This window comes from Oncorhynchus mykiss, chromosome 18 (genome assembly GCF_013265735.2).
Source record: "Oncorhynchus mykiss isolate Arlee chromosome 18, USDA_OmykA_1.1, whole genome shotgun sequence".
NCBI lineage: Eukaryota > Metazoa > Chordata > Actinopteri > Salmoniformes > Salmonidae > Oncorhynchus > Oncorhynchus mykiss.
This window is the reverse complement of record NC_048582.1, coordinates 58,574,782-58,813,646: the sequence shown is the minus strand read 5'-3', so window position 1 is coordinate 58,813,646 and position 238,865 is coordinate 58,574,782. Positions and strand designations below refer to the sequence as shown.

The 238,865-nt window shown below is 43.4% G+C and overlaps 9 protein-coding genes across 27 annotated transcripts; 8 read left to right on the top strand and 1 right to left on the bottom strand.

The window, feature by feature from the left end:
* The first annotated feature begins 5,074 nt into the window (after positions 1-5,074).
* On the top strand, positions 5,075-20,348 carry rbm24a (RNA binding motif protein 24a). Its single transcript, XM_036953381.1, has 4 exons — positions 5,075-5,567; positions 6,537-6,660; positions 7,089-7,143; positions 16,755-20,348. Exons 1-4 carry the CDS (start codon positions 5,400-5,402, stop codon positions 17,107-17,109), a joined length of 702 nt encoding a protein of 233 aa, XP_036809276.1. The 5' UTR covers positions 5,075-5,399; the 3' UTR covers positions 17,110-20,348.
* Positions 20,349-24,632: 4,284 nt separating this feature from the next.
* On the top strand, positions 24,633-73,308 carry LOC110496609 (adenylyl cyclase-associated protein 2). 2 transcript variants are annotated; one of them, XM_036953360.1, is made up of 14 exons: positions 24,633-24,889; positions 25,046-25,074; positions 39,485-39,609; positions 39,823-39,923; positions 43,191-43,268; positions 54,795-54,938; positions 55,089-55,174; positions 55,368-55,473; positions 69,729-69,909; positions 70,345-70,526; positions 70,806-70,929; positions 71,134-71,216; positions 71,495-71,635; positions 71,801-73,308. In XM_036953360.1, exons 3-14 carry the CDS (start codon positions 39,495-39,497, stop codon positions 71,882-71,884), a joined length of 1,425 nt encoding a protein of 474 aa, XP_036809255.1. In that variant the 5' UTR covers positions 24,633-24,889; positions 25,046-25,074; positions 39,485-39,494; the 3' UTR covers positions 71,885-73,308. The 2 variants fall into 2 exon arrangements, with proteins under 2 accessions (XP_036809255.1, XP_021428278.2); XM_021572603.2 differs by lacking the exon at positions 25,046-25,074 and having other exon boundaries at positions 24,634-24,889.
* Positions 73,309-74,079: 771 nt separating this feature from the next.
* On the bottom strand, positions 74,080-76,298 carry LOC110496610 (aurora kinase A and ninein-interacting protein). Its single transcript, XM_021572605.2, has 4 exons — positions 76,143-76,298; positions 75,798-75,966; positions 75,449-75,605; positions 74,080-75,295 (listed from the first exon to the last, which is right to left on the bottom strand). Exons 2-4 carry the CDS (start codon positions 75,888-75,890, stop codon positions 74,316-74,318), a joined length of 1,230 nt encoding a protein of 409 aa, XP_021428280.2. The 5' UTR covers positions 75,891-75,966; positions 76,143-76,298; the 3' UTR covers positions 74,080-74,315.
* Positions 76,299-76,378: 80 nt separating this feature from the next.
* Positions 76,379-88,184, top strand: LOC110496611 (vacuolar protein sorting-associated protein 28 homolog). Its single transcript, XM_021572607.2, has 10 exons — positions 76,379-76,455; positions 76,959-77,026; positions 77,313-77,341; positions 77,481-77,518; positions 77,614-77,703; positions 85,103-85,208; positions 85,414-85,515; positions 86,159-86,212; positions 86,511-86,602; positions 86,842-88,184. Exons 2-10 carry the CDS (start codon positions 76,987-76,989, stop codon positions 86,960-86,962), a joined length of 672 nt encoding a protein of 223 aa, XP_021428282.1. The 5' UTR covers positions 76,379-76,455; positions 76,959-76,986; the 3' UTR covers positions 86,963-88,184.
* A 1,704-nt stretch (positions 88,185-89,888) lies between these two features.
* LOC110496607 (mitogen-activated protein kinase 15) lies at positions 89,889-105,401 on the top strand. Of its 3 annotated transcripts, XM_036953354.1 has the most exons (15): positions 89,900-90,197; positions 90,519-90,675; positions 92,260-92,358; positions 92,661-92,690; positions 93,634-93,724; positions 96,099-96,229; positions 96,412-96,575; positions 97,953-98,092; positions 98,243-98,300; positions 98,423-98,560; positions 99,123-99,228; positions 102,975-103,320; positions 103,514-103,647; positions 104,178-104,330; positions 104,626-105,401. In XM_036953354.1, the coding sequence occupies exons 2-15, from the start codon at positions 90,607-90,609 to the stop codon at positions 104,818-104,820; spliced, it is 1,854 nt and encodes a 617-aa protein (XP_036809249.1). In that variant the 5' UTR covers positions 89,900-90,197; positions 90,519-90,606; the 3' UTR covers positions 104,821-105,401. The 3 variants fall into 3 exon arrangements, with proteins under 3 accessions (XP_036809250.1, XP_036809249.1, XP_021428273.1); XM_036953355.1 differs by having other exon boundaries at positions 89,889-90,675; positions 104,587-104,927; XM_021572598.2 differs by having other exon boundaries at positions 89,900-90,675.
* Positions 105,402-105,627: 226 nt separating this feature from the next.
* LOC110496608 (protein lifeguard 1) lies at positions 105,628-137,430 on the top strand. 3 transcript variants are annotated; one of them, XM_036953372.1, is made up of 7 exons: positions 105,628-105,815; positions 128,433-128,840; positions 129,395-129,507; positions 130,079-130,279; positions 130,620-130,748; positions 133,091-133,234; positions 135,064-137,427. In XM_036953372.1, exons 2-7 carry the CDS (start codon positions 128,456-128,458, stop codon positions 135,211-135,213), a joined length of 1,122 nt encoding a protein of 373 aa, XP_036809267.1. In that variant the 5' UTR covers positions 105,628-105,815; positions 128,433-128,455; the 3' UTR covers positions 135,214-137,427. The 3 variants fall into 3 exon arrangements, with proteins under 3 accessions (XP_036809267.1, XP_036809268.1, XP_036809269.1); XM_036953373.1 differs by having other exon boundaries at positions 105,683-105,812; positions 128,431-128,840; XM_036953374.1 differs by lacking the exon at positions 105,628-105,815 and adding an exon at positions 122,501-122,520 and having other exon boundaries at positions 135,064-137,430.
* Positions 137,431-152,180: 14,750 nt separating this feature from the next.
* LOC110496605 (regulation of nuclear pre-mRNA domain-containing protein 1A) lies at positions 152,181-172,614 on the top strand. 3 transcript variants are annotated; one of them, XM_021572597.2, is made up of 7 exons: positions 152,181-152,577; positions 160,134-160,263; positions 160,549-160,655; positions 164,049-164,140; positions 164,448-164,574; positions 168,518-168,693; positions 170,980-172,614. In XM_021572597.2, exons 1-7 carry the CDS (start codon positions 152,427-152,429, stop codon positions 171,133-171,135), a joined length of 939 nt encoding a protein of 312 aa, XP_021428272.2. In that variant the 5' UTR covers positions 152,181-152,426; the 3' UTR covers positions 171,136-172,614. The 3 variants fall into 3 exon arrangements, with proteins under 3 accessions (XP_021428272.2, XP_036809271.1, XP_021428271.2); XM_036953376.1 differs by lacking the exon at positions 170,980-172,614 and adding an exon at positions 169,261-169,334 and having other exon boundaries at positions 152,183-152,577; XM_021572596.2 differs by lacking the exon at positions 170,980-172,614 and having other exon boundaries at positions 152,185-152,577; positions 168,518-169,345.
* Positions 172,615-172,834: 220 nt separating this feature from the next.
* si:ch211-13c6.2 lies at positions 172,835-184,331 on the top strand. Of its 2 annotated transcripts, XM_021572594.2 has the most exons (13): positions 172,835-173,156; positions 173,290-173,358; positions 175,813-175,837; positions 179,748-179,834; positions 180,006-180,151; positions 180,295-180,414; positions 180,753-180,798; positions 180,976-182,173; positions 182,306-182,354; positions 182,776-182,853; positions 183,003-183,116; positions 183,286-183,526; positions 183,653-184,331. In XM_021572594.2, exons 1-13 carry the CDS (start codon positions 173,097-173,099, stop codon positions 183,901-183,903), a joined length of 2,484 nt encoding a protein of 827 aa, XP_021428269.2. In that variant the 5' UTR covers positions 172,835-173,096; the 3' UTR covers positions 183,904-184,331. The 2 variants fall into 2 exon arrangements, with proteins under 2 accessions (XP_021428269.2, XP_021428270.2); XM_021572595.2 differs by lacking the exon at positions 175,813-175,837.
* A 19,638-nt stretch (positions 184,332-203,969) lies between these two features.
* On the top strand, positions 203,970-224,552 carry LOC110496603 (nuclear transcription factor Y subunit gamma). 11 transcript variants are annotated; one of them, XM_036953364.1, is made up of 12 exons: positions 203,980-206,103; positions 210,097-210,200; positions 210,380-210,451; positions 212,555-212,668; positions 215,847-215,942; positions 217,528-217,686; positions 219,986-220,057; positions 221,880-222,032; positions 222,308-222,412; positions 222,754-222,807; positions 222,906-223,010; positions 223,347-224,552. In XM_036953364.1, the coding sequence occupies exons 1-12, from the start codon at positions 205,779-205,781 to the stop codon at positions 223,371-223,373; spliced, it is 1,386 nt and encodes a 461-aa protein (XP_036809259.1). In that variant the 5' UTR covers positions 203,980-205,778; the 3' UTR covers positions 223,374-224,552. The 11 variants fall into 11 exon arrangements, with proteins under 11 accessions (XP_021428266.2, XP_021428268.2, XP_036809259.1 ...); XM_036953362.1 differs by having other exon boundaries at positions 203,990-206,103; positions 222,308-222,418; XM_036953363.1 differs by having other exon boundaries at positions 204,350-206,103; positions 210,383-210,451; positions 222,308-222,418.
* Positions 224,553-238,865: the final 14,313 nt, after the last annotated feature.

Here is a 238,865-nt window from a genome sequence, read left to right as displayed (position 1 = left end):
TACAATGTAGAAAATAGTAAAAATAAAGAAAAACCCTTGAATGAGTAGGTGTTCTAAAACTTTTGACCGGCAGTGAATGTAAGAGTGTATTGGTGTTTCCAGTATAGTGTCTAAAAAGTCGGAGTCATTACTTTTAATGCTCATTATGAGACAGTCACTGTAAATTGGCATGTAAGGTGTGGTGGTACAATGCATCAGGCAGTCATATTCAATGTTTAAATTGTATCTGTTCTTATGTAAATAAAAATGTTGTAATATGTTGTGTGTCAATTTGAATTTCAAGTCCCCCCCCCCCCCCTCTTTCTTGCTCTCTCTAAGACTGTATATATGAGAGAGACCGAAAGAGAGAGAGAGAAATAGGTGTTTGATTGAGGACAACCGTGGTTTGACTGTGTGTAGAATTCAGCTATTCTCAAATGACCCATGACCTTTGGGCTTTATATACTTGACAGGTGTGCTGTGTTTTTCAACAGGTGAAAAATAATTTGTGTTAATTCAATTTTTATTTAACTAGGCAAGTCTGTTAAGAACAAATTCTTATTTACACTGACAGCCTAGGAACAGTGGGTTAACTGCCTTGTTCGGGGGCAGAACGACAGATTTTTACCTTGTCAGCTTGGGGATTTGATCAAGCAACCTTTCGGTTACTGGCCCAACGAGGCTCCCTGCCGCGTTAAGATCATCTTAATTCCATTGAAACTAAATTGACGAAAGATGATCTTAGTGCTACGATGCTTTTGTGAAACCCAGCCTACTGTAATCAGTTACGTTACCAGCAGAAAATATTGTAATCATTACGGATACATTTGATTAAGTAAATTATTACTTCTTGAATCACTTTTCAATTTAGAAAGGATGTTTGCGAAATAATACATTTGGACAACTTTCTGTTTTCTCAATGACATTCAATTCAGCATTGAAAAAAGACTAAAGTTGAAGTTTGTTCCACCTGAGCGAGTTTGACCAGAAGTCAGAGACAACTATGATAACATTAAATTTGTTTGATGGTTCTTTTTTCTCTTCTTCCAATGCCTCTTAAGGGGAAAGTAATCAGATTACTTTAATGAGTTTGGGTAATCCAAAAGTTACATTACTGATTACAATTTTGTACAGGTAACTGTAACAGCTTACATTGAAAAAGTAACCTACCCAACCCTGCACAGCAGGTTAAGTATTTAACAGTTTTCTAATGTTACTTTTCAATTTTCCAAACATGACCAATGACCATCCCCATAGCGCTTAATCAAGTGGGTTGCCCATCATGATGCTGCACTTTAAGTAGAATGCTGAATACAATTTGTAATGGAATTCCCAAATGTTATTTATACTGAAGAAAAATGTAAACACAACATGTAAAGTGGTGGTCCCATGTTTCATGAGCTGAAATAAAAGATCCCAGAAATGTTCCATACGCAAAGAAAGCATATTTCTCTCAAATGTGCATAAATGTGTTTACACCCCTGTTAGTGAGCATTTCTCCTTTGCCAAGATAATCCATCCACCTGACAGATGTGGCATATCAAGAAGCTGATTAAACAGCATGATTTTGAAGTCCACTCTTAAATGTGCAGTTTTGTCACACAACACAATGCTACAGATGTCTCGAGTTTTGAGGGAGCCACCAGAGCTGTTCCCAGATAATTTCATGTTAATTTCTCTACCATAAACTGCTTTCCAATGCCGTTTTAGATAATTTGGCAGTGCTTACAACCAGCCACACAACTGCAGACCACTTGTAACAACGCCAGCACAGGACCTCCACAACCGGCTTCTTAACCTGCGGGATTGTTTGAGACCAACTGTGGGTGTGGGTTTGCATAACCAAAGAATTTCTGCGTTAACTGTCACAAATCATCTCAGGGAAGTTCATCTGTGTGCTCGTCATCCTCACCAGGTTCTTGGCCTGGCTGCAGTTCGACTTCCTAACTGACTTCAGTGGGCAAATGCTCACCTTCGATGGCCACTGGCACGCTGGAGAAGTGTGCTCTTCACAAATTAATCTGTTCAAATTGTACTGTGTGTGTATGACGTTGTGTGGGCAAGCGCTTTGCTGATGTCAACGTTGTGAAGAGTGCCCCATGGTGGTGGTGGGGTTATGGTATGGGCAGGAGTAAACTACTGACAACAAACACAATTGCATTTTTATCAATGGCAATTTGAATGCACAGAGATACTGTGATGAGATTCTGAGGCCCATTGTCGTGCCATTCATCTGCCCCCATCACCTCATGTTTCATGTCGCACGGATCTGTAAACAATTCCTGGAAGCTGAAAATGTCCCAGTTCTTCCATGGCCTGCATACTCATCAGACAAGTAATCCATTGAGAATATTTGGGATGCTCTGGATCGATATGTACGATAGAGTGTTCCAGTTCCTGCCAATATCCAGCAATTTTGCACAGCTATTGAAGTTAGCTGTTGTTGGGCAACATTCCACAGTCAACAGCCTGATCAACTCTATGCGAAGGAGATGTGTCACACTGCATGAGGCAAATGGTTTTCTCATCCACGCCCCTACCCTTTACCTTTTTTAAGGTATCTGTTAAGGTATTTCCAGTTGTAAAATCCATAGATTAGGACCTAATGAATGTATTTTATTGACTGATTTCCTTATTAACTGTAACTCACAAATCTTTGAAATTGTTGCATGTTGCGTTTATATAGTTTTTCAGTTTAAGCTACATAAACTTCTACATCCATCATTCATAATAGGACCTGTATCTACACTGAGTGTACAAAACATTAGGAACACCTACTCTTTCAATGACAGACTGACCAGGTGAATCCAGGTAAACACTATAATCCCTTATTGATGTCACCTGTTAAATTAGATAAAGGGGAGGACACAGGTTAATGAAGGATTTTTAAGCCTTGAGTCAACTGAGAGACAGATTGTGTGTGTGCCATGTAGAGGGTGAATGAGCAAGACAAAATATTTAAGTGCCTTTGAATGGGGTATGGTAGTAGGTGCCAGGCGCACTGGTTTGGGTGTGTCAAGAACTGCAACGCTGCTGAGTTTTTCACACTCAACAGTTTTCCGTGTGTTCAAGAATGGTCCACCACCCAAAGGATATCCAGCCGTGGGAAGCGTTGGAGTCAACATGGGCCAAAATTCCTGTTGAACGCTTTCGACACCTTCTAGAGTCCATGCCCCAACGAACTGATGCTCTTCTGAGGGCACAAGGGGGTGCAACTCAATATTAGGAAGGTGTTTCTAATGTTTTGTACACTCGGTGTATGTAGGCTTATGTATTACATTTTTCTGGGTCTATTTGGCACACTCCCAAACGTATAGCCTAGGTTTATGATATAGGCCTATAAACACAGAGATGTGCACATAAGGGATTAAGGACAACCTATTGATGAGGATTTACCAGAGACCCTGTACGTTTTCTTAGTCAACATGTAAGGGGATTCTGATCAGTCAGCATGCTGCACAGAACGGAGACAAAAAGGGGACTCAACAGATAGCGTCTCCATTGTGTGGCCGCTGAAACCCGAAACTGACCCTACGGCGGCTCCGCTCCAGGCTGTAAAGGGCGTGTGGGCATAAATTAATAAAATAGTGAGTGATCCACACAGAGACACCGCAAAGTCGCTCTATCAGGTTGGTGCCCGTAATAGTGACCAAGGAGATGGCTATGGTATTTTTGGGACTGGAGAGTTCATTGGCAATTCACGCTATTACGTTCAGGTAGTGGAGGAGGTGACAAGTCCGAGAACAAAATGACAGCTGGCCAGTCACATCACATTTGGCAACTTATCATATTACAGTACAAGCAACCGGACACATACCGGTATTAGGGCCTATGTAGGCCGCGTGTCTCCATGTCTGACTTAGTCCATGAAGGTGGAACCATATAAATGATTTAGACAGAATTCCGTATCAGATGTCTCCGTATAAATTACAGGAAAAAAAACTATCCGTCTTAGACCAGTTGTTGTGGAAAGCAGGAGAGGCTCATAATTGTATATATTCAGTCATGAAAAACTGATTGAAATACAGAAGTCTGCTCCATGATTTCCGACCGAGATAAAAATCACCAGTTTACGTCTTATTATCCTTGTCATTATCATTAGGCCTATCGTTAGGCTATGTTGTATTTACAAGCCCTTCAAGACCCACAAGTGGACTTTCATCTGACCTCAAGGCACTCCGGTACTAAAATATACAATGTAAAAATTTTGTATGATTTATAACCACACGCTTAAGCATTAAACGTTTTTTCTGAATATATGATCTTGAATGGACAGTGCAAAGCGTGCGCAACTGCTTCGGCCGCGTCTTTACGCACGCACAGATCTTCCATGAAAGTCACATATAAAGGTTATCATAAACAGCCTAAGATCCATCAACACTCGGTTGTATTCACTCCTAAACGCGTTTTACCATAGTTCAGTCATCAGTATCCTCATATGAGACATCAGGGGACCGGAAAACTGTAAATTGCTGTCCCGACCCATTGTCCTATATGCCTACATAGTCTTGGTATAGCAGTGTCCCGTGTTTGATAGTCCCAAACCAAACTAAACACGACGGTACTGCATTATTCTATAAAGAAACTCAATCTAATTGGCATTTTGGGGCCCAGAGATTACACCTGTCTTCATTGGTCACGCTGCACTGCTGTTGCCACTTAAACACATGCGTCCCTGGGCTGGCCACTGATCCTCTCCGGGCATAATGGGCGGTTCGGGCCGACCACCTGCTGGAAGGTATCCCTTGGGACAGGGAGAGAACCAATATGTTCATTTTTAAGTCATACCTTTATTGAGTATAATTGGGTATTGTCTGTGAGACTGTGGGTTAATGCCAAAAATGTACCCAACCATCCTCCCTCTGAGCTATACAGTTGGTGTAAGACCAGGTCATTTTAGGGTTATGAAGAAAAACATGATGACCATAACCGTCATGTTGGTTAAATATGTGGTAATATAGCCTATTCTTCCTCATCACATTGCAGGAATGGATATTTTTCATTCTGCGCGCTTCCCAGCTGTTTGCTGGAGCGTGTAGCGGAGCATGTGGGCGGGCAGCAATGCACGCGCTGTACCGCCCTTGTGCTTGGAACGGGGTGGAGTTATGGGCAGCGCTTTTAGGAATGGGTCCGAAACATATTTAGTTAGTCAAGACAGTTACGGAGAAGAGTTGAAAACACCTGATGATCTCTTGGACAATCCGCTCCATATCTCATTTAAGTGTTAAAAGATAATCTACCTCGAATCTTGATTTTTGTTGAGTTTTGTGTTATTTCTCTGAAGCCTCTCCAGTTGTAAATCTCATATTGCTAATTTTTATAGAAATACTTAAAAATAACGTAACTAGGTGATAAGGAAACATTGCACTATATTTTTAATTGTTTGTATTCTACTATTTTGCACTAAAATATTGGTGAAGATGCACACCACGCAGAAGGACACGACCTACACGAAGATTTTTGTCGGGGGTCTTCCGTATCACACAACGGATTCCAGTCTCAGGAAATATTTTGAAGTGTTCGGAGAAATTGAAGAAGCTGTCGTGATTACCGATCGACAGACCGGCAAATCCAGGGGGTATGGATTTGTAAGTATCAATATAGTATTTATTTGTCATAACTTTACGACACTTGCACTGTCTGTCAAATGCCTGCAATCTTTCAAATGGCAGCAAATCACATGTCATCGTTAAAGTGGGTGTTGGTTAGGCTAGGGAATTTCATAATATTTAATAGACATTGAAAAGTGTAAGTGTTTTATTGTTCATAAGTAGGCCTGTGTTTTCAGTTTGGAGCGTTCTATCATTGAAGATAACCGATAGGCTACATTACAACTTGTTGCGCCCTGGTATGTTCAGAATATGACTCTTGGGAAGACGATGTGCATGACGTCATCATTATGTCAACGATAAGAGCATTGATGAGAGAACGATAGGCTATACTATACAACTGTTTTAGGACCATGGTCCCCCCCTCTTTGATGCCATTTAGTTTGAAACACATTTATGTAAAAAATGATCCTGTAGAATCTGAGTTGAAAAGTTTTCCTTGGGTTTCTGGGTCAACTTATTTGAGAAAGACCTACCGCAGCCCCAAAAGCTCTTACATAGAGTAATTACTCTCAAATAGCATTCTTATAGTCATCAGCTCAGAAGCAGTTACGATCTTAATAAAGTAAGCTTGTCCTCAGCCAAGTACAGTGAAAAACTATGTACTGACATCGAGGTTAAATTATATAGAGTAAATAAATATCTGTGGATACAGAAGTCTTCTATCCAGTATCTCTTCTGGAAAACAAAGAAATAACTCAGCAGGGCCTAAGATCTCAACTTACTATAAAGAATGACGGTTACCTATATTTTATAAATATTGAGTGACAGTTGGGCCGAAATGTAATGTCCATATTTTCTCAAATGTTTTCCCCTTTGCTAATGAATGTGATCATTGGTGAATACTGATAGTTTTGATCATACTTTAACCATCCCCCTCACACTTCTTCTTCACCACCTTAACCTGCTTCTTCCCTATGCACTCTCCCTCTCTGTGTGTCCATACAGGTGACGATGGCTGACCGCTCGGCTGCAGACAGGGCCTGTAAAGATCCGAACCCCATCATCGACGGCAGGAAAGCCAACGTCAACCTGGCGTACCTGGGGGCCAAGCCACGGGTGATGCAGCCAGGTAAAAAATACCCCCGCCCCCGCCCACACACACACAGTACTTTATCAGCCACATGTCCAGTATCTTAATGTTCTGAGGACATTGAGGCTGTGTCCTAAAGAACATGCATCATGTCTGGTTCAGAATACCATCACGATGAGCTAAATGTTTATTTTAATCTGTCTGTCGCATAATTTTGGACAATTAATGTGTTCATTCAATACATGATTCAGGATGTTATTCAAATAACTTGTGTCTAGAATGTTCTGCATATCTGCGTCCCAAATGGCACCCCCTTTTCTCTATATAGTGCACTTCTATTTGTCCTGATGAAAAGTAGTGCACTAAAATGTAGCGTACTAAAATGGGCAATAGGGTGCCATTTGGGACACACTCAATGACATGAATAAGATCATCTTTCATTTTGACCATTCCACATCTCCATCCAGGTTTCACCTTTGGTGTTCCACAAATTCATCCTGCCTTTATCCAAAGGCCTTATGGGTAAGTACTGCAGCATCTTTGTGTTGAGGGGATGGTTGGGTGTTGATGAGAATACATTACAAATGACCTCATCATCATTGAGCTACTGTATATGAAACCTCACTGGTGTAACTACACAACATCTAAAGACCCAATGTTCCTCATTTGGCTAAAGTCTAGCGTTGTTAGACATGTTCATACAATGACATGTATGTTTATATAATCTGTTTATTTAATTGTTTTGTGCTTACTCTGATTTTTCTCCATACTTGCATGATAATTATGTTGAAACAAAACATTTCACAAATCCTCTTTCTTTTTATCACTGACTACAGTTGACCAAAATGTACATTTAAGGTTTGTGTGAGTGAAAGAGAAAGTGTGCGTTCACAGTATGAGTGTGTGTGTGTGTGTGTGTGTGTGTGTGTGTGTGTGTGTGTGTTATTTGTTGAATACAACTGATGGAAAGTTACAGCCTCAATGACTCAATGTTATCTATCTCTCTGGTCCGACAGGCTCGATATGGGTTAAGATAACTGGTGGTTTCAGGATTAGTGCTGTGAGCATGTCACAGATCAGACCAGGGGAATTACCTGTAATCTCAAACACACACAAACAAGCTCAAATGGTGATTATAGATGCATGTATGTTGATTTTAAATTTTGGTTTTGAGTTTAAATTTGTTATTTTGAATAGCAATTAGAGCTTTGTGTGCTGTTTTACTGTTATGAAGTGGTGTTGATAGCTAAACCGTGTGTTTTCTATTTAATGAAAAAAACATGAATTTAAGATTTTTGGGGGTGTTCTTTTCCATTTTTCTGGAAGAATGTGGACGTCAGTAGGGAGAAAGTTTTAAAAGTTTTTTTTACATTTCTTTATTTGATTTGATGCTTTCGTGCTGTAGCTTGTTGTTGACCTTTTCTTTGGTAACAGGATGTTCTTTATATGTTTTTGGATGTCTTGTTGGAGTGAGTGATGATTTGCAGTGTGATTTAAAAAAAAAAACTTCCCACCACTCACCCCTACTCCAAACTGACCCCACCAAAACCCATCAACTCATTGCTTGCATGTGTCTTTTTTAATAATTCTAGCATTAACACCTAAACTCTCAAACTCACCCTCTCTGTCTCTCTGTCTTTCTCTCTCATTCTCGTATTCACTCTCTCATTCTTGTATTCTCTCTCTCTCTTTTCTCTCTTTCTCTCTCTCTCTCTCTCTCATTCTCATATTCACTCTCTCTCTCTCTTTCTCTCTCATTCTCTTATTCACTCTCTCGCTCTCTCTCTCTCTCTCTCTCTCTCTCGCTCTGTCTTTCTCATTCTCGTATTCTCTCTCTCTCTCTCTCTCTCTCTCATTCTCATTCTCATATTCTCTCTCTCCCTTTCTCTCTCTCTCTCTCTCTCTCTCTCTCTCTTTCTCTCTCTCTCATTCTCATATTCACAATCTCTCTCATTCTCATATTCTCCCTCTCTCTCTCTCTCTCTCGCTCTCTCATTCTCATATTCTCTCTCTCTCTCTCTCATTCTCATATTCACTTTCTCTCTCTCTCTCATTCTCATATTCTCTCTCTCTCTCTCTCTCTCTCTCTCTCTCGCTCTCTGTCTTTCTCATTCTCATATTCACTCTCTCTCTCTCTCTCATTCTCATATTCTCTCTCTCTCTCTCTCTCTCCCTCTCATTCTCATATTCTCTCTCTCTCTCTCTCTCTCTCGCTCTCTGTCTTTCTCATTCTCATATTCACTCTCTCTCTCTCTCTCTCATTCTCATATTCACTCTCTCTCTCTCTCTCTCTTGCTCTCTGTCTTTCTCATTCTCATATTCTCTCTCGCACTCTCTCTCTATCCCTCTCTCACTCTCTCATTATTTCTCTCTCCCTCCATCTATCTATCCCTATATGGTATACTTCAGGCCCTTACGACTCTCAGGAGAGCTGCTGTGTCTCATTCAGAGATAATGATGTCTGTTCACAGGAAAGTAATCTTTGGAAAAATGACTACCAAGGCACATGGGATGAGTACATATACAGTGCCTTCGGAAAGTATTCATACCCCTTGACTTTTTCCACATTTTGTTAGGTTACAGCCTTATTATAAAATTGATTACATTTCCTCATCAATCTACACACAAACCCCATAATGACAAAGCAAAAACAGGTTTTTAAATTTTTTTTCCAAATGTATATTGCAATATATACTGCAATATAGACAAGTTATATATATATACATACAAAATAATAATAATAATATCACATTTACATATGTATTCAGACCCTTTACTCAGTACTTTGTTGAAGTACCTTTGGCAGAGATTCCAGCCTCAAGTCTTCTTGGGTAACATGTTACAAGCTTGGCACACCTGTATTTTGGGAGTTTCTCCCATTCTTCTCTGCAGATCCTCTCAAGCTCTGTCAGGTTGGATGGGGAGCGTTGCTGCACAGCTATTTTCAGGTCTCTCCAGAGATGTTTCGATGGGGTTCAAGTCTCGGTTCTGGCTGGGCCACTCAAGGACATTCAGAGACTTGTCCTGAAGCCACTCCTGCGTTGTCTTGGCTGTGTGCTTGGGGTCATTGTCCTGTTGGAAGGTGAACCTTCGCCCCAGTCTGAGGTCCTGAGCGCTCTCGAGCAGGTTTTCATCAAGGATCTCTCTGTACTTTGCTCTGTTAATCTTTGCCTCGATCCTGACTAGTCTCCAAGTCCCTACCACTGAAAACATCCCCACAGCATGATGCTGCCACCATGCTTCACTGTAGGGAATGTGACAGGTTTCTTCCAGATGTGATGCTTGTCATTCAGGTCAAAGAGTTCAAACTTGGTTTCATCAGACCAGAGAATCTTGTTTCTCAGGGTCTGAGAGTCTTTAGGTGCCTTTTGGCAAACTCCAAGTGGGCCGTCTTTTGCATTTTACCGAGGAGTGGCTTCCGTCTGGCCACTCTACCATAAAGGCCTGATTGGTGGAATGCTGCAGAGATGGTTGTCTTTCTGGAAGGTTCTCCCATCTCCACAGAGGAACTCTAGAGCTCTGTCAAAGTGACCATCAGGTTCTTGGTCACCTCCCTGACCAAGGCCCTTCTCCCCCAATTGTTCAGTTTTCAATTTAAGAATGATGGAGGCCACTGTGTTCTTGGGGACCTTCAAAGTTGCAGACATTTTTTGGTACCCTTTCCCAGATCTGTGCCTCGACACAATCCTGTCTCAGCTATATGGACAATTCCTTCGACCTCATGGCTTGGTTTTTGCTCTGACATGCACTGTCAACTGTGGGACCTTATGTGTGGTGTGTGCCTTTCCAAATCATGTCCAATCAATTGAATTTTCCACAAGTGGACTCCAATCAAGTTGTAGAAACATCTCAAGGATGATCAATGGGAACAGGATGCACCTGAGCTCAATTTCGAGTCTCATAGCAAAGGGTCTGAATAGTTATGTAAATAAGGTGTTTCTGTTTTTATTTTTAATCCATTTGCAAACATTTCTAAAAACCTGTTTTTGCTTTGTCGTTATGGGGTATTGTGATGTCATTATGGGGTATTGTGATGTCGTTATGGGGTATTGTGATGTCATTATGGGGCATTGTGATGTCATTATGGGGTATTGTGATGTCGTTATGGGGTATTGTGATGTCATTATGGGGTATTGTGATGTCATTATGGGGTATTGTGATGTCGTTATGGGGTATTGTGTGTAGATTGCTGAGAAAAAAACATATTTAATCCATTTTAGAATGATGCTGTAACGTAACAAAATGTGGAAAAAGTCAAGGGGTCTGAAGTCGTTCCGAAGGCTCTGTATCTCCACACTGAAGGATATATTTTTACTAGTTTAGTTGATGCAAAACACCTTACTATCGTGTGTTTGTGTAAGTATGTGTGTGTCCTGTTGTGTGTAGTCCAGTGCAGTGGTACAGCAGTGCCCCACAGTCTCTACTGTGACACAAACAAATGTCTGGATGCCACAGCCTCTGAAAAAGCTTTCGTCACATGGGCTGCAGCGTTAAGGAAAACAAGCTTCTCCATTGTGCCACACAAAGGCTGGAGTGCTGACGGCGCAGTCGTATGAAGTGTGCGCTGGGGAGCAGGGGGCTAGGGCTCTCTCTGTCATGTCAAAATCGTCCGCTCTTTAAAAACAGCCCAACAGATGCTGGCTAGAGGCCCCGGGGTGGTTTGAAGGGCCACAGGCATACATAGATACAGCTGTGGTAGGTCAACCACTTCTATACATTATAGCCCAAGGCCAGAGACATAGGGTATGTCCCAATGCTACCATTTTCCCTATATAGAGCACTACTTTTGACCAGTGCCCTAATGAAACATAGTGCACTATGAAGAGAATTGGGTGCCATATGGGACACAGCCATAGAAACAGCTGTGAGAGGGCAGCAACCAGCTCCTTGGCTATCACCACACTATAGCATGTAACAGCACCAACCCGGTCCATAATTGTTATTATAGCACCATGCTACCCCTCTACACTTCTCACATTTAGTTAAGGCCTGGCTCCTCAGATAGCAGAACGGTTTTAATGGGGCAGAGAACAACAGGTGTGTACCCCCCCCCCCCCCCCCCCCCCCCAATCGATGATGTCACCCACATGGTATGTGATGGGAACAGACCTTTATTTAGCCTGAACTTTACCAACCACTGATCGGCAGGACTGCAACGGTCCAAACACAGGAAGATAATATATTTACATAGAGCATTGAGAAACATAGTAACCTTAGTATTTTTTTACCTCACTTGTATCCATAGGGAAACTAGGTCATTTTAATGGGAGTCAGAGGGTAGACAGTGCTTCCCATGCTCAACAGTGATACAAACATGATTTTGTGTGTGTGTGTGTGTGTGTGTGTGTGTGTGTGTGTGTGTGTTTGAGTGTTAGGTGACACAGCATTTGCCAACATAGAAGAGGTTTATGCTGTTGGAGATGGAGAAACAGGTTGTGGTCGTCTAATGTTGAATGGGAGAGATAAATAGTAGGAACGAAGGAGGGAGAGAGAGAGAGGATGGGATAGATAGAAAGAGAAAGTGAATAAAGGTAGGGTGGGATTTAATCCCAGATTACTTCTAGGGATGGGAACATTCCACAGTAAGATGTATGTAGGATGATAGGCAAGCAGAAAATAGCTGGGGCCCAGCCTCCAGTCTCTCCTGTCAATCATAAATGAGGCCAGGCAACAAAGAGCATGTCTGAGACCAGATCCACATTAAAGGAAAGGCTTCCTGCAGTTACATGACTACTTATGGAAACATACTAGTTTGTACCTTGCCTATACTGGACTATGATATATTTCTAAAAAACAAACAGGGATGATTCTCTCTTGGGCAGAATGATCACTTCTAACAGTCCAATTTAGGCTTACGAGCATGGGCCATTTTAGCGTCTGTGTCTTCTTCAATCTTTGTATGTGCCCAAATTGCACCATATTCCCTATATATTACACTACTGTTGGGCCCCGGTCAAAAGTAGTGCACTTTAATGGGAATATCGTGCCATTTGAGATGCAAGCTTTATATCCAACACCAGCATGTTTCACCACCATTGAAACATACAAATTGAATGCTGTTGAATGCTCATTCTCTACAATTGTGAATGTGCTACTACAGAACACCTGAATGTGTGTTGTAGCTCTGCATAACATGTAGGGTGTCCACCCTTTCTGCACAGAGTGGGTGAAAACCCGTTTTGGTGATGAAATTTCACCCATTATGTTATAAAATACATTTTACCCAGACAAATATGATTATTCATGCTCTGAATCGTTCAGTCTTTATCTAACATTTCATAGGATTTAACATGTTGTGGCATGTCTGCAAAGTTGTTTCCGTGGGTCGCAAAAAGCAGAATTAGCATAACACGAGCTAAATTAAATTTAAAAGTCTCTGAAAATAAAAAGCTTGCGGTAATCTCAGTGCTCCGTTAACATTTCACAGAGATACGCTTGTTTTTGTGAGAAATAATCGAAAAATAACAGCAATTTCGCATTTATATGAGAAGTTTATACTAAAAGATTAAAATACTACGTAATATCTCAAAATCAATATCTATCTTACCTCTATATTGTTTAATGCCCTGCCGATTCGATAATCAATCAAATTCAATCAAATTTGATTTATAAAGCCCTTTTTACATCAGCCGATGTCATAAAGTTCTAATCCAGAAACCCAGCCTAAAACCCCAAACAGCAAGCAATGCAGGTGTAGAAGCACGGTGGCTAGGAAAAACTCCCTAGAAAGGCAGGAACCTAGGAAGAAACCTAGAGAGAAACCAGGCTATGAGGGCTGGCCAGTCCTCTTCTGGCTGTGACGGTTGGAGATTATAACAGAACATGGCCAAGATGTTCAAACGTTCATAGATGACCAGCAGGGTCAGATAATAATAATCACAGTGGTTGTAGACGGTGCAACAGTTCAGCACCTCAGGAGTAAATGTCAGTTGGCTTTTCATAGCCGATCATTTAGTTAGACAGCAGGTGGGGTAGAAAGAGAGTCAAAAACAGCAGGTCTGGGACAGGTAGCACGTCCGGTGAACAGGTCAGGGTTCCATAGCCGCAGGCAGAACAGTTGAAACTGGAGCAGCAGCACGACCAGGTGAACTGGGGACAGCAAGGAGTCATCAGGCCAGGTAGTCCAGAGTCATGGTCCTTGGGCTCAGGTCCTCTGAGAGAAGAGAGAGAGAATTAGAGGGAGCATTCTTAAATTCACACAGGACACTGGATAAGACATGAGAAATACTCCAGATATAACAGACTGACCCTAGCCCCCCGACACATAAACTATTGCAGCATAAATACTGGAGGCTGAGACAGGAGGGGTTGAGTTCAACGGGAAAGTGAGCCTGTCAGGTAGCCTTCATTCTTGCACAGCATCCAGCCTAGCTGAGGCGAAAACATCTTCCTTATTTGTTACCACTTAGTATCTCTGGCCTCCATTGATTTACTCAACATCATTTTGGCCATCCCACAAGGGTAAAACCTCTAACGTTTGAACGGATTGTGATAGAGACATGAGGTTTGCACTATTGGTTTTCTTAGAGGATTATCTACACAATACGCAACACATTGGTCAAAATATGCCTTTTTGATTTGATAGCCTATAACATGTTTCATATGTGGTGTGAAAGAGCTTCTTTTTGTGTAAGTTTTCTCCATACTGTAAAATATAATAGTGTCGAAAATAGCATTATGAAATACCTGTTTGACCCCACGGGAGAACATGACTGGGTAGCACTCTATTCCCTATATAGTGCACTACTTTTAACACGAACCCTATGGGAATGCATCCCATGTCTTAATGTAGCTGTTAATGGGGAGGCACAACAATATCTACTTAACTACGGAGGCCAAGGGTGTTAGTTGAGGAATTTACCAAAGTGTCTGAATGTGTTTAAATTCTTCTCTCTGCGGTTTAGAATGGGTAAGGCAGTCTGGGTGTTTGTGTTGTCTTGCGGTGGATACCGCATTTTATATTTTGTTGTGTCACCATCCTTTGCGTGCCTGTTTGTGTGTGAGAGTTTTTCTTTGTAATCGCCCTTGTGTCTCATGTTGTGTGAGTTTGTTGTGGTCTGTGTACATCCACTGTGTGTGTGTTTGTTGTGTTGTTTTGTGTCGTCCAGCCTGTGTGTGTGTGTGTGTGTGTGTGTGTGTGTGTGTGTGTGTGTGTGTGTGTGTGTGTGTGTGGTGTGTGTGTGTGTGTGCACGTGTGTGTGTGTGACTCCAGCCTGTGTTGTGACTGTAACACTGTGCTGAGACAGAAGCGTGCTAGCAGGCCAGGCCGAGGCATCTGCCAAGGATGTGATGTCATAGGAGCACCTCTAACCTCTGACCCCGTTTAGTTTATTTCCTTTTTGTTTCTTTCAGTGAGTGGTTGTGGTTGTGGTGTGTTGGTGATCTATGTGGACTGTGTTGACATTTCTTTTTTTTGACGCCTGTGTTTGTAGACTTGCTGTTGTTTTTTCCTGCTTCCTCTTTGGGGCTAGTGTTTTGCGATGTGATTGGTTGGGTAATGGAGTCCTGACAATAGGGTTGCCACGATAGATCTTGTCTTTCATTTCTCTTTTCTCCTCCTTCCATCCAGATTTCAAACTGAATGACAGTAAAAAAAAAGCTTCATCTCGCCATCTTGTTTCTTATTGGCTTAATTAATGTCAGTATATTTTAGGTCCAATCAAATGTTAGGTTGTTTCTCAAAAGATTTTAATGAGCTGTTGATGCACAATATTCCAGACTGTCAAAAATCCACACCAGACCAGAACTCATCTAAATCCAACATTCACAATTGATTAAATGGTGATAAGCCAATTCTAAAGTGATTGTGTCACTCATGATGTCATAACACTGATTGTTACTCATTCCTTTGAATCATGAATCATGAACTTGACTCCAGTTTAGTTTTGTCTAGTATTTTGAGGAATTTGATTCTTGATTTCCCCATCCAGGTCAACAACTTGAGTTTCCAATCAAATCAAATCAAATCAAATTTTATTTGTCACATACACATGGTTAGCAGATGTTAATGCGAGTGTAGCGAAATGCTTGTGCTTCTAGTTCCGACAATGCAGTAATAACAAGTAATCTAACTAACAATTCCAAAACTACTGTCTTGTACACAGTGTAAGGGGATAAAGAATATGTACATAAGGATATATGAATGAGTGATGGTACAGAGCAGCATAGGCAAGATACAGTAGATGGTATCGGGTACAGTATGTACAAATGAGATGAGTATGTAAACAAAGTTTCCTCCACCAAAACAATAATATAACTTTCCCATCATCATGCTAGCTGATAGCGCGAGAGAGAGCCTAGGGAGCCGAGCCTCACGGTCAGGATATGTCATGAAAGGCAGAATGTGCTCATTGTTCCTGATTGCTTATTTAATCAAAAGGTCCCCCTGAGTGCAGCTAGCCTAGCACCCCGCCCGGGGCTCTTTGTCTCAGCACAGAAGTGGAAACAGCCAGCAGTGTACTTTTTGAAAGCTGTCCAGCTGTCAAAATGACAGTGACATTTTCACAATGCCCCCCTCATCTCATAGACCTCCCTCCCTCCCTCCCTCCCTCCCTCTTTACCCCATCCCCTCCCTCCCCCTTTACCCTATCCTCCCCTCCCCCCTCCGCCCTCCCTTACTCTATCCCCTCCTAAATAGTAATGGCACCAAGGTCAAATCGACATGACAAATCATGTTCTCTTCTCTCTCCATCAACCAAACTCAATCCTGTAAAGTCAGCTAAGCTTAGTGTACATGGATTGTCTCTCCAAGATGGCGTTAATGCTACCAAACACTTCCTTTGCCTAAATCTCTTACAACATGTGATAGGCAGGCAAGGTCATTGAAAACCCAAAATGTCTTTATATCCCTTATCAGAGAACACAACCCCTCTGAGCTTTGAACACCTCACCATTTTTCCACAGAGATATCTCTATTTTGGCAACCCTATATCTCTATTAGCTACTAGCAGGTGTCTCCGTTGTGTTGCCGACTGGTGTTTTGATGTATTGGGGGGCTCTTGGCCGCAGTGTGGTTGGGTTGGCTGTGGTTGGTTCTGCTGTCAGGCTGGGGGGTTGTTGCTGTCTGTCGGTGGCTGTGTAAGGCCAGGTCTGGGATCTCTACCTCTAACTCCCTGTCTGTCTCTGTCCTGCAGGATCCCTGCTCACTATGTGTACCCTCAGGCCTTCATGCAGCCAAGCACCATGGTCATCCCTCACGGCATGCAGCCCAGTGCCGCCTCTGCCTCCACCGCCTCCTCCCCGTACATCGACTACACTGGAGCAGCCTACGCTCAGTACTCTGCCGCCGCGGCTAGCGCTGCTGCCGCCGCAGCCTACGAGCAGTATCCCTACGCCGCCTCCCCTGCGGCGGCCGGGTACCTAACCGCAGCCGGATATGGCTATGTTCAGCAGCCCCTGGCTACGGCCGCACCGGGTTCAGCCGTCGCTGCGGCCGCAGCCTTCGGTCAGTACCAGCCTCAGCAGCTGCAAGCAGACCGCATGCAATAGCAGCCACTGCAGCCATTGGACACAATGGGATGGGAGGCCCGCGGCCGGCCTCGGCTGATTGGCTGTGAAGAGGAGAGGACGATGAAGAGGAAGAGAGAGGGGCCGTGTCGGTAAGAGGGTGAAGATGATGATGATGATGGTGAGGTGGGAACTCCATACAGTAGCTTTCCAACTTGCTGTGTTTAAACCAAAAACTTTATAAATTCACAAAACTAAGTAAGGAAGGTGGATTTATCCTTATGATTATTATTGTTGTTATTAATATAAATATTACTATCATTATAATTGTAGTAGAGTATTTATTTCTAGAGGAGAAATGCAACAACTAATCACAGTGGTTGTAGCTTGGTGTAAAACATGACTTTATGTTCCATTGCTGTCATTAACATAGGAGAGAGAGAGCGTTCTCTTTATGGGACACTTAGACGTGTCCCGAAGTGCCCTTGCAACCTATATTTACTATCACATTTCGAGGGCTCTTGTCCTTCTGTCTTTTCAAGTGCATTGAAGTAAATTGTCTGATAATCAGGGAAATGTATCAGTTTCCAGTGTGTTAGTAAAGACAACCTCTGCATGTCAGGGAGTAGTTGAAATAACTGTGGAGAAAAGGAGAAGATTTGTAGCTCGTGTCACACGTTAAGAACTACCTTTTTAACTTCCTGATGCTGAATGTCCCTTTTTTGACTCTGTATCTTGACCTCTTGACCTATGCAAAGCAAACAATTTACCAGGAGACAAAAAAACTGCAGGAATAACCGAAAATGTCGTCAACTCTTCAAAGGGCATCACTAACAATATGAAGGCAACTCACAGAGAGAGAAAGAAAAGCATGTTTTCAGACAATGAGAAGCACCAAATCAGTTAGTCTCAAACACATGGCTGCATGCAAACACACGCACACACACACACGCATACACAGTTGCGTACATAGTGGTAAAGGTCAATGGGACCGGTCGTGCTCTCTGCCTCTGTGCAATGGGATCTAGTCAGAGAGAAAGAGAGAGGGAGGGAGAGGGAGAGAGAGAGGGAGCAGCTGGGGAGGGGGCTGGCACAGTTCGCCCAGCGCCACACAGACGGATCACTCTGGAAATAACGCATCACTTGTCCTCATTTGTTGAGCTGTCACATTTTAATCCCAGGGCCCATTTGGGAACTGTCTCTTCTCTGTCCTGCCTGCCTGGCCCTGTCAGCACTTCCACCTCTGTCCTCTATCCTCTGTCCTCTGTCCTAGAGCCGACCGGCTGGGCTGGTGTCAGGTACACACACACTTCCCTCCTATGCTAACCCTCACCAACCCCCTGGCCCTGTACCCACTCCTCACAGCCTCACCAATCCCCTGGCCCTGTACCCTGGCCCTGTACCCACTCCTCACAGCCTCACCAACCCCCTGACCCTGTACCCACTCCTCACAGCCTCACCAACCCCCTGGCCCTGTACCCACTCCTCACAGCCTCACCAATCCCCTGGCCCTGTACCCTGGCCCTGTACCCACTCCTCACAGCCTCACCAACCCCCTGACCCTGTACCCACTCCTCACAGCCTCACCAACCCCCTGGCCCTGTACCCACTCCTCACAGCCTCACCAATCCCCTGGCCCTGTACCCTGGCCCTGTACCCACTCATCACAGCCTCACCAATCCCCTGGCCCTGTACCCACTCCTCACAGCCTCACCAACCCCCTGACCCTGTACCCTGGCCCTGTACCCACTCATCACAGCCTCACCAATCCCCTGGCCCTGTACCCACTCCTCACAGCCTCACCAATCCCCTGGCCCTGTACCCACTCCTCACAGCCTCACCAATCCCCTGGCCCTGTACCCTGGCCCTGTACCCACTCCTCACAGCCTCACCAATCCCCTGGCCCTGTACCCACTCCTCACAGCCTCACCAACCCCCTGGCCCTGTACCCTGGCCCTGTACCCACATTTCTCACAGCCTCACCAATCCCCTGGCCCTGTACCCACTCCTCACAGCCTCACCAACCCCCTGGCCCTGTACCCACTCCTCACAGCCTCACCAACCCCCTGGCCCTGTACCCACTCCTCACAGCCTCACCAATCCCCTGGCCCTGTACCCACTCCTCACAGCCTCACCAACCCCCTGGCCCTGTACCCTGGGGTGGTGATGGGGGATGTAGAGAAGGGGGGGGGGGGGGGGCTGCAGGCGCTTGACATATGAATCTATGGGTTCTTAGTGTGCCTTACATTTGTATTGCTATTTAAGAGAGTAAGAAAGGAGATCTACTATTTAAGAGAGTAAGAAAGGAGATCTACTATTTAAGAGAGTAAGAAAGGAGATCTACTATTTAAGAGAGTAAGAAAGGAGATCTACTATTTAAAATATTTATTTTCAGATTGGACTATGTTCTATGCGCTCTAAGGACAGAGAATTAGTGGTGGTACTGTATTCATTTTATTATGTATTCATCTCAAGGTATATAAGTTATTGGGTAGATTTAGTTGTATTATAATTATTATTAACATACTCAACCAAAAATGTTAATGTAGGATTTATACAAGATACAATTCTGTATGTGCACTGTACAATTATACTTTTTGCCTTTTGAAATCTTAGAATAAATATTGGTTAGTTGAATGCCTTTTCTATGAAACCTTATTTAAATGCAGGCCTGTTTGCGTGCAGACTGTTACTCTTTTGTGTTTAGAACGGTTGGAAAAGACAAACAAAATCCTGACAAAAATGAGCTAATTGCTGCTTTATACATTAGAATGTATAGTTATTGTCATGGTTCGGATAGTTGTGCTTCTATTGCTTTTAATATACATCAGATGAGCTATTTTACACTGTTGGGAATTTTTATACTTGAACTATTTCTTACAAGGGAAAATATGAAAAATAAATGACAAAAAAAAACATTTTAAGGAAGCTTTTTATTGTCACTGGATTAAGGCATGTACAGTGTTATTTACTATATTTAAATGCAAAGGTCCTGTTGGTAGTAAAACTGTATTTCAGAATTTCAACACTATTTACTCTAAATTGAAATAAAAGGTTCTATATTTAAAAACAATACTGTTGTTTTTTTTAAGATGGATGTTGAATTGATGTTAAGTTGATGTCAAATTGATGTTAAATTGATGTTGAATTGATGTTGTCTTCAGGTTGGGTGTCTTTTTGTGGGCCTTAGTATGGAGGCCTGAGACAATTGATAGTCTGCAGAGCAAATTAGGTATGAAGCTGCCAAAGCTGTTGATGTCTATTAAACACCTATAAACAGACTTGCTGTTTTTTTGTGCAAACATAAACATAAAGCATAACCAAAGTTGTTAATATGGTTGTAAAACCTTTTGGGGGACTGGTGTTTAAAAACAATGTTCTTAGTTTAGTTGGTTTAGATAGCTGAGTACATTTCACTGTGTGGGTGGTTGTGCGTGCGAGTGACCACAGAGCGGCCAGTAGGTAGTCAGGAGCCTTATGGGATTACACACAAAATGTCCGCCGGGTGTCCGCTGCCTGGTGTGTTGCTGCTCTTCATTGTCTAACACTGTCACCCAAGGCCTCTCCACCATTTTAGCCGGGCCGTCGATGACATGGGACAAGCATTGACCTCACACTCAAACAAACCTGTCTGGAAGCAGAGAGTTAGAGAATGGAGTCCTCTGGGAAAGCAAATGAATCATTCAGAGGCTTTCTAATCAATAAAAGATGCCAAGAGACCTGGATGCTGGCTGCCAAGCCTCCCTACCCTCTCCTCCCCTAACCTAGCATGGAGGCAGCATGGGCTGTGTCCCATTGGGCCCTGACCAAAGTAGTGCACTGCATAGGGAACAGGCTGCCATTTGGAACACAAATGGTCTATTTCAGCCTGCAGTGTAACTAGATGCTGGCCAGACAGCCAGGCCCAGGCAGCTGCCATGACACAGCAGAGATAGGCCTTTCGCATGACATCACTACGGCTTCCATGGAATCTGACGTCCGCCATGATGGAATTCAGAGGCAGGTTGTGAATTGGGATATGACAGTCAGGGAGTAGAAGGAGCCGTTAACATGATCAGGGTCACGGTGAATTGCCCTGTTGAAATTTCCTTCTCACTTTTATTTTGGTTAATGTGAACTAATGGTGTGGCTGTTGAACAAGTTGAGGAGACTAAATTACTTGGCGTTACCTTAGATTGTAAACTGTCATGGTCAAAACATATAGATTCAATGGTTGTAAAGATGGGGAGAAGTCTGTCTGTAATAAAGAGATGCTCTGCTTTTTTAACACCACACCAAAAAGCAAGTTCAGAAGGCTCTGGTTTTGTCTAAACTTGATTATCGTCGTGGGTCCAGTGCTGCAAGGAAAGACCTAGTTAAGCTGCAGCTGACCCAGAACAGAGTGGCATGTCTTGCTATTCATTGTAATCAGAGGGCTGATATAAATACTATGCATGCCAGTCTCTCTTGGCTAAGAGTTGAGGAGAGACTGACTGCACCACTTCTTTTAATAAGAAACATTAATGTTTTGAAAATTCCAAATAGTTTGCATAGTCAATTTACACACAGCTCTGACACACACAATTACCCCACCAAACATACCACCAAGGGTCTTTTCACAGTTCCCAAATCCAGAACAAATTCAATAAAGAGTACAGTCTTATATAGAGACGTTATTGCATGGAACTCTGTTCCATCTCATATTACTCGAATAAAAAGCAAACCTGGTTTTAAAAAACAGATAAGGCAACACCTCACAACGCCTCTCCTCTATTTGACCTAGATGGTTTGTGTGTATGTATTGATATGTAGGCTACATGTGCCTTTAAAAAAATGTATGTAGGTCTGTCCTTGAGCTGTTGTTGTTTATTAATGTTCTGTTCTATGTGATTGTTTCATGTTTTGTGTGGACCCCAGGAAGCTTTTGCTACAGCTAATGGGGATCCTAATAAAATAACAAATACCAAACTAGCTATAACCATTGATTATATCAGTGCAGAATGATCCCCGGCCTTATGATTTTGGAGGCGATGATGATGGTGGTGGTAATGATGATAGTAGTAGTGGTGGTTGTGGTGATGATGTTGTCGGTGGTGGTTGTGGTGATGATGATGTTGTCGGTGGTGGTTGTGGTGATGATGATGTGTCGGTGGTGGTTGTGGTGATGATGATGATGTCGGTGGTGGTTGTGGTGATGATGATGTGTCGGTGGTGGTTGTGGTGGTGATGATGATAGTAATGGTGGTGGTGATGATGATGTTGTCGGTGGTGGTTGTGGTGATGATGATGATGTCGGTGGTGGTTGTGGTGATGATGATGATGTCGGTGGTGGTTGTGGTGGTGATGATAATGTGTCGGTGGTGGTTGTGGTGATGATGATGATGTCGGTGGTGGTTGTGGTGATGATGATGTGTCGGTGGTGGTTGTGGTGATGATGATGTGTCGGTGGTGGTTGTGGTGGTGATGATGATGTCGGTGGTGGTTGTGGTGATGATGATGTGTCGGTGGTGGTTGTGGTGGTGATGATGATAGTAATGGTGGTGGTGATGATAATGTGTCGGTGGTGGTTGTGGTGATGATGATGATGTCGGTGGTGGTTGTGGTGATGATGATGTGTCGGTGGTGGTTGTGGTGGTGATGATGATAGTAATGGTGGTGGTGATGATAATGTGTCGGTGGTGGTTGTGGTGATGATGATGATGATAGTAGTGGTGGTGGTGATGATGATGTCGGTGGTGTTTGTGGTGATGATGATGTGTCGGTGGTGGTTGTGGTGATGATGATGTCGGTGGTGGTGGTGGTGATGATGATGATGTCGGTGGTGTTTGTGGTGGTGATGATGTTGTCGGTGGTGGTTGTGGTGGTGATGATGATAGTAGTGGTGGTGGTGATGATGATGTGTCGGTGGTGGTTGTGGTGATGATGATAGTAGTGGTGGTGGTGATGATGATGTCGGTGGTGGTTGTGGTGATGATGATGTGTCGGTGGTGGTTGTGGTGATGATGATAGTAGTGGTGGTGGTGATGATGATGTGGTGGTTGTGGTGGTGATGATGATAGTAGTGGTGGTGGTGATGATGATGTGGTGGTTGTGGTGGTGATGATGATAGTAGTGGTGGTGGTGATGATGATGTGTCGGTGGTGGTTGTGGTGGTGATGATGATAGTAGTGGTGGTGGTGATGATGATGTGTCGGTGGTGGTTGTGGTGGTCATTATGATGATGTTGTCGGTGGTGGTGATGATGATGATGTCGGTGGTGGTTGTGGTGATGATGATGATGTTGTCGGTGGTGGTGGTGGTGATGATGATGATGTCGGTGGTGGTTGTGGTGATGATGATGATGTTGTCGGTGGTGGTTGTGGTGATGATGATGATGATAGTAGTGGTGGTGGTGATGATGATGATGTCGGTGGTGGTTGTGGTGATGATGATGATGTTGTCGGTGGTGGTGGTGGTGATGATGATGATGTCGGTGGTGGTTGTGGTGATGATGATGATGTTGTCGGTGGTGGTGGTGGTGATGATGATGTTGTCGGTTGTGGTGGTGGTGATGATGATGTGTCGTGGTGGTGGTGGTGATGATGATGATGTCGGTGGTGGTTGTGGTGATGATGATGATGTTGTCGGTGGTGGTGGTGGTGATGATGATGTTGTCGGTTGTGGTGGTGGTGATGATGATGTGTCGTGGTGGTTGTGGTGATGATGATGTGTCGGTGGTGGTGGTGGTGATGATGATGTTGTCGGTGGTGGTGGTGGTGATGATGATGATGTCGGTGGTGGTTGTGGTGATGATGATGTGTCGGTGGTGGTTGTGGTGGTGATGATGATAGTAGTGGTGGTGGTGATGATGATGTGTCGGTGGTGGTTGTGGTGATGATGATGTTGTCGGTGGTGGTTGTGGTGATAATGATGATGGTGTCGGTGGTGGTTGTGGTGGTGATGATGATGATGTTGTCGGTGGTGGTTGTGGTGATGATGATGATGGTGGTGTCGGTGGTGGATATGGTGATGATGATAGTAGTGGTGGTGGTGATGATTATGATAGTAGTGGTGGTGGTGATGATGATGGTGTCGGTGGTGGTTGTTGTGGTGTTGATGATGTCAGTTGGGGTTGTGGTGATGATGAGGGTGTCAGTTGGGGTTGTGGTGGTGATGATGATGGTGGTGGTGGTGGATGTGGTGATGATGATAGTAGTGGTGGTGCTAATGATGATTATAGTAGTGGTGGTGGTTGTGGTGATGATGACGATGGTAGTGGGGGTGGTGATGGTTGTGGTGATGATGATGATGATGTGTTGGTGGTGGTTGTGGTGATGATGATGACGATGGTAGTGGTGGTGGTGTCGGTGGTGGTTGTGGTGATAATGATGATGGCGTCGGTGGTGGTTGTGGTGATGATGATGGTAGTGGTGGTGGTGATGATGATGACAAGCTTTTAGAATTTGATTGTCCACCCAGCACTATGGAGAAACTAGGCTATAGTGCTTTCTCCCTTGAGTCATGGGCAAGTCCATTGTTAGCCTGCCTACACAACATTAGACTTCAATTAGACATTCCATATTTAGGTGTCTGGGGCTCCCATTACTGCTTCTCAAGACCGGGCAGTGGGGCAGGGAAAGATTGGTGTCACCAACTGGTACTTTGCCATTGGTCCACTTAATCCACTGTTTTCTCAGGTTCACCAATGTTACTTAATTTGGAAGTCCCGGAAACTCAAGAGTTAGCTGCGCGATTGACTGACAGGGAGGCTGGGTACAGCGGAATACCCAGGGACAAATCTTGCCGGGATATTACAAAAGCGAAAGAAAACACTACGCCAGGATCTGATAGGGACTAGTCGAAGGTAAATATGTCACTTTGTTGGTTAGTTTGTTTTCAACCGACTGTAATGTTTTTGACGAGATGGGAACGGGAGGGAGGTGGGGGCCAGGGCAGTACGTTTGTAGCTGGCTCAGCCTCATTGAAACGCGTGCGGTTATTCTATTCGCTGTGTTGGCAGGAGAAAAGAAGACACCGATAACCACAAAGGTCTGAACAATCGCCCTTTTCATATTCTTTGTGTGCGGTCTGTGTGTCTTGTGTTTGTGTTTTTTTATGGCTAGTTACATCATTGCGTATTCGCGGCGTTTCAGTGTTTTCCAGAAAACCGGTGAGGTGTCAAATAGGCTACCGTTACTGTTAAGACTATAATAATTTCTAACTTTATTTCATAAATGTTTGTCGATGTCATTGCAATTGGTGTATGTGATGACAACGGTAGCTTATACAATGTAGCATGCCAATGACGCAGGATGAAACTGGAAAGATGACATATCAACATAGTTGTATTATTATTATGGTGTAATGTGTGGCGCCGAGTCCATAATCGCTTTTAGTATGCCTATGTTAGGTGATGCTAATGTCATACCTACTTTCTATGTGATGTGAGGACACATAAACACACCATACTATATTTCTCACACAGAATCAGTGCACCTGTGTCACACCAACAACCTTGAATGAACCTTTTCGGGAACACAATGAATGTTGACACAGTTTAATGCTGTCCAAAACAGTATGAGCTTCACAAAGATTGATGTCTAGAAATATTATTTCACTGATTGACCATTTTTCAATTCTCACATGTAAGCCTTTCTGATTATTTTCATATTCTCACATGTACTATTCATAAGCCCTATAACTATACGAGTTTCCAGATCTCCAGGTAGAAGGCCCATCATCATGTCTAAGAAATAGATGGTCCTTATCCCAGAGACCTTTGGGGCCTATCAAGCACCAACCATAGAACCTTCAGACTTAGAATAGATGACAGTATATCACCACCACTCACTTGAAGCAGGGGCCCAATATAGCTCTGAGATCAGATATGCAGGGCATAGAGTTATGAGACCCCATGGGGATCTGGAAGTAAAATGCCATTCTCATTTCAGTAGAATAATAACACATCCCCAATGTCTGCTTTCACAGCTGTTGGGTCTAAATCCCACCCCATTGGTCAGACAATTGTTAGGTGCTTTGTTTGCTATGAAAACAATATTCCTTACGGTGCCTCCAGTATATAATTCTATAAATCTCTAACCTCAGGGTTGCGGGTTCAAATTCTGTGCTGGCTCTCCTCCCTCAATCACTGTATACAAATAACATATTGTAACACTGTATAGCTGGAGTCCAACAGCGAAAGAGCTAAACATGTCATTCCCATGCAATTTCGATCGCCATGGATTCTTTAGCCAACTCACAGTGGTGAAGAGATGCTAATCAAGTCATACTGTGCCAGATTCTAGCTGTTGCTTTCACTCAATTTTCAATTTGAATGTTTTCAACATATCTTCCAGGGAAAACTAATTATGAATAGGGCTTGGGAAAAGAGTGTCAGACTGTACTCTGTTCAATAGCACGTTGCAAGGCTTGTCAAATGTTTTTATTTAAAACAAAGCACATCTTGATATTTTGGAATAAATAGGATTTTAATTTGATCACCATGTTGTTGCAAGAAGTGCAAACTTGTAGTGTTTTTAAGCTTTAAAAAAAAGTATAACTTAATTTGCTCTAACAATAAACGTGTCAACCCCTAAACAAATATCCATAATTCACATTTCCTGTTGCTGAAGGATTATTTTCCTGATGTGAGAAAATGGTCCATTAAATTAAGAGCTTACATCTGTACACTCTTTGATCAGTGTTATGTATGCCAGTGAGCACTGGTCTAAGATCAGCTTTCCCTACATTTGACCTTATCTCACCCATTGGAACACAAGCACAACAACAGACTCAAGATCAGTACTTAGAACATCTCCACCTATCAGTCATTACCCTACACAGTCCATATATATACACAGTTGAAGTCGGAAGTTTACATACACCTTAGCTAAATACATTTAAACTCAGGTTCACAATTCCTGACATTTAATCTTGGTAAAAATTCCCTGTCTAGGTCAGTTAAGATCCACACTTTATTTTAAGAATGTGAAATGTCAGAATAATAGGAGAGAGAGTGATTTATTTCAGCTTTTATTTATTTCATCACATTCCCAGTGGGTCAGAAGTTTACATACACTCAATTAATATTTGGTAGCATTGCCTTCAAATTGTTTAACTTGGGTCAAACGTTTTGGGTAGCCTTCCACAAGCTTCCCACAATAAGTTGGGTGAATTTTGGCCCATATCTCCTGAGAGCTGGTATAACTGAGTCAGGTTTGTAGGCCTCCTTTCTCGCACACGCTTTTTAAGTTCTGCCCACAAATTTTCTATAGGTTTGAGGTCAGGGCTTTGTGATGGCCACTCCAATACCTTGACTTTGATGACCTTAAGCCATTTTGCCACAACTTTGGAAGTTTGCTTTGGGTCATTGTCCATTTGGAAGACCCATTTGTGACCAAGCTTTAACTGACTGATGTCTTGAGATGTTGCTTCAATATATCCACATAATTTTTATTACACATGATGCCAGCTATTTTGTGAAGTGCACCAGTCCCTCCGGCAGCAAAGCACCCCCACAACATGATGCTGCCACCCTGTGCTTCACATTTGGGATGGTGTTTTTTGGCTTGCAAGCCTCCCCCTTTTTCCTCCAAACATAACAATAGTCATTATGGCCAAACAGTTCAGACCAGAGGAAATTTCTCCAAAAAGTACGATCTTTGTCCCCATGTCCCCAGTTGCAAACCACAGTCTGGCTATTTTTATGGCGGTTTTGGAGCAGTGGCTTCTTCCTTGCTGAGCGGCCTTTCAGGTTATGTCGATATAGGACTCATTTTACTGTGGATATAGATACCTTTGTACCCGTTTCCTCCAGCATCTTCACGAGGTCCTTTGCTGTTGTTCTGGGATTGATTTGCACTTTTCTCACCAAAGTACGTTCATCTCTAGGAGACAGAATGTGTCTCCTTCCTGAGCGGTATGAGGCCTGCGTGGTCCCATGGTGTTTATACTTGCGTACTATTGTTTGTACAGATGAACGTGGTACCTTCAGGTGTTTGGAAATTGCTCCCAAGGATGAACCAGACTTGTGGAGGTATACAAGTTTTTTTCTGAGGTCTTGGCTGATTTCTTTTGATTTTCCCATGATGTCAAGCAAAGAGGCACTGAGTTTGAAGGTAGGCCTTGAAATACATCCACAGATACACGTCCAATTGACTCAAACAATGTCAATTAGCCGGTCAGAAGCTTATAAAGGCATGACATCATTCTCTGACATTTTCCAAGCTGTTTAAAGGCACAGTCAACTTATTGTATGTAAACCTCTGACCCACTGGAATTGTGACACAGTGAATTATAAGTGAAATAATCTGTCTGTAAACAATTTTTGGAAAAATTACTTGTGTCGTGCACAAAGTAGATGACCTAACCGACTTGCCAAAACTATAGTTTGTTAACAAGAAATGTGTGGAGTGGTTGAAAAACAAGTTTTAATGACTCCAACCTAAGTGTATGTAAACTTCCGACTTCAACTGTATATTTTAAGGAGTCACTTTGATGAAGGTACATTGCCATAACACATTTGTTTTTAACAAATATATATAGTTATATATATATATATATTTGTTAAAAAACGAATGTGTCCCCCTTTGCTGCTATAACAACAGATTAACAACAGATTATTTCATATATATATATCTTTCAATTTACACTGTCTTCCAAGGGTGTATGAATATCTCTCAAACATCCAGTTTGAAGACCTCAAACCAAATCTTAAACAGACTCTTTTGGGCCCTGTACTGTCTGGCAGCCCACATAAATATACAGTGAAGCCCATGTCAGACATTTGGCACTGCTGAGAGAATTCTCTAGTGTAATTAACAGATTACGCCCAGGCTGCACCTCCCATCCACCACCAATGAGTTCGTGAACTCACAGGACTGCCGGTTTGAGTCCTGCTGCAGGCTCACTGATAGGGCGGCAGCGTAGCCTAGTGGTTAGAGCGTTGGACTATCAGTAAACGAAAGGTTGCAAGTTCAAATCTCCAAGCTGACAATACAGGTGTATAAAATCAAGCACACGCATCTGTCACTCTGCCCCTGACTAAGGCACTGTTCCTAGGCTGTCATTGAAAATAAGAATTTGTTCTTAACTGACTTTCCTAGATACTTTCCTTGCGAAAGTATTCGGCCCCCTTGAACTTTGCAACCTTTTGCCACATTTCAGGCTTCAAACATAAAGATATAAAACTGTATTTTTTTGTGAAAAATCAACAACAAGTGGGACACAATCATGAAGTGGAACAACATTTATTGGATATTTCAAACTTTTTTAACAAATCAAAAACTGAAAAATTGGGCGTGCAAAATTAAGTAAATGTAAATAAAGGTAAAAGAAACTGATGAACGCTAGGTCCTACTGTAGCAGATGTCCTAATATTTCTTTATTTTACTTTTAAATTTGTGTGTATCGTTGTGTATTGTTAGATATTACTGTACTGTTGGAGCTAGGACCGCAAGCATTTTGCTACACCCGCAAGAGCATCTGCTCAACATGTATGTGACCAATACGATTTGATTTTAGCTAGGAGGAAGGCCGAGGCTATGGTCTAAAACCCTGTTCTGCTTCTTATTTAAGTACCGGTGAGGGATGTTAATATGTTGAAGTGCAGGTGATGTCGGGAGACACAGCACAGCTCCTTCTTTGCTCATCTGGACTGAACTTGACTGTCCTGTGACAAGTGTCGAAGTGTGAGTGTTTGTGTGTCTGTCATTCTGTTGTGTGTGCATTGACCATTTTTGCACAAACTCTTTTGACTCATCACATACACTGCTGCTACAATTTATTATCTATCCTGTTGCCTAGTCAGTCACTTTATCCTATATGTACATGCTCTATATAAACAAAAGTGTGTGAACACCCCATAATTAGTGGATTCGGCTATTTCAGCCACACCTGTTGCTGACAGGTGTATAAAATCGAGCACACAGCCATGCAATCTCCATAGACAAACATTGGCAGTAGAATGGCCTTACTGAAGTGCTCAGTGACTTTTAACGTGGCACCGTCATAGGATGCCACCTTTCCAAACAGTAAGTTTGTCAAATATCTGCCCTGCTAGAGCTGCCCCGGTCAACTGTAAGTGCTGTTATTGTGAAGTGGAAACATCTAGGAGCAACAACGCTCAGCCATGAAGTAGTAGGCCACACAAGCTCACAGAAAGGGACCGCCAAGTGCTGAAGCGCATAAAAATCATATGTCCTCGGTTGCAACACTCACACAAGCCTAAGTTCACCATGCGCAATGCCAAGCGTTGCCTGGAGTGGTGTAAAGACTATGGAGCAGTGGAAACGCTCCATAGTCACCATCTGGCAGTCCGACGGACAAATTGGGGTTTGGCGTAATCCAGGAGAACGCTACTTGCCCCAATCCATAGTGCCAACTGTAAAATTTGGTGGAGGAGGAATAATGGTCTGGGGCTGTTTTTCATGGTTCGGGCTAGGCCCCTTAGTTCCAGTGAAGGAAAAGCTTGATGCTACAGCATAGAATGACATTCTAAACGATTCTGTGCTTCCAACTTTGTGACAACAGTTTGGGGAAGGGCCTTTCCTGTTTCAGCCTGACAATGTCCCAGTGCACAAAGCGAGGTCCATACAGAAATGGTTTGTCGAGATCGGTGTGGAAGAACTTGACTGGCCTGCAAAGAGCACTGACCTCATCCCCACCGAACACCTTTGGGATGAATTGGAATGCTGACTGCGAGCCAGGCCTAATCACAATCAATGCCCGACCTCACTAATGCTCTTGTGGCTGAATGGAGCATATCACCGCAGGAATGTTCCAAAATCTAGTGGAAAGCCTTCCCTGAAGAGTGGAGGCTGTTACAGCAGCAAAGTGGGGACCAACTCCATATTAATGCCCATGATCTATCAGGTGTCCACATACTTTTGGTCATGTGGTGTATCTACCTCAATTACCTCATACCCCTGCACATCAACACTGTACTGGTACCTCGTGTATATAGCCAAGTTATCATCAACTCAGTACTGGTGCCTCGTGTATACAGCCAAGTTATCATCAACTCAGTACTGGTGCCTCTTGTGTATACAGCCAAGTTATCATCAACTCAGTACTGGTGCCTCGTGTATACAGCCAAGTTATCATCAACTCAGTACTGGTGCCTCTTGTGTATATAGCCAAGTTATCGTTACTCATTGTGTAGTTATTCTTTGTGTTATTCTTTTTCTATTATTTATATTATTTTTCTCTCTGCATTGTTGGGAAGGGCCCATAAGTAAGCATTTCACTGTTAGTCTACCCCTCTTGTTTATGAAGCATGTGATAAATAACATTTGGATTTGAAATGTGTGTATTTGCAATTGTCTTTGTTCATGTGCTCGTGCATGTGTCCTTCCATTCGTGTCCCTGTGTGTCTGTGTGTGTGTTAGAAGGGCTAATAATCCAGTCTGTGTGACAGTGACATCACTGGTGCAGATCCCTGCATGGGGATGGCTTCCTACCGCAGTCAGGCGAATGGCCTGGCCAGTGAGGTCAATCTACACCGATAACAACCAGATCAGGTGACCAATTTGATAATGTTTCTCCCCGACCAAGAGAGGGAAGAACTTCTATGAGTCCCAAATGGCACCCTATCCCCAGACCCCTGTATAGTGCACTACTTTTGACCATAGAGTTCTGGTCAAAAATAGTGCACTATATACATCTAGCATAGACCCCACTACTACCCCACTACGGTAGGCTACACAAACTATTAAAAGCTGTGTGTGCTGTTATATTCTGTTTATTTCAGCCTCACTGCTTTACGTAATAGATTGAGAACGCTTGAAATGCACCCTTCTTTCCTTATATCCTTCTTTCCTTCTAACCTTCCTTGATCACTGGTGTTTGAAGCCTGAATGAATGAAAGTAGAGAAGGAAATGAAAGATGAAGTAATGTGTACCGTAGTTTTTACTTCCCCTGTTCATCCAGAAAACTGATACAGCGGAGAAGTAAATTGGACAGGGCTGGCTGAACAATTCTATCAAGTCACAGATCCATCTTCTACACTTGGCCTCCTGTCAATCTCCCTCTACCTTATCTTTGTCTGTGTCCCAAATGGTTCCCTACTACCTGTATAATGCACTACTTTTGACCAGGTTACCATTTAGGACAAGGCTCGTATATTTGTAATGTACACAATGTTCAGATAGATGGCTACATCCTTAGAATAAAGTAAACCCTTACCCTAGCTCTCCACTAAAACCTGACCCCAAACACTCTTCTGTATCTGTACAAATCATATGTTTCTGTGAGCATTATATCATTCTGATGAATAATGACGTGGATGGAGTCAACTGCACTAGAAATAGCTTTTGATGTATTCAATCGATTACGTAAAGCAGTGAGGCTGAAACAGACAGAACAGAACAGCACACACAGCTTTTAATACTGTCCTTTGTGTGTAGCCTATTGTAGTGGGGTCAATGCCTGATTTATAACATCTTGAGTCTTGGAGAATGACACAAGTTTGGAATAAAACACCTCGAGTGGAATGGGATTCTCATTTCTTCAGAACCCCTAACAGATATCTTAGCGCTGCCTTTGTTCCTGTCCCTGAATAATCTAATAGCTAGTGACATTCCAGTAGATGGAGCAGCATCCAGCTGAAGGTGTGGCTCTGTGGCTGGGGGCCTGACAACTGAACTGACCCTCCTTCAGACCTGGGTGCAAATTCTGTTCGAAATCTTTCAAATACTTTTGAGAGTTTGTTGCTCTAGCCTGCCTGGAGTACCGGATAGGTGGAGTTTACGGGCTACTATTATATTGGTTCATTAACTCAGGCATACTCAATCAACATGATTCAGCCATGACTCATGACCCATGTCATGATCAGTGGTGTAAAGTACTTAAGTAAAAATACTCTAAAGTACGACTATGTAGTTTTTGGGGTATCTGTACTTTACTTTACTATTTATATTTTTGACAACGTTTACTTTTACTTCACTACATTCCTAAATAAAATAATGTACTTTTTACTCCATACATTTTCCCTGACACCCAAAAGTACTCGTTACATTTTGAATGCTTAGCAGGACAGGAAAATGGTCCATGTCAAGCACTTATCAAGAGAAAATCCCTGGTCATCCCTACTGCCTCTGATCTGGCAGACTCACTAATGCTTTAAAAATATTTTTATTTTTTTATTTTTTTGTAATTATAACTTTCTTATATTTCTTTATTTGAAACAAATATATATTTATTTTTTAGGGGGTGCTTTGTTTGTAATTTATGTCTTGAGTGTTGGAGAGTACATCTGTCAATTTAAAAAAACAAGAAAATTGTGTTGTCTGGTTTGCTTAATATAAGGAATTTGAAATGAAGTTTTTTTAAACTTTTACTCAAGTATGACAATTGGGTACGTTTTCCACCATTGGTCATGATACACCTATTGTCATGTACTGTCATGTTGTGTCTTGTCTCTGTCCTTTCCCTTCACCCTGTCTCCCTCTGCTGGTCGTTGTTAGGTTACCTTTTCTCCCCCTCTTTCCCCCAGCTGTGCCTTGTCTCCTCCTAACCACCTCGTCACCCCTTTTCCCACCTGTTCCCTTTTTCCCTCTGATTAGGTCCCTATATCTCTCTCTGTTTCTGCTCCTGTCCTTGTCGGATTCTTGTTTGTTGTGTTTCATGCCTGAACCAGACTGTCGTCATGTTTGCTGTAACCTTGTCCTGTCGGAATCTGCCGGTCCGTCTGAGCCTACTTATGTTTGGTAATTAAAGAAGCTCTGTTTAAGTTAATTCGCTTTTGGGTCCTCATTCACGCACCGTAACACCTATGGTATGGTATGCATGATGTGATATGATTGATGGGTAGCAGAATTTGAAGTCCAAGATAAACTCTGACTACATCCCAAATGGTTCTCAATTTATTTCCTTTATAAGGCTCATTGAAAGGACCAGGCCTGGCTACAGCTCCAGTGCTGAATTTATCAAGGATCATTGACAGGACCAGGCCTGGCTACAGCTCCAGTGCTGAATTTATCAAGGATCATTGACAGGACCAGGCCTGGCTACAGCTCCAGTGCTGAATTTATCAAGGATCATTGACAGGACCAGGCCTGGCTACAGCTCCAGTGCTGGACACATCAAGGATCATTGACAGGACCAGGCCTGGCTACAGCTCCAGTGCTGGACACATCAAGGCTCATTGACAGGACCAGGCCTGGCTACAGCTCCAGTGCTGGACACATCAAGGATCATTGACAGGACCAGGCCTGGCTACAGCTTCAGTGCTGGACACATCAAGGATCATTGACAGGACCAGGCCTGGCTACAGCTCCAGTGCTGGACACATCAAGGATCATTGACAGGACCAGGCCTGGCTACAGCTCCAGTGCTGGACACATCAAGGATCATTGACAGGACCAGGCCTGGCTACAGCTCCAGTGCTGGACATATCAAGGATCATTGACAGGACCAGGCCTGGCTACAGCTCCAGTGCTGAATTTATCAAGGATCATTGACAGGACCAGGCCTGGCTACAGCTCCAGTGCTGGACACATCAAGGCTCATTGACAGGACCAGGCCTGGCAACAGCTCCAGTGCTGGACACATCAAGGATCATTGACAGGACCAGGCCTGGCTACAGCTCCAGTGCTGAATTGATCAAGGCTCATTGACAGGACCAACGTCAACAAGGCAAAGGAGCTGATCGTGCACTACAGGAAACGGAGAGCCAAGCATGCCCCATTCACATCGACGGGCTTTAAGTTCCTCGATGTCCACATCACTAAGGATCTATCATGGTTCAAACACACCAACACAGTCGTGAAGAGGGCACGCCAATGCCTCATCCCCAGCAGGTGGCTGAAAAGATTAGTCATGGGCCCTCAGATCCTCAAAGTTCTACAGCTGCACCATTGACTGGCTGCATCACCGCTTGGTATGTCAACTGCTTGGTATCCGACCACAAGGTGCTACAGAGGGTAGTGCGTAAGGCCCAGTACATCACTGGGGCCAAGCTCCCTGCCATCCAGGACCTCCATACCAGGTGGTGTTAGAGGAAGGCCCTAAAAATAGTAAAAAGCTCCAGCGACCCAAGTCATAGACTGTTTTCTCTGCTACTACACGGCAAGCCGATACACCAAGTCTGGAACCAACAGGACCCTTCAGCTTCTAACCCCAAGCCATAAGACTGCTAAATAGTTAGTTAGTTAAATAGTCCGGGTAGCTATTTGGTTATTTGCATTGACCCTTTTTGTACTAACTTTTTTGACTCATCACATACGCTGCTTTAACTGTTTTTAGTATCTATCCTCTTGCCTAGTCACTTTATTCCTAGTTATATATAAATATCTACCTCAATTTCCACGTACCCCTGCACATCAACTCGGTACTGATACCCCATGTACACTACCGGTCAACAGTTTTAGAACACCTACTCATTCAAGGGTATTTCTTTATTTTTACTATTTTCTACATTGTAGAATAATAGTGAAGACATCAAAACTATGAAATAACATTGAATCATGTAGTAACCAAAAAAAGTGTATAAAATATATTTTATATTTGAGATTCTTCAAATAACCTTTTGCATTGTTGACAGCTTCGCACACTCTTTGTATTCTCTCAACCAGCTTCACCTGGAATGCTTTTCCAATAGTCTTGAAGGAGTTTCCACATATGCTGAGCACTTGTTGGCTGCATTTCCTTCACTCTGCGGTCCGACTCATCCTAAATCATCTCAATTGGGTTGAGTTTGGGGGATTGTGGAGGCCAGGTTGTCTGATGCAGCACTCCATCACTCTCCTTATTTGTCAAATAGCCCTTACACAGCCTGGAGGTGTGTTGTGTCATTGTCCTGTTGAAAAACAAGTGATGGGATGGTGTATCGCTGCAGAATGCTGTGGTAGCCATGCTGGTTAAGTGTGCCTTGAATTTTAAATAAATCACAGACAGTATCATCAGAGCCACCCCCCCCCCCCCCACACACACACACCGTAACACCTCCTCCATGCTTTGCGGTGGGAAATACACATGCAGAGGTCATCCGTTCACCCACACCTCGTCTCACAAAGACACAACAGTTTGAACCAAAAATCTCAAATTTGGACTCCAGACCAAAGGACAGATTTCCACTGGTCTAATGCCCCAAGCAAGTCTCTTCTTATTATTGTTGTCCTTTAGTAGTGGTGTTAGTGGTATCTTTGCAGCAATTTGACCATGAAGGCCTGATTCACACAGTCTCATCTGAACAGTTGATGTTGAGATGTGTCTCTTACTTGAACTCTGTGAAGCATTTATTTGGGCTGCAATTTCTGAGGCTGGTAACTCTAATGAACTTATCCTCTGCAGCAGAGATACCTCTGGGTCTTCCATTCCTGTGGCGGTCCTCATGAGAGCCAGTTTCATCCTAGTGCTTGATGGTTTTTGTGACTGCACTTGAAGAAACTTTCAAAGTTCTTGAAATTTTGCGTATTGACTGACCTTCATGTCTTAAAGTAATGGACTGTTTCTCTTTGATTATTTGACCTGTTCTTGACTAAATATAGACTTGGACTTTTACCAAATAGGGTTATCTTCTGTATACCAACCCTACCTTGTCACAACACAACTGATTGGCTCAAACACATTAAGAAGGAAAGAAATTCCACAAATGTACTTTTAACAAGGCACACCTGTTTAATTGAAAAGCATTCCAGGTGATTACCTCCATGAAGCTGGTTGAGAGAATGCCAAGACTGTGCAAAGCTGGCATCAAGGTGGCTATTTTGAAGGATCTCAAATATAACACATATTTTGACTTGTTTATCAATGTTTTGGTTACTACATGATTCTAGATGTGTTATTTCATAGTTTTGTTGTCTCCACTATTATTCTACAATATAGAAACCCTTGAATGAGTAGGTGTTCTAAACCGTTTGACCGGTAGTGTGTATATAGCCATGTTATCGTTACTCATTGTGTATTTATTATTATTTTATTAATTTGTGTTTTACTTTTCAATTATTTCAATTATTTTTCTCTCTGCATTGTTGGGAAGGGCCAATAAGTAAGCCTTTCACTCTTGTTCTAAACCTGGTGTTTACGAAGCAAATAAAATGTTGTTGATTTGATTGATTGATTGACCAGGCCTGTCTACAGGCCCACTGATGGACATATTAACGCTCTTTGACAGGACCAGCCATGGCTACAGCCCCAGGCTCTTTGATTGGACCAGCCATGGTTACAGCCCCAGGCTCTTTGATTGGACCTGCCATGGTTACAGCCCCAGGCTCTTTGACAGGATCAGCCATGGCTACAGCCCCAGGCTCTTTGATTGGACCAGCCATGGTTACAGCCCCAGGCTCTTTGACAGGATCAGCCATGGTTACAGCCCCAGGCTCTTTGATTGGACCAGCCATGGTTACAGCCCCAGGCTCTTTGATTGGACCAGCCATGGTTACAGCCCCAGGCTCTTTGATTGGACCAGCCATGGTTACAGCCCAAGGGTCTTTGATTGGACCAGCCATGGTTACAGCCCCAGGCTCTTTGATTGAACCATCCATGGTTACAGCCCCAGGCTCTTTGACAGGATCAGCCATGGTTACAGCCCCAGGCTAGTTGGACCAGCCATGGTTACAGCCCCAGGCTCTTTGATTGGACCAGCCATGGTTACAGCCCCAGGCTCTTTGATTGGATCAGCCATGGTTACAGCCCCAGGCTCTTTGACAGGATCAGCCATGGCTACAGCCCCAGGCTCTTTGACAGGATTAGCCATGGTTACAGCCCCAGGCTCTTTGATTGGATCAGCCATGGTTACAGCCCCAGGCTCTTTGACAGGATCAGCCATGGTTACAGCCCCAGGCTCTTTGACAGGATCAGCCATGGTTACAGCCCCAGGCTCTTTGATTGGATCAGCCATGGTTACAGCCCCAGGCTCTTTGACAGGATCAGCCATGGTTACAGCCCCAGGCTCTTTGACAGGATCAGCCATGGTTACAGCCCCAGGCTCTTTGACAGGATCAGCCATGGTTACAGCCCCAGGCTCTTTGACAGGATCAGCCATGGTTACAGCCCCAGGCTCTTTGATTGGACCAGCCATGGTTACAGCCCCAGGCTCTTTGACAGGATCAGCCATGGTTCCAGCCCCAGGCTCTTTGACAGGATCAGCCATGGTTACAGCCCCAGGCTCTTTGACAGGATCAGCCATGGTTATAGCCCCAGGCTCTTTGATTGGACCAGCCATGGTTACAGCCCCAGGCTCTTTGACAGAACCAGCCATGGTTACAGCCCCAGGCTCTTTGATTGGATCAGCCATGGTTACAGCCCCAGGCTCTTTGACAGGATCAGCCATGGCTACAGCCCCAGGCTCTTTGACAGGATTAGCCATGGTTACAGCCCCAGGCTCTTTGACAGAACCAGCCATGGTTACAGCCCCAGGCTCTTTGATTGGAGAAGCCATGGTTACAGCCCCAGGCTCTTTGACAGAACCAGCCATGGTTACAGCCCCAGGCTCTTTGATTGGAGAAGCCATGGTTACAGCCCCAGGCTCTTTGACAGGATCAGCCATGGCTACAGCCCCAGGCTCTTTGACAGGATCAGCCATGGTTCCAGCCCCAGGCTCTTTGACAGGATTAGCCATGGTTACAGCCCCAGGCTCTTTGACAGGATTAGCCATGGTTACAGCCCCAGGCTCTTTGATTGGACCAGCCATGGTTACAGCCCCAGGCTCTTTGACAGGATTAGCCATGGTTACAGCCCCAGGCTCTTTGATTGGACCAGCCATGGTTACAGCCCCAGGCTCTTTGATTGGATCAGCCATGGTTACAGCCCCAGGCTCTTTGACAGGATCAGCCATGGTTACAGCCCCAGGCTCTTTGACAGGATCAGCCATGGTTACAGCCCCAGGCTCTTTGACAGGATCAGCCATGGTTACAGCCCCAGGCTAGTTGGACCAGCCATGGTTACAGCCCCAGGCTCTTTGATTGGACCAGCCATGGTTACAGCCCCAGGCTCTTTGATTGGATCAGCCATGGTTACAGCCCCAGGCTCTTTGACAGGATCAGCCATGGTTACAGCCCCAGGCTCTTTGACAGGATCAGCCATGGTTACAGCCCCAGGCTCTTTGACAGGATCAGCCATGGTTACAGCCCCAGGCTCTTTGATTGGAGAAGCCATGGTTACAGCCCCAGGCTCTTTGACAGAACCAGCCATGGTTACAGCCCCAGGCTCTTTGATTGGAGAAGCCATGGTTACAGCCCCAGGCTCTTTGACAGGATCAGCCATGGTTACAGCCCCAGGCTCTTTGACAGGATCAGCCATGGTTACAGCCCCAGGTTCTTTGACAGAACCAGCCATGGTTACAGCTCAAGTCTCTTTGATTGGACCAGCCATGGTTACAGCTCAAGTCTCTTTGATTGGACCAGCCATGGTTACAGCTCAAGTCTCTTTGATTGGACCAACCATGGTTACAGCTCAAGTCTCTTTGATTGGACCAGCCATGGTTACAGCCCCAGACTGACTTTCTCCACTTCCTTCTAGGGCCGCCACCATGGAAAAATTAGTTCAGAGGCTGGAGCAGGCCGTGATTCGCTTAGAGCAGGTGTCCGTCAACATGCAGGTGTCCAATGGCATGGCCAACGGGGACTGTAACGGGATCAACGGAGGTGAGTAGTAGAATTCTCATGGTCCAGGTTACGACAGCGGTGTTTAGCATTGGCTAGTGAGGCAAAGTAACCAGGAGGTTCAATGTTTAAGGTTCTAGGTTCAACTGGGAACTACTTTATGCAATGAACATTTCTGAACATATAATACTGTATGTAAAAGTAGAGTATAGTCATTGTTTTATCCTGCTTCTTCCTCTCCTCCTGTCTCTACAGGTCTGTCCCAGTGTATGGATGCCTTTGACCTGCTGCTGTTGGGGCCAGTGTCAGAGTACCTGAAGAATAGCAGAGCCATAGGAAACGATGTGGAGAACCATGTGAGTGGTGTGTACGTGCGCGCGTGTGTGTGCGTGTGACTGATTCTCCTTAAGTGTATTTGAGTGGCGTCTTGCAAAGGCTGCAAATGAGAAATGGCTCTGCGCCATTAAGAGCACAAAGTCTTCTCCTCAATCCCCAAATCCCTCAAACGTTCTCACTTACACAAACACACTCACACACACCAGCTGTCTCAGACAGGGGGCTGTCCGCAGCTGCTGTCTTGGTTAACACACTGGTGTTATATTTGGGCTTTATCTGAAAATGTTAGTCTAGAGTAAGTGAAACGAAGCAGTCCCTTTCCCTTTACTAGAATATGTGGACAACTACAAATACCTGGGTGTCTGTCTAGACTGTAAACTCTCCTTCCAGACTCACATTAAGCGTCTCCAATCTAAAAATTAAATCTAGAATCGGCTTCCTATTTCGCAACAAAGCCTCCTTCACTCATGTTGCCAAACATACCCCCGTAAAACGGACTATCCTGCCGATCCTTGACTTCGGCGATGTCATTTACAAAATAGCCTCCAACACTCTACTCAGCAAACTGGATGCAGTCTATCACAGTGCCATCTGTTTTGTCACAAACGCCCCATATACTACCCACCACTGAGACCTGTATGCTCTCGTTGGCTGGCCCTCACTACATATCCATTGCCAAACCCACTGGCTCCAGGTCATCTACAAGTCTTTGCTAGGTAAAGCTCCACCTTATCTCAGCTCACTGGTCACCATAGCAACACCCACCGGTAGCACGCTCCCCAGCAGATATATTTCACTGGTCACCCCCAAAGCCAACACTTCCTTTGGCTGCCTTTCCTTCCAATTCTCTGCTGCCAATGACTGGAACGAATTGCAAAAATCTCTAAGGCTGAAGCCTTGTATCTCCCTCTCTAAGTTTAATCTGTCAGAGCAGCTTACTGTACCTGTACACAGCCGATGTGTAAATAGCACACCCTACCTCATCCCCATATTATTACTTGCTCTTGCTCTTGCTCTTTTGCACGCCAGTGTCTCTACTTGCACATCATCATCTGCACATCTATCACTCCAGTATTAATGATCAATTATTTTGCCTCTATGGCCTATTTGTTACCTACATCTCCCGACTCTTCTACATTTGCACACACTGTACATATATTTTTCTATTTTTCTTTTCTATTGTGTTATTGACTGCACGTTTGTTTATGTGTAACTCTGTGTTGTTGTTTTTGTCACACTGCTTTGCTTTATCTTGGCCAGGTTGCAGTTGTAAATGAGAACTTGTTCTCAACTGGTCTGCCTGGTTAAATAAAGGTAAAATAAAAATAAAACGGACAGAAACTCAAAGTATGTGATATTTGTAACAGAGTAGGCGCTGAGAATACACAAAAAAGATCATTAGGATTTGAATTGAGTTGAGTTTTATTTAAGGTACTATGGCAGCTACAAGCTGAACAGCATTAGCACATTCCATAGCACATACCAGGAAACACAGTTAAACACAGTTAAATCAATAAACTGAGAGACAAGAACATCTAAAAGTAAAGAAAGGGAGTTGAAGGAAAGAACGGATCACCACAGAATGATATAAATAAATAAATATGAAACTAAGAAAGTCACCTACCCTGTTCTCACAGGCTACTATTCTACTTCTACTCTGTTCTCACACTCTACTATTCTACTTCTACTCTGTTCTCACAGGATGCTATTCTACTTATACTCTGTTCTCACAGGCTACTATTCTACTTCTACTCTCTCTGTTCTCACACTCTACTATTCTACATCTACTCTGTTCTCACACTCTACTATTCTACTTCTACTCTGTTCTCACAGGCTACTATTCTACTTCTACTCTGTTCTCACACTCTACTATTCTACTTCTACTCTGTTCTCACAGGCTGCTATTCTACTTCTACTCTGTTCTCACAGGCTACTATTCTACTTCTACTCTGTTCTCACAGGCTACTATTCTACTTCCATTGAGAGAAACTCTGTGTGTAACTTTAATTCATGATACTGTATATCAGGGTTCCACGGGTGATTTTATTTGCCCTCCCAAGTTTTCTGAGCAAAATGTTATTGTTGGACATAAAAGACTGTAAAAACACCATCAAATCTGTTTCAAAGTATATACCCACGTATAATAGAGAGACATGTGATCGAATCCAAATGTAAGCTAGGTTTAAAATATTATATATGTTCTTGTTGTGGTCAATTTGAAGTCTACAGATTATTTGTCATTATGTACCGGTCCCCTGACCATCCGCTCAAGAAAAAATTGTCCCGCGGCGGAATCTAGTTGATGATCCCTGATGTATATGTTGTCACCCAGCCAACTCTAACGTCACTAACATGTAATAGTAATTTCTCTCTAACACAGTGAGATTCTCTCTAGATCTACCAGTGACCATAGGGATGGATGAATGTTGAGCACTTAGTGACCACTTCACTTCCCTGCCAGCTGTCTGTTATTGGGACTAGTTTTATAAAAAGACATGGAGGATTCCCCTTGTTTTATCTCTTATAGGTCTGCCTGGCTTGGGAGCTGGCCAGGGAAAACCACCAGAGCTGGGAAGAGGAAGAGTGATTTAAATGACAGTCTGTTTCCTGTTCCCTACAAAGCCAATGGCGGGAGTGTGTTTGAACTTTAACCCTGAGTTCCAATATTAAACTGCAACACAAGCACCTTTTCCTCCCTGATGTCAGGCCGTTTTCCACAAAGAGATGGGGCGTAGTTTGTGGCTAGTAATCATGTTGGCAACCACTTTGATGAATTCTCTTTTGACTCCCAAAATAGAGCACACATGTTTTTTTTACCTTTATTCATACCAGGCACTGACAGGATGTCCAATTTGAAAAAATCCCTTTCTCAAGGGAGACATGATTACCAATGGGAATGAAATAACTGAGTACGTGTTAAAGCAGAATGACAGAGAAATAGACCCAATCTGTGGTGAAAATGGGACTGGGGGACAGGGCGAGGATATTCCTTCACAGGTCTTTCCCTCGTAAGACAACATTCACTGAATCTCCTTCTCCCATCACAGTGAAGGAGGGAAGAGGAGGAGGGGGTATTTGGGTTAGAGGTAGGGGTTTTTATGTTAGGAAAGCTCCTTTTATGGGTTCCTCTGGAGGTCTTTTCTCAAACATGGGACATGCCTCATGGGACCTGACTAATGCAGAGTTTTATATCAGCATGATGCAGTGCAGGTTTCGTTAGAGAGGGAAATGTGGCTTATAATGCCCTCAGATTTGGCCTTTTAACCTTTTCCCGCTGTGCTTGACAGGCGGAGATGGTGAACAACGCTCTACAGCTTCAGAGAAGCTTCCTCAAAATGGCCACCACACACCAGGAGCCTGCTCAGGTAAGGATGATATGTGCAATGGCTTGGAGGACTGTTCTGAATGCAAATACTCAAATCAAATCAAATTTTATTCTTCACAAACACATGGTTAGCAGATGTTAATGCGAGTGTATCGAAATGCTTGTGCTTCTAGTTCTGACAGTGCAGTAATATCTAACAAGTTATCTAGGAATTCCACAACAACTACCTTATACACGCAATGTAAAGGGATGGACTAAGAATATGTACATAAAAATATATTATTGAGCGATGGCCGAGCAGCATTGGCAAGATGCAATAGATGGTACAGTATATACATATGAGATGAGTATGTAAGATATGTAAACATTATTAAAGTGGCATTATTTAAAGTGACTAGTCATCCATTTATTAAAGTGGCCAATGATTGAGTCTGTATGTAGACAGCAGCCTCTCTGTGTTGGTGATGGCTGTTTAACAGTAAAATGGCCTTGAGATAGAAGCTGTTTTTCAGTCTCTCGGTCTCAGCTTTGATGCATCTGTACTGACCTCGCCTTCTGGATGGTAGCGATGTGAACAGGCAGTGGCTCGGGTGGTTGTTGTCCTTGATGATCTTTTTGGCCTTCCTGTGACATTGGGTGCTGCAGGTGTCCTGGAGGGCAGGTAGATTGCCCCTGCTGATATATTGTGTAGACCGCACCACCCTCTGGAGAGCCTTGCGGTTTCTGGCGGTGCAGTTGCCGTACCAGGCGGTGATACAGCCCGACAGGATGCTCTCAATTTTTGTGCATCTGTAAAAGTTTGAGGGTTTTAGGTGACAAGCCACATTTATTCAACCTCCTGACAGTGCAATAATATCTAACAAGTAATCTAACAATTCCCCAACAACTACCTAATACACACAAATCTAAAGGGGTGAATGAGAATATGTAAGTATATGGATGAGCAATGGCCGAGGGGCATAGGCAAGGTGCAATAGATGGTATAAAATACAGTATATAGATGTGATATGAGTAATGTAAGATATGTCAACATTTATTAAAGTGGCAGTATTTAGAGTGCATTGTATAAAGTGACTAGTGATCCATTTATTAAAACCTCTTACTGCTACCCCCCTACTGTTTTTCAATTTCCGCCTGAAGACATACCCAAATCTAACTGCCTGTAGCTCAGGCCCAGGACCAAGGATATGCAGAATATAACACAATAGATCTGGTTTAGATAATACAATGAAAAAACCATAAGTTTTTTCATTTTTATTGTTGGATCATCATCTTTAAAATGAACAAGACAAAACAAACATTCAGATAGGATGATGGGGACAATTTCAGTGAAAAACATAATAGAGCAACAGTACTTGTGCAAAGTTTCAGAATGATAACTTCCAAAATGAGTGTGCTACATGACATTTATCATGAAGTCACCCAGGTGTCCCACAGAAGTAGCCCAAATGTACCCAAGTGGCCAAATTGGTGAAGTTATAAATTTTGAATGGAATCATTTTGAATTTTGAATTCAACACCATAGTATCGCCCATTTCAGTATTGCCCATTTCAGTATCGCCCATTTCAGTATCACTCATTTCAGTATTGCCCTTTTCAGTATCGGCCATTTCAGGAACACCTTTTCCAGAGTTCTAGTGGCAGACCTTTCCTCTCTGTGTTTCCCTGTGCTGCTGGGCCAGTGGGCAGCCATGCGGTGCCCCGGAGCTCTGTTCACATAGGATTACCCCTTTTAAAAAAGAACGCTAATACAACACATTCCCAATGCATTCATGTATGGGGAAGGGAGGGGGGAAAAGGGGGGGGGTATGGAGAGGAAGAGGGGTTAACCTGTTATCATCCCGTCAGCCTTCAGTTTGTATTGAACCAGGCGGGAGCTCAGAGCTGTACAGGAAGTGTTTAACTCCTATCTCGCAGGTCATTGGTCAAGTGGCAGTGAGAGAGAATTCACCAATTGTCTGATAAACAAACAAGGAAGAAGGGTTTAAACGGAGGGAGGGAAGGGAGAGTAAGGGAATAAGAGATAGTGGAGGAAGAGAGGAAAGAAGGGGAGGGGAGAGGAATGACATGTCCTGTATCTTTACTGTAGCCTGTAGAGACTGTAGGCTGTGGAGAGACTGTAGGCTGTGGAGAGACTGTAGGCTGTAGAGAGCCTGTAGCCTGGAGAGACTGTAGCCTGTAGAGACTGTAGCCTGTAGAGACTGTAGCCTGTAGAGAGCCTGTAGAGACTATAGCCTGTAGAGACTGTAGCCTGTAGAGAGCCTGTAGAGCAGGGGTGTCAAAGTCAAATGGACGGAGGGCCAAATAAAAAAATCAGCTACAAGACGAGGGCCGGACTGTTCGAATGTTCATTGAAAAATTTTTAAATGACGCATATAGTCTAGTGAACCTAATTGAACCTACTGAAAACCTAACAAATATATTACAATATGATCAGATAAATAAAGCAATATTTTCTTATGGCTCTGTCAGTAATCTTTAATTTTCAACAGACACAAAAGACAAATTTCCTTTATATAAATATCCCCATAACATGAACATTAAATGAAAGAAACCGGTATTCAAGGCACCATCAGTAGACTATATTTTCTATTTTAGCAAAAGTGGGCTAAATTTACTTCAAAGAAAAAACAATAATAGCAATTTTCTATCATCCACTCAACTGAAATATTTTTAAAATATAATTGGATTGAAATACAAAAAAATAAAGTGCAAAAATCTATTAATCAAAAACAACACTTTGTTTAAGGAGAAGTAACATGCAGTGAAAACAAATATTAAATTTTAACTTTTAAACTTGAACTGAGTAAAAACTCTAAATATGTGATTGCACAGTAATGTTCACTTGTTTGAGGTTGAGGGTGATACTTGGTGGTGTCCCATCTTTTCCACAAGTTCATCAATGTTCGGGGTAAGGCTCTGAGCTGAAGAAATCCTCAGAATTGAGTGGAGGTGTTCAGCAGTAAGTCGACTTCTGTGTGATGTTTTGTTCAGGTTCATCAAAGAAAACAGTTGTTCACACAGGTATGTGCTGCCAAACATAGACAACGTTTGAGCAGCCTGGATGCGCAGCTGGGGCATTGTGCCGGGGAGGAAACGGGCGAACTCCGCAGCACCCACTGCCGCATATTTTGCCCTCAGTGCATCATTGCATTGGAGGTCAATCAACTCCATTTGGAGGTTTGGTGGTGAGCTTTCCACGTCAACAGCAAATGGGTTACCGAGCAGTTCCAACCTGCTTTTTTGTGCTTCAAAGTCAGCAAATCGGCGTCGAAAGTCAGCGGCAAGCATACCTATTTTATCAGCCAACTGTGTGCTCGGGAACGCACTGGTAGAGAGCTTCTCTTTCATGGTCTGGCAGCTGGGAAAGTGGCTCAAATTTTCTTTCCGCATCTGCGTCTCCCACAGAGTCAGTTTGGTTTTAAATGCCTTCACTGTACTGTACATATCAGAGATGACACGATCCCGACCCTGCAGCTGCAAGTTTATTGCATTCAGATGACTCGTAATGTCACACAGAAAAGCCATTTCACACAAACATTTCGTCTCGGAGTTGTGTTGTGTCTTTCCCTTTGCTGTCCAAGAACAGACAAATCTCCTCACGAAGCTCGAAACATCTTTGAAGCACCTTTCCCTGGCTTAGCCATCGCACCTCTGTGTGATAAGGCAAATCACCATGCTCCGTTTCTAACTCCGTCAGAAATGCCTTGAACTGGCGGTGATTCAAACCTTTGGCTCTGATAAAGTTAACTGTGCGCGTGATGATGCTCATTACATGCTCCATTTTCAAGGCTTTACCGCACAACGCTTCCTGGTGTATGATACAATGATAAGCTGTCAGCTCACCTGTCGCGTTTTCCTCTTGCATCTTTTCCCGTATCTTCGCCACCAGTCCGCTCCTGTGTCCACACATCGCAGGTGCTCCGTCGGTTGTCAAACCCACAAGTTTTTCCCAAGGCAGCTCCATCTCATTTACACATCTTGACACCTCTTCATACAAATCATGCCCCGTAGTTGTGCCATGCATAGGACGTAAAGCCAAAAACTCCTCTGTCACGCTTAGGTTGGAGTCCACTCCGCGGATGAAAATTGACAACTGGGCAATGTCAGAAATGTCGGTGCTCTCATCCACAGCCAAGGAATATGCAATAAAATCTTTTCCCTTTTTCACAAGCTGCTCTTTTAGATTGATGGACAACTGGTCTACTCTCTCGGCAATGGTGTTTCTGCTCAGACTCACATTTAAAAAGAGTTGCCTTTTTTCTGGGCAAACTTCGTCACAAACTTTAATCATGCAGTTTTTGATGAAATCCCCCTCCGTAAATGGCCGGGCTGATTTAGCGATCTCTTCTGCCAAAATAAAACTGGCCTTGACAGTTGCGTCCGCGTGTGTGTCCGCGTGTTTCGTTTCATAATGTCGTCTCAGATTATACTCTTTCAGTACCGCCACACTTTCTCCACACAGAAGACACACAGGTTTTCCAGCTACCTTCGTGAACATATACTCCGACTCCCACCTTGTTTGAAACCCCCGGTTCTCAGTATCCACCTTCCGTTTTGCCATTTTTGATGGGTATCTGAAAGTTAATTTTACTGTGATGCTGACGACTGCTGTGCCAATAAATATTGAAATGAAGCAGCCTACTGCTCGGTGCGTCACCTTTGCATTGTGGGAAATGTAGTATTGGTGCGTGTAAAAGATCTGCGGGCTGCCGGCTTGCTGCGGGCCGGTTCTAATAATAAATCAAGATCATCCCAGGGGCCGTAAAAAACCTTCTTGCGGGCCGGATGTGGCCCGCGGGCCTTGACTCTGACATATGTGCTGTAGAGAGTCTGTAGCCTGTAGAGACTGTAGCCTGTAGAGACTGTAGCCTGCAGAGACTGTAGCCTGTAGAGAGCCTGTAGAGAGACTGTAGCCTGTAGAGACTTTAGCATGTAGAGGCTGTAGCCTGTAGAGAGCCTGTAGCCTGTAGAGAGCCTGTAGCCTGTAGAGAGACTGTAGCCTGTAGAGAGACTGTAGCCTGTAGAGACTGTAGCCTGTAGAGACTGTAGCCTGTAGAGAGTGTAGCCTGTAGAGAGACTGTAGCCTGTAGAGAGACTGTAGCCTGTAGAGAGACTGTAGCCTGTAGAGAGACTGTAGCCTGTAGAGAGACTGTAGCCTGTAGAGAGACTGTAGCCTGTAGAGAGACTGTAGCCTGTAGAGAGACTGTTGCCTGTAGAGAGACTGTAGCCTGTAGAGAGACTGTAGCCTGTAGAGAGACTGTAGCCTGTAGAGAGACTGTAGCCTGTAGAGAGACTGTAGCCTGTAGAGAGACTGTAGCCTGGAGAGAGACTGTAGCCTGTAGAGAGCCTGTAGCCTGTAAGTAGCCTGTAGAGAGCCTGTAGCCTGTAGAGAGCCTGTAGCCTGGAGAGAGCCTGTAGCCTGTTGCCTGTAGAGACTGTAGCCTGTAGAGAGCCTGTTGCCTGTAGAGACTGTAGCCTGTAGAGAGCCTGTAGCCTGTAGAGACTGTATCCTGTAGAGCCTGTAGCCTGTAGAGCCTGTAGACTGTAGCCTGTAGAGAGCCTGTAGCCTGTAGAGAGCCTGTAGCCTGTAGAGAGCCGGTAGAGATCCTGTAGATACACTGTAGCCTGTTGAGATGTTGGATGGGGCGTTCCTGCACAGTTATTTTTAGGTCTCTCCAGAGATGTTCGATGGGGTTCAAGTCTGGGCTCTGGCTGGACCACTCAAGGACATTCAGAGACTTGTCCCGAAGCCACTCCTGCGTTGTCTTGGCTGTGTGCTTAGGGTCGTTGTCCTGTTGGAAGGTGAACCTTCGCCTCAATCTGAGGTCCTGAGCGATCTGGAGCAGGTTTTCATCAAGGATCTCTCTGTAGTTTCCTCCGTTCATCTTTGCCTCGATCCTGACTCGTCTCCCAGTCCCTGCCGCTGAAAAACATCCCTGCAGCATGATGCTGCCACCACCATGCTTTACCGTAGGGATGGTGCCAGGTTTCCTCCAGACGTGACACGTGGCATTCAGGCCAACGAGTTCAATCTTGGTTTCATCAGAACAGATCATCTGGTTTCTCAGGGTCTGAGAGTCCTTTTGGTGCCTTTTTGCAAACTCCAAGTGGGCTGTCATGGGCGTTTTACTGAGGAGTGGCTTCCGTCTGGCCACTCTACCATAAAGGCCTGATTGGTGGAGTGCTGCGGAGATGGTTGTCTTTCTGGAAGGTTCTCCCATCTCCACAGAGGAACTCTAGAGCTCTGTCAGAGTGACCATCAAGTTCTTGTTCACCTCCCTGACCAAGGTCCTTCTCCACCGATTGCTCAGTTTGGCCAGGCGGGCAGCTCTAGGAAGAGTCTTGGTGGTTCCAAACTTCTTCCATTTAAGAATGATGGAGGCCACTGTGTTCTTGTGAACCTTCAATACTGCAGACATATTTTGGTACCCTTCCCCAGATCTGTGCCTCGACACAATCCTGTCTCAGAGCTCTACGGACAATTCCTTCGACCTCGTGGCTTGGTTTTTGCTCTGACACTGTCAACTGTGGGACCTTATATATACAGGTGTGTGCCTTTCCAAATCATGTCAAATCAATTTTCCACAAGTGGACTCCAATCAAGTTGTAGAAACATCTCAAGGATGGTCAATGGGAACAGGATGCACCTGAGCTCAATTTCGAGTCACCTAGCAAAGGGTCTGAATACTTATGTAAAAAAGGTATTTCAGTTTTTTTTAAATAAATGTGCAAACATTTCTAAAAACCTGTTTTCACTTTGTCGTTATGGGGTATTGTGTGTAGATTGCTGAGAATAATGTTTTATTTAATCAATTTTAGAATAAGGCTGTAACGTAACAAAATGTTGAAAAAGTCAAGGGGTCAGAATAGTTTCTGAAGGCACAGTAGTTTTATAAGTAGTTTTATATTAACCTCAATCATGGCCTTTGTCTTCCATTTGGAGCAGCCTTTGGTGGAACAGGGATTGTGACCCTGTACATCTCTCCCATAGGGACCCCAGAGCCGCCGGTAAACCTCTGGCTTTTCTCTCCGCCGCTCCGGCCCGGAGTTGTGCTCTGTGGCTTTTTATGGGCATGTTCTATATTTGAGCTGCTCCTGCTCCTCTGTGTGTGTGTGTGTGTGTGTGTGTGTGTGTGTGTGTGTGTGTGTGCGTGCGTGTGTGTGTGAAGCTGGGCTCACGTGAGGCTTTTCACTCTGTGTCTGTGTGTGTGTGTCTCACGCTATAGCTGTCTCGCCTCGACAGCCCTCTGCGCTTCTGTGAGGCTTTACACTGTAGAATCACACTGTTGGTTTCTCCTTGGTCACTTTCCACTGGGAGCTTTGATCTCATGTTTTGCATTATAACTCATAGCCTGGTCGTTATAGCTCATAGTCTGGTCATTATAGCTCAGACGTGGCCAGTCAGTGAATATCAACATAGTGGACGCCAAGCCATGGTATCAGATAGTGTGCTTGTACGGTACAGATCAAATAACTTGATGCTGCTCTTTGTTCCTTTTTTTCTCTTCTACTTTCTCTCTCCCTCTCTCTCTACCGTCTCTCTCCCTGTCTTTGTCTAACTCTCTCTACCATCTCTCTCCCTGTCTTTGTCTAACTCTCTCTACCGTCTCTCTCCCTGTCTTTGTCTAACTCTCTCTACCGTCTTTCTGTCTAACTCTCTCTACCATCTCTCTCCCTGTCTTTGTCTAACTCTCTCTACCGTCTCTCTGTCTAACACTCTCTACCATCTCTCTCCCTGTCTTTCTGTCTAACTCTCTCTACCGTCTCTCTGTCTAACTCTCTCTACCATCTTTCTCCATGTCTTTGTCTAACTCTCTCTACCGTCTCTCTCCATGTCTTTGTCTAACTCTCTCTACCATCTCTCTCCCTGTCTTTCTGTCTCTCTCTACCGTCTCTCTCCGTCTTTGTCTAACTCTCTCTACCATCTCTCTCCCTGTCTTTCTGTCTAACTCTCTCTACCGTCTCTCTGTCTAACTCTCTCTACCGTCTCTCTCCCTGTCTTTCTGTCTAACTCTCTCTACCGTCTCTCTCCCTGTCTTTCTGTCTAACTCTCTCTACCGTCTCTCTCCCTGTCTTTCTGTCTAACTCTCTGTCTCTCTCCCTGTCTTTCTGTCTAACTCTCTCTACCGTCTCTCTCCCTGTCTTTCTGTCTAACTCTCTCTACCGTCTCTCTCCCTGTCTTTGTCTAACTCTCTCTACCGTCTCTCTGTCTTTCTGTCTAACTCTCTCTACCGTCTCTCTCCCTCTCTTTCTAACTCTCTACTGTCTCTCTCCCTCTCTTTCTAACTCTCTCTACCGTCTCTCTACCGTCTCTCTCTCATTACACATTCTTTCTCAGTGAATGGTGTGTAATGTAGGCCCCTGACCCACTCATAGCCTGGAGATATCCTGGCTATTTATGTCTCTCTTCATTGGAAGTGGAGGATGATTGAGAGGGGGGTATTTGGGGCTCCTGTCTTACCAATGTGGCTGAAATAAAAGATTTGGGCCATCAGATACCCCTGGTACAGTAACTGAAAGAGTTGAGGGGAGGGAGGGAGGAAGATCTTTAGCCTGAAAGATATGTACAACTCACAGATTAATCGTCACTAGGCCCAGGAGATCATCATCACAGATAAATTGGTCATAGCATCACTTTATCTCAGTGGGTATTTCCTCCATTTCATGGAGAAGTTGTTTTCTTTTAAGGATGCTCTAGCAGGCGAATTATTTTCGATGGGATCTGGAGAGAGTGAAAGTAAGACAGTCGAGGTTGGTCCTCCCTATGAAAGGACTGTCTATCTCATGTTATGAAAATCATGTGCATCTGATTTGGGCAAGAATTTGCTAAAAAAAAAATAGTTATCTCTTTCTGTCTCTCCCTCTGACACACAAGGAGAAACTGTAGTATGTAAATTGCAGCAAACTATGTCGGAGTGTATAAGATTCTTATTCAAATCAAACCGATACACTTAGGAATAGAGCTGTATAGTACTTCTGACCATTTCATCCTCTCCACACCTGTAAACATTTTCTAGGAGAGGCTCTCTTTGAGGATTTAAGCCACTGATTGGATGACCTAAGAAAGTAGTTCCCAACTCCAGACCTTGAGTACCCCCAACAGTACGCATTTTTATTGTAGTCACAGACAAGCACACCTGATTCAACTTGTCAATTAATAATCAGGCCCTCAATGAGTTGAATCAAGCATGATTGTCCGGGGATACAACAAAAATGTGTGCTGTTCAAGTCCAGGCTCTAGCTGGGCCACTCAAGGACATTCAGAGACTTGTCCCAAAGCCACTCCTGCGTTGTCTTGGCTGTGTGCTTAGGGTCATTATCCTGTTGGAAGGTGAACCTTCGCGCTAGTCTGAAGTCCTGAGCGCTCTGGAGCTTGTTTTCATCAAGGATCTCTCTGTACTTTGCTCCGTTCATCTTTCTCTCTCCTGATTAGTCTCCCAGTCCCTGCCACTGAAAAACATCCACACAGCATGATGCTGCCACCACCACCATGCTTCATTCTAGGGAATGTGCCAGGGTTCCTTCAGATGTGATGCTTGGCATTCAGGCCAAAGAGTTCAATATTGGTTTCATCAGACCAGAGAATCATGTTTCTCATAATTTGACAGTCCTTAACGGTGCTTTTTGGCAAATTCCAAGCGGGCTGTTGTGCCTTTTACTGAGGAGTGGCTTCCATCTGGCCACTCTACCATAAAGGCCTGATTGATAGAGTGCTGCAGAGATTGCTGTTCTTCTTGAAGGTTCTCCCATCTCCACAGAGGAACTCTGGAGCTCTGTCAGAGTGACCATTGGGTTCTTGGTCACCTCTTTGACCAAGGCCCTTCTCCCCCGATTGCTCAGTTTGGCCGGGCGGCCAGCTCTAGGAAGAGTCTTGGTGCTTCTTAACTTCTTCCATTTAAGAATGATGGAGGCCACTGTGTTCTTGGGGACCTTCAATGCTGCAGACATTTTTTGGTACCCTTTCCCAGATTTGTGCCTTGACACAATCCTGTTTCTACGGACAATTCCTTTGATCTCATGACTTGGTTTTTGCTCTGACATGCACTGTCAACTTTGGGACCTTATATTGACAGGTGTGTGCCTTTCCAAATCATGTCCAATTAATTGAATTTACCACAGTTGGACTCCAACAAAGTTGTAGTATCATAACTCAAGGCGAGACCCAGATGCAGATGGTTGGAGTCTTAGATGTTTAATAATCCAAAGGAGTAGGCAAGAGAATGGTCGTGGACAGGCAAAAGGTCAAAACCAGATCAGAGTCCAGGAGGTACAGAGTGGCAGACAGGCTCGTGATCAGGCAGGCGGGTACACAGTCCAGAAACAGGAAAGGGTCAAAACCAGGAGGACTAGAGAAAGGAGAAATTCAAAAGCAGGAGAACGGGAAAAAAACGCTGGTTGACTTGAACATACAAGCACAGGGATAAATACACTGTGGAAAACGAGCAACACCTGGAGGGGGTGGAGACCATAACAAGGACAGGTGAAACAGATCAGGGTGTGACATGTAGACACATCTCAAGGATGATCAATGGAAACAGGTTGCACCTGAGCTAAATTTTTAGTCTCATAGCAAAGGGTCTGAAAACTTATGTATTCAGACCCTTTGGTATTTCTGTTTTTTATTTTTAATGCATTTGCAAAAATGTCTAAAACATGGTTTTGCTTTGTCATTATGGGGTATTGAGGAACATTTTTTATTTAATACATTTTAGAATAAGGCTGTAATGTAACAAAATGTGTAAAAAGTCCGGGGGTGATTACTTTCCGAATGCACTGTATTTAACCCATAATGCAATTAAATCAGTTGCCATAGCAATGGAAGAATAATCACATCCTTTCTCAAAATAAAGCTAAATAAATAAACAGAAATTATTATATTTATTTATCTTTCCCACAGCATATCGACACTGCGATATTTAGTTAAAATGTCATAGCAACATCGGCTTAGGTACAGGTCAAAATAAGAGAACTGTACTACAGTGTCACTAGGGAAACAATGTGTTCCTTTACCCAGTTGTGTGAAGGTAAACTGTAAACATTAGACCTGCTCAGTGCCTTACAAGGCCAGAGGGATCTCCCAATGAACAGAGGAATGCTGGGAGGAGAGGGAGGAGGGAGGGAAAGAGGGATGGAAGCTAGCAGGGATCTGGAAGTTCCAATGGAAAATGGATCCTTCTAATAAAATTCCAGTTGGCCAGTTATAAAATCACAGTGCCTTCGACTAGCTGGCATGCATGGCAGAGTTGCTTGTGGGCAAGGCAGTAAGTGAAACTGCTATATAACGGGTAGCATGAGGTAACTGGCCCATTGAGACTGGTGCTCTCACTCAGGTTCTGGAGAGCACTGTGAGAGCTGCTCAGAGCACTATTACAGATGAATGTATGGGTGTTGAGTTATACTTAAGTCATTGATAAATGCTATTTGCATATTGTCGGTCATATAGAAAAGACACTACCTGTGAGATTGTTCAGTTTTTGTTGACAAGCATTCTCTCTCTCTCACTATCTTTCTCTCTCTTTCATTTTCCCTCTCTTTCTCTCCTCCCCCTGTCTCTCCCTCCCAGATGGAGCTGTCTGACCTGCTGAAGCCTATCTCAGAGAAAATCCAGGAGATTCAGAACTTTCGGGAATGTAACCGTGGCAGCAGCCAATTCAACCACCTATCAGCTGTCAGCGAGAGCATCCCAGCACTGGGCTGGGTCGCCGTGGTGAGGAGACATCACTCGCTCATTCACATCTTCTTCACTGTGTTTCTGTGAATGCAGAGCAGAGATGTCTAAATTCATACATAGGGTCAGCTTTGTTTAACTACCTCTCTCTCTCTTTTTTCTATTTTTCTCGCTCCTTCTCTCTTCCAGAGCCAGAAACCAGTTCCCTATGTGAAGGAGATGAATGATGCTGCCATTTTCTACACTAACAGAGTTCTGAAAGACTATAAAGACTTGTGAGTATGACTGCTAGTGTATTACATCAACTTTAGCTTATTAGATACTTTGCAGATTATTATTGGTATGTAAAAATAACTGTCTGTGTCTTTTTCTCTCTCTGTGTATTCGTCCTAATCCATCCCCCTTTTTCCTTGTCACCCTCTCTCTCTCCCCTTCTCTCCGTCTGTCTGTTGATCTCTTTCTCTATAGAGACAAGCGTCATGTGGAGTGGGTGGGGTCCTACCTATCCATCTGGACTGAGCTTCAGGCCTTCATCAAACAGCATCACACAACAGGCCTAGTCTGGAGCAAGATTGTGAGTAGCAGCGACACTTAAGATTTACAAAAATAATCACCCAGTCCAGCAGAGGCTCCTCAGAGGAGAAGGGGGAGGGCCATCCTCCTCTGTGAATTTCATATTTTTTTAAATGTTTAAACATGAAAAAAGTTATCCTTTTTAGATGAAACCATACTAAATATAATCACGTCACCCCAAAACGTCACCCCTATTTTGCAATGAAGGTCTACAGTAGCCTCAGCAGCGCTCTGTAGGGTAGCACAATGGTGTAGCCGGAGGACAGCTCGCTTCCGTCCTCCTCTGTCCTCCTCTGGGTACATTGACTTCAATACAAAACCTAGTGAGCTCATGGTTCTCACCCCCTTCCACAGACCTACACAGTAATTATGACAACTTCCGGAGGGCGTCATCCAACCTATCAGATATCTTGCAGCATGAACTGACGTTGTCCACCCAATCAAAGGATCAGAGAGTGAATCTAGTACTGAAAGCATAAGCATAAGCTAGCTAGCACAAAATGTAGTGAGTAGTTGACTCGAAGAGAGAGAGAAAGACTAGTTGAACAGTTTTGAATAAATTCATTTCTTCCAAAATGAAGGAGAAGTAAGAGATTTCGTTTAAAAAAATAACTTTCAGTTTTGCTTACTTAGCTAGCAAATGCAGCTAGCTAGTTTAGCCTGCTCAAATAGAGGGATGCTATGTTAGCTAGCTGGCTATGTCTATCCAACACAACACTGGAACTCTTCCAAGTCAAGGCAAGCTTTTGGTTTGACTAATTTATTTCAACCGGGGCCCGCTGGGTTAAGTGCCAAACTGTTTACTGACTGTACACTGTAATGTTACTGCATGATAATGGCGGATTTACTAACGCGTTAGTTCTATTTGCTATGTTGACTATGATGTTACTTTGTCCAATACGATGACAACGATGTAGGCCGTGTGTAGCGGTTTGGCTTGGAAAGGTTTTTTCGCCTGGTCACATACAGCTGATGTGTTGTGCATTGAAGTCCACAAGCGAAGGGAAAAGGTGAGAGGAGAAGAGCGCATAAATGCGAGAAGGAATACAATGTGCTATGAAAATGAACTGTGTTTATGCGTGATCAGGGGTGTATTCATTCTGCCGATTCTGTTGAAAAACTTTTCTTAAACGGAAGTAAATGGAACAAAACAACAAAAATTTGGAAATTATATTATTTTATACTAATACAATTGCTCAGAGAAATACATTTTGTTTAACAAGTAATACATTTTTTTTAAAGGTATGGTTCAAATGATTGACACCCCTCTTTTCAATACCTCACATTAGGATAATAACAGATAACACTGAGACTTTTTCTACAATGTTTTATGAGGATTTTAGACCATTCCTCCATACAGAATCCTTCCAGATCTTTGGTTCAAACCACAGGTTTTCAATAGGGTTCAAGTCTGGAGACTGAGATGGCCATTGCAAAAATATTTGTATGATGTATTTTATACAGTCATTTTGCTCATCTGTATTAAGGGTATCAATCATTTCGGACTCCACTGTATACCATCATCATGTTGTAGCTGTCCTGTAAAACAGTTACATGAGACATATAATGGATATTTAATGTCTTATACTACAGCACTTCAGCAGCACTCCGGTCCTCTAGCTAGCTAACGTCCAGTGGGGCATTCCCTCCACATTCTATTATCCATGTGTTACAGCAGCAAAACCTGATCCAACCTCCTCAACACTGCCCTGAACACTGCTCCTCCCTGAGCCAGGAGTTTTTCATGACTCTGTGACCTGAGAAGGAACAACTTGGGTCCCACTGCCTGACTTCTCAGGACTTTCATCTGAGGTTGGATAAATAGGCCCAGAATTCATGGCTTTTTCCGTGATCAGGTCACACGGTCAGGAAACGCTCCTGGCCCTATGGATGAACTATAACCTTGCTTGCCATGCAGGTTTGAACAGGCAGGAACAAGACTGAATGAATTACAGCTCGCCTCGAGAAATAATTGTCTCTGACTCTGTTGGAGTCAGTTGTTTTCATCTGCAGCAGAGCCTCAGATGTTGTTTTCTGTTTCCTTATTTTTTACAGTGGTACAGGGCTGCTGTCCAAATGGCACCATATTACTTACATGGAGCCCATAGGGTCTGGCCAAACGTAGTGCACTATATAGGGAATATGGTGCCAGTTGGGATGTCGTTCTCATGTTAATTACCCCACAGTGTATATTTTTATGTGTAGTTATGCAGGCAGGCAGCTGGTTGCTTAAGGACCAGCTTGTATGAATGACTTGGTCCCTGGTGTACTGGTGGCTGCTTTGTGGTTCTCAATTGAGCAATTGTAGAGTTTGCTGGGAATTCATGCTCTTCTTCTATCGTCTGCTTTCTGTTTTCTTCCTCTACTACTCTTTGTCCTTTTCTCTTCCCCCCTTCTCCTTCTCTCTTCCTCCCTTCTCCCTCTCTCTCCCTTCCCCCCTTCTCCTTCTCCCTTCCCCCTTCTCATTCTCTCTTCCCCCCTTCTCCCTCTCCCTTCCCCCCTTCTCCCTCTCCCTTCCCCCCTTCTCCCTCTCTCTTCCCCCTTCTCCTTCTCTCTTCCCCCTTCTCCTTCTCTCTTCCCCCTTCTCCTTCTCCCTTCCCCTCTTCTCCCTCTCTCTTCCCCTCTTCTCCCTCTCTCTCCCTTCCCCCCTTCTCTCTCTCTCTTCCCCCCTTCTCCCTCTCTCTTCCCCCTTCTCCCTCTCTCTTCCCCCCTTCTCCCTCTCTCTTCCCCCTTCTCCTTCTCTCTTCCCCCTTCTCCCTCTCTCTTCCCCCCTTCTCCATCTCTCTTCCCCCCTTCTCCATCTCTCTTCCCCCCTTCTCCTTCTCTCTTCCCCCCTTCTCCCTCTCTCTTCCCCCCTTCTCCTTCTCTCTTCCCCCCTTCTCCCTCTCTCTTCCCCCCTTCTCCCTCTCTCTTCCCCCATTCTCCCTCTCTCTTCCCCCCTTCTCCCTCTCTCTTCCCCCCTTCTCCCTCTCTCTTCCCCCCTTCTCCCTCTCTCTTCCCCCCTTCTCCCTCTCTTCCCCCCTTCTCCCTCTCTTCCCCCCTTCTCCCTCTCTCTTCCCCCCTTCTCCCTCTCTCTTCCCCCCTTCTCCCTCTCTCTTCCCCCCTTCTCCCTCTCTCTTCCCCCCTTCTCCTTCTCTCTTCCCCCCTTCTCCCTCTCTCTTCCCCCCTTCTCCCTCTCTCTTCCCCCCTTCTCCCTCTCTCTTCCCCCCTTCTCCTTCTCTCTTCCCCCTTCTCCTCTCTTCCCCCCTTCTCCTCTCTTCCCCCCTTCTCCTCTCTTCCCCCCTTCTCCTCTCTTCCCCCCTTCTCCTCTCTTCCCCCCTTCTCCCTCTCTCTTCCCCCTTCTCCTTCTCTCTTCCCCCTTCTCCCTCTCTCTTCCCCCCTTCTCCATCTCTCTTCCCCCCTTCTCCATCTCTCTTCCCCCCTTCTCCTTCTCTCTTCCCCCCTTCTCCCTCTCTCTTCCCCCCTTCTCCTTCTCTCTTCCCCCCTTCTCCCTCTCTCTTCCCCCCTTCTCCTTCTCTCTTCCCCCCTTCTCCCTCTCTCTTCCCCCCTTCTCCCTCTCTCTTCCCCCCTTCTCCCTCTCTCTTCCCCCCTTCTCCCTCTCTCTTCCCCCCTTCTCCTTCTCTCTTCCCCCTTCTCCTCTCTTCCCCCCTTCTCCTCTCTTCCCCCCTTCTCCTCTCTTCCCCCCTTCTCCTCTCTTCCCCCCTTCTCCTCTCTTCCCCCCTTCTCCTCTCTTCCCCCCTTCTCCCTCTCTCTTCCCCCCTTCTCCCTCTCTCTTCCCCCCTTCTCCCTCTCTCTTCCCCCCTTCTCCCTCTCTCATTCCCCCCTTCTCCCTCTCTCATTCCCCCCTTCTCTTTCTCTCATTCCCCCTTCCCCCCTTCTCATTCCCCCTTCCCCCCTTCTCCCTCTCCCTTCCCCCCTTCCCCCTCTCTCTCACTTCCCCCCTTCTCCCTCTCTCATTCCCCCTTCTCCTTCTCTCATTCCCCCTTCTCCTTCTCCCTTCCTCTCTTCTCCCTCTCTCTCCCTTCCCCCTTCTCCCTCTCTCTCCCTTCCCCCTTCTCCCTCTCTCTCCCTTCCCCCCTTCTCCCTCCCTCTCTCTTCCCCCCTTCTCCCTCTCTCTTCCCCCCTTCTCCCTCTCTCTTCCCTCCTTCTCCCTCTCTCTTCCCCCCTTCTCCCTCTCTCTTCCCCCCTTCTCCCTCTCTCTTCCCCCCTTCTCCCTCTCTCTTTCCCCCCTTCTCCCTCTCTCTTTCCCCCCTTCTCCCTCTCTCATTCCCCCCTTCTCTTTCTCTCATTCCCCCTTCCCCCCTTCTCCCTCTCTCATTCCCCCCTTCTCCCTCTCTCATTCCCCCCTTCTCCTTCTCTCATTCCCCCTTCTCCTTCTCCCTTCCTCTCTTCTCCCTCTCTCTCCCTTCCCCCTTCTCCCTCTCTCTCCCTTCCCCCTTCTCCCTCTCTCTCCCTTCCCCCCTTCTCCCTCTCTCTCCCTTCCCCCCTTCTCCCTCTCTCTCCCTTCCCCCCTTCTCCCTCTCTCTCCCTTCCCCCCTTCTCCCTCTCTCTCCCTTCCCCCCTTCTCCCTCTCTCTCCCTTCCCCCCTTCTCCCTCTCTCTCCCTTCCCCCTTCTCCCTCTCTCTCCCTTCCCCCCTTCTCCCTCTCTCTCCCTTCCCCCCTTCTCCCTCTCTCTCCCTTCCCCCCTTCTCCCTCTCTCTCCCTTCCCCCCTTCTCCCTCTCTCTCCCTTCCCCCTTCTCCCTCTCTCTCCCTTTCCCCCTTCTCCCTCTCTCTCCCTTTCCCCCTTCTCCCTCTCTCTCCCTTTCCCCCTTCTCCCTCTCTCTCCCTTTCCCCCTTCTCCCTCTCTCTCCCTTCCCCCCTTCTCCCTCTCTCTCCCTTCTCCCTCTCTCATTCCCCCCTTCTCCTTCTCCCTTTCCCCTTCTCCCTCTCTCTCTCTCTCTCTCGCCCCCCCCTTCTCCTTCTCTCATTCCCCCCTTCTCCTTCCCCCTTCTCCCTCTCTCTCCCTTCCCCCCTTTCCCCCTTCTCCCTCTCTCTCCCTTCCCCCCTTCTCCCTTCCCCCTTCTCACTCTCTCTCCTTCCCCCTTCTCCCTCTCTCTCCCTTCCCCCCTTTCCCCCTTCTCCCTCTCTCTCCCTTCCCCCCTTTCCCCCTTCTCCCTCTCTCTCCCTTCCCCCCTTCTCCCTTCCCCCTTCTCACTCTCTCTCCTTCCCCCCTTCTCCCTCTCTCTCCCTTCTCCCTTCCCCCTTCACCCTCTCAGTTCAATTCAAGGGCTTTATTGGCATGGGAAACATTTGTTAACATTGCCAAAGCAAGTGAAATAGATAATAAACAAAAGTGAAATAAACAATAAAAATGAACAGTAAACATTACATTCAAAATAATGAATATATTTAAAATGTCTATATACAGTGTTGTCGCGATATGCAAATAGTTAAAGTACAAAAGGGAAAATAAATAAACTAAAATATGGGTTGTATTTACAATGGTGTTTGTTCTTCACTGGTTGCCCTTTTCTTATAGCAACAGGTCACACATCTAGCTGCTGTGATGGCACACTGACGTATTTCACCAATTTATCGAATTTATCGAAATTGGTTTTGTTTTCGAATTCTTTGTGGATCAGTGTAATCTGAGGGAAATATGTGTCTCTAATATGGTCATACATTTGTCAGGAGGTTAGGAAGTGCACTTTAGTTTCCACCTCATTTTGTGGGCAGTGTGCACATTGCCTGTCTTCTCTCTCTTCCACCCTTCTCGCTTCCACCCTTCTCGCTTTTACCCTTTCCACCTTCTCCCTCTCCCTTCCCCCCTTCTCATTCTCCCTTACCCCCTTCTCCCTCTCCCTTCCCCCTTCTCCCTCTCCCTTCCCCCCTTCTCCCTCTCCCTTCCCCCCTTCTCATTCTCCCTTACCCCCTTCTCCCTCTCCCTTCCCCCTTCTCCCTCTCCCTTCCCCCCTTCTCCCTCTCCCTTCCCCCCTTCTCCCTCTCTCTTCCCCCCTTCGCCCTCTCCCTTCCCCCCTTCGCCTTCCCCCCTTCGCCCTCTCCCTTCCCCCCCTTCGCCCTCTCCCTTCCCCCCTTCGCCCTCTCCCTTCCCCCCTTCGCCCTCTCCCTTCCCCCCTTCTCCCTCTCCCTTCCCCCCTTCTCCCTCTCCCTTCCCCCCTTCTCCCTCTCCCTTCCCCCTTCGCCCTCTCCCTTCCCCCCTTCTCATTCTCCCTTCCCCCCTTCTCATTCTGTCTTCCCCCTTCTCATTCTCCCTTCCCCCTTCTCATTCTCCCTTCCCCCCTTCTCATTCTCCCTTCCCCCCTTCTCCCTCTCCCTTCCCTCCCTCTCCCTTCCCCCCTTCTCATTCTCCCTTTCTCCCTTTCTCCCTTTCTCCCTTCTCCCTCTCCCTTCGACCCTTCGACCCTTCTCCCTTCGACCCTTCTCCCTTCGACCCTCTCCCTTCGACCCTTCTCCCTTCCCCCCTTCTCCCTTCTCCCTTCCCCCCTTCTCATTCTCCCTTCCCCCCTTCTCTCTCTCCCTTCCCCCCTTCTCCCTTCTCCCTCTCCCTTCCCCCCTTCTCATTCTCCCTTCCCCCTTCTTCCTTCCCCCCTTCTCATTCTCCCTTCCCCCCTTCTCATTCTCCCTTCCCCCCTTCTCATTCTCCCTTCCCCTTCTCATTCTCCCTTCCCCCTTCTCATTCTCCCTTCCCCCTTCTCATTCTCCCTTCCCCCCTTCTCCCTTCTCCCTCCCCCTTCTCCCTTCTCATTCTCCCTTCCCCCTTCTCATTCTCCCTTCCCCCTTCTCATTCTCCCTTCCCCCCTTCTCCCTTCTCCCTCCCCCTTCTCCCTTCTCATTCTCCCTTCCCCCTTCTTCCTTCCCCCTTCTCATTCTCCCTTCCCCCCTTCTCATTCTCCCATCCCCCCTTCTCATTCTCCCTTCCCCCTTCTCCCTTTCCTTTCTCCCCTTCTCATTCTCCCTTCCCCCCTTCTCCCTCTCCCTTCCCCCCTTCTCATTCTCCCTTCCCCCTTCTCATTCTCCCTTTCTCCCTTCTCCCTCTCCCTTCCCCCTCTCCCTTCCCCCCTTCTCCCTCTCCCTTCCCCCTCTCCCTTCCCCCCTTCTCATTCTCCCTTCCCCCCTTCTCCCTCTCCCTTCCCTCCCTCTCCCTTCCCTCCCTCTCCCTTCCCCCCTTCTCCCTTCCCCCCTTCTCCCTTCCCCCCTTCTCCCTTCTCCCTCTCCCTTCCCCCCTTCTCATTCTCCCTTCCCCCCTTCTCATTCTCCCTTCCCCCCTTCTCCCTCTCCCTTCCCCCCTTCTCCCTCTCCCTTCCCCCCTTCTCTCTCTCCTTTCCCCCCTTCTCTCTCTCCTTTCCCCCCTTCTCCCTTCTCCCTTCCCCCCCTTCTCATTCTCCCTTCCCCCTTCTCATTCTCCCTTCCCCCTTCTCATTCTCCCTTCCCCCCTTCTCATTCTCCCATCCCCCCTTCTCATTCTCCCTTTCCCTTCCCCCCTTCTCATTCTCCCTTCCCCCCTTCTCATTCTCCCTTCCCCCCTTCTCCCTCTCCCTTCCCCCCTTCTCATTATCCCTTCCCCCTTCTCATTCTCCCTTCCCCCTTCTTATTCTCCCTTCTCCCTTCCCTCCCTCTCCCTTCCCCCTTCTCATTCTCCCTTCTCCCTCTCCCTTCCCCCCTTCTCCCTCTCCCTTCCCTCCCTCTCCCTCTCCCTTCCCCCCTTCTCCCTTCCCCCCGTCTCCCTTCTCCCTCTCCCTTCCCCCCTTCTCATTCTCCCTTCCCCCCTTCTCCCTCTCCCTTCCCCCCTTCTCCCTCTCCCTTCCCCCCTTCTCCCTCTCCCTTCCCCCCTTCTCCCTCTCCCTTCCCCCCTTCTCACTCTCCCTTCCCCCCTTCTCCCTCTCCCTTCCCCCCTTCTCATTCTCCCTTCCCCCCTTCTCCCTTCTCCCTCTCCCTTCCCCCCTTCTCATTCTCCCTTCCCCCCTTCTCATTCTCCCTTCCCCCCTTCTCATTCTCCCTTCCCCCCTTCTCATTCTCCCTTCCCCCCTTCTCATTCTCCCTTCCCCCTTCTCCCTTCTTCCTCTCCCTTCCCCCCTTCTCATTCTCCCTTCCCCCCTTCTCATTCTCCCTTCCCCCCTTCTCATTCTCCCTTTCTCCCTCTCCCTTCCCCCCTTCTCCCTCACCCTTCCCCCCTTCTCCCTCACCCTTCCCCCCTTCTCCCTCTCCCTTCCCTCCCTCTCCCTTCCCCCTTCTCATTCTCCCTTTCTCCCTTCTCCCTTCTCATTCTCCCTTTCTCCCTTCTCCCTTCTCCCTTCCCCCTTCTCATTCTCCCTTTCTCCCTTCTCCCTTCTCCCTTCTCCCTTCTCCCTTCCCCCCTTCTCCCTTCTCCCTTCCCCCCTTCTCATTCTCCCTTCCCCCTTCTCATTCTCCCTTCCCCCCTTCTCATTCTCCCTTCCCCCCTTCTCATTCTCCCTTCCCCCTTCTCTCTCTCCCTTCCCCCTTCTCTCTCTCCCTTCCCCCCTTCTCCCTTCTCCCTCTCCCTTCCCCCCCTTCTCCCTCTCCCTTCCCCCCTCTCCCTTCTCCCTTCTCCCTTCCCCCCTTCTCATTCTCCCTTCCCCCTTCTTCCTTCCCCCTTCTCATTCTCCCTTCCCCCCTTCTCATTCTCCCTTCCCCCTTCTCTCTCTCCCTTCCCCCCTTCTCCCTTCTCCCTCTCCCTTCCCCCCTTCTCCCTCTCCCTTCCCCCCTCTCCCTTCTCCCTTCCCCCCTCTCCCTTCTCCCTTCCCCCCTTCTCATTCTCCCTTCCCCCTTCTTCCTTCCCCCTTCTCATTCTCCCTTCCCCCCTTCTCATTCTCCCTTCCCCCCTTCTCCCTTCTCCCTCTCCCTTCCCCCCCTTCTCCCTCTCCCTTCCCCCCCTTCTCCCTCTCCCTTCCCCCCTCTCCCTTCTCCCTTCTCCCTTCCCCCCTTCTCATTCTCCCTTCCCCCTTCTTCCTTCCCCCTTCTCATTCTCCCTTCCCCCCTTCTCATTCTCCCTTCCCCCTTCTCTCTCTCCCTTCCCCCCTTCTCCCTTCTCCCTCTCCCTTCCCCCCTTCTCCCTCTCCCTTCCCCCCTCTCCCTTCTCCCTTCTCCCTTCCCCCCTTCTCATTCTCCCTTCCCCCTTCTTCCTTCCCCCTTCTCATTCTCCCTTCCCCCCTTCTCATTCTCCCTTCCCCCCTTCTCATTCTCCCTTCCCCCCTTCTCCCTTCTCCCTTCTCCCTTCCCCCCTTCTCATTCTCCCTTCCCCCTTCTTCCTTCCCCCTTCTCATTCTCCCTTCCCCCCTTCTCCCTTCTCCCTCTCCCTTCCCCCCTTCTCATTCTCCCTTCCCTCCCTCTCCCTTCCCCCTTCTCTCTCTCCCTCCCCCCTTCTCTCTCTCCCTTCCCCCCTTCTCCCTTCTCCCTCTCCCTTTCCCTTTCCCTTTCCCCCTTCTCATTCTCCCTTTCCCCCTTCTCTCTCTCCCTTCCCCCCTTCTCCCTTCTCCCTCTCCCTTCCCCCTTCTCTCTCTCCCTCCCCCCTTCTCCCTCTCCCTTCCCCCCTTCTCATTCTCCCTTCCCCCCTTCTCATTCTCCCTTCCCCCCTTCTCCCTTCTCCCTCTCCCTTCCCCCCTTCTCATTCTCCCTTCTCCCTTCTTCCTTCCCCCCTTCTCATTCTCCCTTCCCCCTTCTCATTCTCCCTTCCCCCTTCTCATTCTCCCTTCCCCCTTCTCATTCTCCCTTCCCCCCTTCTCCCTTTCCCTTCCCCCCTTCTCATTCTCCCTTCCCCCTTCTCCCTTCTTCCTCTCCCTTCCCCCCTTTTCCTCTCCCTTCCCCCCTTCTCATTCTCCCTTCCCCCCTTCTCATTCTCCCTTCCCCCCTTCTCCCTTCCCTCCCTCTCCCTTCCCTCCCTCTCCCTTCCCTCCCTCTCCCTTCCCCCCTTCTCATTCTCCCTTTCTCCCTTCCCCCCTTCTCCCTTCCCCCCTTCCCCCTTCTCCCTTCCCCCCTTCTCATTCTCCCTTTCCCCCTTCTCCCTTCCCCCCTTCTCATTCTCCCTTCCCCCCTTCTCATTCTCCCTTCCCCCCTTCTCATTCTCCCTTCCCCCCTTCTCCCTTCTCCCTCTCCCTTCCCCCCTTCTCATTCTCCCTTCCCCCCTTCTCCCTCTCCCTTCCCCCTTCTCATTCTCCCTTTCTCTCTGGCAGGTTTCCAATCAGAAATCATATTCCTGCATCCAGTGGAAGTGATACGTTTATTTGTTTATCTTTTTACATGACAATATAACTGAAAGTAAAACTCCTTAGACTTCACGTTTCTCTAAAGAGTGTTGAACTCAGTTCAAGGCCACTGTCTGTTTCAGTGATCTTCCAGAATCCTCTGTGTGGTCCTTTGAGGCATATAGACTGTCACACAATTTGGTGGACTGAAGGTGTGTGCTCGTGTGTGTGCACATGCGAGAGTGTGTGTCCCTCCTGCCGTTAGGTGTCAGGGTTTTGTGTGTGTGTTTGTGTGTGTGTGAGTTAAGGAGTGTGTGGCTTGGACAGGTGGTCCTCAGGGTGGACTTGAATGGAGGTTTTCTTCACCAAAGAAAGCCGCAACAAAGCCCTGTGAAGTTCAGGCCCTACACACCTGCTCCAACACACCCCACAACCTACTTTAAATTACCAGGCTTTTCTCTCATCTAATCTGTCTGCTTCTGTTCAGAGGGGCAGGGACACACTGTCACACATGCAGACACACACACGTTGTGTATTCACACAAACTACACACACACAGCTCTGGATTCAGTCCGTATCCCAGAAGTATCACGGAAAATCTGCGTTATAGCTCGATTAAAATGTAAAGGCAATGTTCGTGGAGACTGCGTTCCCACGTTCGCGGTATACGCTGCATATGTAGGCTCAATCGGAAATTACCTTTCAATTTTTATGCGGATCTTTCATGATATGGAGTGAATCCAGCCCTTAATTTCATTGCACTCAGCTTTAATCATTGGGCATTTGCTAAACTGACAACTAATACAACTGTGTTGTTTTGTAATGATATGTACCACACGTGTCACAGGTCAGAGGTTGAGTACTGTCAGCTGGACCTCATAGACTGCTAAACCCCCAATGAACTGCAACACCAATCACCAGTACATCAGTCTCACACTGGCTGCAGCGGTACTTGCGTGGTGTGTGTGTGCGTGTGCGTTCGTGCGTGTGCCTGCGTGTGTGTGGAGGGAGGGGAGGGGGTGGGGGTTGTACAGTTGCTGTGGCATGTTTGAGTGTAGAAGGGGGACCATGGGTAACTGTCCTTGGCAGCTGTGTCGTCAGAGTCAGTCAGACAGACAGACAGACTCTCTCTCTCTCTCTCTCTGTCTGTCTTTTCTGGAGTTGGCGTGCATGGGGCTCTACATTCATCTGCTCATTAGCTTGGTAAGTAAGGCTCTCAGTGAGAAAAAATGCATTTAGAGTAAAGGTTGACCAGAGTCCCTGTCGCAGCAGGACTTAGGCCGGGATTCAATCCAATCTGCCTTAGATCCGTGTTATAGCATGCTTGACATTAAAGGTAATTTCTGATTGACCCCACATATGCAGCGTTTACCATGAATGATCAATGCGGAAACATTGCCTTTAAAAGCTGCATTGTCACAACATACAGTCGGATTGAATCCCTGCCTTAGGTCTCCACTTTTCACCATATGCATATATAAATGTCAAGAACAGCACACAGTGGTAGTTAAGGATCCTATTTGCCAAGGGTGGACCACTCTGGTCCTGGAGAGCTGGAGGGATAGTGTTTGCAGGCGTTTGTTCCAACCCAGCTTTGACGTTGGCCACATCTGCTACAAGAAACCAGTTGAATATGAAGACCCTCAACTATTTGTCCTATACTCCACCTGCCGGCCAACAACTGTATTTTATTTGATTTAACCTTTATTTAACTAGGTAAGTCAGTGAAGAACAAATTATTATTTACAATGATGGCCTACCAAAAGGCAAAAGGCCTCCTGCGGGGCTGGGATGAAACATTTTTAAATGTTTAAGTACACACATCACGACAAGAGAGACAACACTACATAGAGACCTAAGACAACAATATAGCAAGGCAGCAACACATGACAACACAGCATGACAACAACATGGTAGCAGCACAAAACATGCTACAAACATTATTGGGCACAGTCAACAGCACAAAGGGCAAGAAGGTAGAGACAACAATACATCACACAGAGCAGCCACAACTGTCTGTAAGAGTGTCCATGATTGAGTCTTTGAGTGAAGAGATTGCGATAAAACAGTCCAGTTTGAGTGTTTGTTGCAGCTTGTTCCAGTCGCTAGCCACAGTGAACTGAAAAGAGGAGCGACCCAGGGATGTGCGTGCTTTGATGACCTTTAACAGAATGTGACTCGCAGAATGGGTGTTGTATGTGGAGGATGAGGGCTGCAGTAGATATCTCAGATAGGGGGGAGTGAGGCCTAAGAGGGTTTTATAAATAAGCATCAACCAGTGGGTCTTGTGACGGGTTTACAGAGATGACCAGTTTACAGAGGAGTATAGAGTGCAGTGATGTGTCCAAAAAGGAGTGCAGTGATATGTCCTGCCAATCTCTAAATTATGTCTCCGTAATCTAGCATGGGTATGATGGTCATCTGAATCAGGGTTAGTTTGGCAGCTGGGGTGAAAGAGGACCGATTACGATAGTGGAAACCAAGTCTAGATTTAACTTTAGCCTGCAGCTTTGATATGTGCTGAGAGAAGGACAGTGTACTGTCTAGCCATACTCCCAAGGACTTGTATGAGGTGACTTACCTCAAGCTCTAAACCCTCAGCGGTAGTAATCACACCTGAGGGGAGAGGGGCATTCTTCTTACCACACTACATGACATTTGTTTTGGAGGTGATCAGAACAAGGTTAAGGGCAGAGAAAGCTTGTTGGATACTATGAAAGCGTTGTTGTAGAGCATTTAACACAAAATCCGGGGAGGGTCAGCTGAGTATAAGACTGTATAATCTGCATATAAATGGATGAGAGAGCTTCCTACTGCCTGCCTGAGCTTTGTTAATGTAAATTGAGAAGAGTGTGGTGCCTAGGATCGAGCCTTGACAGGCAGTGGCTGAGACAGCAGATGTTCTGACTTTATACACTGCACTCTTTGAGAGAGGTAGTTAGCAAACCAGGCCAAAGACCCCTCAGAGACACCAATACTCCTTAGCCGGCCCACAAGAATGGAATGGTCGACCATATCAAAAGCTTTGGCCAAGTCAATAAAAATAGCACAATATTGCTTAGAATCAAGGGCGTGTCAGTGACACATCCATAACCTGAGCGGAAACCAGATTGCATACCAGAGAGAATACTATAGACATCCTGAAAGCCAGTCGGTTGATTTTTTGACAAGTTTTTCCAACACTTTTGATAAACAGGGAAAAATAGAAATAGGTCTGTAACAGTTCGGAAAAGCTTGAACGAACCGTGGCTGCCTTCCAAGCAATGGGAAACTACCCAGAAAGGAGAGACAGGCTTGGCGTTGATAGGGGCAGCAACCTTAAAGAAGAAAGGGTCTAAACCATCTGACCCAGATGTTTTTTGGGGGTCAAGTTCCAGGAGCTCCTTTAGGACCTCAGACTCAGTGACTGCCTGTAGGGAGAAACTTTGTTGCGGGGCGGGGGAAAAAGAGGGAGAAGCATCGGGAATAGTCATTAGAAGGGGTGGGAGATGAGGAAATGTTGGACAGGCAAGGAGGCATGGCTGAGTGAAATAGGAATCCTGACTTAATGAAGTGGTGATTTAAAGAGCTCAACCATGTGCTTATTGTCAGTAACAACCATACCAACAACATTAAGGGACATGGGCAGCTGTGAGGAGGAGGGTTTATTCTTCAGGTTTTTAACCATTTTCCAGAACTTCTTAGCGTTAGACCCACAGAGAGAGAACTGCTCCTTAAAGTAACTAACTTTGGCCTTCCAGATAGCCTGAGTGCACTTATTTCTCATTTGCCTAACCGAGTGCCAGTCAGCCTGAGTATGCGTGTGCCGAGCCTTTTGCCAAATGCAATTCTTGAGGTGGAGGAACTCAGCAAGATCATGGTCGAACCAGGGGCTCAACCTGTTTTTAGCTCTCATTTTCTTTTTGGGGGCGTGTCTGTTAACAATACCACTGAAAATATATAAAAAAGAAGGTCCAAGCATCTTCGACAGAGGGGGACTGTAGTTCCAGACTTCTTCACCATCATCTAGTCTTGATTCACAGAGAGTAACACTCCTCTCTCTATCTCTCAACACAAGGTCCCATTGCTCCTCCCTCTCTGTTCGCTCCTGCCCCTGGCGGTCCCAGCCCCCTTCCACCAACCCCACCCCCTGGACCCCCACCAGTCTTCACAGGCAAACTGCCACAGGCCGACAGCACCACGGCCCAGCACTCGGCTCTCTTCGCCCAGTTGAACCAAGGAGAAGCAATCACTAAAGGTAGCCAAGCCACCGTCACCCAGGGGTTGAAGAGCTCTGATCCAACTGCAGGGGGGGAGGGAGGGAGGGAGGGAAAAGAAGTAGAAACAGGAGAAGAAAGGGAGCGAGAAGGAGCGACAGTTACAGAGTTCTGAAAGCACCACTGCCCAGCACTCAGCCTTGTTTGCCCAGCTGAACCAGGGATCCAAAGGTAGCCAAGACAGGAGAGAAGACGAGGAAGGAGGGGGAGAAACAGAAGGAGAAAGTGAGGGAGAATTGATGAGTTGCTGTGTTGAGGACATAGAAATAGTCATTATATTTCTATGCTGTGTTTATTAAACAACAGTTAGGGTCAAAGTTTCTCAAATTGAGATTTTTTGATAGTTCATTTTTTTATACATTTTTGTACTAAAACAACAACTTATTACAATGAAGTATCCTCTCTCTGTTCACTAGCATTAAAGCACGTCTCAAAGGACCAGATGACCCATAAGAATCCCGCCCTTCGCTCCCAGGGAGGTGAGAATCACGCCTCCCCATCCAAGAGCCGGAACCCCGGCGGCTCCTCCAACCTAGCGCTTCCCCAGAAACGACCCCCACTGCTGGAGCTGGAGCTGGAGGGGAAGAAATGGAGGGTGGTACGTTACCTAGTGTCTTGCCTTGCCTGCCAGGCTTCTAAGTTTTGCTATTATCAAAATGGAGGACATGGAGGAGCTTAAAGAATGTCTAGTGAGTCAGGAACATTTTGGTGCTTCTCACATATTCAATGACCAAGACTGCTGTTAGTGTGTGACAGTACACTTTCGGAGGCGATGGTGATGTCTGGTGCTGCACCCAATGAGGTCATACAAAGGTGAAGGGTCAAACCGGAGAGGGGTCAGACGGTCACAGGTCTTGTTTGTTGTTTCTCCCCACAGGAGTACTTTGACCAGGCTCATGACCTGGTTATCAAGGAGACAGAGCTGAGACAGGTGGCCTATGTCTTCTGCTGCAGCAACTCTACTCTACATATAGAGGGAAAGATCAACTCCATCATTGTGGGTGAGTTCAGCCATCTGTTGTATTACTTCTGAGTTGATCATACTGTATTTCTGTTATTAAGGTTTGATCATTTATACTGCGACGTCATTTACAAAGGAGTGGCAATACACAGTGGACAATTTCTTTGTCATCTTTGACAGCATCGTTCCCGTATCTCTCTCACTCACGTATTTCATGCTTTCCTATGACGTTCACCTCTGACAGATAACTGTAAGAAGCTTGGTCTGGTGTTTGACAACATCGTTGGCATTGTGGAAATAATCAACTCAAAGGACATTCAGTTACAGGTCAGCTCAAATTTCATACATGTTCAAGCAGATAACATACATTATGCGTTCTCTTTCCTCTCGGCATCTGAAGTTCAGCTTCAATGTACCTGCAATAACCCTATCATAGATGTATAGTACTGGCACATTTAGTTGTATATGTTATGTTGGGCCATGAGTTAGGTGCCTCTGAGTTAGGGCCATGAGTTTTTTTTGTACTTTTCAGGTTACGCGGACATGAAAAATGACTGTCCCTAGACTAGTTATAAGATGGAAGTATCTGCCCCACTTTTGTCCAGGTGATGGGTAGAGTTCCTACCATCTCCATCAACAAGACAGAGGGATGCCAAGTCTACCTGAGTAAGGACGCTCTGGACTGTGAGATCGTCAGCGCCAAGAGCTCTGAGATGAACATCCTGGTACCACAGGATGACGACTATGTGAGTGTGTGTTAAAGTGTGTGTTGAGGGCTTGCATTTCCAACGTGCCTGCCTGTCTGCCTGTCTGTCTGGCTGCCTGTCTGTCTGTGAGAGAGAGTGTAAGGATAAGACTTAGTGAGAGTATGTCTGAGTGTGGTTTTGTTTTTAACATTGTCTGTTTAACAGAGGGAGTTCCCAGTTCCTGAGCAGTTCAAGACCGTTTGGGACGGGTCCAAACTGGTGACAGAACCCACAGAGATCGCTGGCTGATTGCTGATACTTCCTCCTCATCGAGATGATCTCTTATCACCCCCATTTATTCCTCATCTATTTTCCCTCTCCGTCAGAGGTTTCACAAACCTTATAGGCTGGTAATAAAAGGGATCCTGTACCACACAAACCAGACAGTGTAACTGACTGGCTAGTAGTGCTGTAGGTCAGTTGATTGTACGCCTGATTGTATGCATTAAGATTACATTATATTGTTTCCTCTGCACTTTGAAATTGTAGATTGTCCTTGAACTGTTTGTTCAGCTTATTTGTTGCAGAGCACTCTCCTTCACAAAACTACTGTACTATCCACAGAGTTATGGTAAGCTTACTATTTAAACATGCAGTATTTTTGTCAGGTTTCTTCGTGTAGAACTTCTGTGTTTGGCAAATAAAGTTGCATTAAAATGAGGAATAGTGAGGAAGTGTAGCCTTTATGTTAATCTGTTAAATCTGTTTATGCAAAATAAGGTAAAGACTCTCAAACAAGTATCTGGCACTTACTTGTGTGTGCCATAACATAAAAGGTGTTTATGCAAGTAGGCTATGTGTACAACATAATTACTTCTTTACAAGTTAACAGCTGAAAGACCTACCCTGATAAGGCAAACCTTGTATTAGGATATATTATGGATGTGTCTTTTGATTGAAGAGAACCTTCAGATTCCATACTGGCATTGTAATGTTGTTGTTTTATGCTTTATGCTTTGTTGTGACTTGATTTGAGAGGCAGAAAGTATTGAAGAATGAGGTCGAGTTGACTTTTGATTTGTATGATATGTAGGATGAAGAGAATGTTCCACGGATAAAATTGAATGGCCAGTTTGAAACTATATGGTCAGTTGAGAGGGAGTTGTAGAGTATGTTCCACAAGATGCTGAAGCATATACTGTTTTGGTTTGCTTTAATACTCTGCGATACTAAACTATTCACATCTAGCTGTTCAGTTAACAGTTGTATCATGTTTATACTGCATGCTAGTGTTCTCCCAGCTAGCACATTTGGTTCCTTGGAAGTTGTGGGAGCGTATGTTTTTGATTCCACATTTCTGGGAAGGAAGCCATAAGTTTCCTGACCAGTAGAACTGATTTTTTTTTTGTAACATTCTGTGAACGGAAGTAAAAATGTTGCCTGTTCTGGGAACTTACATTTTTAGGTTGCAGTGAGGTTCTGAGAACATTTTACTATGGTTCCCTGAAAGTTTTCCTGGAAAGGTTTTATTAATGTTCTGAGAATGGTAATGTAATTTGAAGGTAATTAAATAATGTTCTGAGAACATGTTTCAATAAGACTTCTAATAACACCGCTAGCTTAGTTTAACTGGTTTGAACTCCAAACACAGAACAAATTCAAATGTATTTGCTTCGGCATTAATCATACAATTGTATTTTTTTATTGTGGTATGGCGTCAGTGAAATTCAAAACTATTATCTTCTCTTCTTTATCCATGGAATTATTCCACTACGCCACCAGGATGGAGCTGAAAGTACTACATTTCCCACCACAGAAACATATAGCTCTCAAAAAATGTGTGAGCTGGGTATCCTGCTCCATTCCTAGAAGGTTGTATGCAAAATAACCGTAGGGCAACAACACTCCAAGTGTTTAAAGCCAAGCTTTAACAAACTAATGGTTCTCAGAACTTTGTGCTAGCTGGGGTAGCACTGAATTGGGAGTGGAGTGGGTTTTTAAAAACACGTTTAAATATATATATATACTAGCCTATAGTGCATTGACAGCAGACTTAATTGACAAAGTGAAAGATAATAGCAAGACCTTACTTGCATTTGATAAGCAAGATATATCTTAAACTAGTTATCTTATTACTTTTCCTAACCCAAATATATGGTTGTAGCATCACCAATAGATTGCTGTCACCAGCACTGCATAAGCCTTAATATGCTTAGATACAAATCAAGATAGAGAAATGTTTTTCATAATGTTCAATGTCTACTGAACTATTGTCAATATGCATACCTGTTAGTCTGAATACACCACTGTAACCTTAAATTAAGCATTTTGTATTGGGACACAAATGCATCAGCATTTAGATGGGGTTAATACTGTTAGTGCTTTTCACATGTCTTTATTCATACACAGCAGTAAATTGAGTGTACATAAATGTATCGTTTTTCAAAATAAAATCTAAACTTTAGTGCTTGTGTGATGCCTTGACATTAATTTGGACTTGAGAATCTCTTATTTGTGTTACATTTTATTCAGTGCCATAAAGATGGAAAAGAGAAATGTTCAGAAACTGGATACATCAGATACATTTTCAATCCAGGTACTGTAAGTGTTCAAGTAAAGATCATAAGTGGTTTTCAAACAAGTGATTAGAAACCTTAACCTGCAATACAATTTACAACACACAAAACATCTAAAATGTTCTTAATTTCATTCATTAGTTTTCACCATTATACATACATTGTCAGTGTTTGATAACCTTGTTTCCCTGAGAGTCTTGGGTGAAGAGCAACTCCTCTCCTAGCAGCGTTTTATCAGCAGCAAATATACTGTCTCTACCACTAGCTAATACATTAGTCTGGTCTTTTATTGGGCTTCTTGATACCAGAGCACGGTGTGCAATCACCCTGAAGCCCTCAGAGTCCTGTGTGAACAGCATGGCAAGAGTGTCTCCCTCACACTCTCTCAATGGTTGTTCTAGAACATGTATCTGTGGTGATGGAAGATGTGGTTTTGTCCATCTGTGAGTGGAAACAGGGCTGAGAGGAGGAGACATCTTGTTTGGGGATGGCGAAGACATTGATCGTGGTAAGTCGTTCTCTTTCCCTTCTACCTGCTGTGATATCAAATGAGAAGGGACAGCCCTTTTCTGGGTGGAGGTTCTATCCTGTGCACCCAGCCAAGCCCTGAATCCACCCTCACTCTGCAGGCTCTCTGGGAAAGCAGTGCCTGAGTCACTGGCCTGTCTTACTCCATCAAAGAGTTCCTGGTGTGTCAGAACACACTGCCCCTCAGAATCTGGCTCACTTAGATCTTCACTATACCGTGGGCTGCTACAGGCACTCCATTGGTCCTGACTGCACTCCTCCTCGTGAGTATCAGTCTCTACTGGGGGAGAGGAATTCACCGAGAGCCTTCTCTTTTTGTCTGGTTCCTCCATCTCATCCGACTGACGGTCCATTTTAAGATGGGGCATATGGGAAACCTCCCAATATGCTCTTTCCCTGAAGCTCTGCCTGTCCCACTCATAGCCTGTAGCATTCTCTCCCTCTGGGCTCATCTGTAGGGTGGTGGGTTGAGCTCCTGTACTCTGTGCCCCTGACTCTAAACGTGCTGCACATTTCCGTTTGGTTCCGCTCCCAATGTTAACACGCCTGAGTGAAGTTGAGGCACATCTGGTGGAGGGTGTACTTGGCTCTGGAGACGCAGGTGCCTTTTGGGCCACTGTAAGAGAGTGACATGGGGAGCCTCTAAAACATTATTGGGATATTACACTAACAACACATGAATTACTGTAAATAACAATTGCTGACATGATTACATTTGTTGAAGTACAGCTTAATCCCGAGGCAGCATTTCCTCTGCACCTGAGCTTACCTTTGCGCTGCGGGGTAAAGAATGAGGATATAGAGCTCTGTTTGTTTACAGGAATCTGGATTTTTGTTTGTGTAAAATTCAGCGCCACTGCTAAGCTGTAACCTCCAGACCGAGCCAGAGGATTCAGTTGTTTTGAGATGGGTCGCAATGGCCTTCTCTGGAATGAGAAATTAACAGTTTAAAAAAATGACAATTAGGGAATGTATTCAGTCATTGTCTCCACAAGTTCAGAGCAAGGAAAACATATAGCATATTATGATAAAGAATCATAGTAGTGGACCATCTTGTTTTCATGACAAACTCAGCTGGGTCAGAACCAATGAGTCAGACATTTTCCAAAGCACAGTACCTGTTTAGCCTTTTCTTTGAGGTCTACAGTGTCCAGCCAAACCCCACACTCCTCCTGTGTTGAAGCCTGAGATGGCGCTTTGGAAGTTTTCATGGTAATGTAGGACAGGCTTGCGAATGATACGTTTGGAAATTAGCCTCCTTCGATTTACATTGAAACCCCCCGGTTGCTTTGGATGACAAAACAATTACCGTCATGTAACAAGCTGAGCTTCAACCACGCCATTTGTCAAAACATAAACCTGCTTTAGTTAGTATATCAGATATATTTTGTAGCGGTACTAGGTGAGAGCTTTTTCATATTTGAGCTAAAACACAAGCTATCTAATTCGATTTTCAGTCTTACCATATAGCCAAGCGATGTTGTGTCTTTTTTGAGTCTCGCGCGCCAGAAAATAATTTGGCTTCCACTTGCCAGATATTGCACATGAAACTCCACTCACTTTATAAAAGTATCAGTACGAAATATAATTCAAATATACATTTCCTCGTGTGGTAACACGTTTCTAAATAGTATTTTTTGTATTTTCACATTTATTTAGAATTTTGCTTATTTTAAGTGAGGCACAGAAGGGCACCTTATGTTTTGCGACGTCTGTGGGTCCTTTGGTTCCGCGAGGGGTGTGTTTACACTGACGTCACTTCAGTTTGCCAAGGGGGTGAGTTAAATATTTCCAGAACATTTTGATTTATTATTGAAGTATTGGTCGAATAACATGTGTATATTATTTCAATTTACGTAATAGTAGTGTATTGTGAAGTGGCCTAACTTATCCAGCCAATATATTGTGCCAAATGGGTGATTGTTTTGGTTAGATAAATCACAAAGGAAATGCTAGCTAGCTAACTAGCTTATTTTTCATAAAATATCTACAGTAGCTAATGTCATCATCTTTGAATGTTGTTGTTGACATCTATTTATAAAATAATTTCCCATACCAACCTTTGTAATTAGTTAAACGAGTGGTGAATTCATAAAAGTGTAGCTAGCTAGATAAGCTACATTTCGTACTTGCTAGCCAATTGAGGACTTCCTGCTTGTATTTTCTCTTTGCTAGCTAACTAACGTGACAGATCGCCACAGTTTACAGTCAATTAATTAACTTTGATGTTATAGCTAAAATATTTGAAAGGCATCTGTAACATGTATTACTTTTAATAGATAAAGTTGTGAAACGGCAGCAGTCACCATGTTTCACGGAATACCTGTCGCAGGAGGTATGGGAGGAGGTAAGTTTTACCTGACAGTCACAAATGTACTCAAGTTTCAAGTTTTAATGTCACGTGCTCAAGTACAGTGAAATGCCTATCTTTCAAGCTCCAAACTAACAATGCAGCAATCAATATCAATGAAGCACCAGGTAGAACAAAAAACACACGAGAAATAGAAATAAGAAGAATACAAGAAAGTAAGAAGACCCAGGCTTTTTTCGAGAACTCTTATAGACGTGATCATCAAAGAGATGTGGTCTTATAAAGCATCTCTGTTATGCCTTTATACTTCTCTTCATTATAGCTCCTGTCAATAAACCTGAATTGTATGAGGTAAGTGGGGTTTTGTAGGGTTTGCATAATTTAATGGCATATTTATGGCATATTTGGTGGAGCTCTGGCTTTGAGTTTCCCACATTGTTACCAGGTTTTAAAAAATCCAAAATAAGAAATAATGCAGTTTGTTTTTTAGGAAGTAAAATTGTACAAGAATGCCAGAGAGAGAGAGAAGTAAGTGAACATTGACTGTAAATTCATGATAAACGCTATTCACAAACCATGTAGGTGAGATGTTAACATTGAGTGTTGTGCTTGTATTTATCAAGGTTTGACAACATGGCAGAGCTGTTTGCTGTGGTGAAGACCCTTCAGGCCCTGGAGAAAGCTTACATCAAAGACTGTGTGACTCCTAATGAGTGAGTTTATATACTCTGACTGGTTGTGTGTGTGTGTACTAAAAATCTTGACTGAATATTTTTGTATTTTATTTAACCTTTATTTAACTAGGCATGTGAGTTAAGAACAAATTCTTATTTACAATGACGACCTACCAAAAGGCAAAAGGCCTCCTGCGGGGACGGGGGCTGGGATTAAAATAATAAATACAATATAAATATAAGACAAAACACACATCACAATGAGAGACAACACTACATAAAGAGAGACCTAAGACAACAACATAGCAAGGCAGCAACACATGACAACACAGCATGGTAGCAACACAACATAACAACATGGTAGCAACACAACATGGTAGCAGCACAAACATGGTACAAACATTATTGGGCACAGTCAACAGCACAAAGGGCAAGAAGGTAGAGACAACAATACATCGCACAAAGCAGCCACAACTGTCAGTAAGAGTGTCCATGATTGAGTCTTTGAATGAAGAGATTGAGATAAAACAGTCCACTTTGAGTGTTTGTTGCAGCTTGTTCCAGTCGCTAGCTGCAGCGAACTGAAAAGAGGAGAGACCCAGGGATGTGTATGCTTTGGGGACCAGAATGTGACTGGCAGAACGGGTGTTGTATGTGGAGGATGAGGGCTGCAGTAGATATCTCAGATAGGGGGGGGGTGGGTGAGGCCTAAGAGGGTTTTATAAATAAGCATCAACCAGTGTGTCTTCTGACGGGTATATAGAGATGACCAGTTTACAGAGGAGTATAGAGTGCAGTGATGTGTCCTATAAGGAGCATTGGTGGAAAATCTGATGGCCAAAGGGTAAAGAACATTTAGCCCGCTCGAGAGCACCCTTACCTGCCAATCTCTAAATTACGTCTCTGTAATCTAGCATGGGTAGGATGGTCATCTGAATCAGGCTTAGTTTGGCAGCTGAGGTGAAAGAGGAACAATTATGAGACCAAGTCTAGATTTAACTTTAGCCTGCAGCTTTGATATGTGCTGAGAGAAGGACAGTGTACCGTCTAGTACTACATACTAGCAAATACTTGTATGAGGTGACTACCTCAAGCTCTAAACCATCAGAGGTAGTAATCGCACATGTGGGGAGAGCGGCATTCTTCTTACCAACCCACATTTATTTACAAAAATATATATTTTTAACCTTTATTCAACTAGGCAAGTCAATTAAGAACAAATTCTTATTTACAATGACGGCCTACACCGGCCAAACTAACGACGCTGGGCCAATTGGGACTCCCAATCCCGGCAGGTTGTGATACAGTCTGGATTTGAACCAGGTTGTCTGTAGTGTAGTGTCTTAGACCCCTGCGCCACTTGGAAGCCCCGTGATATGACCTTTGTTTTGGAGGTGTTCAGAACAAGGTTAACGGCAGAGAAAGCTTGTTGGACACTTAGAAAGCATTGTTGTAGAGCATTTAACACAATATCCGGGCAGGGGCCAGCTGAGTATAAGACTGTATTCTCTGCATATGAATGGATAAGAGAGCTTCCTACTGCCTGAGCTATGTTGTTGATGTAAATTGAGAAGAGCGTGAGGCCTAGGATCGAGCCTTGGGGTACTCACTTGGTGACAGGCAGTGGCTGAGACAGCAGCTTTTCTGACTTTATACACTGCACTCTTTGAGAGAGGTAGTTAGCAAACCAGGCCAAAGACCCCGCAGACGCCAATACTCCTTAGCCGGCCCACAAGAATGGAATGGTCTACCGTATCAAAAGCTTTGGCCAAGTCAATAAAAATAGCATTTCCCTTCCAAGCAATGGGAAACTCCCCAGAAAGGAGAGACTGGCTTGGCGATGAAAGGGGCAACAACCTTAAAGAAGAAAGGGTCTAAACCATCTGACCCAGATGTTTTTTTTGGGGGTCAAGTTTAAGGACCTCCTTTAGCACCTCAGGCTCAGTGACTGCCTGCAGGGAGAAACTTTGTTGCGGGGCATGGGAAAAAGAGGGAGAAGTATCGGGGTCGCATTAGAAGGGGTGGGAGAAAATATTGGATGGGCAAGGAGGCATGGCTGAGGCAGATAGGAATCCTGACTTAATGAAGTGGTGATTTAAAGAGCTCAGCCATGCTCAGCCCCCCGAACCAGGGGCTGAACCTGTTTTAATTCTCATTTTCTTTATGGGGAAGTGTTTGTTAACAATACCACTGAAAATATCAAAAAAGAAGGTCCAAGCGTCTTCGACAGAGGTGATCAAGCTGATTCTATACCGTTTTACAGAGGCCAGTTCATGATGGATGGCTTGATCATTAAAGTTTTTCAGCAAGCATCTATGACAAATCAGGACAGGTCGTTTCACTGAGCAGCCATTAAGAACACAGGCTGTAAAACAGTGATCACTAAGGTCATTACAGAAAACACCAGACTGATACCTACCAGGATTATTTGTGAGGATAACATTGAGGCGAGTAGCCTTTTCTGGGTGTTTGGAGTCATACCTTATGGGATTGGGGATAATCTGAGAAAGGTTTAGGGAATTCCATTGCTTTAGGACGTGGTCAGGTGGTTTAAGCATGTTCCAATTTAGGTCACCTAGCAGGACAAATTCAGACTTAGTGTAAGGGGCCAGGAGAGCGCTTAAGGCAGGTAGGGTACAGGCCGGTGCTGATGAAGGACGATAGCACCCAACAACAGACAACAAAGAGCTATTTGAAAGTTTAATGCTTAAAACCAGCAAATTGTTTGGGGACAGACTTGGTGGAGACAACCGAGCACTGAGGGTGATCCTAGGTAAAGATTGCCACTCCTCCAACTTTGGAAGATCTGTCTTGCTGAGAAAGGTTAACATTAGTATTCTAAACACTCTTTCTTAACCACGTCTCAGTAATGACCAACACATCTGGATTGGAGCTGTGAACCCACACTTTCAATTGATCCATTTTTAGGTAATAAGCTTCTCGTGTTAACGTGCAGAAAACCCTGGCTTTTAAGAGAGCAGAAATCAGTGATGCAGATATCAGAGCACAAGTCAGGATTGGGGCTAGCAACTGTAGATGATGGGCCAGGGTGTACATGCACATTTCCAGATATCATCAACAGTAATACACAGTAATACAATCAAAGCACGGTATAGTACAGGGAGAGCTTTGCAGTGCTGATTTATGACATCTGAATGTGCATCAGGTGGCAACAAGATCATATTGTACAGCAATTTCATCAGGTAACATGAATGGTGAGAGGTGGATGGAATAGGATGGGAGGCCAAAAGTCTGTGTCACCAATAGAGAGTCAAAGTCCCGAGTGTGGGAACAAACAGCCTGTCCCACGGTTGGGTAAAGAAAGTTTGTAGTCAACAAAGTATGCCGGAGTCATGAGGCAAATTGCACAAGAAAAATATTAAATATATAACTACTTGGGGCTAGCCATTGTAAGTTCAGAGTCACTCGACCCAACAGTGTGTGTGTGCTGGAGGCAAGCGAAAGCTCGGGAGAGAGGGGTGAGTGTGGTGGAGGAGGTACTTGTAGCAGACAGGGGGAGACCGGCCAGGGCAGACAGTGAACAGAGAGGGGTGAGTGTGGTGGAGGAGGTACCTGTAGCAGACAGGGGGAGACAGGCCAGGGCAGACAGTGAACAGAGAGGGGGGAGTGTGGTGGAGGTACCTGTAGCAGACAGGGGGAGACAGGCCAGGGCAGACAGTGAACAGAGAGGGGTGAGTGTGGTGGTGGAGGTACTTGTAGCAGACAGGGGGAGACAGGCCAGGGCAGACAGTGAACAGAGAGGGGTGAGTGTGGTGGAGGTACCTGTAGCAGACAGGGGGAGACAGGCCAGGGCAGACATTGAACAGAGAGGGGGGAGTGTGGTGGAGGTACCTGTAGCAGACAGGCCAGGGCAGACGGTGAACGGAGAGGTGAGTGTGGTGGAGGAGGTACCTGTAGCAGACAGGGGGAGACAGGCCAGGGCAGACAGTGAACGGAGAGGTGAGTGTGGTGGAGGTACCTGTAGCAGACAGGGGGACACAGGCCAGGGCAGACAGTAAACAGAGAGGGGGGAGTGTGGTGGAGGTACCTGTAGCAGACAGGCCAGGGCAGACGGTGAACAGATCACCAGGTGGAATCCAAGCAGCAGTGCAGCAGGCAACAGGAGTAGGTGTCACACCCACTTGGTAGAAGCTTTTATTTCTGGAGGAAGATTTCTTGTAGAAAATGCCAGGGAATGGTCTTTGAACAGCAGGAGGGGGCTTCAGAGGACGCTTCAAAGACTCCCGACACTTGTTGGGCCAAAGGCCTTTTACTTCACACCTTAGTGTTAATTGAATCTGGCTCAGTTCCAGGTTGGAATGCTGTCCTCAGGTCTCTGCTGTTTGTTTGCTACAGCACCCTCTGTATAGCTTGGGAAAATAATACCTTGGAAGCAGTAATCTCTCTGGTTTTTGTCAGAATTAAGTTGTAGGTTTGGAGTTTTGATCTGGAGAAAAGGCCATGCTGTGGAGGGTAGCATCCTGCATATGTACCTGCTCAAAAATCCAAGTTTATGTAACTCCAAATCTATCCTTTTGTAAAAATAAAAAACATGTCGAATTTTTTAAAACTTTTTAACCTTTATTTAACTAGGCAAGTCAGTTAATAACAAATTCTTATTTTCAATGACGGCCTAGGAACAGTGGGTTTAACTGCCTGTTCAGGGGCAGAATGTCAGATTTGTACCTTGTCAGCTTGGGGATTTTAACTTGCAACCTTGCGGTTACTAGTCCAACGCTCTAACCACTAGGCTACCTGGCCTTGTGTTTTAGGTTATTGTCCTGCTGAAAGGTGAATTTGTGTCCCAGTGTCTGTTGGAAAGCAGACTGATCCAGGGTTTCCTCAAGGATTTTGCCTTTAATTAGATCGATGTTTATTTTTATCTTAAAAATCTCCCTAATCTGCCAATGATAAACATACCCATAACATGATGCAGCCACCACCATGCTTGACAATATGAAGAGTTGATTCTCAGTCATGTGTTGGATTTTCCCCAAACATAACACTTTCTATTCAGGACATGAAGTAGATTTATTTTACTTTACTGCCTTATTGCAAACGGGATGCATGTTTTGTAATATTTTTATTCTGTACAGGCTTCCTTATTTTCACTCTGTCATTTAGGTTAGTGTTGCGGTATAACTAGAATGTTGTTGACCCATCCTCAGTTTTCTCCCATCACAGCCATTAAACTGTACATTTTTTAAAGTCACCATTGGCCTCATGGTGAAATCCCTGAGTGATTTACTTCCTCTCAAGCAACTGAGTTAGGAAGCACGCCTGTGTCTTTGTAGTGACTGAGTGAATTAATACACCATCCAAAGTGTAATGAATATTCAATGTCTGCTTTTTAAAATATTTGTTTTATCTCACTTTGCAAGGAATTGGGAAAACCTCCCTGATTTTTGCGGTTGAATCTGTGCTTCAAATGCACTGCTCAACTGAGGGACCTAACAGATAATTAATTGTATGTGTGGGGTACAGACATTAGGTAGTAATTCAAAAATCACGTTAAACACCATTAAAAAAAAAAAAAAAACTTTATTTCACCAGGTAAGCTAGTTGAGAACAAGTTCTCATTTACAACTGTGACGTGGCCAATATAAAGCAAAGCAGTGCATCACAAACAACAACAGTGTTACACATAGAATAAACAAACATACACTAGAAAAAGTATATATACAGTGTGTGCAAATGAGGTAGGATAAGGGAGGTAAGGCCATAGTGGCAAAATAATTACAATATAGCAATTAAACACTAGAGTGATAGATGTGCAGAAGATGAATGTGCAAGTAGAGATACTGGGGTGCAAAGGCTAAATTAATAAAATAAATAACAGTATGGGGATGAGGTAGTTGGATGGGCTATTTACAGATGGGCTATGTATAGGTGCGGTGATCTGTGAGCTGCTCTGATAGCTGGTGCTTAAAGTTAGTGAGTCTCCAGCTTCAGTGATTTTTGCAGTATTATTGCTTCAGTGATTTTTGCAGTATTATTGCACACAGTGAGTCCATGAAACTTTTTGGTGACTTGTTAACCTCTACGAGATCGTTGTTGTCCCCCCCCCCCCCCCCCCCCCGCGGGAGAGTTGAGCTAAGGTAGCTTAGCATGAGGTTGTAAGTAACAAACAAAAAATCCCAGGACATGGACATATCTGATATGGGCAGAAAGCTTAAATTCTTTTTTTTTTTTTTTTTGAATTTTACCCCTTTTTCGCCCCAATTTCGTAGTATCCAATTGTGTAGTAGCTACTATCTTGTCTCATCGCTACAACTCCCGTACGGGCTCGGGAGAGACGAAGGTTGAAAGTCATGCGTCCTCCGATACACAACCAACCAAGCCGCTGCTTCTTTAACACAGCGCACATCCAACCCGGAAGCCAGCCGCACCAATGCGCCGGAGGAAACACCGTGCACCTGGCCACCTTGGCTAGCGTACACTGCGCCCAGCCCGCCACAGGAGTCGCTGGTGCGCGATGAGACAAGGACACCCCTACCGACCAAGCCCTCCCTAACCCGGGCGACGCTAGGCCAATTGTGCGTCGCCCCACGGACCTCCCGGTCGCGGCCGGTTACGACAGAGCCTGGACGCGAACCCAGGACTCTGATGACACAGCTGGCGCTGCAGTACTGCGCCCTTAACCACTGCGCCACCCGGGAGGCCGAAAGCTTAAATTCTTGTTAATCTAACTGCAATGTCCAATTTACAGTAGCTATTACAGTGAAAGAATACCATGCTATTGTTTGAGGAGAGTGCACAATTATGAACTTGGAAATGTATTAATTAACCAATTTAGGCACATTTGGGCAGTCTTGATACAACATTTTTAACAGATATGCAATGGCTCATTGGATCAGTGTAAAACTTTGCACATACACTGCTGCCATCGAGTGGCCAAAATCTAAAATGTGTCTGGGCTGGAATAAGACATTATGGCCTTTCTCTTGCATTTCAAAGATGATGGTACAAAAAGGTGTTTTTCTTTGTTATCTTTTACCAGATCTAATGTGTTATATTGTCCTACTTTCCACAAAAAAAAAGTGTTTCCTTTGAAATTGTATCAAGAATATGCATATCCTTGCTTCAGGTCCTGAGCTACAGGCATATTTGGGTATGTCATTTTAGGTGAAAATTGAAAAAAGGGGTGGATCCTTAAGAGGATCATATGTATACTACTAAACTGATTTGGGCTTGCCATAATAAAGGGATTGACTCGACATTTCAGCTTTTCAGTTTTAATTTGTACAAATGTCTAAAAACAATTCCACTTTGACATTATGGGGTATTGTGTGTAGGCCAGTGACACAAATTATATTTTAAATTCAGGCTGCAACACAATAAAATGTGAAAAAGTCAAGGCGTATGAATACTTTCTGAAAGTACTGTATGAGGTTGCTTCAACATTAGAGAATGAGATCCATTACTGTGTTTCCATCAGGTACACGGCTGCTTGCTCCAGGCTACTGGTGCAGTACAAGGCTGCTTTCAAACAGGTCCAGGGATCTGACGTGGGTTCTATCGACGACTTCTGTAGGAAGTACAGAGTGAGTTTATATCAGTCACACTGCTTTGAGTGGAGTGCAGCTTTTGCAGTTAATGGAATCCACTCACTGTAACGTAAAGTGGCTGATCCCAGATGTGTACGTGCTTTAGCCATCTGCTGGCTGCCGAACTTGAGAACAATATCTGAATATGAATACATTGGTTTGTATTTCATATTGTTCTCCTCTCCCTTCTCTTGTATATCAGCTTGACTGTCCGCTAGCTATGGAGAGAATCAAGGAGGATCGACCAATCACCATCAAGGATGACAAGGGCAACCTGAATCGCTGCATTGCTGATATCGTATCGGTAGGTCTCTTCGCTATGCTCATGACATTAAACACTTAAGTGATTTCAGACGCTGGGATCACCAACATTTTTTGCCAACATTGAAGCATTTGCGGTCCAATATCGATTTAATAATAAAGTGCGTTCTGTTCTGGCACTGTCTTTTTCTTAATTTTACGCATGTTCTGGCTCATCCCAGAACGCTGTTGGTGCCCCCTTAAGTACCACAGCAAATTGCATCCCACATCAACCCTGCCAAGATCCAGCAGGGCCGCTGAACAGAGAGGAACAGCATAGGAGAGATATAACACACAAATTCAAACTCTTTCATAAGATCAGACTGGTAGGAAAGGAAAGGGGGATACCTAGTCAGTTGTACAATGAATGATTTAAACTGAATTGTGTCTTCCACATTTAACCCCCTCTGAATCAGAGAGGTGCGGGGGGTTGCCTTAATCGACATCCACTTCATCGGCGCCCGGTGAACAGTGGGTTAACTGCCTTGCTCAGGGGCAGAAGGACAGATTTTTACCTTGCCAGACCACACATTTGAAAATGTGTGATTGTTCTGCAGTAAATTTCAGGTTTCTGACAGACAGTGAAATTGTCAGTTAAGCTTACACATTATTGTCCTTCGTTTCTGTTTCTCCTCTCTTATCCCCAGCTCTTTATCACGGTGATGGACAAGCTACGTCTGGAAATCCGGGCGATGGATGAGGTAAATAGATCCGACTGAGGTCAAGTGACAATGAACATCAACATATCACCTCTAAAGTAATTAGGGCTTGGAAAGCCTCAGAGGCCCTATTTATAGGCTACATAGGACAATTTGGATATTTTGCTGTTTTTTTTTAGCAAAATATCTGATTTGATTGGTCAGAAGATGAATAATTGGGCAAAAGATCAGAATTGGGCTGCCTGTGTAAACGCAGCCATATAACCTGTCGGGTAAAGTGGTTAGGGTCCGGTATTGTTTCTATGTTTCATTGACTGATGGGGTGGTGTGAATTTATCAGATCCAACCAGACTTGAGAGAGCTGATGGAGACCATGAACAGAATGAGCAACATGCCCCCAGACAATGAGGCCAAGGACAAAGTCACCCTCTGGTAAAGATATACCTCACTTACACACATTTAGGGCTGGTTTCCCAGACACAGTTTGAGCCTAGTCTTGGACTAAGAAGCACTTTCAATGGAGAATCCTCATTGACCATACTTTTTAATATATGACCAGGCTTAATCTGTGCCTGGGAAAATGGCCCTTATTGTCTAACAATGACAGTAGGTGTAACACTAAAATAGTATAGTAATTCCGAAGGTAAAGAGTTGCATGTTTTCCTCTTCAGGTTGACCACTCTCAGCAGCATGTCAGCCTCTGATGAGCTGGATGACTCCCAGGTTCGCCAGATGCTGTTTGACCTGGAGTCAGCCTACAACGCCTTCAATCGCTTCTTACACTCCTCCTAATCTACCCATCATCCAGGACTGTTCTCACCTTTCTTATATCATTGTACTATCCCTTCCTCTCTCGCTACGCGTCTCAGAGATCATCGTCTCTGTTTGTGGTCTGTACTATTCAATGGAATAATATCTGTCTTCCTCCATCTCTGGTACAGTACTTGTCTGTCTTATCCTTTGAACTCTGACCTAGACTCTTGGCTGTGTCCAGTGCTGTGGCCCAGTGGGGTCCTCCTGTTCAGTGAGATGCCTAGTTGAGTTGTAGTTCTCTAGCCTGAGTGACGGGGCACTGTGTTAAGACTACTCATATCAAATTTGATTTGTCACACGCGCCGAATACACCAGGTGTAGACCTTACCGTAAAATGTTTTACTTACAAGCCCTTAACCAACAGTGCAGTTTTAAGAAAAGATTTACTAAATAAACTAAAGTAAATAAATAAAGAAGTAAAACAGTAAAATAATGAGACTATATACAGGGGGTACCGACACCGAGTCAATGTGGTATCAGCCTGTGTTCTAGCATCTACAGGACATAGGACTGTTGTCATACCAACACAAGGCCCGGTGTGAGTCTGTACCCTTTAAAAATCACTTTATATGAAGACAAGATATTTGAAATACAACATGTAATAAAGTGACCTGGGGTGTGTTTAAGAAGTTCGGTCAGCCAAAACTTTGATAAAGGGATGGAAATAACATTTTGAGATGAAAATGAACTGCTAAATTTGTGAAATACAGTGTTGCTGTTCCTCATCTGCACTCTGAGGCACTCCAATAACTTGTGTACAGGTTATTCCTGGCAATGGATGTTCAGTTAACTCAAGTTGAAACAGTTAATGGACAGGTGGGCCTTAAAATAGTTAAAGCCTACCTGTAATGCACCCTTATTGATGATCATGTTGAAACACTCTAGTGAATGAAATGTGTTTATCTATGATTTTGTTTCTCATTTGAGTACATTTGATATTATAGTACTATACTTCAGTTAACATTCTTAATTAATCTTTTCTTTAGATGTGAGGGTTTGGCCACATTAGGTGGGCAATGGAGATGGGTGGATTCATAGAATGTCCTCCTTTTGGGATGCTGACAAAATGGTGTTTCACCCCTCAATGAAAATTAGGGAGAGCATATTTATTAAGAATTACCATTGTAAATAATGCAGTTTTGAATTTAAAAAAAGCATGTAACACTTTTTAGAAATAATATTTAAAAACATCTACCTCCAACTTTGGTGTCTGCCTGTTATCATGTTTAGAAATGTATGTCTGAATTCTAAGGTCATTCTTTGCACATTTTGCTTGGTACACTGGGTGCGTTTGTAAATTAGTGTAGTGTGCTCTGGGCATTTGTAAAAATTCAGTACATTGTTAGATTGTTCGTTTTGTAAATTCAGAGCACACACTGGATGAGGAGTAGGGTTGATCCGAGCGCTCTGGCCTCACAACAGCTTGGGTGCGTCTTCTTCGTTGAGGTTTAACGGTGGTTGGCATCAATAAATGTTGCATTAATGCCACCTACTAGATTGGAGTACAACTCCCTTATACTTTGCATGAAAAAAAATAAACAAATACCCTACCATCTAACACAACACTCACAACAAAAAAACACCACCCTACTCCACTATTTAAATCTAATTAGTCCTACCTCAGGCCAACAACCTGAAATAATGGAACTACCACATAACACTCTTCTGATGTCTCGCACACTCATACCTCTGCAGCTGCCACCACCACCTCCATTTTCTGCGACTTCAGTTCCATCCCTGCAGTACAGTTAATAACCATTGCTATAAATGCTAAAAATCCAATCTCACTGAAACATATTTACTTGTTGAACTATCCCTCTGTACTGGTACAGATCTACTACTCACACCACTTCTCTCAGAATCCCTACCCCTTGACCCATCTTCCTCTACTTTCTTCACTGCCTCAGCGTATGACAACTTCTGCACTACTCTAACCCTGAAACCTCAACCTGGCTCTCTTGCACAGGACATTTCTGATCCCCAGCCCCATAGGCACCCCTAGAATTAACACATACCACTACTTTCCTCAATGTTACACATTCCTTTGTCTCATGCCCTTTGCACACTTCTCACACCTAGGAACCTCCCTCCTACACACTGCTGCCACATGCCCATAAGCTTGACACCTGCAAAAATGTGATGTATTTGGCACAAAAGCTTGTACAGGATAACTTATATATCCTAAAATCAATTTGTCGGGCAACGACTCAACATCAAAACTCAAAAGAACAGAAAATGACTATTCTTTTTCACCACTCAGGCCACACTGTCTGTGTTGCATCAAACACTGGGAATCTTCCCCTTCAGTTGGTCAACTTTTACATTTACTGCTACCCCAGTAATCACTCCTTTCACATTTCATGCCCCCATTCGTTTAACGCAGAGCACCTTCTCCGTCTGACCAGCAGAAACACAAATTATCACAAGAAAACTTTTGGTTACCCTCACCAATGATTCCACAGCACCCAACTCTGTTTTCACCCACCCTGAAACCACAAAGGGATCAGCCAAAAGGCAAGGTTCCACTTTTTCCAAAAGCTTCACGCCTAATGTCACAGACTCATCTTTATCCTGAACCTCGGTGCAAGCCTCAGGCTCCAAGAACTTCACCACACCAGCACATCTGATACGTCGACCTCATTCACTTCCATTTCTCCTCCTGTCTTCAGCTCACTCTGTTTTATACTTTCTACCATTCTTCTTTAACAAACCATATCCTTATCCGTACATCTTGTTCTTGCCATCTCAAGGGTTGCCGTTTAACCGGCTGTCACAATCTCCGTACAGTCAGCACGAACCCCTCGGGATGTAGCGCTCAACAGTGCATCCCACTTATCGATTCATAAAATAAAGCATACGGCTCCTTTAAAAGCTTTTGGAACGGTTGTCACTAGTTACCACAGCGACAAAGTCATAAATCCCGCCTACTTCTACAATTGATCTAATTAAAAAGTTATTTTAATCGTGAATTTAACCACACTGGTAACCTAATGCCTAACCTTAAATTAAGACCAAAAATATATATATTTTTCTTCATTAATTGTTACGATATAGTACATTTTGACTTCGGAAACCGTACAGCAGCGTATAGTTGCGTCTCCAGGACGACAAACAATTACGAAACGAACCGATATGCTTGTTTGTATCCAGCAATCAACACCTGTCGCCGATATCCTTGAACCGGACTGTTTCAGAACTTTCAAAGAAGACATCGGTAATTTTCGGGAGGGAGATATTTGTTTAGGAATGTATCGGTGGGCAACGACAGTGATTGATCAATAACCATTCAACATTAGCGCAGAAGTTCAAAGAAGCTAGTTAGCGCGCTGCTGCAAGCAGAACCGGCTGCCAAACAACAACACATGAATCGTGATTTTGTATTTAACTAACTGTTTACATTCAACAACACCTTCAAACGAAAGGTGTTAAAAAAATTGTGTACTCATATGGAGATTGCAGCTGAAAAGGAAGTTGATACATTGTTGCCTTGATCAAGAACGTTCTGAAAACAGATGATTCAAGTGTTTCCTTGCAGAATTTCTACTTGTGGCTGACTGTTACTTTGTAATTACCAAAAAGGAATGAAAAACATTGCATAAGAGTTAACTAAACAAAGAATTAGGATGAACGTCACGGAAGTGGAGGATCATATTTCCATGAAATATGAAATAAAGAAAAGACTTGGAAAAGGGGTAAGTAATTTTGTCTGTCCCCAGTTTTTATAGTTCTGGGGAAAACATTTGTGAAAGTCAAACTCATGAGTGACAGACACATCCGGCGGTAATTAAGTCCCATAGGGCGGCGCACAATTGGCCCAGCGACGTCCAGGTTTGGGGTAGGCCGTGATTGTAAATAAGAATTTGTTCTTATTAACTGACTTGCCAAGATAAATAAAGGTAAATTAATAAAAAAGTATATATATAAATTGCACACTCACTGCTGTCAAGCAAATAAATACAAAGAACAAGTGGTCGCTTTTGAAATCCATTTTATTTTATAGAAATAGTCATTGAATTACACACATTGCTACTTTTTACGTTTACCTCCCTAGTCATTCCTTTAAGAACAATTCTTAAAATTCCCCAAACTTTGTGTCTGTGAATACTGATGTCATAAACTGGAGGATTATACATTTTTTCAGGACAAGACATTTCTTTCAGTCCAAAGCTTTTGTTTTGTTTTTTCCCCAGACATAGGATAATGGAAGAAATGTTTTCTTTCTCTTGACAAAACAATGAGAGTCTCACCATGTGCTAGATCTAGCCTCCCTGATGCTTATTGTATCTCTGAACTGTATAGTGCCAGGTGGCAAACTGTTGAGTCATGTAGATGCGTCACACAATACTACCTAGAAACTTCCCTTGAGGGGAGGCCATGGGTCCTATTACACAGGTGTTCATTTTTTTATTTCACCTTTATTTAAGCAGGTAGGCTAGTTGAGAACAAGTTTTCATTTACAATTGTGACCTGGCCAAGATAAAGCAAAGCAGTTTGACACATATAACAACACAGAGTTGCACATGGAATAAACAAACATACAGTCAATAATACAGTAATGAAACTGACATCAGTGTGCTGCTCACAGTAAGTCTTCCTCCACTGTCCCTGCCCCCATACCATACTCGAACCAGTGATCGTATTCTCGCAAACACATGTGACCCTCCTCCTTGACAACGTACCAACTGTTTGAGCTATACAAAAGGCACCAATTGGATAGCTCCATCGGCAACATTTCAAGCTAGCTGTGGAGTGCGCTTTCGGCACGTTTACTACAATTCAATTTTACCCAAAGGAGGGGAAAAACCGATGTGCTGTTGTTGGGCACTATTCCTAGGTTACAATACCAAGAGTACCATTATAAGTTCCAAGACTGTAACTTTCCCGCAAAAGTCTTCCTTGAATAACCTTATTTCCCCAGTTTTCAGTCTGTCTGACGGTATTAAAGTTAGCCTTGCTATGCTCGCTAAGCAGGAAGTCACTGACGCCAGAGGGACCAGTGTCTAGTGTTCCCTGATTATGTCTTCTCTTCTTCTCACCCATTGATGTCATAACCAGTCACCTCTCCTCGGTGTGCTGCTGACTCTAAAAGTGCTTAGTAATCGCTCCCTAGAACGTTTTCTTTCCTTACTTTCCACTCTACTTCCCTGTGTTTCCAATATTGTGCTTTGAGTTTATCTTAGGGCTCAACTACAGTCCTGTGGCTGTTTTGTTTTACCTTTTAATCCTGATAATGATTCACTATCTGTTTTGTATCTCTTTATCCACTCTGTGTCCAGGCATATGGGATTGTATGGAAGGCTGTGGACAGACAGACAGGAGAAGTTGTGGCTGTAAAGAAAATATTTGATGCCTTTAGGAATAGGACTGATGCCCAGGTTTGTGATACATGATGATATTGGTCATTGACATTGGCTACTAGTTTTATCTGCCACTAAGTAGATGTCGCTACAGAGATATATCTTAATATATGTTGTGAAAGTTTGAGGAGCGTAACAAAAAAGTCCCTGTTCAACAACCTTGACTATATCTAATTATAATTTTATGGCGATACTGTAAGGGCCAGGGGTTCTCAAACAACTTGTTTCATTTAGTCCGTTAATGATTAAATAAATAGATTGTCAATTAAAATGACTTTGGCCTTTCCTACGTCTTCCCAATGTTCTTTTTTTCTCCACAGAGGACATTCAGAGAAATCATGTTTCTTCAGGTAAGAATGAATATCTATTTCAGTTAGCAACAATTGGAAAATTTAAGTGAGTGGTTCAATGGTTTGAAATGGAGCCCAACCGCAGCCAGCTGGTGTATATAGCCTGAGTGGACTGGTCATGTTGCTGTGTACACTGGGACCGTGTTTGCACACCGTAATGTAAACTCCAGATGGCTCCTGCTTTTCAGGAAGACTCCTTGATGCTGATTAGACCCTGCCAAGTGCTGAACTGTTGTATCTAAAATTGTGTTTAACATAATCTGGGCAACCTAGTACTGAAAATCTCACATAAATTTAGCCTGTCCAGCAGAGATTACATATAACAAAATGGACATGAACATTTTTATGGCATTGTTTTGAAATTAATGCATAAAATAATTCCATATGCTAAAGACTAGTAGTCCAGACAGAGACAGTTTTGTTTAGTTTATTCTATAGTTGAACAGAAGCCTTAGTCCAGGTTCACAGATACAACACCTGTACCATTTTAAAGAGATTACTAAAAGTATTGTGGACAGTTTGCAGTGTGATTTGGTGCTTAGTTAATCATCCATAGGGTGGCCATATATTCTGACCTATTGAAAGTGAACAGAACACTGGTCACACAGGGAAAAGAAAACAGTGTGGTCAGTTTTTGTTCCCATCCTCTGCGGCCAGGAAAAACAGAGGCCAAGTCCATAAACTGTGTGTCAGTGTCCATAATCAGCTATTGCCATCTCCCACAGAAACACTGGCACCATAGTGGAGAGGGTTTACATAACAACGCATCTAAACATTAAGAACAGTCTAGGTGGTGTTAGTTATGTCACTATCCCTAAGAAGATTTGCAGTCTTAACACTGATTTCACTCAATTCTGTGTGTGTGTGTGTGTGTGTGTGTGTGTGTGTGTGTGTGTGTGTGTGTGTGTGCGTTATCTAAATTGTTATGTATTTCTCCCTGCAGGAGTTTGGAGATCATGCCAACATCGTCAAACTGCTCAATGTCATCAGAGCTCAAAATGACAAAGATATTTACCTGGTCTTTGAATACATGGGTGAGGACTCTTATGTGCATTATCTGTTTACATCCATTTTGAATATGAATTTGATTTCACTTGAGGAATGTGGTGATATGTGAGATGGTATCATATAAAATGCCTATTTGGTAATAACAGATATATAGTACCAGTCAAATGTTTGGACACTGTGGACCACTGTACTCATTCCAGGGTTTTTCTTTATTTGTACTATTTTCTACATTGTAGATAATAGGGAAGACATCAAAACTATGAAATAACACACATGGAATCATGTAGTAAACAAAAAAGTGTTAATCAAATCAAAAAATATTTGAGGTTATTCAAAGTAGCCACCCGCCCAGATTTGCATACTCTTGGCATTCTCTCAACCAGCTTCAGGAGGTAGTCACCTGGAATGCATTTAAATTAACAGGTTAATTTGTGGAATTTCTTTCCTTCTTAATGCATTTGTGTTGTGACATGGTAGGGGTGGTAAAAGTCCATATATTATGGCAAAGAGAAACAACAGTCCATCATTACTTGTAAGTTATTTTAATTGTTTTTAAATGTAACCTTTATTTAACTAGGCAAGTCAGTTAAGAATAAATTCTTATTTACAATGACGGCCTACCGGGGAACAGTGGGTTAACTGCCTTGTTCAAGGGCAGAGGACAGATTTGTACCTTGTCAGCTCGGGGATTCGATCCAGCAACCTTTCGGTTACAGGCCCAACGCTCTAACCACAAGGCTACCTGCCGCCCCTTTAAGACATGAAGATCAGCCAATCTGGAAAATGTCAAGAATTTTGAAAGTTACTTCAAGTGCAGTCACAAAAACCATCAGCGCTATGAGGAAACTGGCTCTCATGAGGACCGCCACAGGAAAGGAAGACTCAGAGTTACCTCTGCTGCAGAGGACAAGTTATTAGAGTTAACTGCACCTCAGATTGCAGCCCAAATAAATGCTTCACAGAGTTCAAGTAACAGACACATCTCAACATCAACTGTTCAGAGGAGACTGCGTGAATCAGGCCTTCATGGTCGAATTGCTGCAAAGAAACCACTACTAAAGGACACCAATAATAAGAATTAGACTGGTGTAAATCTGTCCTTTGATATTTTTGGTTCCAACCTCCATGTGTTTGTGAGACGCAGAGTAGGTGAATAGATGATCTCCTCATGTGTGGTTCCCACTGTGAGGCATGGAGGTGGTGTGGGGGTGCTTTGCTAGTGACACTGTTTGTGATTTATTTAGAATTCAAGGCACACTTAACCAGCATGGATACCACAGCATTCTGCAGCGATATGCCATCCCATGTGGTTTGTACTTAGTGGGACTATCATTTGTTTTTCAACAGGACAATGACCGAAAACACACCTCCAGGCTGTGTAAGGGCTATTTGACCAAGAAGGAGAATTATGGAGTGCTGCATCAGATGACCTGGCCTCCACAATCACCCGACCTCAACCCAATTGAGATGGTTTGGGATGAGTTGGACCGCAGAGTGAAGGAAAAGCACCCAACAAGTGCTCAGCATATGTGGGAACTCCTTCAAGACATTTGGAAAAGCATTCCTCATGAAGCTGGTTGAGAGAATGCCAAGAGTGTGCAAAGGGTGGCTACTTTGAATAATCTAAAATATATTTTGATTTGTTTAACACTTTTTGGGTTACTACATGATTCCATGTGTTATTTGATAGTGTTGATGTCTTCACTATTATTCTACAATGTAGAAAATAGTAAAAATAAAGAAAAACCCTTAAATGAGTAGGTGTGTCCAAACTTTTGACTGGTACTGTACATGCAGGATGCTTGCATTGACAAGTTGATTGTGTAAATCACCCTGATGCCTACAAAAATACACTTTCAAGGCTTTGCCACAGTATTTATTATTGGCCACCTACCCTGTGCTAAATTTGATTGGGTCGGCCATTTTAAAATAACAGCACAAAGAATGCAGGCAGGCAAGCTGCAAGGTTATTCAGCAGTTTAAACCTGGCACCAGAGGAAAGGGTGATGGGGGAGGGCTCCTCTCCTCTTGGCTGCCTACTATGCATGCTGAGTCCACATATTGGACTTCTCTCTGTTCCCTGCAGTCTAATCTCTTAGTGTGTGGACCCGCATCACTGCACCTGGTGCCCCTGGCATTCGCCCACTGCCACACTTGCTAACATTTTGGGGTCACTGCAGGAGTGCGTAGATTGTTTATGGGAAACGTGACATGTCTGATTTGTCCTTCACTTGACTGCTAAATTAATCTTGTGTTTGTGGTTCATTGTGTGTTTGTGGAAAGGTGTTTTCAAAGTGTCATTATTCTAAGTGTGGTATGAATGAATGTTCAATTCTGGATGATATAATTTGGTTACGATTCCTGTTGGTTATTAGTGTTTTTACCACCTTTGTGTTGCAGACACCGACCTGCATGCGGTGATAAAGAAAGGCAACCTGCTGAAAGACATCCATAAACGCTATGTCATGCATCAACTCCTCAAGGCCACCAAATACCTGCACTCAGGCAATGTCATCCACAGAGACCAGAAGGTACAGTACAATGGTTAAAGTGTCAATGTACTAAGAACTGTGCATATTGAGATTATGACATTATTGCATTTGCAGATGTGCTGGTGCCACCAGTATGGGTGATGCTATCCAATTCTTCTTTTGTTTATCTGGAGAATAACTATTTTGATGACATGATTGAATTGAGTTTTCTCTTCCCACAGCCCTCCAATATTCTACTTGACACGGATTGCTTTGTGAAACTTTGTGACTTCGGTTTAGCGAGGTCTCTCTGCCAGATCCAGGAGGATGCTGGGAACCCGGCGTTGACAGAGTACGTGGCGACGCGGTGGTACAGAGCTCCTGAGATCCTGCTGGGTTCCTCAAGGTACGGCCTACTTTGCCCAAGTATCTGAGCCATTCCTTTAGGCTTGAATATATATATATATATATATGTATATATATATATATACATACTACACTACCGTTCAAAAGTTTGGGGTCACTTAGAAATGTCCTTGTCTTTGAAAGAAAAACACTTTTTTTGTCCATTAAAATAACATCAGATTGATCAGAAATACAGTGTAGACATTGTAAATGACTATTGTAGCTGGAAACGGCAGATTTGTTTTTAATGGAATATCTACATAGGCGAACAGAGGCCCATTATCAGCAACCATCACTCCTGTGTTCCAATGGCACGTTGTATTAGCTAATCCAAGTTTATCATTTTAAAAGTCAAATTGATCATTAGAAAACCATTTTGCAATTGTGTTAGCACAGCTGAAAACTGTTGTTCTGATTAAAGAAGCAATAAAACAGTCCTTCTTTAGACTAGTTGAGTATCTGGAGCATCAGCATTTGTGGGTTCGATTACAGGCTCAAAATGGCCAGAAACAAAGAACTTTCTTCTGAATCTCGTCAGTCTATTCTTGTTCACAGAAATGAAGGCTATTCCATGTGATAATTTGCCAAGAAATTGAAGATCTTGTACAATGCTGTGCACTACTCTCTTCACAGAACAGAGCAAATTGGCTCTGATCAATTTGATGTCATTTTAATGGACAAATTAAGTGACTCCAAACTTTTGAATGGTAGTGTGTGTGTGTGTACTTCATATTCATCATCTCTAGCTCCACCCCCAACATCAACATTTGTGAAAATGGCGCTTTTCTATCATCTGATTTAACCAATAATGAGTAGGCATTTCCTACTCATTGCTGATAAAAATCACATGACGCACACCAGATTATGTTTTGTATGGATGCAGCCATTTTGTTTTGTATGGATGTGTGCATTTCACCTTATAAAAAAAATATTATTAAAAAAAATATATATAAGGTGAAATGCACACATCCATAATTGGTTAAATTAGATGACGTCATTGGAAATAATACTACCAAACATAGAAAAGCGCCATTTTCACATGTTGATGTTGAGGGTGGAGCTGGAGATGATGAATATGAAGTATATATATATATATATATAAACATATACATTAAAAAGTGGAGGAAAAAAAAAAAAAAATTTTTCTCCACTTTTTAATGTATATGTTTATCTCTTTCTCTCTCTCTGCCATTGAAAATGATGTGGGCTGAGGGTGAGAAATGCGCTGTACAAATGAAATATTATTATTGTAAGTTTGTAGTGTTAAAATTAGTTGCCGTTTTGCGACATCAATGTACTTTATGTGAGTAAGTAGTAGCCATGCAGAAACCTGCATATTGGAAGTCAGTCCATGAAAATTATTTGATTTCTTCTACAGATACACAAAGGGGGTAGACATGTGGAGTATAGGTTGTATCCTAGGAGAGATGCTACTTGGGCAGCCCCTTTTCCCTGGAACTTCCACCATCAACCAGATAGAGAAAATCATGAGTGCAATTCCACACCCTAGCCCAGAGGGTGAGTATTAAGTCCTCGCTGCAGGGTTCACAGATCATTACTAGTGTGCTATTTGGTTGTTGAGCACTAGTTGTAGGAATCAAGTTGTTATTCCCCTAACTGACCAACTGATCATTACCTTAGTAGTGATTTGTGATTTTTTTTTTTCAGACGTACTTTCGATCAGATCTGAGTATGGTGCCTCTGTGATTCAGAGGATGCTACTGAAGTAAGTCATAGTGGAAATCTACTGGGTCCAACAGAAGTAAACTATTTAAAGGTGCTGAGTCAGCTGTCTAGACATTTGTAGACATGTATTCACTGCGCTGCACTGTGTTTGTCTGTGTCCAGGCCCCAGGTGCCTCTAGAGGATCTTCTGCAATCGTCGGTGCCCCCAGATGCCCTAGACCTGGTGCGTCGCCTGCTGGTGTTCAACCCAGACAAGAGGCTGACCGCTGAGCAGGCCCTGCAGCACCTCTATGTCTCCAGGTACATTATACAGCACATCTCATACATTAAAATGTAGTGCAATGTGCTTTATAGGAGCTTTATATAGGCTTTTGTGCTCCAGCATCCATTTCATACATGGTTATCAATCATGTCCAGTCAAATGTGTTTTATGAAGTCCTTTTTAAATCAGCAGTTGTCACTAGGAGCTTTAGAGTAACCCAGCCTTTAGCCCAAAGAGCAAGCAAAGCTATTTGATGACATAATGCGTGAATCCTCTAGTGATGCCAATGCTGATAATTTCTGTTATAAACAAAGGGTTTATGTTCAGGCATGTTAATATATACAGTATGTAGGCTGATTCCTAAATGGCACCCTGTTCCCTACATAGTGCACTACTTTTGACCAGGGTCCCTATATTGGGAATAGTGTGCCGTTCGGGATACAACCAAAGTGTTTTCCGTTTTGTTTGTTTATGTTACAATTTTACTGAGTAGTGCGATTTGTTAAGTCAGTATGCATGGCTAGTCTTGGATTTAACAATGGATACATCTATTTGTGTTGCGCTGTCATCTTCACGTTTTTCCTCTTCATGTCACTGGAGATTCCACAACCCAGCCAAGGAGCCAGGTCTGGACTCTGATGTGATCCTGCCTGTGGATGATGATGTCCAGTTGTCGGTGGTTCAGTACCGTAATAAACTGTATGAGGTAATACTGAGGGGAGAGAGGATGATGAACTGAACACCTGTCTCATTATGACTGTGTGTGTGTGTGTGTGTGTGTGTGTGTGTGTGTGTGTATACATGTATACATGCATGCAGTGGGGCAAAAAAGTATTTAGTCGGCCACCAATTGTGCAAGTTCTCCCACTTAAAAAGATGAGAGGCCTGTAATTTTCATCATAGGTACACTTCAACTATGACAGACAAAATGAGAAAAAGAAATCCACAAACAAGCAAGATTTCTGGCTCTCACAGACCTGTAACTTCTTCTTTAGAGGCTCCTCTGTCCTCCACTCGTTACCTGTATTAATGGCACCTGTTTGAACTTGTTATCAGTATAAAAGACACCTGTCCACAACTTCAAACAGTCACACTCCAAACTCCACTATGGCCAAGACCAAAGAGCTGTCAAACGACACCAGAAACAAAATTGTAGACCTGCACCAGGCTGGGAAGACTGAATCTGCAATAGGTAAGCAGCTTGGTTTGAAGAAATCAACTGTGGGAGCAATTATTAGGAAATGGAAGACATACAAGACCACTGATAATCTCCCTCGATCTGGGGCTTCACGCAAGATCTCACCCCGTGGGGTCAAAATGATCACAAGAACGGTGAGCAAAAATCCCAGAACCACACGGGGGGACCTAGTGAATGACCTGCAGAGAGCTGGGACCAAAGTAACAAAGCCTACCATCAGTAACACACTACGCCACCAGGGACTCAAATCCTGCAGTGCCAGACGTGTCCCCCTGCTTAAGCCAGTACATGTACAGGCCCGTCTGAAGTTTGCTAGAGAGCATTTGGATGATCCAGAAGGAGATTGGGAGAATGTCAGATGACACCAAAATATAACTTTTTGGTAAAAACTCAACTCGTCGTGTTTGGAGGACAAAGAATGCTGAGTTGCATCCAAAGAACACCATACCTACTGTGAAGCATGGGGGTGGAAACATCATGCTTTGGGGCTGTTTTTCTGCGAAGGGACCAGGACGACTAATCCGTGTAAAGGAAAGAATGAATGGGGCCATGTATCGTGAGATTTTGAGTGAAAACCTCCTTCCATCAGCAAGGGCATTGAAGATGAAACGTGGCTGGGTCTTTCAGCATGACAATGATCCCAAACACACCGCCCGGGCAACGAAGGAGTGGCTTCGTAAGAAGCATTTCAAGGTCCTGGAGTGGCCTAGCCAGTCTCCAGATCTCAACCCCATAGAAAATCTTTGGAGGGAGTTGAAAGTCTGTGTTGCCCAGCAACAGCCCCAAAACATCACTGCTCTAGAGGAGATCTGCATGGAGGAAAGGGCCAAAATACCAGCAACAGTGTGTGAAAACCTTGTGAAGGCTTACAGAAAACGTTTGACCTCTGCCATTGCCAATAAAGTATTGAGATAAACTTTTGTTATTGACCAAATACTTATTTTCCACCATAATTTGCAAATAAATTAATTAAAAATCCTACAATGTGATTTTCTGGATTTTTTTTCTCATTTTGTCTGTCATAGTTGAAGTGTACCTATGATGAAATTTATAGGCCTCTCATATTTTTAAGTGGGAGAACTTGCACAATTGGTGGCTAACTAAATACTTTTTTGCCCCACTGTATATACACTGCTCAAAAAAATAAAGGGAACACTAAAATTTATTTACCTTTATTTATATTTATTTATAAAATAACACATCCTAGATCTGAATGAATGAAATATTCTTATTAAATAGTTTTGTCTTTACATAGTTGAATGTGCTGACAACAAAATCACACAAAAATTATCAATGGAAATCAAATTTATCAACCCATGGAGGTCTGGATTTGGAGTCACACTCAAAATTAAAGTGGAAAACCACACTACAGGCTGATCCAACTTTGATGTAATGTCCTTAAAACAAGTCAAAATGAGGCTCAGTAGTGTGTGTGGCCTCCACGTGCCTGTATTTATTTTATTTATTTATTTTACCTTTATTTAACTCGGCAAGTCAGTTAAGAACACATTCTTATTTTCAATGACGGCCTAGGAACAGTGGGTTAACTGCCTGTTCAGGGGCAGAACGACAGATTTGTACCTTGTCAGCTAAGACCTCCCTACAACGCCTGGGCATGCTCCTGATGAGGTGGCGGATGGTCTCCTGAGGAATCTCCTCCCAGACCTGAACTAAAGCATCCGCCAACTCCTGAACAGTCTGTGGTGCAACGTGGCGTTGGTGGATGGAGCGAGACATGATTTCCCAGATGTGCTCAATTGGATTCAGGTCTGGGGAACGGGCGGGCCAGTCCATAGCATCAATGCCTTCCTCTTGCAGGAACTGCTGACACACTCCAGCCACATGAGGTCTAGCATTGTCTTGCATTAGGAGGAACCCAGGGCCAACTGCACCAGCATATGGTCCCACAAGGGGTCTGAGGATCTCATCTCGGTACCTAATGGCAGTCAGGATACCTCTGGCGAGCACATGGGGGGCTGTGCTGTGCTGTGTGGCCCCCCCAAAGAGATGCCACCCCACACCATGACTGACCCACCGCCAAACCGGTCATGCTGGAGGATGTTGCAAGCAGCAGAACGTTCTCCACGGCATCTCCAGACTCTGTCACGTCTGTCACATGTGCTCAGTGTGAACCTGCTTTCATCTGTGAGAGCACAAGGCGCCAGTGGCGAATTTGCCAATCTTGGTGTTCTCTGGCAAATGCCAAACGTCCTGCACAGTGTTGGGCTATAAGCACAACCCCCACCTGTGGACGTCGGGCCCTCATACCACCCTCATGGAGTCTGTTTCTGACAGTTTGAGCAGACACATGCACATTTGTGGCCTGCTGGAGGTCATTTTGCAGGGCTCTGGCAGTGCTCCTCCTGGTCCTCCTTGCACAAAGGCGGAGGTAGCGGTCCTGCTGCTGGGTTGTTGCCCTCCTACGGCCTCCTCCACGTCTCCTGATGTACTGGCTTGTCTCCTGGTAGCGCCTCCATGCTCTGGACACTACGCTGACAGACACCGCAAACCTTCTTGCCACAGCTCGCATTGATGTGCCATCCTGGATGAGCTGCACTACCTGAGCCACTTGTGTGGGTTGTAGACTCCGTCTCATGCTACCACTAGAGTGATAGCACCGCCAGCATTAAAAAGTGACCAAAACATCAGCCAGGAAGCATAGGAACTGAGAAGTGGTCTGTGGTCACCACCTGCAGAACCACTCCTTTATTGGGGGTGTCTTGCTAATTGCCTATAATTTCCACCTGTTGTCTATTCCATTTGCACAAAAGCATGTGAAATGTATTGTCAATCAGTGTTGCTTCCTAAGTGGACAGTTTGATTTCACAGAAGTGTGATTGACTTGGAGTTACATTGTGTTGTTTAAGTGTTCCCTTTATTTTTTTGAGCAGTGTATATAGACAGTCATTTTTTAACACTGTATTAGTAACTGTTAAAAACTTGGCAGTTTTTTTATTTTTTATTTCATCTTTATTTAACCAGGTAGGCAAGTTGAGAACAAGTTCTCATTTACAATTGCGACCTGGCCAAGATAAAGCAAAGCAGTTCGACAGATACAACGACACAGAGTTACACATGGAGTAAAACAAACATACAATCAATAATACAGTATAAACAAGTCTATATACGATGTGCAGTAATGGTCCACCGTAAGCGAACCAAACATAGAACATGAGACAGGTGTTCAGGACTGAATGAATGAATGACAGATAAAAATGATTGTAGATATTGTGACTTTCATCTGTCCTGTGAAGATGATTCTAGAAAAGAGGACCACAAGGAGAATGCCACGTCATGTAATGCCGAGGAAGAAAGAGGAGCCTGTCTCAAGGTCAGGGTCTGGGTGTGACAGTGGAGACCGTGGGAGGGAAAGGCCCACTGGGAAGGACAAAGGAGGGCCGGAGCCAGTGTCTGGTAATGGTGGAGGGGACCTTAGTGTTAAATCCCCTCATGATAAGACAGAACACCAGGCTGCTCGTCCAGTTATCACCGTACCTACACCAGTACCTGTGTCCACCCAGCCGTCCCTGGAGAGGTCCAGCCCTGCAGCTAGCCCCGTCATGGGAAAGACTACATATAATCCCATCACACACGTTGCCAGTGAGTACACTAACACACAAAATTGCACAATTGTTTAGGAGGCGGTAAAACAGCAGCCATCCCCTCCGGGCTTGTATGTAAGCATTTCATGGTAAGTGACAAATACATTTTTATTTGATTTGGTCCCCCATATTCACACACCTTCATACTTCATACACACAGACACATACTATCTTATATTTCTCTCATGCAGATGGTTTTGTTCGAAATCTGGCTGGACCACCTCACTATTTTCGCTCCGGTACTGCCAGCAGGGAACTGGAGGGACAGATGAGTAATGAAAATGTAACTGTACCGCCAGCAGAGGGCGCTATTCGCAACACTGTTGTAAGTACCACAGCTATAGGAAAAACTCAGATCCCAGGAAAGAGTTCAGTTACAACAGATGCAATAAATCATGTTTAATACAATTCAAGTGGGAACAATAATCAGCAACAAATCAAAAAGATTGTTGCAGAATAAATTACCCAGTTTATATCCTCTTAAGATACATGATGTAATATGTGTACCGTATGCGTTTGTGCAAGTAATCAGTGTGTCCTTGATCCTTGTTCTAGGATCTTCAGTGATTAGTTGCAGCGTCACTTGTTAATACCAGAATACAATGGAATGGATTAAACTACACACAATTCAGACTGAGGTCTAGCAACATTCAGTGGACACCTTGAATATCTAAAATACAGATTACTGGATAGACGAGCATGTTTTAGTTAAATGTATTAGACAGAGACTCTTGATTTATCAAACATTGTGTTGATGATCACTACACAGCACAAGTTATTTGCAGTGTCCAGTGAAAAATATACAATGCATGGGGGGAAAAGATATGTAATAATGTCTCTCTCCCCATCTGTCAGTCTATGGAGCAGATTCTGCAGCGCGGTCGCTCAGCCCCTGTCAGCCGTACCCGTTCCTTCTCCCTGACCCTCTCCCACCCTCAGAACAACCCACTTGTCCGCAGAGACGATCCCTCTGTGTCCTCAGGGATGTGTGTCACCTCTGCACACCTGGTGAGTGGGCTATATTAACAAGGTCATACTCTATGATCTCATATACTGTTGCTGCTGTCACTATTAAGGTTTTATGTCAATGCCATACATAAATCATCTTCTATAATGTCCTTTCCCACTCTTTCATTATCACCCTGTTGGGAACAGGGAACTCAGCTGCTGTGGAGTGAATCCTACTACTTCTTGTTATTGGACAGGACTTGTATTGTCCCATATTTACCCTCATAACATTTTTAAATCTCCCCCTCTAACCCAGATTTTCTCTCCATCTGGTCCTTTTGGGGGGTAAATATAGAACCAGCGGTCCCAGTCTCAGTCACGAGAGGCACGGCCCGCTCCTCCCAGGTTCAGTAAGAAGGTTTTCCAGTGTAACGCCAACATGGCGGCTGCCGGGGATCCCCGTGCCAAACTAGGCAGCTACTCTCAGGCTTACGGCACCATCAACAAGACAGAACTGGACAACCTTATGAGGAGTCGACACCACCAGTAACCACCACACTATGCTGGATGTATGGGACACTGTCCGACATCAGACTGGGCAAGAGACAAGGTGACAGGGAACAGGGAGATATTGGCTACTGGAAAGTTGGGGGAGAAATATTATTCCAAGACATAAAAGTTCAGCAGCACAGATTGAAGTAACCATGGAGATGGAAATCCATGGAGTAAAGTGGCAATGATTTACACAGTCAATTTAACCCCATTTTCTTCATGAAATAATGTCATGTTGGGAAATGGGGACTATGGAGCCTTAGTTTAATGTAACTAAATGTGCAAGTGTTTTACACCGAAATGCTTTATACTAGACTAGAGGGAACAAGACATAGCAGTGTAAATGTATGTCAATTGAGTCAGGCAATACTTTTGTAAAATGGAACATTTGTAATGTTGTGTATAAGTAAATAACTATTTTAGCCATAATTTCCTGGCAAGCAAATTCAATATACTTTAATGCAAAATGGTGCTTCCAACACAGTAAAATAAATGTTGACAGTTGATGTATGTAAAACAAACCTGTGGTTTCATATTAAAAAGCAATTGTGACTACTTTCTTTTAAAAATGTGTGTTTTATATTCATGGGTAGTACAGTACACACCACTCTGTTTATTGTAAAGGTAGGACGCTGACACCCAAATGTATGCGTCACAGTTTGTCTTAACATAGTCATATTGTATTGACATCAAAACATGTTACTACTGCTCACTCAACGGTGAATATCATTTGTTTTCAATTAAAATAGCATATACATTTGTGTTAGGTTTGGTGATTCCCGCACATGACAATATCGTGAGATGACGCCAGTCACTGTAGTTTTCGCAATTGCGTGAAAAGCTGCTCAGAATCTTACTAACTGGACGTTTCACATCGGAGGAGGCAGCAGGGTTTCGAAAGCGAAACATCAATTCAACGGGAATTGGCGTTGAATAATATATCAACGTTAACTACACTGTTTTGCTTGGTTAAAGGTACACGTACTAAAAAAGGTAAGGTTGCTTTTTATTTGGGAATTATTAGCTAAATTGCTTCTCATTTTTAGCAGTATAAACAAGCTAGCTAACAACTTGCAGTAGCTACCTAATGGCTAATAACGTAAACGTAGCTAGCTATTTGAACAGCCGTTATTTACTAAATTAACAAAGATGGTGTGTCTTATCGCCTAACGTTCTATCAATAACTAAATTACTGCAATATATTTTTGAATGGAGTATGATGACAACACTTTGGGGATTAAATGTCAGTTGGTTTAAAAAAAATCTGATTACGATGTTAGCCTAGATTTCCAGCTACAATGTTGACGCGAGGAGTGAAATGCTTGTTCTACAACTTTCTCGAAATGATGAATGGATAGCTAAATCGGCTATTGTCTAGGTTTTTATTTTTACCCGTGGGCTAGCAAAATGTAGGTAGTCGCCAGTGTTGGCTTGCTAGCCTCTTATAGTTTCGTTTCGAAACGCAATAACAATCTGTAATGAAACGTTAGATCATTTAACTAGTCAATCGTCTCGACAGTCGTGCAACCTGCTCCCCTTTTCGTCTTCGAATTAGCTGTGCTGTTGATTTGTAATTAGTGATATTGGGCCTATTCATCATTAACCGAATGACAACACTGTCTGTGAGGCATTTGCTGTAGATACATCTACGCAACAAAGTCATCTGGGAACAGCGCTGTAAACGAGAATACCATGTGATGTAGCCATTCTGGTAATTTCATCAAGCGGAGTAGGCAAGGTGCATCGAATTGATACGACGCCCATCGGCTGCGTTTTCACAGGCAGCCCAATTCTGAGTTTTTCTACAATAATTGGTATTTTGACCAAACAGATCTTTAAACATCAGATTATTTTCAGAGCGGATCTGATTGGCCAAAATACCAATGAATGAAACAAAATATTAAAATTGGGCTACCTGTGTAAACGCAGTCATCGTGGTTTAGTTTAGGCCTGTGGATGTACAGCACTAATATGACGGGCGAAGTGAAAAACCAGGATTACCAAACCGGTTGTAATGCCCGGATGCATTGTTTATATAATGCTAGCCTATTAGCTAACTAGTTGTATTATGAGGCAGACAGGGATGCTGTCAATGTTTACAGTAAATGTGCTTTGGTTGCAGCCAGTTAGCTGAAAAGAATGCACCAGGCAGTGTGGGCTTAAGTTCTCAGATAGGCCTACGGCCCAATTGTTTACTTTGTTGCAATGCATATAGTAGATTCCTATTAGTGCTGATATATCATCAAACGTGGCCCCTGGGTTCAAGCAGTTGCTGTCAGTTCATGCAGCTGACGTTTGTTTCTTTCTAGAAATGTGAACCAAATCACATTTTATTGGTCACGTACACTGTTTAGCAGGTGTTATGGCGGGTGCAGCGGAATGCTTATGTTTCTGTCAATCGATGCAGTAAATGTCAACAAGTACACAATTCAAAATGAAAAAAGAATTTTAAAAATGTATTTACAAAATTGACCAGTCTCAGACTTAGCCTCATTGTGATCTACTTCAAGGTCTTCAATTGTACTCAACAAGAAAATACTCAACTTGCTGTTGCAGTCACAGGTCGTTTAGGGCTATCTTTTCTGACTTTATTTTACTGTCTCTTCCTGTTTTTACAGTTGAAGTTGGGACTGGACTGTTTTCCTTTTATGGCCTAGCCCTAGCTTTTGACTATTGGAATATTCCTGGAACACTGTCCTCCTGGGGATGCATGATGTTAGGAAAATGTGGAGCAAATTAATTTAACACTGGCATGCATTCAATTTCATTGCAACCAAGAACACTTCCCTCTCCTGGCTTGCCTTTTGAGAGCTCCTCTGTGCATTACGTTAATGAATTGTAATATGGTTCATTTGGATCATACTTTTTATCTACCGTGCTTCCGGAAACATTAAGTATGAGAAGGAGGGTGCAATTTTTTTTTATTTTTTTTTTATTTTACCTTTATTTAACCAGGTAGGCAAGTTGAGAACAAGTTCTCATTTACAATTGCGACCTGGCAATTGCTAATACCTTCTGGCTCTTTATGTGGTTGAAGCATGCAACATCGTTCTATGTGATGGGCTTGAATCAGGTCCAGCCATTTATTGGATCTCTATGGCAGCCATGGAAATAACTGCTCTAACCACTTCTGATTTTTATTAGTTATTTTACTATTGGAGAGAGGAGAAAGTACAAGGGGGGTGTATGCAGGTTTACATAGAGGAGAGCCTTAGAGCCTAACTGAAAAAAAAAAAAAAAATTGTACCTTCATTTATCTAGGCAAGTCAGTTAAGAACAAATCCTTATTTTCAATGATGGCCTAGGAACAGTAGGTTAACTGCCTTGTTCAGGGGAGGAACGACAGATTTTTACCTTGTCAGCTCGGAGATTCGATCTTGCAACTTTTCGGTTACTAGTCCAAAGCTCGAACCACTATGCTACCTGCCGCCCCAATGAACAACGGCGACTGAATGCAAATATTACAGTTGATTAAAATATACATTTTGGGGGATGGCCCTGTCTTCCGGGGGATGGATGCTGGGATGGAAGTTAGCCCTTTGATGGGCAGCTGGCATCAGAACCCGCACAGCTTGTTTGAAGGAGGTTCAAATGACGGGACCTTCAGCTGGTGGGTTTGGGTGGAGGGTTGACGGTGGAAACTTTTGCTGCAAGTAAGAGGGATAAGGGTTAACCATTAGCTTAAATGTATTTCTCATGATTTCCACCCATGAGTGAAGAAAGGAAGGTGATAATTAAACAGCTATTCCTGTTGGTCTATTAGAAAGCATGGTGGAATTGCATTATTTTCCTGACTGGCATTTCACACATGGTTAATTAATAGAGGAGGAGGAGTGACATGAAGTTGTGCTGTTGATGAGACCATTTGTAAACAAATAGAACGTTCCCGCTGTGCCCATAATTAAGGAAGTAATGTAAATTACATTGTACAACTGAACCAAAGTTTAATGCAAGAAGGTGCATTCAGACCAGGACTTCCTGATTGAACTTCCATTAACTCCATTTTAAATTAGAATATGGTGGACATTTAGGCTTAACATTTGACATTTCATCACTCAAGCCTAAATATTTGCACATTAGATATCTATAATTTGAGCGACCCGAGACATTCGTCTCAAAGACATGAAATGTCCTGTCATTACTGTTTCTAGTGCTTTGTATAGCCTAGTTCACCATCCAGTGTACTAACCCATGATGGATCCCTGCCATATATATACACACACAGTTGAAGTCAGAAGTTTACATACACTAAGGTTGGAGTCATTAAAACAACTTGTTTTTCAACCACTTCACAAATTTCTTGTTAACAAACTATAGTTTTGCCAAGTGGGTTAGGACATCTACTTTGTGCATGTCACATGTAATTTTTCCAACAATTGTTTACAGACGGATTATTTAATTTATAATTTACTGTATCACAATTCCAGTGGGTGAGAAGTTTACATACAATAAGTTGACTGTGCTTTTAAACATCAGGGGAAATTCAAGAAAATTGTGTCATGGCTTTAGAAGTTTCTGATAGGCTAATTGATATAATTTGAGTCAATTGGAGGTGTACCTGTGGATGTATTTCAAGGCCTACCTTCAAACTCATTGCCTCTTTGCTTTCATGGGAAAATCAAAAGAAATCAGCCAAGACCTCAGAAAAGAAATTGTAGACCTCCACAAGTCTGGTTCATCCTTGGGAGCAATTTCCAAACACCTGAAGGTACAACGTTCATCTGTACAAACAATAGTACGCAACTATAAACACCATGGGACCACGCAGGCGTCATCCAGCTCAGGAAGGAGACGTGTTCTGTCTCCTAGTGACGAACGTACTTTGGTGTGAAAAGTGCAGAACAACAGCAAAGGACCGTCTGAAGATGCTGAAGGAAACAGGTACAAATGTATCTATATCCACAGTAAAATGAGTCCTATATCGACATAACCTGAAAGGCTGCTCAGCAAGGAAGAAGGCACTGCTCCAAAACCGCCATAAAAATGCCAGACTACAGTTTTGCAATCTGCACATGGGGACAAAGATCTTACTTTTTGGAGACATGTCCTCTGGTCTGATGAAACAAAAATAGAACTGTTTGGCCATAATGACCATCGTAATGCTTGGAGGAAAAAGGGGGAGGCTTGCAAGCCGACGAACACCATCCCAACCATGAAACACAGGGTGGCAGCATCATGGTGTGGGGGTGCTTTGCTGCAGGAGGGACTGGTGCACTTCACAAAATAGATGGCACCATGAGGTAGGAAAATTGTGGATATATTGAAGCAACATCTCAAGACATCAGTCAGGAAGTTAAAGCTTGGTTGCAAATGGGTCTTCCAAATGGACAATGACCCCAAGCATGCTTCCAAAGTTGTGGCAGAATGGCTTAAGGACAACAGTCAAGATATTGGAGTTGCCATCACAAAGCCCTGACCTCAATCCTATAGAACATTTGTGGACAGAACTGAAAAAGCATGTGCGAGCAAGGAGGCCTACAAATCTGACTCGGTTACACCAGCTCTGTCAGGAGGAATGGGCCAAATTTCACCCACCATATTGTGGGAAACTTGTGGAAGTTAAACAATTTGAAGGTGATGCTATCAAATACAAATTGAGTATATGTAAACTTCTAACCCACTTTGAATGTGATGAAAGAAATAAAAGCTGAAATAAATCATTCTTTCTACTACTATTCTGACATTTCACATTCTTAAAATAAAGTGGTGATCCTAACTGACCTAAGACAGGGAATTTTTACTAGGATTAAATGTCAGGAGTTGTCCAAATGAGTTTAAATGTATTTGGCTAAGGTGTACGTACACACACAGTTGAAGTTTGTGTTTTATTTATATATATATATATATATATATTATTAGAGGTCGACCGATTAATCGGAATGGCCAATTTTAATTAGGGCCGTTTTCATAACAATCGGAAATCTGTGTTTTTGGCTGCTGATCTGCCGGTTTTTATTTTTTTCACACCTTTTTATTTAATCTTTATTTAACTAGACAAGTCAGTTAAGAACACATTCTTATTTTCAATGACGGCCTAGGAGCAGTGGGTTAACTGCCTTGTTCAGGGGCAGAACGAAAGATTTTCACCTTGTCAGCTCTGGGGATCCAATCTTGCAACCTTAACTAGTCCAACGCAATAACGACCTGCCTCTCTCTCGTTGCACTCCACAAGGAGTTACACGAATGCAGCAAACCAAGGTAAGTTGCTAGCTAGCAAACAATCATAATCACTAGTTAACTACACATGGTTGATGATATTACTAGATATTATCTAGCGTGTCCTGCGTTGCATATAATCTGGCTGAGCTTACAAGTATCTGACTGAGCGGTGGTAGGCAGAAGCAGGCGCGTAAACATTCATTCAAACAGCACTTTTGTGCGTTTTGCCAGCAGCTCTTCGTTGTGCGTCAAGCATTGCGCTGTTTATGACTTCAAGCCTATCAACTCCCGAGATGAGGCTTGTGTAACTGAAGTGAAATGGCTAGCTAGTTAGCGTGCGCTAATTGTCGTTGTGTTGCTGGTTCGAGCCCAGGGATGAGCGAGGAGAGGGACGGAAGCTATACTGTTACACTGGCAATACTAAAGTGCCTATAAGAACATCCAATAGTCAAAGGTTAATGAAATACAACTGGTATAGAGGGAAATAGTCCTATAATAAACTACAACCTAAAACTTCTTACATGGGAATATTGAAGACTCATGTTAAAAGGAACCACCAGCTTTCATATGTTTTCATGTTCTGAGCAAGGAACTTAAACTTTAGCTTTCTTACATAGCACACTTTTACTTTCTTCTCCGACACTGTTTTTGCATCATTTAAACCAAATTGAACATGTTTCATTATTTATTTGAGGCTAAATAGATTTTATTGATGTATTATATTAAGTTAAAATAAGTGTTCATTCAGTATTGTTGTAATTGTCATTATTACAAATAAACAAAATTGGCTGATTAATCGGTATCGGCTTTTATGGTCCTCCAATAATCGGTATCGGCGTTGAAAAATCATAATCGTTCGACCTCATATATATATACACACACACACACACCTTTGAACATAAAATACAAATCTAAATTAAAACATCAAAGAAAACACAAGTCCCCACCCCACCAGCATAAGGCATCTTGCTCGCCTTAGCAGCAGAGCAACAGTTCTGACCACCATATATAAGCCTGTGCTTTGTGTAGATGTCAGTCGTCGTGAGTCTCCCCTTAATTTTCCTAGTGAATGCGGCCAAGGGCTATGTCTGCATCCCAAATGGCTCCATATTGGTCCCGGGTCAAAAGTACTGCGCTACATAGAGAATAGGGTGCCATTTGGGGATCACCCTATATCTGTAGGAGCCAGGGATAGTGGTGCTCTCTTCATCCATGAGGCGACTCCCTCCTATTTCAGTTTATGGAACTCAACAGTGTTGCAAGCATTCTCTTCTTAATCATTCTACTCAATCGTGCTCCAAAAAAATGAAGTTTACAGTAGACCACTGGTCATTGTGACATTGAGGCCTAAACTGGTTGCATGTTGGAACCTGTGATGGAAATTACATTGTTTGTTGTGACAATAAGTAGGGCCGGGACGATACCAGTATCGCGATACTCGTTAGTATCGTGGCAAGGAAACAAAACACGAAGCGGATTTTACTTCTCCAGGAAAACAGCCCTAATGTTGGAAACATCATTATGTCATTAAGAGTCACATGTATTTATTTTGCAAGCTATAGCACACAATATTTTACATACAGGTTTTTGAAGGACCAAAACGTTTCATCTGCTTCATGTTTGAATTTTTGCCATGGAAAAAATATTGCGATACTGGTTTCGTCACAGCCTTGACAATAAGACCAAACGCACAATTTTGTGATGTGCCCCAACCATGGCTGTCCAACTAGCTGACAGCATGCTGGTGGAACATTTACCATTAAATGAACTAACGGTGAGTTGATCACATGATGTGATTGTGTGTCACTGTCACATGTTGATTAGTCAGGGGCTCTGGGTTACTGTGCTGTTAATCTGGATAGGACTGAGACAGGTGTCTACTACTGTCTGGCTGCTGTCTATAGCTGTAGATGACAGCATTATGCTAATATTGGCCTTGCCTTGGCTTGCACTACAGAAATGGGCCAGTAGTGTGTGAATAACACAGCATCAACGGGTCTAAATAGGTAAATTAATCATTGTTGTCTAGACTATTTCCTGTTATGGATGGCTGAAATTAAATTTGCATGTTTAGAGCTGCAGAGAAGTGCCGGTTTTCTTTCACTGACAGTCCCCTGGAAGACGGGAAGTGACTAAGCATCTTCTTAGACTGTAACCAAATATTATAACTAGCACTGTAACCTGATCAGTTTTGTCACACAGGTTTGGCAAATAACATGGGCGCGCCTTGGGTGTTCTTGATCAATGTTTCTAGCTAATATCAGTGACAATGTTGTGTGCTCACTGGGCTATTTCCTAGAGCTGGTTTACCGGTAAATATATGTATGCGTGTGAAAGAGCGAGGATGACAGAAAGACGGGTGTCGTTGAAAGCTTGTGCTGTCAGCAAAGCTGAGCTGCTATTTAGTCCCAGACAGTCCCTAACTGAGCCTATCGATGAATTTGTCTACAGTAGTCTTTACATTTTTTTTTTTTTACCAATTTATCCCCCTTCAGAGGACAAAGGGTACTTCGTTTTTTTTTTACAGCTTTTGGCTGTAACTTTGGATTGACAACCCCGCCATTCTTATTTGTAATATAATTTAATTAATGGAAATAATAAATACAATTTTTAAAAATCCATAAAGAATTGTTTTTTTTCATCCATCAGTATATTTGAGATTCTGGAGGATAAAATTGAAATTGTAAACAGCATTGTTACGGTTGTTAGAACAGCCGCCAGGACTTATCAGATGATAAAAATTGCCTGTGTCTGAAATGAAACATTATTCACTATTTAGTGATTTACTTAAAAAAAAAATTTTTTTTACTCTTCCTTAAAGTATTGGCATTATATAGGGAAGAGTGTGCTATTGTAATCTGTTATGCTCTTTAATGTGAATGTTGTGGAGCAGGATGCCAATGAATGTTACCCATCTGGTCGGCCCTCTGTGGTCAGACTAGTGAGACAGGATCAGGACAGACATGCTTTGGCAGCCAGAGGAAATGGGACAGTCAGTGTTTCATAATAACACCATTATTCAATGTGGCCTAAAAGAGGGGGGAGGGGGAGGGAGACTGCACCTGATGCTAGTGATCTGCCGCTGCTGCTTTCTCTTGCTTGTCAGATTCAGTGTGAGAGACAGGATTAGTGCTGTGTGTTTTTCTTTTTTCTCCTTTTATTTAACCTTTATTTAACTAGGCAAGTCAGTTAAGAACAAATTCTTATTTACAATGGCAGCCTAGGAACAGTGGGTTAACTGCTGTACACTGCCTGATTGATTGTACAAGCAAAGGGGACCCTATAATCTTTGGCTACATTCAACACTTTTCTCTTAGCTACTTCATGTAGCTAACATATTCATGCTTCACGTATTCCTCTTTGAAATAGAAGATACTGTTTCACAAACATTCTGATTTTTAGGTCCACACCATTTATCTGGCTGTATTGCTAATTAAGTTTGTACTTTTATTAGCCAGCTAACTAACGATTTAGGCCCAACTTGACAAGAAAAGGCAAAGTAGCTGTTTGCACATGTAAGAAACACAAACTAATAGTGAAATTATAGAACGCTAGTAGATTTATATAAAAAAGTGAAAACAGCATCGTTGTCATCAACATTGTTGCATTGACCATGCAGTCTGAACGCAAGTGAAGACAAATGCGCTCTTCGAGTGACAGGGCGGGGCTAGGCTTGTATGGAAAGTGGCATGGAGAGAAATTAGAAAGTAGCGAAGTAAACTATAAAAATGTGGTGATACTTACGGCGTATCACATTTAACAAACCAAACAACATCCTTTGGGGGCACAGTTTCCTGGAAGGTCTGGATGACTGTCTTTCCTTGTAGGTATTTTTGTGAAACACATCAAATCAAATTTTATTTAGTCACATACACATGGTTAGCAGATGTTAATGCGAGTGTAGCGAAATGCTTGTGCTTCTAGTTCCGACCATGCAGTAATAACCAACGAGTAATCTAACCTATCAATTTCACAACTACCTTATACACACAAGTGTAAAGGAATGAATAAGAATATGTACATAAAAATAATGAATGAGCGATGGCCAAACAGCATAGGCAAGATGCAGTAGATGGTATAGAGTACAGTATATACATATGCAATGAGTAATGTAGGGTATGTAAACATTCTATAAAGTGGCATTGTTTATTAAAGTGGCTAGTGATACATTTATTACATCAATTTTTTTCATTATTAAAGTGGCTAGAGATGAGTCGGTATGTTGGCAGCTGCCACTCAATGTTAGTGATGGCTGTTTAACAGTCTGATGGCCTTGAGATAGAAGCTGTTTTTCAGTCTCTCGGTCCTCGCTTTGATGATAATGATAATTACAACAATAGTGAATACATTTTTACTTAATATGATACACCAATAAAATCTATTTAGCCTCAAATAAATTATGAAACATGTTCAATTTGGTTTAAATAATGCAAAAACAAAGTGTTGGAGAAGAAAGTAAAAGTGCAATATGTGCCATGTAAGAAAGCTAATGTTTAAGTTCCTTGCTCCGAACATGAGAACATATGAAAGCTGGTAGTTCATTTTAACATGAGTCTTCAATATTCCCAGGTAAGAAGTTTTAGGTTGTAGTTTATTATAGGACTATTTCTCTCTATACCATTTGTATTTCATATACCTTTGACTATTGGATGTTCTTATAGGCACTTTAGTATTGCCAGTGTAACAGTATAGCTTCCGTCCCTCTCCTCGCTCCTACCTGGGCTCGAACCAGGAACACAACAACAGCCACCCTTGAAGCAGCGTAACCCATGCAGAGCAAGGGGAACAACTACTCCAAGTCTCAGAGCGAGTGACGTTTGAAACGCTATTAGCGCGCACCCCGCTAACTAGCTAGCCATTTCACATCGGTTACACCAGCCTAATCTCGGGAGTTGTTTGGCTTGAAGTCATAAACAGCTGCTGGCAAACGCACAAAAGTGCTGTTTGAATGAATCATCTCGAAAACAAGACGTTTATTCTTTCAGTGAAATACGGAACCATCCTGTATTTTATCTAATGGGTGGCATCCAGAAGTCTAAATATTCCTGTTACATTGCACAACCTTCAATGTTATGTCATAATTACATAATTCTGGCAAATTAGGCGGCCCAAACTGTTGCATATACCCTGACTCTGCTTGCAATGAACGGAAGAGAAATGACACAATTTCACCTGGTTAGTATTGCCTGCTAACCTGGATTTCTTTTAGCTAAATATGCAGGTTTAAAAATATATACTTCTGTGAATTGATTTTAAGAAAGGCATTGATGTTTATGGTTAGGTACACATTGAAGCAACAATACGCACAGCATCGATTATATGCAACGCAGGACACGCTAGACAAACTAGTAATATCATCAACCATGTGTAGTTAACTAGTGATTATGATTGATTGATTGTTTTTTATAAGATAAGTTTAATGCTAGCTAGCAACTTACCTTGGCTTACTGCATTCGCGTAACAGGTAGTCTCCTTGTGGAGTGCAATGAGAGGCAGGTGGTTAGAGCGTTGGACTAGTTAACTGTAAGGTTGCAAGATTGAATCCCCTGAGCTGACAAGGTGAAAATCTGTCGTTCTGCCCCTGAACGAGGCAGTTAACCCACCGTTCCTAGGCCGACATTGAAAATTAGAATGTGTTCTTAACTGACTTGCCTAGTTAAATAAAGGTGTAAAAAAAATGTTTTTGGCAAAATCGGTGTCCAATAATACCGATTTTTCAGATTGTTATGAAAACTTGAAATCGGCCCTGACTAATCGGTCGACCTCTAACCTGTACTGACCTCACCTTCTGTATGATAGCAGGGTGAACAGGCAGTGGCCCGGGTGATTGTTGTCCCTGATGATCTTTTTGGTCTATTCTTTAAAAGTGCCTTCCTCACCATCTTAAATAAACATGCCCCACTCAAAAAATGTAGAACTAGGAACAGATATAGTCCTTGGTTCACTCCAGACCTGTCTGCCCTTGACCAGCACAAAAACATCCTGTGGCGTTCTGCATTATCATCGAATATCCCCCGTGATATGCAACTTTTCAGGGAAGTTAGGAACAAATATACACAGGCAGTTAGAAAAGCTAAGGCTAGCTTTTTCAAACAGAAATTTGCATCCTGTAGTACTAACTCAAAAAAGTTCCGGGACACTGTAAAGTCCATGGAGAATAAGAGCACCTCCTCCCAGCTGCCTACTGCTCTGAGGCTAGGAAACACTGTCACCACCGATAAATCCACTATAATTGAGAATTTCAATAAGCATTTCTCTACGGCTGGCCATGCTTTCCACCTGGCTACCCCTACCCCGGTCAACTGCCCGGCACCTTCCATAGCAACCCGCCAAAGCCCCCACCATTTCTCCTTCACCCAAATCCAGATCGCTGATGTTCTGAAAGAGCTGCATAATCTGGACCCCTACAAATCAGCCGGGCTAGACAATCTGGACCCTCTCTTTCTAAAATTATCTGCCGAAATTGTTGCAACCCCTATTACTAGCCTGTTCAACCTCTCTTTCGTATCGTCTGAGATTCCCAAAGATTGGAAAGCTGCTGCGATCATCCCCCTCTTCAAAGGGGGTGACACTCTAGACCCAAACTGCTACAGACTTATATCTATCCTACCCTGTCTTTCTAAGGTCTTCGAAAGCCATGTTAGCAAACAGATTACCGACCATTTCGAATCCCGCCGTACCTTCTCCGCTATGCAATCTGGTTTCAGAGCTGGTCATGGGTGCACCTCAGCCACGCTCAATGTCCTAAATGATATCTTAACCGCCATCGATAAGAAACATTACTGTGCAGCCGTATTCATCGACCTGGCCAAGGCTTTCGACTCTGTAAATCACAACATTCTTATTGGCAGACTACAGCCTTGGTTTCTCAAATGATTGCCTCGCCTGGTTTACCAACTACTTCTCTGATAGAGTTCAGTGTGTCAAATCAGAGGGCCTGTTGTCCGGACCTCTGGCAGTCTCTATGGGTGTGCCACAGGGTTCAATTCTCGGACCGACTCTCTTTTCTGTATACATTTTCTGTATGCTCTTGCTGCTGGTGGTTCTCTGAATCACCTCTACACAGTCGAAGCCATTCTGTATGCTTCTTGACCCTCTTTGGACTGTGTTAACTAACCTCCAGACGAGCTTCAATGCCACACAACTCTCCTTCCGTGGCCTCCAACTGCTCTTAAACGCAAGTAAAACTAAATGCATGCTATTCAATCGATCACTGCCCGCACCTGCTCGCCCGTCCAGCATCACTACTCTGGACGGCTCTGACTTAGAATACTGGGTGTCTGGTTAGACTAAACTCTCCTTCCAGACTCACATTAAGCATCTCCAATCCAAAATTAAATCTAGAATCAGCTTCCTATATCGCAACAAAGCATGCTTCACTCATGCTGCCAAACATACCCTCGTAAAACTGACCATCCCACCGATCCTCGACTTCGGTGATGTCATCTATAAAATAGCTTCCAACACTCTACTCAACAAATTGGATGCAGTCTATCACATTGCCATCCAAAGCCCCATACACTACCCACCATTGCGACCTGTACGCTCTCGTTGGTTGGCCCTCGCTTCATACTTGTCGCCAAACCCACTGGCTACAGGTTATCTACAAGGCTCTGCTAGGTAAAGCCCCACCTTATCTCAGCTCACTGGTCACCATAGCAGCACCCACTCGTAGCACGCGCTCCAGCAGGTATATCTCACTGGTCACCCCCAAAGCCAATTCCTCCTTTGGTCGTCTTTCCATCCTATTCTCTGCTGCCAATGACTGGAACGAACTGCAAAGATCTCTGAAGCTGGAGACTCACATCTCCCTCACTAGCTTTAAGCACCAGCTGTCAGAGCAGCTTACATATCACTGCACCTGTACATAGATAGCCCATCTGTAAACAGCCCATCTAACTACCTCAACCCCATACTGTATTTATTTATCTTGCTCCTTTGCACCCCAGTATCTCTACTTGCACATTCATCTTCTGCCGATCTACCATTCCAGTGTTTAATTGCTATATTGTAATTACTTCGTCACCATGGCCTATTTATTTCCTTAACTTACCTCATTTGCGCTCACTGTATATAGACTTTTTGTTCTACTGTATTATTAACTGTTTGTTTTGTTTATTCCATGTGTAACTGTTGTACAGTGGGGCAAAAAAGTATTTAGTCAGCCACCAATTGTGCTAGTTCTCCCACTTAAGATGAGAGGCCTGTAATTTTCATCATAGGTACACTTCAACTATGACAGACACAATGAGAAAAAAAAAATCCAGAAAATCACATTGTAGGATTTTTAATGAATTAATTTGCAAATTATGGTGGAAAATAAGTATTTGGTCACCTACAAACAAGCAAGATTTCTGACTCTCACAGACCTGTAACTTCTTCTTTAAGAGGCTCCTCTGTCCTCCACTCATTACCTGTATTAATGGCACCTGTTTGAACTTGTTATCTGTATAAAAGACACCTGTCCACAACTTCAAACAGTCACACTCCAAACTCCACTATGGCCAAGACCAAAGAGCTGTCAAACGACACCAGAAACAAAATTGTAGACCTGCACCAGGCTGGGAAGACTGAATCTGCAATAGGTAAGCAGCTTGGTTTGAAGAAATCAACTGGGAGCAATTATTAGGAAATGGAAGACATACAAGACCACTGATAATCTCCCTCGATCTGGGGCTCCACGCAAGATCTCACCCCATGGGGTCAAAATGATCACAAGAACGGTGAGCAAAAATCCCAGAACCACACGGGGGGACTTAGTGAATGACCTGCAGACAGCTGGGACCAAAGAACAAAGCCTACCATCAGTAACACACTACGCCTCCAGGGACTCAAATCCTGCAGTGCCAGATGTGTCCCCCTGCTTAAGCCAGTACATGTCCAGGCCCGTCTGAAGTTTGCTAGAGCATTTGGATGATCCAGAAGAAGATTGGGAGAATGGCATATGGTCAGATGAAACCAAAATATAACTTTTTGGTAAAAACTCAACTCGTCGTGTTTGGAGGACAAAGAATGCTGCGTTGCATCCAAAGAACACCATGCCTACTGTGAAGCATGGGGGTGGAAACATCATGCTTTGGGGCTGTTTTTCTGCAAAGAGACCCAGGACGACTGATCCGTGTAAAGGAAAGAATGAATGAGGCCATGTATCGTGAGATTTTGAGTGAAAACCTCCTTCCATCAGCAAGGGCATTGAAGATGAAACGTGGCTGGGTCTTTCAGCATGACAATGATCCCAAACACACCGCCCGGGCAAATAAGGAGTGGCTTCGTAAGAAGCATTTCAAGGTCCTGGAGTGGCCTAGCCAGTCTCCAGATCTCAACCCCATAGAAAATCTTTGGAGGGAGTTGAAAGTCTGTGTTGCCCAGCAACAGCCCCAAAACATCACTGCTCTAGAGGAGATCTGCATGGAGGAATGGGCCAAAATACCAGCAACAGTGTGAAAACCTTGTGAAGACTGACAGAAAACGTTTGACCTCTGCCATTGCCAATAAAGTATTGAGATAAACTTTTGTTATTGACCAAATACTTATTTTCCACCATAATTTGCAAATAAATTCATAAAAAAAAATTTCAATAATTTTCTGGATTTTTTTTTTTTTTTCTTATTTTGTCTGTCATAGTTGAAGTGTACCTATGATGAAAATTACAGGCCTCTCATCTTAAGTGGGAGAACTTGCACAATTGGTGGCTGACTAAATACATTTTTGCCCCACTGTATGTATCGATTGCTATGCTTTATCTTGGCCAGGTCGCAATTGCAAATGTCAACTTGTTCTCAACTTGCCTACCTGGTTAAATAAAGGTGAAATACGTTTTAAAATCTTGAAGCTTGGAATCCGATTGGTCGGACCAGCGTTGAACAGACCTGAGCACGGGCACTACCTGTTTTTGTTCTGTCTATAGGTTTTGGAGCAACAAAATGGAGTCGTGGTCAGGTTTTCCGAAAGGAGGGCTGGGTAGGGCTTCATATGCATCGCGGAAGTTAAAATGACAATGATCCAGGGTTTTGCCAGCCCGGGTCGCGCATTTGATATGCTGATAAAATTTAGGGAGCCTTGTTTTCAGATTAGCTTTGTTAAAATCCCCAGCTACAATACATGCAGCCTCAGGATATGTTGTTTACATGGAGTCAAATGAAGTTATTTTAGGGCCGCCCATGTGTCAGCTTGAGGGGGATATACACGACTGTGATTATGATCGAAGAGAATTCTCTTGGTAGATAATGCGGTCGGCATTTGATTGTAAGGAATTCTAGGTTAGGTGAACAAAAGGACTTGAGTTCCTGTATGTTGTTATGATCACACCACGTCTCGTTAATCATAAGGCATACACCCCTGCACTTCTTCTTACCAGAGAGATGTTTGTTTCTGTTGGCGCGATGCGTTAAGAAGCCAGTTGTCTGTACTGACGTATCCCGAGTGAGCCATGTTTCTGTGAAACAAAGAACGTTACAATCTCTGATGTCTCTCTGGAAGGCAACCCTTGCTCGGATTTTGTCTATCTTGTCAAGAGACTGGACATTGGCGAGTAGAATGCTCGGGAGCATTGCGCAATGTGCCCGTCTACGGAGACTGACCAGAAGACCGCTCCGTCTGCCCCTTCTGCGGTGCCGTTGTTTTGGGTCGCCGGCTGGGATCCGATCTATTGTCCTGGGTGGTGGACCAAACAGGATCCGCTTCGGGAAAGTCGTATTCCTGGTCGTAATGTTGGTGAATTGACATTGCTCTTTATATCCAATAGTTCCTCCTGACTGTATGTAATAAAACCTAAGATTTCCTGGGGTAACAATGTAAGAAATAACACAATTTGTTTTATAAAAAATAAATAAAATACTGCATAGTTTCCTAGGAACGTGAAGCGAGGCGGCCATCTCTGTCGGCGTTGGAAGTTGGGTTCTAGTCAGTCAACTGGTAACTTGTCTTCAAGATTCTTGCAAAACAAAAGTTAGGTTTACTTATATGTAGTTGAACTTTTATTTTTGTTTCACTGCATAGCCTAAACACTGCTTGGTTAAAAAAAAAAAAAAACATTAATCAGAAGTATCCTTTCAGGTTCTGATAAACATGTCTTTTTTTTGCTTATGCTGTACAACCAGTTATTAAATGTTACGCCAGTCAGTATGATACATTTTAGTATGACCTGATGGTGGTGTAAAAAATGTATTGGGGGGGGGGGGCAACAAAGCAAGATGACATCAATTCGTGGCAGGGCACAAAGCATTCTCTCCAGTGAGAGTGTGTTATTTGGATTATGCCTAGATGTGAACAAAGTGGTCTGTCATTCTACATCCTTCCATTTCAGTCTACCTAGAATCATGTTGTCAGTTGGAATTGGGGTTTGAAATAATGTCACTATTCGAATAATATCATGAATTTTTGACCGATATCCGGATATTCAAAATAATTTTTTTAAATGTATGTTTTTTTTAACTTGTGCACTGCTGAGCAAGCGATAGAGAGAGGCTGGTACTCTATTGTTGCAGCTTCCATCTGGAGAGGGAGAGAGCGCCAAGACTAGCTAACTTGTAGCAGCCAGGTGAGTGCGGTTACATGCACACAATAATACGATTATTGTGGAGAGTCAGATTAATATAATAGTTTGATTAAAACGTTTACATGCTTTGCCTTTTTACATGAAATCAGGCTACCCGATTGCACCCTTGATTATTGCAGAAAATCGCCAATCAAAATAAACGTTCTACAACAGTGACCATGTTCTTTTTGGGAAGCATATTTGATTCTGAGTTCAGACATACACTGCTCAAAAAAAATAAAGGGAACACTAAAGTAACACATCCTAGATCTGAATGAATGAAAATATTATTTTTTCTTTACATAGTTGAATGTGCTGACAACAAAATCACACAAATTATCAATGGGAATCAAATTTATCAACCCATGAAGGTCTGTATTTGGAGTCACACTCAAAATTAAAGTGGAAAACCACACTACAGGCTGATCCAACTTTGTTGTAATGTCCTTAAAACAAGTCAAAATTAGGCTCAGTAGTGTGTTTGGCCTCCACGTGCCTGTATGACCTCCCTACAACGCCTGGGCATGCTTCTGATGAGGTGGCGGATGGTCTCCTGAGGGATCTCTTCCCAGCACTGGGCTAAAGCAACTCCTGGACAGTCTGTGGTGCAACGTGGCGTTGGTGGATGGAGCGAGACATGATGTCCCAGATGTGCTCAATTGGATTCAGGTCTGGGGAACGGGCGGGCCAGTCCATAGCATCAATGCCTTCCTCTTGCAGGAACTGCTGACACACTCCAGCCACATGAGGTCTAGCATTGTCTTGCATTAGGAGGAACCCAGGGCCAACCGCACCAGCATATGGTCTCACAAGGGGTCTGAGGATCTCATCTCGGTACCTAATGGGAGTCAGACTACCTCTGGTGAGCACATGGAGGGCTGTGCGCCCCCCCCCCCCCCCCCCCAAGGAAATGCCACCCCACACCATGACTGACCCACCGCCAAACCGGTCATGCTGGAGGATGTTGCAGGCAGCAGAACGTTCTCCACGGCGTCTCCAGACTCTGTCACATGTGCTCAGTGTGAACCTGCTTTCATCTGTGAAGAGCACAGGGCGCCAGTGGCGAATTTGCCAATCTTGGTGTTCTCTGGCAAATGCCAAACGTCCTGCAGTGTTGGGCTGTAAGCACAACCCCCACCTGTGGACGTCGGGCCCTCATACCACCCTCATCTCATGGAGTCTGTTTCTGACCGTTTGAGCAGACACATGCACATTTGTGGCCTGCTGGAGGTCATTTTGCAGGGCTCTGGCAGTGCTCCTCCTGGTCCTCCTTGCACAAAGGTGGAGGTAGCGGTCCTGCTGCTGGGTTGTTGCCCTCCTACAGCCTCCTTCACGTCTCCTGATGTACTGGCCTGTCTCCTGGTAGCGCGTCCATGCTCTGGACACTACGCTGACAGACACCGCAAACCTTCTTGCCACAGCTCGCATTGATGTGCCATCCTGGATGAGCTGCACTACCTGAGCCACTTGTGTGGGTTGTAGACTCCGTCTCATGCTACCACTAGAGTGAAAGCACCGCCAGCATTAAAAAGTGACCAAAACATCAGCCAGGAAGCATAGGAACTGAGAAGTGGTCTGTGGTCACCACCTGCAGAACCACTCCTTTATTGGGGGTGTCTTGCTAATTGCCTATAATTTCCACCTGTTGTCTATTCCATTTGCACAAAAGCATGTGAAATGTATTGTCAATCAGTGTTGCTTCCTAAGTGGACAGTTTGATTTCACAGAAGTGTGATTGACTTGGAGTTACATTGTGTTTAAAACTTGTGACTCTTTGTTGCTGAAATAACTTTGTTAGTTCTTCACGTTTGGCTGAGAATTTGACCGGAAATTGCGTTGTTTATAATCAATCCTCAAGGTGTTTTTCAAATATCTATTTGATAACATATCAACCGGAACAGCTGTATTTTCAGTAAGACCGGGAGGAAAAATAGCTACCTCTGTCTATTACACAAGAATTACTCTGAGAGCCCTCAGCCGGACACTTGCGCAATGTTGTCGCTTACGCTCATTCTTCAACATAAAGGCGTGAAACTACGTCAAAATGCTGTAGACACATTGGGCAATACGTAGAAAAATGAATCTGGTTGATAGCCCATTCAAAACATGAGTCACTTCTTGATTGGATTTTTCTCAGGCTTTTGCCTGCAATACTCACAGACAATATTTTTACAGTTTTGGAAACTTTAAAGTTTTCTATCCTAAGCTGTCAATTATATGCATATTCTAGCATCTTGTCCTGACAAAATAGCCCGTTTACTTTGGGAATGTTATTTTTCCAAAAATGAAAATAGTGCCCCCTAGTTTCAACAGGTTAATGGATTATTACCTCATCAGTTCTCATTACTGAACATTGCAAACCCTTGGATATCTGCAGAAACCCTAGTTTCCATAATGAATCAGCAATATATAAATTGGCTTCATTATTTATTTACTAACTAACTAAATAATCACACAGAATTGCATAACAAACAGATATTGGTTACTAACAATGATAGAACAGTCCCTAGTGGGCTATGCTGATATAATGGCTTGGTAGACAAAGGAAAGGGGTGGGGACTGAGAGCGGGAAAGACGAAATGGATTCGCTACACGCAGCAGAAATAATTATAATCATTGAAACGCTAATCCTTTGCACATGAACGGCCGCTCATTCGAGAATAATTGCAACGTATATATTTACACCGTATGTTGTTGTTGTCTTCTCTGTTGGAATGTCTCAATCGTCTTGTAGAGTTCATCAGAGTCTCTGGTTAACTTTCCCAGAAGTCACCATGTCTTTCGTGGTTGTCGGTGGTTAGAATGGAAACTTTGTACATTTTCTCATAGAATAGCTGCTTTGGTGGTTGTCGGTATTCTCGTTCTAGGTTTACGCAATTTCTAGCTGCACACTAGTAATTTGTGTCATCTAGAATTTGCTACTTCTTCTGTAGTGATCTATAGTCTCAGTTTAACCATTTCCAGCCGTGTAGCCAAAACTACAGCTGTATGGTCTAGTGGTCTATAGAATTGTAGCCATTCCAACGTGGGGACTCTGTCCCGGCATTCTCTGACTTGTCCTTTGGTAGAGTTGTAGTTTAAACCATTTCACATGAACTGTGAGCTGCATGTTTTCTAGTCTAATGTGCATTTCGCCAGGAGTGGGTTTTATACACTTCAGGGAAAAGGGTGGTCCATGGCTCACGGGGGTGTGGCCACTGACTAGTTAATCTTTATTTGAAAATTCATACTCTCATTTAGAAGGTCAACATCACGTTACATCTTTTCACAAATAGTTTCATGTTTACAATCACATATGTTTCACAATATTTAGATGTTAACCTGACAGCTGGGAAGTGTACACTTTAAGAGTTGTGTGTTTCCTGTCCAGAGAGAGAGAGAGAGAGGCCATGTTGTCACTAACTTTACATCAATCTGAAGACTGTTATTTATCTAAATATGTTTAATTGTTACCTAATTTTTGAATGAATCATGTAACAATTAACGCATTAGGATCTGGGGCACCACGAGAGTGGTTCTTTAAAGAGTTACCATCTCCCAAATTAAACTCTAAAGGTCTTCACCTATCACATCCGGAAAACGTTAACTTTTAATCATAAACTCGTATCATATCATCATTCTGAACAGTCGTAACCCCCTTGCATCTGCAAAATCCCGAGCCTTACGTATGATTCAGTACTACAGAAATTGGTTTATTTATTTATTAGCTAACTAAATGGTAACAAGGGTAAACATACCCACTTAATACATTAAAAACGGGTCCCTAGCGGACTAACAACAATATGGCTGCTTGTTACAAAAGATATGGAGAGGGCGAAAAAGGGACAGAGACACTTAACATTGGTACATTTTAGAAACTACTCTCACTTATAGCACTCCTATACTTTACACACGAACCCGCTGCCCTCTTGGAGTAAGAAATCATGAATGTATTTACTTGAAATTCCTCAGTTCGCCGTGTCTCTTCTCAGAACCGTACCATCTTGGAAAGGGTATTTGGGACCTTTGCGCGGCACGCTTTTAAAGCTTTGATTGTCCAAAAGGGTTTTCTCTGTTGTTCTCCTCTGCAGTCGTCTGGTATCCGGTGACTTGTCGTGTAGTCCTGAACAGAGCTCCAGATTCGCTCTGGAAGATAGGCTAGCCAGCCATGTCGATGGTTCCCAGTGGGGTGATGAGAGTAGCGTACTATGGTGGTTTGAGCAGAGGTAGTAGAATAGTCCCTCTTCAATTTGCTTTTCTAGATACTTTACTTAGGACAGCTAATCAGCCGTACCCGTGATTTTCCAGGAGGTGACTTTATCATCTCTACCTCGTGTAGAGCTGCAGAGTTCAAACCACTTTAAATGTGAGCTGCGGCTCTACGTCTCTGGTCTGATATGTTAATTATTAACCAATAATTTTATACAGTTTGTTAGAAAGGGCGGTTCCGTCAGGCTGACACACTCCCTGACCTCGCTCAAGGGCGTGACTTGTCACTGTGCAAAGTTTATGTAAACAATTATCTCTTGTGGCACCTAAAATCATTTCCCTTTCTTAACAAAAACACTTTCATCATTGTTCATATTTCATGCACAACGCGGATGTAAACGTGGGTATACTTCCAATTTACAGTATTTCCTTTCTAACATTTTTAATAACATCAAAATAACAACCAAAATGACATTAGTGTTCTTTAGATCACGTCAGAACATGGGGAATGGTCTATGTTCGAAATATTGTTCCAGTATTCGCTTTAGAACGTGTTAGAGTTTCATCGGGAAAAGTCTGAAACGAAGGCACATTCCTCTGATGAACATTGGAGAGGGAAACCTGAATGTTCTGTCCTTGATTTACAACAGGGTGTGAGGTGTTAACTCCCATCAGTTCCCTCCTTCCCCCTCTGTGGGTGAGAGGGGTCTGGTTAAAGTTATTTATTGCAAAGCTGATCTGACCTATTTGGATCCTACAGAGGTTCATCCAGGTCAGACATTTGATTCCTATACACGATCGGAAAGATATCACTTTTTTTGTTGAAAAACAGTTTGTTCCTGCGACACTCAAGTTGTTTGGGAAAAATATTTTATTATATTCTAACTAGAAAATATGTGTGTTGCCTGTGATCAGGGCAGGGGAATGTAATTGTGTCTTGTCTGTTTTAATGAACTATATTGATTTCATTTGAATGGCGCAGCCATGGCCTAGGCTGCACAAACCAGTGACCTATTTAAACTTAAAATATGCTATTCTATTCTTTTGAATAGAATACCCACATCGGCACACGCCCACCCACATCGGCACACCCCTGTTCCCACCCGTCACCGGTGCCGGCTGCGCAACGGGGATGTATAAAAGGTGTAAACCGGCAAGAAAGTGGTAATAATGGGACTGTTTGGAAGGGGGTCATATAAACATTGCCCGATTTTTAATTAAAACATTTTACATGTAACATACCGTCAATTCTGTGTGAAAACTCTGGGGGTTTCAGGAAGACCCCCTGGGCTGCTGCCTGGGCCTCTTGCCAGCCGGCTTCCTCATTCTCATCACTCTTTTTGTAAACGGACAGATGCAGTGCTTGTATCTTTAGCAGTGTGGCCAAAACTGTGCTAAGACTTTCATTACTTTCCCCGGTGCCTCCTGTTAGAGTGAGGGAGTAAAACAAGCAAGGAGAAAAACATCACTTCCTCATGTTATTGGCCTAAGATGTCTGTTAAACCTTAATGCTGACAACTAGGCTAACCGGTATGACAAATTAGAGAAGATGTCGAACATCATCATAGTCTAAGTTCACTATGTTTCACAATTTCACTTCCACACTTTCCAGAACTCCAGCTAGTCATGTTATATCAAATGCAAACTCTCACCCAACACAGTGGTATGTGCATGTAAATGCCATACAGGTTTAACTCATGTTTTTGCTTTGTTTCCTTGTTCCTCAGGCCAACAGTGAGCAAAACAAACCATGTCTCAGGACAAGAACATCTACCCCGGGTTGATGGGGGAGAACAACCCCCTCCACAACAATGTCTACGGACCGCCCCAGCCCGGGTTTGGGATACCCCCTCCCAACTACACCCAGGCCTCAGTGCAAGCTCCATACCCCGGCCAGCCTGCACCCTACGGCCAGCCTGCACCCTACGGCCAGCCTGCACCCTACGGCCAGCCTGCACCCTACGGCCAGCCTGCACCCTACGATCAACCTGCACCCTATGGTCAGCCCGGGTTCCCTCAGGGAGGCCCTGGATTTGGACAGGGACCGTACCCTCAGATGCCTTCTCCCCAGGCCCCGTACCCCGCGGGGCCTTACCAGCAACCTGCACAGCCAGGGTTCCCTGGTGACCCTAACGGTGAGTGGAAGGAAGTTGACATCTACTAATACAGAATGTTTTCAGAGACTGCTTTTTGTTGGTCATCGTTTAGGAGAGTGGAGTCTTCTTTCCTACACTGTAACACTGTAGGTAACTCTCAGGCTATACTGCAGTTTGGGAACCTTAACTACCCATGTGTTCCACATCATTATTCCATCATTATTCGGCTACAGTTAAATTAATTCTGTTACGAAAGTCTTCACTCGCGCTTATGTGCCATAAAGCTATGTCAGTTTTCCGTTTTTAAAAGGCACGTTTTGAAATTCTTTCTATTTAGGTCGTGGTTTGGTTTTCCACTTAGATGGATGTATAATTACCTCTGGAAACTGCTGCCTGTGCGTCTTTATTTCACTGTCCTTCATTAACCAAGTTTGCCTTTTTTAGCACACTATCTGACTAACTGATTGACAGATCAATAACTATCAATCTAGAACTCACTCAATGACCTGTGTTAGTAATGACCCATGCGGTGGTCTAACAATTGACAAGCATTTGATTGCCAATATTTTGTTGTTGTTGTCGGGGGTTTTCAGCTTCCATGGGTGACGGTTACCATGGTGATGTGCCACCATCTTACTACGACAATGAGGAGTTCACCAACTCTGGCTTTGAGGACAAGAGCATTCGACAGGCCTTCATTAGAAAGGTGAGGAAGGAGAGGGGACAGAATAGAAGCTTACCCTATTGCATGATAGTGAAAAGGAGAGCTGTCGTGTGGGGAAACTGCTTTTTTCTCCCGATCTGTCCAACTTATCACCTCAAATGTAAATAAAACACTATAAAGAGTTTCTATAATGTGTCATTGCATACCTAGATTTGTGTCGAATTTGAAACCGTTTTGAAGTGCGGTGCTAAAGTTAACAGCGGCTTTGGAGAGTCATGATGGCTTACAGCGTCGGAGGGGTCCATTTTTAAAAACTTTTCTCCAATACTATTGAGCCATTACCATGTCAACCAACACTTGAATAGAAACATAGTTCACACCCCAGATTTTGATGCCGACACAGTCGCTACAGTCCCATTAGTTTTCATTGCAGCCTCGTTTGAGTGTCGCGGTTGCACAAATTTTGGGTTAGTCATCGTAAGCTAGAAAAGTTTCAGGATTTTATTTCCAAAGCCAATGTTATGTGTTGACTGACCTTTTTATCATAGTTATTCAAAAACTTTGTTGAAATAGTCCTATAACATCTGTCTATCCAACCTTCTCCCCCTCCCAGGTGTTCCTGGTGCTGACCGTTCAGCTGATGGTCACCTTCTCCTTCGTGGCCGTCTTCACCTTTGTGGACGATGCCAAGTTGTTTGTGCGTCGTAACCCCTGGACATACTACGTGTCCTACGCCATCTTCTTCGTGTCTCTCATCACCCTCAGCTGCTGTGGAGAGTTCCGCCGCAAACACCCCTGGAACCTGGTGGCATTGGTACGGCCCTACCATATTCATTATACTAAACACCCCTGGAACATGATGGCATTGGTATGGCCCTACCCTATTCATTATACTAAACACCCCTGGAACCTGGTGGCATTGGTATGGCCTTACTCTGACTGCATCCCAACTATCACCCCATTCTGTAGATGGTGCACTACTTTTGAAGTATTGCACTATGTAGGGAATAGGGTGCAGTTTGAGATTCATATCAACTATGAGATGGAACACAGATTTGAGTGATGACCTGACTGTCTACATATTAGTTGTATTAGACTCTGTGAGAGGAATGTGTTGTGGTTGTAATCCTGACGTTGTCTCTGTCTGTCCTCAGTCCATCCTGACCCTGAGTCTTTCCTACATGGTGGGGATGATCGCCAGCTTCTATGACACAGAGACGGTCATCATGGCCGTAGGCATTACCGCTGTGGTCTGCTTCACCGTGGTCCTCTTCTCACTACAGGTCAGTAGTACACCCCCCCCCCCCCCCACACACACAGGCATGAACACACACTCTCTGTCCTTACTCCCACCTTGCTGTCAGTACCAGTCCCTCACATTTCCTTTGTTGTGAACCATGATACTATGTGGTCTTTTTCTGCCTCCGTGGCCTTTTTGTTTCAGTTTTACTATTGCGTACTATTACTATTGCGTACTATAAATATAATGTACTATCACATACATGCATACTATCACCTACCATTACTATTACCTACTATAAATATCACCTACTTTAACTATCACCTTCTATTACTGTCACCTACTATTACTGTCACCTACTATAACTATCACCTACTATAAATATCATGTAATATCACCTACTGTAACTTTCACCTACTATTACTATCACCTACTATTACTATCACTTACTATGACTTACTATCTATCACCTACTATCACTATCACCTACTATAAATATCACCTACTATTACTATCACCTACTATAAATATTGCGTATTATTGCTATCACTAACTATCACGTACTATTACTATCACCTACTATTACTCACTTACTATCACTATTGCAACAACACATCATCAGTAGGGTAAAACTAACCTGTCTCACGACGGTCTAATCCCAGCTCACGTTCCCTATTATCACCTACTATTACTATCACCTACTATTACTCACTATCACCTATTATCACCTATCACTATCACCTACTATTACTATCACTTACTATCAAGTAGTAGTAAATATCACTTACTATCGCGTACTGTAAAGTCACTTACTGTCGCATACTGATAATATAAATTACTGTCGCATACTGTAAATATCGCATACTGTAAATATTGCGTACTGTCACTTACTGTAAATATCACTTACTACTGTCAATATCACGTAATGTCACGTACTGTAAATATCCCGTACTGTAAATATTGCTTACTGTATTACTATTACCTATCACTATCACTTCCTATTACTATCACCTATTATCAATTACTATCATGATCACTTACTATCACTATTACTTACTATTACTGTCACCTAGTATAAATATTGTGTACTATTACTATCGCGTACTTTAAATATCGCTTACTATTACGTACTGTAAATATTCACGTAATATCACACACTATCGCTTACTGTCGCGTACTGTAAATATAATTTACTGCTGTCACGTACTGTAAATATCACTTACTATCACGCACTGTAAATATCACGTACTGTCAATATCACGTACTGTCAATATCACGTACTGTCACGTACTGTAAATATCGCGTACTGTAAATATCACTTACTACTGTAAATATCACGTACTGTAAATATCACGTACTGTAAATATCGCGTACTGTAAATATTGCGTACTGTAAAGATCACTTACTGTCGCGTACTGATATCACTTACTATCGCGTACTGGAAATATCGCATACTGTCACGTACTGTAAATATCGTGTACTGTAAATATCACTTACTACTGTATCACGTACTGTAAATATTACTTACTATCGTGTACTGTAAATATCACTTACTGTCTATCACTTACTATCGCGCACTGTAAATATAATTTACTATCACGTACTATAAATATCACGAACTGTCAACTACTGTAAATATCATGTACTGTCACGTACTGTAAATATTGCTTACTGTGAAGTTCTCCTACTGTCGCGTACTGAAAGTCAGTTGCGTACTGTAAATATCTCGTACTGTAAATGTTACTTACTATTGCGTACTGTAAATATTGCGTACTGTAAATGTTACTTACTATTGCGTACTCACGTACTGTAAATATCCCGTACTGTAAGTATCACTATCGCGTACTGTAAATATCACTTACTGTCACGTACTGTAAATATTGCTTACTGTAAAGATCTCCTGTCGCGTACTGAAAATATCACTTACTGTCGCGTACTGTAAATATTGCGTACTGTCAATATCACTTACTACTGTCAATATCACGTACTGTCAATATCACGTAATGTTGCGTACTGTAAATATCACTTACTGTCGCGTACTGTAAATATTGCGTACTGTAAATATCACATACTATCGCGTGCTATTACTATCACGTACTATTACTATCATGTATTATCGCATGCTATAACTAACACATGCTATAACTAACACATGCTATAACTAACACATGCTATAACTAACACATGCTATAACTAACACATGCTATAACTAACACATGCTATAACTAACACATGCTATAACTAACACATGCTAGCCCATAGCCTTGACAATTGAGGAACTATGTTTTGAACCTGTGAGAATTGAGGAACTTGCGGAGGCATTAACCTCAACTCAATAACAATCCTTGACAATCCCTAATTTCCTTGTTTTCTACCCCTATCCAGAGCAAGTATGACTTCACTTCTTGCCGGGGTGTTCTGTTCGTGTGTCTGATCGTCCTGCTGCTCTTCTCTATCCTCTGCATCTTCATCCGCCACAGGATCCTCCACATCGTCTACGCCTCCCTGGGAGCCCTGCTCTTTACCTGTGTAAGTAGTCACTTGACTGCATCAATAATGGGCTGCATATGAATAGCAGTTTTTATTCAAATTGCTCAAACAGCTTTGTAACGGGTGGGCAGTCAACTCATCCACCACCACTGTGTCACCTGCATAAGTATATTAATGAGACGTGGCATAGTTTAATCCCAGGAAGAGACAGCTTTATTATAGAGGGTCTCTATTGTTTTATCTAGTACATTTGCAATTTTTCTTGTATGGTCAATGGGATGGTTGCAAAATGAGAAGGTTGAGGCAGGGCTATACACATTGAGCTCTAACAGCATACAATTTCATCTGCAGACTGGAAAAGTGGGAACGAAGCAAGAATTAAAAAAACGGTGCTACATTTTGGAAACTTGAAAAGGGAAGAAAATGACCTTAGTGGTGCCATCAGTCAGTGATGGGAGCCAGTCAGACTCACCAAAACTCTCATTCACCTTAAACCAAGGCAGTATAAAGGGATTCTGAGGGAAGAAGGGATGGGAATAGGGCTGTGTGTTGGTGAGGATGGGGAGAGGACAGTGTTGGTGAGGATGGAGAGGTGATGGGGAGAGGACAGTGTTGGTGAGGATGGAGAGGGGATGGGGAGAGGGCAGTGTTGGTGAGGATGGGGAGAGGACTGTGTGTTGGTGAGGATGGAGAGGGGATGGGGAGAGGACAGTGTTGGTGAGGATGGGGAAAGGACAGTGTTGGTGAGGATGGGGAAAGGACTGTGTTGGTGAGGATGGGGAAAGGACTGTGTTGGTGAGGATGGGGAGAGGACAGTGTTGGTGAGGATGGAGAGAGGGGATGGGGAGAGGACTGTGTGTTGGTGAGGATGGAGAGGGGATGGGGAGAGGACTGTGTTGGTGAGGATGGGGAGGACAGTGTTGGTGAGGATGGAGAGGGGATGGGGAGAGTACAGCATGTTGGTGAGGAGAGAGAGGGTTGGGGGAGAGGACAGCGTGTTGGTGAGGATGGAGAGAGGGGATTGGGAGAGGACAGGGTGTTGGTGAGGATGGAGGAATAAGGCTCCCGAGTGGTGCAGCGGTCTAAGGCACTGCATCTAAGTGCAAGAGGCGTCACGACAGTCCCTGGTTCGAATCCAGGCTGAATCACATCCGTCTGTGATTGGGAGTCCCATAGGGCGGAGCACATTTGGCCCAGTGTCGTCCGGGTTTGGCCGGGGTAGGCCATCATTGTAAATAATAATTTGTTGTTAAATTGCTTGCCTAGTTAAATAAAGGTTAAATTTAAAAAATAAGGAAGGACATCTGGAAAGGAGGGGTGGAAAAGCGGGCCCAGTGACCTGTAATGATGCCTGGAGGAAAGCAAGGAAACGGTGACATAAGGTTGTGGGACGCGAAGGAGAGCGGAGATGAAGAAAGACAATTTAAAGACGAGAACATGATTAAATGATTGATATTTTATTCAGTATAGTGTATATGATGATTTCAGGCTAATGCAGTATGGCAGAACATCACTGGTAACATTTTAAGAACTTGAGGCTTCAGAAAATCAGCATAACGGGCTGAATCCTAACCTGCAAATCCTGAGGATGTACCTACTCTCCCCTATTTGACTGAGAGTTTGTGTGTATCTATTGATATGTAGGCTACGTGTGCTATTTCTGTCCTTGAGCTGTTCTTGTATATTAATACAGAAAATGTCATGTTTTGTGTGGACCCCAGGAAGAGTAGCTGCTGCTTTTGTACCAGCTAATGGGGATCTTAATAAAATACCAAAATACTCAGATCTGTATGCACGAGTTACGATTCATTCCTACGTGACTGATTGCCTCGAAGTAATTATTCCTGACTCCATGTTCTGTGTTGTAGTTCTTGGCTGTGGACACCCAGCTCCTCCTGGGCAACAAGAAGCTGGCTCTGAGTCCAGAGGAGTACATCTTTGCCGCTCTCAACCTCTACACCGACATCATCAACATTTTCCTCTACATCCTGGCTATCGTAGGCCGTTCCCGCGAGTGATGGAGTGGCCCCCTTAGGGGAAAGGGAGAGGAAGGCATCCAGGAACCTCTCCTCAGTGTGGAAGAATGAATGATGCTCTTTCCCCTCGCTGTCTTTGTATGATTTGTTCCCGCTCTCATTCCTCTGTTACACCTCCCCCACCTTCACCCCACACCCTTCAGGAGACGAATTGGGTGACAGAAAATATGTTCTGTCACCTTTAGCAGTAGCGGATTAAACTCGTTTGAGTGTAAATCTGAATTTAGTTTAGTCTGCTACTTTAGCAGCAGGTCTGTCATAGAGTGCCGCAAAGGGCATATTTTTTCATTTATTTATGTGAAATTCCTTTGAAGTATGTTACTACAGTGACAGAAGTTACACCTTAACATTCCTTGTTTTGTTTTTAATGCCTTCTGCTTGCTCTGTCATCCTTGGCAATCTGCTTCTACTTACACAGATGGTAGCTAGCTAGTACAGCACTTCTTAACATTAGCTGAACAAACACTATGGAACTCTCCTTGGCGCTCTGCCTTGCCTTGTAGGTTAAGTGCTGTAGAGAGATTGAGAGGGAAGAGAGTTATGCTATCTAATTGAGAGCAGTGCTGTGATGGAGGCAAGCGCTTTATAAGGAAAAAAACGTTCTAGAAACACCTTTCCTGCTATATATCCTCTCCCTCTGGTGTTCCCTCCTTTTCCTGCCAATGTAAATGAACTCTGCATGGCACCTGAAACACACCTGAGATGAGCTGAATAGATGAATAAAAACCATCCAGAGGGATGATACCTCTCCTGGCCTTCTTGTTACGTAGCTGTACATAGATCTATGGGAACTGTATATGACACTTAGTTCCCTAACTAGCTCTTTCTAGGCATGCCCGGGGAGTGTGTGGCTGTGATGCTTGAAGGGAGAACAATATGCTCACTCAATGTACAGTATATGACTAATGACATCACTACGCATAGCTAACCAGTACAAAGACCAAAACTTGAATAAAATGTGACTGACGTTATTTTTGTTAACATGGGATGTGTGACTTATACACTAATACACATGAATATATTTATGGAATCCCTGATTTCCCCCCCACACTAAGCTAAGTGTGGAATGTACCATCTGCTTTTTTAAAAATGTATTTTCCCCCTCGTATTTTCCCTTTTTCTTACTAATTCCTAATTTGTCTCCTTGTCTTTATGTATAGTAAATACTATAGTGTTGATTTTTTTTTCTCTCCATTATTACTAATGTGAAATGTTGAAGTATTGGAATTTCTGAACACTTTTATACAGATGTTACAAAAATATCACTAGTTGCTTGTGATTTTAAAAACCTGACATGCTGTAGTAGATTGATGGACACGGAGATTGAAGGACATAAGTTATTAATGATCTATTTATTGAAGTTGCTGTAGAAGGCAAGGCTGCTGTGAAGTTGAAAGTGAATGAGAAGGATACTCAACACTACATTTTCTGCCGTTCTGGATGCATGGTGAAATGTCCTCCTAGGAGAGGGAAGTTTATTATTCACCATTTACGTCCCAAATGGAACCCTGTTTCCTACTTAGTGTGCTACTTTCCTACTTAGTTCTCTGGTCAAAAGGAGTGCTTTAAAATGGAAATCAGGTGGGCTTTGAGATGCAGAGTGATGTATATTCTGAGGTTTCCTGCTCAAACGTGAAGGATTAAATTAAATACTTGAAGACTCAAATGTAGAATAAGGAAAGGCTGAAAACAGACAGAATCACTAACACTAGTCACTAGAGAGAACATTCTTAGTTTTAACACCCCACTACTACCAATGCTGACCAAGCCATTGAGATGTTCTCCATTGAAACAAAACACAAGACAGTTAAGTTACATCTACTAACATGAATACCATTTTGAAAACCACATCAAAGCTTTGAAACTCTGAGTTCAGTTATGTTTTGACTCCTGTTGCACGACCCTTTCCCGTTGTTGCATGTGTTGGGATTGCACACTGGGCAGTGCACTAGCTGTTTCTTTGAGACATGTGGAATGAAGAGTAATCATAATGATATAATGATAGTGTTATTGTGCTGCCTAGAGCCCTGTTTTAACCATGTTGATTTAACTTGTTTTTACCTAACTAATATATATATATATATATATATATATATACACACACACACAACTCCTTAGTGGTTTGATGTGTTGAGTAATTTTGGGCTTTGTAGTTCTGTTTGCACTGTAAATTCGCATTAAAATTGAACTGGAATTGCATTCCTTTACACTGCTGTTTTGCTTTTCATCAGAGATACAACAGAAAAATTGTCTTGGGTTGTGTGTGGTTTGAACCACTGATTGATGTTAACACTATAATAGTGCTTACACGGTAAAAAACTGCTTTTAATATAAGGGGCTAATTCATAGACAAGGGGCATGAGACAAGTATAATTATTCAACTTGGGCATGATTGATAGGCTACACATTACCAATAATGGCAACCTGAACATGTGGAAGAAGAATCTTAATTGTTGACACAAGCCACTGTTCTCCCCCACCACCTGACTATCCCTGAGAGGCCTACAATTACATCCCAAATGGCACTCTATTTACTTCAGTGAACTTCTTAAGACCAGGGCACATAGGGCTGTGGGCAAATGTACTGCACTACATGGGGAATAGGGTGCCATTTGGGATGAATCCAAAGTAGTTGCTTATTTCCCAGACCAGCTTCTCCCATATCCATAGCAGCAGTCTAATGGCAGGCTGCACTGCTGGCTGATGACAACGATGCCTCTCCATGTCCTCTTTCCTCCTTGTTGTGGATAATTACATGAAGTGTGGTTCATGCGCACTTGAATGCTGCTGAGTCATTGCTTGCCACAGTTTAACCGAGACACCAGGGCCGTGCACAGACCTTTCAGGGACTTTGCTCCACCTATCCTACAAACTAAAAGTATTGGTCAATGCACATTGTGGTAATTGTCTTGGATTGTTTGTAGTTTGAACATGGTATCACGCTTGACAGGAGAGAAATTGAACTGAACCGAAGACTTTCTAACCCCAGATATGAAACATTGTGCGAGTTCTGAGAACGCAGGTTTTTTTTTAGAAGTCAATGAGAGAAGTGACAAATAATTCCTTTAGTTAATTTTCCAAAAAAAGTAAAAATCTTTAACTAGGTAAGTCAGTTAAAGAACGCCCTATGCGTTTCCCAAAAATGGCCGGTTGTGCTACAGCCTGGAATCGAATCCGGGTCTGTAGTGACGCCTCTACCACTGAGATGCAGTGCCTTGGACTGCTGCGCCACTCGGAAGCCCTAAAGGCACAACCTAAATTCGAGCCAATGTCTTAAGTATTTGAACATGTTAGTCCAACCTCGTGAAAGTGACAAACTGACACGATTTTATTTTAGTAAAAAACGTATTTAAATATTGCAGTGCCTTTGCGTTGTCGGCTGGCACTTGCGCAGTTCGGCACGTGACGAGCCTTATACCCGATGACGTGTTTCTACGCATGGGCTTGCCTAGCCAACGTCGCCATGTTATCATAACTGTCATCGGGGATTTCTGTTGGAGAAGCAGTTGTAGCCTATTTTCATACTCTCCTGTCTTTTTCTGAACCGCTTCTAAGATTTGTGAATTGTGTGATAATTACGCGATATGTTTATACGCTGTAACTTAATTCAAATAGTGGGGCAAATTGTATTGACTTTATTCACACTTTGTTTCGGTTCGGTAGCGACACTCATCATACACGGAAGCACACGTATGGTACCTTTTTCTCGCGCTCTCACGGCACACTATATATCTTGTATTGAAAAGTACTGCTTTTATTTTTCTAATTAGTCCATTAACCTTTCAGCTTTGCTCCAAATCGTTTTGAAATCGAAGCATCTGCGCCTACATTTTGACCTAACGAGAGAAACCTCTATAATTTTCCTGACCTTTCACATCACTATAAATCGCGGCACATTGAAGCATATGATTGGTCTAGATACGTAAGGGACCAAAGAGATGGGATGCATGTCTTAAAGAAACGCCCCTCAATATCAGAGTGGCGTTGAATCGAGAGAACGTTCTCCGCTGAGTTTATAAAGCTAAAAATATTAGCACGGTATTGCTGTTTTATGTCTAGTGTGTTCAACACAATTTGGTTGATTTAATCCACACTTGCATTACTCCCCTCGTTTGGTGATTGGCATTTAGGCTGTGTCAACGAAAACGCAGCAGATAGAGACCTACAGTATGTTTAGCAGGATAGTTTGGTAGGGTGACCTGATTTGTAACTATGACAATTATTTTGTCTATTTTGTGAACCCAAAAGTGTAACCTAGGTAAAGTTGGTTTTATATTCACATATTCGGACATTCATCAGACATTCGCCAGAAGCCAATTAAAATGTAAAAATCAATAACTAATTCACCGTTTGTCACAGAATCATCAAGCTAGATATGATTTAGTCTATACATGTCAGGCATACTTTATACAACCTTTGTTTTGAGTAGAAATTCCAGTTTTGACTTGATAGAAATACATAAAATCTATAAAATGCCATTTAAAGCAGTACAAATCAATAACTAATTCACTGTCACAGAAACCTCAAACTATGTATGATTTATTCTGTAAATGTCTAGCATACTTTTACAACCTTTGTTTTGAGGAAAAATTCGTTTTGATTTAATAGAAATACATCAAATCTATAAAATGCAATTTTAAAGCGGTAAAAATCAATAACTAATTCACTGTTTGTCACAGAAACATCAAACTATGTATGATTTATTATATAAATGTCTAGCATACTTTTATAACCTTTTTTGAGGAAAAATTCCAGTTCTGATTTTATAGATAGATTTATATATACATTCAACAGACATTTGTTTTTAATAACCGTTTATATTTTTAGTTTTTCCTTCGCTTAACTTTTTTCATTCAACTTTTTTATCCCGAACGCTATATCTGTAGATGGTTCTACAGGACATTCACCAGCCGAAGCTAAGTAGTTACATTAACATGAGCAGTGATACATTTATAAACTTATTTGATGAAAAGATAATGACCATTATTAAGCAAATCTGCATATTTATCCAAAGCTCAGTTGTCCTGAGTCTACAAAACATTGCCAGGACCTAGGATCAAGGGAGGCACTCAAGTTTTTTAATACTATATCTCTTGACACATTAATTAAAATAGTCATGGCCTCTAAACCATCAAGCTGCATACTGGACCCTATTCCATCTAATCTACTGAAAGAGCTGCTTGCTGTGCTTGGCCCTCCTATGTTGAACATAATAAATGGCTCCCTATCCACCAGATGTGTACCAAACTCAGTAAAAGTGGCAGTAATAAAGCCTTTCTTGATAAAGCCAAACATGACCCAGAAAATATAAAAAAACTATCTGCCTATATCAAATCTCGCATTCCACTCAAAAATGTTAGAAAAAGCTGTTGCGCAGCAACTCACTGCCTTCCTGAAGACTAACTATCTATACAAAAAGCTTCAGTCTGGTTTTAGACCCCATCATAGCACTGAGACAGTACTTGTGAAGGTGGTAAATTACCTTTTGATGGCGTCAGACCAAGGCTCTGCATCTGTTCTCGTGCTTCTAGACCTTAGTGCTACTTTCTGACAAATCAACTGTACATTTAGCTGTTTCTCAAGGTTCCGTTTTAGGACCTCTATTGTTTTCACTATATATTTTACATCTTGGTGATGTCATTCGGAAATATAATGTTAACTTTCACTGCTATGCGGACAATATACAGCTGTACATTTCGATGAAACATTGTGAAGCCCCAAATTTTCCCTCCCTGGAAGCCTGTGTTTCAGACATAAGGAAGTGGATGGCGGCATTTTTTAAACTTTTAAACTCGGACAAAACAGAGATGCTAGTTCTAGGTCACAAGAAACCAAGAGATCTTCTGTTGGATCTGACAATTAATCTTGATGGTTGTACAGTTGTCTCAAATTGAACTGTAAAGGACCTCGGCATTACTCTTGACCCTGATCTATCTTTTGAGGAACATGTCAAGACTGTTTCAAGGACCGCTTTTTTCCATCTACGTAACATTGCAAAAATCTGAAACTTTCTGTCCAAAAATTATACAGAAAAATGTATCCATGCTTTTGTCACTTCTAGATTAGACTACTCCAATGCTCTACTTTCCGGCTACCCAGATAAAGCACTAAATAAACTTCAGTTAGTGCTAAACACGGCTGCTAGAATCTTGACTAGAACCAAACAATGTGATCATATGACTCCAGTGCTAGCCTCTCTACACTGGCTTCCTGTTAAGGCTAGGGCTGATATCAATGTTTTACTGCTAACCTACAAAGGAGCAAGCCCATATAATGCTATCTTTCCGATTTGGTCCTGCCGTACATACCTACACATACACTACGGTCACAAGACGCAGGCCTCCTTATTGTCGCTAGAATTTCTAAGCAAACAGCTGGAGGCAGGGCTTTCTCCCTAATAGAGCTCCATTTTTATGGAATGGTCTGCTAATCCATGTGAGAGACGCAGACATGGTCTCAACATTTAAGTCTTTATTGAAGACTCATCTCTTCAGTAGATCCTATGATTAAGTGTAATCTGGCCCAGGGGTGTGAAGGTAAACGGAAAGGCACTGGAGCGACGAACCACCCTTGCTGTCTCTGCCTGGCCGGTTCCCCTCTCTCCACTAGGATTCTCTGCCTCTAACCCTATTACGGGGGCTGAGTCACTGGCTTACGGGTGCTCTTCCATGCCGTCCCTAGGAGTGGTGCGTCACTTGAGTGGGTTGAGTCTCTGACATGATCTTCCTGTCCGGGTTGGCGCCCCCCTCGGGTTCGTGCCATGGGGGAGATCTTCGTGGGCTACACTCGGCCTTGTCTCAGGGAAGGCCGAGTATAACCGCCATCGATAAAAGATAGTACTGTGCAGCCGTCTTCATTGACCTGGCCAAGGCTTTCGACTCTGTCAATCACCATATTCTCGGTTTTTCTACTGACTGCCTTGCCTGGTTTACCAACTACTTTGCAGACAGAGTTCAGTGTGTCAAATCGGAGGGCATGTTGTCCGGTCCTCTGGCAGTCTCTATAGGGGTGCCACAGGGTTCAATTCTCGGGCCGACTCTTTTTCTGTATATATCAATGATGTTGCTCTTGCTGCGGGCGATTCCCTGATCCACCTCTACGCAGACGACACCATTCTGTATACTTCTGGCCCTTCCTTGGACACTGTGCTATCTAACCTCCAAACAAGCTTCAATGCCATACAACACTCCTTCCGTGGCCTCCAACTGCTCTTAAACGCTAGTAAAACCAAATGCATGCTTTTCAACCGTTCGCTGCCTAGAATATGTGGACATCTATAAGTACCTAGGTGTCTGGCTAGACTGTAAACTCTCCTTCCAGACTCATATCAAACATCTCCAATCTAAAATCAAATCTAGAGTCTGCTTTCTATTTCGCAACAAAGCCTCTTTCACTCACGCCGCCAAACTTACCCTAGTAAAACTGACTATCCTACCGATCCTCGACTTCGGCGATGTCATCTACAAAATAGCTTCCAACACTCTACTCAGCAAACTGGATGCAGTTTATCACAGTACCATCCATTTTGTTCCTAAAGCACCTTATACCACCCACCACTGCGACCTGTATGCTCTAGTCGGCTGGCCCTCGCTACATATTCGTAGCCAGAACCACTGGTTCCAGGTCATCTACAAGTCCATGCTAGGTAAAGCTCCGCCTTATCTCAGTTCACTGGTCACGATGGCAACACCCACCCGTAGCACAAGCTCCAGCAGGTGTATCTTATTGATCATCCCTAAAGCCAACACCTCATTTGGCCGCCTTTCCTTCCAGTTCTCTGCTGCCTGTGACTGGAACGAATTGCAAAAATCGCTGAAGTTGGAGACTTTTATCTCCCTCACCAACTTTAAACATCTGCTCTCTGAGCAGCTAACCGATCGCTGCAGCTGTACATAGTCCATCTGTAAATAGCCCACCCAATTTACCTACCTCATCCCCATATTGTTTTTATTTATTTACTTTTCTGCTCTTTTGCACACCAGTATCTCTACCTGCACATGACCATCTGATCATTTATCACTCCAGTGTTAATCTGCTAAATTGTAATTATTTGCCTACCTCCTCATGCCTTTTGCACACAATGTATATAGACTCTTTTTTCTTTCTACTGTGTTATTGACTTGTTTATTGTTTACTCCATGTGTAACTTTGTCTGTTCACACTGCTATGCTTTATCTTGGCCAGGTCGCAGTTGTAAATGAGAACTTGTTCTCAACTAGCCTACCTGGTGAAATAAAGGTGAAAAAAAAAGTAAGTTGGTGGTGGTTGAAGATATCCCTCTAGTGGTGTGGGTCTGTGCTTTGTCGAAGTGGATGGGGTTATATCCTTCCTGGTTGGCCATGTCTAGGTTCTGGCCTTTCTAGGGAGTTTTTCCTAGCCACTGTGCTTCTACATCTGCATTGCTTGCTGTTTGGGGCTTTAGTCTGGGTTTCTGTACAGCACTTTGTGACAACGGCTAATATAAAAAGGGCTTTATAAATCGATTTCATATTATTTATTTTATTTATTTAGTCTGATCAGTGGAATAATTCTCATTCTTAACAATGGGCTACAATATAGGGTAATTGGTGTGCTTGTCAGCAACAACACTACTGTTATTACCCACACTCATTTTACTATTCCACTTCTTCTCAATTTTTCCAATGTAGTCATATATTTCAAATCTGATATGCCTACTTTTCTCTTAAAAATTGTATTATATTCATGGACAGTTTTGAATAAGTCCTACAAATAAGTATAGGATATATTACATGTTCCAGCAAACAAATATATTTCTTGACATTTTAGTATTGTGCACATGCTAGGCAGAGATGGTAGGGGGATTCACAACTCATAAACACATTTTATTTGGTTAGGGTGTAATTCAATGGTGTTCCGTTTTCAAGTTGTAGACACAAAGACATACTTTATGAATGCCACCAGGGTGTGACTCACACATTTCAATCCTGGCCTCCCGGGTGGCGCAGTGGTTAAGGGCGCTGTACTGCAGCGCCAGCTGTGCCATCAGAGTCCCTGGGTTCGCGCCCAGGCTCTGTCGTAACCGGCCGTGACCGGGAGGTCTGTGGGGCGACGCACAATTGGCCTAGCCTCGTCCTGGTTAGGGAGGGCTTGGTCGGTAGGGATGTCTCATCGCGCACCAGCGACTCCTGTGGCGGGCCGGGCGCAGTGTGCGCTAACCAAAAATATTTTTGGGAACATTTAATATATAAATAATATACAAAGGACAATTGTGCTAGATGGTACAATTTCACATTACACAAGGACCTTAAGGGATATTTAAAAGTTAATTACTGGAGCTCCCGCCTTGTGCCAATCAGTGTCATTTTGTAAATGGCAAGACGCATCATTCACCCAAGCTTCATCAAAATTGGGCCAGTGCTGTCTGAGATGTCGTGTGTGACGAACGGAGAGACAGATAGACGGATGGAGACCAAGGAACTTGAAGCTTTTCACCCTCTCCACTGCGACCCTGTTGATGTGGATGGGGCCGTGCTCTCTCTGCTATCTTCTGAAGTCCACGATCATCTCCTGAGGGAGATGTTATTTTCCTGGCACCACTCCACCAGATCCCTCACCTCCTCCCTGTAGGCTGTCTAGTCGTTGTTGGTAATCAAGCCTACCACTGTAGTGTCGTCTGCAAACTTGATGATTGAGTTGGAGACGTGCATTGCCACACAGTCGTGGGTGAACAGGGAGTACAGGAGTGGGCTGAGAACGCACCCTTGTGGGGCCCCAGTGTTGTGGATCAGTGTAGCGGAGGTGTTTCCTACCTTCACCACCTGGGGGCAGCCCGTCAGGAAGTCCAGAACCCAGTTGCACAGGACGGCGTCGAGACCCAGGGTCTCAAGCTTAATGATGAGTTTGGAGGGTACTATGGTGTTGAATGCTGAGCTGTAGTCAATGAACAGCATACATCGGTATTCCTCTTGTCCAGATGGGATAGGGCAGTGTGCAGTGTGATGGCGATTGCATCGTCTGTGGACCTATTGGGGCGGTAAGCAAATTGGAGTGGGACTAGTGGGACAGGCAGGGGGGAGGTGATATGATCCTCGACTAGTCTCTCAAATCACTTCATTATGACAGAAGTGAGTGCTACTAGTCATTTAGTTCAGTTACCTTAGCTTTCTTGAGAACAGGAACAATGGTGGCCATCTTGATGCATGTGGGGACAGCAGACTGGGATAGGGATTGATTGAATATGTCCGTAAACACACCAGCCAGCTGGTCTGTGCATGCTCTGAGGACGCGGCTAGGGATGCCGTCTGGGCCGGCAGCAAGGGTTAACACGTTTAAATGTTTTACTCACGTCGGCCATGGAGAAGGAGAGCCCACAGTCTTTGGTAGCGGACCGCATCGGTGGCACTGTATTGTCCTCAAAGCGCCTAAAGAAGTTGTTTAATTTGTCTGGAAGCAAGACGTTGAAGTCCGCGACGGGGCTGGTTTCTTTTTGTAATCCATGATTGTCTGTAGACCCTACCACATACGTCTCGTGTTTGAGCCATTGAATTGCGACTCCACTTTGTCTCTATACTGACGCTTTGCTTGTTTGATTGCCTTACAGAGGGAATAACTACACTGTTTGTTTTCGGCCATGTTTCCAGTCGCCTTGCCATGATTATATGCGGTGGTACGTGCTTTCAGTTTTGCGTGAATGCTGCCATCAATCCAAGGTTTCTGGTTAGGGAAGGTTTTAATAGTCACAGTGGGTACAACATCTCCTATTTACTTCCTTATAAACTCGCTCACAGAGTCAGCGTATACTGTACGTCAATGTTATTGTCTGAGGCTTCCCGAAACATATCCCAGTCCACGTGATTGAAGCAATCTTGAAGCTTGGAATCCAATTGGTCAGACCAACGTTGGATAGACCTAAGCACAAGCAAAACTGCAACTACCGACAATCATTGTGAATAGAGTACGTTGTGAGACATACCAGCTATGAGCCCATTCTATTTTAGGGGAGCTCAGGTTAAGAATATAACACCTGGGGCTCTGGAATGTTATCAGACAACACAAATTACTTGATTACCGTTACAACCTATTGTTGTCAATGTACTTGTATTGTAGGAGGCAGAAGGTTAAGATTTGGTTACAGTATTGGGTACATAATGTATTTTTGACTAAGAAATACATGCATATTAACAAGTGTGAGTATAGTGCAGCATCTAGGTTCATGTGACCCTCTCCATTTTGACTGTTAGCACGATGACTATCGGGATTTTTGGCACTTGGGACCATTAGTACAACACCACTGAGCAAGCACTCACAGACAAGATCAAAAACAGCCCTAGTTAACCATTCACTAAGAGATCTATCGTTTACACCTCTAATTTCTATTTCACTGCTTATTTTTATTTTTTATTTTTTTCAGATGTTCCATTACAGCTGGTTTGCTGGTTGATGATGATATGATATGATTTATTACAGTGTTTGTTCTTGAATACCTGCATGAAAACATCGGGAAAGGTTCACTGCTTGTCACGTTATTCGTAAAAATGGTCGGCCCAAGGCGCAGCGTACATAGAGTTCCACATTATTTATTAAAGAAAGTGAAACTTAGAAAAACCAAAACAATAAAGAATAAACAAACTGTGATGACAATGCAGTGCTAACAGGCAACTAAACATAAACAATACCCCATAACCCACAGGTGGAAAAAATGCTACTTAAGTATGATCCCCAATTAGAGACAACGATAGTCATTTGCCTCTAATTGGGAATCATACCAAAACCCCAACATAGACAAAACAACCTAGAACCCCAAATAGAAAATATAAACTAGACTAACCCCCCTAGTCTCGCCCTGACCTACTCTACCATAGAAAATAAAGGCTTTCTATGGTCAAGACGTGACAATGCTACTAATCTGAAATTGAGTGTCTCTCTCTTTTGTCAGGATAATAGCTATGAGAACATCCTACATTCTGCTATTTCTCTCTTTTGAATACTGATTGAAAATTGAACATGTTTAGTTTTCATTTTGTGAGAGTGTATAAATCTCATACCATTAACTCCTAGCCATTTCGTCAGTCATTCTCCCTCAGACTAACCTTTACCATAAACTTTGACCTCTTCCTGGTTCAGGACCATCACAAGTGTGCTGGGTTCCTGGTGTTCAGCCTGTGCCTCTCTCTGGGACTAGTCTGTTCCGGGACCTTCCGCCGACCCCTGGGGATCGATCACAAGAAGAAGGAGTACCGCTACTACATCCACTCACACCTATGCCACAGGGGCCCCTTGCAGTTTCACAATTCCTGACATTTAATCCTAGTAAAAATTCCCTGTCTTAGGTCAGTTAGGATCGCCACTGTCAGGTATGCGTAAATGTCTGTAAGGGAGTCAGGTGCAGGAGAGCAGATATTTGGTAGCAAACGGAGACTTTCATTTAGGCAAAACAAAAGCACACGGCACAATGAACACGAAATAACAAAACGCGTTTAACATAACCCAGCGCAACAGACTAACGTGAGCATACAATATAACCAGAATAAACAATACCACACAAAGACATGGGGGAAACAGAGGGTTAAATACACAACATATAATGAGGGAAATGAGAACCAGGTGCGTGGGAAAACAACACAAAACAAATGGAAAATGAAAAATGGATCGGCGACGGCTATAAGACCGGCGACGTCGACCGCCGAGCTTCGCCCGAACAAGGAGAGGCATCGACTTCGGTAGAAGTCAAGACAACCACTTTATTTTAAGAATGTGAAATGTCAGAATAATAGTAGAGAGAATGATTTATTTCAGCTTTTATTTCTTTCATCACATTCTCAGTGGGTCAGAAGTTTACATACACTCAATTAGAATTTGGTAGCATTGCCTTTAAATTGTTTAACTTGAGTCAAACATTTTGGGTAGCCTTACACAAGCTTCCCACAATAAGTTGGGTGAATTTTGACCCATTCCTCCTGACAGAGCTGTTGTAACTGAGTCAGGTTTGTAGGCCTCCTTGCTCGCACATGCTTTTTCAGTTCTGCCAACACATTTTCTATAGGATTGAGGTCAGGGCATTGTTATGGCCACTCCAATACCTTGACTTTGTTGTCCTTAAGCCATTCTGCCACAACTTTGGAAGTATGCTTGGGGTCATTGTCCATTTGGAAGACCCATTTGTGACCAAGCTTTAACTTCCCGACTGATGTCTTGAGATGTTGCTTTAATATATCCATATAATTTTTGTGCCTCATGATGCCATCTATTTTGTGAAGTGCACCAGTCCCTCATGCAGCAAAGCACCCCCACAACCTGATACTGCCACCCCCGTGCTTCACGGTTGGGATGGTGTTCTTCGGCTTGCAAGCCTCCCCCTTTTTCCTCTAAACATAAAGATGGTTATTATGGCCAAACAGTTACATTTTTGTTTCATAAGACCAGAGAACATTTCCCATGTGCAGTTGCAAACCGTAGTCTGGCTTTTTTATGGCAGCTTTGGAGCAGTAGCATCTTCCTTGCTAAGTGGCCTTTCAGGTTATGTTGATATAGGACTCGTTTTACTGTGGATAGAGATACATTTGTACCTGTTTCCTTCAGCATCTTCACAGGGTCCTTTGCTGTTGTTCTGGGATTGATTTGCACTTTTCTCACCAAAGTATGTTCATCTCTAAGAGACAGAACGCATCTTCTTCCTGAGCGATATGGACGCTACGTGTTCCCATGGTGTTATACTTGCGTGCTATTGTTTGTACAGATGAACGTGATGCCTTCAGGCATTTGGAAATTGCTCCCAAGGATGAACCAGACTTGTGGAGGTATACAAGTTTTTTTCTGAGGTCTTGGCTGATTTCTTTTGATTTTCCCATGATGTCAAGCAAAGAGGCACTGAGTTTGAAGGTAGGCCATGAAATATATCCACAGGTACAACTCCAATTGACTCAAATGATGTCAATTAGCCTATCAGAAGCTTTTAAAGCCATTACATACTTTTCTGGAATTTCCAAGCTGTTTAGAGGCACAGTCAACTTAGTGTATGTAAACTTCTGGAATTGTGATACAGTGAATTATAATGAAATAATCTGTCTGTAAACAATTGTTGGAAAAATGACTAGTGTCATGCACAAAGTAGATGTCCTAACCGACTTGCCAAAACTATAGTTTGTTAACAAGAAATTTGTGGAGTGATTGAAAAACAAGTTTTAATGACTCCAACCTAAGTGTATGTAAACTTCCGACTTCAACTGTACATATGCATGGTTACACAGAAGATTGATGAGGTGCTACGTACTGTTATTCTATCACTGTCAATGGGGCATTGTGATCCTTCATTCATGTCTCTGGGTGAAGGTCAGTCATGGACAACTGATGCTGAGATAATCAAAACAAAAGTGAAGGGATGGATGAATGGATGTCCAGAAAACAGACTGGTTTGTCTGCTATATCTCAAGGCACTGCAGGCTAATGAATGTGTATGACATCATTTCAGGACAGGGATTGCTGATGTATAAGCTGATGCTGAATGGATACAAAAGAGCAAGTTCAGTGGCTTCTCAGAGAAATGTGAGGCATCATTGCTGAGTGTAATGACTATTGGGTAAATCCATTTGAATTAAATCCATTTTAAGCAAATCTGAGTTGACATGTTTTTAGATAATTGACGTTTAAAGTTTAAAAAATTCAAGTTTTTATTCAGATTTTTTTTCTCAAGAAACCTTGTTTGTAAGCTTTTAAATCATGTCAATCTCAACCGTTTATCTCTTCTGGTGATGAAGACATCTCATGGTATGGTGGGATATGCAAAATAGGTCAACTTTGAGGACCTTTATCAACTGAATGTTTTGGCATCCAGATCCAAACACTCCCTTTCTGAGCTCTTCTACCATGGGCAAACAGTCACTTTCTGAGCCCTTCTACCATGGGCAAACAGTCACTTTCTGAGCCCTTCTACCATGGGCAAACAGTCACTTTCTGAGCCCTTCTACCATGGGCAAACATTCACTTTCTGAGCCCTTCTACCATGGGCAAACAGTCACTCTCTGAGCCCTTCTACCGTGGGCAAACAGTCACTTTCTGAGCCCTTCTACCATGGGCAAACATTCACTTTCTGAGCCCTTCTACCGTGGGCAAACAGTCACTTTCTGAGCCCTTCTACCATGGGCAAACATTCACTTTCTGAGCCCTTCTACCGTGGGCAAACAGTCACTCTCTGAGCCCTTCTACCGTGGGCAAACAGTCACTTTCTGAGCCCTTCTACCATGGAAAACATTTGTTTCACAATAAAAAATATTTAGCATCTTCAAAATGGTAGGCATGTAGTGCAAATCAATCTATTTAACCAGGTTGTAAGGCAACAAAATAGGAAAAATGCCAAGGGGGTGAATACTTTTGCAAGCCACTGTACAGTAGGAATCTAACACTAACCAGGACTCAGTGGTAGACATAACATAGTAAATTTAAATCTGAGATGTCCATAATCCATGTTATACAATGTGTTACAAATTACAATTCATATATGTTCTGAAATTTGAATCCATACAATGTTACAAATTGCAATTTGTACTATATGTTACGAATTTGCGGCAGGGTAGCCTAGTGGTTAGAGCGTTTGCCTAATAACTGGAAGGTTGCAAGTTCAAACTCCTGAGCTGACAAGGTACAAATCTGTCGTTCTGCCCCTGAACAGGCAGTTAACCCACTGTTCCTAGGCCGTCATTGAAAATAAGAATTTGTTCTTAACTGACTTGCCTAGTTAAATAAAGGTAAAAAAATGTATGATATGCTACGAATTCCAATTTGTCGTGGCTAACGTTAGCTATGCTAGTAGTTAGGGCGGGGTTAGGAGTTAGGTTAAAGGGGAAGGGTTAGCTAACATGTTAAGTAGTTGCAAAGTAGAAAAACATTTTTAAGTAGTTGCAAAGTTGCTAAATAGCTCAAATGTTAATGTTGTCCGTGATGAGATTCGAATATGCAACCAACCACTCCGACCAACCACCCTACTTTCGTTTTTGCCTTAAAGCTGCAACATATACCTTTTTGGGTGACCTGACCAAATTCACATAGAAGTGTGAGTTATAGAGCTGTCATTCTCATTGAAAGTAAGTCTAAGAAGAGGTAGATATGTTCTATGTTCCCTATTTATATGCTTCCCGTTCTTAAGTTTAGTTTTTAGGTCTTTTACTTTTGTTTTTTGTTCACCAGCTTCAAACAGCTGAAAATAAAACATTTTTGGTTATTGAAAATATATTTCAGATGTAGATCGTACATTGATTCTCTACACTATACATTGCTTGATTTGTCACATGAACGTTTGCAACCAGGAAATGGCAGAGCAATTTCTGCATTTTTTTATTTCACCTTTATTTAACCAGGTAGGCCAGTTGAGAACAAGTTCTAATTTACAACTGCGACATGGCCAAGATAAAGCAAAGCAGCGTGACAAAACAACTACACAGAGCATATTGCACCTTTAAGTAACCTTTTTTCTTTTTATACTTTTTATTTTGTTTTATAAAATATACAAAACATACACATACAAACGACAACATCATTCAAACATCAACTATATCACACCTGCCTTGACCCACTAGCACACACACCCATCTTCAATGCCCGCATCACTTTCTGCTACATGGCCTGAAACTGCACCATTTTGTTTCTCTCTGTAGCCCACACACTTTTAATACTTAAATAATAAATCATTAGATATTTCCATTGTATTAACGATGGTAGATTGATTGATTTCCAAGTTCCAAGCCATATCTTGAACTTTACAGACAGACGGGTTAAAAGTAAGTTTCTGTGTTTTGTAACCATACCAAACATAACATTTTAGACTAATTGGTATCCCGGAATTACGTTTACTATGATATGTCTAGTCCATGAGATCAGGCTGCTAACACAGTTCATGAGAATGTAACGATAATGTAAAAATAATGCAACGTGGTATGTTTTACAAGCCACATCCCGCCTTCATTCTAGAATGAACCAATGGAAATACAGAAACAGACGTGCACGGAAATAAAGAGGACAAAGTGACCCTGCCTCTGTCCGTACACTTGCAGGGCTGGATCTTTTTAAATACAGAAACAGGCGTGCACGGAAATAAAGAGGGTAAAGTGACCCTACCTCCGTCGGTACACACTTGCAGGGCTGCAGCGTTTGCACAAGCATATCGCGTGCTAGCCCAATTGCTAATTTAGCTAGCTGTAGGCCCTAGCTTGCATCCAATATCTGTTTTCCAGAAAGGCGTCGATATGTCAGCTTTTTCAGAGGCAGCGTTGGAGAAGAAACTATCGGAGCTTAGCAACTCCCAACAAAGTGTTCAGACACTGTCACTTTGGCTTATCCATCATAGAAAACACTCGAAGACCATCGTCAACGTTTGGTTCAACGAATTGAAAAAAGGTAATAGTTAGTTATAGGTGAAGTATGTTCATCAATATTAACATGTATCTTGTATTTAAATATGACCGTGTAGTCATGCATATCAAGTGTAGTTAGCTAACATGTTAACGAACAATTGCCAAGGTTAGCTAGCTTGAAAGCTTTTTAGCTAGCTACTGTTAGCTGAACAAGCTGAACAAGCAATGTTAGCAACTTCAGGTAGCTAGATGGCTAACCGTTGCAAGTAAACAAACCCCAAATGTCGTCGGCTACATCACAATCTACTAACCGTGTCATCAATTTATCTAATCTAAATAACGTCAATTTGTCAGCTACTGGCGGTTGGATACTTTACTTAGTAGCTAACTTGTTTGTCAATTGTGTAGCTAGCTTACAGTAGTTAACTAATTAAGTGCAAATAAAGGCTTGCTAACAAGCTAGTTATCAAACTTAACGTTTAACGTTAGTTCTAGCTCCCCGGAAGGGTGCTTGGGGATAGTCGGTTAACAATCAACCTGCTAAGTTATTGCTGGAATTGATAACAAGACTGGCACGAGGCCCCATTCAAGCCAGCCAGCGGCTAGCTAGGTACCTCAAGTCCTTTATGAAGTTGCAATTTAGTTACCTGCCTAGTTAATACAGTGCCTTCAGAAAGTATTCCCTTTGAATTATTCCACATCTTCTTGTTACAGCCTGAATTCCAAATAGATTGTAGCAAATGTATTACGTTAAATTCAGAAATATCTGATTTCCATAAGTATTCACACCCCTGAGTCAGTATTTTGTAGAAGCACATTTGGCATTGATTACAGCTTTGAGTCGTCTTGGGTATGAGTCAGCTTTGCACAATTTGATTCGATGATTTTCTCACGGTCTTCCTTGCATATTTACTCAAACTCTGAATTTAGATGGGGAGCGGTGGGGAAGGGCAATCTTCTTTACACAGATTTGCATTCAGGATTTGCATTCAGGCCAAGGAGTGCAATTTGTCTCGGACAACAGAATCTTGTTTAAACTGTCATTATGGGTTATTTTGTATGTGTTTGTTGATGGATGAGAATAAGAATAAGAAGAATTAAGAATAAGAAGAATTAAGTCGAGGGATATGAATACTTTATAAATTCCCCAAATCTCAAAGTTGGGTCATTGGAGTGATTGCTCTGATAGTGAATGAGAATGCAGTAACTATTAGCTCGCTACTCATTTGAGTCCTAAAACCAGGTAGTCTTGTTACAGGTAGAACCCCTCACATTGGCACTTCACTGTCATATTTCCTAGTATGTTCTACTTAACATCAGGGTGAACTAGGGTCAGTGTTGCTGCCCATAAATGTACATTTAAGTGGGTAATAGCTAGCCCAAGATGTTCTTAAGGAGTAATGTTAGTCTCCTTAAGGTCCAAGGACCTCGTTATTTTCAGAGGTAGACTGGCTCTGGCAGCTAAAGCAGCTAGTGCGTTCGGAAAGTATTCAGACCTCTTCCCTTTTCTACATGTTGCTACTTTACAGCCTTACATGCTGACCACACCGCTCGCGTCGCAAAATAAATGTACACGTTATTCAGTCATTGCACCCACACTGCTCACGAGCGTCTGTGTAGCCAGGCGCTAGAATAGAACTTGGTTCTATTTGTGATGCTTGATGGGCTCCAAGTCCCGTCTCTCCCATTGTTTTTTTAGGAGTGTATATACCCATGTGGGGGATTGAAAGTTGAACTGAGGTCCACACTCCAGTCGGTAGTGGTAATGCACCTTAATTAAAGTTGGTTGCCAACCGCCATGGAGTCCGAAGAAGCATGACGGAGGAGAGATTACTTGAAACCAACGTTTACCCTTTGATACGTGGATTAATTGTCGGAGTGGAGGACCATGTGCATTTAAGAAAAATGAACAATGTTCATATCCCAGGGCAAATTAGCTAGCAACAGCAAGCTAGCTAAATTACCATAAATGTTTACTGCTTTTTGACCTGTCCCGGAATTAATATAGCTGGTTCAGAGTTCGTTTTGATATTTCAACCTGCGTGTCCTGATCGTGTCTGGGTGGTCAGCATGTTAATCTAAAATGTATTAAATACATTTTCCCCCCTCAATCTACACACAATACCCCATAATGACAAAGCTGAAACAGGTTTTTAGAAATTATAGCAAATGTTTTAAATAAAACGGATACCTTATTTACGTGAGTATTCAGGCCTTTTTGCTTTGAGACTCGAAATTGAGCTCCGGTGCATCCTGTTTCCATTGATCATCCTTGATGTTTCGACAACTTGGGGTCCACCTGTGGCAAATTTAAATTGATTGGACATGATTTGGAAAGGCACACACCTGCCTATATAACGTCCCACAGTTGACAGTGCATGTCAGAGCAAAAACCAAGCCACGAGGTTGAAGGAATTGTCCGTAGAGATCCAAGACAGGCTTGTCAGGTCACAGATCTGGGGAAGGGTACCAAAAATGTCTGCTGCATTGAAGGTCTACAAGAACACATGGGCCACAATCAGTCTTAAATGGAAGAAGTTTGGAACCACCAAGACTCTTCCTAGAGCTGGCCGCCTGGCCAAACTGAGCAATCGGTGGAGAAGGGCCTTGATCAGGGAGGTGACCAAGAACCTGATCGTCACTCTGACAGAGTTCTCTGTGGAGATGGGAGAACCTTCCAGAAGGACAACCAGCTCTGCAGCACTCCACCCATCAGGCCTTTATCGTGAAGTGGCCAGACGGAAGCCACTCCTCAGTAAAATGCGCATGACAGCCCGCTTGGCATTTGCCAAAAGGCACCTAAAGACTCAGACCAGGAAATGCAAGATGTTCTGGTCTGATGAAACGAAGATTGAACTCTTTGGCCTGAATGCCAAGTGTCACGTCTGTAGCAAACCTTGCACCATCACTACGGTGAAGCATGTTCGGGGCAGCATCATACTGTGGGGATGTTTTTCAGTGGCATGGACTGGGAGTCTAGACAAGATCGAGGCAAACGAAGCGAAGTACAGAGCTCCTTGATGAGAACCTGCTCAAGAGTGCTCTGGACCTCTGACTAGGGCAAAGTTTCACCTTCCAACAGGACAGAGACCTGAAAATAGCTGTGCAGTGATGCTCCCCTCCAACCTGACAGCGCTTGAGGGGATCTGTCGAGAAGAATTGGAGAAACTCCACAAATACAGTTGTGTGAAACCAAAGACTTGAGGCTGTAATCGCTGCCAAGGTGCTTCAACAAGGTCTGAATACTTATGTAAATGTGATGTTTCAGTTTATTTGTAATAAATTAGCAAAAATGTCAGCTTGTTTTTTGCTGTGTGGATTGAGGGGAAAACAATTTAATTCATTTTAGGATAAGGCTGTAACGTAACAATGTCGAAAAAATTAAGGGATCTGAATACTTTATGAATGCACTGTAATTACTCCATCTAAACGTGAATCGACTCAATTGCTTTACGGTTCTAGAAACATACTGTACAAATATAAACACAACGTGAAGTGTTGGTCCCATGTTTCATGAGCTGAAATGAAACATCCCAGTAATGTTCTTATCCATAAGATTATTTCTCGAACTTTGCACAAATTTCTTTACATCCCTCTTAGTGAGTCTTTCTCATTTTCCAAAATAATACATCCATCCACCTGACAGGGATATCAATATGCTGATTAAATGGTATCATTACACAGGTGCACTTTGTACTGGGACAAAAGGCCACTCTAAAATGTGCGGTTTTGTCATACAATGCACGCAATTGGCATGCTGACTGCAGGAATGTCCACAGGAGCTGTTGCCAAAGAACTGAAAGTACATTTTTCCACCATAAACTGACTCCAATGTCGTTTTGTAGAATTTGGCAGGTTGTTTTGGTGTTTTTCAATGTGAAATCTTGTCAAAAACGATCTCAGGGAAGATTATCTGCGTGCTCGTCGTCCTCGCCAGGGTCTTTGCCAGACTGCGCTTTGGCGTCGTAACTGCCGTCAGTGGGAAAATGCTCACCTACCATGGCCACCGGCACGCTGAAGTGTGCTTTTCACGGATTAATCCGTTTCAACTGTACATGGCAGATGGTGTCGTGTGGGTGGGCACTTTGCTCATGTCAAAATTGAACAGGTTGCCCTGTGGTGGCGGTGGGGTTATGGAATGGGCAGGCTTAAGCTACAGACAACAATTGCATTTTATTGATGGCAATTTGATGAAATCCTGGGGCCCATTGTCGTGCCATTCATCATCCTCCCCCTCATGTTTTGGCATGGTAATGCATGGCCCAATGTCGCAAGGATCTGTACACAATTCCTGGAAGCTGAATGTAATTTCTTCCATGGCCTGCATACTCACCAGACCTATCACCCATTTGAGCATGTTTGGGATGCTCTAGATCGCCACGTGCGACAGCATTCAAGTTCCTGCCAATATCCAGCAACTTCGCACAGCTATTGAAGAGTGGGACAACGTTCCACATGCCACAATCAACAGCCTGATCAACTCTACAAAGGAGATGTGTTATGCTGCATGAGGCAAATGGTGGTCACACCAGATACTAACTGGTTTTCTGTTCCACGCCCCCTACTTTATCATTTTTGTAAGATATCTGTGACCAAGATGCATATCTGTAGTCTCAGTCATATGAAATCCATAGATTAGAGCCTAATTAATGTTTTGCAATTGACTGATTACCTTCTATGAACTCAGTAAAATATTTGAAACTGTTGCATTTAAGTCTAAGTCCCATTTTTGCTTTCATCACATCAAAATAATTGTACAAACTCATTGTTTTAACCACCTTTATCGCGGTTGCAGCCAAATGTATTTTTCAGTTTCTGCATGTTTCTTACACGTGATCAGCGTGCTATTTAATCCCTCGGTCTTCCGTAAACACTCGCTGTAACATGGAGACATGGCTGTGTGGGAACACTAACTGTATGAAGGTGTGTATCAATCTAACTAAGTTAAATTGTTATTTCTCGCGGATATGAAAGATTGGGTCCTTACGCTTCCAAAACCGTACCGCAGGCGCTGCACTTTTAATGTTAAGACATGAACTAAACTCCCCTGTACAGAAGACCCCTTCATCCAATGACTTGTGGAATGGAATGGTGTCATCAAGTGGTAGGTTATAGCCTATATGCTTCATGCATCTGTTCAAAATGATTGCAAAGTGCCTCTTAGGAAACGTTTTCCAAAAATGTATGTCTGCATCACATCATTGCACATGAGTGATGGGCTATATCAGAAATAGGTTGACTGAAATTAGTCTGCTTTGCCAATGAATGTTCACAATACAATTACACGGAAACACCAATGGAACTTCTTTTGTTTAAAAAAATAAAATGATTTCTTACACTACACTGCCACAAGGTCTCAATGATTACAACAGGTTCCCACAGGTATTCAATGACTGCCACATTCAGCTGTAGGGTGGCTAATTATTTTGGTCTTTTGCCATGTGAAATTGAAGAGATGTTATGTAAAATGTGTTGGGGAAGAGGACAATCTGCATTGTGTTTGACATTGCCTACTGATACTTGTAGCTGTCTCTTTAAAGCCTACTGCCTAAATACAAATCTGAGCTTTTGTGGTATTTGATGCGGTCTTTTTTTTCTTTTGGTTAAAAGAGCCCAATTATATCCCATTTGGGCCTCGGTATTTTGGGAGCTGCTCACTCTTTTCTGTGGACTGGGAATAGCATCTAATGTCTTAGCATTGCCCTGCCTGTAGTCAACTTTTGTGCTGTGTACTAGAGGTCGACCGATTATTATGATTTTTCAACGCCGATACCGATTTATTGGAGGCCCAAAAAAAGCCGATCCCGATTAATCGGCCGTTTTTTTTATTTTTTTTTTTTATTTTTTTTTTTATTTGTAATGACAATTACAACTACTGAATGAACACTTATTTTAACTTAATACAATACATCAATAAAATCAATTTGGCCTCAAGTAAATAATGAAACATGTTCAACTTGGTTTAAATGCAAAAACAAAGTGTCGGAGAAGAAAGTAAAAGTGCAATATGTGCCATGTAAGAAAGCTAACGTTTAAGTTCCTTGCTCAGAACATGAAAACATATGAAAGCTGGTGGTTCCTTTTAACATGAGTCTTCAATATTCCCAGGTAAGAAGTTTTAGGTTGTAGTTATTATAGGACTATTTCCCTCTATACCATTTGTATTTCATTAACCTTTGACTATTGGCTGTTCTTATAGGCACTTTAGTATTGCCAGTGTAACAGTATAGCTACCGTCCCTCTAGTTAGCGCACGCTAACTAGCCAGCCATTTCACTTCGGTTACACCAGCCTCTTCTCGGGAGTTGATAGGCTTGAAGTCATAAACAGCGCAATGCTTGACGCACAACGAAGAGCTGCTGGCAAAACGCACAAGTGCTGTTTGAATGAATGTTTACGCGCCTGCTTCTGCCTACCATCGCTCAGTCAGATACTTGTATGCTCAGCCAAATCATATGCAATGCAGGACACGCTAGGTAATATCAACCATGTGTAGTTAACTAGTGATTATGATATTTTTTTATTTTTATAAGACTTTTAATGCTAGCTAGCAACTTACCTTGGCTTACTGCATTCTCGTAACAGGCAGGCTCCTTGTGGAGTGCAACGAGAGAGGCAGGTTGTTATTGCGTTGGACTAGTTAACTAAGGCTGCAAGATTGGATCCCCCGAGCTGACAAGGTGAAAATCTGTTCTGCCCCTAAATGAGGCAGTTAATCCACCGTTCCTAGGCCGTCATTGAAAATAAGAATGTGTTCTTAACTGACTTGCCTAGTTAAAGGTCTAAAAAAATATATTTTTTAAAATCTGCGCCCAAAAACGCCGATATCCGATTGTTATGAAAACTTGAAATCGGCCCTAATTAATCGGTCGACCTCTACTGTGTACAGTATGTGCTTAAACCTTCAATGCCACAAGTTCACAGTACAGTGTCGGTCGATTTTACATTTTTATGTAACCTTAACTTGATTTATCAAAGGCTATGAGGAGGACCTCCTTTCTTGACACAAGCATTAATGGAACAGGGTTTAAATGGATGTGGTGTGCAGTTCTTAAAATGTCCTCTTATGGGTTTTTGTCACCGAGGTGGGGTGTACAGGGCAATGGCTTGGTGAGAGCCTATTAGTTTAACTTTGCTTAGTTTGTTCTCTCACGACAGTAGCCAGGGACGGGTGTGTCCAGCTTTTTGTTTACTTAGGCTGATCGCTCAGGGGGAGAAACCCTAAAGGCAGATCCACTTCCTACAATAGAGCTACATAACACCTGTTTGTCAACTGCGTTATGATGTATGGGCAATTGAGTATTGGCTTTAATATGCAGCGTCATACTGTTCTGCTCTTAGTCAGCCTGTGTTGTGTTAAGACCTAACTGTGTTCTAAGTTAGTCATGTGTAGTCTGCCTGAGTCGTCCTCTCCCCTGTAACTATTCCCCCGGCCCTTGCTGTAAATGAGAATGTGTTCTGTCAACTTGCCTGGTAAAATAAAGGATAAAGGTATCCTGAGTTGAAACCCAGCAGGAGCATTTGACACTTGCCGCTGTTGCTTTGTGTAAGATCACTCTGCTTTGACTGTTTCCCACACTTGACTGTGATCTGTCTGCAGCCAAGGTATCCAGGAAGCTCACCTTCCTCTACCTTGCCAACGATGTTATTCAGAACAGCAAGAAGAAAGGACCCGAGTTCACCCAGGACTTTGCTCCTGTCATCGTTGATGCCTTCAAACACGTGTCCAGGTGAGAATCAAACCTGGCTCCTGCTGTTTTAGTTATTGTCGTGATTGGTGGCAGGGTAGCCTAGTGGTTAGAGCGTTGGACTAGTAACTGCAAGGTTGCAAGTTCAAATCCCGAGCTGACAAGGTACAAATCTGTCGTTCTGCCCCTGAACAGGCAGTTAACCCACTGCTCCTAGGCCGTCATTGAAAATAAGAATTTGTTCTTAACTGACTTGCCTAGTTAAATAAAGGTAAAATAAAAAAATTGGTGCATGAGCCTTCTGATGGTAATTGGACGTGTGTGCAGGGATGGAGAGGATGGATGTAAGAAACAGCTGGGCCGGGTTCTGTCCATCTGGCAGGAGAGAGCGGTGTATGAGAACAACCTGCTGGACCAGCTCTCGCACGTTCTGCGTAAGTACCCTCCTAACCAACGGACGCCTCAGGCCATAGTCCATAGTCTTAAGTGTCTTCCTTGTCCTGGCCTCTTCCATGTACTCTGATCTGAAAACATAGTGTATTCAGACTCCTTCACTTTTTCTACAAATTGTTACATTGCAGCCTTATTCTAAAATGGATTAAATATTATTTTCATGTCTATACACAATTTTTGCACTTTTTAAAATTTGTATTTTTTTAAACATATACCTTAGGTGTTCAGACCCTTTGCTATGACACTTGAAATTGCGCTTCAGTGTGTCCTATTTCCATTGATACTTGATGTTTCTAAAACCTGATTGGAGCACCTGTGGCAAATTCAATTGATTGTACATTATTTGGAAAGGCACACACTTGTCTATATAACGTCCCACAGTTGACAGTGCATGTCAGAGCAAAAACCAAGCCATGAGGTCGAAGGAATTGTCCGTAGAGCTCCAAGACAGGATTGTGTCGAGTCACAGATCTGGGGAAGGGTACCAAAAATGTCTGCAGCATTGAAGATCCCCAAGAACATCGTGGCTTCCATCATTCTTAAATGGAAGACGTTTGGAACCACCAAGACTCTTCCAAGAGCTCGCTGCCTGGCCAAACTAAGCAATCAGTGGAGAAGGGCCTTGGTCAGGGAGGTGACCAAGTACCCGATCGGCAATCTGACAGAGCTCTAGAGTTCCTCTGTGGAGATGGGAGAAACTTCCACAAGGACAACCATCTCTGCAGCACTCCACCCATCAGACCCTTATGGTAGTGGCCAGACGGAAGAATCTCCTCAGTAAAAGGCACATGACAGCCTGCTTGGATTTAGCCAAAAGGTACCTAAAGGACTTTCAGACCATGAGAAACAAGATTCTCTGGTCTGATGAAACCAAGATTGAACTCTTTGGCCTGAATGCCAAGTGTCATGTCTGGAGGAAACCTGGCACCATCCCTACAGTAAAGTGTGGTATTGGTGGCAGCAGCATGCTTTGGGGATGTTTGTCAGCGCGAGGGACTGGGAGACTAGTCAGGATCGAGAGAAAGATGAATGGAGCAAAGTACAGGGATCCTTAATGAGGGGCAGGGCCAAGTGGGGGTGGATTGCGTTAACCAGCCTGATAATGGCTCACTTCCAATCTGGTTAATTTCTCTAAACTCTGAATAGAAATTGAGTTATAGGCCTACTCAGTCTGCCTCTAACCGACCTATACCATAGTACACCATATAGCCCATCTAGCCTGTTTACAAACTGAATTTGGTTCAATTTCAACATTTATTAGTGAAACCAAATTGCTATAACATACAAATTATATCAAATAGCCTAGTACACACCGACACTTGTTCAAAGCAAAAGGCTATTGCACAGGAAAAACGTGGACGGTTGAATGCATCGCAAATTCCGAACCGCTTGACAGCAACAAACTAAAGCACTAAAAAGGGGACGATTTCAGAATGACTTAAGGCTTGATCATACATTTATTGGGTAACCTAGCCTAGCCTACAAAAATGTAACTATCCATATGTTCAAATCAAAACACCAGAATTAAAAAAAAAAAAAAAAAAAACCTTTTCTCCCCAATTTTATGGTATCCAATTGTTAGTAATTACTATCTTGTCTCATCGCAACAACTCCCGTATGGGCTCGGGAGAGACGAAGGTCGAAAGCCATGCCGCCTCCAAAACCCAACCAAGCCGCACTGCTTCTTAACATAGCGCGCATCCAACCCGGAAGCCAACCGCACCAATGTGTCGGAGGAAACACTGGTTAGCGTGCACTGCGCCCGGCCCGCCACAATAGTCGTTAGTGCGCGATGAGACAAGGATATCCTTACCGGCCTAACCCGGACAACGCTAGACCAATTGTGCGTCGCCCCAAGGACCTCCCGGTCGGCTGTGACAGAGCCTGGGCTCGAACCCAGAGTCTCTGGTGGCACAGCTAGACCACTGTGCCACCTGGGAGGCCCAAAACACCAGATTTTAACATGAAATCAATAACGCAGCCTGAGTCCCCGGTGCCGATGCGTTCAGAAATCAAGATGCTTTAGTATTTCGTTTTCAAAGCTCCTGCTTTTCACTTTTCAGTGAACAGAAATTAGACTTATTTTTTTCAAATATGTAGCCTACAATGCCTTTCTTGGTCATTTTAGGGAGAACAAACTACGTGGCCTACATTTGAACACCTCCACAGAAGCTTTGCTATTCGGCATCTTCCCAATTAAGTAGCCTAGTTTTTGTTAAGCCCCAGTTCTCTTCAAGTAGTCAAGCACTAGGGCAGCCCACCTCTTCCAATGCATTGTGGAAAAGTGTGCAACAAATTCTACTAGATGAAATGAGTAGAACATCCTGGCATTTTAAAACACTTGATTTTAGAAAATTCCCATAGTGTGTGTGTGTGTGTGTGTGTGTGTGTGTGTGTGTGTGTGTGTGTATATATCTCACACACACACAAAAAAGTAAAATATAGACCGTTTTAACATCTTCAATATGCGCATCTGATGTGTCCGTCTTCACTTGTAGCCTACTTCGGGGCTGAGACGCATGTGAGAAGGACCTGATCACATAACGGGCATTGGCTAATAATAAAAATATATGTATGTATGTATGTATGTATGTATGTATGTATGTATGTATGTATGTATGTATGTATGTATGTATGTATGTATGTATGTATGTATGTATGTATGTATGTATGTATGTATGTATGTATGTATGTATGTATGTATGTATGTATGTATGTATGTATGTATGTATGTATGTATGTATGTATGTATGTATGTATGTATGTATGTATGTATGTATGTATGTATGTATGTATGTATGTATGTATGTATGTATGTATGTATGTATGTATGTATGTATGTATGTATGTATGTATGTATGTATGTATGTATGTATGTATGTATGTATGTATGTATGTATGTATGTATGTATGTATGTATGTATGTATGTATGTATGTATGTATGTATGTATGTATGTATGTATGTATGTATGTATGTATGTATGTATGTATGTATGTATGTATGTATGTATGTATGTATGTATGTATGTATGTATGTATGTATGTATGTATGTATGTATGTATGTATGTATGTATGTATGTATGTATGTATGTATGTATGTAATTTATTATACTGGAAATGAGTGAAGTTCCTGCTAGTTGTTGATTTCGGCAGCGCATCCCTGTATCTTATTCAGCTGAAATGAGTGACGGAATTTATACTAGATTTTCAATGTCGTGTTCTGTTAAACTTTTTTATTGCGTACTCAATTGGCCTACTTGGACGGAAGTATGTGTATTCAGACATGGCCAGTGTCAAAGGATGTGACATAGAATTCATATCAGTGTGTTGTCATCTTCACATGAGCGCTCACCCTGTATCAATGTTCCACAGTGGGAGAGAAGGCCAAGAAGAGGCCGTATGAGGAGATTACACTGGACGACCAGGACCTGGCCTCCCGGAGCTCCCCAGCAGAGCCCCCACAGGTACAGGCCAACCCAACACCTCACAGGGGTGGCGTGGACTGTGTGCGGGGGCTGTTTTAATGGCTAGGTTCATTCAACCGATCTGAGGTTCTTTCTGACGTTGCATTTACCTCTTCGTATCCCAGGTTTTTTTTTTTTTTTTTTTTTGGTATCCGCATGGCTTTAAGAAGTTTGTTTGTTTTCTCAGATGTTTGGCCTGCTTTCTAACTGCAATGTGGGGGTCTGTCCCCATCTGTCATTTCTTCCTTCTCTTCTCCCATTCTTCCTCACTCTCCCCCTTCCCTCTTTTTCTACCCCTCACTCTCAGACGGCAGAGTTAATCCGGGCCCTGCAGGAACTGGAGAATTCCGCCACTGGGGACTCGGCGCTGTGTCAGCGGATCTCCTGCCTGCCGGCTGAGGTGCTGGACACGTCACTACTGCACAGGATCACAGGTGGGCCCTGGCATACACTTCTATCCCACACTCTTGCACCAGCTACAGTCAGCCCTGCGGAATGCTCCCGAGTGCCACTGTTTGCAGGGGTGGTCAGGGAGGTGGTTCTACTCCAGAGCGTGGCTTGGCCGTTGCACTACTGCTGTGCTGACCCCTGCAAGTGCCCTAGTTGTTTTTGATGTTTCGGGGAACATGTTAGTGTCTTCTGAAATCTACGACAGACACCATGCTACACATAAACCATACTTAGTCAAACAAACTGTATATTAGTTGGCCCTACAATTAGCACGTTTCTCAATCACATGCAGTACATTTGGAAAGTGTTTAGGCCCCTTGACCTTTTCCACATTTTGTTACATTACAGCCTTATTCTAAAATTGACTAAACTGTTTTTCCCCCATCAATCTACACACTACCTCATCGTGACAATGCAAAAACAGGTTTTTGGATGTTTTTGCGTAGTTTTATAAATATCACATTTCCATTAGTATTCAGACCCTTTACTCAGTACTTTGTTGAAGCACCTTTGACAGCGATTACAGTCTTGAGTATGATGCTGCAAGCTTATCACACCTGTATTTTGGGAGTTTCTCCCATTCTCCTCTGTAGAAACTCTCAAGCTCAGGTTGGATGGGGAGCGGTTCAAGTCCGGGCTCTGACTGTGCCACTCGGACATTGTCTTTGCTTCGGGTTGTTGTCCTGTTGGAAGGTGAACCTTTGACCCAGTCTGAGGTCCTGAGCGCTCTGGAGCAGGTTATCATCAAGGATCTCTCTGTACTATGCTCCGTTCAACTTTCCCTCGATCCTGACTAGTCTCCCAGTCCCTGCCGCTGAAAAGCATCCCCATAGCATGATGCTGCCACCATGCTTCACCGTAGGGATGGTGCCAGGTTTCTTCCACGTGATGCTTGGCATTCAGGCCAAAGAGTTCAATCTTGGTTTCATCAGACCAGAGAATCTTGTTTCCAAGCGGGCTGTCATGTGCCTTTTTTAGTGAAGAGTGGCTTCTGTCTGGCCACTATACCAAAGATGGGTGGAGTGCTGCAGAGATGGTTGTCTTTCTGTAAGGTTCTCCCATCACCAGAGGAACTCTGGACCTCTGTCAGTCAACTCTGGACCTTCTCCCCCGATTGCTCATTTTGGCTGGGAGGCCAGCTCTGGAAGATTCTTGGTGGTTCTAAACTTCCATTTAAGAATGGAGGCCACTGTGTTCTTGGACCTTCAAAGCTGCAGACATGTTTTTGGTACCCTTCCCCAGATCTATGCCCTGACACAATCCTGTTTCGGCACTCTACGGACAATTCCTTCTACCTCATGGCTTGTTTTTTTTTCTCTGACATGAACTGTCAATTGGGGGACCTTTATATAGACGGGTGTGCCTTTCCAAATCATGTCCAATCAATTGAGTTTACTACAGGTGGACTCTAATTTGGGTTGCAAATGGTCGGAAGCTTTCTGTTAAATGTTCGGAAGCTTTCCTTGAAGTTTGGGGAATTTTGTTTTAATTAATCAGAAGTGGGATACAAAAGGCAATTCTAGTTATTGTGGCTTATTTTAGTTAAACTATCCCCAATTCAATGGAATTGCAACCCTCTGCATGCACAGTGCACTCTTCCATCACACGTACAGCTGATTCTCAAGATCTTGCACATTAATGAGATGCTATTGAGCCCACACTACTACACTCTGTGCCAAGGACTACATGCTTTCTGGTAAGTTTTGATTACAATACTGGGTGAGGTGAATATATTTTAAGACAATATTTTTTTTTGAAACTTGTAAATAGTAGCTTACAGCAAAGTGTGTTTAAATATTTTCTGCTGGTTAGTTTTTGCTACTGGTGGGTTTTAGCTTGCGTGAGCCTGCTAACTGAGTGTTAATTCACCTTTTTCCATACATGTTTAATTTGAAAAATTCATCTTACAAAGGAGTTGTTTAATCTAACTGCTTAACTATTTATCTGTACATGGAACTTTTTTTTTCTCTCATTTCCCCCCCCTTATCTTTACAGGAAAATGCCACTGGCACGATCCGACGTGTGGAGACATTTCACTGCAGCTATTGTAGGAGGAAAAGCTATGAACATTTGCAAATACTGTGAAGAATGCAACAAAGATGCAGAATCATCTGGCCAAGTGCATAAAGTTCCCTCAGTGCTCACAACAAGCAACCTCTGGAAAAAGTCCCTCTACTTCTATTCGAGGTGAAAATGATGAATCAGACACTTTATCAATAGCAACAGCCCATGGTCCTCCTGGAATCATTTTTTTTGTTTTGTTTAACTCTATAGAGGTACGTAGTCAGAGAAATGCTGATGAATGTCTTGCTCAAGCTGTGTATGCAACTCACCTCTGCTCACATGCGATGTGTATTGAAAGAGATTTTGTTTCTCTCATCCTGTCTGATGTTCAGACTGCTTGCAGATGTAAGAGAAGAAATCTGAACTGCCCTGCCCACTTCAATGTTGGTCCAAGCAGAGGAAACTGCAGTTCTGAAATGCATTTAAAAAAGTGTGAAGACTTCTGCCTGAATAAGGCCTGGATAAGGGCAAGATTCTTGGCAGTCTGGCGAAGTACACTTCCAAGCAAGGGCTTTGGGTTGGAGATGCAATATGGCAGTCGTGCAAACATATCTCATCAGCCACCTGGTGGAAAGGACTTTGTGGATCTGAGGCTCTTTCCCCTGTTGCCTCCATCATCCTCTGAATCCCACCAACATCAGCCGCCTCAGAGCGCAACTGGTCCATGTTTGGGAACACACCAAAGCACGCAACAAGCTGACCAATACAAGGGTTGAAAAATCGGTGGCCATCCAGGCAAATTTGAGGCTTTTTGAGCTTGACAATGAGCCACCCTCAAGGTTGGAAAGGGACATGAGGCCTCAGTCTGATGTTGAAGAGGTGGACATTGAGGAGGTCCAGGGAGAAGACATGGAAGACAACCAAAGCTTTTGTTTCTAAACTATCATTTTACAGATGTTAAAAATACTTTTGGGAGATGTGATGGATCATTCAAAATGGTATTTTATTCAGTGAAATCATCCCATGTGATGAGTCTACTCATTTAATTAAAGTTCAATTTGTAACAACTGTTTTCTTTTATTTCTATTGGAAGGATTTAATCATTTGCAACAGTCCACTTCAGGTAAAATGTTTGTCTCCATATGTGGTAAATATATCCAATGCAAAAAAATCTACATTTTTAAATTGTATTAATATTAATTCCCATACTTTACTATAGAAAGTTACCACCTCTGGATATTCCCCAAAATGTGCAACCCTAACTCCAATCAAGCTGTAGAAACATCTCAAGGATGATCAATGGGGCGGCAGGTAGCCTAGTGGTTAGAGAGTTGGATTACTAACCGAAAGGTTGCAATATCAAATCCCCGGGCTGACAAGGTACAAATCTGTCTTTCTGCCCCTGAACACTGTTCCTAGGCCGTCATTGAAAATAAGAATTTGTTCTTAACTGACTTTCCTAGTTAAATAAAGGTGAAATGGAAACAGGATGCACCTGAGGTAAATTGAGTCTCATAGCAAATGTCTCAATACTTATGTAAGTAAGATAATTAAGTTTTATTTGTAATACATTTCCAAAAATGTCTAAACCTGTTTTCACGTAGTCATTAAGGTGTAGATAAGGGGAAGAAAATATTGAATCCATTTTAGAATAAAGCTGTCATGTCGCAAAATGAGGAAAAACGTTAAGTTGTCTGAATACTTTCCGACGGAACAAAGTCCCACCTCAGTCAGCCACAAATGACAAAGGGCTGTTAGGTTGGAGACGTAACGAAAGGCTCTTAAGTCTTCACCCGATTGACCTAAATGCTCATTACAACCACCCGGTCAGTGCTTGATATCGTTTGTCATCATTGGAGACACTCACTTGTCGCAATTAACCCATTCAGCTGAAATGAAAGCGTTCTCTCCTCCCTGTCTCAGATAAAGAGCAGGGCGAGCGCCTGTCCAGGCTGGTGGAGGAGGCTTGCATGTTGCTGGCAGACTACAGCGGACGTTTGGCGGCAGAGGTAGATGACCGGCGGCAGCTCACACGCATGCTCACCCTGTTTCTACACAGCCAGAGGGATGGCCTGGCCCAGAACGAGCAGAAACTAGAAGTGCGTAAATCATCACCTTTTATTTTTTCACTACACTCTTGTCATTCTCCAGCTTCATTCTGTCTCTCTCACATGTTCTGTTTTTGTAGCAGGCTTTTTCCTCTGTGTCCTGTATCCCCTCAGCCTTTTGAATGTCTCCAATTGAATAGACTGTGGACTACTCACATTTTGCCACAAGCAACACTTCTGAAGTAAAATGATCTGTCCCTTATGGAGTAAAACTTTAATGGGACAAATATTTTTATTTGGCCATGTCCAAACTTGAGATGCACGCTTAACTGGAACTGTCATGCTAATCCTGAATTGATGTCAGTGGGAGATTTGCACAACAGTTTGAGTTAGATGTTTACCTCAAGTTACGATTCAAGTCATTATGCCTCTCTCCACTTTCCAGTGATGTCATCCACATGATTAGTACAGGCCCACAATGCTTTAGCGAAGATGACATCTCTCACCCCATTACTTGCAGAACTACAATCTATTGCCATTGGTTTCTAATACACAGTGGATGTAAAATGTGTGTTTTTGCAATTGCTGAATGCATAACTGTCCAGCCTTTACCCACAGGAAGTCGGCAAGATCAAGTATTCTGGTCAATGTATCTGCAGTTCAACAAATCTCTTGTAATAAAGAAAAAAAAAGAGAATAAAAATGAATCTGAGTGCTGTTATTTGCCTTTACTTGTGTGCATATTGGTGGTGGTGGGTTGAATGACTCCAGTCCTATTTGATAGACCTCTTGAGTTATGGTATTAAATAATAAAACTTTTAAGCATAACGCTCAGCTTCACCATTTATGTTATCGCATACACATGACATTTTTGTATATCTAAACCAAATACTTTACATTGGAAATAGCCATTGAGGTCATAGCTTCAAAGTAGACCAGAGAAATGGGATTGAATGCCGTTTAAGTTCTACTCAATGCACAAAGTAATGACAGACAGGCTCAAATGATATTTGTTAATTTATTTTAAGTGCATTTAGGTGTGGTTAGTGTTAGGTTATAACACTCTTACTCATACTGGGGTAGTAAAAGTGTCTGAAGGCATGTTCAGCAGGTGTATATTGTGTTCATTGACCATTTATACTGGTCTTTGGTTTCCTCAATTTGAATTGTCAAGCCCCTAAACCAGGCATGGGCCACTTGCCCTAGAGGGCTGTAGTAGGTGCAGGCTTTTGTTGCAGCCCAGCACTAACACACCAATCACTAATACTGGGTCACCCCTAGACAATTTTGTTTAATCGGGTGTTAGAGCCGGCCTGGAATAAAAAGCTGAATGCTGCAGCTCCCCTGGACTTGAGTTGCCTACCACCTTTCTATAAACACATGCCTCTTTGTGTCAGGACTATTGGCTATGGCTATTTTCTGACTTACCATGGCTGTTTACACTGGCAGCCAAATCCTGATATTTTCCTCTAATTGGACTTTTGACCAATCACAGCTCTTTCAGAGCTGATCTGATTGGTCCAGAAGACCAATAATTGAAAAATATCAGGATTGGGCTGCCTGTATTAACAGTCATTGTTTGTGGGTAGTTTTACTCTTCCACTCGGAGGATAGGGGTTGACCTAGTATTTACCCAGTTAAGGGGTTGAGGGGTCAGTTAAGGGGTTGTTTTCAAACTGGGCCTTTGATACAGGCCTTAACATATCCTTGACTTGCCTAGAAGGTTGAATTTATCCCACACTGTACTATTAATTTGACTGTTTTAATGCTCAATTTACATATATTTGAATAGTTAGATGAGTTAAACTGACTTAAAAATAGGCAGTAAGGAGAAACACCTTGGTTTTTCGCTGTAGTAAATACATGACTGGATCAAACACTAGTTTCTGTCACTTCAAATTTAATGAAAGGATTTCGTAGCTCACAACTAATGCCAGAATGGCTATAGAAAAGTTATTTCAGAATGATTTCCCTTGCCATAAAAGCTGTGATCCTGATGTGAGAGGTTGATGTAGGGGGATGGTTTTCAGTTCAATAAACAATTCCTAACAAACTAGTAATATAAAACCATGGAGAAAGAATGCACAGCACAGTTTTCACTCACGTATCTATACTTTAATATGTTCTGTTTGCCACTTAAAGTAAATAGGACTTCACAATGAAACCGAAATGATTGAATGTCATCAGTTTACTCTGATGTGCCCAAATTACTTTGTAAACCCTCCCTTTACCTAACCATTGTGCTAAAAGGTTGTCTAATAATTGAACAGTTTATCACACTCGAAGTATGTTGTACCAAACATATCACATCACTCTTCATACCTACTCTTGTTTCAGGAGTACAAGCGCAAGCTGGCACGGGTGACCCAGGTACGGAAGGAGCTGCGTACTCGTCTCAGCAATCTACCAGACCTCTCTCTGCTCCCCAGTGTGACCAGTGGACATTTGCACCTGCCCTCATCTGGTGTCGAACTTTATGACCCCACAGCCTGACAGTTCACCTGTGCTTTTCACCCATGACTGACCACCCACCCTCTGATTGACATCTCTCACCATATCGTTTAACATCTGGACTTCACTTAGTGGACATCAGAGTCACTTAGTAACCTTTGATTGACCCATCTCCCAACCTAACATTGACCATGTCCATCTTGCCATTGCGCTACTTACTGTTTGACCTAGGCTCTCTCCTATCTTTCCCCATGTAGTCATGTTTATCATTGCTCCCTGATCGACACTGTCCATGCCTCTCTTACCAGTCATCATGTAACCCTCCCTCCTATTTGCCAATAATCTCTCATCTTTTCACAACGATAGATCATTCGTCTGATATATAATATATATATAGAATTGATATATCCTATGCTTTCACATCTATTGCTATTTATTGAAAAGCATGACCCAGGTTTTCCATCCATAATGAACTCTCTTTCTTCCCCTATTCTGTTCTTCCTCTGAATACATGGATACAGTGATTCCCTCTTGGCTTTTACCGACAGTCTTCCCATGATATTCCTTTTCTGTTTTCGCCTCTCTACCTAACCCCAACCTCCCGAAAATGGTCAGGAAGATATTGTTGTGATATTATTTTTGTATCGACAGGTATAGTGAATTTAGATAGCACCAGAAATTGTATACTGAAGTAGTCCCAATGAATACATCCCCTCTGTATGGTATCATTATAATCAGCTGCAGTATTTTATTACAAATGATTATCTTTGTGTTCTTTTATAACTGTTCTAAAGTATTCCCATTATGCGGACACAGCTCATGGGTTTTAGATCTTGCTCTTGGGTGCTTCACTAATAGCAGGGATTGTTGCTGTTTAAGTTCTATATCAATGGCCTTAAAATAGTTAAGCATGTTCAGAGAAGTTCTCTTGCCCAGATTTATTTGCAAAATGAAATAGTTGGGAAATGTTAGGTTACTGTTAAAAGTAACAGGTTTGAATATGTTTCACTTGTTTTGCGAAAAGCTTTTGAGAAAACAGAAACATTCATTGTGAACATTGTTCTTGAAGCGGATAACCAATTGATTTATTTTTACCACATAGACAAAGTTGCATGTAAATACTAGGAACCAATTGGTTTTATCTTGTATTGTCGTTATGGGCTCTCCAAGACCTGCTAGTCATTCCAAAAAATCCTTGAGTCTCATTGCAGATGCAGCTTTATAGAAGTTGAAGGTCTCCATAATAGTTGAAGCCTTTCCCATTTTGGAACAAGTGAGTTGAGACATCAGTGTTGTGTGCTTGTTTACTGTATTATTTACTGCCCCTTGGCTTTAACCTCTAGTGAATGTTGTTCAGCCACCTATGACAGCTATGCTCTTTAAAGAACTTGAAGGGGCCCACTGTTTGCAAAACCATACCTTATAACTTACTTGACTGATTTGAAAGTGTTCATTGAAACACATTGTTGTAACGCGTTCAGTTCTCAGAACCAAATAAACAGCAAAACAGAGGATAATCTATCAAGACTTGTTGTCATGTTTGTCTGCATCAATCCAGAATTATTTATTTTGGGGTGATTATTACTTGTAGTTTTAAAATGTGCATGTGTACTTGCAGTGACACATGACCTCTAAAAATACAGTACTTTCAATGTCACTTTGTAAAGCGACGTGAGCACCAGTCCAGCAGGTGGCGGTATAGCATTTAGACCAGCAACATGGTTATGGTTATGTTGGTCAACCAGATTAAACAGGAAGTGGGTTTCTAAAAGCCAGCAAGCCATTTTTCTCTTTTATTTGATCGAAAAATAACTAGCATCGTTTGCAAAAACGGTCTTATATTTATACTGTGTGAAGTACGGTTGTCTTTTAACCTCGTTTTCGCTAAATTAGCATTAGCTGGTTATTCACCCATCAGCTAACGTTCGTTTACTAACAACAGGGTATTTAGATCGGTTCAGCTAGCTAGGTAAGTGGCTACATTTCAAATTTCCGGGGCAACAATGGAAGGTTTAGAAACGACATACGAGGATTCTAATGCCGAGGACTACATTGATTGCGCTGTAAGTAACGTTGAGTGTAGCCTAGGCACAATAAGCTAAACAAAAATATGTTTGTAACAAGTTAACGACGTTACTAGGCTAGGCTAGCCGTTTTTTTCCACCACCACATCAGGAAGAATCTTCTGTTTTTCAGATCTGTACCAGATCCATTAGGGGTGAAACCCTGTATAAGATCCACCGGACTACAGTACTACACATGAGGGTAAGAAGCAAAGTTGCAGTCCAATATTTGAACTACTCAAGTCACAACGATCTGTTACCATCTTATAGCTAATAGTTAATTAATACAGTAATAAGGTCAAGACAAATCATGAGTAAAATTCCTGTTCACAAAATCAATCACAACGGTAAGTTTAAAAATAGTTATCAATTTCAAGCAGGAGGATGTGCTGAATGGGACAATTCCATGGTGATGGAATTACATGACTGGATAATTATTTTTGCCGAGTTACGGTAAAATCTCCCTCAGTTATATTCTGTTATCCGCACAGTTCTTCCTGTAAATGTGTTGTTGTAAAATGATCTGTGGAAATTGTTAAGTAGTCCTTGTGCATCATCCATAGAGTTCAAAGTTTAACAAACCATAGAAATCAATGGTATTTGTTTGGTATACATTTGAAAAATAAGTCTCAGTATGATTCCTTTACCATGGAATTGCACATAGACGTCCTCTGGTATTAACCTCTTCTTTCCAGAACCCAGGTTTTGTGTTCTTCAAGAGCTTCCAGAAAGCAGCTATTGTTCACTTATGGTCTCGTATTATATTTTTCCTCTTTCCAGATGGCTTCATTCTGCTTGTACAAATAACCAGCAAGGTATGGACTTAAATAAAGTTCATCTTTGCTTTCACCTTTGGTGTACCACCACCTTCTGGTGCACCTGATTTATGGTACAGTATTTTCCATAAAACTCTTGTTTTAGTGAATATTGTTGATGAACATGGCACCACGCCAACAAGAATGAACGAACAAATCACCATGAAGTATCTAAAACCTCTTGATGTGTAACAAATATGTGCACACTGGAACTGTTTTAGTTTATTTCTGCTATCTCTTGATTCCTCTTGCTCCCAGTAACATCTTTAAGATGGGAGTGTGCCAACAATATACTTTTTCATGTTGCGTCATGGTTGAACAGAAGCCACGAGAGGCAAAATCGTGGTCATATTCTTCTTGTAAAGGTGTTGACTTTGGAACTTACCGAGTTCCTTCATTTTTACCCTGTGCCATATTCATGACGCTTGGAGATGTCACCTGTCTAGGTGCTGTAAAATACTGATGGATATTGCTGGGTTTGAGTCGTCATGACAACTTGTGGGAATATTGGAATGTAGAGAGAGTTGGTAGAAGGGAAAATGGTCTAATATTATATGTCATTTGGAAGAAGGAAAAATGCAACTTAGTCATGCTTGCATAGATTTTTTACGTATGGGTGGTCCCAGGAACCGAACCATCTATCCTGGCATTGCAAGCGCCAGGCACTACCAATTGAGCTACAGAGGACTATGTCTAGGCTTGTCTTTAAAGGATCAGATTAATCCCTTTCCTTTTCCCATGCAAAGTTGAGTCTACTTTTGCCGTCATGTTAGGTTCTTCAATCGCCATGTTTCATTCTAATGGAACAACTGGACTTTCCGCTTCAACTTCACTGCTGCTCCAAAGACGGATCTTTTTGCCCTCCAAAGCAGATCATCTCGAGAAGGGACACCTATGTCTTGTCTTCCTGCTTGGGTCTCTACGTGATTTATATCAAAAACAAAAATGTCCTTTATAACTGAGTATTTCAAGATTTTTTCGAAGAAGTACTGTTGGCTCCTGTTAAGTGAGACAAGTGAACTCCGTACAAAGCTGTTCACTAGTCTCAATTGGAATATTGTTCATCATTTTTTTTATTTTATACACCAGATCTGCATGCTCTGGTTTAGTGTACAAATTCAGTCCGAAGCCCTATCCGGAGTCCTTTGCATTGAACCGTCTTCGAGCGAGGTATTATAATAGAGAAATATCTTGACAATTTATTAGGGCAATGATTCGCCCTTAACTTACCTACAGGACTTTGTCACCACAGTATCATGGATCTTATTCACCTCTGAAGCATGCGGAGTGTCTTCCACTGGAATATTTCTCATGCTAGAAATTATAGTTGGAAGCAGCCACATTCCTCTTTCAGTCGTTGTATGCCTCTTGGAGATATTTCATAGTTTTCAAACCACAATTTTGCATTACAATGAGCTTATGATCGATCATAAGAGGATGGACAGAGCAAACGAACAAAACACAAATTCCAATGTACTCAATATTTTTTTTACGCTTTCAAATCAAATGAAGACACCCAGTTGCTAAGTTTGTGTCAAACCCAAACAACGGAAGTATAGGTACTAAATTAAGAGGGGCAGGTAAGTTCCAGGTCAGAGTCCAGATTGGGATGTATAGTATTACTCCCAAATGGCCCATCAGTGCACCTCGAGCTTTAGGTGTGGCTTCCTATTATATGTGTATGGTGTGCATGTGATTCCGTCCCGGGTCCTAACCCCATCTTTATCTGTAGTTCTGATAGCAAGGTTGCTGGTTACACCAACCAGTTACCCGCTGATCCATTGCTGATTGACTTAACTGAACCTGTTTTTCTCGGTTGCGTCTCCCTTCATTCCTGACAGAAAGAGGACCACCTGGTTTCTACTGGTAAGTAATTTCATCTTCCCTTCACTCACTGATTGTCGACGATGAGCTTGGGACCTCTGTAAGTGTCTTGTTGCTGCCCCTTCCTTCTGGCAGGGGTAAAGGAAGTTCAGAGTTCCAAACAGGCTCACTACCCTCTGTGCCAATAGTGTTAGTGCACGTTGTATGGAAGGGTTGGTACATAGTCATTTTTGTTGAGTAAAATTCAATTAAACTGAGACTGCGATATGAACCTGCCACGATGAGCACCATGCAGCACCTCAGATCAGATGTGTGATGCAAGACCATGTGGAACAATACATTTAACATTAATGTGCACCCGTTTATTTATTATCCTATGAACTACTACTAGTTTGATGGCTGCAGCCATCAATTGTCCCATTAACAATCACACATTTTAGCAAACTTTCTTTTCAAACTTCACATTTCTCTTGTATAAGCTACTTATCGTAATGAACAATGTCAGCAAAATGCTTGCGATAAGTGATCGGTGTCGATCATTTTCGGGTTTATTGTCCCAGCTCTAGGGTAGGGATGTTCGAAGGATCCCGGATAGCACTAACCATGCTTTCAGTTGTTGGGGAAATCAGTCCTATATTGCTGTTTGCTTTGCATTACTGACTACCTTCAGAGAGAGAGAGCAAATGCAGTTTCTGTGAACAGACAGTACCAGTGAAAAGTTTGGACACACCTACTCTTTGCAGATTTTATTTTAATATGATCAAATAATAGCAACGACATCAACTATGAAATCATGTAGCAACCAAAAAAGTGTTAACCAAATCAAAATATATTATATTTTTGAGATTCTTCAAATAGCCATCCTTTGCCTTGATGATAGCTTTGCACACACTCAACCAGCTTCATGAGGTAGTCAACTGGTGTGCATTTCAATGTTTTATTTGACCTTTTTTTAACTAGGCAAGTCAGTTAACTGCCTTGTTCAGGGGCAGAACGACAGATTTTGTACCTTGTCAGCTCGGGGATTCGATCCAACCTTTCGGTTACTAGTCCAACGCTCTAACCACTAGGCTATGCTGCCGCCCCAAAAATTACCAGGTGGGCCTTGGTAATTTGTGGAATTTCTTTCCTCCTTCAATGCGTTTGAGCCAATCAGTTGTGTTGTGACAAGGTAGGGTTGGTAAGTAAGGCACATCTCAACATAAACTGTTCAGAGGAGACTGCGTGAATCAGGCCTTGATGGTCGATTGCTGCTAAGAAAACACTACTATAGGACAGCAATAAGAAGAAGAGACTTGCTTGGGCCAAGAAATACAAGCAATGGACATTAGACCGGTGGAAATCTCTTTTTTTGGTTCCAACCTCTGTGTCTTTGTGAGACGCAGAGTATGTGAACGGATGATCTCTGCATGTATAGTTCCCACTGTGAAGCATGGAGATGGTGTGGGGGTGCTTTGCTGGTGACACTGTCTGTGATTTATTTCAAATTCAAGGCACACAACCAGCATGGCGACCACAGCATTCTGAAGTGATACGCCATCCCATGTGGTTTGCGCTTAGTGGGACTATCATTTGTTTTTCAACAGGACAATGACCCAACACACCTCCAGGTTGTGTAAGGGCTATTTTACCAAGAAGGAGAGTGATGGAGTGCTGCATCAGATGACTTGGCCTCCACAATCACTCGACCTCAACCCAATTGAGATGGTTTGGGATGAGTTGGACCGCAGAGTGAAGGAAAAGCAGCCAACAAGTGCTCAGCATATGTGGGAACTCCTTCAAGATTGTTGGAAAAGCATTCCAGGTGAAGCTGGTTGAGAAAATGCCAAGAGTGTGCAAAGCTGTCATCAAAGGATGGCAACCTCAAAGAATCTCAAATAACATTTATTTTGATTTGTTTACATTTTTTGGTTACTACATGATTCCATATGTGTTATTTCATAGTTTTGGTGTCTTTACTATTTTCTACAAAAACCCTTGAATGAGTAGTTGTCAACTTTTGACTGGTACTGCACCTGATTATGTAAAAAAAAAACATGCTCTTCCCATTTCCTGTGACGTCCACTCATTGGTATGAGAGAAACATAACTTTATTGTTGGTTACTGCAAAAAATAGCTGTTTTGTCAACCCAATCTAGCTGGCTCTTGCTGAAATAAGAATGGATTAAGTCCATGCTCACCGGTGAATTTCAACAGGTCATTAAACCATAGTATGTCTGCAGTCTACCACCTGAAACCATTAAGACTAAAGTAAATGTGTCTGTATGTGGAATGAAATTTCACATCAATCAATTGGATCCAAATCTGTGAACTGGGATTTGAGTCTAAGTAAGTATGTGGTTCTCCATGTACTGGAAGATGCTAGCTGGACAGAGGAAAATTAACATCCAAAGGCCATTGTTGTCTATGCTTTTAAGAGGAGGACATGGCAATGGAATTGGAAAGCCCCTCAATCACTTTCTTTAAAGGACTAGGACTATATAGGGAACTCTTAAGTGCGAATGCAGTGAAGGCTTTGGCCCACAACTGACCTGTCAGCAATCACACAGCCCTTAACTAGACATATGATTTTGCAAAGTCCCTTGCTTAGTGCAAGTGGCTATGCGTTGTCCCATTCTCCCACCCCGAGCACTGAGGACTGAAAACATCGACACTTTGGGTGATGTGTTTGAGTGAAAAACACATTTTCTGAGGCCGCAGTCATGTGGTCCCACAGCCTTCACACACTTGCTAAAAAATCCGGGACTCTTTGCATTGTGCTCACTCTTGTATACACACTTGAATGTTACCTTACAAAACTGTTTCGGCTGGCCTGTGGCGCAGAAGTATTTTCCTTTTATTTTTGAACAATTTTAAAAAGCTTAATCTGTATATATCGTATGAACTAGAATTAACAGCAAGAGGGCCGTACACATGAATGGTCACCTCGATGTTGATTTGCATCGCTATTCCTCGACTGCCTTCTATTTTTCTGCTATCGAATGTCCTAATGGACACTTCAAGAGTTCTACATTGCACAGACCGTAAGACTTAACAGTGGATGTGTTGACCTGTGCCTGCTATTCTCACAGGTCAGTGTGCAAAAAATAAAATTGGCTGAGATATTAGACAAACATTGCGCAATCCTGTCCCTGGTAAGCATGCTTCAATCTCTTTGAAGAGACTCAATTCTATTAGGATTGCAGTTCACTCCCCTTGGACCCACAGCTACTTCTGGTTTTCCTGCAGTTGTCAGAAATGGGATTTCTGCGCTGTGAGGTCATTGCGATTTCTATGGTTGATTTGGTTGAAGGAACTCCCCAAGAAACACTTGAAAACGCCAGTCTCTTGGTAGTGACTCGCAGTCTGGGTGGAATGTCTGAAGGACTCAAACCATTTCCTTCAGCAGACCAATCCATCATTTCAGTATGTATCCGTAACGTATGGATGATGGCCAGGTTATCCATGAATTTTAACCATTTGTGAAAAACAAACACTTGAATGCAGTGGGTTGAACTGGAGAGAGAGCAGTTCATACACGCAGATGAAGGACCTGGAAGGATTCTGTATAGAGGAATGGTCGAAGAACCCTCCCAGTGTGTTCTACAACTCATTAAACATTTGAGAAAAGTTTTGAAAACAGGGATGTCAATTTTGACCCATACTTTTGAAAAAAAATGATTGTTTAATAACAGTAATCTTTATCTGAGCAATTGTATTAGCATAATATAATTTCCCTTTTTGTTGCATGCAATATAGATCAGTATATTTATTTGAGTCTTTTTTGCTAGGGTTTATCAAGGGTGTCAATAATTCCGGACCCCACTGTATGTATGTGAATTATTGACTTTTCCAGTGCTACGATTTGTTACGTTTTTACCGCTGTAGTCTGTTCAAGCACTATTTGTCATCTAAAGACCATATCATTGATTGTGGCATTGATCTCTAACTTCTGATGTTGTGGATCTCACAGGGCGGGCTACCAGGGATCATGAGTTACCAGATTTCACGGATATCAAACACTACCTCCAATACCTGAAACTTGATGAGCCAATCATCGGTAAATACTGTATTTTAAAACCATGTCTAATTCAACACACAATTATAACTTCCAAGTTGGTGCCCAAAGAGCATATACTTGTAGAAGTGAACTGGGTCAAAATTAGTTAAGAGAGAGTTGTCGGTTTAAAGTGTCCCTTTCTGACCTGTACGTCTCATTTCTTCATGTCAGGTTTGAGTCTTCTGGCGGAGGTGGAGCCAGTCTCCCATGACCGTCAGCCTGGCCCCAGATACATCTGCAGATTATGCGATCTGGAGGCATCCTTACCCAACATGGTCAATCATTTAATTGGTCGCAGACATCGACAGAATTACCTGGTAAGGAGGAGATTTACTGGCATAACCTGGATATGCGTCTCATGCATGATCCTCTTGCTGGACGTTTTATTAAAGCTAAGCAAGGATCATGGTGGTCAGGATCTTTAAATATAGTGATGCTTGATGTACTTTCCTTTTTCTAGGATATGAAAAGGAAAGACTTGGTGACATGGGACAGTACCAATGCCCTGGCTCAATCGGGGAAGGCTTTACGAGCCATGGCGGAGATTGTGGAAAGACAGAATGGGCAAGGAAGTCCAAAGGTAAGTCATCATGATTCCCTCTGGTAAGGTACCTGCTTATTGACAAGAGTTTGCATTTATATTTTAGTCATTTTGCAGACGCTCTTATCCAGAACGACTTACAGGAGCAATTAGGGTTAAGTGAACATCAACGGATTGTTTTTACTTAGTCAACTCGGGGATTTGAACCAGCAACCTTTAGGTTACTGGCCAACGATCTTAACGACTAGGCTACCTGCCATTGTAGGTCTACATACCAGTCTATGTGCCTCTCGTAAAGTAATTGTGTCATTTATTTGCAAGTGTTATTTGTGTTCTATTTGAAATCTTCTGATCCTAATCTTTGGTTTTTATTTTAGCCTTTGAGGAAAAAACGAAATGTGGGCAAATTGAACAGTTCTAGAGGTAAGATATTTTCAGAATTCTTTTAGTAAATTAGTCTATTAGTAAAATCAGAAATAAAAAAATAAAAAATCTAAACTAAACATTTTCCGATCATGAGTCATTGAACTAGTAGTGTTTATTCTCAACTTGTCCAATATCAAACTGAAAACATTGACAATGTTATTTTCCCTTTTTCAGTTCCCCCGAAAGAAAGAGGGGCCAAGAATCAGCCAAAACCAACACATTCTCATCCATCAGACATGAGGCGGGAAGGACACCTGCATCCAGGGAGGATGGATTTCCCGGACGGGGAGTACCACCACAGAGGAGGGCGTCCTGAAGATGATCTATATAGACCTCCCTTCCATGAAGACGATCCTTACTTATTGTCCGGGGCAGTGCGAGAGGTTTACCTGAGAGGAGGAGACCCCAGCCTCCGTGGTTTTGAGGAAGACGAGCTTCGTAGAGCAGGCTATCATGAAGATAACCGTCGTAGAAGGGATCACTACCTTGAAGAACAAATCCATGGTCAGGATTATTTGGAGGACATGCGTAGACGAGAGTTTTTGGAGTCCAGGCCAGGTCACCAAGAGGAAATCCCTCATCGCCAAGCATACCCTGAAGAACCTCCACGCAGGAGTGTCTACCCGGAGAATGATCCTCTCAAACAGTTCTATTCTGATGAGGTTCTCCGTAGAACATTTCATGCTGCTGAAGCTTCTAAGGAGCGGGCCTTTCGAGAAGATGAATCACCACATGGGAGGAGCTATCCTCATGTTCCGGCCTATCCGCAGGAATTTCCTCCTGAACGTGCCTATCCTGACAAAGCTCCTCTCTGCTTTGAACACGCCCATGGAAGGGCAGCCCACGGACCACCTGTTCATGAAGACCCTTACTCCGAGGATACCCGTAGAAGCGGATACCTTGAGGAGGCACAACGCAGGGCGTACAATGAGGAACAACATGGGCCAGCCTATCCAGAAGGCAACCCTCATAGGCGATCTCACGACAGGGATCCAAACGGCCGTGGCTACCCCAAGGGGCCAGAAGGGCAAGGAGCTGCTGATGAAGACTTGAGGTTCCCAAATCAAATGGAGGGACCAATGGAGACAGGGGGTCAAGGCAGCAGGGAGCATTTGTTTGACCTTGTCAAGGCCATTCGTCAGGAGGGGAGGGGTCCACAGCATCCAGAGATGGAGCGAGGGATGGGACCATCAGGAATGAGGGGGACTCCTCAGAAGCCAGCAGAGGGTGGCAGAATGAGAACAGAGATCCCCGAACCTTTCCGGCGCTTCCTGGAAGGAGCCACAGATGACCACAAGAGCCCCGGGAAACGGAAGAGAAAGAGCAGGTTCTCTGATGCCACAGAACAGGAGGAGGACGTGTTGAAGTTAATGTAAGTGTGAATAAGTACACATCACCACGCGTTAAACTTTTCCATCATTACATCCTGAGGTGAAAGGTGTTTTGGTTACTATTACGCTAAGGGTGTTCTATAATGATTCTTACAAAATCTTCTTCCCTTCAGGCAAGCTGGTGACAATAGAAGAAGGTCAGAACCTTTTGCCAAGCCACAGGTATATAGACAATGGTTTTAATTAAACCTTTATTTAACTAGGCAAGTCAGAACAAATTCTTCTTTACAAGGACGGCCTACACCGGCCAAACCCGGACGACGCTGAGACAATTGTGCGCTGCCTTATGGGACTCCCAATCACGGCCAGTTGTGATACAGCCTGGAATCGAACCAAGGTGTTGGTAGTGACTTCAAGCACCGATGCAGTGTGTTAGACAGCTGCGCCACTCGGAGCCCTCTGCTAAGCGTAACTGACATTTTTAAATGTTTTACATTTTAGTAATTCAGCAGGCACTCTTATCCAGAGTGACCTACAGGAGCAATGGGGTTAAGTGCCTTGCTCAAGGGCACGTTGACAGATTTTGCCTAGTCGGCAAAATTCTAATTCTAATTTGCCTAGTCGGCTTATTCTAATTGTTTAGGGTGCTTATCAAGGAGTAGCAGGCTCCAGACCAATGGCAGAGGCAACTCCAGACACTGGGAATGTTTTGGATGTACTGGTAAGATCCTAATAAAAGAATAACACCAATCAAAATGCCATACCTTTTGCACAAAGACAACTGTCATAGCCTTTAGGTGACGACTTTTGGGAAGAGAAATGGTATTATTTAACTGACCATGTTCTTTCATGTACTTGCTTACCCTCTAGAATAACATACAGGTTGAGAATGTGGAAGAGGCCAACTTCCTGAAGGACAAGCTGTGTAACCTTCTGAAAGAGTTCCAAGACAAAAAATATGAGAAGACAGCGGTAATGCCTGCGGTAGGTATTCATTGTGTTGCACAGCATGTTGCGCAGTTTCTTTACGGATGTCAGTTGACGATGAATGGATCATAGGCTGACTTGAGAATGCAAACATTTCCTTTTCTCTGAAACTTTTAAAAAGTTGGTTTATGTAAGTAAGATGGTCCTTTCCTCATTTCAACTGTAGTACAAAAGCCTACATCCAACAGTAATTTCCAAAGAATATAATCACATGAGCAAGGATCACCTGGAAAATCCCAGAGATGACTATGAAAGAAACTACAGAGAAGTGCAAGAGGAGAGACATTACGAAGGCCATCCTCCCAGACACTCAAAGGAACGCTCACAGGAGCGCTACACTCCAGAGACCCCACAGGATCCTTACAGAGACACAGACATGAGAATGGAGAGGAGAGCTCAATATGAAGGTAAACTATGTATGCATGTTTCTCACAACAAAATTACAGAAGTTCATTACAGTCATTTTGTATATATTTTTGTGGGACTTTAAAAATAATAATAATTCTACATCTACATCATCTTTCTTCTTTCAGAGGTCTTTGGGCATGTTGAGATGTACCCACAATCTCATGCTCGTCCAGAGGAGCCAATGGCATACCCCCACGAGAGTTGTCAGGGGCAGATGTACCCTCGTGATTACCCACCTGCAGGGGATCTTCACCATCCATTCAATCCTACACCCCCAATACACTGGGAGCGGGGGTACAGGACGGGTGTCCCTCAATCCACCAGCCTAGACAAAATCACCTCCACTCTCCTGGAGCTTGTGGCAAGGAAAAAGTGATTTTACAGTAGAACCACCATGTGTGTAAAATATTTGTATTGATCTGAGCTCAACTGTATTTCTGTTGGAAGTTTGCTTTTGAAATGTTTCTACACTTTTATTTGCTTTAATTGTTCATCTTGATGGCTAGATTTAAGGGTTAAAGGTTTTGTAGCAATTATTTGACATTAGTAATCCGAAAATATGCTTTGAACGGTGTAGACATGTTGTTGAAAACAAAATGATTTCTTTTGAATAACTTCTATTCACTTAACACTGCATTGTAACTGACAATACAACATGTGTGACCACAAATCAGTTCTGATCCAAACAAGATGGTTAAAGAAATATTACACTGAACAAAAATATAAGCGCAACATGTAAAGTGTTGGTCCCTTGTTTCATGAGCTGAAATAAAATATCCTAGAAATGTTCCATACACACCAAAAGGTTCTCATTTTGTGCACAAATTATTTTACATCCCTGTTCGTGATCATTTCTCCTTTTCCAAGATAATCCATCCACCTGACAGGTGTGGCACATCAAGAAGCTGATTAAACAACATGATCATTACACAGGTGCACCTTGTGCAGGTGTCAACAGGTCACTAAAATGTACAGTTTTGTCACACAACACAATGCCACAGATATCTCAAGTTTTGAGGGAGCATGCAATTGGCATAATGATTGCAGGAATGTCCACCAGAGCTGTTGCTGGAGAATTTAATGTTAACTTCTCTACCATACACTGCCTCCAACATCGTTTTAGAGAATTTGACAGAACATCCAACCGTCCCTACAACCACAGACCACGTGTAACCACGGCAGCCCAGTACCTCCACATCCGGCTTCTTCACCTGCGGGATTGTCTTAGATCAGCCACCTGGACAGCTGATGAAACTGGGTTTGCACAAGCAAATAATTTTTGCTCAAACTGTCTCAGGGAAGCTCATCTGTGTGTTTGTCATCCTCACAAGGGTTTTGACTGCAGTTCCGCGATGTAACCAACTTCAGTGGTCAAATGCTCACCTTCGATGGCCACTGGCACACTGGAGAAGTGTGCTCTTTACAGATTAATACCGGTTTCAACTCTACATGGCAGACAGCGAGTATGGCGTTGTGTGGGCAATCAGTTTGCTGATGTCAACGTTGTGAATAGAGTGCCCCATGGTGGCTGTGTGGTTATGGTATGGGCAGGCATAAGCTACAGACAATGGTATTTTATCAAAGGCAATTTGAATACATAGAGATACCGTGACGAAATCCTGTGGCCCATTGTGGTGCCATTCATCCACCGCCATCACCTCATGTTTCCACATGATAATGCATTGCCCCATGTCTCAAGGATCTGTACACAATCCCTGGAAGGTGAAAATGTCCCAGTTCTTCCATGGCCTGCATACTCACCAGACATTTCACCAATTGAGCATGTTTGGGATGCTCTGGATCAACGTGTAAGACAGCATGTTCCAGTTCCTGCAAATATCCAGCAACTTTGTACAGCCATTGACGAGAAGTGGGACAACATTTCAAGGCCAGAATCAACATCATGATCAACTATGTGAATGAGATCTGTCGTGCTGCATGAGGTGACCAACAGATGCATATATGTGACCAACAGAATCATATCTGTATTCCCAGTCATGTGAAATCCATAGATTTGGGCCCAATTAATTCATTTCAATTGACCGATTTCCTTATATGAACTATAACTAAGTAAAAGCTTTGAAATTGTTGCATTTTATATTTTTGTTCAGTGTAGTTTTCCATACAAGGATTAGAAAAATATCGACATTGGGATAGAATGGGAACATAATAGTATTTGGTTTTCAAATGTAGGTTATTATCCTATAAGTGATGTGGTAGATTAAGCTGTTTTACTTGTTCTTTCCGTGGCAGATACACGTTTCTCTGCATGTTTGATGCAGAGAATATCTTATGGAAAGGGGGTGGAACAGCACCATAGATTTATGGCCAGCAGGTCCCTAAATTATTCACACACCATTGCACACCCTTTGACTTCCTGGGTTTGTAAAATAATTATGTGAAGCATTTTGTAGTTTGAGGCTCAGAATTTGAAGTTCTTGACGTCAGCGCACCAACGTAGCACAGTTTCCGGTTAGAGCAGAAGTACTTGGCAGCCATCTTGTTTCCCGTTGCTACTGAAATAAAATAAATAATACGGTGAGCTGAACTTCACTTGTGCTAACCCGTAAAACAAAGTGAGTAAAAATCAGATTATATACATGGTTAATATCTATATGTGAAACCATACTGTGTCGCTATGGAATTGGGGCTATGACTTTGCGCATTTTCAATTGCTGTTCTTGTCCAATAGACGATTGTTTTGGAAGATGAACATAGGCGCCATTTCCCTCCCAGCTCTCTGAGCCGCTTATTGGTGGCCAGCTGAAAGGAACCGAGGCGGCCAAGAAACTGCCGCACTGAGGCCGCCATGTTGGCTCTTGTGTAAATTCTGCCTCGTACGACTGGCGATTTTTGGTAGATCCCTAATGGCGTCAGTTTCACAACTAACTGAACCCGTAGAAACCTTGATTGGTGGAATCTAGTCCGAGGTTTGATTGGTCTGAAGGACAGATCCAAACGTAGTCTTTATTGGTTAGAGAGCTTTACCCCAGTTTTGCAAACTTTCCATTGATCAGCAGTACCTGTTGTTCAGGGGCGAATTAGCTCTAACACATGGGCCAATGTTTAGCGTGTATCATCGTCTTCCATTGACTGAGTTGGGTTTACCATCGAGCACATAAGTAAACTAGCTTAAACAACTACCCGAGACCGGGCTCTCTAACCCTCTTTCTGGAGAGTTACGTTCCTGTAGGTTTTTGCTGCAACCCTAAAGCACCTGATTCTAATAGTTATTTGGTTGAGCAATTGAATCAGGTTAGTTATAACTGGTTGGGTTGAAAACCTACAAGGGTTTAAAAAGGGCAAAGATTGTTGTGGAAAACGAGTCTGAATCGTTTCTTGTTGGTGGAATATGTTCTTTGGATAAAGGTGTTTATTTTGGAAACCCTTTTGAAGTCAAGAGGATGGTTAAAAAGGAGAGTTGGGAAAAGTGGATGCGGTCAAAGCAACAAAGGAGTGGTATGGTGTTGATATCGTGTGTATCTAAAGAGCAAAAGGAGCGTGAAATGTGGCTTATCGACGCATGAAGTAGACTGCATTGATTTTTGGAGTAGGGTATCGGTAAAAGGTGTCATCTCTGGCATCCCGTTGGACATAAATAATATCTTACACCAAAAATTCAAGGAGTAGTTAATGTACGTGGCTTGACCCGTATGGAAAATGGGGGAAAAGGAGCAAAGTTTATCTCTATTATTGATGTTTGATGAGTATTTACCACCCTCTGTAAAGTTGGGATATACAGTGCATTCAGAAAGTAGTCAGAGCACATTACTTTTTCCACATTTTTGTTATGTTACAGCCTTATTCTAAAATGTATTAAATTAATGTTTTTCCTCGTCAGTCTACACACAAGACCCCATTATAACAAAGAGAAAACAGGTTTTTAGATTTTTTTTGCATGTTCATAAAAAACTTAAGTATTCAGACCCTTTGCTATGAGACTCAAAATTGAGCTCAGGTGCATCCTGTTTCCATTGATCATCCTTGATGTTTCTACAACTTGTTTGGAGTCCACCTGTGGTAAATTCAATTGATTGGACATAATTTGGAAAGGCACCTCTCTATATAAGGTCCAACAGTTGACCGTGCATGTCAGATCAAAAACCAAGCCATGAGGTCGAAGGACTTGTCCGTAGAGCCCTGAGACAGGATTGTGTCAAGGCACAGATCTGAGGAAGGGTAGCAAAACATTTCTGCAGCTTTGAAGGTCCCCAAGAACACAGTGGCCTCCATCATTCTTAAATGGAAGATGTTTGGAACCACCATGTCTCCTTCCTAGAGCTGGCTGCCTGACCAAACTGAGCAATCGGTGGAGAAGGGCCTTGGTCAGGGAGATGACCAAGAACCTGATGGTCACTCTGACAGAGTTCCGGAGGTCTTCTGTGGAGATGGGATAAACCTTCCAGAAGGACAACTCTCTTCAGCACTCCACCCATCAGATCTTTATGGTAAAGTGGCCAGACGGAAGTCACTCCTCAGTAAAAGGCAGGTGACAGCCCGCTTGGGATTTGCCAAAAGGCACCTAAAGACTCTCATACCAAGATAAACAAGATTCCCTTGTCTGATTAAACTGAGATCGAACTCTTTGGCCTCAATGCCAAGCGTCAAGTATGGAGGAAACCTGGCACCATCCCTAACGTGAAGCATAGTGGTGGCAGCATCATGCTGTGGGGATGTTTTTCAGTGGCAGGGACTGGGAGACTAGTCAGGATCGAGGGAGAGATGAATTGAGCAAAATTCAGCGAGATCCTTTCTGAAAACCTGCTCCAGAGCACTCAGGACCTCAGACTGGGGTGAAGGTTTGTCTTCCAACAGGACAATGACCCCTCCAGCCAAGACAACGCAGGGGTGGCTTCGGGAAAAGTCTCTAAATGTCCTCAAGTGGCCAGAGCCCGGACTTGAACCCGATCAAACATCTCTGGAGAGACTTGAAAATAGCTGTGCAGTGACGCTCCCCATCCAACCTGGCAGAGCTTGAGAGGATCTGCAGAGGATAATTAGAGAAACCCCCCCCAAATACAGGTGTGCCAAGAAGACTCGAGGCTGTAATCGCTGCCATAGGCGCTTCAGAAAAGCACTTATGTAAATGTGATATTTCAGCATTTTTAAAACCTGTTTTGCCTGTTTTGCTTTGGCATCTCCAATTCCACCAGTTTTGCTAATGGCCATTTAACCGAAATATGCATCATATTCATTGTTTACATTTCCACGTACTGACTGCCAGTTATTGTGAACCACATTTTTGTGTGCACTGACTCTTATCAGAGAATGGTTTGCAAGCCCTGTCACATCCTACGAGCGTCAGAGCCGGTGTAGTACGATTCGACCTTAGTCCTGTATTGACGCTTGTTTGATGGTTCATCGGAGGGCATAGCGGGATTTCTTACAAGCTTCTGGATTAGAGTCCCGCTCCTTGAAAGCGGCAGCCCTAGCCTTTAGCTCAGTGCGGATGTTGTCTGCAATCCATGGCATCTGGTTGGGATATGTACTAGTGATGCACCGATATGACGTTTTTGGCCGATACCGATATCCAATATTTTCCTTGCCAAAAAAACCCGATACCGATATTTAAAATTGTAGCTGCCTTTTAAGCATTCTAGTACAGTTAAATAGTTAACACACACACACACACACACACACGCGGACACAGCGGTCTAAGGCACTGCATCTCAGTGCAGGAGGTGTCACTACAGTCCCTGGTTTGAATCCAGGCTGTGTCACATCCGGCTGTGATTTGGAGTCCCATAGGGCGGCACTCAATTGGTCCGGGTTTGGCTGGGGTAGGCAGTCATTGTAAATAAGAATTAGTTCTTAACTGACTTGCCTAGTTAAATAAAGGTTACACACACCACACTGACCAAAAAGGTATTTTGTTGGCATTTACATATGTCCCCACTACCAGTAAAACCTAATCAAAACCCATTTATTTCACTTACTTGCTGTGCTGTTTCGTTGTTCAGTCGTTTCATTCTCAACCAGGATTTCTATGGAACGCCGTTTGTGTTGGGGCGGCAGGGTAGCCTAGTGGTTAGCGCATTGGACTAGTAACCGAAAGGTTGCAAGTTCATATCCCCGAGCTGACAAGGTACAAATCTGTCGTTCTGCCCCTGAACAGGCAGTAATCCCACAGCCGTCATTGAAAATAAGAATTTGTTCTTAACTGACTTGCCTAGTTAAATAAAGGTCAAATAAAAATGTCTTGACGCTAATCGCAGTGACGTGTAACTCTGGTAGGGCAAATCTGTCGTTCTGCCCCTGAACAGGCAGTAATCCCACAGCCGTCATTGAAAATAAGAATTTGTTCTTAACTGACTTGCCTAGTTAAATAAAGGTCAAATAAAAATGTCTTGACGCTAATCGCAGTGACTGTGTAACTCTGGTAGGGCAACATCTGAAAAATAGCGCATTGGTAGTGTACCTTGGTAGTGTACCGGTGCTCGACCAGTCGGCGAAAGCCAACATTGCCCTCGACAGAGAACAGTTTATTGTAAAGGGCAAGGGCTTTAATGGATTTTGTCTTTCTGAAATTTTCTTACTCAATTTGTTGACTGTTCATCCACACAGCAGACAATGTGGGCTAGGTTAGGAATGCTGTGTTGCACGTGTATGGCAGCGTATGCACTTCGATGTTAAACTAGACATCGGCCGATATCGATGTTGACATTTTTAGCTAATATCAGCCGATTCCGACATGTTCACCTATATATTGTGCATCCCTAGTGGGGATGATGTCATCGATGCACTTATTAATGAAGCCAATGACTGATGTGGTGTACTCCTCAATGCCATTGGAGGAATCCCGGAACATATTCCAGTCTGTGATAGCAAAACAGTCCTGTAGTTTAGCATCTGCTTCATCTGACCATCTTTTTTTTTGTTGATCTAGTCACTTGTGCTTCCTGATTTAATTTTAGCTTGTAAGCAGGAATCAGGAGGATAGAGTTGTGGTCAGATTTGCCTAATGGAGGGCGAGGGAGAGCTTTGTATGCGTCTCTGTGTGTGGAGTAAAGGTGGTCCAGAGTTTTTATTCCTCTGGTTGCACATTTAACATGCTGATAGAAATTTGGTAAAACTGATTTAAGTTTCCCTGCATTAAAGTCCCCGGCTACTAGGAGCGCTGCCTCTGGGTGAGCGTTTTAAGTTGCATTCATATTGTTATTTTATGCCCCATTGTAAATCATCAACATCTAGAATCAGTTTTTCATATTGAGCGCAGCCAGGATTGAAGCCGGTGAGACTGTTTTATGATCCACATCTAGGATGGAAAATTGTGTGTGCATATTTTTGTGTTGGTAAGCCTATTTTATTCAGGGGTGTGTGCGTGCATGGCATAGCCCGGCAGCCCTGAGGGCTCTCTTCTGTTGTGTGTTTATAAAACTGATAGGCTCGTTGTAAAAACGGATTTGTAAAACTGATAGCCTGGCTTGTTTATCTCTAAACAGTGTCAGTAAGCGAACATGTCCCAGGCAGCAGCCACCAGCCGCACAAGTCATGGGAAGGCTTCTGCTGCAGAGTGACCTTGTCAGGTGTCATCATGGAGGTTTGGGTTTAGGCAAGTCTGCCTGCACCGCCATAGAGCTGCTCTATAATCATTAACCACCCTGGAACCAGCTCTACTCTGTTTGCCTGCTCTCCCTGTACCACAATTGAAAAGGGAACATTGAGCTTTGTGTGTGTCTCTTTCTCTCTCTCGCTCTCTTTTTCATATTTACCACTTAGTTGCAGATACGCCCCTTGTATTCATATCAGTGTGTACGCCAAACATAACGTCTTGCATTGTTGCCAAAAAGTTCAATTTTGGTTTCATCTGACCAGTGCACCTTCTTCCACATGTTTGGTGTGTCTCCCAGGTGGCTTGTGGCAAACTTTAAACAACACTTTTTGTGGATATCTTTAAGAAATGGCTTTCTTCTTGCCACTCTTCCATAAAGGCCAGATTTGTGCAATATACAACTGATTGTTGTCCTATGGACAGAGTCTCCCACCTCAGCTGTAGATCTCTGCAGTTCATCCAGAGTGATCATGGGCCTCTTGGCTGCATCTCTGATCAGTCTTCTCCTTGTATGAGCTGAAAGTTTAGAGGGACGGCCAGGTCTTGGTAGATTTGCAGTGGTCTGATACTCCTTCCATTTCAATATTATCGCTTGCACAGTGCTCCTTGGGATGTTTAAAGCTTGGGAAATCTTTTTGTATCCAAATCCGGCTTTAAACTTCTTCACAACAGTATCTCGGACCTGCCTGGTGTGTTCCTTGTTCTTCATGATGCTCTCTGCGCTTTTAACGGACCTCTGAGACTATCACAGTGCAGGTGCATTTATACGGAGACTTGATTACACACAGGTGGATTGTATTTATCATCATTAGTCATTTAGGTCAACATTGGATCATTCAGAGATCCTCACTGAACTTCTGGAGAGAGTTTGCTGCACTGAAAGTAAAGGGGCTGAATAATCTTGCACGCCCAATTTTTCAGTTTTTGATTTGTTAAAAAAAGTTTGAAATATCCAATAAATGTCGTTCCACTTCATGATTGTGTCCCACTTGTTGTTGATTCTTCACAAAAAAATACAGTTTTATATCTTTATGTTTGAAGCCTGAAATGTGGCAAAAGGTCGCAAAGTTCAAGGGGGCCGAATACTTTCGCAAGGCACTGTAGATTGTCAGACCCTGGTGGCTTGTCGTTGTTGATAGACAACAATACTTTTTTCACCTCTTCCACACTGACTTTACAGAATTCAAAAGTGCAATTCTTGTCTTTCATAATTTGGTCCTATATACTTGTATGTGTAGTGTCACCGTTTGTTGCTGGCATGTCATCCCTAAGTTTGCTTATCTTGCCAACGAAGAAGTCATTAAGGTAGTTTGCAATATCAGTGGGCTTTGTGATGCCCCAAAGCTTTTTACTATCATTCTTTATATAATTTATCTTTGTTTCATAGTGTATTTTTATTTAGTTACATGATTTCTTAATTTGCAGTACGTTTGCCAATCAGTTGGACTGCCAGACTTAATTGCCATTCCTTTTGCCTCATCTCTCTCAACCATACAATTTTTCAATTCCTCATCAGTCCAAGGGGATTTAACTGTTTTTACAGTCATTTTCCTAATGAGTGCGTGGTTATTAGGAACTGGAATAAGTATTTTCATAAATGTGTCAAGTGCAGCGTCTGGTTGCTCCTCATTTACACCCCACAAATCAGCAAATATTCTTTACATCAACAACATATGAATCACTACAAAACTTCTCGTACGACCTCTTATACACTATATTAGGCCCAGCCTTTGGAACTTTGGTTTTCCTACATATGGCTATTATATTGTGAGCACTACATCCAATGGATTTGGATACTGCTTTAACGCAAATATCTGCAGCATTAGTTAAAATGTGATCAATACATGTTGATGATTTAATTCCTGTGCTGTTTGTAACTAACCTGTTTAAGTCTTTTCCTGAGTGGGCTGCTTGATGATAGCCAGTCCAATATTTAAATCACCCAGAAAATATACTTCTCTGTTGATATCACATACATTATCAAGCATTTCACACACATTATCCAGATACTGACTGTTAGCACTTGGTGGTCTATAGCAGCTACCCACAAGAATGGGCTTTAGGTGAGGCAGGTGAACCTGTAGCTGTATTACTTCAACACCGTTTGACATGAGATCGTCTCTAAGGTTTACAGGAATGTGGATCTGAGTATAGACCGCAACACTGCCTCTGTAGGAATTTCTGTCTTTTCCATAGATGTTATAATCATGTATTGCTACCACTGTATCATCAAAGGTATATCTAAGTGAGTTTCAGAGATAGTCAGAATATGAATGCCATCTGTTACAAGCAAGTTATTGACTTCATGGACCTTGTTTCTTCGGCTACATATGTTAATATGGACTTTTTTAAAGCACTTTTCTGGGTTGCTTGATTGTTTTTAATGCATTACTGGGAAGCTTATCAGAGGTAGACTTACTCATGTTATTTACATTGGAGATGATAGTGCAGGGTGAGCTGCATAAAGTGGTCAGTGCTAACAGTGTAACTCTGGTTTATAGGCTCATGATTACGGAATACAATAGCTGTAGGATAAACAGATGTTATCGATGCAATTAGGGGTAAATAAATGAAATTACTTTCATTGTGTTTGCCAATGCCCCTATGATCATGTACAGTTGAAGTCGGAAGTTAACATACACAGTCATTATAACTTGTTTTTCAACCACTCCACAAATTTCTTACTAACAAACTATAGTTTTGGCAAGTCGGTTAGGACATATACTTTGTGCATGACACAAGTAATTTTCCAACAATTGTTTACAGACAGATTATTTCACTTATATTTCACTGTATTACAATTCCAGTGGGTCAGAAGTTTACATACACTAACCTGACTGTGCCTTTAAACCGCTTGGAAAATTCCAGAAAATTATGTCATGGCTTTAGAAGTTTCTGATAGGCTAATTGACATAATTTGAGTCAATTGGAGGTGTACCTGTGGATGTATTTCAAGGCCTACCTTCAAACTCAGTGCCTCTGCTTGGCATCATGGGAAAATCAAAAGAAATCAGCCAAAAAATTGTAGACCCCCACAAGTCTAGTTCATCCTTGGGAGCAATTTCCAAATGGCTGAAGGTACCACGTTCATCTGTACAAACAATGGTACGCAAGTATAAACACCATGGGACCATGCAGCCGTCATACCGCTCAGGAAGGAGACGCGTTCTGTCTCCTAGAGATGAACGTACTTTGGTGCAAAAAGTTCAAATCAATCCTAGAACAACAGCAAAGGACCTTGTGAAGATGCTGGAGGAAACAGGTACAAAAGTAGCTATATCCACAGTAAAACGAGTCCTATATTGACATTACCTGAAAGGCTGCTCAGCAAGGAAGAAGTCACTGCTCCAAAACCGTCATAAAAAAGCCAGACTACGGTTTGCAACTGCACATGGGGACAAAGATCATACTTTTTGGAGAAATGTCCTCTGGTCTGATGAAACAAAAATACAACTGTTTGGCCATAATGACCATCATTATGTTTGGAGGAAAAAGGGGAGGCTTGCAAGTCAAAGAACACCATCCCAACCGTAAAACATGGTGGTGGCAAAATCATGTTGTGGGGGTGTTTTGCTGCAGGAGGGACTGGTGCACTTCACAAAATAGGTGGCGTCATGAGGAAGGAAAATGGTGGATATATACTCAAGACATCAGTCAGGAAGTTAAAGCTTGGTTGCAAATGGGTCTTCCAAATGGACAATATCCCCAGCATACTTCCAAAGTTGTGGCAAAATGGCTTAAGGACAACAGTCAAGGTATTGGAGTGGCCATCACAAAGCCCTAACCTCAATCCTATAGAAAATTTGTGGGCAGAACTGAAAAAGTGTGGGCGAGCAAGGAGGCTTACAAACCTGACTCAGTTACACCAGCTCTGTCAGGAGGAATGGGCCAAAATTCACCCAACTTATTGTGGGAAGCTTGTGGAAGGCTACCCGACAGGTTTGACCCAAGTTAAACAATTTAAAGGCAATGCTACCAAATGCTAATTGAGTGTATGTAAACTTCTGACCCGTTGGGAATGAAATAAATAAAAGCTGAAATAAATCATTCTCTAGTATTATTCTGACATTTCACATTCTTAAAATAAAGTGGTGATCCTAACTGACCTAAAACAGGGAACTTTTACTCGGATTAAATGTCAGGAATTGTGAAACTGAGTTTAAATGTATTTGGCTAAGGTGTATGTAAACTTCCGACTTCAACTGTACATTTGATGCAGCATTATGACGACTCATTGTCACAGTGGTAGGGATTAACTGAGCTGGTCTTGGATCATTTACCAGTCATTTTTTCAACTCTATCTTGCAATGCGAGTCCAGGAACCAAGAGGATTTCGGTGGACTCATTCCTGAAGAGTATATTCTGTTTCCAGAAGGTGTCAAAGTTATCACTAAAAGTGACTCCAGCAGAACTACAGTAGTCTTTTAGCCAGATGTGTAATGCCAGCAGTCTGCTGAATCTTTCACACCCTCGGCCCAACAATGGTACTGGACCTGAAATTATTGGCTGTTTTTGGAGTCTTTTAATACTAAAATCAATTCTTTAAAATCCATTTTCAAATGTTCAGAGCTAGCCCTCCTGATGCCGTTTGACCCCACATGGACTACAACAGTGTCAGCTCCTGGCATCTGTGGTAGAACAGTCGGAAGAAGCCTTGTTATTTCCTGTGCTCGTGCTCCTGGGTAGCACAGGGTTTTTGCCTTGGGGACCGAAATGTTTCTCACCATAGAGCTGCCTATGACGACAGCTGGTGATGTTGAATGGCCCGGTCTCTCAAGCAGCTCCTAGGATCTGACCCTGAGGTAGAAGCCACCGGAGAGGGAGACAGAACCGAAGACGGAGGTACCTCCGGATCCGATCTTAATTGGGAAGCCAACACAGACGAAGGCGCCGGGAACCTCTGGATCCAGGGCGGCAAAGGTGTTTCTGGTCTGTGTCAGTTCCGGGCTCAACATCTCCATGGAGACCCCCGTTGCCAGAGGACGCCTTCTTTGACTTCCACGGCGAGTGACGTACCTCTACGGCTGGTTGGTTGGGTTGAGATCAGCTTTATCCTCCAGGGAAGGGGGAGACCCCTTCAGGGATGGAACCCTGCCTATCACCGGCCATTCGGCTGTGGAGAGCTGACACGGCGGAGAAACTTTCACCAGACCAGATCAGCATCCGGCTACTGGGGTGGAAGAAAAAGTAAAAGTCGTGGGCGTGGGTTCCCTAGTAGGTTTTCGCTACTTGCTTGCTAAGAGCAGCTAATTCGCTCCTGTAGTCCTCCGCAAGCAAGCAGTTGCTACATTGAAAGTCAACACGGTCCACATTGTCCCGGAACAAAGTAAAGTAAACACAGCTCCTGCAATGTTGGAAACGTTCAATAGCTGCATTGGCCATTGGCCTACAGGCTATGAGTTCCATGCGCTCATTTCTTTAGCTGCCAATGGATCACAGTGTATCAATCTGTCTGTATGGCAGAGGCTGGTGATCTCGGATTAGTTGACTTTGAAACTTTTTAGATGTTTCTCATTTTAATTCAGATTTTTATGATGAACCACGTGAGAAGGATTTTGAGAAAGAAAAACCATATTATTGAATTGAAACTTTTCTGCGAAAATGCACACCATAACTTGCATGCAGAACGGTAGAAATGAGGATGAATCGTAAGCTTCCGCAAACTTGAAATTCACGGACAGCCTTTGAAATCTTTCTAATTGAATTGCCTCCACATTTCCATGGTGGGATTTTGCCTATAGGCTACTTTGAAGCAGAGTAAGACATTTCTCATAATATGAAATAAAACAATTAAGTGATGATTTCAAAATGCATACTGCTTCCAGCTCACATTGTACAGTGTTGTGTGACGTGCTGATAGCCTGTTGCCTGCACTTGATGGTGAATGGGAGGTGTGCTTCAATTACCAGTTGATAAATAAAAATAGTAGCTCTTTTTAATCTTACACCAAAATAGTTTTTAACATGATTGCATTCAGAATTGTTGTGCATTGAATGAATGCTTACAAAAGCACATGATTTACTTCAGCAGCAACCAGCAGCAGGAGAAATCCCATTCACACGCTGTGTGCGTGTGAGAATTTGAATTCCACTAGATTCAAATAACTTATAGACTGATAAGCATGACGATCCAATGTATTTCCATCAATGAATAAAAATCATTATTTAGCTATTTTTTTCCTACAGGTCATTATGGCCGGCAACAGTTTTAGTTATTGGCTTTTCATTTTTATTATAAACCAAAAGCCAGCAATTGCCAGCTAACGGAAACCCTGGGCTACACAGCTAGGTAACGTTAGCTAAGCAAGCTAGATACCTGGCTGAACAAAATAATTTATTTCTCACATCAACGTGCTGACATTATGCTAACACTAGCAAATTCGAGTTACTTTAACAAACCAGGCTTTATTTAAAAATATCATGGAAGTGTTTAGGCCTTTATAAGAGGCAAAAGCAAATTGCACCTAGAACATTGGTAGTTCCCTTGGGAGTTGCTTCTTGCCTGGACGTGGATGTCGGTGGCTCAGTGCAGTCAAGAAAAACAAAAAATACCACTTGATATTTAAAGCTGCGGCGGCAATTTCAGAATGTAACAGGCTGTTACTACAATTTGAGGTAAAACTAAATAAAAATAATTCAAAAAAAGGTAAATGTCTGTACATTTCAGCGGTTTCAAAAACATTTCTCTGCTATTACAATTTTTACTTTGAGTGCTGGCTCAACGAGACAATTCTGTTTACATTGCACTGCTTAGAGGGGGGCAACTGTCAGGCTAGTATCGTGCTCTAACTCCGGATGTAGCAGTCGAGACGTGTCATTGTAGTAATTTGTGTAGCCAATGGTATCTTTGCGAAAAAGTCTGTGTGAAGACCCACTAGGTCAGGGATCATCAACAAGATTCAGCCACGGATGGTCGGGGGGCAGGAATATAAATACAAATAATTTGTAGACTGCAGATTGATCGCAAGATGCCCAAATAGATATGTTTGACTAAAACATCAAACCTTTCTTACATTTGTATACGATCACGTGTCTCTCTGTTATGTGTGGGAATACTAGGGAACAGATTTCTTAAAGTAAAATCACTTGGAGCTGATTTCCTGGTGTTTTTCCAATCTTTAATGTCCAACAATGAAAATTCCACACAACAATTTTTTCTCAGAAAACTTGGGGGGCCAAATTAAAAGCACCTGCGGTCCGCCCTGCTGTAGGTCCGCCCTGCTGTAGGTCTTCCCTGCTGTAGGTCTTCCCTGCTGTAGGTCCGCCCTGCTGTAGGTCCGCCCTGCTGTAGGTCCGCCCTGCTGTAGGTCCGCCCTGCTCTAGTTCCGCCCTGCTCTAGGTTTTTTAGGTTGCTTTTATTTTTCCACATTTTTATTTTTCATTTATTTTTTTCTATGCCTTTCTGAAACAGCTGGTTTATGAAAGAGATCCCCCCCCCCCATCCTGTAACAGCACTCTCCTTTCTGTCCTTCTTTCCGCCTCCCCTTTCCCTGGATTGTTAATTATTGGAGAAGGTTTGCTCTCTCTCGCTCTTTACCCCCCCACTTCCTGTAGCAACACTCTCCTCTGTCCTTCCTTCCGCCTCCCCTCCCCCTGGTTTGTTCATTAATGAAGCAAGTTTGTTCTCTCTCTCTCTCTCTCTCTCTCTCTCTCTCTCTCTCTCTCTCTCTCTCTCTCTGGCTTGTTTCTCAGTACAGTAAGGGATTTGCAGCGGTAATATGCAGGATAATCCTCAGGTCATTCCACCATCATCTGTGCAGACTGCCAGCTAAAAGCAACTGTTTCAGCAAATTGCTTTGCTCACATAAAATCTCTCACTTCAGTGCCAGGATATTTTCTTAATCTGTTGTTAACCAGATTTTTAGCCATACAGTGCTCCTCCAAACACCATATACAGTGCTCCCCCAAACACCATTCTTGCATCCCAAATGGCACCCTATTCCTATAGTGCATTACTTTTGATCATCCTAATGTTAAGGTTATTTTGTAGAACAGCATGGCTGACTGTCTGTTTAACTCCTGGCCAGATAACAGAACAGCAAGGCTGACTGTCTGTTTAACTCCTGGCCACAGAACAGCAAGGCTGACTGTCTGTTTAACTCCTGGCCAGATAACAGAACAGCAAGGCTGACTGTCTGTTTAACTCCTGGCCAGATAACAGAACAGCATGGCTGACTGCCTGTTTAACTCCTGGCCAGATAACAGAACAGCAAGGCTGACTGTCTGTTTAACTCCTGGCCAGATAACAGAACAGCATGGCTGACTGCCTGTTTAACTCCTGGCCAGATAACAGAACAGCATTTATATACCCCCAGCCACTACTCCTATAAAATAAAACATGTTTTTATTAGTAGCCTAGAGCTAGGTATTCAGTATTTCATTAATCTATTGCTGAATCTGGATCTTACTATCAGATAGCATGGATGTGTAGCCTCATTAATTCACATGAAGTTCATTGTGTAATAAGTAGTTATTCTAGTACATTTTTGTGAATGAACGGACGCATACCTTTCAATTATGTTTTTGTGTTATTATCACTTAAACAGACAGCCTGGATGTTGAGATTCTCTCTCTACCTGCTGTGACAGCGAAAGGACAGGCGTGTGTGCCTGTGGGTGTGCACTTTATGCCTGCACACACGTATCAGGCAGAGTGTCTGCTCAATATGCCGTTTCTCTTTAAATCATGTGGCTTCAACATGCGGCATCCATTCTGACACTCCCCTTGGCCAATCAGGGGTGGCAGGGCTGCTTACATCACTGGCCAGTCCGGGCTGTGGGGAGGCGGGACTCAGGGAGACATTTAGTTTGACATTGTAAATAAGCAGGGAACAGTTGTCAGAGAGAGCAGCCAGTGGTTCCTTTCTTCTCCGTACAGCCATGAGAAACGCAAGATCAACTGGAGGACACAGAATGCAGAGGCAAGCTACCGCCATCACTTCCTCACTCTAACGCACCACTTCCTCACTCACTCTAATGCACTTTTTTAAAATAACTTTCTTTCTTTTTTGTCTCATTCTTCTTTCTTTCTCTTCCTCGTTTCTTTCCTTGACCCCTATCCTTCAGCTCAAGGTAACTTAAAACAGGAAGTTGGCTGGTGGTGAAATGGGTGGTTGGGTGGAGGAAGGGGGAGGAGCGTGGAAAGTGTCAGAGCCTACGAGCATGTGGCTCGGCCAATAGAAAGCAAGGCCTTTGTCCTGTCATTGGGGGATCGTCTGAGAGTGGGGCAAGAGCCCGGTCAGGGGCGGGGTCTGAGTATCATGTTGCAGGCTAGATTGATTACTTTTGAATATTAAAGGGCAAGGAGGCAGGAGGAGATTTTTAACTGGGACGCTGGAGTGCCGCTGTTCTGCCGTTTGTCGCTCCTTCACCTCTCTTTTTTCTTTTTTGTCCTCCTGTGTGCTGAGGCAGGGGTCAACTGAATGACAAACGAAAGGGTCGCTGTCCTGGGGAGCGAGAGAGAGGAAACGAGTGATAGGAAGAGAGGGAGAAAAAGAGGGAGACGCTCAGCTGTGGGGCAAATGGGGACTTGGTCAGAGGAGAAACAGGAGAGAGGGGTGTGTGTTTAGGAGAAGGAAGGTGGGGGGGCGCGGTGGAGACTCAGTTGAGGGGGAGGGGTAAAGGGGTGGTGGTGAATGCTCTTCTCTCTGTCGTGCAGGCTATATGCTTTGTAAAGGCGGCGGACGGGCAGACTGCCTTTTGTCTGTTCCTGGTTCCGGGGCCCGAGGAAGTTGAGGGCTACAGAGATTTTGTGTGTCAACCAGCCACCCCTCTCTCTTCTACAATGTAGAGTACAGCCTTTCTCTCTCCTGCTCTTCCACAGCCTACTACACAGCATGAAGGGCACAGGGTAAGTGTGACAACTCAAACACACTAGTAACCACAGACCTGGCTGTGTTTTAGACCACAGCAGGACTCCTCCACTACCCATGTGTACTTTGTCACTTCTCGTCTTTATCTATCTCTCTCTCTCTCTGCAGAGATGGGATGCTCGCTCTGTCCTCCTCCTCCTCCTCCTCTTCTGTCGTCCTCTACTTTTCTCCTTGAGAGAAATCTGTGTGTTTGTGTTTTGGTTGTTTATTTCTGCACCGGACAGCAGTCTGCCCGGCCACCCTCATGTCCTTCAACTGTCACTCCAGTACAGGATCGGTGTTGTTGACATCTTTAGTTAGCATTTTGCAGAAGTGAAAGTGGTGCGAATGTGTATATATCTTTTTTAACAGTTGATTTGAGTCATGTTAATGTTTTCCTATGAACACTACAATGTAGGCTACTGATATTGAGACAAGTTCTATTGAATAAGGCTGTTTGTTCTGTGGAACAGCCGTAGCTGGCGTTTATTTGGGACCCTGCTACTGCTGTGCTTTGACTTTGGACTTTCAAGCAGAACGTTAGCAGCTGTTACACTCTCTCTCTCTGGGCTGTGTTGGTTATTGACTCTGTAGCGCTGTGGTAGACCGGCCCAGCACTGTACTCACAGGGAGACAGACTTCAAAGTCATCCAGGATGGTTGCGGTGCTGTGAATGCGGTTGCTGACCAGGTCCAGCTAGGGCCAGTAGTTAACACTCGCCTGACAGTGATGCAATGGAGAGGGCAAGATGGTTGCAGGGCTGACTGCTGGATGTTTGAGGGACAATCCAAGACCTCGTAGTTGTGGGGTTTTTGATGTGGGATTGTGAGCTTTCTTTAGATGGAATCTTTATAACATCTTTAGCTCTGTCCTCCCTAATTGAACATTTCTATTGGTGCCTTTCTCTCTGACAAAATGAAGTCCCGTTGGGGAGACGGAGGACAATAACTCCAGAGCTGAAGACCTGGCTGCCAAATCCCAGCTCCTGTCACTGTTTGCATGAGATTTGAATATCATTTGCAGGTGAGCGGGACTGCATCGTAAGCAAAATGGTTGGGAGAGTAAATGAAAATCCAAACAAACACACAGACACACTCGACCATACACACATACTTGCAGCAAGCACGCTCTCCAGCTAAAGTGACTACACACAGGTCTTGTGTGCCTTATTCCTTTGCCCTTGCAGGCAGCCCAGTTTTGAGTGTGTATGTAATGTTGTGTGTTGTCAACACATGAGCCAAACTGCCAGGTAAAGGTTGCTGGTGGTGTTATGTTATTGAGGCTAATATGCAGGTAACAGCAGTGGGTGCCAGAGCTGCCTCGGCCTAGTTGTTCGATGAAGGTCACAAGAATGTGAGACTGACTCCCGCAGTCTTTCTGTCAGCGGAGAGAGGGATGAAAGGACAGTGAGGGATGAGGAATAAGGGACAGTGAGGGATGAGGAATAAGGGACAGTGAGGGATGAGGAATAAAGGACAGTGAGGGATGAGGAATAAGGGACAGTGAGGGATGAGGAATAAGGGACAGTGAGGGATGAGGAATAAAGGACAGTGAGGGATGAGGAATAAGGGACAGTGAGGGATGAGGAATAAAGGACAGTGAGGGATGAGGAATAAGGGACAGTGAGGGATGAGGAATAAGGGACAGTGAGGGATGAGGAATAAGGGACAGTGAGGGATGAGGAATAAGGGACAGTGAGGGATGAGGAATAAGGGACAGTGAGGGATGAGGAATAAAGGACAGTGAGGGATGAGGAATAAAGGACCGTGAGGGATGAGGAATAAGGGACAGTGAGGGATGAGGAATAAAGGACAGTGAGGGATGAGGAATAAGGGACAGTGAGGGATGAGGAATAAAGGACAGTGAGGGATGAGGAATAAAGGACAGTGAGGGATGAGGAATAAGGGACAGTGAGGGATGAGGAATAAGGGACAGTGAGGGATGAGGAATAAGGGACAGTGAGGGATGAGGAATAAAGGACAGTGAGGGATGAGGAATAAGGGACAGTGAGGGATGAGGAATAAGGGACAGTGAGGGATGAGGAATAAGGGACAGTGAGGGATGAGGAATAAAGGACAGTGAGGGATGAGGAATAAAGGACAGTGAGGGATGAGGAATAAGGGACAGTGAGGGATGAGGAATAAGGGACTTGCGGACAGAGATGTCTTTCTTTGCGCTCAAAGCAAAGAAGTGATAAATGGGGTCGTCCATGCAAGTGCTGCAGTGAAAGTTGAAAAACCTGTTCTCTATTTCCCCGTCTCGCTCTCTCTATTGCTCGCTCTCACCCCCCCCTCCCTCTCTCTTTCCCCCTCCCGCTCTCTCGCTCCCCCCCCCCTCTCTCTTTCCCCCTCCTGCTCTCTCACCCCCCCACTCTCTCTCTCCCCCTCCCGCTCTCTCTCTCCCCCTCCCGCTCTCTCGCTCCCCCCTCCCTCTCTCTTTCCCCCTCCCACTCTCTCGCTCCCCCCTCCCTCTCTCTTTCCCCCTCCCTCTCTCTCTCCCCCTCCCGCTCTCTCTCTCCCCCTCCCGCTCTCTCGCTCCCCCCTCCCTCTCTGGTTTCTCTCTCTCCTCTGTTGAATGACCTTGGGAGATCAGAGCGGAGCGAGTTCTTCCTGGAGTTGGTTTGAAGCAGAACCAAGGGCAAAGTTTGCAGGGACAGAGCACAGCACAGGGCCAGTGGGATGGACGACTTTGACACGGGTCAGGGCTGGCTGTCAGACATTATTACAGGCCGCGGCTCTCTTCAAGCACAGCATCCACCGCAAACTGATCACAATGTGCTCCTACGGATCTAGCTACGTGTTCTTGGTTAGTCTGTAATTCACTGACTGGCTGAGAACAAGAACCAGGCTCCTATTTTGTTCTTGAGTAGATAATTTACCCGGCACGCTGCAACACTGCCAATTTCTGTTCTCTTATTTGTGTGCGTGTGTGTGTGTGTGTGTGTGTGGGGGGAGGGGGGAGGGGGGGGGGGGGGGTTTGGTTTTTTACCTCTGACCTGAATGAATATAGGTGCATTTGGTTTGATATGCCGCTGCTGCTTTGCCCATAATAGGATTCAACAATGATTGATTATTTTTTATTTTTTTTTCAGTTTATTTTCCGTCAGTTCCATTTGATTTCAATGCTTTTAGAAATGTTCATGTTCACACTTGTTCTTCCCAGTCTTCCCCCACTGATGTCACTGGATGAAACAGCTTGACTGAGCTTCCCATGTCAATCCATAACGTGAGAAGAAGAAGCATGAAAAATGGGACAGTGTTTTTCTGCTAAACAGAATCCTAGAGGGCTTGTATTTAGTGACTTTCCTTGAGTTGACCAAGGCAGTCATCCTTCTAGAATGTGACCTCCGCTATTGACGTTGCATGCAGCTTGTGCAATGTGTACCCTTACTGTTTGCACTGTAGGCTTATCATACATCATTTACTGATAGCCTAGCTAGCTTATATAGCCTAGCCATTGCCTTTGGTTGAATAACTGCGGTTTGTGTGCTCTTGCATCTGACATTTTGCAGTAGCTCACCTTAATGATTATTATAAGGATATAGTTTTATTCCGACAAGACAAAAAGTTAACATTCCCATCCTGTCCTTTTGCAGTCCTTTGAGGAAATTCTCTCTCCTTTCTTTCTTTCTCTCTCCTCTCTTTCTCCCTTTCTTTATCTCTTTCCTCTCTTTCTCTGATGGAGGATCTGATTAGTGACCTCTATTACTCTGTATCTGCCGTCATCACTTCAGTATTTTCACAACAATCAAGGAGGGGAGAATGGAGGTGGCAAGTGGGATTGACACGAGATGTCTCTTTTGAGCACCTGTCAACCTATTACAAATCTGTGAATATTTAATCATTTGGTTACCAAATAATGTATTTCCTGTAGAAGTTCCAGGCTGTTAAACAGTGAACTACACGTTTTGTTTTTGGAATGGATGTTTTAGTTGTTGGCCAAAGGCAAAGTGGTAGGCTACATTCCTCTGTTCCGAAAGGTCATTCCAGTTAGAGGTTGATGAAATAATCCAGGAGTAACATTATGCCAAATCATGTTAGTGTTAAAACAACACAATGCCCAGAGCCAAATAAACCCTCACATGAGCATGTAGTTGACCATTCAATGCATTCTTGTTTTTCTTCAACATTTCAGAGTTATTCAGTGCAGGCTCTCCTGGGGGAGTTTCACAAGTCTGGATTAATGAGTTAGCCAGAACTACTTCTGTCAACATTTTGAACCAGTCAGGAGTCATGGTACCATGACTGCAACATCTTTATCCTTTAACCCGCTCCATGCTAGCCTGAAACAATACAGACTACTGCATACCATAGAAGCCTATTATTGATATCCTACTGATGTTATTGGAATACATTAGAAAACACCTTTTTGGATGTTGTCCTCACTCAGGCCAAGGTTTGGCTATAGGCTAGGCTATAGGCTAGGCTACACTTATTGTCCATTAGTCAATAAATCTATTCCCTTTGTGAAGTTCCCCTGTGGTTACATTATGTTGTTAATGCACTCTAAAGCTTGAGGTTTGAAATAGGACCAACTAGTGTTGTGATGGTCATGGAATTGTGGATGACCGTAATTGTCTCATTAAAATCCACCAGCCAGGCCATTAAGGAAGCGATTAACTCAGTGTTCATCATTAGTGTTACTCATTCAGTTTCTTTCCGTCAGCGATGCATTTACCTGAACAGCGAACACCTCCCTATGCAGAAACAGCTACCTGCAGTGCATCACTCCAATCTGAAAAGTCACTCCTTTCTTGCACCTCGGACTCCCCCCTTGCAGAATCTACAAGAACAGGACCAGTACAGGCAAAAATGGTAATATCGTCTCTAGCTGAGATCTGAGAGGACTAGATGAAGAGTTTCCACCATTTTCCTTGCCCCTATCCAGTTGTTTCTGATGTTCTAGGGCGAGTTCAGCCCCAGAAGGGCCCAGGTATGGAGTGTCATTGTCAGTTTGGACCTGAAGCTGATGACACTGCTGTGAGTGTGTCCGTGGCCGACCTGCCAGGGGAGAGCAGAGGGGCTGGGCTTGGCAGGACAACAATGCTGCTGATTCAGCAGATCCGGCTGCTGAACACCATTTTACTTTCTCAGAGGGGAGAGAAAGGGGAGACACGGATGCAGGAGGAGAAGCGGCAGCGGATGGTCAGTGTTGCCGACGAAGCACACTGTGCAGGTCAGGAGAAACTGTACACCGCCATCTCCTCTTCTCTGACCACTGAAGGGCAACAGAACTGCAGAGGAGAGGAAAGCACCCCAGTGCAGCATAGCACCGCCAGCACAGTGCAGCATAGCACCGCCAGCACAGTGCAGCATAGCACCGCCAGCACAGTGCAGCATAGCACCGCCAGCACAGTGCAGCATAGCACAGTGGAACACAGCACAGTAAAAAACAGGGTAATGGCAGTGCAGAAGAACACATATCAAATACCAGCACATTACAGTACAGCACATTACATCATGTCACAGTGCTATGTGGACATAGGGTCCAAGTAGAGAGACACACCAGTGCAGCCAAGTGTAACCAGTCAACATCAGCAGTGGTGTAGTGGAGAGAGAACACACTTCACGTACCTTTTTTTGTTTGCGTGAGCACCTATTGTAGAAAAAATCTATTAAAATGACTCATTGTGAACAGTGACTGGTTACACTTGGCTGCACGGGTGTGTCTCTCTACTTGGACCCTATGTCCACATAGCACTATTTTGTTCTTTACCTCTACATCACACTGAACACTCCAAATGAACATGTGTTGGTCACTGCCTCTTCAAGGACATCAGTCCCCATTTGGAGAGGCTCACTCGTAGATATTGGATCAGGTTTCTGCTAGGCTAAGACTGGTTTATTGCCTACAGTGCTTATATGCATAGAGTGTCTATTGACGTGAGAACTGGTCTGTGGCGGGCGTCGTGTGTATATTGAAGGTCGTAGGGTCACACAGTGAGATTAATAATTGTATCACATGCTCTCCCCGAGAGAGCAAAGCCCCGCTCCGGAGCTATTTAGTTCAGTCAGCTGAGGTTTGGTGTGTGTGCGTGTGTAAGTGGAGACAGCTGTGGCGGTTAGGTCCTACTTGTTTATTTATTAATTAATTAATTTATCGCTCATTAATTGAAGTGTTTGCTCTTTTAATTCCCGTTCCCGCTCTCCATTTCCTCCCTGGGCCACCACAGAAATCCCACTGTTGCCGTGGTAATTAGCCAGATAGTCCTCTGTCATGGTGTTAAGTGAATCGTCTAATTATAATTTCTTATCTGGCTACCATTTGGAGAGAATACAAATGTTTTATTTATTTAAATGTAACCTTTATTTAACTAGACAAGTCGGCTAAGAACAAATTCTTATTTACAATGATGGCCTTCCGGGGAACAGTGGGTTAACTGCCTTGTTCAGTTGGCAGAACAACAGATTTTTACCTTGTCAGCTTGGGGATTCGATCTAGCAACCTTTTGGTTTCTGGCCCAACACTCTAACCACTAGGCTACCTGCCGCCCCCACATACACGCATACGTAAAAACAAAAGTTTGGGGTCACTTAGAAATGTCCTTGTTTTTGAAAGAAAATCACATTTTTTTTGCCCATTAAAATAACATCAAATTGATCAGAAATGCAAGTGTGTAGACATTGTTAATGTTGTAGCTGGAAACGGCAGATAAAAAAAAATATATATATATATATATATTTTTTTTTTTATCTGCCGTTTCCAGCTACAACATTAACAATATCTACAGAGGCGTACAGAGGCCCATTATCAGCAACCATCACTCCTCTGTTCCAATGGCACGTTGTGTTAGCTAATCCAAGTTTATCATTTTAAAAGGCTAATTGATCATTAGAAAACCCTTTTGCAATTGTGTTAGCAAAGCTGAAAAATGTTGTTCTGATTTAAAGAAGCAATAAAACTGGCCTTCTTTAGACTAGTTGAGTATCTGGAGCATCAGCATTTGTGGGTTCGATTCCAGGCTCACAATGGCCAGAAACAAAGGACTTTCTTCTGAAACTTGTCAGGCTGTTCCATGTGAGAATTTGCCAAGAAACTGAAGATCTCGTACAACGTTGTGTACTACTCCCTTCACAGAACAGCGCAAACTGGCTTTACAACATTAACAATGTCTACACTGTATTTCTGATCAATTTGACGTTATTTTAATGGACAAAAAATGTGTTTTTCTTTCAAAAACAAGGACATTTCTAAGTAACCCCAAACTTTTGAACGGTAGTGTACATACAGTACATGCATACACGGATGTCCTCTCCTACTGCATCCATCACAAGTTCAACTCCTGGCGCCGCTGTTAAAACGCTGGGCTGCCTTGGAGCTGTACAAAGTAGACAAATGAAACAGTGTTCCTGGAAGGTGTGTCATTCTACTGTTCTTTATGGTTTGTTTTGTCATTCTCCCACTCAGACCAGATCAGTTATGGTAAACTAGAAACAAAGGCATTTGGTTCTTCATTGTAGGCTTAGCCTGACTCCACCATAAGACTACAAATCCCATCATTGTTATCTTCATCTGTGCCCTCATGAATGCTGGGATTGTTTTGTCGGCTAAGGGGAAGCGGGTTAGTGATTTGCAACAGGACTTCAATCAACCTTGAAATGAAACTGGACACTGGGCAGTCCAACTCATCACAAACACTTTTAGAGGACAATAACTATCCTGGCCTGCCATTACATCTGGTCTGATTGATTAATCGACCCCTTCACCCCCCTGATTTCATTCTGATTGATTTACTCTCTATTTGAAAAGAACAGGAAGGAATGCTCATGGTTCAGAACTGATTTATTGTCATACTGTCTGTGTTTTGAACTAATGGAGGATGTGAGCTCAGCTGTGGCCAATGGTTGAGAGGCAGGACTAAGCTGTGGCCAATGGCTGAGAGGCAGGACTAGAGTCTTTGTGTGGTCATGTTTTTATGCTTCTCGCTCTCTTCTCGTTCTCTCTCGCTCTCTCATTCTCTCTTCTTTCTCTTGCATTCTCTCTCTCATATTCTCATCATGTTTGACCCACATAGCTGGTTTGCATAGCCGTCGGACTGCAACGACCCTCCCTCCCTCCTTCCCTGTCTCTTACCTCCCACTGTTCCAGCCTCTGGCACTTTTTCTCAGCGTTGGGGTAATGTTGCTCCGCTGTACACACCCCTGACTGGACACACACCACACCCAGCTATTATAGTTTCCCTTTTCTCTTGTTGCCTGTCCATTATTCCCAGGAAAGAAGAGAGGGAGAGGTGAGGTTGCACTGTAGACCGGCTCAGACAGGCAGGCTAATGTTCACAGCAGAATTCCTGGCATGCCATAGTAACCTGGCGCGTTCCCTTTCTGGGAGCCAGACTCAGGCCTCACGTTGCAGAGTTATGTGGATATGGAGGTGTGTGTGTTTTGGTGCTTGAGTGCGGGGGTGAGTTGTTACTACAGGGAGTGGAATACTCTGAGCTAGGCTTGTGCCGGTATACCGGGGTATTTTCAATTACCTACGGTATGATTTTTGTCAAAAGCAAATGTGCGGGCGTCCCAAAGCTCTGGGGGGTGCGTGCTACCCCACTGCTTATAATATGTTAACTATCTAAGATGTGCCAAATACGTTATGTTCCGTCAGGGCTCCAGCTATGCATGTAGTTTGCTAAGTATCTAAATGGCAGGATCAAGATCCCTGCTGCCTAAAGAATGGGGCACTCAGGCCTGTCCTCAGACTTGGGGTCACTAATACCCCACAGTGACATGACAGACTAGAGTCTTCTGTTTGATGCAGTTTGATGTAGCTGTAGGCTACTAATGTGGTTGTGCCATGCAGCGATCTGTCGTTAGGCATGTCAAGGATTGATGGGCGGCAACAGAAATAGAAACGGCCCGGCCTATATTTAAAATTCAATGTATTCTAATTGAAGGTTTTCCTATGGAGTTGCTAGAGCTCTGGCCAGTGGGGCCTTTGACTGCCATTGTCGGTCAACTCTGGTGTGCTGTTCTTGGTAGATTTGATTCACTCATCTGCCTTTCATTGATCGACCCTTTGCTCAAGATCATTGTTCATTCATACAGTAAATCATTGTTCATTCATACAGTAAATCATAGTATATGTTGTTTTTTCTGAATCTGATATTTGCCCTTTCACACTCTTTTCCTGTCTATCGGTCTCTCCCTCCTCCTCTCTCCCTCCCTCCCCCTGCAGTGAGCATGTCTGCAGATTCGTTTGGCGCCGGGGGCAGCGATGCCCAGCAGAGCCTACAGTCGTTCTGGCCACGCGTCATGGAAGAGATCAGGAACCTCACGGTGGTACGTCACGCCCTCCCTCCATCACACACACACACACACACACACACACACACACACACACACACACACACAAGCATGGATGTTGCAGACACACACACACCCTTCATTGTGGTACACATACATACCTCACAAGTGGTTTCCACATGACCTGCCCCTAACACCCCTTGGCTCTGTTTCAGAAGGATTTCCGCGTGCAGGAGTTGCCTCTCGCCCGAATCAAGAAAATCATGAAGCTGGATGAAGATGTGAAGGTAGGAGGCGGGGCTTACACGTCACAGGTCACCCCTCTCTGTGATCACTCTGATGTCTTCATCAACACCCTATTCAGATTACAAAACATGGCAATGTGTAGCTGAGGTGTCCACAGCTGGCTGAAATGAAGAGGATTCACAGGACCCACTAGCTCATTCTGTAGAAAATGCTTTGAGGAGGCATGTTATTTGCAGTCGTACTTCATCAAATTGTATTTGTCACATACACGTGTTTAGCAGATGTTATTGCGGGTGTAGCGAAATGCTTGTTTCTAGCTCCAACAGTGCAGTAATATCTAACAATTTACAACAATACACACACCCATCCCGTAGTGGCTAATAGACAAGCAGTAGCAGCTTAATAGACAAGCAGTAGCAGCTTAATAGACAAGCAGTAGCAGCTTTACTGGGTGGAGGAAGAAGCTGAACTGAAGGCTGCAGTTACAACTTGCACGCAATTTTAGTTGATTGTAACTGAGTTGCTTGTTGACTGCTTCGTGAAACACTCCTCTGCAACTCATCTGCAACTTGGTTGCACCCAGTTGAAACTTTTCAACTTTGTGCAACTAGTTGCAAGCAACAGCCAATCAAAACAGACACTTTTGTCACAGGATCCATTCTAAGGTTCGGAATTCTGACCCAATTGTCATGTCAACACAGCTGTCAGTGCTGCGCAGCACAAACCGCAATCAGGGTAGACAGAAGAGAGACTAGCCCAGCAGGAGAAGTATACAAATGATTGTACATGGTTTAGCAGTCAATAAATGTAAGTGATTCCAAACTTCTCCCGTACCAGTTTCAACTGAAATGGTCCACCATTTGATATAGCAGTGTGAGGGGTTGAGAGGGCCCGCCTCGCAGGGGACTGTTTCCTGACTACTGCCGAGGTGTAATGGTCTTTCTGGCGCTTATAGCTGCCAAGCATCACCCAGATGGGTGCTACACTTCAGTAGTGGACTATCCAGCCTACCTACAGAGGAGGAGACAACAGACGAGGTGCCTGATGAAGATCTCTGGGCTTGTCTAAGTAATTGACTGATACTGCTCCCTCTCTGTGCCATCGAAGCTCCCTCCACTTAAGCTACTGCCCAGCCTTCCTGAACTGCTTGTCTGAATGTAACAGTATAGCTTCCGTCCCTCTCCTTGCCCCTACCTGGGCTCGAACCAGGGACCCTCTGCACACATCGACAACAGCCACCCTCGAAGCGTTGTTACCCATCGCTCCACAAAAGCAGCGGCCTTTGCAGAGCAAGGGGAACAACTACTTCAAGGTCTCGGAGCGAGTGACATCACCGATTGAAACGCTATTAGCACGCACCCTGCTAACTAGCTAGGCATTTCACATTGGTTACATGAACAACACCTTATCTGAATCTGTGGAAGACCATCGCCCAAGACTTGCCAGATCTTTTATACATTTTTACAGCGTTTTTGAGATTCTGTTTGTAATGCTAAAAGATATATAAAAATAAATATATTGTAGTTTGTTGCTAGCTTGGTTAGCTCATAGCTAGCTAGCTGTGTTGGTGTTTGCGATGTCATTTTGGCTAACTAGCTAAATTGTACAGGTTGCATTTGTTCTATATCCGTGTTGTTACAATAACCAAACGGTTGGATAAACAAATTATTTGTGAAACCACAATGTAAGGCAGCAGGTGACATGATTGGTTGCATGCAATTTTATTTGCGTTTGAGTTCCTTCATGTAACAGCAAAGTTGAGATGATGTCATTTGCAACTAAAATTGGATGAAAGTTGCTTCATGTAACCCAAGCCTTGGAGATCAGCAGATCACTGACATGCTGCACATCTAGAGGGACCCTGCTAGCCATGATGCAGAGTGTGTGTTTGTTATGTTAGCCATGACCCAGCAGCTCTGTAGCCTGCTGCTTGCCTTCCGGGCGAACTCCCCGACATGCCCAACTTCTAAATGTCACTCAGTGGAAAGGTTTTCAAAAGTTTAGGTTAGGTCTCTTCCCTTTAGTAGCAAAGGCTACGGGCGGCCTATCTATACAACCCTATCTAGTTGTGTACGTCTGTGTGTTCTGTGTGTGTGTTCCCTGTTTCCCCCTAGTTCTAACATGTCATCACCGTGTCTCCATAGATGATCAGTGCGGAGGCTCCAGTGCTGTTTGCCAAGGCAGCTCAGATCTTCATCACAGAGCTCACGCTGAGGGCCTGGATTCACACTGAAGACAACAAGAGACGCACCTTACAGGTCAGTTACACCCTCCCTAGTGTGTAAAGAGGTCAAGCACGCATCTTCTCTAGTCTGTAAAGAGGTCACGCGCCTGCGCGCGCACGCAGATGCACATGCATTCTGCTGACCCAATTTTACATTTAAAGACAACACATGCAGTTGTGCTGGTCCCTGTGTGTGTGTAGAGGCCCCACACCGCCATCCCCTGAGGACCGGCTCTGTTAAAATCCTTTTCTGTCTGTCCCCTCTGAAAGCAAACCTTGGCTCCCGTGACCCACTTTTACTCGCAACGCCATTTTGCGCTCTTATCCCAGAACCAGGAGAATTACATGGATCCTGGAGTGACGCTAGGGAATGGGGAAGACCTAGAGAGGGACAACGTGAAAGCGATTGTGGGGAGAGAGTGTGAGAGAAGAGAACGGGAGAGCGAGTGAGAGAAGCAAGAGGAAGGGAGAGAGAGAAAAGAGGGAGACTGGGAGAGGGATAGAAAAGAGAGGGAGAGAAAAGAGTGGGTTGATCAGAGTGGTTTTGAAAGCCCGGGCTAGTCGCACCTGTGTGTCAGAGGGCAGACTACTAGCCAGTCAGCCATACAATGAAACATTAAAGCAGAGTGCCCCAGTTCTCTCTCTTCTTCATCCATGCACACAGAGCCTTCAGAAAGTATTCACACCCCACATTTTGTTGTGTTACAAAGTGGTATTCAAATATATTTAATTGAAATGTCTTGTCAACCTTCTACACAACATACTCTGTCAAAGTCGTAGAAAAATTCTAACATTTAAAAAAAATATTTTTTTAATAATAAATACTAGTGTCTTGATTAGATAATTAATTATTCAACCCCGAGTCAATACATGTTAGAATCACAGCTATTACAGCTGTGAGTTTTTTGGGGTATGTCTCTAAGAGCTTTGCACACCTGCATTGTACAATATTTGCTAGACAGCCATTTTTAAGTCTTTCCATAGATTTCGAAGCCAATTTAGGTCAAAACTGTATCTAGGCCAGTCAGAAATGTTCAATGTCATCTTGGTAAGCAACTCCAATTTGCAAGGTTGCTAGCCAACTAGCATTACGTTAGCAATGCATTAGTCAGCCAGTTGCTATCAACACCTATCTTACAGCTGCATTAAATTAAACCATCTAACCAGTTATCAAATAATGTTACCGGTTTATGTAGTTATCTTGGCCAGCTAGCTAAAGTTAGCTGGCTAAGTTAGCTAGCAGGCTAAAATAACTAAGTAATCTAGCCAACCACCACCGTCAACAAAGCTAAGTAGTAAGCCAGAGAACAACTAGTCTAGCACAGGCAGGGACCCACAGAACGAACACACACAAAAAAATAAATATATATTTAATTTATTTTCCCCCCACAATTCCACAATTACCAGTGCAAAAATGTTAATTACCGCAACTGTTTATCCAAGGTCTTTACAGATAATATTGGTTTATTAAGATGTGGATATTTGTGGCATATAAGAGAATAACTTAACTTAAACTTTATTTTAAGTGTTACGGTAATGAGACCACGCACACTGGTTTTATGTAATAAATATTTTAGTTTAATGTCAATTTAAAGTAGTATACCATTTTTAAATTACAAATTACAGCAAGATATTTTGTTCTATTCAAATAAGTTAGGTTTTTCTAAAGTAAAATTGTATAAAATTACCAGAGAATTTAATCCAGACGCATTTCGGTAATGGGAATTTGGGGTGGAAATCTATTTAAAGTAACACAACATGATAGTTGATTGTTGCAGATGCATCATGGTTTTGTAACCCCATTTGCTGCAGACATGTTTAAAATTGGTTTCATGATAATCACCTAGCTGAGTTGGCTAAGGAGAGAGGTGCTTCAGCGGGAGAGGCCATTTCACCAACCGAGGGGGAGTCTGCTAATCCAATAGCGATATAGTGAGGTAAATCTAAAGAAAGATTCCAGAGGCAATCATCCAGACGCGGCATTGGTCACAGGAGATGAGGAGGAGAGTCTACAATAAGACGGCGATCGTAGGAAAACTCCAGGCAGATTGAAATGATCACAACAGCACAGTCAGTCATCTACGGTAGCTCGCTAGTACTAAGCCAAGGTTGAAAAACTCTGGTACCCTACTTTGTGGAGATCACGCGGCCCCCACATGTGGGGAATCTGATTGGTTGTTTACTTAACACCGCCTTGTGTTTGGTGGATTATAGCTCACCACTGACAACACTCGGTCTGCATGGCTAGTGGCTAACGTTAGCCAACTCAAGCTAACTAACGCAGGGTAGTTTCTCCATAAGACGTTGAGAAATAGCGCCTTGTGGGTAGTTTAGAAGATATCCCTGGACATAAGTTATTAAATATGTTAAAACAACATAAGTATGTTTGTAGTTATAGGTAACCATATCGTGACTACAACTAAGTTACTAAGTCTTTGACCACACTGTGTTTTTACTTTGGTGAGTAAAAACGAATGCTTCCTACCCTTTAATAACCTCGAAATAGAATGCCAATTTGGTTTCAAGTTCCTCACGTTAATTGCATTTTTACACCACAGGTGGTGTTACATGTGTTTTATTAATAAGACAGCTCTGCTTGCAATCACACTCATTCTATCTCTCTTTCACACACTCCGGCTCTCGTCGGTGCTAGGGTTCCGTTGTGCCAACGGCACGCCGATCAGGGTCTCCATGGCGACGCTCATCAATATAACAACTGTGGATGTGACCCAGTGTTACCTGATATATTAATCTCACAGCGCTATAAATACACATATGTAGGGGGCCCCAATGGGGGGACTTAGATGCCAATATCCTGTGGAAAATGACACACACACTAGAGGAGTGGGCCTCGGGAGGACAGTGATGCTAAGAATACATCACACAACTCCCGGTGTCCTTAATCTGGTGCTGCTCACAGTGGGCCTATGGCTCTATGGCTAATTCTGCTGTTTTTACATGGTATGTGTTGATTGAAGTAGGCAAAGCTTTTTACAGTTCCACTGAGAGCAAACTCCTTTTTACTATTGTTTACAAAGCTGTTCGAGTTTGACCTAGAAGTTTTTAATAAACTGTCTTTTCTTCGAACGCTTTCAAAAAGGCTATATTTGGAGCAGCAGAAGTACAAAGCCAGTTTTATATTTAGCCTAGTTTTTTCACATACTGATGAGGAGCCTAATGTTCAGCCTCAACTCTTATTTCCTGTGTTACAGAGGAACGACATTGCCATGGCGATAACGAAGTTTGACCAGTTTGACTTCCTTATCGACATTGTGCCCCGGGACGAGCTCAAGCCCCCCAAACGACAGGTATGGTGTGTGTGTGTGTGTGTGTGTGTGGGTCTATCTACATTTACTTTCAGGACCCCGTCAGGGTGGAGTACCACTCCTGGCAGCCTAGAGACGCTGTAAACATCCTTGACTGGAAGCTGGGGTTTGGACAGCAAGGGCTTTCAGTCGGATGTTTGCAGCGTCTGGCTGCCCATTACTTCCAACAGTGCCACCATAGCTTCTAATCTCCATCAGAACCACCACCATAGCTTCTAATCTCCATCAGAACCACCACCATAGCCTCTAATCTCCATCAGAACCACCACCAATACACCACCATAGCCTCTAATCTCCATCAGAACCACCACCAATACACCACCATAGCCTCTAAACTCTATCAGAACCACCACCATAGCCTCTAATCTCCATCAGAACCACCACCATAGCCTCTAAACTCTATCAGAACCACCACCATAGCCTCTAATCTCCATCAGAACCACCACCATAGCCTCTAAACTCTATCAGAACCACCACCATAGCCTCTAATCTCCATCAGAACCACCACCAATACCCCATAGCTTGTAATCACTATCAACATAATCACCACTGTGTTAATGGCTGCCCCCTCTACCACATTACAGTCCTGACCCAGATTTATGGTGTGTTAGGCTGAACAGTGGCTCCTAAGCATTTTAAGTTGTGGCCACCTAAATAGACCAATTCACCAAGTCTGTGGCCAGGGGTGTAAACATCCTACACTCTCAGCTGTGACATCATCGAGCTGGGAGAGGGGTGTTTACGCTTCTGGTGACGGGGAAACTGCCACCTCCTACAGTAGCCTGGAAGATCAACCACCTTTTAGGGAACTGTTACCTTGTACTTCTGACAATGATGAGGCCTTGAGTTGACTTTTCTGAGCACAAAGAAATATGGTGCTTGTAGTGCTGTGGCATTGCTCTAACTGGCAGTTGTTAGACCATATCAGACTAGACACAAAGAGCCTTCATGCTTGTTAATGGCTGACGAAATGTCCAATGTGTCATTGAATGAGCTTTCCATTCACAGTTTATGATTAAAACATTCTCAATAGTGTGCCAAGGTCTTGTTTTCATGAATGGAAACGATCCCTTTCTGTCTGCTGAAGTGTTCTTGTGTTCTGAAAAGTATTGTTGGGTTGTGAAAACCCATTGTCTTGACGAAGACCCATAAGGCCTTGAGCCTGAGTGTTGTCGACTGGGATCATCAAGGTCCTCCAGTGCTAATGGATCCTCCGGTTGTGTCCCAATCGGTACCCTATTCCCTATGTAGTGCACTACTTTTGACCAGGGCCCATAGGGCTCCCATAGGGCTCTGGTCAAAAGCAGTGCACTGAATAGAGAATATGGTGCCATTTGGGATGTACCCTCTATTTAGAATCACATTACTCATCCATCCAGACCCTATCAGTTATTAATCTGGGTCTCTTACCTATTGTATTACACTGCCAAAATAATTCATGGAGATGTAATGGACTGATAGGCTTCTCTGTTATCCCCTCTCTCTTTCTCTCACCATCTCTCTCGCTCACCATTTCTCTCTCTTTTTTTCTCTCTCTCTTGCCCCCTCTCTTTTTGTATGTGTACAGGAGGAGGTGCGTCAGTCGGTGGCCCCAGCAGAGCCGGTTCAGTACTACTTCACCCTGGCTCAGCAGCCAGGCCAGGTGCAGGGCCAGCAGGCCACTGGACAACAGGCTACCACCATCCAGCCTGGACAGATCATCATCGCACAGCCACAGCAAGGACAGGTAAACTGGAGAACAGACCTGCACTGACACAGACGGAGAGACCACATGTGCAGACACACACACTCACCACCAGACATACGGAGCATACTACTCCACAAACAACCGGTAAGCTACCAACAGTCAGCCTAGGCAAAGATGTAGTGTACACCACACACACACCGTGACACAGCCTGGCAGATCACCAGCTCTCCTAACACTCTCCCAGTCAACAACCCTCTCCAACCCTGTCCACTATAAAGCAGTGTGAATGGGGTAATAACAGTGGGTTTTATTGATATTATCCTTGGCAAGCACAGCCAAACCGCACTCTGGCCTCCACTCTTTCCCACCAGCAGGGATGAATGTCCCGTTCACACCCAGCACACAAACACACAGCTATAAAAGCAGTGATACAGGGCCATTTGATCTGCCCACTTCAGTCACTCCCCTCTCTGCTGGATGTCCAGAACAGTACAGTAACACTAGGTGTCCCTGTCACCCTATTCCCTATTCAGTGCACTACTTTTGACCAGGGCCCATAGGGATTAGGGTGCCATTTGGGATGCAACCTAGACTCCCTGTGAGACTGCTCTCTGCCACTCCGCTGTACTTATCTCTGAAGAGGAGGAACATATGAGTAAACAGATGGGTGGGTTGCCCTAGTCTTTTTCCTTCTCTGAGTGTGGTTCCCCAGGCACCCCTCTCTCTCTTTTGTGTTCCCTCTCTTGCTCCATTATTCTCCCTCCCTGTTGAATGTGTTCTCTCTCCTTGCTTCAGCAGGCTGCCTTCGTTTCACTGATCTGTCACAGTTCCAAAGCCACAGTCAGGCTAGAGCTGCTACTGTTACTACCACAGTCACCGAGCAGAGCAGGGGAGGTCACTACATGACTGGCACCTTAGAATAGGTGACTAGTTTAGACTACTGGGTTACAGTTAAGAGGCCAGGGAGGAAGAGGGATGGTGGGATGGAAGAGGGGAAAGGATCTGAAAAACAGATGGATAAAGTGTGAGATACCTGGGGTTTGTGGGAGGAGGGTAATGAGGTCCTAATTCATTGCTCAATTCCTGTGTGTGTGTGTGTGTGTGTGTGTGTGTGTGTGTGTGTGTGTTTGCCAGACTTGCCTGCTAAGAGCTTTCGGTGTCACTAGTCGTCACTGTTGCACCAGTTCTGTCACATTCCCTCTCGGGCCACAAAGTCCCTAACGGACTGATCTGTTACGAAACCAAACCTCCATTTCTATTGCACATCTACAGTGTCTTATTGGAACTCCCATTTCCTACTGTAGGATACATCTTTATCTTCATTAACAGCTGCTCTTTCTCCATTAAATCTGCATCCCTTCTGCTCTATGCATTTCTTCCAACCATAATTCAGTTCACATGCTCATTGTTTGTTGTGTGTGATCTGATGACGGGTGTCTGACTGTGTGTGATCTGATGACAGGTGTCTGACTGTGTGTGATCTGATGACAGGTGTCTGACTGTGTGTGATCTGATGACAGGTGTCTGACTGTGTGTGATCTGATGACAGGTGTCTGACTGTGTGTGTGATCTGATGACAGGTGTCTGACTGTGTGTGTGATCTGATGACAGGTGTCTGACTGTGTGTGTGATCTGATGACAGGTGTCTGACTGTGTGTGTGATCTGATGACAGGTGTCTGACTGTGTGATCTGATGACAGGTGTCTGACTGTGTGTGATCTGATGACAGGTGTCTGACTGTGTGTGTGATCTGATGACCGGTGTCTGACTGTGTGTGTGATCTGATGACCGGTGCCTGACTGTGTGTATGTGTGTGATCTGATGACTGGTGTCTGACTGTGTGTGTGAGATCTGATGACCGGTGTCTGACTGTGTGTGTGTGAGATCTGATGACCGGTGTCTGACTGTGTGTGTGTGTGTGATCTGATGACCGGTGTCTGACTGTGTGTGTGATCTGATGACCGGTGTCTGACTGTGTGTGTGTGTGTGATCTGATGACCGGTGTCTGACTGTGTGTGTGTGTGTGTGTGTGTGTGTGATCTGATGACCGGTGTCTGACTGTGTGTGTGTGTGTGTGTGTGTGTGATCTGATGACCGGTGTCTGACTGTGTGTGTGTGTGTGTGTGTGTGTGTGATCTGATGACCGGTGTCTGACTGTGTGTGTGTGTGTGTGTGATCTGATGACCGGTGTCTGACTGTGTGTGTGAGATCTGATGACAGGTGTGTGTGTGTGTGTGTGTCCTACTTTTTCCTTTGCACTCTGCACTCTGCATGTGCTTGTAGTCATGTTTGTAAAGCTCCCTCTTTCTCTTCCTCTCTCTTCCTTCCCCCCCTTCAGGTGCTGCAGGGGACCACAATGCAACAGTTACAGCAGGTGCAGGTAGCCCAGTCACAGGGCACACCTATCACGGTAAACCCCCCCCCATCTGAAACACCCCTCCCCATCCCAGTACTCCTAGTTGTAGGGTGAAGTTGCTCATTAGGGACATTAGTCAGATCAGCTGTCTCATTAGGGATGTTAGTCAGATCAGATTAGCTGTCTCATTAGGGACTTTAGTCAGATTAGCTGTCTCATTAGGGACGTTAGTCAGATCAGATTAGCTGGCTCATTAGGGACATTAGTCAGATCAGCTGTCTCATTAGGGACGTTAGTCAGATCAGATTAGCTGGCTCATTAGGGACATTAGTCAGATCAGCTGTCTCATTAGGGACGTTAGTCAGATCAGATTAGCTGGCTCATTAGGGACATTAGTCAGATCAGCTGTCTCATTAGGGATGTTAGTCAGATCAGATTAGCTGTCTCATTAGGGACGTTAGTCAGATCAGCTGTCTCATTAGGGATGTTAGTCAGATCAGATTAGCTGTCTCATTAGGGACTTTAGTCAGATTAGCTGTCTCATTAGGGATGTTAGTCAGATCAGATTAGCTGGCTCATTAGGGACATTAGTCAGATCAGCTGTCTCATTAGGGATGTTAGTCAGATCAGATTAGCTGTCTCATTAGGGACGTTAGTCAGATCAGATTAGCTGTCTCATTAGGGACGTTAGTCAGATTAGCTGTCTCATTAGGGACGTTAGTCAAATCAGATTAGCTGTCTCATTAGGGACGTATGTCAGATCAGATTAGCTGTCTCATTAAGGACGTATGTCAAATCAGATTAGCTGTCTCATTAGGGACGTTAGTCAGATCAGATTAGCTGTCTCATTAGGGACATTAGTCAGATCAGCTGGCTCGTTAGTGACGTTAGTCAGATTAGCTGTCTCATTAGGGACGTTGGTCAGATCAGATTAGCTGTCTCATTATGGACGTTAGTCAGATCAACTGGCTCATTAGGGACGTTAGTCAGATCAGCTGTCTCATTAGGGATGTTAGTCAGATCAGATTCGCTGTCTCAGTGGGGATGTTAGATCAGATTCGCTGTCTCAGTGGGGATGTTAGTCAGATCAGATTAGCTGTCTCATTAGGGACATTAGTCAGATCAGATTAGCTGTCTCATTAGGGACGTTAGTCAGATCAGATTAGCTGTCTCATTAGGGACATTAGTCAGATCAGATTAGCTGTCTCATTAGGGACATTAGTCAGATCAGATTAGCTGTCTCATTAGGGACATTAGTCAGATCAGATTAGCTGTCTCATTAGGGACATTAGTCAGATCAGATTAGCTGTCTCATTAGGGACATTAGTCAGATCAACTGGCTCATTAGTGATGTTAGTCAGATCAGATTAGCTGTCTCATTAGGGATGTTAGTCAGATCAGATTAGCTGTCTCATTAGGGACGTTAGTCAAATCAGATTAGCTGTCTCATTAGGGATGTTAGTCAGATTATCTGTCTCATTAGGGATGTTAGTCAGATCAACTGGCTCATTAGTGATGTTAGTCAGATCAGATTAGCTGTCTCATTAGGGACGTTAGTCAGATTAGCTGTCTCATTAGGGATGTTAGTCAGATCAGATTAGCTGTCTCATTAGGGACGTTAGTCAGATCAGATTAGCTGTCTCATTAGGGATGTTAGTCAGAGCTGGCTCATTAGATCAGATCAGTTGGCTCATTATGGACGTTAGATCGGATCGGCTGGTTTATTAGGGACGTTAGATCTGATCGGCTGGTTTATTAGGGACGTTAGATCGTCTGGATTTCTTTCCTTCTTTCTTTGGGACAATCATCACATTACATGACTCAGTCACCAGACTCTCAGTCGTTCAACAATGAATCTTCCTTCTCCACCCTGAAGGGAGGCGCTCCAATGACCATGCAGGTGGGAGACCAGCAGGTCCAGATAGTACAGGCGTCGTCCCAGGGCCAGACCCAGACGGTGCAGTCAGGACAGACCATGCAGGTCATGCAGCAGATAATCACCAACTCCGCAGAGATCCAGCAGATACCAGTAAGAGAGACGGATATAGAGGAGGAAAGTCTCCTAGAATGACCTTACTGGAAAGATTATAATCATTGTAAAGCTCCATTTTCTAATGATATTTACACAACATTTTCTTCAGTTAAATATTGGAGATAAATCTCCTTATAGTTGGTGAACCTTATACAGTCCTCCATTTTGACGCTCTGCTCTAACTAGCTCAGTGATCATGATAACCTCTGCGTTGTGTATCTATGACCTTCCCATCCTAAAGTGTGTCTCCCCCGTGTGGTGGCTGTGTGCAGGTGCAGCTGAACAATGGTCAGTTGCAGTACATTCGGCTGGCACAGCCTGTCTCTGGCACACAGGTGGTTCAGGGACAGATCCAGACGCTGGGTAACACTCAGCAGGTACAGGTACTGAACATGGACCTTTTTAAAAAATCCATAGTATCGCATCAGATGTATGTAGACACTTCACCTCTGTAATGTAGTGTCTGGTACGGTATCACTGTTAGTTTATGAAATAACATTAAGGTAGTAACATATGATAACATTCAAAATATGATATGATTATTCATCTTAAAAATGTGTGTTTTCAATATTGTTTTGTAATTCTATTTCTATATTGTTAATTTCCTTCAATTGCATTTTAATAGAGGTGTAGGTTTGAATAGTGGCTGTGTGAAGCACTGTGACTGACTGACTCCTCTCTCTCTCTCTCTCTCTCTCTCTCTCTGGTTTGTTCTCAGATTACACAGACAGAGCAAGGCCAGCAGCAATTCAACCAGTTTACTGACGGACAGGTAAGAGGAACATCTCAGTGACCTCTCACTCCTGTCGCTCGCTCACTCCCGCACATCCTTTACTCTCTCTCTCTCTTTCTCTCTCTCTCTCCTTACAGCAGTTGTATCAGATTCAGCAGGTGATGCCGGCAGGACAGGACCTAAGCCAGCCGTTGTTCATCCAGTCCACCAATCAGACGGCTGATGGACAGGTCACCACACAGGTCAGCACAGACTGAGGCTCTGGAAGCATCCTCCTGACCACCAAACCATTGACCACACCACCTGCTACCATCCATAAGGACAACACTGGCTCAAACGCCAAGGGACCTCCTAGGAGGCGTCCAAAATGGTCAAAAGTAGAGCCCAATATAGGGTGCCATTTGGGATGTACCCTTACCCTCATTCAATACACTGGTCTATGACATGACACCGGTACTTAAAAGGAACTGTCTGACAACAACAGTTCTTAATTCAGTATACTGGGTCATATACCAAAGGGACTGCTCTACAACTCCCTCTCATTCCCATTTAATATCGTCTCTCTCTGCCTCCGTTAGTTCCTCCAGGCACCCACTCTCACCTGATACGTTCCCCAAAAAAGCCCCCATTCATGAGAGCTACACACAGGGTATCCGAACACTGAATCCTCCAGGACCCAACTCTCCTCCGTTTTAGTGACCAGCTGTTCATCCTCAATGTCTGTAAACCCTTTATGTAAAAACCTCCTCTGTATATTCTCTGTCTCTCTGTGAAGTACACCATATGGGTGGCTCTTGTGTTCTCTATGGGTACGTCCCAAATGGCTCCCTATTCCCTATACAATGCACTCATTTTGACCACGGTCCAAAGGGTTTTGGTCAAAAGTAGTGCTCTATATAGGGAATATAATGCATTGGGATGCATCCTATGGAAGGCTTGGCCCTTGTTTTGTCTACAAGCCAAGAGAACATAAATCCTTTGTTTGTAATGTTTTTATGTGTAGACGTTTAAAATAATAATCTATAAAGCCATACTCTTACCTAACCCATTTATTTCACAATAAATCATTGTCAATTGTACGAGACCAGCCATGATAGGTCAATTAAGTTATGTTAGTTTCTGGCAGGTTTTTCACATTGACGAGACATTGCCATCGATGAAAGGGCTTCTTACTGTATGATTGAGTTTGAATTTTGTGTGTGTGTGTGTCATTCAATATTGTGCAGTTACTGCAGTATACTTTCCCCATGGCCCAGTGATCCTATTCACCTCTTCAGTGCCCCCTCTTCTCTATTTCCTCTTCTATTCCCCTCCGTCTCTCCATTCATTTCCACTGATCACTCTATCATTGTTAGAGCAGGGAGAGGTTAGGCCTTTCTGTCTCTATGCAGTCTCTTCTTTCTCCCCTTCTCTCTTTTTCTCTCCCTTTACTGTTTCCTGTATCCAGAGAGGTTTGTGGTTCTCCTGCCTGCTCTGAGGAAGCCTCCTGTATAAAAACAACTCCACTGGGAGAAAGGCCTCTTTTTATAAACTCTTATTTTGAAATCCTGTTGTAACTTGTCAATGTTAATTTGTTTTTATGATCACCCCTCTCCCTCCTCCCCTTTCTTATTTAGTAAGTTTAATTGTTATCATTGCTGTTCTTATTATTGTCGAGTTGCATGTAGTTTAAACTGCCAGCATGATATGCAATAGATGGGTAGACATTCTATTTTGTAAGCAAACTTTGGGTTTGTGAGAAAATAAAATGCAAATTAAAAACATTACATGCAATCTTTTTTCAACAGAAGTTTTTCTGCATTTTTTTCCCCCAACAGTATTGTTGTGATGTGTGCATAAAAAAGATTATGTAAGAGGATTTAAATCTATTCATAAACTATTGGTAACCACTGTGTAGTACAACAGGCACTGTTCTTTAGCAAAGCAATTTCACGTACTGTATAGCCATTTTGGGTACTTCAGATAATTACAGACATCTGTGATAATCTACGGATTTCTGTGCGGCCTTATCACATAGAATATATCAAATAATTAAATAAGATCATTTTAAAATAACAATAGAATAACAAAGCTTTAAAATATTATCCTAAATATAAACCATCAATGGAATGGAGCCAATGGAATGGCATCAAACGCATGGAAACCATGTGTTTGATGTATTTGATACCATTCCACTCATTCTGCTCCAGCCATTGCACATCTATTTGACTGAAGTCAATAATTGTAAGAGTTGCCGTGTTAATTGAAAATAATGCCATTGTTGATCATTTTTTCATACATTTTGGTATTTTCTCCTGAACCATATGGTATATCCACTAGAAACTCATGGACACAGATTTCAAAAATGAATACTATATTAATATATTTTACTAATGTTGCCATAGGTTATCTGTTTATTACCAAAATGACAGAAGATTCTGGTAATTTTGTTAGATTACCAGTAGTTTAGCAACCCTAAATGTAAGTGCTCTATGGCCACACAGTAGGTGTCTTAAATTTTCACCCTCTTGAATTTCTTCACATTTTTATTGTTACAAATGAAAAATGGATTTGTCATTTTCTGTCAACTATCTACGAAAAATACACTAATGTCAAAATGAAAGATGTGTTTATTTATATAAAATAAACGCTAATAAATACCTTGGTTTAGATAAGTATTCACCCCTCTGAGTCAATACATGTTAGAAACGCCTTTCGGCAGTGTTTACAGCTGTGTCTCCTTGGATAAGTCTCTTATTTGCACATGATTATTTTCCAAATTCTTTAAGCTCTGTTAAGGTGTTGGGGAAGATGGCTAGACAAAACATGTTCAAGTCTTGCCATAATGATTCAATCAGATTTATGCCAAAATTGTAACTTGGCCATTCACAAACATTCACTGTCTTCTTAGTTAACGCCTCCAGTGTAGATTGGCCTTGTTGTAGGTTACTGTCCTGCTTAAAGGTTAATTCCTCTCCCAGTTTCTGGTGGAAGCAGGTTTTCCTCTAGGATTTTTCCTGTGCTTGCTTAGCCATACCATGATGCAGCCACCACCATGCTGGAAAATAAGGAGGCAGTTACTCAGTGATGTATTGTGTTGGATTTGCCCAAAATATAAGGCTTTGCATAGGCCAAAAAGTGCATTCCTTTAACAAGTGTTTTGGTAGTATTACTTTAGTGCCTTGTTGCATACAGGATGCATGTTTTGGACTATTTTTATTCTGTATATTTTTATTTTCACTGTCATTTAGGTAATTATTGTGGAGTCACAACAATGTAGATCCATCCTCAGTTTACTCCCATCACAGCCATTGACCTCCGTAGCTGTTTTAACTTGACCATGCTTAAAGAGATAATCAATGTCTGATTTGTTATTTTTTACCCATCAACCAATCACTGCCCTTCTTTGTGAGGCTTCCGAAAAGCTTCCTGGTCTTTGTAGTTGAATCTATGCTTGAATTGCAATACTTGACTGAGGGATCTTACAGACGAAGTGTTAGTCATTCAAAAAGCCTTTCAACCCTTATTATTTCACGCAGAGTGAGTCCATGTAACTTATGTGATTTGTTAAGCCACATTTGACTCCTGAATGAATTTAGACTTGCCTAAAAAAAAGGTGCTGAATACACTTTGACATTATGAAGTATTTTGTGTAGCTCAGTGACAAAAATGAAAAAAATCTATTTCAATCCCACTTTAACACAACAAAATGTGAAAGAAATCAAGAGGGTTGAATACTTATGATACCCAAAATGTATAGATTACAACACCTTGATTTATTGCCCCACAGGTTTATAACACACTGAACACAAATATAAAGGCAACATGCACCAATTTCAAAGATTTTACTGAGTTACAGTTTACAGAAGAAAATCAGGCAATTTAAATAAATTCATTAGGCACTTATCTATGGATTTCACAAGACTGGGATACAAATATGCATCTGTTAATCACAGATACCTTATCGTGGGACCACGATTTGCCTCATGCATGAGGACACATCTCCTTCTCATAGAGTTGATCAGGCTGTTGATTATGGCCTGTGGAATGTTGTCCCACTACCTCTTCAATGGCTGTGCGAAGTTGCTGGATTTTGGCAGGGACTGGAACACACTCTCGTACACGTTGATCCAGAGCATCCCGAACATGCTCAATGGGTGACATGTCTGGTGAGTATGCAGGCCATGGAAGAACTGGAACATTTTCAGCTTCCTGGAATTGTGTACAGATCCTTGTGACATGGGGCTGTGCATTATCATGCTGAAACTTGAGATGATGGCGGCGGATGAATGGCGTGACAATGGGCCTCAGGATCTTGTCACAGCATCTCTGTGCATTCAAATTGCCATTGATTAAATGCAATTGTGTTCATTGTCTGTATCTTATGCCTGCCCATACCATAACCCCACCACCACCATAGGGCAGTCTGTTCACAACATTGACATCAGTAAACTGCTCGCCCACACAACGCCATGCGCCATGTACAGTTGAAACCGGGGTTCATCTGGGAAGAGCACACTTCTCCAGTATGCCAGTGGCCATCGAAGGTGAACATTTGCTCACTGAAGTTGGGTACATCGGCGGAACTGCAGTCAGGTCAAGACCCTGGTGAGGACGACGAGCATGCAGATGAGGTTCCCTGAGACGGTTTCTGACAGTTTGTGCAGAAATTCTTCAGTTGTGCAAACCCACAGGTTCATCAGCTGTCCAGGTGGCGGGTCTCAGATGATCCCGCAGATGAAGAAGCTGGATGTGGAGGTCCTGGGCTGGTGTGGTTACACGTGGTCTTCGGTTTTGAGGCTGGTTGGACGTTTTGCCAAATTCTCTAAAATGACATTGGAGGCTGCTTATGGTAGAGTAATTAACATTAAATGATCTGGCACCAGCTCTGCTGGACATACTGCAGTCAGCATGTCAATTGCAAACTCCCTCAAAACTTGAGACATCTGTAGCATTGTGTTGGGTGACAAAATTGTACATTTTAGAGTGGCCTTTTTTGTCCCCTGCACTATGTGCACCTGTGTAATGATCATGCTGTTTAATCAGCTTCTTGATATGCCACGCCTGTCAGGTGGATGGATTATCTTGGCAAAGGTGAAATGCTCACTAACAGGGATGTGAACAAATTTGTACACAACATTTGAGATATTTTATTTTTTTGTGCGTCTGAATAATGAATAATGGGATCTTTTATTTCAGCTCATAAAACATGGGACCAGCACTTTACATGTTGCTTCTACATTTTCATAACAAACACATTTTTGCAGTGCACTGCAGTAGTATTTTAGGGCAAAAGTCCATTTATCTAAGTTCCACCCCTAGAGTCCCATACTTCAAGATCAGAACAATGTAGGTCCTACTGTTTTTTTTCTCACTTCTCTACTTCTGGAATGGGCTGTTCGTTGTGAAAGGGCAAGCGGGCAACAATGGAATCACGAGTTCGTTAGTTAGTTGGCTGGAGACAGCTCAGCCCTTTAGAGATCAGACAGCATTCCTTATCCGACCTAAATCTTAAAAGGAAAAGAGGTAATTACGCTGGGACAGAAAATTAGGGAGACACATAGTTCCCTCACACCTCGAGGAATTGGTTTTGTCACACAGGCCAAAACTGCAACTTGTCAACAAAAAAGGTTGTAATATATTACAGATATTTCCCTATAAGAATCAGTTATTATTACTAAGACCAGGAGTTTTCTCAGGAATATCACTTGGCCCAACCAGGCCCTATCTATGTAATGTATAAGCAGGGCCAGGAGTTATTCCTATCTGCATGACTGACCATGAAAAACTCCTGGTTCTACTTATTACTAGCCTCTTCCCCAGGTGGGCCGGCGAGTCTAATTTATAGCTAATGGAAAGATTTACCCAGCCCTATCTTTGGGGGTGGGTATTTAAAATATGTCTTGTCTAATAACAGGGCTAGGTCTATGTTTGTCAATCAGGCTTTGAAGGGGCTAGGCTTTCTTTGGTTGGGTCAGTGAGGGTTTTAAGGGGCTAGTCCTTCTTTGGTTGGGTCAGTGAGGGTTTTAAGGGGCTAGGCCTTCTTTGGTTGGGTCAGTGAGGTTTTTAAGGGGCTAGGCCTTCTTTGGTTGGGTCAGTGAGGCTTTGAAGGGGCTAGGCTTTCTTTGGTTGGGTCAGTGAGGGTTTTAAGGGGCTAGGCCTTCTTTGGTTGGGTCAGTGAGGCTCTGAAGGGGCTAGTCCTTCTTTGGTTGGGTCAGTGAGGCTCTGATGGGGCTAGTCCTTCTGTGGTTGGGTCAGTGAGAGTTTTAAGGGGCTAGGCCTTCTTTGGTTGGGTCAGTGAGGGTTTTAAGGGGCTATGCCTTCTTTGGTTGGGTCAGTGAGAGTTTTAAGGCTGGACACAGTTTAGGCTATGAGACACAGGTAAACAGTGACACTATTCTGGTCTGTAAGCCTACTGGTGGATTGGGATGCGTTCCTGCACTAATCGACTTAATTGCTGAACAATAACTGCATTAATGAGTACAGACTCATGCTCACCTCCGTCTAATAAGGGGCAATGAGGACTGCGAGAAATGTTTGAGCTTAAGTCAAGCGTGAATAGGATTGTCCAGCGCTATTTTTCTTTGCTGCCCCATCCTCTTGAATCAAGGGAACCTCAGAGAGATGAATTAGGGCTGACTGCCCTGGCTCCACATTGGGGCTAAATCCTAAATGGCACCCTATTCCCTATCTAGTGCACTACTTTTGACCAGGGCCCATAGGGCTCCCATAGTTCTCTGGTCAGAAGTTGTGTCCTATATAGGGAAGAGGATGCCATTTGGAACGCACAATGTAACTTGTGATATGGCCGCCACACCAGCTCCTCTTACCAAGTTAACCACACAGATCGTATTAAGACGAGTTGACTTTAAGTTAGATGGGTTCTGGATCATAATGTGCTCGGCGGTATTTATTTTCCTTGAGGTGTGGGAGATCTGTGAGGTGATGGAGCTCATTCTGTGGTTATCCAGAGCTCAGGCATCACAGTTACAAGGCAGAAGGTCAGGGGTCAATCCATGATTAACCAACCAGGATTCAGTATGTAGCAGTCTAGTATGGACATAATGTAAATACTTGATGTACATAAATTGAGGGGGATAATCTGATAATAGTTAGATTAAACCCTGAATTATAATCTTAATCTAACTAACTATTATCAGATTATCCCCTCAATTTGTTTCTAAGCAGTTTCTTCTGAAGACGACTTGGCCTGTTTGTAACTGGACAAAGCTGTGGATCTCTGGTCAAATCAGGAGCAAAAAGACTAGACATGATGCAAGTCACTATCTTTAATCTCTTTACGCGAAATACATCGAAAGATAGTACTAAACTAGTCTAAAAAAATATGTAAAAAATGGTCTGGGGGTGTCACTCTACAGATGGCAATTGTTTGGAGTCCAGAGTTTAAATTGGAGCTGTGACACTGACACACACACACACCTAGCTTGTGTGTGGTTAGGCCTGACTTTTTATAGTGCAGGGCTATCTAGGGACTGTGGCAGATATGCTAGGGGAGTGGAGGCAGTGATGTGAGATTTGTTTTGGAACAACCAACCTTCCTCTCACCCTCTCCTGCAGGAAAAGGAAAGCAGACTACTTCACACTGCCACAGCTGAGCCCGGCTTACTCATAGTTTATAAGAGGCAAGGGGTGGGGGGGTGGCAGGCAAGGTACAAAAACTCTTTTCACGAGTAATGAATGTGCTGGTAGTTAGCGAGGCCTCCACCCATCCGACTGTATCCTCCCAATGCAGACAGACAGACTGTTCAGTTAGTATGTTCTTGTTTAAAACCATGTAATATCATGACTATAAATGTTACAACAGTGTATCACTGATAGAATCTTGAGGTTCAAGCCTGTCTGACATTTTCCATCTCTACGTGAATCTTAAGAGTGGATTTAGCTAGTTCAGACGTAGGTTAAATGATAGCAGCATCTCTTCAAAGACTACTACCAAGTCTATCACAACATTAAGCAACAAACACAACAACAAAGACATCTGTGTTTCCCACCCTAATTTTTCCTCTGATGTATCCCATGAAGTGGAATCTGGGGTAGAAAGGAAACGCACGCAGATTAATGGAATAGAAAGAAGTGAAATAAAACCAAGCAATAGTGTGGTCTGCAGAGGACATTAAGTGGCGTAAGTAAAGCTCCAAGTTGCTCAGCCGATATAAAAGGTTGGTGGGGTCCGTCGGAGCGAGAGTGAGCAGAGTTCTGCACTGTGTACTGCTGATGTGGGGGTATTTTTAAGTTCCCATAGTTTCTCAGTGCGGCTGTCGACTCCTGGAGCTCAGCTAGGCTCTCTGGGGCGTGAGTGAATAGCGGTCTGAGAGCACAGTGAAACGGGATGGAGGAGAGGAGAGCACAACCATACCAGCCTGACGCCTGTCCCCTTTGACCCTGTACATTACACGTTGGCACCTGTCCCTTTTGACCCCTCACGTTACATGGTGTCACCTGTTCCCTCTGACCCCTCACGTTACATGGTGTCACCTGTGCTCTTTGACCCCTCACGTTACATGGTGGCACCTGTGCCCTCTGACCCCTCACGTTACATGGTGTCACCTGTGCCCTCTGACCCCTCACGTTACATGGTGTCACCTGTGCTCTTTGACCCCTCACGTTACATGGTGGCACCTGTGCCCTCTGACCCCTCACGTTACATGGTGTCACCTGTGCCCTCTGACCCCTCACGTTACATGGTGTCACCTGTGCCCTCTGACCCCTCACGTTACATGGTGTCACCTGTGCCCTCTGACCTCTCACGTTACATGGTGTCACCTGTGCCCTTTGACCCCTTACATTACATGGTGTCACCGGTGCCCTCTGACCCCTCATATTACATGGTGTCACCTGTGCCCTCTGACCCCTTACGTTACATGGTGTCACCTGTGCCCTCTGACCCCTCACGTTACATGGTGTCACCTGTGCCCTCTGACCCTTTACATTACATAGTGTCACCTGTGCCCTCTGACCCCTCACGTTACATGGTGTCACCTGTGCCCTCTGACCTCTCACGTTACATGGTGTCACCTGTGCCCTTTGACCCCTTACATTACATGGTGTCGCCTGTGCCCTCTGACCCCTCACGTTACATGGTGTCACCTGTGCCCTCTGACCCCTCACGTTACATGGTGTCTCCCAAAATAACTCCATCCTGATAAAGAAGACAAGAGGACAAGGAGTGTTTCTGATTGTGTGAGTGTTGGCTTGTAATACGAAAGTGGATAGTTGTGCAGTCTGTGGTTTATGTGTGTTCACAAGTGCCTCTCTGTGTATTTGTGTTGCTTTCTCAAGTGTACAGTACTGGAGTGTGAGAGAAAGAGTCTGTGTGTGTTTGGGTGTGTATGAAGTGTGTAAGTGTGTTCTTTAGTGCCACTCTGCATGTGTGTGTGTGTGTGTGTGTGTGTGTGTGTGTGTGTGTGTGTGTGTGTGTGTGTGTGTGTGTGTGTGTGTGCGTGTGTGCGTATGTGTGCACGTGCATGTCTGTGTGTTAGAGAGGAAGTCAGTGCCTGCTGTTGTAACTGTGACCTTGTCTAGCTGTTGTGTCTTGTCAGAATCAAATAAAATTTATTTATATAGCCCTTCTTACATCAGCTGATACAGTGGGGCAAAAAAGTATTTAATCAGCCACCAATTGTGCAAGTTCTCCCACTTAAAAAGATGAGAGAGGCCTGTAATTTTCATCATAGGTACACTTCAACTTTGAAAAAAAATACTGAAAATCACATTGTAGGATTTTTTATGAATTTATTTGCAAATTATGGTGGAAAATAAGTATTTGGTCACCTACAAACAAGGAAGATGTCTGGCTCTCACAGACCTGTAACTTCTTCTTTAAGAGGCTCCTCTGTCCTTCACTCGTTACCTGCATTAATGGCACCTGTTTGAACTTGTTATCAGTATAAAAGACACCTGTCCACAACCTCAAACAGTCACACTCCAAACTCCACTATGGTCAAGACCAAAGAGCTGTCAAAGGACACCAGAAACAAAATTGTAGACCTGCACCAGGCTGGGAAGACTGAATCTGCAATAGGTAAGCAGCTTGGTTTGAAGAAATCAACTGTGGGAGCAATTATTAGGAAATGGAAGACATACAAGACCACTGATAATCTCCCTCGATCTGGGGCTCCACGCAAGATCTCACCCCGTGGGGTCAAAATGATCACAAGAACGGTGAGCAAAAATCCCAGAACCACACGGGGGGGGACCTAGTGAATGACCTGCAGAGAGCTGGGACCAAAGTAACAAAGTCTACCATCAGTAACACACTACGCCGCCAAGGACTCAAATCCTGCAGCGCCAGACGTGTCCCCCTGCTTAAGCCAGTACATGTACAGGCCCGTCTGAAGTTTGCTAGAGGGCATTTGGATGATCCAGAAGAAGATTGGGAGAATGTCATATGGTCAGAGGAAACCAAAATATAACTTTTTGGTAAAAACTCAACTCGTCATGTTTGGAGGACAAAGAACACCATACCTACTGTGAAGCATGGGGGTGGAAACATCAGCTTTGGGGCTGTTTTTCTGCAAAGGGACCAGGACGACTGATCCGTGTAAAGGAAAGAATGAATGGGGCCATATATCGTGAGATTTTGAGTGAAAACCTCCTTCCATCAGCAAGGGCATTGAAGATGAAACGTGGCTGGGTCTTTCAGCATGACAATGATCCCAAACACACCGCCCGGGCAAATAAGGAGTGGCTTCGTAAGAAGCATTTCAAGGTCCTGGAGTGGCCTAGCCAGTCTCCAGATCTCAACCCCATAGAAAATCTTTGGAGGGAGTTGAAAGTCCATGTTGTCCAGCAACAGCCCCAAAACATCACTGCTCTAGAGGAGATCTGCATGGAGGAAGGGGCCAAAATACCAGCAACAGTGTGTGAAAACCTTGTGAAGACTTAGAGAAAACATTTGACCTCTGTCATTGCCAACAAAGGGTATATAACAAAGTATTGAGATAAACTTTTGTTATTGACCAAATACTTATTTTCCACCAGAATTTGCAAATAAATTCATAAAAAATCCTACGATGTGATTTTCTGGATTTCCTTTTCTCATTTTGTCTGTCATAGTTGAAGTGTACCTATGATGAAAATTACAGGCCTCTCTCATCTTTTTAAGTGAGAGAACTTGCACAATTAGTGGCTGACTAAATACTTTTTTGCCCCACTGTATATCAAAGTGCTGTACAGAAACCCAGCCTAAAACCCCAAACAGCAAGCAATGCAGGTGTAGAAGCACGGTGGCTAGGAAAAACTCCCTAGAAAGGCCAAAATCTAGGAAGAAACCTAGAGAGGAACCAGGCTATGAGGGCTGGCCAGTCTTCTTCTGGCTGTGCCGGGTGGAGATTATAACAGAACATGGCCAAGAAGTTCAAATGTTCATGAATGACCAGCATGGTCAAATAATAATAGTCACAGTAGTTGTCGAGGGTGCAGCAAGTCAGCACCTCAGGAGTAAATGTCAGTTGGCTTTTCATAGCCGATCATTGAGAGTATCTCTACCGCTCCTGCTGTCTCTAGAGAGTTGAAAACAGCAGGTCTGGGACAGGTAGCACGTCCGGTGAACAAGTCAGGGTTCCATTGAACAGTTGAAACTGGAGCAGCAGCACAGCCAGGTGGACTGGGGACAGCAAGGAGTCATCATGCCAGGTAGTCCTGAGGGCTCAGGTCCTCCGAGAGAGAGAAAGAAAGAGAGAATTAAAGAGAGCATACTTAAATTCACACAGGACACCGGATACGACAGGAGAAATACTCCAGATATAACAGACTGACCCTAGCCTCCCGACACAAACTACTGTAGCATAAATACTGGAGGCTGAGACAGGAGGGGTCAGGAGACACTGTGGCCCCATCCGATGATACCCCCAGACAGGGCCAAAAAGGCAGGATATAACCCCACCCACTTTGCCAAAGCACAGCCCCCACACCACTAGAGGGATATCTTCAACCACCAACTTACCATCCTGAGACAAGGCCGAGTATAGCCTACAAAGATCTCTGCCACGGCACAACCCAAGGGGGGGCACCAACCCAGACAGGAAGACCACACAGCTAGACTATAGCGGCCTAGAAGTCAGCCCTGGTAGTGCTTGGCCCCGTCCAAGCATGGTGGTGGGAGAAAGACGGAGGCGTGGAGGGATGGAGGAAGTAGTGATGGGGGGTGGCTGAGATGGGAGGGTTTGTGGAGAGTCCACGGGTTGCTTTTCCCTGTGAAACTTTGATGTTAATCCCCGGTGCAGGCCCAGTTCAGAGCTGTCCATCATCACCTTCTGGTGCAGGCCCAGATCAGAGCTGTCTTTCATCACCTTCTTTCCTCCGCTTGGCTGGATTTCAGGACTCACTGCCTAGCCACCTGAAGACACAGAGAGGGACTGCTGAGAGGGAGAGGGGGAGACGGGAAAGAGAGAGCGAGTAGAGGGAGAGCGAGAGCGAGAAGGTTTGAGATTGAGAAAGAGAGAGAGAGGAAGGTTTGTAGATTGGTCTGTTTATGATTTGCTGATGCCCTCTCCACTATGACTACGGGGTATGAGGGTATCCCCACTTGTTGAATGTTCTGGATCTTCCTCCAGAGAGCCTCTGGGTCCATTTGCATGTCTGATTTTATTGTGGCTAAGCTTTCGGTCAAACTGGCCTTCTTCACCAGTGCAATATTTCCTTAGAGTCAGGATGGATGGAGTCTAGTGTCAAACAAAGCCAATGATGACATCCAATGATGATTTAGTCTACTAGGGTATAGTTTAGCTGTAATGTTGTGTGTATAGGTGGTAAGGAAGTCAGGCACAGGAGAATCGAACTTGGTATAAATGGTGTCGTTTAATAGACTTGACAAAACTCCATAATCAAAAATACAACATAAATAAAAGTGGGTACAAGAACCCGTCGCGCACTAATACATAATACACAAACATACAAAACAAACAATCTCTGACCAGGACATGAGGGGAAACAGAGGTTAAATACACAACATGTAATGAATGGGATTGGAACCAGGTGTGTAGGAAAACAAGACAAGACCAATGGAAAATGACAAATGGATCAATGATGGCTTGAAGACCGGTGACGTCGACTGCCGAGCACCGCCCGAACAAGGAGAGGCATCGACTTCGGTAAAAGTCGTGACAGTACCCCCCGACGCGCGGCGGGGACGAGCCGGAGGACGAGGCGCAGGGCGATCCGGATGGAGACGGTGGAACTCTTGCAGCAGGGAAGGATCTAACACGTCCTCCACCGGAACCCAGCATCTCTCCTTCGGACCGTACCCCTCCCTTTCCACGAGGTACTGAAGGCCCCTCGCCCGACGTCTCGAATCCAGGATGGATCGAACGGAGTACGCCGGGGCCCCTTGATGTTCAGAGGGGGTGGAGGAACCTCCCGCACCTCAGACTCCTGGAGCGGGCCAGCCACCACCGACCTGAGGAGAGACACATGGAATGAGGGGTTAATGCGGTAATCGGGGGGAAGCTGTAACCTATAACATACCTCGTTCACTCTACTCAGGACTTTAAATGGCCCCACAAACCGCGGACCCAGCTTCCGGCAGGGCAGGCGGAGGGGTAGGTTTCGGATCGAGAGCCAGACCCTGTCCTCACTGCGGTGACGGTCTGGGAATAATGTGGAGATTTGTGACTCCAGCACAGCAATGGCCCCACCATGCATTCCCCTGCTAATTCCTCAACTTATGTTCCATAAACTAATGTAAACAATCTGACACAGACCAGGAGAGTGTATATTATGCACCACAGTACATTAAGCTACATACTAAAATGGTGACAATGAATGCTTGTATTGTAGGTTACTTAGACTAAACATTCCTTGTTTTCCTGTCACAGAAGCAGTGCCCCTGTGACAACAATTTTGGACCCCCTAAATGTGGAGTATGAAACAATTTTTCCATAACTAATTTTTGCTTTCGCTCTTTTTTTACATCTGTTATTAGACAGTGGCAACGATGATGATTATGAACATGGTCTTTTGCCTGCTAATGCCTGCAATGCAGTGAAGAAAACGGTGACAACAATAACGTCTAATGGAACTGGCCCCTCCAACAGTATTCCCAGTTGAAATGGTCTAGAACAGCCACTGCACAGAAGGTCATAAGTTATATACCTCTTATATCAATTGAATTTAGTTTGTGTATGTTTTGGGGTTCCTGTCTTGGATTTTATACTTTAAACCAGTAGTTCTGAACTGATTTTGTTTCCTCAAGTTGCCTCAGTCACGACCCAATATTGTAATCGAGGGTGGGAAAATCCTACAAAATACAATATGGGGAAACTATTTATAATGTTGTATTGATAATAAATGTAGCAATTATGACAAGGGATAAATGTTCCCTCCTAACCTATATCGATAAGTACAGTGCCTTGCAGAAAGTATTCATCCCCCTTGGCGTTTTTCCTATTTTGTTGCATTACAACCTGTAATTTGAATTTATTTTTATTTGGATTTCATGTAATGGACATACACAAAATAATCCAAATTGGTGAAGTGAATTGAAAAAAATAACTTATTTCAAAAAATTATAAAAACGGAAAAGTGGTGCAAATATTTGAAAGAATATGGCACGACAACAAACAGGCCAAGAGAGTGCCGCCCACCAAAACTCACAGACCAGGCAAGGAGGGCATTAATCAGAGAGCCAAAAAAAGAGACCAATGATAACCCTGAAGGGGTTAAAGCTCCACAGCGGACATTGGAGTATCTGTCCATAGGACCACTTTAAGCCGTACACTCCACAGAGCTGGTCTTTCCAGAAGTGGCCAGAAAAAAGGCATTGCTTAAAGAAAAAAATAAGCAAACACGTTTGGTGTTCACCAAAAGGCATGTGGGAGACTTCCCCCAAACATATGGAAGAAGGTACTCTGGTCAGATGAGACTAAAATTAAGCTATGTCTGGCGCAAACCCAACACCTCTCATCACCCCGAGAACACCACCCCCACAGTGAAGCATGGTGGTGGAAGCATCATGCTGTGGGGATGTTTTTCATTGGCAGGGACTGGGAAACTGATCAGAATTGAAGGAATGATGGATGGCGCTAAATACAGGGAAATTCTTGAGGGAAACTTGTTTCACTCTTCCAGAGATTTGAGACTGGAACGAGGTTCACCTTCCAGCAGGACAATGACCCTAAGCATACTGCTAAAGCAACACTTGAGTGGTGTAAGGGAAGCATTTAAATGTCTTGGAATGGCCTAGTCAAAGCCTAGACCTCAATCCAATTGAGAATCTGTGGCATGACTTAAAGATTGCTGTACACCAGCGGAACCCATCCAACTTGGAGGAGCTGGAGAAGTTTTGCCTTGAAGAATGGGCAAAAATCCCAGTGGCTAGATTTGCCAAGCTTATAAAGACATACCCCAAGAGACTTGCAGCTGTAATTACTGCAAAAGGTGGCTCTACAAAGTATTGACTTTCGGGGGGGTGAATAGGTATGCACGCTCAAGTTTTCAGTTTTTTTGTATTATTTCTTGTTCGTTTCACACTAAAAAATATTTAGCATCTTCAAAGTGGTAGGCATGTTGTGTAAATCAAATGATACAACCCCCCCCCCCCCCCCCCCAAAAAAAAATATATTTTAATTCCAGGTTGTAAGGCAACAAAATAGGAAAAATGCCAAGGGGAGTGAATACTTTCGCAAGCCACTGTAATACATTTTCGTTGTCAATAATTCCATATCGCTAATTTCTTGATGAAGAATGTTGAAAAGCTAATTGTTTTGATACCAAAAAATCAACCAATTAGAGCTGCTAATAGTGCTATATTGAATATACTGTCATCATATAAAATAAATGTTTTACTCAAACCTCCCACCAGTTGAGAAACGCTGCTTTAAACCATTGATGTTGGATCCATTTTCCGTGCTTGGTTTCCAGGTTGGCTTGATCTGTTTCCTCTCTCTCTCTTTTTCTCTCAATACCATAGAACTAGGATTCCCATTCTATTCCTATTGTCCCGCTGTGTCATAATCAGAATCTCCATTCTATTCCTGTTGTCCCACTGTGTCATAACCATCATTCCTATTATATTCCTATTGTCCCACTGTGTCATTCCCAGAATTCCTATTATATTATTATTGTCCCGCTGTGTCATAATCAGAATCTCCATTCTATTC

Excerpts from the sequence above, each read along its gene's own strand:
- LOC110496610 (XM_021572605.2), bottom strand. The coding sequence starts at position 75,890 with ATGAAAACTTCCAAAGCGCCATCTCAGGCTTCAACACAGGAGGAGTGT. Across the intron at positions 75,606-75,797 it reads TCAAAGAAAAGGCTAAACAG|AGAAGGCCATTGCGACCCAT; the intron begins GTACTGTGCTTT and ends TTCTCATTCCAG. Across the intron at positions 75,296-75,448 it reads CTTTACCCCGCAGCGCAAAG|TGGCCCAAAAGGCACCTGCG; the intron begins GTAAGCTCAGGT and ends ACTCTCTTACAG.
- rbm24a (XM_036953381.1), top strand. The coding sequence starts at position 5,400 with ATGCACACCACGCAGAAGGACACGACCTACACGAAGATTTTTGTCGGG. Across the intron at positions 6,661-7,088 it reads GCCACGGGTGATGCAGCCAG|GTTTCACCTTTGGTGTTCCA; the intron begins GTAAAAAATACC and ends ATCTCCATCCAG. Across the intron at positions 7,144-16,754 it reads TTTATCCAAAGGCCTTATGG|GATCCCTGCTCACTATGTGT; the intron begins GTAAGTACTGCA and ends TCTGTCCTGCAG.
- LOC110496609 (XM_036953360.1), top strand. The coding sequence starts at position 39,495 with ATGGAAAAATTAGTTCAGAGGCTGGAGCAGGCCGTGATTCGCTTAGAG. Across the intron at positions 39,610-39,822 it reads CTGTAACGGGATCAACGGAG|GTCTGTCCCAGTGTATGGAT; the intron begins GTGAGTAGTAGA and ends CTGTCTCTACAG. Across the intron at positions 71,636-71,800 it reads TACCACAGGATGACGACTAT|AGGGAGTTCCCAGTTCCTGA; the intron begins GTGAGTGTGTGT and ends TCTGTTTAACAG.
- LOC110496611 (XM_021572607.2), top strand. The coding sequence starts at position 76,987 with ATGTTTCACGGAATACCTGTCGCAGGAGGTATGGGAGGAG. Across the intron at positions 85,209-85,413 it reads ACTTCTGTAGGAAGTACAGA|CTTGACTGTCCGCTAGCTAT; the intron begins GTGAGTTTATAT and ends CTTGTATATCAG. Across the intron at positions 86,603-86,841 it reads AAGGACAAAGTCACCCTCTG|GTTGACCACTCTCAGCAGCA; the intron begins GTAAAGATATAC and ends TTTCCTCTTCAG.
- LOC110496603 (XM_036953362.1), top strand. The coding sequence starts at position 205,779 with ATGAAGAGTTTCCACCATTTTCCTTGCCCCTATCCAGTTGTTTCTGAT. Across the intron at positions 206,104-210,096 it reads CGACGAAGCACACTGTGCAG|TGAGCATGTCTGCAGATTCG; the intron begins GTCAGGAGAAAC and ends CTCCCCCTGCAG. Across the intron at positions 223,011-223,346 it reads ATGGACAGGTCACCACACAG|TTCCTCCAGGCACCCACTCT; the intron begins GTCAGCACAGAC and ends TGCCTCCGTTAG.
- LOC110496605 (XM_021572596.2), top strand. The coding sequence starts at position 152,427 with ATGTCAGCTTTTTCAGAGGCAGCGTTGGAGAAGAAACTATCGGAGCTT. Across the intron at positions 152,578-160,133 it reads GTTCAACGAATTGAAAAAAG|CCAAGGTATCCAGGAAGCTC; the intron begins GTAATAGTTAGT and ends ATCTGTCTGCAG. Across the intron at positions 160,656-164,048 it reads CCAGCTCTCGCACGTTCTGC|TGGGAGAGAAGGCCAAGAAG; the intron begins GTAAGTACCCTC and ends AATGTTCCACAG.
- si:ch211-13c6.2 (XM_021572594.2), top strand. The coding sequence starts at position 173,097 with ATGGAAGGTTTAGAAACGACATACGAGGATTCTAATGCCGAGGACTAC. Across the intron at positions 173,157-173,289 it reads AGGACTACATTGATTGCGCT|ATCTGTACCAGATCCATTAG; the intron begins GTAAGTAACGTT and ends TCTGTTTTTCAG. Across the intron at positions 183,117-183,285 it reads AGACAGCGGTAATGCCTGCG|TACAAAAGCCTACATCCAAC; the intron begins GTAGGTATTCAT and ends TTTCAACTGTAG.
- LOC110496607 (XM_036953354.1), top strand. The coding sequence starts at position 90,607 with ATGAACGTCACGGAAGTGGAGGATCATATTTCCATGAAATATGAAATA. Across the intron at positions 92,691-93,633 it reads GAGAAATCATGTTTCTTCAG|GAGTTTGGAGATCATGCCAA; the intron begins GTAAGAATGAAT and ends TTCTCCCTGCAG. Across the intron at positions 104,331-104,625 it reads GTGTCACCTCTGCACACCTG|AACCAGCGGTCCCAGTCTCA; the intron begins GTGAGTGGGCTA and ends GGGTAAATATAG.
- LOC110496608 (XM_036953374.1), top strand. The coding sequence starts at position 128,456 with ATGTCTCAGGACAAGAACATCTACCCCGGGTTGATGGGGGAGAACAAC. Across the intron at positions 129,508-130,078 it reads GACAGGCCTTCATTAGAAAG|GTGTTCCTGGTGCTGACCGT; the intron begins GTGAGGAAGGAG and ends TCCCCCTCCCAG. Across the intron at positions 130,749-133,090 it reads TGGTCCTCTTCTCACTACAG|AGCAAGTATGACTTCACTTC; the intron begins GTCAGTAGTACA and ends ACCCCTATCCAG.